The sequence below is a fragment of the Carettochelys insculpta genome, chromosome 31 (genome assembly GCF_033958435.1).
Source record: "Carettochelys insculpta isolate YL-2023 chromosome 31, ASM3395843v1, whole genome shotgun sequence".
NCBI lineage: Eukaryota > Metazoa > Chordata > Testudines > Carettochelyidae > Carettochelys > Carettochelys insculpta.
Window position 1 is genome coordinate 8,935,468 of NC_134167.1, and position 282,450 is coordinate 9,217,917.

At 46.2% G+C, this 282,450-nt stretch overlaps 1 protein-coding gene across 1 annotated transcript; it reads right to left on the reverse strand.

The window, feature by feature from the left end:
- Positions 1-59,581: 59,581 nt before the first annotated feature.
- Positions 59,582-220,112, reverse strand: ZMAT4 (zinc finger matrin-type 4). Its single transcript, XM_074981568.1, is given in 9 exon segments — positions 59,582-59,638; positions 60,994-61,140; positions 61,142-61,169; positions 68,128-68,224; positions 95,505-95,732; positions 111,372-111,528; positions 135,183-135,272; positions 156,887-156,991; positions 220,049-220,112. Coding segments are annotated over 8 exon segments (906 nt in total). The 5' UTR covers positions 156,989-156,991; positions 220,049-220,112.
- Between the last annotated feature and the right edge of the window lie 62,338 nt (positions 220,113-282,450).

The window sequence follows — 282,450 nt, forward strand, 5'->3', positions numbered from 1 at the left end:
GGGATCCTCAAGGAATCTATTTTGGAGCACTCAGAAGAAGGGAAAGTGATAAAGAGTAGTCAACATGGATTCACCAAGGGCAAGTCATGTCTGACCAATTTGATGAACTGCTATGATGAGGTAACAAGCTCTGTGGACATGGCAAAGTCAATGGGTGTGATATACCTTGACTTCAGCAAAGCTTTTGATACAGTCTCCCACAACATTCTTGCCCATAAAGTGAGGAAGTATGGATTGGATCCAGGGACCGTAAGATGGATAGAAAGCTGGCTTGATGGTTGGGCCCAATGGGTAGTGGTCAATGGCTCAATATCTGGATGGCAGTCAGTTTCAAGCGGAGTGCCCCAAGGCTCGGTTCTCAGGCTGGTGTTGTTAAACATCTTTATTAATGACCTGGATGAGGGACTGGATTGCACCCTCAGCAAGTTTGCAGATGACGCTAACCGGGGGCGGGGGAAGAGATATGTTGGTGGGTATAGACAGGATCGAGGGGGACCTGGATAAATTGGGTCAAAAGAAATCTAATGCGGTTCAACAATTCTTCGGAAGTGGGTCTGTCCCACGAAAGCTCACCTAATAAACTATTTTGCAAGTCTTTAAAGTGCTACTTGACTGCTTTTTGTTTTTACATGGCACAGAATAGCTGGTCAAATGTCACCTCTATACAGCTGTGGCTACACTCACCGGCTGGCAATGCCAGGTTGTTTTTAAGACTGGGTGCTTGTCTCATGTTAACATCATAGATTTTCATCAGTTTGGCAGAATTGCCAATTAACGTTGTCTAAACATATCAGAATTTGAGTAGTCAATGTTATGAGTACAGAGCCCATGAAAATCAGGTGCTCCTCAATCATAATCCCTCTACACATTGAAAACTGGACATCGCTACAGATGCAGGTTCTGATCAGAAAGGATGATCTGGGAAAACTGGAGGTCTCTGCCTATCACCGCTGTGCTGAATCTAGTCCCAGCCAGATAGTATTATGGGTATGGCACAAGCATACTGCTACGACATTTCTCCTGGGCTGAACTCCTTTGCAAGCAGGCATAAGAAAGAAGGAACGGGAAAGGAGGCGGCAGAGGAGGAATGTTTTCCTATGAAAATCATGTCTGAATATCAATTAAAGCAGTGGAAAAAAAACTGTCACTAATAAAAAGTGCTGAAGCTTCCTATAATTATCCAGTCAAATTATGAGTAATTTTCATGCTCTTCATTTAGAAGGAAGATGGAGTGTATTTCCCAGTTTAGCATATGCTATGATTAATCACTTTTTCTTTCCTGACAGGGGGACACCACTTAGTTACATAGATGGGGCCAAATGCTGAAAATGCCCTTTATGCTGTGCTGTTTGGCAAGTTATCATGTATGAGTTTATACATTTAAAAAAAAAAAAAAACACACACACACCCCCCAAACGGTCAGGAATACTTTTCCAACCATGGCTGGTATAGTCTCCTTTGGGGTAGCCCCAGCTGGAGCGTTTTTTGTTCGTTTTTTTTTTTTTAATTTCATGCATGGCTGAAAGGTGATGTGTCCAACTATTACAGAATTCCAGTCATGCTGTTGTCCATATCTGACAGAAGCCATTGGTTATGTCTACACTAGGCAAAGTCAATCAAACACAGATATGTCGACTTTTAGCTATGCAATTACCATAGCTAGAATTGCTTACCTGCACTTGGCTAACTTGGTCATCCATATTGGGGAAGGTCGATAGGAGAGTTTCTCCTGTCAACCTTCCTTACTCTTTGCATCTTATGAGGAATACAGGGGTTGACTGTGACCCCTGAGAAGTTGATTTTATGCATCCATACTAGATACGTGAAATCCAGCTCCAGAAGATTGACCATGAGTGGGTAAATCCTCTGGCGTAGTGTAGACATAGCCTTAAGAACACAAGGGTAACAGAGGGAGCACGTGGGTGTTGGGGTGGGGGGAGAGGGAGAAAAATGTCCCAGTTTGTGAAAACAAAAAAACTGATTTCTGGTAGAGTCAGAAGGAACCATGGATTCTCCGGGGTAAGATCAAGTTAGCTTCTCTGAATGGCTTAATATTTCTCTTTGCTGTGACCAAGCATTGGTGTAGTATCCTAAGGGTTTTCTAGGTACTTGAGTAATATTTTCTAGAAAGATGACACCATTCACTCTGAAGTCCAGATTGCAGCTGAGTTTCTAATCTGAATCCTTCACTTGTGTGATCTCTTAAGGGTTTGGATAAATTTGAATGCAATCCTGACAATACCCAGGACTAGATTTTTCCGATAGTTGATAAGGAACCTCTGGCTGCCTCTCCTTTCTGCAGCTGTGGGTGTGCCCAATATTTATCCACACATTATAAATGGTTCCAAGTACAGTCCCACTTTTCAAATTTAGCCTTGGCTCTGAATCAGCGGTGGACTCAAGTACATTGCGGACCACTCGTGCTATACTACACTGCCTTTGCAAATCCTTGTGTACCTTGAGCATCTGCAGTGCTTTTGGGTCCATATTTTCCTCCAAAATCCCTTCACTTGTGCTGTGCAAAGCACTTGCTGTGAAAACAAGTCTTCAAAACTTGAACCCAGAACGCCTTTTCCAGGAAGATGGGGGAAAGCCCTGAGGTGAAGGGATACATGATCAAGGGGATTCTCTGGTAATTAAGGGCTGAAGAGTCCTAAACAGAAGAAGAAGTAGCCATTAACTTCCAGAAAATGTAGAGAAACCAACCTGATCTTTTGTGCATTGAGATAAGTCTGATTTGAACACCACAGTCCCATGGATATAACGTGCCATTTATTTTGGTCCTTTCCCCAGTACAGGAATAGGAAGTGAAGGTTTCCTTCTCAATCTTCCATTTAAATTCCCCTAAATTGCATTGGTCACCTCTTCCTGCGGTGTATTTGGTGGGTGGTACGCCTGAGGGAAATGCAACAAGGGGTGAGGGTGTCAATGCAGAACATGGGGGGTGTAATATTTAGTGGAGATTAAACACAAATATTGGTTGGTAAAAGAGAAAGTGCTTCAGATACTGTATTCAGTAATGTCTCCACCTAGTGTTAGGCTTTCCAAGTAGCTCAGCACATTAGGTGCATATTGGGTGCTGAGCATTTCTGAAAATCTGGCCCTTTTATTTAGCCTTGGCTCTGAATCAGCAGTGGACTCAAGTGCATTGCGGACCACTCGTGCATTTCTGAAAATCTGGCCCTTTATTTAGCTGTCTGAATATTTATTGCTTTGTGTGGCTGCAGCTGCATGTGGTAATTCAGGGGTGAACAAAGTGGGGGGTCAGATCCCCTCGTGGGGTGTGAAATTTTTTAAGTGGGTGGTGCAGCAATCAGCTGCTGGGTCTAGGCTCATCCATCTCATTTAGAATGTTAAAATATGCTACCCTTTTTATGGACATGGATTAGCATTTATACACCAATTAACGTTTTTACATTCTACACATTCTTACACATGCCTTTTTCCCCATATAAACCAACCCAGCAAAAAGTTTGGTTATGATTACATTGGACAGGTTAGGGTGGATAGCCACTAACTGCAGGGACGAAAAGTGGGGTCCTACATGAGAAGTTTGCTCTCCTGTGTGATAACTGACATAATGAGCAATGCAAACCATCTGCCACTTCATTGACAATTTGCTAAAATGCCAGTGAGTCACAAAATCCAAAAAACAGGGTTTGTTCTATGGAGCTCTGTTCCTCATAGGCTACAACAGGTAAGACAGGATGTGTTGGGAGAACTGAGCAGGTGTTAACTTTCATGCATTTTGTGCACCATTCTATGCATGTTCAAATGTTCTCAGAACAGACTGGGGAGCACTGGCTGGAAACATACAGAGCCCCGCCCCCCGGGGTTACTACAGCATAATTGTCCTCAATGCCTGCTGCCCCCCCTGTAGTCATTCTGCAGCATAACTGTCCGTGCTAGCAGATCCTTCCCTTTCCATTTGATGAGAAACAATGAGATTCCAGGAACATCCCATTGTCCTGGCACAACCAAACCCTGACCTTCCTCTTATCGTAACTTAAAACAAGCTGCATATCAAGTTTGATCAGCCCAGCTCTTACTGTTTAGGAGTTCTGGAATAATGGACACAGAGTTAATAATTAGATAGAGAGATAGTAGGTAACCAAGGAGCCTGGCATTAACTAAATTATTTCCATGTAAGAGCCTCCTTGTATCACCACTTACAACTCCCGACCTAATCGTTCTTCACATACACACAAGTTCCCAATGCAGTTGTATATTAAGTCTAATTGTGTTGGGAGTACAGATGGGTATTGGTGGAGGCAGACCAGTGGTTTCAGAATATGAAGTTTCCAGTGGTATCCAGCAGCCTAGTACTTAATTACTCCCTAACTTATAATTACAATGAATCTATAATTAATATAAGTGTGCCAAAGAGCTGGCTCAGGGGAAGGTAATTTCCAAGGTCTCGCAGCTCTAATTGAAATTCTTTGCATTATTTTGAAAACAATGCATCAACCTATTTAAAGGATAACTCCTAAAAGCTGCCACTTCTCCAAAACCCTTAGCCAATGACACAGAGAAGTCTTTAATGTAAATGACTACAATGCACTTATCTTTCTACATCTCACTGCTAGAGACAAGAGAGAAGGCAATTCTGTGCTCTAGAACACTTAGGCTCTGTTGTCCTCAAAACTTATTAGTATGCAAGCTGTGCAGATTAATACCCTAAAAGCCTTTGTTAATTGATTTGAGCTCCTAGTGAAATGAAATTAGAAAATCAGTTTTGGAAAGGTGAGACATCGCAGATACAACCAGACTGTCTACTGGATTGGAAGTGACAAAGTGATCAACGGAAACGTTTATTGGGCAGAAAAAGAAGTGATGAAACATGCCAGGTTGACTATCCAGCCCCTCAGTAATTTCAGATATTGATAAAATGTGTTACTATTACAAGCAGAATAGCCAACAGAATCAATGAACCCTCCAAAGCCTTACTCCTTCATGCAGATAAATACAGTTTTTGTCAATAGAAACAGCTACTATGTTGGACAGGCTAGTCTGTCTTGTGGTTAGTGCGGAGATTACACCCTTTAGCACATACTTCCCTCAGAGTTTTCATGCAACTTATACCCCAGCACTGCTGCAGATGCCATCAAACCAATCTCTTGGTCCATCATAGTCATTACAGCTCTCCTGAGAAGGAATGGTAACGTGGATAACCACGCACCCTTGTGGTCTGCATTATGTTGTACCTATGGGATATTCCCCTCTTTGTTTTAATGGGGAGGCAGCCTTCTTCACTTCCTTCTAAAGTGCTTGGTAGCATTTTTGAGAACTGCCTTTCACTAGTAGAAGTGGAGCCTAGTCACCTTCTAGACTTGGTGCTTATATTGAGTTCTACCCAGGTGCTCCAGGCTTGCAGGATTTCTGAAGTGCTTTAACATGTGTATAGGGCTTCTAGTGGAGAGCTGCCCTATACAAGTCCATCTACTTTGCTCATAAGGTAGCTCAAGTCCTGGCTCCACTGGTGTCAAAGACACCACCTACAGAAGGTGTCAGCAACCTTTCCAAGGTGCAGTGCCAAAATTTGACCTTTTGACCTCCAGGTATGGTCCGAGTGCTGCGGATACTTTTTAAAGTCACTAATAGCCCTACTTACAACAGCTGGTAATAAAGAAAGATGCAGAGCTTGCCTGTCTAGGTAGTGGTTGGTAGCATTAGCTAGTCTTTTGTCAATCCACAGGGGGCATTGCTCTGAGCAAGCTCCCAGCTGCATGGAGGAGAAGGGGTGATGCATGCTGATGAAAATCAGCTTGTGAGCCACTTTTGGTACCTGCAGCAGGGTTGCTGATTCCTGCCCTACAGTGTATGCCAATCCAGAGCATCTCTCTACACCAGGCAAAACAGAGTGCTATAGTGCATGCAATGCAGAGATGAACTGCACCAAAAAGATACATCAAGAGCATTATTGCGCTTAGATAAGAACTGTATTTATTAAGCTCATTCTATTTTTACCCCCTCCCAGCCCTTCATTATTTGCTCTTTTCATGTGTTCAGAGCATGAAAATGGAAAGTTGGTATTCTAATGGACTCCAGGTTAGAAACACAGGCCATTTGTGAATGGTGAGGTGAAATCATTTTTTATGCTACGAGTCACAGTTCACACACCACAATTTAATTGCGTTTGCCCTCCAGCCTTCCAATTAAAAATAATGCAGAAAGCAGCACTTTCAGGACACAAGTGAGAAAGAGCAAATTCACAAAAGGAAAAATAGCGTGTTCAGAGAGCAAGAATAATTATTGCAAAAGCAGTAATGAGGGAAGGCGCACTGCTCAACACTTTATTTGGGGGCAGATAATGAGTCACTTTAACCTTGAAAAGTCAGATCTAGTCATATCCAGGGGGAAGTAAAATATGCCTGTAAACTGTTGCGGAGTTGGGTGTTACCTGTGGTTCTGAATAGAACCACCAGATATATTTAACCAACAGGAATATTGTTTAAAAAATTGCACCTCTCTTAGGAATTTTGCTGGACTCTATGATTCCACCATCAAATAAAAAACACATTGAGTGATCTCAGTCCATCTGCTACTGACCAGTTGCCTTCCCCGTGACTCCTGGGGCTCTCATTCTCTTAATTTTCAGTGCAGATCTCATTGTGAATCCCCTGAAGAGTGATCCTCAAAAAGACCTTTCAGAACATCAAACTGCCCAGCAATGGAATATGCAGGCACTGACCTTTTACTTTAGAATACAGAAAGGAAAGGGGGAATAATGCATGTGCCTGTGAATATTCAAAAGTCGCCCTGACACATAAATCAGCAGAATTGCCTACTTGTCTACCTTGGGCAGGGGGCAGCAACCAAAATAGCAAGAGCCCTTTTTTTCAAATTCAGTAAAAAAAACTCAATTCAAGAGCTGCATGTGAATACAAGATGGACCTTAACATCAAACTGTACTTTGGGTAACCCCTATTTTAAGAACAGGGCGCACACAATGATTTGTAACGTGATACACATTTACTACAGGATGTTCACAAACTTTTACATATTCTCTTTCCTCACACTTCACATGTACTTGTTTGTACTGTCTTTCATTCATGAACCCACTTTACTTCATGTTTAATTTCTGTTCTCTCTTTCTTAAAACGTGTGTTGCTCTTCACAGTAGAAATGCCACCTGCTTCCTTCCCAAAATCAAGACTTTATCAGCAACACAATCAACACACAGATCCAGTATCATACCCCACATGGCACTACACATATTAAAGGGGGAGTTCTCCAGTGTTTCAAGATCACATTTGCTATTTCGTTATGAGCTGTTCATTACTGGGCTCTCAGATGTTCACGTTTATCAAAAATAATCAGGAGGGTTTTTTTATGCTTTGCAGTTATGGTGTTGGGCACCACAAAGAAGCCTTTGAAGAGCTGGATGTGGCTCCAGAGCTGCAGGTGACAGACCGCTGACCTAGGGTATCCACTTGTCCACCTATCCATAGATATCTGTGTCCACCTGTCTATTTACCTGGTGATCTGTATTTCCAGCTCAGTCACCATTGTATCGAGATATTTTTGGGACCAATTTCCTTTTCTCCGCTATTTATTCCTAAAATAATTGTGGAGAAGATACCAGAGATGGCGGGGAGGTCGGGGTGACCACCTTGCCAACTTGTTTATTGGGCCAGCCTCTAGAAAAGTAGTGATGTGTTTAACATCAGGGTATAAGAACTCATTCCAACCTGCAACGGTCAGGCGCAAAAGCATCCGACAACCCTTCATGACCAATTCCTAGCCCTGGTCTCCAAAGAGTTGTACCCCTACCTTATTATTTGTAATGTTCCTATAGGACTGTGAGGTATGTTCTTGAGGACCAGCACCTTGAAATGCACTGAGAAATGAACAGACACACAATCTGGAATGCAAAGCCCTTGTGTGCTAAGTTTTCGTTCCTCTACCCCTAGGCAGAGGAGCAACAGCATATTGGATCAAATGAAGATTTCACATCAACCTTAGGCAAAGAGATTTATAGGACTCCATCAAAAAAGAATCCAGGAGAGCAGAGCAGCCTTCTTGCTTAGTGACTATAGGATATGTATGTCTAGCCACTACTGTTAGATGGGGAGCCAAGTCTGGCAGGACTCAGACCAGGTCAATCACAGGGCAGATGCACTGAGGATGCATCATCTTATGTATCAGTGGTCTCAGCAGACAGACTATAGCAGACCATGTTCCTGTGTACAGAGCCATGGGTACTCATTAGTGGACTGGTGAAAGGTCAGATTGTTTCCAAGCACTAGAAGCAAGCAGTCCAGTGGCAGCAAGCAAATAAATATCAGTGCTATAGTTTGGTGTACGAACTGAGACATTTATTTGCCAGCAGACCTGCTGGCAGAGTTTTAAAACTTCCTGGCCTTGAATTTCTAAATCAGAAAAAGAAATCGATAAAGTGCCAAGTTGAAAACCCTATTTTACTCACAATTCTGTCACTTTTCCTCCTATTTTTTAGTGCAGGAGTGGATCCTGATTCTAAAACTTTTACTTTGTTCAGAAACTTTACCATAACTGTCGACAAACACCCTGGTAGGCACACAGTGGATACATGTGCCTCCTAGATGAAATGCAAGTTCTCTTTTCATATTCCTATCTGTCTCCTTTTCTCCCTTCATCTCATGGATACAGAAATATTCCTCAGCAGCTGGCTCCCTTTGAGCAGAGGCTCTGCAGTGATTAATAAATTACCATGCAACTTATCTCTTTTTGTTCATGCAGGACCCTGTAGAGAATATTAGCTCATAGCACAGAATCACATCACTTTGGTAGAGCAGCTACAGCATGCTCTCCACAAAAATATAACCAAAGAGAAAAATAACTGCCCTGGTTTTATTTTCATTGCCTTGGGCTCAAACAATTTGAAGGAAGGGGGAAAAAGCAGCAGGCTATCAAAGCTATGAATATGTTGTCTCTTCTGCATTAAATCTGTCAGGGACAGAGGTACAGAGCAGAAACGCTTAAAAACCAGCAACCTTAAAATGGAAGTGCTTCCTAGACGACCAGCCCCCTTCACGCAGGAAATGAAGGCACATGCAAATGCTGCAGTCTTGGTACGCATGCACTTTCAGGTAAGTATGATTTTCCACATGTGCAGAAACCTGCACAGGCCCTCTTAGCTTAGAGCAACATCCCTTGCCTCGTACATAAATGATGAGGCACCTAAGATCTTTGAAACTTGTGGAGCTGAATGTTAACTGCAAGTCAGACTCCACTTATACCCTTCTGGAATATTTTACAAAGGCTGACTGCAGTAGAGGTTGAACTTCTCTCATCCAGCACCCTTGGGACCTGACTGGTGCCAAATGAGTGAATTTGCCAGATCACGGGAGGTCAATATTTTCTAGCAGCATCACCAAACTCTTCCACCGCTTACTGGGCTCTTACAAGACATTTAGGGGTAAATTACAGCTAAATAAACAGCCCAGAACACAGAGCCAGGACTGGTGGCTGTAAACAAACTTTATGGGACTATGGGAAACTTGGTCACATCCATGATAAGTGGTCATCTGGCTAACTAAAATCATGCTCGATGAGAGAGAGATTCAACTTGTATAATGTTTCTAACAGTACACCTTCTACAAAGGACTATGAATTGAACTTATTTCCATAAGAAAAGCTGAGGAACAAAGTTCATGTTCTTGTCTACCTGAATACTGCATCTCACTCCCAACCAAGATCCTGTCCAAAAAAATCACAAAGCACCAACTCCACACCATTAATGTCTTTGCCTAGATAAAAGAAAAGTGCATAGAGCAGAACTTGGATCTGTATGCCATCTTTATAGACCCAACCAAGGTGTTTGACACTGTCAGAGAAGCCCTGTGGATTATCCTGTCAAAACTTGGCTGCCCAAAAAGATTCGTTAACCTTATACGCCTGTTCTACGATGACATGACTGGCTTTGTTCTTTCAAATGGCAAGTCCTCAGATCCATTTGAGATATCCAATGTTGTGAAGCAAGGGTGCCTGCTGGCCCCAGTGTTATTCAATCTCTTTTTCACATGTCCTCAGCCATGCAATTAGGGACCTTCCACACACACAGCCTGAGGTCAATACTGCACATTTGATGGCAGGACAGAGTTACGAACCTGGAAGTCCTGGACAGAGCAGGAACTATGAACATCAAAGCCATGATTCTGAAAGCCCAGCTTTGCTGGACAGGGCACGTCACATGAATGGAGGAGTCAAGAATCCCTAAGCAACTCCTCTACAGTGCGCTGTCCCAGGGCAAAGGGAATTAAGGCAGACCTCGCAAGAGATATAAAGACTGCGTGAAGGCCAACATCGCTCATGCTGGTTTAAAACCAGATCAGCTAGAGCACCATCCAAAAGACCAAACAGACAGGTGTGCTCTTGTACAACACGTGTACGACGACAACTTTGCAGAGCAGCGACACGTCTGCCTCTGATGCTCATGAGAGGAAGAAATCAACAGCAGCTGCTGCACCAACCAGAGCCAGGACAATTCCCTTGCCCCCAAAGTGAACGCCCACGCCGTTCAAAGGTTGGTCTCCTCAGCCACATGCGAGTCCACAACCAATGAGCCTGTGCAAGCTCAAGACATCATCATCGGACACGGACTACCTATAATCCCCAGGATTCGTCCCATCTCTGGTTTTTCTTTTGGGCTGAACAATTTAAGAATGTGACTGTTTTATCCAAGCTAACACTGCTATACCCAGACAAAATGGATTTTGAAATAGCAGTTAGCTATTTTGAAATACAGCATCTAAACACAGAGCCTATTTTGAAACAGAGCCATTGAAACTAGCTCTATTCCCTGTCTCAACAGCACCTATTTCAAAATTGATATTTTGAAATAGGTGCTATTCCTCTTAGAATGGGGTTTACCAATTTTGAAATAAGCCAACCGCTATTTCAAAACTTTGAAAGAGTGTTTGCATTGTGTAGATGCTAGGATAAGTATTTTGAAATAATGGCTGTTGTTTCAAAATAACTTTGCTTGTGCAGAGCTACCTTCAGAGCCCTGCAGATGTGGATATATCCACCTTATAGCTATGGACTGTGTTTGTGGGTTGGAGGAAGATATGAACTTTGCATCTGTGTAGGGCTCCACATATGCTTAACAATCTATTTTCACCTTGATTTTAGCTGTGAGAAAGTATCAGTTTTCCAAGACCTGAAGAGGAGCTCTGTGGAGCTTAGAAAATTGTGTTTTTCCACCAAAGGTAAGTTTCTCCTCCCCCTGGCCAAAACAAATCCCCTCACCCATCTTTGTATTAGTGAAAGGGATATTAGAATGAGGCTCCCTCACAGGAACTACAGCAGGTAGCCATTCAGGGACAGAGAATCAGTCTTGCTTACCACATCCAGCCTGACTTAATTAGCTTCATTACCACTGGCCCTACCATTGACATACTTTTGTTGTTATACATAGCCTGGATTCTGTAATTTCCATTCCTGTTCATTTGATGAAGTGGATTCTACCCACAAAAGCTCATGACCTAATAAATTTATTAGTCTCTCAGGTGCCACAAAACTGCTTGTTGTTTTTCCAAGTTACAGACCAATGCAGTTACCCCTCAGACTTCTCACCGAGCTATGCTTTTTTTCTGTTGTTGTCATCCTCGATTTGACTTTCCAAAGATTTTTCTATGGCTCCCAAACAATTGCTGTTCAACCACTCCCTGTAGTTTACTGATGTGGACCTCAGTCTGACTCTATTCTAGATGTTTCTCAGCCTTCAGGGCTCTAGTCTAGTTTCAATTCATGTTTTTCCCCCACTCAACACCAGAGTAAAGGTGAGAGAATATTTAAAGCTGCTGTCTGATCTCACAAAGTGTGGTTAATTAACACAACAGCCTGCATTAGTTAATGCTTCTAAGAAGCTTCTCCAGAGCCTGAGATGAAAGTGTAATTGTACTGCTACGTTTCAAAAGAGTTTATTGCAATTAACTTTTCACATTGCCTTCCCCACCCTAACCTTCTGCTCCTATAATGATCCACTAATCACCAGGGCCATATAAATGAAAGCTCTGGGTTGCAGATGCATGGAGATTGGGAACCTGGACACTTCCCACTATGGAAGGAATGACACTGGCACAGGACCTTAATCCAAAGTGCAGGAGCCAGGAAACCTTGCACCAGAGGGACTTGGGAAGCTTAGTGCAAGTCTGCTGGAGCTGGTCAGTTTGGAGGCACTTACTCCAGGGCAACCCAGTCACTCACAGCTGTCAATAAATCCTGACTACCCTGATGCACTTCCCTGCCTAGACGTCCTTCACGATTCCCAGTCCTGACTGGCCAGCAAGCCCAGCTGCTAGCCTTGAAAGAAGGTATCAAGTTTTTTATTGTGCCCATGTTAACAAGGCTATGTACAATCACAGCCGATATTCACCTCCACTCTTAGTAAATCCAGCTGTATCCTACCAGATGTATGCACTCGCGCCTGAGAAGGCATCAGCACCACCCGCTCCATCCACACCTGTGTCCTGCCCATAGGAAATGCTGTGTCCTGCCGATGCTCAGTGTGTATGGAAGATGACGTACAAAAAATGCAGCTGTGTTGTATTTCTTTACTCCTCCAAGTGTCCACATCACTCTTTTTCTGCCCCTTCTCTTAACACAAGACAGAGAAAGAGTTTGGTCCTCTGTTCTTCCTCCTTAGACTCTTCCTTATGTTTTCCATCTGTGGCAGATTGGACCTTTGCCCCCTTCCAAGCTACAAACACTTGCACCCCCACGTTCCTATCTGAGCTCATCCGAGTTGGGGTGGCAGAGGCTGACAAGCAGCAAGGAGGAGATGTACTTGGGTGTGTCACACATATGCTGTGGATAACCACTGTGAAATGCCCAAGTTGGGTATTTTCTTCATCCTGGTGGAAGCTACCGCAGATTTCTCTAGACATTTATCCATTTTCCTGTCAACTTTTGAGAGCACGCGTGAACACCTTATGACTGCCAATGAGACACGGTAGGTGAGGTAATATCTTTGACTGGACCAACTTCTGTTGCACGGAGTGGCAGACGGCACTCCCAGCACACCACTCTGAAAAGGAGCTGCATTTAATGGGTCAAAGAGGCACATGTGACTCGAGAGCTGCGGGTTGGCCACCCCTTTAATATAACTGTTTGATTAGATTTCCCACCCGAGTCAGCACACCACCTGTCCCCCCCCCCCCCGAGAGAATGCTAGTTTGCAAGGGATACTGTAAATGTTGATTATCACAATCTGCATTTTTCTTTGGTTAGCATCAGCAGGATTTGTGCTCCAGTAACTCAGATTTCAGACTTTTGGCATGGTGGGGAGGCTTCCATTAATGTGCTAAAACCAGAGGGAGCTTCTGAAGACAAACTTGCTCAGTTTCTGGTTATGACATGGAACATTTGTTAAACATACACGTTTCCTTTACCCTGAATTCCTCCTCAATGGGGGCAGCTGTAGCATTAGCAGCCATATGGTGTTAGTTTCAGACCACTTATCTGTAAAGGATGTACCAGACCCTGAAAGAGAACGATAAAAGGCAGCAGCTTTCTGCACAGCAGGACAAACAAATTGGGAAGTAAAGATGGGGGACGGCAGCCATTAGTTTTAATAGGGCACAACCCCAACCATGCTGCAAAACCTAATTTTGCTGTGGGGGGACAGGATTTTAGTCACAGCTGATTTTCCAAATCTGATGTTTAATAACCAAGAAGCTGTAATCGAGCTTTCCCAAACCTCCTTCTTCAGTTTAAATACATCCAATAACCATCACATCATGCATCAAACACATAGTCTAGTTTCATATTGCATTTGGAGGCATTGTTTAAAAATAAGAACTACTGCTAGAAAGCCATTTTGTTTTTAAAAAAACAAAAAACCACCCACATTCTAAAAAAAGCCTTCCTGAAGCAAAAGCCCACAATACTGTAGAGGAGTGTAGTAAGTGTTACCAAACTAGATCCACTTCAAAAGGAAAACAAATGAGATATTTTAGCAAACATTAAAGAGATTGCAACAAAGTGCTTCTAATTGCAAATGAAAGCCCAGAAGGAGAAACAGACATGGAGGAGCTGGCCGCAAACTAGAAATTTGCAGCTTTTCCATTTAAAATGGTCCTTTCCTGTAACACATTTGGGGTCAGGTCTAAAGTGGCTTAGATCACATGTTTGATTTTCAGGAGCATTTATACGGGTGTAAGTCATGAAAAAAACCACTCGGGTTCTTCATGACAAGAGCAATGAAAAAGCACCTATAAAAGAGTTACATTTTAATACCAGTCCCTTGTAACACTTTATAAAGGATATCAGCATCATCCCTGACTGACACAGGGGAAGCTGAGGCACAGGGGTGAAATGATTGGCTAAAAACGCTCATCCAGCAGTACAGTGGCAGCACAAGGAACAGAGCTCAAGCTGTTTGAGTCCCAGTCTAAAACACTCCACCAATAGGCCACACCGCCCCTCCAAAACAAATCTTAAACAGTGTTTTGTACATTAAATCTACAAGTTATTCAACACTGCCATGAAAGCTGTTCTTGACCCAGATATTCAGCGTGGCAAAGCTCATATTTAAACACAAGCACTAAATGAAAATGCACACAAATGTTTGAGTTATTATTGATACAAGTTGAACCTCCCTAATCCAGGACGCTCTCATCCATAAGCAATCATGATTTTAGTCAGTCAGACAACCGTTTTTGTGGGTGTGGCCAAGTTTCCCACGGTCCCATAAAGTTTGTTTACAGCCACCAGTCCTGGGTCTTAGTGTTCTGGGCTGTTGTTTAATGTAACTTTACCCCTAAATGTCTTAAGAGCCTAGCAAGCAGTGGAAGTACTGGTAATGCTGCTAGACAACATTCACCTTCTGTGGTTCAGCAAATTCTCTTGTTTGGCACTGCTCAGGTCCTGAGGGTGCCGGATGAGACAGGTTCAATCTGTAGCAAGGAAATTGCTCTCCCCTCTTCAAAAATTCGGTTGTAGGCCTCTTTGGTGGTGAGTGAGCCTCGTGCTCGAGTGGCAAGGCCCCAGTTCCATCCCTGCCACCTGAGACTCCACACCTGCCACCTAAGACCCCCATGGGAGCCAAGACCTCCCACCCACACTGTAGTGGCAACCTTCCATGATCCTTCTGGCTTGCAGGCCTGGTTCCTCCCTCTCCTGAGCACAAGGAGGGTGGGCAGTGCATGACCTCTGCCTCAGCAGGGCTGAAGCCCAGGCAACTCCAGGAGACTAAGAGAGCCATGCTGAATGGGAGGCGGCGGGGGGAAAAAGTCAAGCTGGTAGTTTGGGAAGGCATCGTCTTTCCTTGCCTCTTATATCGCCGCTCAAGAGGGGCCTCCTTTTGGAAGTGGCCGTATTCAGCAACCCACCCTCCCCACCAGAGGGGCTGGTCCCCAGAGGTGGGATCTACAGGGACATAGGCCTGGTTCACAGAACTGGAGAGAATGGTCAACGGACTGCTCCTCCTAAGCGAAAGGAACACAGGGAACCCATGAAGTGGCCCAGGCAGAACTGCAGTAGGTAGAGCATTGACCCGATTTTTCTTCGGTTACGCTTGCAACATACTCTATGCTCGTGACTGTTTAGCCTCTTCCTGCGGGGCCTGCAGCAGCATGGCTGAAGTCAGAGTCACCTGCCTTTCACCTCAATGACCAAGACAGAGGGAAATTCTATTGCTGTCAGCGTGACTCTCCATGGGCACCAGAGCATGCTGGGCCTGTGGAGGGACGGCAGACTTCCCTCCTCAAGTGCTGCATTATAAAAGGTGGCAGAACATCAGTATACTAGGCTGAAAGGCTGCAGCCTCTGGAAACCAGAGATCTGATTGTCAGAAGGGCTGAGCCCCCATACTTCCCATTACTGCCAGTAAGTGGGGCAGGTGAGCCACAGCATCAGACTACAGACTGTCCCGATTCAGCTGAATTCTTGCATGCCATCCAGAAGTTGCAGAGACAGGATGCATTATGTGACCCATGCACATAGCGTAGACCCACTCAGCACCCCCCTACACAGGAGCATTACAAAGATGGGAGCAATGCAACTGCACACAGCTAGCCTCAGAACACCCAGAGTGCAGAGTACCCAGGAGCGTTCATTAATTTCCAGAACTGCTGAATGTCACTTCAGGGCAACTGCATCCAGGTTTGCCCCTCTCTGTGATCCAAGCAGGTCATGCCCTCACTCCCAGCTGTCACCTCTCTGCGGGGTGCTTCCAGGCTGCACAGTCCCCAGCAAGCCAGACTGCCTCAGCAGGCTTGCTTTGCCTTCTCTGCTGAGACTATAAACCAGCAACGGGTAACACAGGCTACTGAATGGGCCAACTGAATGGTCCCCCTCCAGCTCAGTGCGCTGCAAGATTGTCATAACCAAGATGGTCTCCAGGGATAGAGTTTTTGCTAATTGTGCTGCACACCTCGAATTTGTGGTTTGTGCTGATGGAACTGCAGCAGCGCTTCGATTGCATGCAATGTTGACTGTGAGAGCCAATCAGCACACATGTTGCTTCTTATGTGTCACTTTAGTAATACCGGTAAGGGGAAAAAAAACTATGGGGATGGAAACCAGCCTAATGTGGCAACCCTGCATATGGGCGAAGGAGAACAAAATGTCTTGTGTGCCACTCAGTAAAAACACTTTCCTGTCCAGTAGCCTCAGGACGGAAAAGTTGAGGAATATTCCAATACTCTGGATACTAGAGAGGTATACCTAGCAATGCATAACACTAATGAAAAACAAGGTTAGATATTAACAAACAAAAATGTATGCAGTGCTTTATTTATCAACAGCAGTATTGTACACTGTAACCTTATAGTGTATTTGCTGTGTTTACTTGTGTTTACTTTCACTGTCCTGAACTCATGGAAAACGTAACAAAAGTTTACTTATGGCTAAGATGCTGGGTTATCCGAGAGTTCCAGATGATACAATGATGGCTATGAAAAAGAGTTTACTTCATATAGCATGCCGACGGGCTACACATGGCCCACTTGCTGAAAGTTGCCCACCACTGCTATAAGCTGAGCTAATTGGCCCCAGTGAAAACCCTCCCACTGCTCTGTATAACCAAGCACATATATTTTCAAGGTGAAAGCACTGCCAAGAACACATTAAACACATAAAACAACAAAACAATAAAAGCCTTTAACCTACAGGTTAATCAGCTTACCAGAGAACACTTCAACTGTCCATTTGCTGTGTCAGAAAGCAGGCCCCCCAAATCACTCGAATCTCAGGCTATTTGTTCAAGAGTCCTTCCTCTGGCTCCGGAAGCCAAAATTTCCACTACTATAGGAGATCCTCCCCAGCCAGGGTGTCATCTGTCACTGTTCTTAGGCCCCCCGGCCATCGTCATCATCCCCATGGAACTGTGTGCCATGTTTGGTCCCCCAACACCACCATACAGTTACAGCTCCCACAGAAGTTCCCACACCTGTCACACAGCCCAGTTATTCTGTTATGCAGGAGTGAGTTAGTCTGACCCTGTGCACCTGTGTTTTTGCATAAAAGTTCGGAATGAGGTTTTAAGAGTCACTCAGGTTTTTGGCTATTCAGTTCTCATTACATTTTAAAAGGAAACAGGGCACTCAATTTGCTTGGCAGCTTTGAAAGTCTCAGCACAAGAAGTTTGCAAACTAGACATTCTATAACTTCTGCAGTAACTGCTCAAAAACATGGAGGGCCTCAGACACCATGGAGATGGTGCACCCCCAGATACACTCCTTGCGAAAGAGAGATGCCAACCCTTTCGCCCATTTCATTGAAGTTGTGCTGGTTATGCTTGACCTTCCTTAGTCAGTCAGTTTTAATTCATTTACTCTTTTGATAGATTGTTTGTGCAACCTTGGATCTGGAACAGTTGTGTGCAGAGCAGGGTGTGATATAATTCAGCTCCCATCTTGCAGAATTTCAAGAGGATGGCTTAATGGAAGGTTTGTGTGATATGAAGACCATCTGTTTGGAGCTCTTGAGGGCTGGTGAGCGAGTTAATCAACTTTTCGCTTTGCAGGATAACTGGCTATAGAAATCCCTGATAAACTTTGTGTCCCTCATCTCCCATCCCATATTAAAAGGTCAATTTCTGTTTTTAATACTGCCACTTCTGTTTCTTGCTGAGAGTCCAGCTGATTGGGATTGCAAACACTGCTGTGGCTGTAATAGCAACACTGAATATTCAAAATAACTTGCAGTGTCCTAAAACACAAGCCTCTGAGTTGGGCTGCGGTTTGGAAAACACTTGTTATATTTGTGTATGGATTTATTCCTTGCAATGAAATGGGGCAGGATCTAGGGCACCATATAGAAATCACTCTCAGAAGTGGCTGGGTACATTGCTGAATTACAAGTAGAAAAGGAACTTCTATACTATCTGATCCCATGTACTGATCACAGACCCTCAGTCCTGAAGGAAGCAGCTAACTATCCTGAGATATGAACATTTGGAGAGAAAGGGGCTGGAGTGATGATACATGATGGAGAAACAGACTAACTGTGCACATAAGGGAGTGCTGGCACTCCATCTAGGTGTTTGCAATTGCCTTGGGACAGGGATAGTCTTTGCCCTAAGGCATGTCATAAAGTGGTTTTGGTCCCAGACCAAGGCACCTAGGTATTGATGCAATACAAAAGTAATAATTATGTGGCCCTTGTCACCACAGTATCTGACTAGTGTGTCATCACAGCATCATCATGCACCAGGGAACTGTTATTTAGCTCGTTTCACAGATGGGGAATTAAGACCCTCTATGCTGCAGTTCAAGGGGTCATCACGCGCAGGCACACTCACACTAGCTATCACGGCTAAGAATGGCCGTGAACGTGTGGTAGTGTAGCAGATATGAGCCTTCCTACAACCCTGGGTACATACTCATGTTAGACCATGCAGAGATCTGTGCTTTCATGATTTCAGGTATTCAAGATGGCTTTAAAAAGCCTCAAACAAATGTAAAACCCCAAATGGTTGGTTTAGAAGATCATTAAACCTCACCAAAGCCCTGACAAGCAGCCATTACTTACTGCTGGTCTCATCCAATAGTTCTGCATGAGCAGCTCACGTGCTGGGGACATGATGCTACAGAATAGCTAACCAAATAGCAGTGTGCCTGTCAAAGCCAATGCCTTCCCATTATGCAGTGTTCTGTCAATTTGCCCTTTCCCACTGCAAACATGCCTAGGGTAAGAGGGATCAATATAGGTATGTAATGTCACAAGACAAGCTGCTTCCTTTGTTTCCATCCATGCAGGATTGTTTTCCCAGTGTTTATTCATCCTGTTTGATTTCCTCTAGGTTCTCTGCATTGCACCTTTATTGCAGAATAAGGGAGACTGCTTGTTCTTTAGCATTTCCATCACCTCATGAGAAATACTACAGGACATTATCAACTTGCACTGAACTTTTGAAGCCCCCTAAAACATCTGATTCAGGCTGTCAGCTGTTTTTCTGTTTGCTGCATTAGAGCTCCACACATCCTACTCATAAACATCTCTGTAACTGCAGAGCTGTAGCAACAATAGTTGCTGACAGAGAAAAATGACCTTGTGAAATTTCTTCTTTCTGCAAAGGAAAATAGGATTTGTTTTTCCCTTTTGCCCATGTAGTTTTCTAGATTCGTGTGAGAAGAATTTTGTAGTGAAAACTGTGTTTGACTCCTGAACACTAAAGCAGTATGGCAGCATGCATTAGCATGTATGTGCTTGCATGCATTAAACAGTGCATCTTTTCCATAAAGCAACAACTCGTGAAAATAGCTGTAAGGGAGAAAAAAAAACCACGTATCTTTTGTGACGCACCACTGCTGGGCACGACAGCCTGGATTTCCAGTTTTGACTTTTGCAGCAAGCCAAAGAATAAACAAAGGGTGCCAAAAGGAAAAGGGTGTGGCATAATTCTGACTAGCCAGCGAAAACTCACAGGCTGCATAGTGACATTCTAGCGCGAACATGTGGAAGTTCCTAGTTATCTATTATACATCATTCACTCAGCCCTAGTTAGGGCTGGCATATTTATTATCTGTCCACATCCGTTCATGCATCCACTTTCCAGGATGCTTCTGGCTCCCTCTCTAGCTCATGGGGCAGAAGAAACCGCCTCTGGTCCTATCAGCATGCATGGAACCCCAGTACCATTTGGTTCAAGTCCTTTATGTGTGAGTCACTCACAGCTTCCAACCTTAAAAGCATTTGGCTGCAACACCGAGGATTTCATTACATTAACCGGGGAGCTGCACTCGCCACTTGAAGAATTGTTTGCAGCAGGACGTGTTGCATCCCATACAGAAAGACTGCTGGGCTCAGAAGGAAGTGGTGTATGGCTGGCTCATTAATGAGACACAGGAACCACAATCCCAGCTCATTAATCCACATCCTTTGCTGGCCTGCAGGCTACTGGTGCTGATGGAATTATCCCTCCCCTACAGAAAACCTGGCAATAGCTATTGGGGCTTCGGTGACATTACACCATGGGGAGTCCTCCAGAACAGTCTAAGCCAGCAGTTCTCAGGCTGTTTACTGTGGTGCACTGCAGATGCAGCTCTGTGTACTCTGTGGGCTGCATGCACACAATATATACACACACGATGGATGTCACATGACCTGCAGCTGTATACTGCTTGGTCTGCATGCAGCTCTCAGGCCGACAGCCATAAGTCTAAGCTGAGTTCCAGGTGAAAGTTACAAAAATGCTTCTCATCAGAAAGTAGGCTAACCAGATCAGAAAGAGTCCTTACTGGAGTCACTCAATAGCCCCAGCGGCCTTTGGCAGGATTTAAAAAAAAAAACACACCACATTTTGTATGCATTACCACAACTTAAGCATAAACCCCAAAGGACGGGCTGTGGAAGGGACTGGGGATGGCAATGCGCTCCTAGGAGGATATTGTTTGCAGCAAAGGTGAGAGCCCAAAAGACACCCACTGGATTTTTGCCAATATTCAAAACCGAGTGCCCAAACGTCAGCTGGAGGCAGGGCATCCCCAAGCCTTCACTTAAGCTGTGTTAGATGCCGAGATCGCACTTAGAAAAAAATATTTTCTTGTACATTATTGCCTAAACTGCAAGACAGTTACCCTGTATAATGCTACACCATGTATAAGGTCCCCAAGGGCCCCATCCTTTGAGACCTGTTTTGTATGCAAGAGTGAGAACAATACCTTGAATCTTTCATTGCGAAGGCTCCCAGAGGCTACAGAAGCTTAGAAAATGGATACACCACTAGACTGCATGTGTGGGTATATAAAAACTACAGCAGAACCTTAGCATGATGAACTAGTCAATCACACACCTCATTTGGAACTGGAAGTAAGCAATCATGCAGCAGCAGAGACCCATAAACCTCCCCCATGCACAAACAGTGTTAAATGTAAGCAACAAAAAAAAGTTAAAGATTCACCAAGGTAAAGAAACGGTTTCTATGCTTGTTTCATTACATTAAGATGGTTAAAAGGAGCATTTTTCCCTCATGATAAAGTTAACAGTCTCAGAGAGCTGGCCATGTTAGTCTGTGTCTTCGCAAAACAAAAAAGCAGTCCTGTAACATCTTAAAAGGCTAACGCTATAATTTATTAGGTGATGAGCTCTTTAAGATTCTCCAGATCTGAAAAAGTGGGTCTGTCCCACAAGAGCTCATCACCTAATAAATTATATTGCTAATCTTTAAAGTGCTACAGGGCTGCTTTTTTGTTTTGTAAGTTAATGTTCAGTTATGAACTTTTGAAAGAACAACCATAATGTCCACTCCTGAAGTGTTCGTTTGTCTAAGGTTCTACTGCATTTCACCCTCTCCTGAAATGCAGACACTTCTGGTGCAGAACACAAAAGGCAAGAAAGAACAGGAACTGAAGAATCACATGGTGTCTAACGAACTGCAGAGAAAATTATCTTGGTTACAACTTGGCCAGGAGAAGCACAGCAACGTAGGACCAGAAGGGGTATTGAGCAAACATCAAATCACAGATTAGAACAGAGCCCTAGTCCTATTTCCAAAAATGAGTTGGTAGGTTAAATATCATGGATGTCAATGGGACCAAAACTTCCGTTTTCAAGAATGACTTAGGATCCTGAGAGCTTTTGAAGTTTCCACTCACAGGCCTTGTCTTACACCAGCACACAAGCTGAAGTGAGTTAAACTATACACACATGAAGAAAATGTCTGGAAAACAAATGATTTGTGTTTCCCACTGTGCAGCTACAACTATAATGTTGCCATTGCAGCAATAAAGTGTTACCTCAAGAGGAGGAAGGTAATGCTTTTCTAACGATATAAATGGTAGAGGGACCAGAAATAGGAAAGCCCCTGGCTCTGTAATACAATAAGTGATACCCACCCCCCCCAAAAAAAAACAAACAAACTTATTTCCTACTTAAACTCCAGGTGCTGATGGGAGCCCAGGACTGTCAACTCTGGTTAATTTAAAGCCTTTGGAGGAGGAAACTCTGGAGGAGTCCAACAAAATGTTCTTCACCAGCAGAGAAGGTCTCAAGGAAAATGACACACTCGGTTGCAGGATTCACTACAGGTAGGTAGGATTCTCTGTAAGATGGTGATGTCCTAGGCAGGTTTCTACATTCCTCAGTTTCGTTTCAGGAAAGTTGGTGCCCTTTGAGGATCTTCCTGAACAGCTCAGGAGACCTGGACCACAAACTCTGTGTCTCAGATGGACAGACCTGCACGGGCTTTGGGTGACCCCTAAGATCATCGCTTTGGCAGAAGAATCCTGAGGTGATATAATGTTGGGTGCTAGCTGTGGCAGGCTAAAACAAGTGCCGTCCAGCAAGAACTAGTGTGGACGCACTGCCCTGGTTGTTTACAAGTGGGATGCCAAAATAGAGTCCAATGGTCAGAGTTCGAAGACTCCATATTAGAGCCACAGAAAACACCACATTTACTCTAGAACTATCACAAACTTATACAGTTGGTTAACCTAGAACAGAACATTAAACGTGTATTAAACCTTTACATCTAACCAAAGTGATTTAAAAAGAAAAAGAAGAAACCATCAGGAATAAGCAGGTCTGAGACACTGCCAGAACACAATCCTGTACAGACTAAAAAGACAGGCAGAGGCAAACTAAACAGAGGTCAATAGGGCTGAATTTACCACAGACAAAACGTTTTCAAAACTGGCAGCACTTCACCGTATTATTCAATCATTGGGGTTTCGCAGTGTTGCATTCCCTGCAGCTTCTTTCCCATTCACAGCCACTCACAACCCAGTGATTTCATCTGCTGCTCCGTCTCCCTTGCTAAGTAATTTTGATGAGTGATTATGCTGGCAAGGTTTACACTGGCAAGGTTTTACAGCTGCAGGGGACGGGATGTGACCAGTGTTCTCTGACTGACAAGGGCTGCTGCACTTTTACTTATTAATGATAGGCAGGAGCGGTGTCGTGGAAACAAGAGGTCAGCAAACGCACTCTGCACTTTTTGATGACAGTAATGTGAGCGTAAGAGCACAGGAGCCAGACACAGAAATTCCACAGAGCCCTGTGGAAACAGAGGGCTGCTGCTAATTGACTGTGGTCCCTGGCCTCTGGGGCTTAGAGAGGCACATTGCACCTGCCAGCTGTTTTTGTTTAAATTTTATAGTAAAGATGATGGTCTGGTTTGTTTTTCTGCAGCTGCCCCACTCCTTGTTACTGAAAGAGCCTTTCCTGCTATTGACCACACATGCCAGCCTCTAGGGATAGCAGCTCTTGCTCCTGGCTACTGGACACCAAATGCAAGTACCACCCTAAAATACATTCTGGACGTACTGTAGCCCCTGAACGCAAGAGGCTGCGCACTGCTCCCAGCATTCCTTCTCATTTTTTTCCAGCCAAAAGGCAGAATAAATTTTGTTATGTGCACCGAAGATAAGCAGATGTTCACCACCCATAGAAAAATACATTCCCCACTGTGGGTGGCTGTGAGCAATTGGATAATCATCTGGGTGGTATCTAAATCTATCCTGGGCTACTGCCCAAGCACTAAGCTTGCAGAAATTTGTCAGTGACAATCAGTGTTCCCTGTAGAGTAGGAGTGGGGCAGAGTGCAGGAGTCAACAGTGGCCTCTCAGGAACAATCACCTGGACTAAGTAACAGGGCCTCCCAGCAAAGGGAATGTTTTGCAATCATTTCCTTCTACTGTGCGAATGGCTGAACCAAGCCTTGCTCAATGGCACGTCTCCAGCCTTGAAGTGATGAAGAATCAGGCGTGCACTCAGGCCAGAAGCATAATTCGATTTTCACTGTAGGCTAATGAGTTTTCAGGACAGGCATGGGACCCCCGGCGCTCATTTCTTCTGCCAAGCCCAGACGGATTGCAGTCCATTCCTTTTCTCGGACAATACGCCAGTCGCCTGCAGCACTATCATTATCCCAGAGAAACCGGTGCAGTCCTTGTATTGAGCGATCCAGAGACTGTTTTCCTTCTGAGTTACCAGACACACGTGTTCCATTGCCTATCATGATCAGCTTGGTGATGTTGTAACATGTACTTTACCTGTCCACCCTGGAGATAAAGTGCTGTAACAAGTAGATAACGCGCCCTTTTTCAAAAAAAGCCACCTTTTAAGGTGACTGTGGAGGACATTTGCTGAATTCACTTGCAAATTGTCGCCATTGATTATCACCATGGTGCCTGTGCAGTTGCAGCTGGCTTGGCTCTTGCTGCTGGTCCTTTGGACCAAACCCCAGTACTCAAGGGGAGGGTGAGCACAACTCTTGGACGTGCTACGTGTGGAGGAGCTGCTGCCTGGTTAGAGGACGACTGAGGGGACAGGTATTTGTTGGCAGAGCTTTCAGTTCTGCAGGGGGATTGTGACAGAGGTGGCTTAGCAGTCAGAGCCACTTCAGATACTTCACGTACACTGTGCTGCTCCTCAGGAAGCATAGATGGTGCACCCAACAGACCGGGAGTTTTTAATGCCAAGCTGCAGCCCATAATGCGGGAGTTGTTATGGACACTAGCCACTGCTTGCATTGTAGCCTCCCACATCAATCTCTGTGCACCTTGGAGAGACGATTCAAGGGCTGGAATAAGTGTTTACTGACTTGGAGACTTGCTGCCAAGGGCCAGGAAGATATGGTCTAATCTTTTGCCTCTGCAGTGCTGTGGGGGTGCCAAGAGCCCTGTGTATGCAAGTATGGCCAGGAAGCATGTCCATAAAGGGGGCTGCGACTGGAGGCCTTTAGGACTTGGTCTAAAAGAAGATCATCTTTGGCATTGCGTCACTTCATTTGGGAAGGAGCAGCACACACCTGTTTACCCTGGGTTTCCAGCTACAGAATCATGGCACACTAGAACTGAAAGAGACCTTGAGAGGTCATCAAGTCCAGTCCCCTGCCCTCAGAGCAGGGCAAAGCACCTTCTAGATCATCCCCATTAACCTCCCTTTAAAAATCCCTACAACCTCCCTAGGAAACTTATTCCAGTGCTTAACCACCCTAACAATTAGGAAGCTTTTCCCCTAATGTCCATCCTAAATCTCTCCCCTAGTGTGTCTTACCCTCAAGAGAGTGAAGAGGGTAATTTTTCTCCCTCATCCTTGTAACAACTTTATAGGTACTTAACGGCTGTTATGTCCCCTCTTGGTCTTCTCTTTTCTAGATTAAACAAACCCAGTTCTTCAGTTTTCCCCTCTACAGGCCACATTTTCAAGACCTTTAATCATTTTTGTTGCTCTTCTCTGGACCCTCTCAAATTCCTCCACATCTTTCTTGAAATGTGGTGCCCAAAACTGGACACAATACTTCAGCTGAGGCCTAATCAGTACAAAATATTACTCAAGCCTTGGGCAATTCCAAGTTTCAGCCCCCATAAAAGGAGCTGAGCCTGACTGACTGTTGGAAGCCTACTAATTAAAAAGTGTAAATCAATCCAATAAAATAAAGAACCGTCAACGATGGACAGAATATACCCTGCGTTCAAACCCTACACATTACTGTAATAATCTGTGTGTGAAACTGTGTCTTATAAAATATCATTTGAAAACTCAATTTACTGGTCAGTATTGTCCGGATTAAATGTGTAACAAACACTGCATGCAAACTTAAGATTTCTTTGATGAGCAATGCTCCCTCTCACTTTTTCCATCCATGGGTGGAATAAATTTTGTGATGTGCACTAAGGCATGGGCACCACCAATAGACACACATGCTGCCAGGTGTGGGAGGCCATGGATGCTCTACTAATCAGCTGGCAATACCTGACTCTTTCCTGGGTGGCCACCCAAGTGCTCAGCTTACAGGGAACTCTACTTGTGATGTTATTAAGGTACGTTCCAATCCCCAGAGACCCAAACTGAAGTTGGCAACCAGGTCTGTCCCAAACACACACACTATGCGCTTTACTTAATTTGAATTTAGGCAGCAAACAGGGTCACTGGACAGGGAATAAAAGGAAAGACAAAGGGAGGTCAAAGAGGTTAAAAAAAAAACAACTCTAGTTCAACAAGGAACATCCTTCCACACAGGCTGCCTCCTAGCACACAAGAGGGCCAAGCTACAAGGAGGGAAAAATGCCTCAAGACACCTCCCTGTCCATCACATTTACTGCACCTGAAGTGACAAAAGCAGCACACACTGGACTCTTGAAGAGGAGTCCTGACTACAGGGTTTGGTTGGCAAGACTGCTGAGAGTTCATGGTGAGAAACTTTACTAGAATCCAATATACTAAGTTACATTAGGGAGTATAAGAATATTAGAACCAGAAGGGACCTCCAGAAATTAAGCCCAGTCCCCTGCCCACATGGCAGGACCAAGCACTATCTACATCATTGCAGACAGATGGCTGTCTAATCTGCTCTTAAATATTTCTGGTGATAGAGATTTTTCAACCTCTGTCGGCAATTTATGTCAATGCTTACCTATTCTGGCAGAAAGCTTTTCCTAAAGTTCAATCTACATCTCCCATGTTACATTACTTCATGTCCTGTCATCGGGGGCTAGGGAGAATAAGTTTCTCTCTCTCCTCCATGTAACATCATTTTAGGTACTTGAAAGCTCTTATCACATCCCCTCTCCAACACCTTCTTTCCAAACTAAACAAACCCAGTTCTTTCAATTATCCCTCATAGGTCATATTTTAGAGAACTTTAATCATTTTTATTGCTTTTCTCTTATCTTTGTTTTCCTTGTAACCATTTCTGAGTTTTGCCTCATTACCTGCATTCACTTCATCTTTTTGTGGTTAGATTTGTTTTACTGTTTTATCTAATCCAGTGTGTTTGAATAGAAGCATCTGGGTAACTCCATATGGGATGACAAAGTGTGTGCATATTAGTTTCTTAAACAGCCTTAAATACCAACTTGTACTGCCCAGGAGAAGGCTGGGAGTATAGACCATGCCTATCTGGGGGCAAACTAAGACTGGGGTTGTGTAGGGGTCACCTTGCTGTATAAGCAAGGTTAGCAAAAACCAGATTAACATAAATGTGGCTGGCAGACTGCAGTGATGTACAGACACTCCGGGTGTAGTTTGCAGATTGGAAAGCTGTTGTCAGCAGCCCATGCAGAAGCTATTTTGGCAAGGCATGGTAAGGCACCCATGGTTGCAGCATGGGGTGACAGCTGCTCCTCAGTTTGGATTATACCATGGTAAACCACAAATGTACCCCCTAAAAATCCTCAGCAGATCAGAACAGATTGTAGTCACCCTTCTGATTCAATTGAGAACACAAAATTTGGAGACAAATATAGTAAAAAAAAAAAAAAAATCTTAAGTGAACTAAACTATGCCACAGAATCTACACAGACAGAAATTCCACACTTGAACAATAAGAGTATAGTGGCAAGTACATGCCACCAGCCATCTGACTGGAATGGTAATGATTGTCAAATGCTCAGAGACACACAAGGTGATTCCAGCTATCCTTCCCTCAACTGGGAAGAGGTCACTTCAGGACAGGATGCTGAAATAAAATATCTAGATAACATTAGTAACTGCTGCTTGGAGCAATTAGCTCTGGAAACCACAAGCAGAAAGGCAAGTCTTGATTCAGGCCTAAGTGGCACACAAGGTCTGCCACAAAAGGTAAACTTCTTGGCATATTTGATTAGCATGAAGAATCCTCCTCAGAGCATATCTAATACAGACCCTGTATGAAAGTTTATACAGTAGAGGTAGCACTGGAATCACAGTTACTTAGCATGCATCAGAGAACAATACCCTGGTGTTCTATTAGTGAACAAGGAAACCATTCAGTATCATTCAGCACTATTTCTTACCACCGCATCCTATTAAATAGGATATTTGTCCTTTATATTAAAGACACATCAACAGATTATTAAAAACATATATTGAAGTCTTTTAGCTGCAGAACAGCTCTTGGTTTCATGTAGCTAAATGTGCCATATCAAAACTCTTTCTGGAGTTGAGGCCTTTCCAAAAGAACCTCCTGGGACAGGTGTACTAATGTTGACATGAAACATGAAACCAGAAAACTGGGTTCCTCCCTCCCCTCCCAGACTTATTTTTCCACCTAAAATATGTACTGAAGCCACTGGTTAAAAAGAGAAGCTAGAGACAAGGCTGGTATTACTGTGTCATTGTCCCAGGATGTAAAACCCAGCCCTGCCAGGCAGATAACAGATTGATGTCAGAAGGCCACTTATTACCATCTCTCCTTTTTCTTTTTCACTTCCCTGACACTTTTCATTGAAGAATCAGAGCGCTTTGCAAACATTCATTAGCTGAAGCTGTCCAGAGCGGGGACTGTTGGCTTTGCTCCCTTTCTGAACTGTGCCCAGGAAAACCAGCATTCTGATATACAACTGTGGTTCTTTGGGAGATACTACTGATGATCACGCTAGGCCTCCTGCTGGGAGCTGTAGAAGAGTAATTGTATCCCCATTTTACAGACGGGAAAATGGATCACACGCCCATGGAACTCACTGCCAAATGGAAGCTGTGAAGGCCAAAGGGGAATGGGGAGAAAACTAGATAATTTGACGGAGGACAGGTCCATCAATGGCTATTAGCAAGGAAGGAGAGGCGAGTATTCCTAGCCTTCATTTGCCAGAAGTTGGGACTGGGCAATGGTTCCCTGTTCTAGTCATTCCTTCCAGGACACTTGGCTTTGGCTACACTCAGAAGACAGCCTATTGGTCTAGCTGGGCCTATGGCCTGACTTGGTATGGCCATGCTTATGACCAAAGTTGTGTGGTTTGGCCCAGTTCATCTAGCTACAGGGAAAACTGGAAATAAATCTGAGGCCTTGCTCTCAAACTGTGTTGTAACTAGTGCAGGTAAAATTCTTCCATTACAATGACATTTGATGGAAGAGGCCTTTTTGATTAAGTTAACAAAAAAAAACTTTGCTTCCCGCCCCATCCCCCAAAAAATGTTGTTGTTTTCATCAAAAAGATTGAGAAGTTTGGGATTCTGTTTTCTATCCTTGGTTTTTTGTTCACAAAAAAGTCACTTTAGTTGTAACTAGATACCTTCACCCAAATTATTTGCACTGCTTCTACAAAGTAGATATTCAAGTAGCATTTTAGAGAAACCCCTTGATGGTGCCTAGTAACAAAACAACTCTTTTTATCCGTGATTACATACAATTCAGCCTCAATGAGGCTAACAGGCTGCACATTTCTGATCAGAAATTGTATAGTGATGCATCTTCAGTTTCAGCAAACGGAAAACAACTTCTCCCATAACCTGGTGGAAACTCAATGCAAGCTGCAGCTGCTACTGCTAAAGCTGAATAGTACCTGCAAAAATCTATATGGCAAATATGCCTTGTCAAGGGAGAAGACAGCATTCAGCTCTTTGTAGGACAAAATGTGGACTGTACAAAGTGTTTGCGTGCACTGGACAGGTAGTGTCAGTGTAGTCATGGCTAAGCTCCACTAAGAACATAGCTCCTGTTTTCAGGCAGGTTTGTACTCCGCATGACTGAGCTGCGACTCCACTGCTGCTACCTGTGCTACTGGGGCAACACTGCTATTTATTTGTCCACTAGCTCTCATCAAGTTAGTACAAGTGTGTGTGCGCACACACACACACACACGGGAGAGATTACACCCTTACCTCTCTGTGTACCATCATGTGCATGTTTAATCCCCTCTTTGTGCTACTAAGGAGTTGTGCTAATAAACAACTCTAAAGCTTTCATAGAGTTTTTATGCTATGCCTGTGTTTGCCAAAGCACTTTTTCCAAGAGCTTCTAATTTTACCCACAGATTTACTAGTATCTAACCCTCAGTGAAGTCTCCTCTGAATCTTCAGAGCACAGCCTTTTTGCTCTGTGTTTTAGGCACTTAAAGATTGAGAGGTTTTGAGTTAGAAGGAAACCACATGAGTAAAGTATTCTCATGCTGTTCAAAAAGAAATCACCTTTCTGCTGAGAGCAAGCAAAAATTTAGCCCAAAAGGGATTTTTTGAGAAAGTTATGGAGTTAGGAGTGAGTGAAAAACAGAGGACTGTAGTAGAAGTTGAGTGGTAACCTTGATTCCTTATTATTTCTCCTTTGGCATTATCAATCCCATGAAATGACAAAGTTTTCGGGCAAAGTGTCCTTCCTGTACTCCAGCTGGATTTCATGCTAAGATTGCAACAGTTAACAAATTGCAAAGACAATCACGTTTGCAGCTTCTGCCACAAATCACTAGCGTTTCAGCCACCAAGGCCGTGTCATGCCTTGTGAAAGTAGGAACGATACATGAACTTGACTCAGGAAAGAACACAAGGTAAACAGGGTGCATCTTCCATCCACCTAAATAAGTGTTAGTTCATTAAAATGGCAAGAGGAAACCAGAGACAAAGCCAGACTACTAAATCCTCAGCAAGGTAAAAAGGTCCAAATACAAATGTGTAAATGCTGTTGCCAAGAACAGGTTGTTCTGGAGTCTGTGCACTGGGGTTTTCCTTTATTAATGGGTGGTAAACAGCGGTGGTTGCTGGCAGAGAATCAGTCAATGTTGTTTGCTTCCTGAGCTCCCTTCTGTAGTGGCCTGTGGTTTTTTTGGATAGAAATGTTACAAAGAAAGTAAGAAGCTTGCTTTAAAAAAAAAAAAAAAAGTTGTATTTTTGACAGGAAAGAAGCCCACATCCTCAGAATGGCTAACACCGTGAATAAGAAACAAGAGAATGGAATATGTAATTACAGGAGCCTGTTGTGCTCTGCACAGTGTGTGCGTGCACATGGGTACATGTGTGAGAGCATGACAAAGAACCCTGACACATCAATACCGGAGGCTGGTGGATTCCTGTGCACACACCACAAGGAGGGCAGTAAAGTCAGAACTAAAAATTGGTCATGAAACTTCCTCACATTTAGACAGGCACCGAGTGCGAGCAAAGGCCAAAACCTGTGTGTGAATGGCACACCAAGAGCAGAGAAGCAAAGCGCATTGCAAACCTGGCCAGCTACGCAGAGCTGAAGGAGAAGCGAGTGCTCCACTATTGTTTTACTTTCTGTACCTTCTAAGGTGGGGTCATGATATTGGAGAGCATGCTTTGCCTCTGACCCTTCAGCTGTCCCTCTGGGATCATATTCAGTAACAGCCCCTGGGTCTCCACTCTCTTCAAAGGGGGTCCAACTGCCCCACTACTCTGTGACTGGGCCCACAGGGTCAGCACCTGTTTCTCACACTGGATCCTGTGACAGGTCAGAAGGAGCCCAGACTCTGCAGGAGACCTCCCTTCCAGCGAGCTATACAGTCATCAGCAACATAGAACAGCTTTTCCTGGACAAGACAGCACCTAGCTGTCCACAGGGATATGGGGATACGATAGTAAAGAAAAACCTAAATGCATCTGCCACCTCTCTGGTCAGTTCTCCTTGCATGGTTAGGAAATTCCATCCTCCTTCTGGCGTGGAAGAGACTCCAGGTCTACTTGCCTAGCCCTGGCCAGTAGTCCTGGCTTAGAAAAGCCTTTCCCCACTAGTAGTAGTAAGCCTCTTCCATTCCTACATCTTGGAGTATAGGCCATTGACAACCATTCACCAGCATCCCCTATCCTGGCTGATGTTTTCTCGTTCAGACCAGGTGTATCCCATCTTCTTAGCACCTGCCCTCAGGTCTCTGTCAGGTGTTTCTTGGGCACCTTCTTTTCCCTTGTGGGTTCTAACTTACAGCTTGCCTTTTGATGTTGGATAAGAGACCTCCTCAGAAAACTAACCACCATTGCCATCTTCTCTTCAGTAGAAAGTTGGCGAATCAGTTGCCACAGGTCTTGGTTGCTGATGGTGTAAGGCTAGTGGAGCCAAAGGAAGTTATTGATAAACATCTGGGTTTTTCCATGAAAGTCCTCATAGAATCATAGAAGAGTAGGACTGGAAGGGACCTCGAGAGGCCATCGAGTCCAGGCCCCTGCCCTCATGGCAGGACCAAGCACTTTCTAGACCATCCCTGAAAGCCATCTATCTAACCTCTTCTTAAATATCTCCAGTGGTGGAGATTCTACCACCTCCCTTGGCAATTCGTTCCAGTGTTTGATCACCCTGACAGTTAGGAACTTTTTCCTAATGTCCAACCTGAACCTCCCCTGCTGCAATTTAAGTCCAAGTTTGTGCTCCAGGCAGTAGCACTGATTTGACACTGGAGTTGAATAAACTGATCTTGGGCCAAGTTCTGATCTACTTAGAACACCAGATTTTTTTCCCTTCCACTAGCAATGCCAATTCTCTTTAGCTTTGTCTATACTGGTAATTGAGCAAAGCAGCTCTTGTCCTTCACAGGTGCTAAAAATTAAACAACCAAAAGAAAAAACAAACAAACCTGAATGATGAAAACTTTGCAGGGCAAGTAGTAGTGTAAACAGTGCTTTGCAAGCAGGAGTGCTCTCTTGCCAACAAAGCAAACGGCTCATGGGGGTGGAAGTGTTTTTGTCGGCAAAAGCGCCAACAGTATTCACATGTGGTATGGTGTAGACATACCCTTATGGAAGCTCTATAATGCCCATGTCATAGTTTCAGTTCATCACATTGTGCCTCCTTCCACTGAACTAATCACCCTCACCTTGGTATAGATGGGTGGGAGGGGATTGTGATAGGTAATCAATTAATCGCCCATCCACAGTGCACTTGGCCAGCAGTCATTCCAGATTAGTAACTTTGTCAATCTTCTCCATTGTCAGTTATCTTGGAGCTACATGTTGAGTCCTGGATAGCTCATTCATACCAATCTATTTATTCCCCCATTTTCTGTGAATATCTCTATATCCAGTAGGTGGCCATTGACTGAGTTAGTGTGTGCACCATCATCAAGCCAAGTGACTGCATTTTCAGTGGGGCAATGCAGTTCTTCCAGACCACTGCTTCACCTAGTCAGCAGGCATTCATCCACAATGTGTCATCATCTGTCTTGCACTACAGCTGCTGCACAAAGGCCCCAGTGACACTGGTTGGTTGCACAAGGTCCTTGCCCAGTGTAGCACTGGTTCAACAGAGACCAGTGGTAACAGGGTAGGGTGAAAACCAAGCAGGCAGATTGTGGTGATGGACTTGTTGGGGATTGTAACATATCCACTCAGGTCTTGTGCAGCAGAAGGCTTGGATTGGTGGGCACTATCTCGAGTAACTTGCAAGTCACCATGTCTCAGCTGATATAAAGAGCAAAACTGCTCAGAACTGGAAGCCTTAGGAGTTGAGTCACATGCAGGATGCCAGAGATGATGCGCATGAGGGCACGTAACTCTGTGTTCACCAGTTTGGTGTCGGACGATAAACTCCCATGGGGCGTGCAGTGCTCCGCCACTGAATACGAGGTGGTGAGAGCAGATGTCCACAATGCTGGGATCTGAGCACCCTATGGTGAACCTGCTGTTTTGCTTAGAAGATTGTTGTGTGTCTCAACTTTAGCTGCAGTCTTCTTCAGGTGGGCTGGGTAACCCAGCATGTGATCTAAGGTCACATCTAGACCAACCAGTCCTTCCTCACCTGGTGACCATTCAGTGATGAAGACGGAACAAACTGGAGACTGTTTTTATAATGTTTGCTTGGAGGCACCAAGTTCCAGAGAAGTTAGTTAACTTTACCATGCCCCCATTTAAAGTGGCATCAAGCTTCTGAAATGGGTGGGGAGGGACAGCTCAGTGGGTGGAGCATTGGCCTGCTAAACCCAGATTTGTGAGCTCAGTTTTTGAGGGAGCCATCTAGGGATCTGTTGCAAATTTAAAAAAAAAAAACAAAAAAAAAACAAAACACCTCTCTCAGGAATGGTGCTTGGTCCTGCTGTGAGTGCAGGGGACAGGGCTTGATGACCTGTGAAGGTCCCTTCCAGTTCTAGGAGATGTGTATATCTCCATATCAATGTCTGAACCAGGGTTCCACAACAGATATTGCCCGAGTAAGTGATTAGCAGAGCAGCCAGCAGCAGAGATTTCTATTGGACTGCACATGCCTCAGTGCCCATAAGAAAATTGATTCTGCACATGGATGGACAAAATTAGAAGGATCACCAGTCACTGGATGCCTCATACTGTTGACGAAGGCAGAGCTCTCCTCATTGGCCACGTCTACACGTGCCCCAAACTTCGAAATGGCCACGCAAATGGCCATTTCGAAGTTTACTAATGAAGCGCTGAAATGCATATTCAGCGCTTCATTAGCATGCGGGCGGCCGCGGCGCTTCGAAATTGACGCGCCTCGCCGCCGCGCGCCTCGTTCAGACGGGGCTCCTTTTCGAAAGGACCCCGCCTACTTCGAAGTCCCAAGAGCTGATGGGAATAAGGGGACTTCAAAGTAGGCGGGGTCCTTTCGAAAAGGAGCCCCGTCTGGACGAGGCGCGCGGCGGCGAGGCGCGTCAATTTCGAAGCGCCGCGGCCGCCCGCATGCTAATGAAGCGCTGAATATGCATTTCAGCGCTTCATTAGTAAACTTCGAAATGGCCATTTGCGTGGCCATTTCGAAGTTTGGGGCACGTGTAGACGTAGCCATTGAGACTAAGGATGTAAACCAGGGGCCAACCACATGGGTCAATTCTGCAGGCTGCTTTGTAGATGGCATTACAGAAGCAAAGGTAGATCTTGTTTACCGATATATGCCAGGTTGGCATGGTCACGAGTTCTCCAGTGCTTCCGTGTATTTTTAGGTGGCTAGATGCAGGCAGGTAAACAGACTCACAGTTTTCATAACCAAAATACAGAAGGTTCCTCACCTTAGTCACACAATCAGTACTTTGGAGGCCGGTAGATGATGGGCTGCAGATTTTGTTCTGGGATTTTCCTGCTTCACTCACCCCACACTAAACCAGGGATACTGCAGCAGAAAGCACCTGTACATGCTCCAACACAGCAGAATTACACAGCCAACTCACAGAAGAAAGCAAGAGGGAGGCAAGTACTTGTCTGCATTTGATTGAAAGCCCACCTGAGCTAGTGTGACCAAGCCAGATGATATTGAACCATAAACTCTGCTTAGAGAAAAACACAATTACTCATAAATTGTGTTGGTGTCCCTGCCCGTGCCAGCAGAGTAGAAAGAAACCACGGTACCTGACACATCAAGGTGAAGGCAAAGGCTCAATTCGGATGAGTCACTGGTCATTTAAAGATGTGCCTCCTTGGGGAAGAGGAACCTCTAACATATGGGAACTGGGACATGGAAATAGTTATCCTTACAGCAACAAATCAAATAAAAGATCGTTTCTTTACCGGTCAGGGAGCCTGCAGTTATGGATCTTTCTGGGTTACTTGGATCAATTTTGTTTTGCTCTAGTGCAAAATCCATGTTTGTCACCATCGAGGCTGATCCTTCCCATTCTGGCACTGAGCGCTGAAGGTGGGAGCCTTCAAGAATTTTTAAGTACAGTGCTAAAAAAACAAAGCCAAAATGCCTCCCAAGGGTCACATTCCCGGAGCTTGGGAGATAGCTGCCACCACTCGAGAGCCAAAACCCCAGAGACCAACCACCCAAGTGTGTCTTCCTGGGTTCTAAAAAGGGGGTAACTCCAAGCTCTTAACTTGCCCTTAGGAGAGAGCTTGAAAAACCAACTGCAGTGCCTTAATAGCTGCCCTCTCAGTCATCGGCGCATACACACAGAACCAACTCTAGGACACGGGAATCAGACCATAGTCTTGGAAAAGTGATTTTATGAACATCTCGAAGATAACATACTTGTTTAGTATAGTTGGTTGTGCAGTGTTAACAAAGAGAATGGAGGCTATTTGCTTGTCAGCACCAGAACTTTGACCCCGTGGCTGCCCTCATTTAAGAGCAAGAAAAAGATGGAGCATGATGTCTTTTGGACTAGATTTTCCCCTTTACTACTTTTCGGGCAGGAAATGCCCTAAACAATCATTCCAATATCAGTTAAAGAAACACACCAGCGGGAAGATTTTCTAGGTTACGATGAGCAGTCAAGCCTCTCAGAACGACTCCCAATACAAGGTCATGGCCAGAACAAAGGGGGCCTGACCAGGTTCTTTATGCTCAGGTGATTGATCCCTCATTGTCATACTGGCCTCAAGACCACTAGCAGGCCTGGGACTGGTCTGATTAATGCAGATGGATCGGACTAATGAGGTAGTTCCCAACCTTTTCAGCAACATGGCACACTTCAATGAGACAATGATTCCACAGCACACCCACTTTTTTCAGTCAAATCAATTGCTCCTAACTGTCGCTTTTACTTACATTTGCGGTGGTGACAGTTTTACTAGAACAACAAGAAGCCTTGTGGCACTTTACAGACTAACATATTTTGGAGCATAAACTTTCATGGGCAAAGATGCATCAGATGCATGGGGGGGTGGGTTCAGAGGGGTATTTAAAGAGTGGGGTCCCAGTAAGAGGGAGGGCCAGACCTGACAAGGTCTAGTCAGCAAGGGGGAAAATGGCCCAGTATCAACAGTACTTATCAAAAGAGTTAAAAACAAGTCAGATCAGACAGGGGGATGTGAGCCTTTGTCAGAGTCTAATGGGGCGATATTAGCACACAGAGCGGAGAAACTGCCTTTGTAAACTGCGAGCCACGCCCAGTCTCCATTTAATCCATGGTTAATGGAGTCAAATTTGCAAATAAGTTGCAGCTCAGGATTCCTCTCTCCATTTGATTTTTGAAATTTCTTTGTTTCAGGACTGTCACCCTTAAATCTGCCAGAGTGTCCAGGGAGATTGAAGTGTTCCCCCACAGGCTTCTGTACATTACCGTTCCTGATGTCTGATTTATGTCCATTTATTCTTTTACGGAGAGACTGTCCAGTTTGGCCGATGTAAATTGCAATGGGGCATTGCTGGCACATGATGGTATATATTATATTAATAGATGTGCAGGTAAAGGAGTTTTACAACAGTAGTGGCTACAACACATTAACCCAGGATCAAAAGCATTAATGTTTGAAACCCATCGCAGAATATACTGTCAGATACATTTTCCAAACCTGGTCAATGCCATGCTAGGGATATTGAGTAAATGAGCAACCACTGAAAGCAGGCTCTCTTCCCTGCCAGCCCGCTGCAGCCAGCACATGGCATTTAAGCTACATGCCAGCTCCAACAGGCTCTCACCACTGCAGCAGGGAGTGAGGGTGGGCTCTGCACCAGCTCTTTCAGACCAGGAAGCAGAATTTCAGCTGTTCCCAGTGCCCAAAGGAGTCCTATGTGGTTGGTATTTCTCCTCTGCAAAGATCCAGGGTGGGAGCATGATTGATGAACCCCACACAAGATGAGACATAGCAGCCTTGCTGCGCGAGTTCCAGCTGGCATGGGATCGGTCAGTTTCTACCACACACCCTCACGGTGACTCTGCAAAGAGCCACGCTGAGGGGAAATGAAAGAAAATGTCATGGCACACTTGGTTAGTTGTCATGACACACCAATGTGCTGTGGCACACATGGAAAACCACTGGTCTAACATACTGCCTGCCTTGGATCAAAAGGTCTGCAAAGGCCCCATTCTGCCCACTCTGTCCCATGGTTGTACACAGAGGCTCATATGGGGACCTGAATGGTGTAGAACTCAGGACAAACTTCCCCTCACCCACTGTGCTTATGTTAATGTCCAGACTGCTCCTATTCCACTGCTACCTGCTAATGATTGCTCTGTCAGCTCAAGCAGTAAGGGACTGGATTTACAGTACTGGGCTCTGTTCCCACTGGGGGCTTGGCATTACACACCAAGCATGATAATTGCAGGTTCTCTAGTATGCGCATCAAAGGGGTGCCACACAGCTTCATAATATTGTCTCTTCAACATGCCAGTGGAAAAGCTGGCAGGTTGACAGACCTCAATTGTATTGAAAACCAGCTCAAGGAATCATCTATGATGAAACTGCAGGGGAAGTGGGGGCAACAGATTTGCTGGGCCCTGGCTACATGCCCCCAGAAAGGGTGGAGCCTCCACTGGAAAGGATAGGAGTGGGGGCAGCCAATCTGGTAATTTAAAGCACTTGGGGCACCGGTTGCTGCAGCAGCAGTGACAGCTGCTAGGCGCTTTGGGCCTTTTTCAATCGCCAACCCTGGAGCAGTTGCCCCCTTTGCTCCTTCGCTCCCCTGTCAGCAGGCCTGCTAATTTTAAGAGGTTTCTGCTTCAGAGACTGTATGCATTACCTCCACCAGTGAGGAGCACATCTGGGGGGCAGGGGGTGGATAAGGGGGCAGTTGTTCTGGGGCCCAGAGTTCCAACCAACATCACTGCTACTTTGGCAGTGGCTGGAACGCTGGGACCCTTTGAAGTGCCTAGGCAGCCCTGTTCCGTGAGTGTGAAGGGTAGGGTCCCCTCTCTCACCTTGCCCTGGGGCCCATAGCAGCTGTCAGCCCCACTGAAATCGTCCCAGCTAAGAGACTAAAGGGGTGTTTGGAATACTTTTCTATCTCCCATTTGCAAGAATTCAGCGTGTACTCACAAAACCTCACTATTGTCAAATATTCAATTGGAACTCATTGAGTTCCTTACATGTTCTATGGTAACAGCTATGATTATACAAATGCATTTTACTCCTGGAGCAAAACATACATCCTACATCTCTGCTCTACTATTATTCCAGCTACTTTCTTTATGGAAAATATTCAGAGGAGGTTTGTGCGTATTAAGTTTCCTATTCTCTGCATATCCCATACGACACATACAAGGCGCTCTCAGGACCTGCAGGCTGTGATTTAAGATCAGCTCCAGTGAGTCTATTCTGATGGAACTTCTGTGATTGAAAGCCCATAATTCACCACATTGGGTCCTTCAGCTCATGGAGTTGTGAGCAGCTCCTTAAGCCTTGCCACTTAATATTTATGTGTTAGATATATGAACAATGCCTGGCCTGTCTGTCAGCTCACTCCTGGCTGCATGAGACTTGCACAGCAAATGAGGTTCTGCAGTAGAAGTTTAACAGCGATCTTCATGTTCTTATCCAGCATACTCTTTCCGGCCGCATGTGGGCCGATGCTGACCAATGCTCCCCCTGAGAATAATGTAAATGGAGTGGGTTTAGAGCTAGGACTGTAACATTGAAAAGGTTAACTTGATCCACCTCCTCCAAGCCCTTGCTAGCCCAGACAGCTTTTCCTGTCACTCCTGTCCAAGGTTCCTTCTACTTTTTCTCCCCATCTGTGTGTAGAATAAATTTTATGTACCCCTAGACATGTGTGGATGTGTACCACCAGTAGAAAACATACGCTGCCAGCTGTGGGTGCTCTGTCAATCAGTTGGGCAGCACATGAATTTTTCCTGGACGACCACCCAAGCACTCAGCTCACAGGGCAGGAGCAGTGCTCCCTAAACAGAAAAACACAATAGCAGCACGCTGAAGAATCCCAGGCTGGAGCAGTGGCTCTTGTCTCCACCCGCTTTCCATCTCCTCTCCTCATTCCCTACAGTATTCCTGCTGCAAAGCAATGCAGCAAGGAAGTTTCTGTAGCAAGAGGGAAGGCCAGCCTGTGTGTGTCAGCTCATCCGCCAAGCCCTGTGGCCTGATTGCAGGAAGAGGGACTGGAAACACCACAACCCTCATCCTGGCACTGATTGCATCTGCAGCTGTGGTGAATGATTCGTTTCTCATTTCAGAGGGGATTGTAACAACCAGCCACCATGGCAAAGTACATAAAGCGCTTTTATATACGGAGATATACCTATCTCATAAGAGCTGAAAGGGACCTTGAGAGGTCACTGAGTCCAGTCCCCTGCACTCACAGCTGGACATGGGTTGGCTCTGCAGATGGCACCACAGAAGCAACAGTAGATCTCATTTAGTGAAATATACCAGGTTCATGTTGTCACCAGTTCTCCAGTGCTTCCCTGTATTTTTAGGTGGCTAGATGCAGGCAGGTAAACGGCCTCACAATTTTCATAACCATAATACAGCAGTTTCCTCACCCGAGTCACACAAACAGTACTTTGTAGGCAGGTAAATGATGGGCTGCAGATTTTGTTCTGGGTTTCTTTCTGCTTCACTCTGACCCCACGCTAAACCAGGGATGCTGCAGCAGAAAGTGCCTGTGTGTGCTCCAACACAGCAGAATTACACAACCAACTCACAGAAGAAAGCGAGAGGAGGCAAGTACTCATCTGCATTTGATTGAAAGCCACCCTGAGCTAGTGTGATCAAGCCAGAGTGATATTGAACCAGTCCTCTGCACTCACAGCAGAGCCTATCACCATCCCAGAGAGATTTTTGTTTTAAATCTATTTGCCCCAGATCCCTAAATGTCCCCCTCAAGGATCGGGTTTAGCAAGCCAATGCTCAAACCACTGAGCTACCCCTCTCCTCTCTCAGCTTCTTATGTAAGCAACCTTGCTGGCAATACCTAAGCACGCAAACTTTCTGGGTAGAAAGTTCTCACAAAAGAGAAAGAGAAAAAGCCATCTTTCTTAAACCATCCATCAGATTTCAGACCTAAGGACTCTAATCCTACTAGTCCAGAGATTAGATGAGGTTAGAGAGAGATGGTCACCCCACATCCACCACCAAAGCTCCAATGTCTTTCAGTGAGGAAAGTTATGGTCTATGCACAAGGACTGGGAGTCAGGACCTCCAAATCAATACTTACCCAGTCTCTTTCCCTGGTGGAGAGTCACTGGGACCACTGCCAAGGGATAGTGAAGTCTCTGCTCTGCAGCCTTAGCCAAGAGCCACCTGGCTTTTCACTCATGTGGTACAGCACACAGCTTTAGCATCTAAGGTCACAGGTTCATCAGCTTTATTCAAGTCTTTCCCATCAAGGCAGGACAGGGCAATTATTCTCATTTTACAGACCAGGAAATGGAGGCACAGTCTAAGACAGACATGAAAATGGAATTCAGCTTTCTAAAGTCTCAGGGTCTGGTGCCCAGCTCCCTAGGCCATCCTTCATAAGAGGCCATTCCTAAGCTCTCACTGTCTTTGTAGTTTGGGGTAGGTAGTCATTTTCTATAGAATTTGCAAGAGTGCCTAAGAAGCTTAAGTCTCATTAAAAGGTTAGTCTTTGCATCCTTCCCCGCTCCATCATTAAAACCAGGATAATACTACTAGCTTATTTGTCACAGGGCAGATTCCCTCCCTAGCAAAGTATTTTAGTGCAGAGCCTTTCCTGAGCCCTCAATTGTCAAACCCCTGGCCATGTACTCTTGGATGTGGAAACACCAGTATGCAGCACAGAGATGCTCAGTGCTCTGCACATGCTCTGTCGGGATCTGAGTTACACATTAGGAAACACCACTGTTGGTTCTGAGAGAATGCTTACAGGGTTTCTCATAAACATAAAGCAGTTGTATCTGCATCAGAAATTGCAGAAGTCGAACTGATTAGGCCTTAACTACGTGGAGGGGAAACTTAAAAAAACAAAAACAGAGAAGGCAGGGGAGCAATTGGCTCACCATTCTATTTTGCTATTTATTGTCATCACCCTTCAATTAATTTGGTAAGCTCAGATACAATAAATTGCTACTTCCAAATGGTCAGATAAGGTCTTGGATATTTTATGACTCACAAATGCATAACAATAGATGCTTAGACATACCCCAAGCGTAAGTCATGTCTCCTTCAGCACTTTAAGTTGTCCCTGTCTCAAAAAGTAAGGGACTAAGATAAAAGAAGAATAGCCACATTGTTCATTTTATGAATTATCAAGAGGTGACTAAAATGATGATGATAGACACCAGTTGGTCTCACAAAAGACATGACTCCTGCTTTGTGTCTTAGTTATGCAAGATATTTTTTCTGCCTGAACTAGCTACATAAACATGATAACCAGCTCATCAACACCAACACCTGACAGTGTCTCACTGCCATTAATATGCAAATTAGAGGCCCACACATTGATTAAAAACATATTAGACAAAGGCTATTGGCAAAGATCTATGAGCTTGTTATGAAGTTTGATTAGCGAGCACTAGACTGTGTAGAAAGAGTATGTTTAAACAGCTTCCCTCCAAGCACCTGCACTGATTGGTATGACAAACTCATCTCTGCTACTCAGCCAAATGAGCTCCTGCTACCACATATACTAAACTAATGTAAGCAAAGCCAGTAGGTACTTATTTCCAAATGAAATGCTTTCTGCCTTTGCTACTTGTAAAAACAGATCTATATTCCCCAGCACTACCAGGGGAGCGGGGAAATGTATGGTTGTGAAATGTAACAATTACAAGACAGAAATCATTCTTGTAAAGACAGGGGTGTCCCAGAGCAAGCTTCACATCAGCTATCAGAGAAACCTTGGCAAGGGATATCGCACAATCAGTTGCGGCACCAACTCTAGCAATGATAGCCTCCAGTTGCCAGGGGATAATGTACCACATAGCATATGCTAGCAACCAAATACAATGCATCACATCAAACAGAAGACACCTCTGAGGCAGCTGAACCATATCAAGAGCCATGCACAAGCCTGGCCATAGGCAAATATCTGGAGGTTGTGATAGACTCACCATTCTGCAGTGCCTCGTTGCAGCAAGCCTCGGGACTGGGACTTTTCTGCCACCTCTCATCTATGGGCAGCTGTGGTCTGGTGACTGGAGCCCTCAGGCCAAACCCACTGCAGTCATGGTTATCATGGTTATCACACCCTTACACAGTGTTGGTTACCAACCCAACACTCTCCAGTCCTCCTGAAGTGGTCTTCAAACCTCCTCTTCTCTCAGAAAACCGCTGGCCAGGCTTCACCCCAGCAGAAATGGCTACCAGGCCTCCATGAAAGCAAACTGCTACTGCTGCTGCTCCAGCCTGCCTTTGGGCTTGACCATTTAGTCCCTCTGAGCTTCTCCCAGCCATCTGTGCCTCTTCTTGACACCAACCCACAGGGCTGCCTTGCTCCTCTGTCAGTCCCATCACAGAGCTAGTCCTAGTGATCCCTTAGGAAGCTTCTCTCTGCTGGTTCTCTCCTTCCAGGCTCTGAACTCCAGCTGCCCCGGTAACGCATTGCTCCTCCAGGTACAACCAAATGGGCTAATTGGGCTCACAATTAACCCTTTCACTGTCAGGCTAGAGTATGTTCCGAGCATCAGAAATGTTCATGGCCTAGCTAGCCTGTCTGTGCTGCTGGCTCCACAGTTTGTGTCACCTGCCCATGGCAGAGAGCCAGGGTAAGACAGCATCTAACTGCTCGAGCCCTTGGCAAGCTCCTCAGCATGTTAAGCATGCTCACCTGGCCAATCCCAGGGGTCAGCTGCCCCCCCAGTGTTGGTTTTGTGGAGCACAGGTTGGCAGTGCTAGGATTACAATGGTACCAGTGGGACTATGGAACCGAGCCCCTGCTCAGAAGGAGAATGGGCCTGCTGTGCTTTGGCTGTGCCCTGAGACCCCGACAGCAGCTGCTTCCCCACCTCACCCACCACTTGCTCCTCTCATTTTTCCTGCTGGCCAGCTGCCCAACAATTCCTCTCTATGCCCAGACCTCATCCGCCAGCTTCCCTCTGTCTCCTGGCCAGACCCTGGTACACCTCACTCTCTGGCAGTCTGCTTCTCTTCACCTGTGGGGCCTCACCTGTGTCTCCCTGGAGCTGAGCTGCAGGGGTTGGTGCAGAAGCCTGGATAGTCTCAGCCAGCCAGGTGGACAGGAAGGGTATCTTGGCTGGGTCCTCTCCAGCCAATTGGGACATGAGGGTACCTGGCTGAAGCAGGCCGTGGCCTGGTTGATTGTGCCACTCCTGCATTGCTGGGGTGATTCCCCACCCTGGGACCAGCCCTGCCTGCACTGGCAAATCAACCCAGCAGACATAGTAACTCCCAGAGGGCTGGTGCATGTGGTAGGGACACAGGGCATGCAAGAGTGGGTCCCTGGAGGGCTGGGGAGGAGGAGGCTGGGCTGTGAGGGGGAAGGGGAGATCGGCCTGTGTTGGGGCAGTAGGAAGTGGAAATTCTGTGTGGGGTGCTGGGCAGTTGTGGTGGGCTGCAGGGTGGGGGAGCGGGCTGGCTGGTGGTGTGCCAGGCACTGAGCATTCACAGCAGAATCAGAGCACGCTGGGCACAGGTCTGCCAACTAGGGGCATTTGCTCTGGGGCCTGGCATTTCAATGGGGCCTGGAACTCCAGCCACTGATGCTGCTACTGAAGCAGCAGTGGCAGCTGAAGCTCTGGGCCCCTTTGAAATGCTGCAGCAGTGCGTCTCCATGCAGTGCTGAGAAGGAAGGGGGAGCAACGCCATTAAGGGCTAACTGCCCTAGGCCCTGCCCCTTCTGCCCTTAGCCCCACCCCTTGTGTGGTGTGGAGCTGGGCCCCCTCCTGCCTTTCCCCACGGCCCATGGCGGCTGTTGACCCACTGGCTGGGCATAGTGGGTCTGTGGGATTGGGGGAGCTCTGGCCAGAGGGAATCAGGAGATTGTCCCAGCATTGGGTTGGAGGTGGAGAATGTGTGACCCACCCCAGGGGGAAGGGGCATGCTGGCAGCCTGGGAGCTGGCCGATCTGGCAACTGCCACTTTGTAAGTAGTGCCCCACACTGGGCTGGGCAGAGCAGGGCTGCCACGGCCATGCCAGGCTCCTGGCCAGCTCTGGGGGTGGACCCCCCGACACACCATACTCTATTGCCCCAACAGGGGCACACAAAAAGTTAACCCAGCCCTGGGGGCAGAATCACGGTTTGAATTACAGTGCAGGGCAATGGGAACTTCTATAGCTGGGGTATTTATAGAACTGAACCAAGACATAGCAATAAATGCAACTGAGCTTTGAACTGCCGTGCACTTGTCATCCTTTTAACCATGCTGCTGCGCCGCGAGGGCTAGATCCCTACGCTGGGGAAAGGGAACCCACGCTTTGTCAGCATAACTGGTTCCATCATCGTCACCTCTGTTCCGACACACTGCCATTTGCAGAAGGAAGTTAGGTCAGAATATTTACCCTGCAGCCTAGAAATGGAGCTTACTGCAGCAATGCAAATGGGGGACACACACAAGCTCTTTGGCCAGCTGAGTGTGGCTAACTGACTTTAACAATAAATATCTTTTCAGAATAACGTGGCTAGTTTGCTTTAGCAGAAGTTCACTCAGAACTGGTTGGACCCCACGGCACTAGAGCCAGGATCCCTGTGCAATGGGATGCACCCCCTTCGGGGGCGTGGAGGAACATTGCAGGGGGCATGCTAGCTCCACGGGGGCCCTGAACATAGTGACATCCAGTCCTGCCCTGGCCCTGTTCCCAGCTGAGGCCCCAGCCTTGGCCCCTGGATCCTGGCTCAGCCTCAGCTCTGTTCCTGGCTGTGGGCCCCAACAACAGCCTAGCTGCAGTTCTGCTCCCAGACCTGGCTGTGGCTCTACTCTGGCCCAGCTCCTAGTGAGAAACCTGTTCCCAGCCAAGGCCATAGTTTCAGGGCTTGCGGGGCTTGCAGCTCCAATCCTAGTCTCAGCCTGTGGCCCCCCACTGCAGCCCCACTCCTAGCCAGAGTGCCCCGACTTGTAAATGTGGGCCCCACTCCCGCTGCAGACTGGAGTGGGGGCACATGGATGCTCTAAGGGGTTGGGGGCACAACATAACAAGTCTGGGCACTGTTCCACTAAAGAGAGGAACGTTTACCAGCCAACCTGTATGTTGCCTTTATTTCAAAACACAGAGGATATGGGTCTTCCTCTGAACTTTTATGGGGGTCTCAGAGGATTTTCAGCTGGACTTACAGGCACAGTCACATTTGATGAATTGTCATCAGGTGATTCAGAATGACCCCCAAGAACTGCAGGCGACTGTTTGTTTGAGCCAGGACAGGAGGCAAAAATAGATTTGTGCATACATAATTTGGGGATTATAGAATGTGGTTTTTAAAGGTCAGGAACTGCTAATGAAAGTGACAGAATGGGGAAACAACAAAGAAAGCAGTGCTTGAAACAGTTAGTAAAGAGAAATTAATCAGAAGAAAAGAATGCCATCACAACATACCTAGCAGCAAAAATGCTTCATACATTGTCATAGAGTTTTACCTCTGGTGCCAGTTGATAAGTACACACATTTCTTCTGCTGTAAAATACCTAGCTTAAAACACTGCAGAAACAGCAGTGGCTTGCCTCACTAGTGCTTTTCTATGGTAGCTGTGCCAGTGTGAGAACAGCTGTGCTACTAAATGTAATAAAGTTTTCTGACAGAGCTTTTCTAAAGGATTAAGGCTTCATCTTTTATTATTAGACTTTTACACAGCTACTGGGGCCCATAGTGTTTTAATTTCACTTCATAATTTCAGTGACCACATATGTGGCAAGAGATAAATGAACGAAATGACACTGAATTATTGAGCTCTATTCTTTTTACAGTACGCCACTTAGAACTTTAAACTGGAAAAAATGCTTGACCTTAAAAGGGATTGCATTTACTTACCTAATCTAAGGATGCTCCACATGAAAAAAGCAGAGTATATTGTTTTAATGAGGCAAATAAATGTAAATGTCTTCACCTTTCTGTCGACAGTAACCTGAAGGGATGCAATTGTTTTATTGCATTCCATCTCAAAAAGGACACTAATGGAAACAACACGCAGTTTTTAAGCCTGGTGTAGGGCAGTGGTCTACTTGACTCTGAAAACAAACACATCAGAAAATACACAGCCTGGAAGGAAGTTTTGTAGGAATCAGTCAGTTCCCACAAGGTAATTTGTCCTTTTTATGCCTCTCTTGGAAGGCCTAATAAACTCAGCAACAGCAAGAGACTAGAAGGATTTGGAGACTGAAGCTGATGGACTGGCTCAGGACCATACAGAACAACTGAAAGGCAAATAGTGTGCTGCTCTGGTTACTTCCCTTTGAAACAGAAGACAAAGCTGGGGAATGTGCTGGGGTATCTCGATCTCATCACAAATGTCTTGCTTTCTGGCATGCAGCAGGCTGGCCTGATGCACCTGTCTCTATAAAATCTTCCCACCAATCTCTGACTCTGATTGCCTCCACACAAAGACCAGTTCCCACCACTCTGGCAGGGTAAAGAGGAGACTTACACCCACTGTAAGGCTGTCAGAGTGGCATAAATGAGGGTCAGGTCTTCCGGCTTTTGGACAGGCCGTTTGAGCCACATTATTGGTTGTCTCCAAGCGCATTCGTGGTCATGGAGAAAAAGGGTGATCAGCTGCTACTGGGAATGGCCATAAGCAGCTAATCTCAGTGCAGCAGAATGAGCTGTCCGTACCTCCAAATGGATTGTGAGTCACTCCCTGAGACCACCCAACATAGAAACGTCGAGTGTGGTTCTTTAGGGAAAAAACTGTTTGTGCTATCATTAATTTATTGTGATTAGCTGTCAGAGATCACTAGCATCCAGGCCCACATGGTGTTTTTCTTCATGGCAAATTGCATGCGTAGCAAGCTACACATTGAACTTGGAGGGAGACACATAGGTTGGAGGCTGAAGAAGTTTGAAAGAGGCACCAGGAAGTCAGTCTGTGTGAAAAACATCTCTTTGTGTCAACTGGCAGATGGCACAGGGTACGTGAGGGTTATAGGAACTACCTAAGCATGGGATCTACACACTAGTTTGCAAATAATGCCTGTAAGGTGAATGCCTGTGTCACCCTGGTCAGCATAATTGTTGCACGATGTGTGTCTGGAAAACACATGGGGAGTTACGCATATATCCCCAATATTCTGTCCTCTAGGTCTGTGAGTTAAGCAGGTCATCAAGAGGTGGTCCACATATTACCGTCAGGTGGGGAGCAGAGCTGCATCTCTCTTTCTCTGGCTGGTTGTGTGCGAATTGAGTAGTGTATGGGTCACAATGGATGCCCATCTATAGTCTGAGCAAAATGCCAGTCCATGGCTTGTGGTGAATGCAGAAACAAACAAACAAAAACAAGCTACAGCTATGGTTACCCTGTTTAGGAAGAAGACAGTGAACTTTTCAAACCATTTCTGGGATGCAGAAAAACCCCACTTATCCTTTTCCCAGGGGAGACAAGTTGCCAACAAGTCTGGGCTCATGAAAGAAGGGTCTCTGCCACCCTGGTTAAAGGACATGATGAGAAAGACTTCCAGATAAGCAGTTTCCTGACCTGACCAATGCCAAGCCAGAGAATTTGCTGGACCGCAGAAGATCAATGTTGTCTAGCAGCATCAACAACACTTCCACCACTTACGGGGCTCTTAGAAGACATTTTGGGGTAAAATTAGACTAAATAACAGCACAGAATGCTGAGAGCCAAGACTTGTGGGTGGAAACAAACTTTGGGGGACACATAAGTGAACATCTGCAAAACTAAAATCATGCTGGACCAATGATTTTGCTGCTGCACCAGAAAGTGCTGAACTAGAGAGGTTCAACTTTTATGACTCGTACCTGAATACCCAGGGGAGAGATTCATCTAAGGTCTACTTGCTGTTAAATTGTAATTTTCCTCCACCAGACATTTCACATAAACAGAGTGAGAATAGAAAATTCTGTTCCAGAAAGACTGTAATTAAGAAGAACTTCTAACTTATTGCTTATGTCCATTTTGTAGGCACAATACATTCTGCATCTGCATTTCAGGCAAAGAACTGAATATATCCACACTTTGCATAGGTAGCAAGCAACAGCTCTGTGTAAGGTGTCATGATGGATCTGTTTGTGCCCCGTTGTTATCCAGGGTTATTTGAGCATGCTATTAAGCTCTCTCAGTTAACTTTTGATTTTACTCATCTTAATTCTATGAGCAGAGAGAACTTTTTAAAAACACTAGTGCTAATCCTAAACAAGCAAGAACCCAGATTTTTGCCACTTGCCTTCATTAAGATTTGTAACAAAGCTAACTACAGACCAAATGCAAAGGGTGAGGTTTTTCAAGTGGACAAAGTCATTTAGAGCGGCAATTCACTAAATACCAAAGTGAATTATGTCTAAAGCTCCTGCTTATATCTGATTATCTCAACTAAAACGTGTGATTTAAAGGGAACAGTCTCCCTGACCTTTAGCTTTCTATTTTTATTTACTGAGACATAAAAACATCCAATATGGATTATATTTTTCTATTTGTCAAGCCAGTTATTACAACTATTGCTTGAAGGAAATCTGCATAAATGAGAAGTAAAACTAGTGGTAAATCCACACTCCCTTCCCCATTCCCCCCAAAAATAATTGGAGCTTTTCTATTAAGTAGAGCATCTTGCCACCAGATTTCATTTGAGTCAGGCCAGAGTACTGTATAATTCAGATAGCAGCCTGACTACTTAGCCTGGAAGGGGTCTATTTAGTCTTCATTGCTGGCAGGAGTAACTCTGTGGGATTCCACAGAGAGGCATCTATTATTGGTCTGAATCCTAATTTAGGAGATAATCACCTCATTTCTCTCTGGCACTGAAAAAAAAATTGCATGTAAAAAAATGAAACTGGTGAGTTTTGAGTTTTAATTGTGTTTGTGAGAGAAAGAAAAGATTTTCATGGGTATGAATTTGCAAGCAGCAATGGGGTGGGATGTTTGCAATTCTGGGTGAGAGAGAGTCCAAAAGCCAGTCAATAAAATATTACTGGCAAGAGATAAAGCTAGAGCAGTCCCTTCCCAGATCATCACTTTTCTGAAGGGCATGAAGAAAAACTTGCAACAGAAATCACTACGGCTGTGTCTACACTAGCCCAAAACTTCGAAATCGCCATGCAAATGGCCATTTCAAAGTTTACTAATGAAGCGCTGAAATACATATTCAGCACCTCGTTAGAATGACGGCAGCCACGGCACTTCAAAATTGACGCGACTCGTTCAGATAGGGCTCCTTTTTGAAAGGACCCTGGCAACTTCGAAATCCCCTTATTCCTAACAGCAGATAGGAATAAGGGGATTTTGAAGTTGCTGGGGTCCTTTTGAAAAGGACCCCCGTGTGGATGAGCCACATGGCGGTGAGCCATGGCAATTTCGAAGTGCTGCGGCTGCCGGCATTCTAATGAAGCGCTGAATATGTATTTCAGCGTTTCATTAGCAAACTTCAAAATGTATGGCCATTTTGAAGTTTTGGGCTAGTGTAGACATAGCCTGCATGTCCTGTGCTTGGCTGTGGTTAGATCCGTGACTCCAAAGAGAAAGCAGAAGGTAATCTACTGCTACCATTGGTCTTAAGCCATCTTCCTAGTCACAAAAAAGCCTACGTCTTTCTCTTTGTAGCTCAGTTGGAGTCATAGGACCCAGGCCTCTGCTATCTGTACCCTGCTTCAGCCCATAAACTGGATGCATAGATTCCAAGGCCAGCAGGGTACACTGTGATCTAGATTTGGAAAGAAGATTGGTTCTAGTGATGGAGTCCTAGGTTATGTCTAGATTTCAGGCTTCTGTTGGGAGCCCACAGGTCTCCTGACAGAAGTCTGCTGTTCTGGGAGCCTTCTGCTGACATCCTGCTCATGCTTTTTTTCCTGACACTTAGCCCCATGGAGATGGGCCAAATGTTGGGAAAGCCTCTCTTGACAAAACTGTCAGGAGGAGACATGCAAATGCTTTACTCAATTTAATTTAATTTACTCAAAAAAAAAAGTTCTCAGCAATCTAGACATAGCCTTAGAGTAAATTTATTTCTGATTATATTCTCGAGACTTAATAATGAGCAATTGTTGAGCCTGAGTCTTACATTTGTCAAGAGTTAAGTAAAGCACATGGTTTACAATGAAACTGACCCAGTCTCACTTCTCCATCTTCACTAATTCCTCAGCCACTGTGAAAACCGTTGCGTACTACAAGTTGAACCTTTCTAGTCTGGCACTCTTTCATCTGATAACATCCGTGGTCCAGCATGATTTAGTTAGCTGAGTGACCACTTGGTGTGGCCAGGTTTTCTGTGGTTCCATAAAGTTTGTTTTCAGCCAGCAGTCCTGGCTCTCAGTGTTCTGTATTATGTGCCTATAATTTACCTCTAAATGTCTTCTAAGAGCCCAGTAGGCAGTGGAAGAGTTGGTAATGCTGCTAGACACCATTGACCTCCCATGGTATGGCAAATTCTCTGGTTCAGCCCCAGTCAGGTCCTGAGCCTGCCAGACTAGAGAGATTCAACCTATACCTTCCTTTTCAGAGAGGTATCAATCACAGATAGCGAGTAGCACCTAATGCATCCATTGCTGTGGTTTTTGTTGACAAATGCACCACCACCTTACAAATAAATACAATTAGCACTATCATTTCAATGCTATTAATAAGCATTTTAAAAAGTTTGTCTCCGAATTTGCAGTTTTTCAGGTAACTACTTACATTTCAATGTAAAACACTTGAAAAGAACACACCGTGCTACCTAGCACCTAACTGCCAGGAGCAATGCCATATTTGTTTGTTTTGTTAAGTGGCAGCCAGGTGGACACAGATTAATGATCTGTACATGATTTGTTTCCCTCTCTATCACACGCACAAATCTGCAGGGTGTTGTGGTGGCCCACAGATTCAATTAAAAGTATCTTCTGTCAGGCTGATTTCCAGTAGTTGCAGGCCAGTGTCCTTGCAGTGTCCATTGATGCCTTGCTGTGACTTCTCCTGGTAAAGGAACTGGTAAATCCTTATGAATCACTGTCCACTGCGAACACGTGAAGCAGCCGTTAGTTGAGTGTGTGCACAAAAAGGAAATGTCAAAGCCTATTATTTCAGGAGGCAGCAGAATGCAAGGATAGGGCTGCAGCCTAAGGAGAATTGCACTATCACACATGCATAAAGCAACCAGGGACATCCTCTGCAAAGGAGGTTTATATTTAGATTGGAATTCATCTCATAGGATCTCAAAGTTCTCAAAACTTTTTAAATGCAGATGCGTTTTATTGCACATATCATCCACATTTTTTTTCCTTCTCTGTCTCCAGCACCCTCTTACAACTTGGTAACATTTAGTTCAGTTCCTAAAAATGGATTAGGTAATTAACGGGCTTCCTCTGCCGGCTGAATGACTTTGTGGCAGAAAAGATAAAAATACTACAGGCCATGGCTTGCTAGTGGATCCAGATGTTTTTGTTATCAAGTGAATCCACCATCAATTCAGTGAGAAATAAATGCTTTTCCTGTGAACGAAAAGCCAATGTCTACAAAAGGGCACTTGTCAGGAACTCTGGCTATTGGCTTTTACCTCCTGAGTTCAGATCTTTTCTTGAGCTGAACTCTGCTGTGATGTTTGCTCCCTGCAAGTGACACAGGTTCAGCCCATGCACTCTGCCAACAGGACCTGGGACAGTGGCAGGATGTAGACAGCAATTAGTGAAAGTATTTTGCACATCCTTTGAAAGGATATCACCCTAGAACGCCCAAGGACCAGACTTCAAGGGTTTAAAAATAGATGCTCTGGAACTCCTGGGGAGATATTACCCTGTTGAATGCATTTGCTTTCAAAGCAAATATATCATTGTCAAACAGTGGATCATGTGAGCTGTTGCTAGTAGCTGGGTTGGGTGCTGGGCAGAAACACAGGAGAAAGCGGGAGAGGATGTCACAGAGTGTGGGGGTCAGCAGACCCTGCACCCCACCTGCAGTCAGTGTGACTCTCATTCAGCAGGGAGCACAGAAGGTTTATTAGGTGACAGGGACACAGCGCAGAACAGACTTAGCACAGAAACCAGAAGCTGTCAGTACAATCCATTTTTGGGGATAGAGGGCCCAGAGGGAGGGCCCAAAGTGGGGCCCTGGCCCTCCTTTTTTCCCCTTGAGCCAGATGAGGCAGACTGCCTCCCAACTGCCCAGTTCCAACTCCAGCCAGCTAGCCCCTTCCCTCCTCTCTCCTTTGTCCAGTTTCCTGGGGAACCAAAGTGTTCTGGGTGGCAAAGGTCAGGAACTTCCATTGTCTTTGTGTGAGAAGTTATCACTCTGAAACTTCCCTCAACACTATGCACAGATGCTGTACCCAGGAAATCTGGAGGGAAACACAACCGAACCAGAGGAATAAAATCCTCACGCACCCCAGTTCAGCACAGATGTGCTCCCCCCACCTGACCTCAATAAGCAGCAGCGGAGACCCTCCACAGAATCTATTACATTCCATGAGCATAGCCCCAGTTCAGCAAAGCATTTAAGTTTGTGCTTAAGTCCCTCTCTGCTCGGCCCAGTGGGTGCTTACCTCAAAGCAAGGGCTTTCAGTGGGGCACAAGCACGTGCTGACCAGGGACAGCTTGCTGAATTGGGGCCTGAAGAGCAGGGTGCTATCCTCATACAGCAGTGAGCCCACTACTCGACACTCATTTGGCACTACGCTCATTTGGCACTAGGTCTCTATGTACATGGAGAGGGGGCAGGCACCAAGGGGGTGGGGGTTCCACGTTCCCCACTGCAGTGGGAATATGTAACTTTCCCAGAAGGTCAGTCAGGCACTGGGGTCAAATTCAGCCAGTCCTAAGTCAGAGGGAGTCTTAGATGGCTTAATTTACATGTATCTGTCCTTCCCACCCCTTGCTTCCTTGCACCTGCTGCCCACTCCTCAGTACATGTGCCACACTAACAGAGTCCCTTCCACATTGGTAGGTTGGACTGAGGCCATGGCTATATTGACTGGAAGATCGACCCACCCAGGATCAGTCTTCCGGGGTTTGATTTTGAATGCCTGGTAGGGATGTGTGAAGTTGACCTATCAGGCGTCAGCAGTCAACCTTTGTACTCCTTGCTATTGTGAGGAGTAAGGGAGGATGATGGGAGAAACTCTCCCATTAACCTTCCTCAGTGAGGATGGCCTGGTAAGTCAATCACAGATAAATTGATTCTAGATACACAACTGCTGTAGCTAGAATTGCATATCTGCAATGCCTTACCTGGCTAGTGTAGACCAAACCTCGGTAAGTGTAAGGGGAGCATAAGGAAGCCCAGCTTTCACATCCTGAACCTCTTCTCTGCGTTGGGCTCATTTTCTTTTTCTTTTTTGCATAATTTTCCTTGCATTGTCATTTACTTTCTATAGAAACACCTGGTGCACTGGGTAAAATATTTATTTCATAAAGGAAACATTAATTAACCTAATCACACTGTGCCACATAGCTGGTGGTGGTCCTTCCACTGTCTTGAAACATTCCAATCAGGCAATTTGCTTCCGAGGAACATCATGTGGATAGACTTCTAGGTTAGCATCCAAAGTTGATAGAGGGAGCAGCTTCCATCTAGCCTCTCAGAATCAAACGTGAATGGCAGGAGAAGGATTTTATTCCTTAATTAAGTGTTCATTGTTCAGTGAACCATACATATTTTTTCGGAAGACAAAGAGGAAAGGAAAAGCTTTGTCCATTATACATAGCCCATGATTCATTTTTTTTTCTTTATATGTTGATACAAACCATGCCGAAGACGGTGAAGAAACCATGTTTATTTCTGGTTGAAGAGTGATTACATCACAATCATGGATAATTTAATAGAGTCATTTTATATTCTCGGAAGAAATCTAAGAATAAATATGAAAAAATAAAATGTTTTATTTCCACATTCTTTGAGGATGAGTGAGGTTTAGATGCTGTTTCTTACAGAATACTTATCACACTTTAGCCTGTGAGCTGAACATATTATCTTGAAAGGATAAAAACAATCTATCCAAATATTTTAACTCACCACAAAATTAACAAAGAAAATCCATGGATTTGTTCAAAGTGAAGATTTAGTTGTATGTTAATTAGCGAATCCACATAGGGCAATGCTTATTGTCCAAGAAAGCATCCTTTCTATTGGTTAATAGATCTTCTTTACAGAAAAAAACTTGACTGTTTTTCCTTCTTTTGATTGATGAATCACTATTGATTCTTCAGGCTGTAATACAGAAAGGAAGCAGAGATAAGATTCTTTCCTGCTTTGTCTAATTTTTGTTTTCGCTTGTTCGCTGCTGCTGTATAGGATTCTCTCTGTGCACCTGTTTCCATCATTTACCCATGTTACCTTGAGTACATCCTATGTACCTGATGGGTTATATAATTATACATCCTGTTGAAATTGTTCCTACGAGACAAAGGTATAACAAGATCCAGTGGCTAGGAGCTGGATACATTTGGACTAGAAATTAGATACAGATTTTTAAGAGTGATTTTTTAAGACAATCGGAAAAAAATTACCAAAAGTTTGTGGTGGAAACTGGATGTTTTTTCTGAGAAATACTCTAGTTCACTCTCAGCTATTGACTTGTAGCAGAAATTCATTCAGTGAACTCCTACGACTGGTGCTATGCAGCAAGTCAGAGTAGAGAATCACACTGGTTTGTTTTGGCCTCAGTATCTCTGAGTCTATCAATCAAACCATCACTGGGGTATCTGAACACCTCCCAAGCAGCTCTATCTTCACAATGCTTCCAGAGAGCAAAGAAATGTTTGCATCATATATGGGGAACTGAAGCAAAGAGCAGTTAGGACCTCTGCTCACAGTCATGCAGAAAATCTGTTTCAGAGCCTGCAGTTGAACCTGTCTTCTCCATCTCACAGCAGTGTTTTCATGGCAGCACCCGCCATCTATTTAGACACTTATTTCAGGCTACGTCTACACTAGTGTGGCAGATCAACCTGCTCAGGGTCTATCTTCCAGGGTTCAATTTCACATCTCTCGTATGGATGCATGAAATCAACTTCCCTAGTGTTAAAGCCAACCCCTGTACCCCTCATGAGACCTAAGAAGTAAGGGAGGACAACTGGAAAAACTGTTCTGTCAACCTTCCCAAGTATGGACGGCCAAGTTAGCCAAGCTCAGATACGTCAATTTTAGCTACACAAGTGCAGTATTTGTCTAGTGTAGACAAAGCCTCACTGTACCAGAGGGTTAAACATAGTCACCTTCCTTTAAGTCCTTGGTAAAAACCTGGCATTTTGGTACAGCAAGTAATAAGTTTTTGACAACGGAGAAAGTTTCCAAGCAATAAAAGAATATTATCTAATAAGTATAATTGGTAAGTTGGGCTAATGTACATTTTAAAATTGAGGTAATCTCTGTGTATACAAAATGCCAAGAAAACAAACAAACCCACAAAATGTGCAAGCCACTCAGTGGTTTTCAAATTATGATCAAAGCAACAGAGAGCATCAGAGACATCTTTATTTTCACTTATATTAAAAGGGAATGGAGAGTATTTAGTACTGAGGGAAAATATTTCACATTCACTTTTTACAGGCAATGTAATTTTTTACAGAAGTAGCAAAATAATGAGAAATTAAAATGCCTTTGAATCCCATCTCCCTTCAGAAATGTTCATCTGCTATAGTTATTGTTTTAAACTTCTCCACATTTAGTCAGCATCCTGAACAATACCAAAAGCACATGGAAAATTTTACTGCTGTTAATAAAGGTTAGTCATTAAGATAAAAATACATTTTTAATTTGAGACAGATGTGCAATGTAGCTCAGGTATTTAAAGGAAATTTCCTGAAATACCCGGGAAATCTAACATTGGGGGGTGGGGGACGGTGGCGAGAGAGATATCATTCCTGCAGGATAAACTTATTTTTTCTATAGCTTCCTTAGGATGGATACTACTTGTAGAACTGAAGGAAAACAAATAGAGCGTAATAAAATATCACCCCTCTAAAATGCAACCACATAAAACAAAACAAACTTTGCAATTGCTTGCAAAACTGTATTGGGGTAGGGGGAGAGAAAGCTCTAAAGACTTAGGGTGCTTTTAGAATGAGTTGAGGGATGATACAAGGAGGGTTTCTGTGATGAACATAAGAACATAAGAATGGCCATACTGGGTCAGACCAAAGGTCCATCCAACCCAGTATCCCGTCTGCCAACAGTGGCCAATGCCAGGTGCCCCAGACAAGGAGAACAGAAGACAATGATCAAGTGATTTATCTCCTGCCATCCATCTGCTGCCCTTGTACTGAAGGCTAGGGCACCATACTTTACCCCTGGCTAATAGCCATTTATGGACCTAACCTGCAAAAATTTATCGAGCTCTTTTTTAAACCCTAACAGAGTCCTGGCCTTCACAGATGGGGTAGAGTAACGATGACATGCTAAGAAAGCAAATAGACAATTGCCTGGAATGGCGAGAGCCTAAAACGATATTAATTTTTAAGTGCAGAGAGCAGTCAGTGTGAGAAGGCTGAAGGATCAGGATTCAAATGAAGCAGGTGTCAGGAGCTTGTAGGATTTGGAAAACCAGCAGTGCCCATTTAAAGTCAATCTGCCACTTCCTTTGCTGATTCTGGACAGGTCCACATATAAACATCATATATTTTTAAGTTTAAATTTTGTGTATGAGGCTAACATTGGCTTGGTTGGAGGCACAATCACAGGTGAAAGAGAACGATCGGAACAAATGCTGGAACAAAATGAAAATGGTCATGTTCAAATCTGCCAAAGCATGTGTTCCAAAATGTCAGCAAAGGACCTCACTATGGTTCACAGCAAAGGTGTCTGGACAGCAAAAAAGCCTCCACATCTGGCCATTGCTGAACGAAGTTGCTGTGCCATGGAAGGTCAATATTATCTAGCAACTTTACCAACACTTCCCCTGCTCACTGGGCTCTTAGAAGACATTTAGGTGTAAATTAAAGCTAATAGCACAGCATCCCCACAATGGCAGATGAAACAGACAGAAAGCATCCCATGTCTTTGTGCCTGTAGCTAATACCCTGGAAAGCCCAAGTAACACAGGAAGAATGGAAATGGTGGAGCACTGCTGTGAGTTATTTTCTCAGCTCCTTTCAAGTGCACATGGCCTATGTTAAATAGTAACAGAGAGTAAGCCGTGCTAGTCTATACACTATCAAAACAAAAAGCAGTCAAGTAGCACTTTAAAGACTAGCAAAATAGTTTTTGCTAGTCTTTAAAGTGCTACTTCACTGCTTTTTGTTTTGATAGTGTATAGACTAGCACGGCTTACTCTCTGTTACTATTCAACATGCAAGGCACTACATTTAGCCGTTTGGAAAGGAGATCCATCAACTACATGAAAAAACTCACCCAGATCCAGACAGACATCATCTTTCTCTCCAAATGCAAGAAAATGGACATTATACCCAAGGGACTGGCAGTGAAAAACCCATTACAATCAACATACTACACTGACTACAGTGAACATCTATGCAACACGCTTTCTAAGAAACTGAGGAACCACTTGATCAAAATGCTTTACAATAAACAAAAGATGATCAAAAATGAACTCTCACCTAATAAACTATTTTGCTAGTCTTTAAAGTGCTACTTGACCGCTTTTTGTTTTGATGGCCTATGTTAAGTTTGTGGAATTAGGAACTTGTTTCCACCCCATCAGACAGAAGTATCTGTTTACACTTTCTCCAACAGGATGAAAAGAATATGGAAATGCAATCATGGTGAAGAGTGACATTTCTCCAGGCATGATATTTACAATATTTTGATTAGCTCAGATTTCTGAATGGCAAAGCAGCTTATGTTAATAAATACCTAACTCCAGTTAAACATCTGTGTTCGCAGTCTAAATAAAAATCCATAGCCACCAAGTATGTCACGTGCTCCTCCATGGGCCAGAAACCCCCTGGGCTTTCCCAGAAGACACACGATGGTTAGGTGAAGAGTAATGGGTAAAGATCTGTCATGTGTTCAATATCTTCAGGATGACAGACAACTGCCAGTCTCTAGCGGTTCATTTGGGCACTGTCCCACACACCCTCAATTCAGCAACCATCTCTCATTGACTCGGTGGAAGCTTGACTTTAGTACTAACTGCAGGAGTCTCTGATTTGGTTTCTTCCTCCGAAACCCTGATTTGGGGTATGTCTGCACTGCAGCCAGGGATGTGAACAGCAGCTCATTAGACCAACTTGTGTTGGCTGCTCTCTAGCTAACAACATCTAGCTCATTGTTATTAGTACCCATATGCATTGCGCCTAGAAGCCTGCACTGAGATTAGGGCTCCCTGTGCTCACACATTGCTACAGAGAGTTCCTGCCCCCAAAGAGTTCATAATCTAAACAAACAAAACAGACAAAGGGGGAGGGGAAACTGAGGCAGAGAGGGGCAGTAACTTGCCCAAGGCCACCCAGCAGGTCAGTGACAAACAGAACCAGGCCACTGAAATTCTGTCCACTGCCTCCTCCTCAGCTGGTGGAGGTAGTGAGGAAACTGGGGCACAGGCAGTGTTTTCAGAAGTGTTTTGTAACAGAACTTCAGATGAAACCAAAGGGAACAGCCTGAATGACTCACCCCACATCACACAGGGACACTGACAAAGCTAAGAGTCAAACCCCAATCTCCTGGATCCCAGTACAGTGCCTTAACCAAAAAAGCCCTTTCTCTCAGCATGGAATTCAATGGGACAAGCTCGCAAGTCACTTACCCAATGGGAGGCTGGCATCTATATGGCTTATGAGACTCAGACCAGGAGCCTACCTGCATCTTTAAGTTCCTTTGAAGTTCTGGTCCACTGGCAGTTTCTAAACTCTCACCCTGCAAAGCATATTTCTATATGCAAAACCCTTGGGAATGGATCTGGAGCTGTAACAAGGCTCCAAAGTTCATTTATTCAAGCAGCGCTATTTTCAGTCGAACATGGTGATGAATGCAACATCTTTTACCTGTTTCAGTGTATGTGCATACTAATAAATAAGGAATCATTTTTTTTACCAATAAACATTGAATACTAAGATTTCTGCACATCCAGAATTTGTGGGTACTGAATGTTCTTCCTCACCTAACTGGAGGTTTGGGTCTTTTATGTTTTAAGAAGAGTGTTATTGGATCTTTTCAGACTGTATGAGACAAACCAGAAAACAGCCAAGGGTTCTGTTACCTATTGTTCCTTGTCAACAATGAGGAGCATGGCCCCAGATGACTGTCTCCAAATGTTTCCCGGCTAATGTGACCCCTCTCCTTTGGTGCCAGTCTGGATAAATCCTGCCTTGCACTTGCCATCAGTCCCTATGGAACTTATGCTGCTTACAGTGACTGGTGCAAGAGGACACTCACAATCACACACCATTCTATCACGAACCATTCTGTTCACTTGCTGTTTATTTTGCAGGGGTTGGGGTGTAAAAAGAACGCATTTATTTTTAGAAAGCAAGTCAGACAATGACTCAATCACCTTGGCACTGTTTACAAATCCCTAATTAAAGGTTTAGTTCTCCTCCTCCACTGCAGATGTTCCAGAGTCCAGCAACATGTCAGAATGTTTGTGTGTTTGTGCGCAGGCACGCATACAAGAACGATGAATCTAAGCTGTAAATTCCCAAAATAATTTTTTTAAAAGTAGCTGTCGCTCAGCAGCTCTGTGCATGAATGTGTAATTCTCATCAGACCTGCAAGGAGGACTATATGACCACTGGGTCGAATGTATTCTGCAGCATCACAGATTTTTGCTGATTGATATATCATGTTCTGTATGGGTGGGTCTACACAACAAAGTCATTTTTAAATAAATTTGTGAGTGTCTACACAACACGACAGCTATTTTGAAATAATTTCAAAATGGCAGTTGGCTTATTTCAAAATTGGTAAACCTCATTCCACAAGGAATAGTGCCTGTTTCAAAATAGGTGCTGTGAAGACGGGGAATAGGGGCTATTTTGAAATAAGCTATTCTGTGCAGACATAGAATTTCAGATTAGAGTCCCTGGAAGCAGTGATTCCAGTGGTGCTAATCTGAAATAGGCTCTATTGTATATGGACATGCTATTTCAGAATAAGTTTTGCTTATTTTGTGGCTTCCCTGTAGTCCAGACACATTATTCCAGGATATCCTATTTTGGAATAATAATTCCAGAATAAACTATTCTGGAATAACTCTGTAATGTAGACATACCCTATCTGGTTTTAACCTCTGTAAGTACTGAGATTCTTTATAGGATCTCAAGTGAATTTGTACCCTCTTATTTTTTATATACAGAACTTAAAATATTTATATTTTTCAAAAAAGTTCTTAGGCATAAATCTACTTTGCCTATTCACTGACCAAAAAAAGATCAGAGCTGACGAAAAAGAGATGTATAGGAGTGCAGCTAGCTTTAAGTGCTGAAACATCAGCAAAGTCAATTTCAGCAAATTCTTTTTCTGGGGCACTTTCTCCCATCTTTGGTCTACCAAGTTCAGCAGACAGACACCCAGGATTCTGATCTGACTTTGAAACTCCTGTAAAGAAAGATTAGGGCAGACAAAATGTGAACAGTCAGTTAGATGAACTTTGCTTTGCTGATGAAGTTTCAGTCCTATCTGCTTTGATGCAGAGAAAGGAAGGTCAGAATAACATGGCCTGCTGAGCTGCAGCTCAAGGACAGCTATTCAGTGAGTTATTTAAAGCATAATTTTGGGATGGATTGGCTGCGTGTTACCCTCCGGAATGCTTTCAGAAGCTGTAATATAAATTTATTGGTTCACTCTTGTTTTATATGGGTCTTGTCTTACAGTTGCTCTCTAGAAGCCAAATCTGCTGGGTAATTTTGGGGTGCGATCATCTTTCCATGCCCAATCTGTCCCAAGAGGGCAAGTCTTTCCTTTATAAAACATTTCTGAAAGTATGCCAGGTTCATAAAGTGTTTTTGGTTGCCTTGGAAACAGCAGTTCGCTAGCAAACCCTTTGTGTTGAAAGGGTAAGGAGAAAATATCACAAACCAAAGATAACAAGAATGTTTAAAGAGGTGTAGCCTACAGGCACAGGTATTAGCTAAGTAAGGCATAAACATAAGTTAAGGCCTAAAGCCCCAAATGCTGTAGCATACACAGCTAACCACGAATAACTCTAGATAATAAAATAGCACAAGATAGAATGCAATAATAGATGTGTTTTTATTGCTGAAAAAATGGATGTGCCATCATCGCTGTAGTTCACTGGCTGGAAGAATGTTTAGAATGGCATTTATCAGCCGTGTTCCCTCTAATTTTTTCCGTCCAGGTGTGGAATAAATTTTATGTGCACCGAGGCATTTGCAAATGTGCCCCACCAATAGAAACACATGCTGCCAGCTATGGGCACTGTGCATGCTCTGCTAATTAGCTGGGCAGCATCTGAATCTCTCCTAGGTGGCCACCCAAAAGTTCAGCTCACAGGGAGCACTGTTTACCAGTGCAACTCACTTATGCCAAAGATTTCCTAAGAAGTAAATCATCTCCATCTGTGCTGACTTTATAGCCATGGACATGAGCTGTATTAGGGCAGATCTGCATAATGCTTGAAATTTCTAAAATCTTTTATCCCTTATTATCCTAGTATCTATATTACATACTCATCCGATCTCCAGAGAAATGCTTACTTCAGTCCAGTAGCTTGCTTGCTATAAATAGAAGGAATGCCTACGAGAAGCAATGTGCCAAATTTATTCCAGGGATGTATTTGGTCCAGCTGAGCTTGGTGCTGGATTGGAGGAACCAGGGGGAAAAGGAGTTCTCTTTATCCGAGCACTGTTCTGTGCTAGTCTGGTAACCTAGTTTTGAACAGACTCGTCCAAAGTATTATACCCAATCAGCCCCATCTAAAGACAGACACAGTCCCAAGAATTTCTTCAAACAAGTGACTAAAATCTGTTCCAGACCAATTACAAAAATGAAGATTTTATTTTGTCTAAATCCAAACTGCCAACTCTAGTCTGTCTTACCCATCTGCACTTTGCTATAGGAGATGAAGAGTTCTATATTTATCTACTGAGTCACTTAGCCTGAAAGAAAATGGTGGAAGAATGAACAATGAGTAGAAGAAATAGAATAATCAAAGCAATTTCCCAAAGAAATTGGTCAAATGAACATCTCTAATTGGCATTCTATTATTACATTTGTAACACACTTTCCTATGGATTTAATGGTAGGTTTCCTCTTTTATTAAGTGCCCGCGAAGAACTCATGAGACGTACCAGATTTAAGTCATTATGAGTAAGTGAGAAGCCACTATATTTAGAAGAAGCAGTATGAATATTAATTTCTGAAACAGCAGAAGGTCCCTTTTAGAAAAAGAAAAGCTGTCCAAGTCCTGCAGGCCTGTGCATGAGAGATACTTTGATCTCCAGGCAGGTGTCTTCACTTTTTTTTGGGATGAAAGAGAAATGAGCCTTCTGCTCAAGGATCCACATTCTTTTCACAGCTCCAGAAACCTTTGGGATTGTTTGAAAGTTCCACGGGGTCTTGATACTGAAAGGGTATAATGCTATTTTCCTCTGTGGTACCCACACATGGGAATGACCCAGTGGAAGAAGCCTTCTAGGCCCAAACTACTAACTGTAATCTCCTTCTGATGGGGTTACCTGAACCAAAATACGAGGAAGATTTAAAGGTCCCCAACTTCTTCTCCTCTGGAAAACGTGGCAGGAATTTCAGGTAGCCACCATTTTCTCTCTCACCCTTTATTTCCCTGTGATGTTCTATATAGCCTCATATCGTCACTCTGGGGCTGGGGCATATTATCAGCCACTTTTACAGATGGAGGGCTGAACACAAGACATGAGATGACTCCCCCACAGTCACACAAGTGTTCTGTAGCAGAGCTTGGAACTGAACTGAGATCTAAATCCCAGTCACTTTAACCAGAAGACCATCCATCCTCGGTTACTATAGAGAAGTGCTATATCAACTCCTTGCCCTCTAGTGACCTCTGTTCTACACTGCCCATTTTCAGAGCTTCATTGGTCACTACAGGAAACAGAGATAGGAGTAAATGCTCTATTTTCAGAATGGAGACAGGTAAATAACGCCTCCCTGCTCCCCATTCCCAGCATCTGTGCAGGAAACAGTTATGTTGAGCATACATAAATTATCTGCAAAGGTGATAAACAGCGAGGTGACAAAGTGTGCACACGATACAATGATACTTAATGGTCTTAAGTCAAAATCAGATTGTGAAGAGTTACAAAGATCTCACCAAACTGGGTGACTAAACAACAATATGACAGATTAAATTCAATGTTGATAAATGCAAAGTAATGCACAATGGAAAACAATCCCAATTACACATACCAAATGATGGGGTCTAAACTAGCTATTACCAGTCACGAAAGAGCTCTTGGAGTCATTGTGGATAATTCTCTGAAAACATCTGCTCAATGTGCAGTGGCAGTCAAAGAAGCAAACAGAATGTAAGGAAATAGTAGGAAAGGGATTGTTAACAGGACAGTAAATATCATAATGTTGCTATCTAAATCCCTGGTATAACACCACCATGGATACTGCATGCAGGTCTGGTCATCCTATCTCAAAAGAAATACATTGGAAATGAAAAAGGTACAGAGAAGGGCAGCTCAAATGATTAAGGCTATATAAATGAGGAGAGATTTGAAAGACTTCAGCTAGGAAAGAGATGACTGAGGGGGATATGATAGTGGTCTATAAAATTGTGAATAGCGTGGAAAAAGTGGCTATTGAAGCATATTTTGCCCTTCACATAACCTAAGAATTAGGGGTCACCTCATGAAATTAAAAGGCATTGGATTTAAAACAAACAAAAGAACCACTTAACGCAATACACAGCCAACCCATGGAACTCCTTGCCTTTGCGAAGGACAAAAGTACAACTCAACTTGGAACAGAAATAGATCAAGTCCTGGAGGACAAATCCAGTAATAATTATCAGTCAAGATGACCAGGGATGCAATTTGATGCTCCAAGTGTTCCTAAGTCTCTGTTCAATGAGACTAGACAACAGGGGACAGATCACTTGATGGTTGCCCTTTTCTATTCATTACCTCTGATGCATTGGCCATTGGTCACTCTCAGAAGGTGCACCATTGATCTGACCCACCACAGATGTTTTTACATTCTCACTACTGCCCCGGCATTGCAGACAGGATGACAGTCACCCATGACTGTGGACAGAAGGGGCAAGTGGCTGGCCAGCAGTTTGGGCGCATTAGTGGGGGGCCTGGCACTGTAGCAGGGGTCCACCCCACTGCCCCATTTCAGTCACTGGCAGAAGTGGGCAAGGCAGAACAATGCAGCACCTCCCTCTGCTCGTCTGGCCGCATCTCCTGGGGTTGGGGTGCGACCAGCCCACGTTCACCGAGGGAAGCATAGTAATACAACCAGGGGAGTGGAGAGAGCTGGGCCCGCATTGCCCCCTTCCCCTCATGCTTCCAGTGAGTGCGGGAGAGGCCGGACCCTGCTGCTGGCACCAGGCCTAGGCTGCACCATTCGGGGAAGGAGGTTGGGAAAATAGATTGTAGCAGAGCAAGGGAGGGGAAGAGGCATAATCTGGTGCACAGGGTTTATCCCAGCCCTTCGCCTGGCTTAGGGGGTCATGTGCCCCCCACCAGTCAGTCAATCTGATTACAGATGTTGCAGTTTCTTCTGTGCCCCTACAAACTCACCGCTAGCAGATTGTCAGCCACTGGGGACAGAGGCCAGAGCTCACTCTAGCATAATGCAATGGATTTCAGGCAAAGCAAATCAATTTAGGGCCCATCAAGTTCTCCAGGTGGAAAATCCTACAGCAGAGGGTCAGCAAACTTCCGAGGAGGAGTTTCCTTTTAACTTCGATGTACAGTCCAAGTACCAGTGACACTTTTAAAGTTACTAATAGTCCTACTTACAACAGCTTCATCAGTAAATGAAGATGCAGAGCTTTACCATTTCAGTGGTTGGTAGCATTAGCTGGTCTTTTGTTAATCCACAGTTGGCGTGGCTTTGAGCAGGCTCCCGACTGCATGCGGGAGAAGGGGTGGGGCTGAGCTCCTGCCATGAGTGCTGATGAAAATCGGTTTACGTGTCACTCTTGGCACCCATCCTGGGGATTGCTGACCCTTGGCCTACAGCAATACAGTGAATGTGTTAAGTTAAGCAAGTCTAAGCTAATGACTGTACAAATGACTATGTGCAAGAAATGGACAGGCTTGGCCAGTGGATTAGCCTAAATTTACATAATATGAAAATTACCCTAATTTGGGGGTCATTGAAACCCACAATGAATAAATAAGATCACAGAAAAAAATGAAAACAAAACCCAGAAATTACCTCTTACCGCTAGTCTCAGAGAGGTCGCCGTGTTAGTCTGTAGCTTCACTAATAACAAGCAGTCCTGTAGCACATTAAAGGCTAACACATTTATTCGGTCATGAGCTTTCATGGGTAAGAGCCACTGCTGGTTTGGCAAGACCTTGATTTATCTTCCTGAAAAATGTCTGAGTTCTTAAATCCCCTAAAATCTCACAGTAACTATTGATACCTTTTATCATCTTCCTGTCCGAGTAATATTGAATACTTGCACCTGGAATAGTTCCCAAAGCTCAAACTGTACTAAGAAAGATTAATGAACTAATCTACTCTTTGGTACTATGTACCTTTATAATTTAATTTTAATAATTCGTACTAATTGGTGGAGCAGATCCCCTTTAAGTCTTCGAAAAGTGGCAAAAAGGTAATTGCTTTACATCACAGAACAAACTTTTTCACTTGGAAACATGTAATCCCATTACAGTCTCAGTGTCTTTCCTGCAGTTAGTGCATGACTGAAGCTCCAAACTCAATGACTGTATGTCTGACTGATAGTGGCACCTTCCAGGAAGCCTGAAAATTGTTGGCATGTCAGGTTAGTGGGGTTTTTGCCATCCATTTGCTTTCTGTATAATTTAGAAAGTATGTATCTTTCAGGCCAGAGGCATGGATGGACAGGCAAGATGGCCACACGCTGTTCCCTGACACAGCATACCATCAACGTCACTTAAAGTGGACTAATTTGTGTCTAACGTTCTCTAGAAATTAAAACACAGGCTGCACATGGCAAAATGCAGACCAGAGTAAATTATGAGAAGTGAAAGATAGGAGTATAAAACACTCAAGTTGTACTGTAAATGTACGCAGCACTTTAGAAAACACAGATAACCAACAACCCCTGTCCAAGGAGTTTACAATCTAACCAAGATGAGATACATGTAAAGCGAGTCTGGTGGGATACAAATGAAGGAAAGAGGGATTTTCTACAGGGGTATGACTTCAGGTGGGTATTGAAGAGAGAGGCTGAAGTTGTCTAGTAAATGAAATCAATGGGAGTATTTCGTTCCTTTCGAGTGCTGCTATAAATGCTAACCTCCAAACAACCATTGTTATACAATTTCCTCAAGCCATCCTTACCGGGCAGGATTATCACATTCCCCGGATCAGAAATGATCAACTGTTCAAGTGTCTGGCATCAAGGCATACCTGGCTGGCTTCCTAAAAACCATGATGAGCTGAAAACAGATTTATATCTGGTGCAGCCATGAGGATGCACCAAGTTACCAGGACTCTGGTGAGCCAAATCAAAGATACCGCCCTGCCCACTCATAAAATCTTAGTGAAAGCAGAGATTAAAGTAGAAAGCACAGCACAAGATTCATTGTCTAGTGTGGGTGTATTTTCAACTAATTTCATTCCTTGTTTGAATTTCTCACATCTCTATACACAGGTTTTGGTTAAGCTGAGAATCATAAATGCCAAAGAGATCATCTCTTTCCAAGTATTTGTGGCCTATCTGAAATGGGACAAGTTCTAAACTTGTGAGAAACCCTATTGTCATCCAACTTCCAAGCCAAAGAGTGGTCTCTGGAATGCTTTGTCACAACAAGGCTCTAGAGCAGGGGACAGCAACTCCCAGCATGGGTGCCAAGAGTGGCACGTCAGCCGATTTTCACTGGCACATGAGACAAGATCTCAGCTCTGCCCTTACTCCCCCATGCACCCCGGAGCTTGCTCAAAGCCATGCTGCTTGCAGATTAACAAAAGAGCAGCTAATGTTACCAACCACCACCTAAACAGTAAAGCTCTGCATCTTAAGTCATTAATTAAGCTGTTGTAAGTAGGAATATTAGTGACTTTAAAAAAGCATCGCCAGCACTCAGACTGTATGTAGAGGTCAAAAGGTCAAATTTTGGCACTCTGCCTTGGAAAGGTTGCTGACCCCTCCTCTAGAGGGACAGGTAAACAAAGAACAAACATTACATTTCAGGGTCAAAAAACACAGTCCAGCTGATCTATATTCATCTCTGCCTCTCTCCACAGGAACCTCCCAATAGCTTTATGCTTATATTTGTAAATCACATTGGATCCAAGGATGAAAATCGTTATGGGAGTGCCACGTTTTATATCTACATCTATCATCACCCACAGACAGAGAAGTACTAATAAGAAAAGTACTCACTTGGTCTGATGTTTGGAGCCTTTCAGATGAGCGTGATACTGTTCTATTGAGTTTAGAGTGACATTACAGATGTTACAAGTGTAACTACGCTTCAGACCTGTGAACAAAATCCAACATGGTTAGCTGCACTATGTTATCCATTCATCTATGTGTCCTAAAGCAGGAGCTACAGCAAACAAGGCTGATCAAGAAGACGGACCTTTTGCAGAAGTGGCCTGGTGCATACGGTCAACTGAACTAAGGGTGCGTTCCCAAGGTGTTTTCAGCTGCAATCAGTGGGGATGACGGCTTGGGCAAGGTGGGCATCTCAGTGCTATGTCCCCTGAAGGGACAGGGCCTCAGGCAGAAGGGGCAGAGTTGGGACTAGCTTTCCTAGGCAGCCTCAGCACCACCCACCCAAAGCTCCAGCAATGACTTAAAGGGCCCAGGGCTCCAGCTGCCACCTGGTTGCAATTTGCTATTCTTCTTTCACTCTGTCTGTACTGCATACACATTGTCCTAGCCAGCCATCACCATTCTATACATGGCTTGAGCTTCATCTTTATATAAATGGCACTAGTTGGCCTCATCTTTTAATTGCTAATTGGTTCTGAATGCAGATGGAGACAGAGAGAACACGGAAGAGCGGGAGACAAGAATCCGTTTCCTTTTAGACTGTGTGATAAATATCTGCTGGCTTTGTGGTCTACAATGCATTCAGTCAAAAGGGCAGCTGGATCATATAAGCAAATATTAAATTCACCCTAATCAGAAGCTGGTTGAATATAAGGATGATATAAAAAAATATCCACCATAATTCTCATTAATCAGATTATGCTCAACCCACGCATCTCTCTTAACTTGCCCAATTTCTTTAAAAAAAAACCAATTCCCTCCCTACCAACTTAGGTTCTTACATAATGTCCAATAGTGCAAACATCAGTGGAGTCTCAGCAAGAAGGCAAATCATCACTGCAGTAGAGTGGCCTGAATAAATACCAGTCTCTCATCTGCTTATTATTATTACATAAGTCAGTTCCTTCCCCATGATTATACCACAAAAGTGACTTCACATGACCCAGTGGTTATGAGGAATTCTGCCCCCATCCCTCTGTCATTTTGTTTGGTAGTTGGCACAGTTCAGTGTGACACCCTCATTATTAGAGCGATAGGCACAATGTTCAGAAGAGCTCAACACACACAGTCAGGGACAGATCTTCCAAGGGGACGAGCTGTCCTGTAACTAACCAGATTTACACGGTGCATGTTGACTGCTGATCCCCTTTGGAAATGTTCCCCAAATAAGGGGTGCTGCTCACTTCTCTATTGGACCCATGTTGCAGGATGGCCTACCAAAACCTAGAGCTATGTGCTATGATGCACCACACATTTAGAGTTGGTTACAATATCTCTCTAGGGCTCCTACTAATGTTCCACTCTTCCACACAAAGCAGCTCCTGACATGCTAACTTTAGTTTTCATGTTTATTGTCGCAATAAACAAATTGCTGTTTCTACAGGTTTTTTGGGCCGCTGGCCAAATACCAAGAAACAAGAAATAATATCTCAACCAGTGTGTTTTCATGTAGCATCTATTTAAAAAAATAACAACAAACAACCCCCTAACCAATTCGTCTTTCTGTCCAGTGCACTGTTGATTCAATTCAATTCAAATATGTTTTTTAAGTAAATGTTTAGCATTTCATCACACTGCAAACTACAGGAGACCTATTCTGCACATGCATCAGATGCATTAAATAACCAAGTAAAGGCAAGACGAGATAGCACGTAAGTGTGGTACTGAGTACATGCTGCCACTTCATCAGACTAACTGCTCATCTTTTTAAACTACAGGCACTCATTAGAGTCTCAAAACAAACCAGCAGTCCTGTAGCACTTTAAAGACTAACAAAATAATTCATTAGGTGATGAGTTTTCGTGGGACAGACCCACTTCTTCAGATCACAGCCATATGAGAACAGACGTGATATATAAAGCACAGAGGCCCAAAAATTGTTACCAAGGTTGGCAAATCAGAAGAGCAGAGGGACGGTGGAAGAGGGTTCGTGGGGTTGGGAAGTTAAGAGTTAGATACAACATCAAAGTATGTAAAAGACTCCTTATAATGGGTCAGGTAATTGCTGTCCCTGTTCAAACCACGTGTTAATGTGTTGAATTTGAATATGAAGCTTAGTTCTGAGCATTCCCTCTGTAGACAGTTGTTAAAATCCCTTTTCAGTAGAACACAAACTTTCAGGTCTTTAACTGAATGCCCCACTCCATTACAGTACTTGCTGACAGGTTTGTGTATTTGGAGTTCTTTGATGTCTGTTCTATGTCCAGTCATTCTTTGTTGAAGAGTGTTTGCACTCTGTCCTATATACATGGTGCGTGGGCATTGTTGGCACATGATGGCATATATGATATTAGTTGAGGAACAGGAGAATGTGCCTGTGATTCTGTAATTAATGTGGTTAGGTCCACTAAAGGCATCTCCAGAACAGATATGTGGACAAAGTTGGCAATGGGGCTTGTTGCAAGGTTTAGTATTAGTATTATTAGGATTACTATTGTTGTGGTATAGCCTGTGGTTGCTAGTGAGAATCCTCATAAGGTTGGGAGGTTGTCTATAAGAAAGAACTTGTCACCTGGGGCCTTCCGAAGTGTGGCATTAGGGTCTGTATTTCCCCTGGAACAATCTTCTATAGGGAAAGAGCTTCATTTAAACTGTCCTGTTTACCAAATTCATATTTCTGCTTCCAGGCTTAGACTGCAGGGCATGGAACAGACAATTAAATAGACACATGCTCATTTATAAACACAGGAGAGGCACAAAGCTTTATGGGCAAAATTGCAAAGAGAATTGCTCTTCATCTTCATGTACAAGTCTCCGAGTTAGAGAACTAACCAAGATCCAGGATATTAACATGTAGACTGGCTGTTCAAATTGGGCTAAGTTGCAATTTGGGCTTCTAAAATTTGAAGAGTACATGAACATGCTGCTGTGAGTATGCACAATTTCATAAGCATTATGATGTAAAGTGCAATGCAAAGAGGATGTGCTCTACAGTTACATTTTACTGCACTGTATTTCTGAGGATTTGTCTGATAGTAAGTTACCTGCCAACTAAGGTAAAATATAAACGTAGACAGGTAGGGACAGAAGGTGGAGGTGGATCTATGCACCCCTGTAATAGGGGGCACTCACCCCACCTTGAGTGTCCCCATCTGGTCAAGGGCACATGCCTGCACTGCCTAAACTTCAGCCTTTACAACTGCTCAGCCCTCTGGCTGAGACAGACCCCTGTGTAAATCAAACACCCATTCTGGAGTACACTGAACAGGGGCCCATCCCAGTGCCCTCTGCCAGTGTCCTTCAAGTCCATTTCCCAGTCCAGCAGAGTGGTGCCTCCAGGTCTTCCCCTCATGGAGACAGTGTCCTCACCCTTGCCTCAGGGTTCTATCCACAGTCCACAGTTTCTCACCCACAACAGCTCTCCCCATGGTCCTGCTACTCCATCAGCCAGTCAGTGATAATCAACACCTCTTCAAGGATCCAGAGACACTGAGCTCACTCAGGTCCTCAGCTTCTTATAGGGTTTCCTGGCCCCTGATTGGCTGGATTCTCTTCAGCCACTTTAGCATCCTTGGAGGACTTCTTTTTGGCTCATTTTTGACTCCTTTGCACTGAAAGGGAATTTATTTATTTGACCAGGCAGAAATCTCGGTTACAAAGAATTTTTGTTTAAGGCTGACTGTGCTCACTGTTGTCAAATACACAGATATGAACTGGCCCTGCCCTGAAAAGTTGAAAACAGATTGCTAGAAGCCAGCCTGCACCGGTATATGGCGAGGTGATGACAAAATGCACTTTCCTGGGATAACATGCTACCTATTGTCTTTCAAAAGTGCCCTACATTATTTTTTTGTTTGCAACAGTATGGAGAAACTGCGCTTTGTATGCCAACCTGCACATATTCAGGCTTAGTGTCTTAGAGCTCTTCTCTCATCTCTGGAGAAGATATTAGGCTGCGTAGTGCATGATAGATCAAATACATATTTACATGCTAATGTTCTCATTTTGCCTTGTTGGACAGGTTTTTATGCGAAACATTCTTTAATGATTTTCTACAACCCTGGAATAAAGCAATATTGTTTGAGAAGTTTCCTCAGATCTGCAGGTTACTGACAATGGAGATCTCAATTAATTTTTGGTCTCATTCTGTTTTCATACATGAGTGATCTGGGTCAGGAAATGGGGGATTCGCTCAGCTCATAATATTTTTCCCCAAGGCAGAAATCAACAGTTTATGTTACAGAATAAGCATAACGACAACAGCTCTCAGCCCTTATATAATATCTTTCACTGGAGGCTTTCAAAGCACTTCAACAAATGTTATCGATGCCTCACAATGCCCCAGGGTACAGCTCTTTTACACCTAGATAAGTTAAGGCACGGAGTGGTTATATGGCTTGTTACAGAACATATCACCAGTAAAACCAGGGCGAGAACCCAAGAGTCCATTCTGTGCTCTAACTACTATGCAACATCATGTAGCACTATGAAAATATTTTTGCAGCTTGGGCACTTCCTCAAGGATGAAATTGAGCTACCTTTTATTATCTCTCTTTATGAATATCCCTGGCAGGTCATATTATCCCTAGGAAGTGCAAATGCACAGGAATAGGCAGTAGCCTGTGAGAGTTGATGTGGATTGCAGGCAAAACACACTGTGGTCCTGGTTTTGTTTAAAGGCTTACAGAACATGTCACCACTGAGGACAGGCCATTTGAGGATACAGGGGAGAGAGAGTACATGAATCTTCAAGTTGCTACAGTAACGAATGAAACCCACACAAAACACAGATATTTACATGTCTGAATTTTGGAACTATCTGAGGTTCGCAGCCCATAATTAACGCCTCCTGGGTCCATCCTTAAAGAACGCTTGACTACAAGCTGAGAGCTCTGCTGCTCTCCCCGACCAATCGAGGAGCAGCATTTCACAGTGGCTCTTGCTGGTGTGGTTTAGATAAAGCAGTGGGCAGAGCTTGCAGAGAATGTGGGATAAAACCAAGTCTAGAGGAAAGGGAGTGGGGAGGAAGAAGGATCCCTTGCTAGAGAGCTACAAAATGCTGCAAAGCACAGGCTTGATCCCGTTCCCCTGGAAGTCAGAATAGGGCTGCGAGCGCTGCTCACAGCAGCAGGTGGAGGCTCAGGTGGGTAGATGGGCAGGATGATTGGCAGCCATTTTACATCAGTCTAACTGGCTATGGCCTGACCCTTTCCAGCCTTCATCACTACAAAGGGCCAAGGGAGAAGCCAGAATCCTTCATTATCTCTATTCACACTTGCAGCTAGAAGCACAGACTGGAGCCCCATAAGGACAGAGTCACATGTTAAGGTGCTGTTCCCTTAAAGCAGGGGTGCGCAAAGTGGGGGAGAGGGGCCCCTTGGGGGGCATGAAATTTCAGAAGAGGGGGCGCAGCATGATCGGCTGCTGGGTTTCAGGCTCGTCCAGCTCATTTAAAATGTTGAAATCTGTTACTGTTTTTATGTCTGTGTATTCACATTGAAATACCGATTCAGGAAGTTTTTACATTTTATGCAATCATTTTCTTACACATGCCAGAAGATATTTTTATATGAACATAGCCGAACTTTCCATCAGTCTGGATTACGTTAGACAAGTTGGGCCTGATGTAAAAAGTTTACTCATCCCTGCCTTAAAGCCTGGGGCTGCTCTGAATAGTTACTGGCAGTGGTCCTGACATCCCGGGGGCAAGGTGAGAGGGTGGCCTGGCTCCCCACCCTGGAAGAGGAGGGCCCAATGGCAGAAGGGGTGGGGCTTAGGATAGGCCGCCTTGTCCCCACCCCTACCCCCTCAGAGCCACATGCAGAGCAGCAGCACAGTGCTCCCCAATGTTTCAAAGGGGCCCGAAGTTTTGGCTGCCGCTGCTGCTACTTTGGTGCCACTTTGGTGGCTGGAGCGCTAGGGCCCTTTGAAATGCCAGACCTGGGGAGCAATTGCCTCCTTTGCCCTTCCCCTCCCCCAGTCATTAGCCTGGTTACTGGGCAATGATACCTTCTTACTCAACAGATCTGCTCCCCGTGCAGAGTCCAGTCAGTTTCGCTAGCTGCCTAATTTCTGCTCCCTCCTGTGCTTCTTCACCAAAAATACTGTTTCCTACCTTACACACCATTTTAGCCTGTGCAATGCAGCTGACAGAAATGGGGCCGCACAGGCGTTCTGTGAAGCAGGCCTTCTCTGCAGCTGGGGCTTGCAGCTCTTCAGAGAGCTGTACAGTGGTTACCTTGAGGCGGTGAGCATTGGTGGTGCACATCCACACATACCTCAGTGCACAGAGGCAAACTTATTTTGCCCATGGATGGAAAAAATTAGAGGGAACGCTGCTTGTGAGCGGTCACTTCCATGGGACTGACAGCCCCAACCCTCACTATATTAAATTGCCCGCACACACACCCCACTTCTTTTTGATGTACAAGGAAGGGTCACACTTAAAAGAGCTACTATGTGCAAGGTCCATTCCCTCAAACTCCATGGCTAATTTTGCAGTTGCTGAGATCACAATTTGGTTTATAGAGCTCTTGCACAGTTTGCATTACTGGAAAAAAAGCCTTTTGCTTTGTATGAAAGGAGCAAGTCAGGCCTGGAGATGATGAGGGAATATAATTCTTAGCATGCCCATGTCCCAGAAGGAAGGATGAAGGTTCCTTTTTGTTTAAGAAGTGCACACAACTCAACCCCATTATTCTCCTCTTTGGAAAAAGAGATGTGAGATTCAAAAAAAGAATTACAGAAAGTCACAGTGATTCATTAAAACATCAAGGAAAAACCTGTATCTCTGGTGGTTGTCCTTGAAAAGGAGATGGTAATTCCAAGACACTTTTCCTATAGCAAAATTCTACATAAATGAATTACTTAATCACAGATCTCCATCCTTACAAATTTCCCCATTTTGCTGCCTCCTTCAGTATTCTGCATGTCACAGGGGATTTTTGAGGATTAATCTTTCCTCCTTCTTTTAAAAATATATTTCAGCCATCTAATGATTTCCCTGGTAACTCTGATTATATTAGCTTTGATATTATACACACAATGGAATTACAGTAAACTGCTAATGTTACAATAATTTCACTTTTAGTCTTCAAACAAGAAATGAAATTGAAGAGTTCAGAAAGGCTCCGTGGTTAAATTTCAGTGTGGCAGCAATTCACTTGTGCCCAGGTCTGACTTGAACACTTTAGGCCTAATTGAAGAGCTCTGTTTAGAAATGTGGGAGTTGTGGGATGTTTAGCTGTGGACTGCTGAACTTTGTAAATATTGCATTAATGTACCATGTAATAGTCTCTCTCTTGACTTTCCACAGTATTTTTTCCCCACAGAGCCAAGTATGCAATAATTCTGTCAAAGTATGTAATCTATGTCATCCTTAAATTTGATCTATTTATGGCTAATATATAATTAATTATATAGGGATTTTTCCCCAGCTATACAATAAACCCTATAAAATCACCAGTTCTAACAAAGTCTATTTTTTATTTATTACATGTTCATAACCGAGTTCTGATTTTCTCTAGTATTTATTATTTGCTATGGTTTCTCATCACTGCTGTGTTCAAACATAATATTGGTGCATACAACTGGGTGTATTATTTCAGACTAGAAACCAAGAAGTAGCAATGGATGGGAACTGAAATATTCCAAAAGATAACGGAATATTTTACTGGAAAAATGGCTGTTTCCTGTGATTCTAAACTTGGTCATGATAGTCTATAATTATGTGTTCAATTTCTTGCCCCATTAATTTTGATTTTGGAAAATCTGGTGAAATGGTTGTTATTGCATACCAACAAAACTTGTATTATTTTATTTTTCACTCAGGAAAGGCTAGTTAGTTTTGACTTGGAAACAGGTCAATTTTTGAACAAAAATAGACAAAATATGGCTGGTTTCTGGCAAAACAGACCCATTTTTGAATCTGGAATAAAATACAAATTCAAATGTCAAGTACTTGAATCCTCTCTAATTTCAGCACTGGCACAAAATGGGACATGACATGCATGAATTTGGGAGGGTTGGTTTGATATTTTATTTGGGATAGGAAAAAGAGTGCGAATAAAAAGTCTCACACAGAATCATACTGAGTGAATTCTGAGAAATAAGGATATTTTTGCTCCCAAGTGGGCAGCACATCAAGATAACAGAAGATTTTACTGATTCAACTTTCTGTCCTGAGCTTCAAAAAATTAAAAATTTCTGTCATGTATAATAAGTTAGATATAACATTTTGCCATTTTTCTCATGTAGCTTTTCTCTTCTTATTTCTTTATGTATGAAATTAATCATATATCATGTTAAGATCATCTTTACCAAATATTTGAAGTTCATGGTAATTTTAAAAAACACTCAGGCATCACTGCTACATCACCTACACAGTATAGAAAGAAAAAGGATTCAACAATTCTTCTAAATGCAAGAGAAGACTTTCTTAGGTTGTCTGGAAGAGACCAGAAACTGCAAACCTGTGGAGGGATGCTCTTATGTCTTGGCATTTGCAAAGACCAAACAGTGTTTTGCGTTTATAGCTCAGCATTCCCTCCAGAACTATTAGTATCTATTTCTTCACATCACTGCACATGGAAGTAAAGAGACCAATGAAGTTCTGTCACAGTGATGGGGGAAAAATAAGACTGAACACTCCTGACTGACGCCAAATCCTTTTCAAAACATCTATATGCAAACTGAGGCTTTCAGTGAAACCAGGTTTTAAACATTTTGTCAGCAATTAGGACTGCAGTGATATGGGTTGGTGACCCTTAAAGTAAGGTAAGAAGGTTTTAAGGCTCAGTTTCCGTTTAAAAGCATACAGTAACCATCTTACTGAATTGCAATTACTTGTGTAGGCAGAAACCTTGCCAGCAATTATAGCTCTTAACTGGGCAGACTGAAAGATCTCCCCCCACCCGCAGGAAGAGTCCTATGTCTGTCCTAGAAATCAGTCAGTCAATCAGCATGCTAAAGTTTTCATTAATTTCATTTCATCCTATGCTGAGATTGGCAGCTGGGGTGTCATGTTTTCCTCCTGCTAGAACATTTTATTGTAGAAAGAGAATATCAATGTATATTAATATGCATATTCATAACAGCATGGTACACATTTTAGATATACTGCTGTGCAAACAAAGTCAAACAATTCACTTTGTGAAAGACAAATAATTTGGAATGACGTATTACAAATATTATGTAGTTTGCTCCATGATAAGTGTGCACCTTTTGCTAATGCTGTGAGTGTCAAAGCCTTTCACTTTACAAATTTCTCTCCCCTACCACTCAGGAAGCAGTACACTCATACAATGAATCAGAGTCCTGATGGTGTGCATGCACACAACACAAACCACAGTCCTGCTGTTGTCTCCCATTGAAGTAAATAGTTGTCTTCACTGGGAACAAGATCATGGCAGAATTTTCAGGAGTTCTGAGAGCATAAATTTGCTGTCAACATGACAATGTTAATATTTTTTGACCAAGTATAACTCAATCCACCTCTTTCCTCACCATCACCACTCAGTGACCATTTATTTAAAAAACAGTGTGCCGCTTTTGACAATATCACCCTGAACCATCTAACGGCTTATATACACTGCCCCCCTCCCATTTTTTAAAGAGGAAAAAAAACCTTTCCTCCAAAACTAAACAAAAACCAAAGTATTCACACAGCCAAGCAAAATAATTGGACTCTTTCATCCAAATAATTACTCCAGCTCAATGATTGACACCTTCCCCCCGCCGCCCTTCAAGGCTGAAAAGCAATGTGTCTGAACAAAGCACAGTTATTACTGGCCCATGTGAAGCTGCTTTTGCAATGCTGCAGTGATGAACTGTGGCTGTAAATGAGAACGCTCCATTTCCCAATGCTGCGGCTGTGTGAATGCGATTTTCCAACATTACTTAGAACATCAAAATAAGTAAAGTAGAAAAAAAAAACAACCTGCAGTCTAGACATAGCCTTAGTGTGAAAACAAAGAATGGCAATTGAAACGAGAAAATCTCTCTCTCAAAGGCAGTACTATATGACCCTTGTAGAATATTTAAAGGGTGTTAAAATAGTAAGGAATTCCATCTGACTACTTAAACAGCTTCTTCTCCTTATGGATACAGCAAATCATTATTTGGATTCTAAGAGGTAGGGAGTCAAGCTTTCCTTCTAATGCAGTCAGATTAAAAAATGGAAATGCACAAAAAAAGGGAACACTGTTCACTGAACTCAAAGCCCCTTGGTCATTGGTAATTTAAAACGACAAAAAGCACTGGTTAGCTTTTGCAGTGTTAACAATCAGAGCTTTCCCAACTTACATAATTGCATTAGTCTGGGGAAAATTCAACACGCGCATATAGCTCTCTGTCCTCAATACTGGATGAAATTACAGTTTCAAGGATGTAGAAGCATATAGGTGTATTCAGAGGGCCGTGTTTATTTTCTGGTGACTCCAGCTGTGTCAGAACATTTAGTAAAAGTCGCTGTGAAGAGCACTGGGCCAGTCAGCATTTGAGGTAATGTGCCTCTAGCAGACAACTTAGAAGAACACTACACTCTCACTTGTGCCACCTAAGCCACTCAGTTATTTTCCTACCGCTCATTTTACGATCATCTCTTGAGGCAGACTAGTGTGAGTTCTGAAGGAAGGTGGTAAGATCCAAATGATGTCTAATCAGATTTCTCTGCAAAAATCTTTTCAGAAATCCATCGCTCAAACCAAGCAAAAGTGGTAAAGAGAGAAGTGCTCCCACCTTTAAACATGGGATAATTGCTTGTATTTATTGTGTAGCAAATGACTAGGATAGTACTGGCATATAAGCAAACAAGGAAGCAACTGTGACACTGCTTATTGGACCAGCCCGTCTCTTCCCTTCCTCAGATGTTGACTGGTTACCAGGACTAGCTGAGAACTAGAGTAATGGCTGGATTGATCCACTCTGGGAATTCCTGTGTTGCTAAAGCATCTTTGGACCCCCAACAGAGTCTTCCAGGGGTGCCATGGCCATCGTGAAGAAAAACCTGCTTCTCCTACCCCTATGAGAATCTTCCTGGAAGCTGCCCTTACCAATAACTTATTCACTGCAAAACACTTTGGCTATGGTCACACTACAGCCACCTGTTGACAGAAGTCACTGTCAGAAGAGATTCCCGACAAAACTTCTGTCCGTGAGGCCACACACAAAACCCAAATCGGAAAAGCACTCTGCCCAGCTGCTCTCTCGACAAAACAGGCACCCAGAAGCACAACGGAAAGGGCAGCCCATTGTTATGGATTCCCTGTGTGTCAATAGAAGGCCCCTCAGAGCACCCACAGAGTTTTTTTGTTGCCAGAATCTGTCAACAGCAGCGTTATGCCTCATGGCTGGGAGGCAGAAAGCTGCCGGTGAAAGTGCTGAGTTTTGCCAACAAAACTCATTTTGTGTGTGGACATTCCACCAGTCTTGTCTACATTCTGTTTCTCCTGTTGAGGAAGTAACAATGGACCGTAATGCAGATTCAACTTCTCCACCTAATGCTTTCAGCTTGACATGCTTCTCTTCCTAACAGCGTGAGCTTGTGAGTAATCCATCATTTGCTAATCTCTCATAATGACACGTTTATTGTGCAGAAATATTCATTATATAACAACTTTAATTTAAAAAAGCCTTAAACTTAATCCAGCCAAAAATTTTGCCACATGCAGACAGTCTGCAGCAATATTGTACATTTAGCTGGATGCAGACAAATTAGCAATGATTCCAAGCTCCATTACTCTTTGTTATTTAGTGTGTTCACTTGTGTGCATGTAATTGTTTAAGTTAAAACCTTCATTTAGCACACTTGTCTTGGGCTGCCATTCCCTTTGTGCAATGCAACCATCATTTTTACACATAAAAATTCAATGTTGGTGATGTCACATAATTCATCCTCCTGTAAATGCCTCCCAAGTACCTGTCAATGTACGGGCTGTCCTGCTAGAAGGGATACTGCTTGATTTATTGTGCAGTCCAGTTCCGTGAAAATGAATCTCACTCATGCTTTCAAATTTGTTCTTCCATCTGTCAACCCTCATGCTGAGTCTACATTCTGCACTTTGAAGTGTTTTGGAAGGTCATTCTAGACTGTAATACATTACTACCCTGTTCTTGAAGCAATGAGTAAGACTTCCTGTGAACCTGATGAATTACATGTTCAGACTGTTTATGCACATAAATCCAGTGACTCCCTGTGATTATCAGGTGCTCCTGAACAGTTTTCTGCTACTTTTAAAATCAGAGAGTGATAATGCCAGACGAGTGCTGTTTATGTAAAGCTGGGGAGAAATATTGGATCTTTGGAAGGAAGGGGAAGGGTTGTAATCAATGTACTGATTGTGACAGAGAACAGACTTCATTGCACAGCAGGAGGACTAGTGCTCAAGAACCTCAAGCATACTACCAGAGACTCCTAGGTAAAGTCAAAACATAGACTTTATAGCAGGGGTGGCCAACCAGTTAGAAACTAAGAGCCAAAATAGCTGTGGATAGAGTGCAAAAAGCCACATATTGTATATTTACTTTTATATCTGTATTGACAGATGATGTCTAGATAGAGATTTAAATACACATAATACATATTATATATAAAAATCTCCAATACAATGCCTTCCCCCTCCCCTAGAGCCAGGCAACCCCCAGCCTCCCACTACTTTAACCCAACACCAGTGACTCAATGGAGCTGCCACGTGCTTCTCCCTCCAAGCACTGGGGTGTGTGTGCAGAGCGGCGGACAACACCCCCAGCCCGTGGCTCTAAGCAGGAGCCATATTTCATGGCTCCAAGAGCTGTGGGTTGGCCACCTCTGCTTTACAGTAAAACTTTCTAAACCAGCAGGTAAAATCCAAAGGGTGAATTTTACCCTTCTGGAGAGGGCCAGCCCAGAACATGTGCACCGTTTACATTTCCTTAGTGCTCTCATGAATTCAATTATACATCCATATCTTGTCCCAGATTCACCATGTCTCTTCCTGAGTCTCTTCAAATTATCTTCAATAGCAGCAACACCGCCAGAATATGGCATAGAAAACCCAGTGGAAACTGTTTACACAGACAGAACTGACCCAGATATTGAAAGCGTGTTTCATACCAGTTACTTGCACTTTCCTTATTAAGGCAAAAATGAGAAATTTACTTTTTTTGCCATCAGCTAAGGGACCTAATGATAAAGCCCTTATGAATAAAGTCGTGATTGCTCTAATTGCTTGGAGAAAGTTCTGTTTCTCTGTCTCTCTCCAAACCAGTACACTTCAGCCTGATTTTAAAACACAGCTGCAGATTTTGTTTGTTTTCATCTATTTTAGTCACTCATAAAAGGTTATAGCCAAATTTGTAGGCGGAAACCTTTGATTAGCAAAAGGGTAGCTTATCTTCAACAGAACCATTCCTTAGCTCTCGTCCTCTAACACCCCGTCTCTACTTACGCTACATTGATGACATCTTCATCTTCTGGACCCATGGGAAGGAGACTCTGGAGGAATTCCACCGGGACTTCAACAACTTTCACCCCAACATCAACCTCAGCCTGGAACAGTCCACACAGGAGATCCACTTCCTGGACACCATGGTGCTAATACATGATGGCCACATCAATACCACCCTGTACCGTAAACCCACTGACCGCTATGCCTACCTTCATGCCCCCAGCTTCCATCCCAGACACACCACACGATCCACTGTCTACAGCCAAGCACTAAGATATAACCGCATTTGCTCCAACCCCTCCGACAGAGACAAACACCTATACGATCTCTACCAAGCATTCTTGAAACTGCAATACCCACCTGAGGAAGTGAAAAAACAGATCAACAGAGCCAGACGTGTGCCACGAAGCCTCTTACTACAGGACAAGCCCAAGAGAGAAACCAACAGAACACCACTAGCCATCACCTACAGTCCTCAGCTAAAACCTCTACAGCGCATCATCAGGGACTTACAACCCATCCTGGACAATGATCCCCCACTTTCACAGGCCTTGGGAGGCAGACCAGTCCTTGCCCACAGACAACCTGACAACCTGAAGCAAACCCTAACCAGCAACTATACACCGCACCACAGTCACTCTAACTCAGGGACCCATCCATGCAACAAACCTCGTTGCCAGCTCTGCCCACTTATCTACACCAGCAACACCATTACAGGACCTAACCAGATCAGCCACACCATCGTGGGTTCATTCAGCTGCACATCTACCAATATAATTTATGCCATCATGTGCCAGCAATGCCCCTCTGCTATATACGTCGGACAAACTGGACAGTCTCTATGTAAAAGAATAAACGCACACAAATCAGATATCAGAAATGGCAATGTACAAAAACCCATAGGAGAGCACTTCAATCTCCCGGGCCACACAGTAGCAGACTTAAAAATAGCTATCCTACAGCAAAGAAATTTCAGGACCAGACTCCAAAGAGAAATTTCTGAGCTACAATTCATCTGCAAATTCGACGCCCTCAGCTCAGGCTTAAACAAAGACTGTGAATGGCTGGCTAAATACAGAAGCAGCTTCCCCTCCCTTGGTGTTCACACCTCCAGATCAACTGCTGGTAGTAAGCCTCACCCTTGCTGACTGAGCTAACCTTGTTATCCCCACACTTGCTCTGGCTTATTTATACCTGGCCCTACAGATTTCCAAGACCAGCATCTGATGAAGTGAGTCTGTGCTCACGAAAGCTCATGCTCAAAACTTTTCTGTTAGTCTATAAGGTGCCACAGGACCCTTCCTTGCTGTTACAGATCCAGACTAACACGGCCACCCCTCTGATACTTGACATCAATGTTGAGTGAGCTTCCTGGCCAGATCCTCCTCTTTGACAGGCAAGATGCGCTGGCTGTACAGCTCAAAAGCTAGTGTGCATTATACTGGACTTTTTGCTAGCTGGCATTTGAGATTAATATCAGAAGTCACACACTGAAATTATCCTGAGGCACCAGGCTGGATTTCAACAAAATGCTGAGCTATTGTGAAGATAGGGAATGATAAGGATCAAAAAAGGTGAATGTAACAAGCTCAGAAATAATACATTTCTCCCAATCTATTAGGCACATGGAGCCAAATCCCTACCTGCTTAAATTAGCTCCATTGAAATAGGGTGCCAATAATGACATTTGTCTGTACCAATCAGTGGAGATACCCCACGGCGAACACTAAAGATCTGGCCCTCTGCAAGCATATTTGTTGCACTTTTGCATCTTTATGTGTTCACAGAGCATCTTTCACTGGCAAGAATACAGGGATTTACAGGGATTCTATTTTAACCTCTTGACCAATATATGCTGGCTAGCATATCATATTAATAAAATATATTCTCTGCATCACGTATACATTAGCATGCATTAAGCACAAATCGTATCGCAGGTATGTAGCCTATTCTCTTATGCAAAATATCCCATAACTCTTTGCACTGAGTGAAGTAAGCTTGGTTTAAGTAGATATGAAAGTTGTCAGGTTTTATGATAGCTACAGGCAGAGAGTTACTGTTAGAGGCCAGTAATGGAATGTGTCAATGGACAAGAATAAGACACTGTTCTACCGTATTATGGATCTGCAAAGTACCATCATGCACGTGGTACCTGGAGTGCAGGCATTCAGAATAAAAGAGTTAAGAGATACCCCATGTCATCAGCAAAACAAAGCAGAAAGCTGATTGGTTAAACTCGAGTTTCACATGGCAAACATGCATCAGAGAGGTAGCCATGTTAGTCTGTATCTTCAAAAACAACAAGAAGCCCTGTGGCACCTTATAGACTAACAGATCTTTTGGTGCATAAGCTTTCATGCACAAAGACCCACTTCATCAGGTGCATGGTGGCATACACGGTACCTTTTACTGGTAAACAGGTGGGGTTTAAAAAGATGCTTTTAGTTTTGTAACTGTGAGAGCACCACTTTGGAGAGAGGTGACTGCAACAATGCTGCAGGAGACATGCTTTCAGAGACTCACCCCAGAGAGACACTGTTTCCTGTACAACACTTTTATTGCCTTAAGGCAATAAACCTGACTGATAATGATTACTTGGTCTCTTGAATGTAGTTCATAGTGAACAAAAGTCTAGTTGTATAACACACTGGCTACGTCTACACGTGCGCGCTACATCGAAATAGCTTATTTCGATGAATAACGTCTACACGTCCTCCAGGGCTGGCAACGTCGACGTTGAACGTCGACGTTGGGCAGCACCACATCGAAATAGGCGCTGCGAGGGAACGTCTACACGCCAAAGTAGCACACATCGAAATAAGGGTGCCAGGAACAGCTGCAGACAGGGTCACAGGGCGGACTAGCACTTCCAGGGCAACAGCAAGCAGCTCCCTTAAAGGGTCCCTCCCAGACACACTTGCACTAAACAGCACAAGATCCACAGAGCTGACAACTGGTTGCAGACCCTGTGCATGCAGCATGGATCCCCAGCTGCAGCAGCAGCAGTCAGAAGCCCTGGGCTAAGGGCTGCTGCACACGGTGACCATAGAGCCCCGCAGGGGCTGGAGAGAGTGTCTCTCAACCCCTCAGCTGATGGCCGCCATGGCGGACCCCACTATTTCAATGTTGCGGGACGCGCAATGACTACATGTTCCCTACTTCGACATTGAACGTCGAAGTAGGGCGCTATTCCCATCCCCCATGGGGTTAGCGACTTCGACGTCTCGCCGCCTAACGTCGATGTCAACTTCGAAATAGCGCCCAATACGTGTAGCCGTGACGGGCGCTATTTTGAAGTTGGCGCCGCTACTTCGAAGTCGCTGGCACGTGTAGACGTGGCCACTGAGATAATTAACCCTTTCTTTGTTTGACTCCAATACAACATAGCGCAAAAAGCATCACTCGCTGGATACAGCATCAGCATCCATGACACCTAAATCTGCAAAATCTCCGAACTGGAATATGTTTTCAGGCTTTCATATTAAAAGTAGTAAAGTGTGAAAAGACAGGAAGTATGACAAAGAAATAAAATTTGCTTTGTATAATCTACAAAACAGAACCTGCTTTAAACAACGAATAAAGGAGAACAGCTAATGTGGGAACTACAGGGCATAAGATCAAAACTAAGGGTATTCTTGCTGACTCAGATTTATGAACACAGACAGCCTAAAAGGAGGATATTGGATACAGGTCTTCTAAATCAACTGAGGTCTGGATTTAGAATCCAGAATTAGCATGGATGGCCTTTGTGCAAGTCAGAAATATGTTCATATATACAAGGGCAGCCCAAGTTAGGACTTTTTGGTCTGGTTGCCAAACAGCCGTGTTTAAATAATGCTGCAACTGTGACCCAAACTAAAAGGGGCCCAGAAATCCCATGCAAAGCTGATTCCAAGCCTTTGGATTTTCTCTCTGTGCACTGAGCTGAATCTAGGAAAGGTGTCTTGAACAGCAAGGCTAAACAAAATTTCTCGTTTTGCATCAGATTTTTCACTTATAATACAAAGTTTAAATTAATTTGTCCAAGTATTTTTAACGGAAGAAATCTTGGCTTTTTCAATGCGTTCTACTTAGGGGTCACATCTGGTGCAGGTTTAAATTATTACAGACCTATGTCTGGTTGAAGATAATGTGTCACGACTTCAGTGTTAGCTGTCAGACACCAGCTGAATTTAATGTTTAGGCTCATGCAGAACATTCATGGCTAGACTTCAAAGGAGCTCCACACTTATCTGGGATACAAAGGGCACTGAGATTTTCCTGAAAAAATCTGTCTCTTGATTGGGTGCTTCAACGGAAGCTTGAGATCTTTAGAATCTCTTGCTTTAAATTTGCCATGAGCTGCCAGATGCAATGACCATGGCATGGAATAATAAGCAGCAGGGTTATCCAGCCATTTTTATGCAAGCCATACCAATGAAAATCAAAACTCTAAGACACAAATTACCCCCACCACGTACAAGCGCATTCCTTATTGTGTCATGTGACAAATGAGGATTTATTTTTGAACCTAAAATCTATTAGGATGTGCAAACCTCAAATATCAAAAAACAAGCCACCTGTTTTCAAAACTGTTGGCGTTTCCTGACCTGCCTTTTTATCAACAGCACAGGCAGCTAGCACATCAGCATGGAACCTCACAGGACTGGTCAAGACAATTAGAACAGATGGGATGTGGAGGAGATAAAATAGGTCATAAAGGAAAGTGAGCTCACTTGGATAGTGGTTTTTTTTCAGTTATACAGGTGAGCAGTAATGAGCTAGAATTAGGGATAAGGAAAGATGAATGTTCTTTCTGTACTTGTTTACTTTGTACAATCACACATTAGAGTTTCCCCCCATGAAACCTGACCCATATTCATGCAAAATTGAATACATGCCTATATCTTTCAAATAAAATATTAATAAATAAAGTCATTAATGTCGTTCTGCAGAAAGTGCATTAAAACACCTTCTGCTGGAGCACTTGTTAAACTCTTTTTTCACTAAGTAAAAATGACAGCATAGAACCAAAAGTATTTCTACTGCTGGTAGTGAAATTAGGGGCTGAGGACATACAGGAAATCCAACTCTGCCAGAATTTTTCAAGATTTATCTGCATCTAATCACTATTGATTTCTATTGCTACAGGAACTTCCAGGGATGATATTCCTCCATAGCCATCTCTAGTCCAAAGTCTAGAGACCAACCAACTCAAAAGATTATTTTATTCTAGGGAACACCGTTGTGTTTGCCTTTTGGAGGCAATATCCCATCACCTCGTCTGGTACCTTTCATTCCTCCTCCATGAGATAGCTGAACTCTCTCAGGCAGGAGGCACTTGTTCCATGGTGCTAGCTAGAGAATTCCATTTTCCCAGTGCAAGAAATTCAAGAGTGTCTGTCTGAATTTATGTCCCCCATTTTTCCATTAAAAAACAAAAATCAAGATTTTTACTGGCAGTCAGAAAAGTCCAAAGGAAAGACCAGAACAGACTGGTGCCAAGGAAGCACATGGAGACCTGGGCTGGTTCTGTTCTGATTCCTATGTACTATGACTTCTGATGGTAGTTAGGCATTCTGCCTGAACTTTTAAATACTTGAATTGGGAAGTTCTCATTCCCAGTTGCTTAGACCTCTTGGTGCACTGCTATTAGAGTATATTGGCACAGTATTTCCATTCTGAGCTGGTTGGCTGTTCTCCTTGGATGCTGGAGCCTACTGAGCAGTTTCCTACATTGTGATGGACACTTGCATGTCCTTTTTGCAAGTCCACAGCTGATGTTCTTCTTGCAGACCTTATAGGCAAGATTAAATAATTCCTCAGATGTGTGCTAAGCATTCTCACTGGGAAACAGCTGTTACTGTACAGCCTATTCCTTCAAAAGGTTAAATAAATAACGAATTAGTGATGTTGAGCTAGACAGATAATTCTTCCTGATTTTATGTTTTATGGAAATCTCATTTTCTTTTTTTGTTTCTAGGTCTGATATACCAAGTGAGATGTATAGCCAGTTAATTTGTCATTGTACAGAAACACATAGACATGAAGGCTATAAATACAGAGAGGATGAAGTCTTTATATTAGGTTCTCAACTCACTTTCTCTATTCAAATATATATATATATGAGAGATAGCAAAGGAAGAGACACACAACTCATTCCTTGAAACATAGACCTTTCACAGACTGGACCAGCTTCCAAAGTGAAGAGATTTTCCTAAATAACTTGCAGCTCACTGCTAGCAATAAGCAGAACCCGTAATTAATTTCTGCATAAAAACCTTTTCAAAGACTTGCCAGTCTCTCTCCATGGCTTTTGCCCATGCAGAGACCACTTACTTTGCAAAAGTAACAAGAGATTAGTGAGGAAAAAATGTTAAATAAGAATCAGAATTGATTGATTGTGTCCTGATGGAGCAAAAAGCAATTTGCTTTATGCTTGCTGCAGTTTGGGAGAAGTTTAAAGCTGTCAAACTGGAATTCAATGTACCTAAGGCAGCAACTTCCATTTACTACTGTTGACTAGTCACATATGTTGGGTGGAAAGATTCCAAACTTTATACCTCTTTTTATATTTGCCCACTTCTATCCTTCTATGGTTCCACTAAGTGTCAGCTATCTCCAATGCAGTTCAATCAGAGACACTGTTGAGAGAGATTTGCCTGCCAATTTGACTACATTGATTCTGCCTTAGCACGTAACAACAACCTTCTCACGCAGTTTCCTGTTATCTACCACAAATGTGAAGTCCTAGCACCATGCCTGGGTCCTCATCCTAAGATAGGGAGCAGATGAAAAACTCTGTGGACCTCTTCACTGGCTGTTGTCTCTTCTCCCACAGAATAGTATTCATCTCTTTAGACACCCAGCTCCCACTCATCACTTGGCAATTCTTGACATCGTCATGTGGATCCTTGTTTATGCAGTAATAGCAGTATTACAATCATGGCTCCCCATACTGGTGCATATCTACCCATCTCAAATTCCTCATGATGCATATCATTTGCAGGCTTTCCATCGTATTTCCACTGCCAGGCTTTTTCCCCCCATGAATACCTAAACGTACCAACAGAAGTCCAGAAAACCATTTGTTTGAGGTACAAGAACTCAAAATGGTAAACAAGGTGGCAGGATGCCAGCATGCCCAACAGACAACTCATTAAAGTCCCAGATGAAGAAACCCATGACTTTATTTGCACAGATAATATGGTACAATTCAAATCACATCTGTGTATCATGGGGCAGAAGGAGGCACTTCCTGTCTCTATAAGCAGGGACAGAGGCTTGGTCTAAACTAGACAGGTAATGCAACTGCAGATACGCAATTCTAGCTATGGCAATTGTGTAGCTAGAATCAACTTCTCTGCAGTTGACTTACCTGACCATCTTCACAGAGGGAGGTCAATGGGAGAAACTCTCCTGTAGACCTCCCTTACTCTTCACGATACGGGGAGTAGAGGGTTTGACTGCTCACCCCAATAGGTTGGTTTCATGCACCTCAACTGCAAGTGCAAACTCAAACTCTGGAAGATTGACCCCAACTGGGTCGATCTTCCAAACGGTCTAGACGTACCATCAGACATTGTGTGCGCCACATAAGTGGACCTCAAACTATGTAGCACCTCATGGGTTTCTCAAATGACCTCATCACATTGGTACTTCTGCCATCCACTCTATCAACTGAGGCAACCAATTGGATCACCAGCCTGGACTTGGACATCCAATACTACTGTTTTTAAAGCTTTGTGAAAGGAGAAGGAAGAGGAGGGTCAGCTGGGAGCGAAAAGACAGTCAGCATCCAGCAGGGGAGGGAGGAAAGTGTTTTTAATTTCTCTCTTTCAGGGTGTGTTTTCATATTCACTGCATGGAATGGGCCCCTCCTCACTGTAGTCCCCTCCCTTTGCTTAGTTATATTATGTTATAATAGGAAGACAGAATAAATCACTAGGGCTACGTCTACACGTGAAGCCAACATCGAAATAGCTTATTTCGATGTAGCAACATCAAAATAGGCTATTTCGATGAATAACGTCTACACGTCCTCCAGGGCTGGCAACGTCGATGTTCAACTTCGACGTTGCGCGGCACCACATCAAAATAGGCGCTGCGAGGGTACGTCTACACGCCAAAGTAGCACACATCGAAATAAGGGTGCCAGGCACAGCTGCATACAGGGTCACAGGGTGGACTCAACAGCAAGCCGCTCCCTTAAAGGGCCCCTCCCAGACACACTTGCACTAAACAACACAAGATACACAGAGCCGACAACTGGTTGCAGACCCTGTGCATGCAGCATGGATCCCCAGCTGCCGCAGCAGCAGCCAGAAGCCCTGGGCTAAGGGCTGCTGCCCACAGTGACCATAGAGCCCCGCAGGGGCTGGAGAGAGATCATCTCTCAACCCCCCAGCTGATGGCCGCCATGGAGGACCCAGCAATTTCGACGTTGCGGGACGCGGATCGTCTACACGGTCCCTACTTCTACGTTGAACGTCGAAGTAGGGCGCTATTCTGATCCCCTCATGAGGTTAGCGACTTCGACGTCTCGCCGCCTAACGTCAAAGTTAACTTAGAAATAGCGCCCGACGTGTGTAGCCGCGACGGGCGCTATTTCGAAGTTAGTGCCGCTACTTCGAAGTAGCGTGCACGTGTAGACACAGCTTAGGTGAGCTAATACTCCAAGTTCTAGAATACCTGCTGCAGCATACAGGCAATTACAGTGACAGAAATTTTCTGTCAAGTTTGGAGAAAAATAACCTGCTTTGACAGATAAAGTCCTTGTGGACACAGAAAAACTGGTATGATATTTCACATTTGGTTAAACATCACCAGGGCTCCAAACATCACTGAAATGCAGCAAGGCGTTAGGGGGGAAAAACAAAAATTCATGTTCTTGTATTGCTTGTGGAAGAATAGTACAAAGCTTTAAAGCGTGTCACCAGGCAGAAAAGGCTGTCAGGTGACAGCCTTAGCTTTTTTGGACCTGCTGACTAGGAGAACCGGAGTTTATGAAACGATCGAGTTGGCAGGTCTGACACCTGTGAGGAATTCTTCAGGCAGACCCTGTGCTGGACTCCAAGCTGACATGCTAACATCCCTTGCTGATTAATTTGAAAACCTTGCTCAGCTCAGGCAAAGCACCTGATTTCCAGGGCTATGCTCTCATGATCCCACATACCTCCAGTTAGAACTGAAGCAGAACAGAGAAGTAATGCCTTTAAGGCTATATCTGCACAGCAGCCCTATTCTGCAATAAGCTATTCTGAAATAGGGCTGCTATACACAAAAATGTATTTCAAGATAGCACCTATTTTGACCTAGCTTTGGAAATGGTGTTGTTAAGCCAGGGGATAGCACTTATTTTGAAATAAGATGTGGGTTAGCACTTAACAGCGCCTATTTTGAATAGTTATTTCGAAACAGGCCCTATACTTCCAGCAATGAGTTTTAATGATTTCGAAATAATGCACTCGCTGTTTCAAATTTATTTCAAAATAGCATGTGCTTAGTGTAGATGACAGCAAAGCTATTTTGAATAACAGCTGTTATCTCGCAATAACTTGGTTGTGTGGCCTAAGGGGGTTTTTCTATTTATTACTTCAGAAAAGAAAATAAGACTTCAAAGTTTCACAGCAAATACTTGGCCAAAAAAATAAAAGTCGATACTTTAACTTTCTATAAGTCTCATTTGTCCAGAGGTATAGCTCCCCATTTTCTCAAATACGGATTCATATTTAGCAATACATATTTTATTACTGCCATTATGAGAAAATCAAGAGTATTGAATTTTAGCTACAGTATAAGATACCCTGCTCACCCCAATACTATAAAATGCATCAAACATCATGTTCCCAGTGCAGTCAAAACAGAATTAATATTTAAAACATGATGTTGCAAGCCACCTGGGATGACTTGAAAAAGAAATGAGTTTGCCATGCAGTGAATAGTGAGAAAATATGACCTATAGAGAATAGAGAGCACGTGAGATAGAATTTGCACAGCTTATTGACAGAAACAAAAGGAGCATATGAGAGAAAGTAAACTGGGCAAATTTGCACAGATTAAAGCAAGTTGCAGTCCAGGGGTCTCCCTACCTCTCTTTTCTTGTATATCAGAAGACAGTTAGTCTCACAATGAACAATGTGGAGGAAGATATATCACAGTCAGCCTGTCATAATATGTATGTAAAAGACCACTTTCTGACCACCCTGTTATTCTGAGAGCTGGGACACATTTTGTAGAACAAACAGTTTTAAATCCCTTCCACCTCCATCAGGATGGGGCATTAACGCTGATGCTGAATTTGCATCTCTGAAGAAGGAGCCTGATAAAATGAATATGGCCCATTAGCCAAGCAGAACTATTTAGAAGCTGGAAAAAATGATGTATACATCCCCCAAGCCCAGTGAAAGAGCCTGTGCTTTCCTTTTGGGAATTGGGGCAAGAGCTCTTTAGTTCAGAATGAACAACAGGTGACTTGAATCAAGGCACATGAATCAAGGCACTTGGCTTTCTTTTTGCATGCCTAGCGCAAAAAGAGTGTCCTGGCGGTTCCCATTTCCTACAGGCAAATGCTGAATGAGGGCTGGTTCGTACTTGCAACCAGTGTTTCCTGTACACTGGGCACTCAGACTGATGCCCAGGAGAGATTCAGCTGCCACCCAGGTGATTCGCAGCGCGCCTACAGCTGCTCGCAGTGGCCAGCATGTCTCTCTATTGGTGGTGCACATGTGCACATGACTTGGTGCTCATAACAAAATTTATTCTGCCCATGGATGGAAAAGGAAAAAGAGGGAGTCCTGCCTGCAGCCTAGAGTCAGAGATATCTTTCTGACTCCAAAAGGTTCTTTGAACTTCTTCAATAGGGACAAAGTCTAGAGCCCTGGCAGACAACACCACTGAGGCTACCTTCCACCTGTGTGGACCACGAGCAGCTTGGAAACCCTTCTTTGCAAGAGCAGTATGAATTTGTCTCCAGAGGACTCAGGCTCTCACCACCACTCTTTTGCCAACTTAGTCTGCAGCAATCTGAAGGCAGTATCGGCCGACGCTGCAGCACAGTGCAGTGTTTGCTGAGCCACTCTCCAAACCCAGGTGTTTTGCTGCCTCTGCGGCTGTCTGTAGTAGATCTGACATGTTATTCCTAGGCATGACATTGCACTGCCACTTTGTTCTCACTGAGCTGTTACTCAACGTAATTCCTGCAGAGGCTGGGTGATTTTGTGCTCAGTAGCTCAATATTTATTCCTTGTGTCTAGTAGGATCTTAGCAATGAAATTTTGTGTCTCAGGGCATAAACTGATCACTGCAGGGGTCAGGAAGGAGTCTTTTGTCCCAAGTACAGCAACACTCAGCTGGTCAAGAGAATTATTCAGAGTGACAGATTTCCATCTTCCGCTGAAGCATAAAGTGTTTCTCACTTCCACAGGCAAAATACTGGACTTGGTGGGTCACTGATGTGGTCCATTATGGAAGACCTACATTTCAGTGATTTCACAGAGCAGGGCAGGTCTGCAGAAAGACCAGGATTGTAATTAAGAATGGGGCACCAGGACTAGAGCTCCTAAATTGCTTTTGAAATTGGGGACTGAAGTGATTTTGAAAAAAAAATACATTAACAATAGTAATACTGTTGAACTTAGATTAATTTTGTTTGTTGCACAAAAGCTAACTTTAACTCTAGGGTCTGGATTCACACCTGCACTCCTGAGGTTTTGACTCAGGAGCAACTCTAATCAAAACAGAATGCCGACGTAATAGAATGGGCTTGAGTCTCAATTTATCTGAACAAGCCTAACTCAGGAATACCCCTGAGCCAGCTAAATTACACAGGCATTCACCAGACCCTGTATTCTTTTTTAATAAGTCCTAAAATCAACCACTTGGTTCAGACTGTGAGATAGAATCAACTGATATTCTGCAATTGTTATACCAGCTAACCAGGCCTGTTCCCACTGGATTGAGCCTATAAATGGAAATCACAGACAGAAACTGAAAGTTATGATTAGCAAACAAAATTTCTGTTTGCAGTAAGACCCTTAGGGTGTTGTGATCACATGTCTCTCTTATCAAATGGTATGTCAAGCCTCTGACGTGTAGAAAATGATGTGAAATCATTTGAAATTACATATGATTGCTGAAAGCTTGAGAGAATAATGAACAGTGAATAACATGCCTCCTGTTCAGGAAGCCACTGATGTTAAACAAATGTCATCTCCTTTTTGTTAAGAAGATTTTTGAAATACTAATTTCACAGGCGAGATAATTGCAACAAAAACTATGTTTAATAGCAATAAGAGGGCAATTTCACCCAACAAAAATAAGGGAATTAAACAGTGTGGTTCATGTGACTCGAGGAGGCTTGGAACAGGGATTTATCCCATAAGCAAAGCCTATGCACTCAACTGCTTGGTCCTGACTTCATACATACGCTGCAGATGAAAGTTCTGGTAACATTTCAATTAGTAGATGGCTAGAAGTTGACCAGACCTGCACTTTTAAATGAACTGGCCTGACTTTGCTGGTATATGCAGATTTATGTCAGTAAATCAGATTCCCATGGCCAGCTACGCTGCACAGAGTGCAAGTACAGTAAACTCTTTCATATCCAGCATTCTATTATCCAGAACTCTCAAATAACTGGCATTTTAATTGTAAGTAAATTTTAGTTACGTTTTCGACAAGTACGGTATAGTGAAATACAAATCAATACAGCAAATATAGGATAAGTTTACAGTGTACAGTTTTGTTTGTTAATATCTACTCTTGTTTTCCTTTAGTGTTATGCATTGCTAAGTGTACCTCTCTATTATCCAGAATATTTGACTATCCAGCAACCTCCCGGGGCTACCAGATATGAAAGAGTTTACTGTAGAGAGAAGTGAGTAAATCACCGCTCCTCGCTGTCAGATAGAACCAGAGACCAGCACAATCCCAAGCACCAGCTGGAGCAGCCTTTAGTCTGCTCTAATTTACACCAGCTGAAAGTGGGAGGAGTCACCTGAACAGAGTCATGGGCCAACAATATCCCCCTTTCTCCTGTACCAGGAGCAAGCGAAGGGCTGGTGGAGGAGTAACAACAATAGCCCTGTACTACTGGATACTTCTTTGCAGGGGACTTCTGCTGGGGCCACTGAAGGTATAGAACTGGGTCCATGAACTGTCCATTCAGGCATTTTCTCCTCCAAGATGAAGAGTCTGATCACTGTGTAATGCCCACAGACCCAGGTTGCTGGCCCCAGGGTTAGAACCTGCAAGCATAGGGCCTAAAGCCCTGCACTCTACCACCTGAGCTAAAGGCCAGCTGGCTCTCACTATCCATTAGTGCACGATTTAGTGATACTGCATTATCTGCAACTCCAAATCACATCATAGTTCAGAACAGCAGCCCACTGGTGCCTTAAATGCCTCCATTTTTAACTCTCCTAGACCTGGGGTGAGGAACCCCTGACCCGCACAGATCCAGACTCTGAAGCTCGGGGCTCCTCTCCCCAGCATCCAGCCCATGGTGAGATGGGAGCCCCAAGCTGTGTGGGATGGATCGGGCAAGCCTGGGACAGATCCATACCACAGGCTGTGCTGGGAGACAGGCAGGAAGGGGCAGAAAGCAGCTCCAGGTGGTGCCACTGTCACTCCCCCTCCTCCTGGTTGGGGGAACATAGCGCCAGAAATGCATATGTACTGTAACGTGTGCTAGAGCCTGAGGCTCAGACACTACAATACCCTAGAAGAAGGAATGTTATGAAGAGCTGCATATGAGCAGCAAAGGTCAAACCCTGTACAGTTCTTTCATAACAAGACTGGAAACTGCTACGAGAAATGACTAAGGTGGACAGTGACTAGGCTGAAACACATTAAAATCCACAGAAGATGAATTGTCTCTCTCAATTCAAAGAGGTTTCTGTGTCCAAGACAGGTTCTTACCTCTTAACTCTCCTAGATCCAATGTCTTCCCTAGTTGTTCTAATAAGTCGGCCCTGGCTGCATTCTTTTTGTGCTTTTTGCCATCGTAATGTTGCTGTGCCATCATGGGGTTGTTGAACCAGGCTGCACAGAGCTGGCAGTACCTGTCTGAGTCTCTTCTTTGGTGAGGTGAAGACACCACAGGAGAACTATCCACATGTGGCTGCTTTAGTGAACTTAGAGGGCTTTCTGTAAAAGAAAAACAATCAGACATGGAGTTTTCCTCGCCCAACAGCTATTGTTCATGCTACCAGAGAACCTCAAGTAGATAGGCCCACTTTTGGCACAAACAAGAACTGGCTACAATGGAAAAAATGCAAACTTCTAATACTGCTGCTCTACATACTTTGAATGACGTGGCTTAGAAATACATCATCTCCCTTAAAACAGAAGTCTTAGTGTGTTTACATAGCATGAAACAATTTCTCTATAGCTACACTACATTCCTCTTTGTATTCCTGTTTGTGCCTATTTCCAATTCAGGAAGAAAAGTTTTCTTTAGCTGTAGTTACACGATTTACTATGAAACATTGCCTGTTAAAGTGTTCTTGTTAAAACTGCTATATATAGCTATATCTATACATAAAGATACCAGTGAAGAATATACAAATATTTTAATCAAAGAGGACAACCTTATGAACAGATATGTATAAAAATCAAACATTTCTCAGGGTAGGAAAAATATTAGATTTAAAATCATCTGAACATTCTTGTCTTCAGTTCACTTGGTCTTATCAAGGTATAGAAAAAGAACAGAATTGTAAGATGCCCAAGACCATGTTAGGTGGCCAATCCCCTCTCTTAAATATCTGAATACACTATTAACGGGTGCCATCTACATGTAAACCTTCTGTTTTAGCCCCTCTGTTCTCTTCAGTCACCAGAAGCCTCTAGCAGTCAAAGTGATTCTGAGGCAAAAGGTTTCACAAGAAAAATGAATCATTAGTAGACATAATGCAATACAGGGGCAAAACGTGCTTGCTAGGGTCTCTCTGCGGAGCATACTGCAAGTGATAAAACAATTTATAATCACAGGATCATAGAACGCTAGAACTGGAAGGCACCTTGAGAGGTCATGAAGTTCCATTCCCCACCCTCACGGCAGCACCAAGCACCATCTAGACCAGTATTGCTCAAATTTTTTGAGACCCCAGAACACCAAACAATAATATTTTAATGATGAACACCTGTGAAAATGTTCTTCAGAAAAACTATCAGACCAAAACCAAAACCACAATACAAAACAGCAACATTCACGCAAAAAACAAATTGAGTAATTTCACCAGGCATCCTAGCAATGAAGTAGTAACATTGTATCTCGTTTTAATAACAGAAAATATAGACTATCAGCCTATGATATCAAAAAAGTGTCAGATGCTCACAGCACTTGTGCCAGTGTTCCCAGGAAAATAGCTTAAAAAACACTGCTCTAGACCATCCCTGACAGTTGTCTATCTGACCTGCTCTTAAATCTCTCCAGTGATGGAGAAAGGTAATAAGAAAGGTAAAAAATATGATACTATTGGAATACCAGAATATACATTTATTAATACCTAGTTGGCATTCCTAGCTCATATATTATTTTAATGCAGTTTTCCATGTTTAGATTTTAAATAAAATGCCTAATATAAAATAACTACTTAAACTGTGCTCTCAAGAAAGATGCTTCTTGGGATAAGAGTAGGAAAATTTGCACTCTAAAAATCAGTTAGAGAGCTTGTCTTCCGATCAAAGGTTTCACTGCTACCCTAGATCAACTCTAATGAGCTTGCACCTGTAGGGACTGACAAAGTGATGAAACAACTTCATTATTCGATTCAGAGACATTCCTCAGAGAGCAAAATAAAGATATATTTAGACACATAATTATGAACTGAACCTTCTGTGATCACCTCCATAGTTCAAGAGTGTTAACACAGTACAAGTTACAAATCTTCAGCTGATTCATATGTGAAAGGATCTCTATTAGCTTTCCCTCAAGAAACTGTATCTTGATTCTAATGTTACAACCTTATCAATTTTCAGGGCTTTATAAGAGTCTATTGTTTTTTGATGGCAATGGTATTGACTTTTCATTGTCTGAATTATAGTTGATTCTGAAACACAGTTCTACTTCCTAAGCTCTTACTGGGGAAATCACTTAGGAAGAGAGAGATTTCCTAGGCTGATAGCTCGTATGTGCTAGCAAGAACAATACACTGTAGAGTATTAACAAAAGAAGCTCTTTTGGGTTTTAGTTAACAAAATTATTATACAATCGATTCTCCTATGGAGACATTTATTCTCCTCCTCTTTGTATTGGCTAATGGATTTTCCACTTACTCTGGCTGAATTTATTTCATTCCACAAAGGGAGGGTGTTGTCTATTCACTGTACGCTATTGTTTCACTGGCATAGTTAGAACCTAAAGAGCAGTGCTGCTAATAAGACTGGCTCCCATTCCCACTTCCCCTGCTTGCCTTAGGCTGTTAGCTCTTTGCAGTAGGGATCCATCAGGCATGGACTTTAGTCCTCTCTGCAGCCATTAGGTGTTTCTCCTGTAGTACAAGCAATAAATAGGAACACGAGCTACTCCCACTCTCAACTAATACAGCTCTGCTTCTATTCTGCGAGAGGATTTTAACTGTGTTTTCAGCTATAAATCTCCTAACCCCTTCCCTGCACCCTATTTTATCCCCTGGGACTGTGGGCTCAGAGGGGGACTTGGGAGTGGCTGGGTAAATCCACTCCAGCCCTGCTCTGAGTGGGCTATAAAAGAGCCTACGGTGCAGAGCAGCCATATGTGGGGGGAGCTGCCGGCAGCACCATTCTCCCCATAGCTGCCCCGGTCCCCCAGGTGCCTTCCCCAATTCCCAGCTGGGACGGGACACCAAATCACTGGGGAGAGCTCTGTGCACTCAAGGGAAAAATCCTGAGGTAAAATCCTGGAGTAAGGCAGCCTCTGCACGACAGCAGGGTGCCTGCCTCACTGTCCCTCTCCCACAGAAAGGGGAGCATTGTCCTTCTGCAGCAAATACAAACTCTTTTATTCACATGAAGTGTCATAGTCTGTGGGTGCCTCCTAGTGAACACAGTTCCTCCCAAAGGCAAACAAGGTTACATCACAGCAGCTCCTCAGACCCATGCCAAGGTCAACCACCAGAGAGCCATTCTCTAACCTGCCCTCCTTCTTTCTCAGCCACCTCTAGGGCTTGGCCCTGCCAGCGCCAAGAGCTACTTCACTCCAACAAGTGTTCTCCAGTAGCCCCTTGTCAGGCCTCCTTTCAGTGATAGCTCCACAGGCCTCCTCACTGATGAGGCCTGCCTTCAGGCTAAATGTCCATTCGGGACTACTGCCCCTCATGGCTGAAATGGGGCACCCTGGCCACCCTGCCTATGTGTCCTACCTCTGCTCCTAGGGTCCACCTCCTTCATCAGCCTCCTCAGCCCAGCTGAGGCTGACCAAGCTGGTACTTTCTCAACTTTCTGGGGAGTCCTCTCACAAGACTTCCTCATATCTTGCCACCTGGCAGGGTTCCCCAGCTCCAGCCAGGCCTCCAACAGCTTTCCACGGCAAATTATCCCTGGCAGCTCAGTTACTGAGCTCCTGCAGCTCTTCTCCCTGCAGCTCCTTCTCACTCACTCAATTCCCAGAGGACAATGGTGTGAGAAACAGGAAAGCTGTCAGAGACAGGTCTGTTGCCCGGGGTCCCTGCCATATGGGTTACGAAGATCACATGCTCTGTCTCATGGCTGGGGCCACGGGCTCCAGTAATGTCCTGTCCATCAGCAAACTGCAGAGGGAGTCATATAGACATGTGTAACTGTGCTTTATGACTCTAAAATGTCACCTCTGAGCAAGAGCCATAAAGTGCTCTCCTGGCTGCTCTTCCTAGGCAAGAGCTTCCTGCTTCTTACCAGGAGCCTCACTGTGGTCTGCTGTTCAGAGTGGGTGCAGAATTCACCCTGCAAATGCTGACAACTCCCAGCTTTGTAAATGCAGTCGCATAGTTAGAATTTTAATAGCCAGCACTTATGCTTGCCTTTATTTGCAGCACCTAAATTAGCTGTGGGTATGGCCGTCCCCTTGCACCATTACCAGCCCACCCACCCTCATATATTTTGCATACCCTGGGCTCCCCTAATTCTTGTTGGAGGCATGCCATACTACACACGCTGTGTTTGTCCGTACACTGCTTGCTAACTCCATATAGACAGTGATAAGACGTTTCCAGCTCAGACCTTTTGGCACTTTCCCCCATAGCACTGGAGTAACTAGCTCTGCTTTCTTTTGAGCCGCATTGTTTTTATTATGCAAGAACAAAATTGCTTCTCCAAGAGAACTCACAATGCAGTTTACATTGCTCAGGAAAGGCCAAGTGGCATTTTCCTCATAAAATCACTTGTTTCTCAACAAATAAAAGCAATTTGTCTATAACTTCAGTGGCCTGCATTCCAAAAGGAAAAATAAACCTGCATAGGCACTAAACACAACCCAGATAAATGGCAAGTAAACAATATGTGACTATATAGGTATTACAAGGGCAATTTCACCACCTTTGATATTTGCAGGAATGAGAAAAATCCAGCTTAATTTGCTTCATTAACAGGTCCTATTAGCGATACGTCACTGCCTTTCCCCTGTCCTGCCTTCCCTGCTCCCTGCTACATAAAACCTGGATTCTGTATTCCACTCCAAATCCCCTCTGAGCAAGTGGGTTTTACCCACAACAGCTCATGACTTAATAAATTTGTCTGTCTCTAAAGTGCCACAGGACTGCTTCCTATCTGTGAAATATCTGACCATATAATTCACACAACAGGACAGAGTTAAGGCTGCAAGGTGAGGCAATCAGAAATCAGAAAATGGGTGGCTTAGCATGCTTAAGATTCATTTTAATGCAGTATCTTTGGGTGGAGTTTTAACCAAATCTACTATAGGTTTTCTTGCATATTATTGCCAATACTGTTTAGACAGATCCCACTCCTCCTTTACTCTTCATAATCAGTAACAACAATTGTCCAATGCTTTAAACATATATAGTCAAGTGCTAAGTACATCCTGGACCTGCCTCTGCCACTCCCCATTCACTGGGAGGCTTGTCTCCACTACATAGTGGATCGACACTGTGGCAACTGATCCACCAGTGATCAATTTATCGTGACTGCTTAGATGCAATATATTGAACTGTGAGTGCTCTCCTGTCAACTATGGTACTCTACCAGGTCGAGAAAAGCAGAATTAGTGGGAGAGCATCAGCCACTGATCTTACTGCATGGGAGACACTGTGGTAAGTAGATCTAAGTATGCCAACTTCAGCTATGCTAGTTGTGTAGCTGAAGTTGTGTATTTTAGATCAATGGGGTTGGGGTGGATCATAGTGTAGACTAGGTCTGGAACTCCTTACTGCATCGCACAAAGCTCAGGCAAAATCCTCTCCCTGCACAAACTGTTTTGTTTGCTTACTGTACTCACACACTTTATTAAAACCCTAATTATTTGTACCACTTCCCAATCAAGAAGCATTGACTGCCTAGCATACAAGAGGAATTCAAAAGCAGAGGTCTGTTCAGTTTTACACCATTTTGATATTCAGAGTTCTCCTATGTACTAGGTGGTGCGTCCACGTAAAGATTCCAACACGGTGTGGCTGTAAATGGCGGTGTCTGGGTGATTATTCCAAGACAGCCAAACTTGGGAGATGTGTTTCATGCCTTCTTCCCTCTATTCCCATACACACAGTGCATCATCAGAGTTGTTAGTGACTATTTTCTTAAAGAGAAATGCAAGAATAAAACTTTAATTTGCTTAAACCACAAGAATTCTCTTCTATATCCTTATAAGACCAAATCTTTCTATTCTTATCTTTGTTTTTGACCACTGGGATTAACTGCAATAGCTGTAGAAGCATTTGAGCATTGGGTAGCTTATAAATAAATAGTTATTACATGTCAAGATCAAGGAATTATAGTTATGTGGTCTATTGGACATGCTTGTTGTCCAGGCCTCAGCTATAAAGTTAAATATATTAGGTCTTTTGGTTAGCTTTGCCCTTGTTTATACGTTAGCTGTTGCCTTGAGGGAGTCTGGGGTTGTGCAAGTTCAGGTAGCTGGTGATGTCCTCAGGATTTATATCTGCTGCACACTATAGAAGTATGATGGGACATACTATTCCCTTAGCTGCTGTGTTAGCTGAAGGGGACTGTGAACACCAGACAGCATATAAGACCCTGTCTCACATCAGCTCTTCCTTCACTGATTCACATTTCATGTCAGTCAAAACACAACTAATGAGGAGAGCTGATTGGTGGGACTTGAATTTAGGTCTTTGGCTTTTCCATTGAGTGATCATAAGACTAGAGCTACAAAACATTCTTTCTCAAGCCAACAGGTATTGTGTGCTACCCAAACCTGTATTTTCCATGCTAGTAAGAGTCCAGCATGAATATACTGCTCATTCCAAGAGCTATTGGCTGTCTCAAACAGAGAAGGAAAGTTGTGAAGCCTGAGGCATCTTCTGCTGTGCTGCACTTTTTATAGTGCTTTGTGTCTGCACAAGTGGTAGTGCTTTACGCTAGTCTATGCTCACTGGGCCTGCCAATGGCATGAGGCAGCTGAATAAACGGCCAGTTGTCCTTGGGTCTGGTGTTTCAAAGAGGTCTGGATCCCCAGCCATTGCCACTGCCAAAGTAGCAGCAGCGGTGGCTGGGGTAGAGGTCTGGCCAAGCACTTTGGTCTGGGTGTCCTGAGGACCCCATCTCCTTCGTCTGCCCCTTCCACTGTTGGCCCCGCCCCTTCCAGGGACAGAGCTTTACCCCCTCCACACTTGCCGCAGAGCCAAAGGTGGCTGTCAGTGCCGCTGGTGCTCATTTTGAGTAAAGTACAGAGGTACCAGGCACACAGTGGTCAAGCATGAGCCCTCCTCTTAGTGATGCATATTTTCTACAGTTGCATCCCTTGGACCTGTTTACAACTACGGCTAGGCCTGAACAACTGCCATACTTAACCAACAATAAACGAAAAACATCCCGTATCTATTGGAATTCACGATCTTCCTGAACAAAAATAAATGAGAGTTGACTTCACTCCAAATGGGAATTTATCTTTTTTTGACACACAGTACCTTCTAGTGAGAAACAGGACAAAATGTCACTCTCGCAGCAGCAATGTGGAAATAATTAACCCGAGTAAAACTTCAGACTTTTAAAATACCATGTTCTTCCCTCCTTTGAATGTGGTTCTAGTGCTACATGGTATTAAGTATGTTGTAACTGTCTGTTTTGCATTCTTTTTTGGTATGAGTGTCTTAGATGCAATAAATCGACCTCCCGCTGTACATCTGTGGTGTGAGTCAACCCTAGACTGGATTTGCAGTCACAACCAAATTCTGAGAGCTATTTGCCCATCAGTCTCAAGAGATCTGAGACATACAACCTGAATCACGCACCAAGGGAGTGAAACACCAAGGAAATTCTGTTCACTGGGGTGTGCAGAATCCTGCTTCTCTAAAAATATGGGGTTGGGGGGAGGGGCTTTGGCATTTTGCTGCATAGTTTCAGTTCCTACCCAGTGTGGCAATGCTAGGTCTTATACTGCACATTAACCACTACTCTGGAGACATGCCATTTCCTCCAAAGGTGATCCATCATCCACTGTCCTACTCTCCTGCTGCTGATGCGCACCATCTTCCACCTTCCTGAAATGGCAGGTCCCAGCTCTTTGCTAAATGAGGGTAGCAGGTATTATTTTACCCACAATTCTCCATTTTACAATTTGCACAGATGACTGAATGTAAGCTGGCAGAGGATGCTAGAAATGACTAGGGATATTCATCAGTAGTGTTGGGGACATGAAGCCTCAGAGGGGCCAGCCTCGCACAGCAAAAAGAACAGAAAAGGATTGGAAATATTTCACCACAGGGATGAGACATCACTTTTTCCAGTAATGAAAAACCTGACTGTCAAATCACTCCCTCCATCCTCTCATGGCTCCAGCTGGGAAGACGACAAAAATGAAGATCAGCATTTTGTTAACACTGAGTTGATAAAATACCGAGGTATAATATTTCTGAAAGAAATTGAAATTGAACCCAATTTTCAGTGGGACTGAGGACATGGGATAGCCACATTTTCAAGTAGCTGCTAGCTTTCAAATCCTGGTTACAATAGGAGTTTGTGCAGAGACGCAGAATACATTGAAATGTATTTGCATTATTCCCAGGGTCAGAGAGGAAGATGGTCGTGTTAATGGTTAACAAGCAGTCCTGTAGCACCTTCAAGACTACCAAATTTATTAGGTCATGAGCTTTCATGGGTAAGACCCACTTCTACATGGCTTTCCCTCTGAGACTATTCACTATGTAATAAGTAATTGTTATTTAAAGCTACCAACAAAAGCATCTACCTGACAGGGGTGGGGAACCTCCAGCATGCCTGGCTCCAGCTCCCAAGGCTCAGGGATCCTCTCCCCAGCATCTGGCCTCCAGCACGTGGGGGCTGTGCAGCCCCAAGCCTGGCAGGCCTGGAGCCAGGCAAGCCACTGACCCACAGGCACTAACAGGTCATAGGGGACAGGAAGTGGCTCTGTGTGGTGGTGCTGCTGCTTGCTGCTGTTCCCACAGCTGGGGCTAGGGAGGGGGAGTGGCAGGGGCAATGCTGTCTGGATGCTTTATCCTGCCGCTCTGATTGGACAGAATTCTGAACAATCAGAGCAGCACAGGGTTGTGCCTGGGAGGCACTGAGCCATGTGTGTCACACAGGTGCTGCACAGGTAAGCTGCACCCCCCTAACCCAGACCCCATGCCCCTCAACTGCTCCTGTGCCCTCTCCAATCCAGACCCCCTTCTGAAGTCTCTCTCTTGCCTGGACTCCCACACCTCTCCTGCACCCCCTCCCACCCAGACTCCCCCGCAGCCTGCTCCTGCCCAGATTGCCCACCCCCAGCCCACTTCTGCGCATCCTCTTCCTACCCAGACCCCATGTTTTTCAATCAGGGACCACAACAGTGCATGAGGGCTGGGTTTTGGGGTCTTTTTGCTTCTTACTTGTGTGGCCTTCAGCTGATTTTTCTGTGGGTCAGTGGCCCTGCAACCCAAAAAAGGTTCCCATTACAATCTACCAGATAGAAGTAGCAGATAATCCTTCTTTGCTGACAAAGCTGCTATGGCAGAGAGTATTCTGCATGCAAGTATGTTATAGTGCTTGGACTATACAGGGCATAACCTTAGTTAAAGTTTACAATTCATGCAACTTCATACTGATCCAGAAGATCTTTACTAATTCAACAGAGAGCTCATACAACAAGTCTGGCTGTGGCATAAAAAGTCATGCAAAAGGACTGAACCCCTCCGCACTGAACTAAAGGGCAGTGAGGAAAACAAGCTGGGCACTATAGCTCATTTGCAGGGAAAAGTACTCAGACTCAGTATGGACATGCTGGGTCAAACAGTGCGTCCCATCATTAAAGCTCCCGAGACAATTTTTGCAAGCGTGGGGCATTATCTTTGGTGTTCCAGCCCCTGTTTGCTCAGCGTGATTAAGAACAGAAGTTTGGTACCAGAACTAGTAGAAAAAATACAGCTGGTAGTGAAACAGTCCACATTTTATTCAATTCTGTTTTTACAGATAAATTCCAGGGTCTAATGCTATGGATCTCCACTTTCCAAGCTACCGACAGGGGTGGGGAACATCCAGCTTGCTAGGATCTGGCTCCCAGGCTCTGAGTTCCCTTCCCCAGCATCCGGCCTGCAGCAGGTGGGGCTGTGGGGGGCCAGAGACAAGCAAGCCAGGGCCAGATCTGGCCCACCAGCTCTGACAGGCTACTGAATCCCTTTCAGGGGTCTGGTTTTAAGTTTAAAACTGTGGGCTTACAAACCAGGTATAAAAGCATGTCAGTATCAGAACATGCTGTTACTGAAAACTTGCTGAACTTCTCATTTTTAGCACATATTTGTAAAATACATCGATTGGAATACAAAGGTGGCACTTACATTTCAGTGTGATACTTCAGCCTGTTTTTCACTCATGAGCCTTGTCTGAAACCCAAGCTTCAGGCACCAGAGCTGAAGCATGTAACTTGGCTTTGCAGGGGCCATGTGGCTTGGGGCCTTGAGCAATTGCTCTGCCTGCCATCCCCAATGACTGCCCTGCACTAGTGATTCCACCTAAACCAGTCCCATGACTGCCCTGGGGCTGCAATTCCCAGGCAGAGAAACACTCATCTATATTAACTGAGTACCCCCAGAAGACCACTGTGTACCCCCAGGGGTACATGTGCCCTTTGTTGAAAACCTCTCGTCTAATGAGCATATTCTCTGATTCTATCTGCAGACTGAGCTCTTTTGTTTGAAGAATTATCCCTGTTGGAGTTGTTGCAAACCAATGATTTACTTCTGAATGGATTAAAATAATCCTCACATTAAATGTTATTTTGCTCTCTATTTTCCTTCTCTCACATAACTCTTTGACTACAATTCATCCATGTACTACAGGGTACACGGAAAAAGCCACTGGAGCCTGGAATGTAATTCAGCCTTGGAGGATACTCAAAAATATCACTAAATAAAAAGGACCTATCTGTCTAGACAAAGGAGCAGAATGCAGATTTCTGGAACTAGCACTATCACCCTCAGGCTACGTCTACACATGCACGCTACATCGAAATAGCTTATTTTGATGTAGCGACATCGAAATAGTCTATTTCGATGAATAACGTCTACACGTCCTCCAGGGCTGGCAACGTCGACGTTCAACTTCGACGTTGGGCAGCACCACATCGAAATAGGCGCTGCGAGGGAACGTCTACACGCCAAAGTAGCACACATCGAAATAAGGGTGCCAGGAACAGCTGCAGACAGGGTCACAGGGCAGACTCAACAGCAAGCCGCTCCCTTAAAGGGCCCCTGCCAGACACAGTTGCACTAAACAACACAAGATCCACAGAGCTGACAACTGGTTGCAGACCCTGGGCATGCAGCATGGATCCCCAGCTGCCGCAGCAGCAGCCAGAAGCCCTGGGCTAAGGGCTGCTGCACACGATGACCATAGAGCCCCGCAGGGGCTGGAGAGAGAGCGTCTCTCAACCCTCAGCTGATGGCCGCCATGGCGGACCCCACTATTTCGATGGTGCGGGACGCAGATCGTCTAAACGTGCCCTACTTCGACGTTCAACTTCGAAGTAGGGCGCTATTCCCATCCACTCATGGGGTTAGCGACTTCGACGTCTCGCCACCTAACGTCGATTTCAACTTCGAAATAGTGCCCAACATGTGTAGCCGTGACGGGCGCTATTTCAAAGTTGGCACCGCTACTTCGAAGTAGTGCGCACGTGTAGACACGGCCTCAGAGTCAGCAGTAGTACAGGTTGAACCTTTTTTAATCTGGCATGCTCTCATCCAGCAACATACATAATCTGGTGTGGTTTTAGTTAGCTGGATGATCACTTGTCATGGGCGTGGCCAAGTTTCCTGTGGACCCACAAAGTTTGTTTCCAGCCACCAGTCCTGGCTCTCAGTGTTCTGTGCTGTTATTTAGTTCCAATTGATTCCTAAATGTCTTCTAAGAGCCCAGTCAGCAGTGGAAGTGTTGCTAATGCTGTTAGACAATATTGACCTCTCATGGTCTGGCAAATTCTCTCATCTGGCACAGGTCAGGTCCTGAGAGTGCCAGATTAGAGAGGTTCAACCTGTAGTTCCAGTATCAAGGTTGAGATGCCTGGAGGTAAGTCTTCCAGCAGCCACCTAAGTCTTTCAAAAAAATAGATAAAAGTCTCTGCAGAGCTCTTCGTAGAGTTGTGGTTGTAGGAAAACTCCAGGGGTGAATCTCGGCTGTGTACCTGTGCCCTGGAACATGGGGCCATCCACCACATCAAGCACAGTTACCAGCAAATTCATCTGTAAACCTGCACAGAAATCACACTATTTGTTAAGGTAATGTGAGTAATGTTTGGCAAATAGGCCCTGAAATGCTACTTTACACACAACAGTGGCCACACTCACAGCTGTCTCTATGTAACAGCTTGGACTCCGATGCTTCAGAGATTCTGCTTTTGAGTCTGAGGAACGAGCAAGAACCCCTAAAATGTGGAGCACGAAGGAGCTGGTCTCCATTCCAAGACAGAAATCTCAAAAGAAACTGGCTCTGCAGAGAGCCCACATGAATGCTGTGCTTAAAGGGGAGGGATGGAGAACTTCTGGAGAAGAATGGCCACTGCTGATTAATGTTGGTGAATTATTTAGATTCATCGGATCAAGTACCTAGAAGACTCAATACATTCTTGAGTTATTCTTTCTTCGTGATTAATACAACTGAAGATCTCATTACACATGGAGAGGTGCACCAAGGGGTGCAAGTTGATGACACACTCAACTCACTTGATTCAGATTAACAAAATTTAGAGAAAACACAGCGTGAAATCAGGATTTTTAAAATGCTGCTTGAGACAGCATCATGGGTAATGTTTTCGCTTCCTGCAGGACCAATGCAGCATGGACAATACCACTGCGAGCTTCCATTTCCCAGCCTCTTAACCCATTCTGGAGAGGTAACACCTAGGGCTGAGAAGGGACATTTGTCTTCATGTCTATTCAGTCTGTGATTAATCTGGACCAATTCACTGATGGTGTGGGTGTTTCAGCTTTTTATACAGACATATGCTTTATTAGGAGCTGAAGAGACACCTTGATTAGCCAGTTGGTGAGCTGAGACCACTGCCTACCATGCTGACCAATCACTGTCCATATTGTTTCCATGTTCTCATCTGTTTCTGGCTGTTGTTTCTCACTTTATACTTTGGTCAGAAATTGTCTTTTTGTTCTGTGTTTGTACAGAACCTAGTGTGCGGGGGACTTGGTTTGTGACAAGGGCTCCACAGTGCTACTGTAATACAAATAATAAATAACGAATTTCATGTTGGCCAGAAAGCAGCTGATGGACTCGAACAGCTGACCCACATGTGATGCACTCCATATGGCTCAGAGACCGGAGATGCTCACTAAATTACATGAGATTTGACTGAAAGCTCATTGAACTCAATGGACTTTGTACCAAGTCCTTCAGACTTACACCTGGGAAAAAAAAAGCTGTGGAAGTTTGGAACATTCAAACATTTTCCCTGTGAAGGAGCTGGGTCTTTGAAAAGAAATTCTCACAATCTAAAATATGTATGTAAACAAAGACATTATTTCCATTGGTCCCCTTCTTGAACTCAGATTGTGGGGAACCCTATTTGCAATGAGGACAAGGACCTGATACTACCTTTCCAAGAAGAAAGTGACTTTAAATCAAGTCATTACACAATCTCACATTGGTTCTCTTGTGGTTGGTAAGATGGGTTAGAAGCCTTGGTCAGAAGCATAACAAGGCTGCAAAAACTTCCATACCAATCTGACTCCTAGGCTGTGTCTACACTACCACACTACTTCGAAGGGAGGATGGTAAGGAGGGTGTCAGGAGATTATTAACGAAGTGGTGCGGTGCATATGCAACACTTCATTAAGCAAATTCCCCCCCGTGGCAACACGGAAGTTTTAAACGTCGAAGTGCAGCTCGCATGTAGCCGTGGCTATCCTGCCATTACTTCAAAGTGCCTGGGCAACTTCAAAGGCCCTTTACTCAAAATTTTGAGGAGTAAAGGGACTTCGAAGTACCCCAGGCACTTCAAAATACCGGCGGGTGCGCCGCAGCTAGACATGAGCCAGCACTTCGAAGTTGAAAACTTCTGAGTTGCCGCGAGGGGGAATTTGCTTAATGAAGAGCTGCATATGCACTGCAGCACTTCATCAGTAAACTCCCAACACCCTACTTACCATCCTCCCTTTGAAGTAGGGAGCTAGTGTAGACAAGCCCTTCATGTCTTGTCCCAAACCACTCGGTACAATTTTCAAAATCCCATAATTTTTTTCGGTGCCTAAGTCCTATTAAAAATGAATTGGACTTAGCCTTTGGAGTCACTCAGCTGCTTTGGATACTTTTATTTATAGTGTCTTCTGACAGAAAGCCAAACCAGTTGGCCATCAAATGCTCACTGTACTGATTACAGGTCTGTAGTTCAACTGGTGATGACAAATCTTGATTCACTTCAGGAAGACATTCTTTAGGTAAAACAAGAAAGTCATAAGCGATTCCCTGCTATTCCTCCAGGTAAACAGAGTAACAATTCTTAAGTGCGACTAAGAAGAGGACAAAAGAAAAGTAATATTTTATACTTCACCATCTACAGTCTGTGAAGCAAGAAAAACCTTACTTAATTATACCTAGGCTTTACACATGATTTATTAGGCAGGGATATAAAATGCACAGCTAAATTTAAATTCCTTTCTAAAAGAAACTGCCATTGTAGTAACAGTGAAATACACTGCACCTATCTGTAGGATGACAGCCCAATTTTAATTCCTTCTTAGCATAAAGAATACTTTGTTTGAGTATCCTCTGTCCAGATTGAACTGCAGTGGAATGTTAGACTTTTGAAACAATTTTGTGGTTCAGCAAACAGCAAGATGACTGAATTATCTGATTCCATTTGTTTTTTTTTAAAACATAAAGAAGTGAATGGGGTTTGCATTATTGGAATCACTGCAGAGAATAGCACAAATGCTATGCAGGCAAAAATCAAGAAGCCAATGATCCAAAATGTTTTAGAGTCTAGATTTTCCTCAACATTGGGAACATATTATATTCTGCCCTGTGGAGTAAGTTTAAGGGGCTAGTCAACACACTAGATGAGTTGTCAAATAATTTCCGATCAAGAAATTGAGTTTTGCTGTTGCTTTCACATGCCTGCAGCAGACATTGTTTTCCACCATGCAGAAGATTTTCAGAAAAAAGGAAGCAGAAATAATATTCTAATGCAGGGGTCAGCAACCTTTACAAGGAGGAGTGCTAAAAATTGGCCTTTTGATCTCGATGTATGATCCCAGACCAGGTGATAATTTTTAAAGTCACTAATAGTCCTACTTACAACAGCTTCATTGATAAATAAATTCTGATGCAGAGCTTTACTGTTTTGATCTTTAAATCTCCATCCAGAGGGGTTTCTTACACATCTAAAAATGCCTGGGATTTTAGTACACGTTGAACCTCTCTTTATCCTGGATTCTCTGGTCTAGCAACATCTGTGGTCCAGCAAGGAGCTCCATCCACACAAGTCGCTAGGAGCTGGGGGCTCAGCCTGTCTGGCAGGCAGCTCCACTGGCTGGGATCAAGGCTGCCGCAGGCCCTGGGCAGGGAGCCCAAGCTGCTCAGGGTGCAGAGCCACCAGCAGCACTGGGTGGGGAACCCTGGCACCCAGGGGTGCAGGGCTGCTGCTGGCTCAGGGCAGGGAGCCACTGTGGGGAGCTGCATGGGGAGGAAGGGCAGGGCTGATCTCCTGCCACATGCCACAGAAAATCGGCTCACGTGCCACTCTTCACATGCATGCTGTGGGGTGGCTGACCCCTGCTCTAATGCAAAGGCCAACACTGCCTGACAATCTGGAGAAGTGGGTCTTAACCATGAAAGCTCGTTACCTAATAAATAATTTTTTTAGTCTTTAACGTGCTACAGGACTGCTTGTTTCCTGCGATGCCGCAGACTAACACAGCTCCCTCTCTGAGACTGACTGATAAGCTACTAATCTGTGTCAACCACACCAGTAATAATGAGCATCAGCAGTTTTTTTAAAAAGGTTATGATAACAGTGCAAAAAATGAATAGCTGCTTCTGCTGATCCTTATTAGTCAGCTATCCCTTTTCTTTCTGAATCAGCAGAGCCATTAGAGCTGCAGTACCCACCAATACTCCTTTGGGCCATGAATCCAGACAGACAGAAGGTTCTGCTTTGAAATGTCTCATATTCATTGTCTCCAGACCTACCTGTGGCCTTTAATGCTGGCTGTTCACCTAGCAGCAGTTTTAACCTTTTGGCATGGATTTTGCCTTGGTAATGTGACTCGGCCACCACTGCAGAGGTGAAGGACATGTTACACAGCGTGCAGCATTTGTTCTTGTCCACTGAGTCAGCATCACTGCCCTGGATGGAGACAAACAAACAGAGATGTCAAGTAAAACCAGCCAGAACTCTGCAGAGAAAGGGAAGAGGGAAATCAGTTCTGTGACATCACTGCAAAGCCACAATCACCCCAGAAATCCAGAGAGGCTGTTCCCTTCCTTTGTTATCTCAAATGCACCTCCTGTTTGCCAACCAAGCATGAACTCTGCATAGTGAATTACTCTGTGCTTCTGAAGTTCCCTACCCAAGGGGTTCCTGGCACGGATGACAGCACATAGGGGCATGAGGACTTGAACATCCAAGAAGACCTGGGTATTACACAGTATATAAAACCAATCAGGGAACCCCTTAGCAGGCTCAAATGGTGGCTCAAAGAGGATGCAGATGGAATCTGTTTAAATATCAACACTGTCCAACCATAGCATGAAAGAAAGGGAACACTGGTGATTATGAACAGGTACGTGCTCTCCCTATTGTTCCTTGGCTGCAGGAAATAAAGTCGAAATAATGGTTGACTTATTTTAAAATCGGTAAGCCTCATTTCACGAGGAAGAGCGCCAACGTCAAGATAAGCCACGGTGCGGCTAATGGCTCTATTTCGAAATAGGTGCTACATGTTTAATGATGAATTTCAAAATAGCCTAGTGCCATTGGCCACGTCTACACTACAGTGATCTTTTGAAAGATGATCTTCCGGAAGCTCTTCTTTCGAAAGAGCACGTCCACAGACAACAAAGCGGATCAAAAGAGCAATCTTCTCTTTTGGAAGAGAGCGTCCACACAGCCCCCACTCTTTTGAAAGAATGGGCCAGGCATCAAAAATCTGGCACCCTGAGGACGGCTCTTTTGAACAAAGGGTCCCCAGAGTGTCTACACACACATTTGTCTGAAAGAAACTTTCAGAATAGGGTGCTCTTCCTCATGTGGGAGAGACTATGGTTCTACTAGTGACAGATAACTTCCTTTCCCTCCCCCCACAGTTCCCTGCTATGTAAACCCTGAATTCTGCTTTTTCCACTCCAAATCCAACTGATGTTATCGACGGAAGAAGAGTTATTCTACTATGCACCCAAAAGACTTCTGCAGCCCTCTCATCCCAAAGGCTGCACAGGACCACAATCTGCATGAAATATGAGGACTGTGGAAGCGTGGTTGATCCTGGCTACTGATTATCGGCTGTAGAGGTCCTTTCTAAATAACACTCTATACTGGTGTGATTGGCCAGTGTCACACAACATACAGAAGTCCTGCCTCCTGCTGGATTGAATGTCATAGCAGAAGTAATGAGCGTAAATGTCTCCCGCCAATGGGCTCACCTACAAACAACAGGGGTGCCAATACTGCTCCATCAGGGTGAATGCTGCGAGAGCTGCTGCTAATGAATCTATCAGCCGTTCTGATTCAGCTCACTCTATCGCTGTTTCCATGGCCAGCCGCCATGCAAATTTAATTTTTGCTGAATTGAGTCCATTAAATCAAAAATGTGCTTCTAGCCACGGTTTGGAACACAAGTGATAATTTCTCCCAGTAATGTGATTTTTTTTCGTGTGCTCTTTAAAACAAAGAAATTCCCCACCCCCACCCCGCAACAGCCTAAATATCCCAGTGACATGTACACATTTGCAAGGCCCTTCTGCTCTGAGCTGGCAACGTTCTGGGGAACAAGGGCATCCACAAGGCCAAATTTATAGTTCATGAATAATTAGGAAGCCACATTAAGGAGATTTGTGAGATTACAGACATGCTTTGTAAATACAAACTGCTGAAAATCCTGAGGGACAGGGATACAACCCAATCTTGCCACAGCTCTCCATCCATCCATGGCATACACCAATATTTCTCTTCCCTTATATCCCTCACTATACAAGCATCTCTCCATCCCCAGCAATGTGTTCCTTACAGTTGGAGCCATTTCCACTTGCCTTGATGATGCAAACATCCATACAGCATAATAGCCTAATGGGGAACAACACCATGTCTAAAGCAGAGTGCCCTATAAGCTGAGCATTGGGACAGTCACCCAGGGAAGATTCAGGTGCCTCCCATCAGCAGGTGTTCCTACTGATGGTACACATCCCCATATGCCTTGGTGCAAGTAACAACATTTATTCTGCCTATGGGTGGAAAAATGAGCGGGAATCCTGGTCCAAAGCAAACATTACAAAGATTAGTTTTAGTTCCAGTTGTGAAGGGCTTCCTTCTTTTCCCCTCTCAGATGTGTCTCATCTCCCTCTGACTAAGGTGAGAGGAATAAGCAGGTGGTGATGCATGCAGTTGCTCTGAGAACCAAGGAGAAGACCAATACAGGGACATCAAAGGAGACTAGGCTGAAGAGAAACACAGCTTTGGAAATGTGCAACCAGCATGCAAGAGCCGCGCCAGAAGGGCAGGGTAACAGTCGTGTTTGTGGGAGTAGCACAAGTGTTCATGGAGCACCTCCCACATCTGACAAGTCAATGAGCAATAATTCAGCATAGATTAAATGTAAATTTAAGAGTCAGAATTTAGTCTTCAGATGTTTATGTTTCCAAAATGTCTCTTTCCCTCTCTATGTTCTGCTTTCGGCTCTCAATCTTCCATGTTCTGCAATGAGGCTGTTAGGTAGCAATAATTTCTCACTTGCTGTACAGCCCTGTTCACCGGAATCTTGCATGTTTTCCAAAGATCTTTGCACACAGTAAGTATTATCTTGTTCACATTCAACACTAGATGATATAGCATCTCCACAGTTCCATTAGGCTGTCTCCTGAATCAGCCAAGAGCAATGTCTTCTGCAGCATAACTGGCAGTCACTTATTTTTCATTCACCTTAATACCACCTGCTGTTTCACCAATTAATCAAACACTTGCTATCAGTGCTGAACAAAATGACATTATACAATCTTATCTCACTCCTTTCTTGATCTCTGTTAGATTTTCATCTCCCATTACAATCACCTTCTAATTCCAGCATAATTGTTTTATTGCTGGAGTCTGTGTCCATCAATGCCTGCAGATCTTAATGTATTAAACGATTTGTAATTGTGGATTCTGGCAAATATTTCTGGAAATCAATAAAACTTAAAATACATCATTTTCCTCATTTTGATTAATAGTACTCAGATGAGCTTCAAGTTCATAATAGTATTTATCATGCCTTTTCCACATTTGAAGCTATATTGTTTTTCGCTTGCTTTCTTATCAGTCTTCCTGGGTATTCAGTCCTGAACAACTTGCAAAAATATCCTAATCATGAGATACCAGGCTGATAATAGATTGTAAATACTGCAGGTATGTTTTGGGGGACGAGGCGGGGTTGTTGTGGGTGTGTGTGGGTGAGAGGTTGGCTACAGAAGTTGAAAAATCTTCTGGAAATTCTCCTGTCTCAAACATATTCCTCATTACCTCTGACAGGACTTTCAAGCCTCTATCCTCTGTGCTTTTTAACAATTCAGGCAATATTCAATCCAATCCTCATACTTTTCCATTCAGAAGCCTCACTACTGCCTTGATTTCTTTTCCATTAATTTCCATTATTAGCTGGCTTACTTGACTGATCTTGAAACGGAGATTTTTCAGACCTATCAACATACAGTTCATTGACATGTACTTGCTATCTCTCATTCTTGTGTTTAAGATCCATTACATATTGTCCATTTTTGCCCTTAAGTGTTGTATTGATCCCCTTTTTTCTGTAATTAAATTTTCTTACCTTTCGATACCTCCCTTTGTCCCTTCCCGTTAGTCAGTTGTTTATTTTCCCTACATTTCTCATTCAATCATTCAAACTTTGCTAATCTGCATTTTTATCATTTAACATCCCTCTCTTTCTTTTGCTGTCTTTGTGCTTTTATTTTCTTCCTTTTGTCCATCAGAAGAAAACTTTCCTCTGGAATCTGGGGTTTTTCTTAGCTAATAACTTCTTCCCACACTTGTATTTGCAGTTTCTCTGAGAGCATCTTTCACATATACTCTGCTCACTTGATTTATATTTTCATAAATGATATGCAGCACGTATTCTTGGTAATGACTTTGTGTCTCCTGACTCCTGAGAGCTCGAAGCTTCCAACCTAGATAGTGATTGGCTTTTTGTAATTTTTTTCCATTTGACACTCAATCTCATCAACACCCATCTATAATATAATCAGTAATTTGCATTTGGCATAACCATAACTTTCCTAATACCATTTCTATAACTGTGGTCATTTGTGATAGGCTTTCATCAGCCTGAGTACTGCTAATAATGAAGTTATCTGTCTCACAAAATTCCATGACTCTTTCTCCTCTGTCATTTGTTCCACTAAGGCCAAATGTGCCAAGTGTCACAGATATTTGACCTTTTTGTACTTTCGTGTTCCAGTCTCCCATAAGAATTACCCCATCTTCCCCCCCACCCCCAGTCACGCATTTCCTTTGTTTCTTCAATGCTTTTGTAGAATTTTTTGATGTTACTATCAGAATCTGCCCTTTTTGCATCACACACTTCAATATTATCTTTTGGATGTGCTTTGATCACAGTTATCATTACATGTTCAGATAGATTCACTTATTTGATCCTTGCAGCTACAGCACTACATACTAGAATTACCACTCCTTCCTACTTCACCAGCCCACCTGCACTCAGTATTCTTTGCCGCTCATGGTGCTTATGACTAAGTCACCACGACCTCTCCAGAACATCTCACTTAGTCCCATTATTGTGATGTCTAGCCTTTCCATTGCTCCCTATGTATTGGCTAGCTTCCCAGGTTACTCCAGTCCCTTTACTTTCCACATTGTGGTCCCAGCAGTCACCCGTAAGGGCCAGTTAGGCTGCATTGCAATTGAAGAATACTAGCATTCTTCAACTATCACAGAGGCTTTACACAATTGAATAGTCACCATTATAAAACAATTACAATAATCATCTGTGCTGGAGAATCTTTTGGTTTATATAGTGAGGGTTAAGCTTTAAACAGTTCCCAAACATCCATCTCTATCCATTTCATTTCTTATTCAGGCACCGATCACCGGGAACTCTCTACATATATTTTTTTAGTTGTGCTGCGATTCTTGGCAAGCTGCACCAGAAGCATCCACAGAGGCTGTGACCTAACCGTCATTATGGCTCCATCACTTTTCAGGTGCAGTTCTCCCCTACTCAGATTTTTCTGTCTCACAATTGATGTTTCACGCACACACAGGTGATGTGTTGGTGGTCACAGCCTGTGCCACTCCACTCCCCAGAAGTGGTGCAGTGCTTCTGCAGAAAGAGGTGGAGCAAGGGTGAGAGAGGGAAGGGCAAGGTGAGGAGAAGTCAGGGTGTGCGCAGAGCAGGGGCAGGAGGGGAAGGGCCTGGGCAGAGAGGAGGTGGAGCAAGGGCACGCGGCTGGTGCCCATCCTGGAATCCCCACATGGGTGACCTCTGAGCACAGACACACAAATTCTTCTCAGTTTATTTAGAGGAGGCAGTAGATTTAACAGCAAGGAGCAGAGCCAGTACCATGGGAGTAGAAGGGAAGGAATAAGTGCCCATCAGTACTAGTGAGTGGGTGGAGAAAAAAGTTCCCAAACAAGCCAAAGGTTACACTTTGCTTCTGGAACCCATTCGACATACGCTTTCATAGATATTGGGGCTCTGTCAACAATTTGCAAAGAGGGTGAAGCAAAGGACTGTGCTTACGTGAGTATTAGTCATAATGAACATTTGAGTCAGCACCATGAGCAAACATGAGCTATACACACTTGGCTGGATTTTCAGAAGAGTTCAGCATGCTGGATTGGCCGCTTCTCAACATGCCTAAATAAGATCAGGGCTCTTTCGAAAATCTGGCCCTAGATGAAGCAAGAACTTTCCAACAGCTAAGGAATCTGCCTCTTACTTTTGTTTATCCCACCTGAAATCAGTAGAAAGCCATTGTTCAAACTGCACTTCTCTGCCAGCTATCCCGTGTTCTGGCAAGTAGGCGTGCACAGCTATTCACAGTGAAGTCATAACAAAACAGGATGCCCAGAATCAAACCATATGCAAACGTGTATTCTTTCACCCCATGAATCATTAGGCAATGCTGCCAATGCAGTAATTTGTTCATAGATGTGTGCCAAGCTCTCCAGACAACGCATGGGCTTAGAGCTCTGTTGCATTAAGTGGTATTTTCATCCCCTGTGATTATACAGAATCTGAACATGAACAGACAAAAAATAATGGTTGCTATCTAGATCACTGAAGCGTTGGGAGCTGAGCCGAGAACAGTTTAAACACATGGAGTAGGAGAGACAGATAAATAAGGCTGCTTGACAATAAAAGCTCTGAAGAAGGCATGAAATATACTAAAGCCACTTAGTATTTTTAAGGAAAACAGCATTGCTTGGTTGTGATCTGCATTGACTATAACGTAATCTTTTCACTTATTTAAAATGAAAACTGTCTGATTGGAACTACACAAAAACAAGCAGTCCTGTAGCACCTTAAAACCTAACAATTTTATTTATTAAGTAATGGGCCTTCATGGGTAAGACCCACTTCATCAGATTTGGAGCAATGATAAGAATCAAGGGTTTATATAGAAGGGCACAGGAGGAAGAAGAACAAGGGGAGAAAAGAAAGCGGGGGGGTCACCTGTCATTAATAGGACCTATGGAAGAAGTAAGTGAAATGGGATGGGCGCCATTCCTGCAAATATCAAAAGGTGGGGAAATTGCCCTTGTAATGCGTAAGATCTCTGTTACGCCCCAGGTTAAGTGTGTACACTTGCAAATGAATTCCAATTCAGATGTCTCCCTCCATAATATAGTGGCAAAATACTTTTGTAACAGGATGGCCACTTTAAGGGCCCTTATCATATGCCCTGGGAGGTTAAAGTGTTCCTGTACAGGTTTATGTGTATTCCACCTCCTGGCATCAGACTTATGTCCATTCATCTTTTGGCACAGAGACTATCCGGTTTGTCCCAGTGTACACGGCAGAGCGGCATTGCTGGCACATGATGGCATAGATCACATTAGTGGATGTGCAGGTGTATGAGTCCCTGATGGTGTGGCTTATGTGCTTAGGTCCAGTGATGGTGTCACTAGCATAGATATGTTGACAGAGCTGACAATGGGGTTTGCTGTAAGACTCGGTTCCTGGGTTAGTGTTTCTGTGGAATGGTGTGTGGCTACTAGTGAGTATTTTCTTCAGGTTGGTGGCTGTCTGTAGGAAACAACAGGCCTGTCACCCAGGGCCTGTGAAAGTGAGGATCGTGTTCCAGGATAGGTTATAGATTGTCAATAATACGCTGAAGGGGTTTAAGATGAGAGCTATAGGTGATGACAAGTGGTATTCTGTTATTTACCTTCTTAAGCCTTTCATTGAGTAGCTGGTTTCTGGGTATTCATCCGGCCCTGTCAATCTGTTTCTTTACTTTTCTCAGTGGTCAATTAAATTTTACAAATGCATGGTAAAGACCGTGTAGTTTTTGTCCCTGTCAGTGGGTTTGGCGCAGATGTGGTTGTATGTTAGGGCTTGACTGTCAACAATGAATTGTGTGATGTTTCCTGGATGGAAGATGGAGGCATGTAGGTAAGTGTAGCAGTCGATGGGTTTCTGATATAGAGTGGTATTAATTTGACCATCATTGATTTGTACTGTAGTGTCCAGGAATGTGGAATGGTCAAAGCTGAGATTAATGGTGAGGTGCACATTGTTGAAATCACTGTGGAATTCTTCAAGGGTCTCCTTAGTATGGGTCCAAATGATGAATCTATCATCGATGTAGCATAATTAAGGAGAGTCAATAGGGGAAGGGAGCTGAGAAAACATTGTTCTAAGTCAGCCATAAAAATGGTGGAATACTGTGGGACCAAATCAGAAAGAGTTGTTGGTGAGGGCAAAGTCACATAGGTCAGTCACTAGATGTACCAATCAGTCTCACAGGGATAGCAATGTTAGTTTGTATCTTAGCAAACAAACAAATGAACAAAAACACAAAAGCATGCAGTCCTGTGGCACCTTACAGACTAGCCAATTTATTAGGTCATGAGCTTTTAGAGATTTTACCTGTGAAAGCTCATGATGTAATAAATTTGTTATTCTCTAAGGTACCACAGGACCCCTTGGTACTAAATGGAAGTGTTTATTATCCCCAGTTTTTAAACGTAGGCTACATATACACCAGAAAGTTCTGTAGGCAAAACTGGGGTTTTGTTGACAAAACTCACGGAGCATCTACACACAAGGTATTTTTTGTTAGCAGAAACTGTCAACAAAAAGACATGTAGACGTTCCAGGGGCCCTTTTGTCAACAGAGTGGATCAAAAGATTGAACCACTTTTATGTGTAGATGCGATCTGTTGACAGTGGTTTTGTCGGAACATTTCTTCCCACAGACACTTCTGTCGACAGATGCTTCAAGTGCAGAATGTAGCCATGGTGTGAAATTCACACCAGTGCAGAGGGCTAGAGAAGACCAAATGCCATTCTAGTTCCACTTTACTCTCTGGGTTGAATGAGATTTAACTAGTGTATTACTCCTGTGTTTTTTATCTGCATAGGGGCGATTTTGACCGAGAGTGCTCCCTTACACACACAAAAAAAAGCCGTTTGTGGCTGCAAGTACTAACTACTCGGGGGCAGGGTGAGGGGGGGAATAGAGTTTTTCAAAAGCACAAGGAGCAGTTAGAAGCCCACTGAAAATCACTGAGGTTTGCCAGCCTAATTCTTCTTTGTGCCTTTAACAATCTCCTCTTCAGGCACTGCCTAAGGAATACAAAGGCCACACTAGTTAACTGCATAAAATCTCTGCATTAAATAATGTTAATGGGGGAAATGAGGGAAAAGAAAAATGCAGGCTGACAATCTGGAAACATTTTGGGTGAGGGGGGAGCTGCAAATTAGTCTTCCAAGGAAAGTGGCCAAAGTCCAATTGTTTTGACAAGCAATCCTACTGGGGACACTTCTGCAGGAGGATATATTATAGCAACTTCAGCCAAAATAAGATTTCTCCATCTTGAAGCTATATGATCTTGAGCTGCTCCAAGGTGCACGGTACCAGCACACCACTAACGGAAGAAAGAGCTGGACTGAAGTGTTCAATAACCTAGGAGTTATTTTTAAGTTGTCATGTTACCACTGGGTGTAGTTCTCTCGCCTGGCAGAAATATTTACTGCTGCCAATACACCACAATGACCCATTAATGGTATTGTTAAAGACAAGACAGTGTGCAGGGCTTCTTAATTAACCTAAATAGGGATTTCAGTGCTTTTCAAAAGGCATTAATACAAGAGCTCTCCATTTCTGTCCCACCCACATGCCCTTGAATGCAACATATCTTGCTAGTACTAGCTTCTACCACCCCTCTTTGCAAGAAGTGTTACCAAAATATACACCAGTCATTTTCAAGAGCCATGCTGTTCTATTCTAACCAGACCTATTTTTGGCATTATGCAGTGGTTAAATTCAGATGATTAATTCCTCTTTGCAATCTCTTTGCCATGCAGCGCTGCTGTTTTGCTAGAATATTCGAGTTTGTGCTGCAGGGAAACTAGTTGTGCTGTTGGAAGCCTACCGCAAAAGACTGATTTCATGCATAGCCACTAAGGCTATGTCTACACTATCCTGGAAGACCAATCTGCTCAAGGTTGATCATCAGGGGGTCAATTTTGCGCTTCTGATAGGAACACACAAAATTAACCAGTTGGAATCAGTAGTCGACACCTGTACTCCTCGCGAGACGCGTACAGTATGGAAGGTCAGTGGGAGAAACTCACCCATTTACCATTTTCAGTGAGGAGGGTCAGGTGAGTCGATTGCAGATAAGTTGATTCTAGCTACACAATTGCCACAGCTAGAATTGCATATCTGCAGTTAACGTACTTTCCCTAGTGTAGGTGTAACTGCCCTCAGGCAGACTCAGACCTGGGACCTCAGGCTGTAGAGGGCACTTCTTCTTTCTTTGTGAAATAGTCTGGGTACCACTATGTGGGACAGTTAACCACACATCGGTGTGTGGATTACATAGGCGTAGCCTCAGACAGCAGCATGTGCATTTTGTTACAGCCAGCTACAGCAGCAAAAAAACGCAGGTCAGTTTTAAATACTAGAAAAGTTCTCTGTCCATCCAAACACTTGTGGAGTAGGTCAGAAGGACAAGAGCAGCAGGGAACAACAAAGTGTTTCTGGATCTCACACCGACTTCATCACCCAGGCTCCCTTCTATTGCAAAAAGCCATTGGAAAAGGACTAAGACTATTTCCACACTATGGACCTTATTGCAGCACCACTGTCCTCCACCAGGTCTCCTGTGTGGCCACTCTATGCCAGTGGGCTAGAGCTCTCCCATCAGCAACATTAAACCACCCCCTATGAGTCTTGGTAGCTACATCAGCAGGAGAGCATTTTGCACCCACATAGTGCTGTCCACACTAGCACTTTTGTCAGTGACACTTATGGCACTTGGGGTGAGTGTATGTTGTTCACACCTCTAACTGACAAAAATTTGGCCACCAAAAGTGCTAGTGTAGACACAACAAAATGTTCACTCCTTTACTGAATTTTTTTCCTTAATTAATCTAAATCAGTCTTAAGCCCTAGGGGAAGATCCCACAAAAGTATGTTTAAGCGCAAGTCACATTTCCAGTAAATTTGGACTCAAGATATTCAACATGTCTTCAAAGAGGAATTAGGCGACAGTCACGTGCACAGTGAAAAATGCTCCAAATTCATTGATCGGCAGCAGCTGCGATTCATAAAGCACCACCACCTGCTCTTGTCTGACAACCTTGTACAACAAAGTGTTCATGACCTGAAGTCTAGCTCTCTGTATGTGTTCGTCCTATGCTGTAATTTGTTTGCAGTGTTGTTGAAGCCATGTTTGTCCCAGGCAGGATCTTTCATCAGACAAGCTTTTGAGCCCTACAGAGATAGATATTCCAAGCGTCACAGCTAAATAGGAGGTGGAAATGATAGCCTAGCACAACAGGTATTCTAAAGGACCATTCAAGGTTATGTGGTGCATTAACACGCTGGAAGTCATAGGACAAAAACAGGAGTTTAGTGGGTTACAGATGATTGTAATAACCCATAGATCTAGTGTCTTTAGGAAGACCACAAGTTATAGTGTCTAACAAAGTTATGAATCTAAGTTTCCAGGCTCATCTTCTAATGGCTTTGTGCAGGTTTCCTTTTAGGATGAAGACAGAGATAAAATACAGAGTAAACACTTTGAAAAAAACTGTTTGGCTGCAGGTGATATGGTGTCCAATAAAAGATAGTACCGTACCCACCTTGCCTCTGCGCATCAAAGACATTGTTTCATTTCAACTGACTTTCATAGATAGCACAGAGTTATTAAAAAAAAACAAAAACAAAAAAAAACAAAAACCTGGAATATTAGGCCTCTTATACTGTATTCACAAGATCACAATATTAGCTATTTCTTTTTCACTGATTCACAGATCTCTCAAATGATGCCTTTTTTTTTTTTTTTTGGGCCACTAAGGTTTCTGGTTGAGATTTCCAAAGTCTCCTGGGGAATTAAGTCACACAGCTCACATTAATTTCAAATGGGAGTTGAAAAGCTAAATCTCTACTTGGTCTTGAATGTCTCAACATCCTCGCATAATGCAAACACAACTTCCCTGTTAATTCCCTCTATCCATTTCTTCTTATGTTTATAATGCTAATAAGCACCAGCAGTAGGGAAAATATTTTGGCTCAAGCATAATTATAGTAAACCCTTTCATATCTGGCAGCCCTGGGACTGGGAGATTGCCAGATATTCAATTATTCTGGATAAGAGAAAGGTATACCTAACAATACGTAATACTAAAGAAAAACAAGATCAGATATTAAGAAACAAACAAAAATGTATGTGGAGTACTTTACCAACAATAGTATTGTACATTGTAAACTTACACTGAATTTGCTGTATTTCTTTGTATTGACTTTCACTATCCTGTACTTATAGAAAATGTAACTAGAATTTACTTATGGTTAAAATGCCAGTAAATTGAGAGTTCTGGGTAACAGAATGTTGGATATGAAAGAGTTTACAGTAATTAAATATACAAGTCTGCAGCATTTTTTTCAGCAGCAGTTCCTTTCTTATTTCCTTAGGGTAAATGCCCTGCACAAATGTGTCCAAATGCTTAGAACCTTGTTCTAATCCTGAGGGTAACTCTTGTCACTTGGTTGGGAGATGGTTCTGTATGTAAACAGATGGGATACAGGAACCTGATCCAGGTTCCTTTTGTCATTGGTTGAATGACATGAAGATGATAGGCTCATGTAATCAGCTGGTGAAACATTTCCTGTACATCAAGATGACCTGGGCAAATGCTATTAATAAGCTAGTCTGGGCATTGGGCATGAACTGCCATGCCTGAAGCTGGATTTAGGAAGGAAACCAAGCCAGGGGATAAAGTTAAGATAAACTGAAGCAAGCTACTTTTACCCCTAATTAACTGTCCACACAAGTGTGGAACCAGCTTAATTAAAATCAGTTTATTTAACTGCAATCAGTTTTGTGCAGGTAGGCCTTGTATCATTTTCCCCTCACTTCTTCATTTACTCCTCCCGTTTCTTGTCACCATCTCAGTTGATATATCCTGAAATATGTGGATTTCACATCCTTGGGAGCAAATCTCTATTTGCTCCCTACCTTTTCCTAACAGGAGGTGGCAAGTTTTAGTAATTTTAGAATTGTGTCCCTGCAGCAAATCCATATGATGTAGGAGAAAAGAAAGCATTCTTTGGGCCCTTTCATGGGCTTTCAGGTGAAAGCACCAAGTATCATTAAGGTGACTACCAGAGACTACAGCCTTCCTCCAAGTTCTCAAGGACTCTTTCATTTTCCACTTGTCCCCTCTTATTTCACCATTTTCTGTATCAGTGGGTTCACTCCCACTGTATGACTCTGACCAGCAGATTTAAAACTACATCAGCATGCTCTCTACTCCAGTTCCTGCTGCTTACCCCTCTTCTCAACATCAACTGCCTCTGTCATTATAGACAGCTGTTTAGAGCCAATAGCAGTTTTGAAAGGCCTTGGTCTCCTTGAGAAGCTCTGTCATGCCAGGCCTTGGTAACAGGAAGTGTGTCATGAAAGCGTAACAGCAAGCAGCCAGATGAGCCAATAGGAAGAGATGGGGATCTCTGAATTGAAGCACTTACCTGCTGACAGTGTCTCTCTCTTGTGTGGCCAGAGGAGTGAGACACAGAGATGGTCTAAGCCTGAGCAGGGCTTGGAGGATTCAGTAAATATCCAGGCCTCAAGAAAATCTGGGCATACAGATATGTAAGTAGAAAGGAAATGTTTTGTCACATGTAGCTAGGTTATTTTTTATTTTGGGTTTGGTGTGGGACTTCTCAGACTAGCTGTTGCACCCCCCTGTACACAGTAACTTTTAAACGGTATCCCAGGAAAGTAATTCTCTATGCTTTAATCTAAATTTTTTTAGTTGCTCTGCAACAACCAGCAACCAAGTATGCTTTATCACAGATATATTTTGTTTTATTAATAGATCAGCTTTGTTTAATGCAATGATTTGTTACTGTGTCCTAGAGAAAGATCTGTGTATGTACATGCCTAAGACTGAAAGATCAGCTATCAGAGATTGCATTTTAATTTCCTTCTCTTTGTTTTCAAGCTCTCTCCTAAGGGAGGGTTAAGATCTTGGTGTTACCCCACAGGAAGACATCCCACACATGTTTTCCTGGGCTCTAAAGAGGGGTGTTCTCACTTGGGTGGTGAAAGCTACCTCCCAAGATCAGGGAATCCCCAACCTTCACAAGCTTTTACGCAGAAGCCTGTAGAGCAGGGGTCAGCAACTGCCAGCACGGGTGCCACAAGTGCCACATGAACCAATTTTCATCGGCACACAAGGAGGGAGCTCAGCCCTGACCCTCCTTCCCCATGCAGCCAGGAGCTGTGGATTAACAAAAGACCAGCTAATGCCACCAACCACCACCTCAACGGTAAAGGTCTGCCTCTTCATTTTTGTATTAATGAAACAGTTGTAAGTAGGACGATTAGTGACTTTAAAACAATATCACCAGCACTCAGGCCATACATAGACGTCAAAAAGTCAGATTTTGGCACTCTGCCTTGGAAAGGTTGCTGACCTCTTCAAGGTATTTTTAAGGTTTCTTGAGGGCCCCCACCTTCTGCACTCAGAGTGCCAGATCGAGGAAGAGCCTTGACAAAGTATCTTTCCTCTATGCAACCATCCTCTCTCTTCGACATATTCTTGAGTTTCTATCTAGGCCGCCATTCTTCTTTTTAAAGTGGTTTTAAAAACATGGATTCCTGCAAGGGGTCGAGTCATTGGATCCCCGCTGGGGGCTCAGTATGGAGTGCTGCACAATAAGCAACTCTTACTGTTCAAAAGTCACAAGTTAGCTCTCAAAATAAACTAATGAGCTTAAAGATCATGAGATTTAGAAACCATTGAGGGTTCCCTTGCCATCTGGGTTTTGAACCATGGGGGTGAACTCAGGTCAGATTTTCCAGTTTTTCTTCACAGTCTTGAAAACTAACAGCCTAATCTGGAATTCTCACTGCAGTGGAGTCAGCACCCAGCTCTCACAAGTGCCCCCTCTGGTTAGGTGTGCCTGTGAACTTTAAACCAGGCCAGTCTTGGCATGGGGACATATTTTCAGGCCGTCGTCTGTGGAGATACAATCTTTCTGAGGCCTTTTCCAGGCTCAGTCTTTACCCAGTTCCCACAGCCAGACAGTCTTTGGCTTGGTGCTAGCAGCCAGCCAGGTGCCTCACAGTTCCCCTGTCACTGGCTCCTCTTCACTGTCCATTGTGCTGCAGTTCCCTCAGCCAGGCATGCAGTCCTTGCTTCTCCAGATCTAAGCAGCAGCTAACTGCTTCTTTGCTCTGCAGCTCCCTTTATCTGGCTCTCTTGGCATCTGATTAGCTGCTTCCCCTGCAGCCACTCTAGCCTGCTTGGAGGACCTCTCCACTGCATGTTACCTGGGATGAATGAGGTAGGACATTGAGATCTCCAGCAGAGAGCCTTTTGACATACTCCACCCCATCATACTCACATCATTAAATTTCCAGAAGCTGGGGTTTCAAGGAAAGACCTGTATACTATAAGATTTATGATAAAATCATGAAAACTTGCAGCTCTGGGTGGGCCCAATGGAGATGGATTCTGTAGCTTCCCACTCAAAGCTGAGTTCAAGCTGCCAGCCCTGGAATGAGCCTGACAGTAGGTGCCTCTACTTGTATTTCCACTGGCCCTGTCTGACACCATCAGTGTTACCTTGAGGACCCCACTGACACAAAAATGTAAAGCAAAGAGCCAACAATGCAAACGGGACTACACACATGCCCTGACTGGCAGCCTAATTATTGCACATATGTTGCAGCACTGGATCTCTGAGCCATCCTAAGAGGAATATTTTCAACCTTTCATTTAAAAAAATAAATCAAGGCATGCCCTCCCTCCAAGCATGACTCCACCCAAGTCCTGGTGGGCAAGAGTCCACCCACAAATTGTGACATAAGGAGCAGAGTTTAACGTGAACTTCAGCTATTGACCTGGCAAATATCCCCTTTCCCAGAGGGAGAGACGCTTCACTATTTCGCAAAATCCAAATTGGTTTTGCCAGCCTAAAGATGAAATAATCCTGCCAGAAAATAACTCATCACAAAGCACTTTGTCTCCAGGTGGGAGCCCTATCACCCTTGCAAAAATTGAGAGCAGAATGTATTTTCTTTCTAACCCCTGGAAGATTACTTGAGATTTCATTCTGTTACACTTTCCCCACTGACAAGACCATTCATCTTCCAGTTAGTTTCTATTCATGCCTGGCCATGCTGCTAATTCATAGGGCTTCTTTTAATAATGTTATAAACTTCAAAATGAAACTTGTATATCCAACAGAATTAACTCTGGTTATTCAGACGCCTGTTAACAAGTTACTAAATGGTCCTTACGAGAGACTATGCAGCCGCAATCCTTGGCTAGATGTCCCTTAAAGCAATTTTAGGGAAAAACAAAGTGACTTATTTGATCAGTGTGAGCCACCTGTTTTCATTTTTGGGTTTTACCAAGAATAACCCCCTAAAATATGACAATACAAAGTACAGCACAAAAAGCAATGAGAGGTGTCTTAAACAGGAGTTAATTTCTTTGTATCAAAAAAGTGATGCAGTTAAAAAGCTATTTTCCATAATGCTAAGCGTGAGGTGTGGACCATTCATTTCTGCCTGTGCTTTTATTCCCCTAAAAGGAAAAGGCTCAGGCTAACTTATGATGATGTGTATCTGTTACTGAAATGATTGTTGCGCCTCTGAGTGGCTTATATCTTGAACATGACTTTAAATAAACAATCTTAAATTAAGGGCCAGGGTCCACAAAATGAAATAATTCAAGTTCCCTAGCTGTGCCAATGGCATAGCTCACTCCTGATTCAGGAGGGAAATAATGGATTTGCCCTTAGACCCAATCCCTGCTTTTGGCTTCAGTTAAAGACATAACAGGCTTCAGTCCCCAAGCATCTATTTAAAACTAGCATGGACAAAGTACAGGAGAATATACTGAAAGGAATGAGTATGTTCAGTGTCCAGGTTTCTTTCTGTCCTGGCTTGAAACAGGAACAGATATGGAGCTTGTGGGGGTTATTCCCTGATCACCAGCTAGGAAAGGTACAGCCAGGAAAACATCATTCTGGACTGCCAGCTTTTTCCATGTTTAGTCCCATCCCTTGTTTCCACCCTCAAGTTTCACAAACGGTCTAAATTCGGCAGGTAAGTCGATTGCAGATACACAATTCTAGCTAAGGTAACTGCATAGCTAGAATCTACTTATCGGCAATAGACTTATCTGGCCGTCCTCACAGCGGGAGGTCAACGTGAGAAACTCTGCCGTCGACCTTCCTTACACCTCATGATAGCAACGTGTATAGGGGTCAACAGCCGACCTCAGACAGTTTGATTTTGGGCATCTCTACCAGGCACACGAAATCGGAATCTGGAAGATCAACCTTGAACGGATTCATCTCCCCCATAGTATAGACAAGCCAGAACCTTCTCCAAGTCTGTTGTGCCACCTGCTGGAAGGGCCAGCATACACAATGCAGTGAGCCTGACCTCCACACTTGCCAATCCTAGAATATGTGTGTGTGATATGAAAGAGAGAGCCTTGGACCCAGGACTGTACTACAGCAGAACCACTAGATCCCATTTCCAAGTCACAGATAAGAACAGTGACCATAATCTCTGGGGAAAAGGGAAGGCACAGCAGCAAGTATCTCACTCAGGGGGCACAACCCTTGTGGAAAAAAGGTCAATTACCAAAGGAGAGTAGACTCAGATCTAGTTGGCAGTGTTGTAGCAATGGAGCTGTACCAGGACAGACTCAATTTGAATAAACACCTGTTGCAGGCCATGGTACCCCCCCCTTATGCCTGCCTCAGTTTCTCCTCCATTCACGCATAAAAAGGAAAACAGACTGTGTCTATTTGAAACCTCACCCTTGCACATATTTATTCAAGTGCACATGAAAGGATCTGCAGAACCCTCGCGGCAGCACCAGTCTTCCTCAAACCCTAAGGTACAGCACTTGTCCCTGCCCCTTGTGGGGACATCATTTCCAGCTCATCTTCCCTAGAGTCTGGCTCTAGCCTGGTTCAACTCTTGGTCCCAGGGCCTCGCTCTCTAAGCCATGTGCCTGAGAATTCCCAGATACACTCCTTTCCCATGGCTCCTCTTTCCCCACGGCCCACACTCAGGTCCCTACACAGATCCAGTCCACAGGCCTCCCCACATGTAGGTCCTACTCCTGCTCAGGCAACTGGCCTCCAGGGCCAGGTCCCTTTGCCTTCAACTCAGTTTCCATAGGCCTCCACTCAGGCCTGCTGAAAGGGGGTTTCCCACAGCATTAGACATCACTGTCTGTGACCCTGCTCCCAGGAGCCACTCTCACGCCTCTTGTTCTGAGCTCATCTTCCCCTAACAAGGCTGGTCCTTCCCCAGGAACATCATCCCTATAAGTCAGTGGGCTTCCCCAGCCACGTCCTGTCCTCACCAACAACACAGGAGGCTTAAAAACATAGCATTGTTCTTTAGTTTCTATGTAATTACTCCACATGTGAACTAAAGCTTTCACCAGGGACTACAAAAATAGTTGTAGTACAAAAATCATGTACTGATTCAGAATAGGAGCTTCAAAACATAGAAGCTTGTATGCTTTATGCATCTTTCACAGATACCAGCAGTATCAGCTCCTCTGTTTAACTGCCTGTAGCATTCCTTACAAGGCACATAATATTCTTTGCCATGTACGTTTTGATATTTTACTTATGCTCCCTCAAGCAATTCATACCTTAATAGCATCTCATCTCCTTCAGGAAATGTAATCACTGACTCGAGCTGCCATGCCTCTTAGCAAATCACAAACAGTCCTGTGGCACATTAGAGACTAACAAATTTAATGAAAGTAAATTAAGTAACCGGTCCTAGTAGTAACAGGTAAGTGTTTAAACCCTGGATTCTGTTTTTCCACTCCATTCATCTGAGGAAGAGGGTTTTACCCGTGAAAGCTCATGACATAATAATTAGTTAGTCTCTAAGGCTATGTCTACATTACAGCAATCTGTCAACAGAAGATTGTTGGAAGATATCTTCCAACAACACATCTGTCAACAGATCATGGCCATACACGAGAGTAGATTGCTCTGTTGATCCACTCTGTCAACAGAGAGCAGCCAGAATTGTCAACTGGAAGCACAGCAGACAGGGCTGCCTGGTGACCCAGGAGCTCTGTCTGCCAACAGAGGGCACCCCAGAGCATCCACATGGCTTTTTTGTCTACAGATTCTCTTGAGAAAGGCATTTCAGGAAGAGACAGAAAGCTGTCAACAAAAGTACCGAGTTATCTTGACAGTATGTGGACAGAATGCATTTTTAGAGTGGATCCTCTGCGAGTTTTGTCAACAAAACCAGGGCTTTGTCAACAAAACTCTCCAGTGTAGAGGTAGCCTAAGGGTGTGTCTACACAGCAAAGTTATTTCAAAATAATAGCCGCTATTCTGAAATAACTTTGCAAACATCTACACAACACAACTGCTATTTGAAATAATTTTGAAATAGTGGACACGTTATTTTAAATTTGGTAACCCTCATTGTACAAGGAATAGTGCCTATTTCGAAATAGATATTTCGAAATAGGGTCTGTGTAGAAGTAAAGCTGCTGTGTAGGCATAGTATTTTGGATGAGAGCCCCTGGAAGCAGTGCTTCCATGGGCTCTTATACGCAATAAGCTGTATTGTGTGTGGACACACTGTTTTGGAATAAGTTTTGCTTATTTTGGGGCTTCCCTGTAGCATAGATGCATTATTCCAGAACAGCTTATTTTGGAATAACAACTCCAGAATAAGCTATTCTGGAATAACTCCATAGTGTAGGCATACCCTAAAGTGCCACAGGACTGCTTGTTATTTGTGAAGCTACAGACTAAGGTTACGTCTACACTAGAGAGTTTTGTCGATGAAACTGGCGTTTTGGTGACAAAACTTGCGGAGCAGCTATACACAAAATGCATTTTGTCAGCAGTCTGTCAGCAAAACTCAGCACTTCCACCAACAGCTTTCTGCCTCTCCACAATGAGAAATAACACCTTAGTTGGCAGTTTCTGTCGACAAAAAAGAAGTGGAGATGGGACCTCTATTTAGAGACAGGGCTTCCAGTTCACTGGGCAGCCCTGTTTGCTATGCTTCCAGTTGGCCCTTCTGTCGAGAGAATAGCTGGGGAGTCTGGCCACTGTCTGTCAACAGAGCAGATTGCTCTTTCAATCTGCTGTTATGTGTGGATGTGAGCTGTAGTCAAAAGTTTTGCTGGAAGATCTCTCCTGATAGTAATTTCTGTTGACAGATCGCTGTTATGTAGATATAGCCAAAGATGGCTACTCCCCTGAGACCTCGGGCCTTTTAACAATACCTGAAAGTACAAATGGGCCCAAGAAGAAACTACAAATAGATTTCTCCCTATACCAACCTTTCTGCCCCAAAGCATGAAAAAAAATCCATAGTCTCTGTTGGTCTTAAACAGGACTCATTCCCTGTTTACTGGAAATCGAGAAATCCTGATGAAAACTTAATTTAACATGTCTAGGACCTGAAGTCACAATTACTCACTTCAGAGCCTGTGACCTTCTCAAACTGTGACCTGGTCCCAGCCTAAGACCTTCTCAAATTACTTTAGGCTGAAATGTTAAGTGCACATTTAAAAGAAAAGGTCAACAATCGATCAATACACCAAAGACACCAGCTTTGTGATTAAAAAAAAAAGAATTAAAACAATAAAAGGCTGCCTAATCATTGTGTAAATTCAGTGTTTTTTTAAGATGAAGACTTAATGGCTGTTTAAGGAATGGAGAATATTTTCATAGGCATTAGATAATGGCAAATATTATCTTCCATTTCATTTAAAGGTCAGATGGAAAATGATGTTGATAGAGTACAGTTGGAAAGGCCCATCACCAGAAACGTACAGCCGTGCCATGCTTTGCTTCCTGGAACCTTTCTCTCTTTATACCATTTGGAAGACCAAGCATTAAGTTTGAGAGTTAAAAATATAAAAGAGGTAGGAGATGCACTAGAACAATGTTCTCGGTAAGATGAAAGGTTGGGCAGCTGCCCAGGAGAGCGTCAGGGGCCGCCCAGCTGATTAGCAGAGTGCCCACAGCCAGCAGCCTGTGTCTCTATGGGTGGTGCACATCTTTACATGTCCTGTGCACATAACAAAATTTATTCATACAGGGATGGAAAAAATTAGAGGGAACCCTGCTCTAGAGTCATATAAATGCACCATTTTCTCTGCCAGCAGGCCATGGTGCCCATGGAAATGTAAGTGGGCTCCAATAATACCACACTCAAGCAACCACATTTTAAGTATGCGTTAAAGTCACTGTGCCCTGGCTCCAATAACCCTACCATCAAGCTGAAAGGGGTAGGACACTGCTGTGCCCTGCACGTGGTAGTGAGGTTATTGTGCTGCCTTCACAAGACAGTCTAAACATCTCAACTCTGTTGGCGCTACGTGAATACAAAGGACTGAATAATGTCTGCACAGGGATAAGTAAAGTCTGTTCCACCCCAGAAGGCCTGGGAGAGGACACTCCGAAGATACTGACTCGGGTTCTAATGGGCTCGAACACTCTGAGCTTGGAAGAGCCAAAGGATACATCAGGGTAGCAAAATTGTCATGTGGAGATCACCTCCTGGGAGGTGGGTAGATGGGAGTTACAATTTATTACACAGCCACGGCACGTACAGACTCCCTGGGTGTGTCAGCCAAGAAGAGGCAGAAATTTTGGTGGTGCCCAGAATTCCCGTAGCTTGACCCCCTCCCCATCCAAATGCCCTCCATCCCCACATGCCTGAGGCTCCGGGAGGGAGTTTCAGTGGGGGAGGGCTGCCAGCTCTGGCAGGGGGTCTGGGTGCAGGCTCTGGAGGGGACAGTGCCAGGGAGGATGAAATTGTGGTGTAGATGGTGTGGTGGGGCTAGGTCCGGAGAGGAGGTGACCCTTCCCCTGCTGGCTGCAGCAAGCTTCAGGGAAGGTGCCTCCCTTCTCCACACCCCGCACCAGCAGCCCACTCACCAGGCACCACTGCCGCTGCACATGCTCCTAGGGCCCCTCTCAGCCCTGTGCAGTTGCCCTGCATGGGGATGCAGGGGGGCTACCATGACATGTGCCTCCAACCCTGCTGCTGCCCCTCACCATTGCCTCAGAGTGGGGGTGGGGGGTGGGGTTGCCCCTTGCCCAACCTGATGGGGCAGGAGCAGTGGCTTTGGATGGGTGGTGGGGCGCCAAGCTGCCCCTCACCATAGCCTCACGTTGTGGGTGTGGGATGGGGCTGCCCCTCGCCCAGCATGGGGCAAAAGCAGAGGCTTTGGGCACGGGGTGTTGCAAGACACTCACCCAAGACGTCCCCCTCCACCCCTGCAGCAGCTGGTCAGGTCAAGTCTGCTCCCTTCTATCTGCAGGAAGCTCCCTCATTGTCACTTCCCAGTGGGCACTGGGTGGGGGCTGCCGATCATATGACGCCCTCCTCCCCTCCTGCTGCACAGGTACAGTAAACCACTGTGCACCTGCTGCCTCTGCCATAGCTCTAAACTCAGCAGAAGGCAGGGCCAGGGGAGAGACCCAGCTTCAAGCACTGTCGGAGCTGACGCACCGCCCTGAATATTCATGGGGCCCGGGCACCTCCAGCCCACGGAACTCACTGCCTCTGAGGACAAGGGTGGGCGCAGAGCTGTCAGAGCAAAATCAGGCTGGTTTCTTATGAGCAGGCACAAACAGGAAGCCAAATGGGCTCCAAAATGAAAAAGGAGGAATGGTTGGGTAGGGGGCAAGCCGCTGACAGTATCAATGTGCAGGGAAGGCTTTGGATGGAATTAGGGAGCAGAACGGAAGCACCACAGGATGAAGAGAGAGATCCCCGGAAGAAGCTATGAGAGAGCGGCCAACAGGGCGAGTTAAGGGGGCAGTTACCCTGGAAACTGGCAATTTAAAAGCACCACCACCACTACCATGGCAGCAGCAGCCAGCACCCTGGGCCCTTTAACCCACTGACAAGGCCCCATGTGATGTGGTCTGGATGGTGCTCAGGAAGGCGGCTCCAGCCCCCATCTCTTTATGCCTGAGGCCCCACCACTGAGCCACCCCCTACATTGCCCCTGGCCCGGTGAAGTCTGTCTGAAGGCACAGATCTGGAGGAAATACGTTTAGTGTGACGTCCATGGCTTTAACTCCCAGGAATATCAACTCTCCAACACAGAACTGTTCATGCCAAGTGTTCTAAGCCGGGAAGAGAGAGCTCAATGAGGATCACACAAATGGACCTAAAAGAAGGGATCTCGAGATAAGCAAAGAGAGCAGTGGTCACAGCCAAGTAAGTAGAGAACTTCCAGGAAACTGCAGCTGAAAACTTCAAAGGTCATAAGGGAGAGTGGAATAAGGGTGGACATGATGGAAAAAAAATTGCTCGCTGCTGTGTGTTCCTCATTTTCCTTTAACTAGTTGCTCACCCCCTCCCATGAATCTCTCTCTGGCTGCCTCTCTAACACATTTGTTCTCTCCCTGATGTGTTTTCCCCCCCTTGGGTAAAAAAGTTGTGCACAAATATCATCTGAATATATGGAACTTGACACAAATTCAATCCAGGCTTCCAGAGGAACAGTTACAGAACTTTAACCATCACAATGAAGGAGCAGTTTTTTATTCCCTGAAATTCAAGGGAACCTTGCCTGAACGTGCAATCCATCATCCTCATACTCATCATTACCCTTCCAGTCCTGTCCAGTACAGTTCACCACCCAACAAAGTAAATGTCTTTCAGACAGTTTGGTCAGCCTCTGAATGGAGTGAACAAATACTGGAATTGTGCCATGAGGATACTTATGGTTTTGTATTTTTTCTAAAAAGCGACAAGTCAAAACCAAAATTCAATCGGTGTAGCTGATGCACATCATATTTTCTATATCATTTATTGAAGATGTTTTCAGTAACTTAGTGTTTCAGCTAATGCCGTAATTGCCAGCGATTATCTGAGGTTGTGACAGGATGACAGTGTCTTCGCACAGGTTCATTGATTTAGTTGGGATCGGTCCTGCTTTGAGTAGGAGGTTGGACTTGATGACCTGCTAAGGTCTCTTCCAACCCTATGATCCTATGATTAACAAAGCCATGCAGAACATGGTTCTGAAACATACTCACATTTTCTGATCGGAGCTTCTTGGCTGGGCAGCCTCCGTCGATGGGATGTAACATGTAGTAAAGTCGCACTTTGCTCGCATGTTTCCGACTCTGCGAAAAAAGAGCAAAGACCTGGTGAGGAAACAATCAAAATGTTCTTAGGGCACATCAAGGAGAATCAAAACTAGAATGTGATTAGCATTCCCTTGATACCTATCAATCATAGGACAAAAGAGAGAAGGAAATCCTCAGTGAGTAATGCCTACATTCAGAAAATGTTTCACAGAGCTTTCACCCTGGCTCAGGAACAGTTTAATCCTGAAAATATTGCAACACCATCAGATACAGAAACAAATGGTACAATTTCACCTTGAAGGCCCCTTCCAGTCCTGGTTGGCTCAGCTCCATGAAGATAGACAAGAAATGGAAAACAGTAAGAGAATGGAGATGCAAATGATTAGAGGCAAAGAAAGATTTCCATCCCAGGAGTGATTTTTATAACAAAGGAGTAGATATTTATATGAACAACTGGACTATCCAGAGTTAAAATAGGATAAAAATATTTAAGGGAGATAAAATGTAATGCTTCAGGGAATAAGTCAAACCATAATTGCATAGGGTGAGGGAAACATTCCCCTAAGGGGCAAATTATCAGGTAATTGTGAATTACAGAGCTTTTATCCCTTCCTCTGGTGCTCACCGCTGGTAGAGACAGCATACCGGACTAGGTGGGCCTGGGATTGAGCTAATGTAGGAATCCTGATTCTCCATCTGCCATTCTTTTTTTAGAGTTTGTCTCAGATGAATCTTGCCCAGTGCTGTGAACATTTGCTATTTTGATTGTTCCAGAAACCAAGAGCTGGTCTACGCAAGAAAGGAAATTCGACCTATGTTACCAAACTTCAGTTATAAGAATTGCATTGCTGGAATCCACCTACCTTTAGGCTGAATTTCCAGCATGGCCCCACTGTGGGAGGTCGATGGGAGAAACTCTCCTGTTGACTTTCTCTACTCCTCACAACAGCGAGGAGTACCATGGTCAGCAGGAGCACCCTCAAGGTTTGATTTAGCTCATTCTTCCTAGGCATGTTAAATTGAACGTGGGAAGAATGACCATGGCAGTGTCAATCTGCCCTTAGTGAAGACATACCCTAAGCTCTACTGGCAGGGAAAATGCTCAAGTTACTTCCAGAGCTATTAAAGAAAACCAGCCCTCCACCAAACAAACTTAAGTCTTCCCATGATGCAGGAATAAAACATTTGTGGACTTAAAGAAAACAGACACCAGCCACTCACAGGTCCGTGTACCATGTGAGACACCAATTACTCCACAATGGCACCTGATGCTCTGTTGTAATACCCTTCTAAGGAATTAACCCTCCCCAGTTTAGCAACTTGGGGTCTGCTTCCATCCCCAAGAATATTTAGGACTGTTGTTTTCCTTGCTCAATTAACTTTTCCAAAGAGTCTAGCCCAACATAAATGAAAAAACAAGCATGCATAAAAAACACAGCAGTAACCACAACCTAGTCCCTTCAACCTGCAACTTGCCATGTTCTGAGTCCTCAGTGAGGCCAGGTGGCTACACAGTTTCAACAAATACATTTTACAATTTAAAAATGATGCTGGCAATTTCCAATGCAGTCCAGGCTGTGCACAACTGCACTTCCCGGTCTCAGGCAAGAAATCTAATGACTGAAGAATCTGAAGGCGTGCTGGAGGTTGAAGGGCCTGTTAGGGTCTCAGTTCAGTCACATCAGTTCCCTGAGGCCTGCAAATGAACAACAGATTACACATACCAGTGGCACAAGGAAACCAGTATGCTGACCAGCCAAGACATAGACTGGAAGTGAAGTAGTAGCTGAATACATACATAATGATGTGATGCAGTGGATCCCCAGTGCCTGCCACACTCCATCCCAGCAAGAAGAGAGGAAGTGAGGTCCTCCTGGCAGGTCAGAGCGGTGGTCTCTATGGCAGCCAGTCAGGAGCCAGAAGGCCAATATAAAAGAAGCTGCTGGGCTAGGGCCAGGCAGTTCCTTCCAGCAGTTTGACCCAGGCAGATCTCTGTACTGCCTGGGAGACCTGCAGCACTATGGACAGCTCCCAGAGCCAGCTGAACTTAGACCTGGGCAAGGCCCAGTCCCTCTGACTGGAAAGTGTCCACGAGCCTAAAAGGGGAGCCAACAGCACCCTGGACAGGGCTAGTCAGATTGAACCCTCAGAATCCTGAAGACAAGACCTTACATGGTATCCTTAGCTGCAGAGGGGCTCTCAAGAGCAGGTGGGGCCCATGACACATGACAAATAGGCACATGACAAAGGTCAGCTGTTTAGAGAGAGAGAAGAATGATTAGTCACTGTGACAGTATCTCTGCCAGCTGACTTAGCGTAGTTCAGGAACAGAAAGAATAGGGCTTTGTCTATACTGGAAAGTTTAACACAGCAGTGTGGCCCTGTTCTCTTTCCCAGCACTCTAGGTAAACCAGCTTCACAAGGGGAGTAGCTTGTTGAACTGCCCTGGACATGCAGCTCTCAGAGCCTTACAGTGCTGTAACTTGTTGTGCTCAGGGTGGGGTATGTTTTTTCACGCTGCTGAGACAGAAAGTTGCAGTGTAGTAAAGTGGCAGTGAAGCCAAGCATCAACATTCTGTCACATATACACAATGCATAAACAACATCCGCTGACGGCAAGGATTTAGCATTATCAATATTCCAGTTTTTAATAGCCAAAAACAAACAACATGTGGAAACAGGCGGCGAGCAGTTCAACTCCACACATGGTTATTTCAGAGTTTCAGTTACAACAAAAGAGCCCCTGAGGCGAAAAGGAAAAAAAACCCTGGAAATGACAATTATTTTAAATTGCACAGAGGGTCAGATTCACGCTACTTCTTTCATTCATAATTTTGCATTTAAAGTAGAGTCACTACTTCAGTTCAAACCACACTTGTTTCATGCTTCTAGGTGTGGCCATTAGTAGCCACAACCCAGCCAAGGAAAGCCTCTGTGAACTCTCAATTCAGCTAGACACAAGACTCTCCCATTTATTTTTCATGTCTGATGGAACCCCAAAGTATTTGAAAGGGAAAGATTCTAATCAGGGTTCCCCCTATTTCTTTTCCATCTGTAGGTGGAATAAAATTTATTGTGTACCAAGGTATGTGTGGATATGCACCACCAATAGAAACACATGTTTCCAGCTGTGGGCACTCTGCTAATCAGCTGGGCAGCACCTAAATCTCTCCTGGGCAGCCAGGATGCAGAAGCGTCTTCTCATTGGTGACAGAGAATACAATTAGTGTAGTGCTGTAAAAAATCTCCTAGGTTATCAAGTTCTTCTGGCAAACCAATATACCAAATAGGTCTCCTCTTGAACTCCTATGTTACCCCAGAGCAAGGAATGTAGGCTCATCCCAGCAGGATCTGCTCAAGAGGCACCTACGGTTCCCAAATCATTCATGCTGCAGAAATATTGTGCAGAAGGGACAGAAAACACTTGGAGGTGCGTGGGTGAAATAATTCTTTTTCTGGGCTCAACAACTCTTAGGCAAGATCTGGTAAATGCAAGTTTCATACAATGTTCCAGGCAGCTGAAAAGGGAAAATGAAATGTACTTCTCATATTAGTAAACTCTGTGATTTTTAAATATAAAGAGAGATTTAAAACTTCCACAGCCTGAGCTGCTGGAGTCAATATTTTAGGGCATCACTTCACCAGAATCAGAGTTCTTATCTTCTTGTTGGTCTAAGAGAAAATCTGTAGCTAACAGACATGCATTCAAAATCCAGAAATGCACAGCAACTATTATTATGCAAACAAGTTTGCTCTGAATCTCCATTTTGGAGTGCCCAGCAGAACAACTGCACCGCTGTATTATAATTTCAGATCACAGATTTGCAATTTTAAAAAATTAAATTACCATTAGAGGGGGTTGGAACAGTTTTTGCACAGTGCGAATGTGGAGCTATGTTTGCATGTGTAAACGGGACTGTGCATTTTAAGCAGGATCATGCCATAAATGAAAATAAAGAAATAAAGGGATCCACTCAGTGAAGATGAATAGCGTCACGTATCTTTCCCCAGCTCTTCCTCTGATAAGGTTTAAGAAAATGGATTTTCCATGACACACCTCAAATTTGTCTAAACCAGTGTGGTTAGACCTAAAAAGAGGTAAATCCAGGCTAAATAGAGGAAAACTCAGAGGAAAAACCATTAGAGATTAACAGTCAAGACAAGTGATGAACTAATTTAAATATAACAGAGTAAATTCATTTGAATTTTAAAGGACTGAGCTGTGCAAGTCAGTCCCAAATGTCACTGGTCCCACCAAGTTTCTTCCTTGAATTTGTTGCAACTGCATACAGACTCTTCTTCATGTTTCCCATGGTGTTCAACCACTTCTGACACTATAGCAACCTAGCCCCATTGTTCTGAAAATATGTTTGTTGCTCCATTCAACTACTTTCTGTCCCAGCTCTAGCACATGTGGCCTAGGAACACCCAGCCACTCTGTGTCTCAGCTCCCCAGCTCCAAATGGGGACATTAACTCTCAGTGACCTCACCAGGGAGTGGTGAGGTTTGATTTAGGAACACATACCCCGACAGCCTGGATCAAACCCCAAAACCAGATGATCCAGCATCCCCTCTCTGAACATGCACAGCACAAGAAGCTTTAGAAGAAGATGTAAGAAGCTGGTAACAGCTGTGGGAAAATTTGTCCCCATGGAGGGCTCATCCTGACTTCTAACCCAAACTGTTATAGCCATTATAAAACTTGTTATTGAGAGCACTCTGTCTTTATCACATGCGAAGAGCAGTGAGTGCAAAGCATTATTACTACAACAAGGCAGCTTCTCTTTTGCACTCTGTTTAGTTCAGCGCTTCATGCAGTCTAGCTGTAGGTGGCTACGCTCTGCTGGGGGGCTGAGTTTCTGTGCTGGTCAGAAAAATTAAAAGAAAAGTTGCAGGTAACTCATTCTGACTGTTCTTTTCCAGATGACCCAAAGTGCTGGGCAACATGTTATCTCCAAACATCATCAAAAGGCAATCAAAGCTCCATCTCTATGGGAAATGGTTCTCCCCTTGATCTGTTATATGTTTAGTCTTACATGTGCTGAAAATGGGAGATTGGATGCTCTAGGCATAACTGCAAATGCCGCGGTGTCCAATGCGCTTTCCATTCGCCACATGTGGCAAACTGGGCTCTGCAGTGTGGCGAGGCGGCTCATTAGAGACACACACATGGAGGGCCCTTCACCCACTGGTGGGGGGCTGTGGCAGTTGTTAAATTTCTTGTGGACACCCCTGTTCTAGATCAATAAAGCACCCCCACATAAATCAAGAGCAGCTTGTATTGTCCAGCAGACCTTTGCTGCATGCCTACAGCTCAGAAAAGGCACAGCATGGGTGTCAACATTTGGGAGAACCTTGCCCAGGACCATCCCCAGCAGAGAGTGGTAATCCATGAGGGGCTGGTGCAATTTGAGAGGTCCCGCGGCAGAGCAGGTGAGGAGAGGTAGAGAAGAAGGAAAGAGCTTCAAAAACTGCCCTGCGCCCCTCCAACAGCTACCAGCACCTGTCCCTTCTGTGATAAGACCTGTGGCTTCAGAATCAGGCTGGTCAGCCATCGATGGACTCACAAATAGGAGGGTGACATGAAGACATCCTACTCATTATCGAGTGACCATCAAGATGTGAGACGAGAGGACAGCTCAGGATGGATCCCAAACCTTTGCAGGCATTCAGCAAACGCTGTCATTTACTTTAAGGAGTAGGAGACACTGGGGCACATTTGTCAGCCCACTTTATCTGCGGTACTTCCTGCATTTACATGTGTACTTATCACCTTAATAAGCTGTCAATAGCAAATTGCACCACCCTGCTTGCAAACAGCCCTGCTAGTTATCTTCCCCACTGCCCCTCCACTCTCCACATGCTGTAGATTTGAAATCTGCAACTCAGAGGTGTTGGAAAGGAGATGTGTTGAGAGAGGTGGTGATGTGACGCTCGCTGACAGCTTCTGTGCTGCACTCTGCTCTGCAAAGGAGTTAAAATGCCACTGAGCAGAACAAATTTCCCCAGGAGGGAGAAGTGTTTTCAATCGAACTCAGAGGGCCCAGTTGGCTCTCCCTTCACTGCATTTTGGAGAACAAAGGGGCATGAAGCCATTCAGATACTACAGCCGTGAGTGCTGGCACATGCCCCAGTTCCTCTGCACTATATGCTTTGTGTCTGTTCTGTGTAAGACACAGTGGGAGATTCCTCAAAATTAAAGGAGGTATTACCAGCTAAAGGTTGATATTTCTCTGCATCTATTGACAGTTTGCAACCAAATTCTTGTAACTGTCAGGAAAAAAATAACAGCTTAAACCAGAGCAATTTACCCAAAGCTGAAGGTTTGGATAAAATGAGACCTAGGCCTGGGCCCTGGTGTGATCTTATCTGACTATAATTGGACCATAAAAAACATGGTTCACTTATAGCTTAGGGATGCTAAACATGTAAACAAACTGTAGCTGTTGACTCAGAGATCAAAATCTTGGGTGAAATTATGTCATTGTCAAGATGTCTCTTTAAAAGTTTGATCTACTGCTTGTGCTAATTGCCAGGAAGTTTGGGAGGCAGCAGGTTACATGAAAAGCTTATTGTGTTCTCCCAGATCATGAGCCTACTACAAATACATAACATCCCTTTGCACAAGATCCTGTTTGTTTCATAGGTTTGGATGCTCACGGGGAAAGCTGCAAACCATTAAGGATCCTTGTTCCCTTATCACGGTCATTGACTTAATAACTTTGGACTGAAAAGATTCACAAGATCACCGTCTACAGGCCTGCTGACAGAGGGTGGCAAAGGGGGAAACTGCCCCCATGCCCAGCATTTCAGAGGCTCAGAGCTTTGGCCCGAAGCTCCAGGACCCTTTGAAATGCTGCACAGCATACTGCACCACTCTGCTGCTGGATCAGACAGCGCATGGATGGAGGGGCCAAGGCTGACTGCCCCAAGCCCTGCCCCTTCTGCCTTTGGCCCTACCCCTTCTGGGGGTGATAAGTTGGGTCTCCCTCCCACCTGGCCCCTCAGTCCATGGCACCTCTTGAGAATTTAACTCATGTCTGCATGTACATTGCTCTTTTCACCAACACTCTCTCTCTTTTCTTTTTTAAGAATCAGCTCTAAATGTGTATTTGGGATAAGGTCTGAAATATTTATTGACCTGGAGAGTCAATAGTCATAGAGCCCAGTCCTTTGGAATGGGAAACTTTGTCTGACTGTGGTGTGTGGGTGAAAGCCTAAGGCTGGGGACCTTATGTTGTTTGCGCTCCTGATTAACTACTAAGGTAATATAGAAAGTGTTTTATGGTGAATATAAATATCGGAATAACCACTTGCTTTGGGGATGGGCCAGTCCTATTTCTTGCAGTGACCCTAACTGAGAGACCTCAGCTGGCTCCCCTCAGATTTTCCACATCTCTGTTACTGTAATAGCGCAGGAAAAATAAAAAGCCCTGATTCACAGTCCAAAAACAAAACTAGGTACAGCAATTAGATTACCAGCTGTGGAGCAAAAATCCTTGCCCAGCTATCTGCTGTCACTCTAAAAGCTGTCCTCAGAATCTGCTGGGTTTCTCTAATGCTTTTATGAAGCACTGAGCATTAGACATTTTTATTTCTCGTCTCTGGACTAAAGGAACTGTCCTCAGATGTGGAAAAAAACATCCAAGTAATGCAATGAAGTTGTACGGAAACTTTCTCCAATGACAAGAGTTAGGAAAGGGAATCTTTTCCTTCTGCATCTGCAGAGTGTTACTATGTAAGAGTTCAGACTCTGTGCCAAGAAGAGGCAGAGAAGCAAATGGATTACATTAGGTACAATAAACACCTATCCCGCTAGAAAGATAATGAAATCTATCTACCTGCTTATGTACCTACTTTCAATTTCTTTAATACATCAAAGGAAATATCAAAGCAAACCAGTAGCGATTATTTAACGTAGCACAGAAAGGACAAACAGGAGCCAAGCTTGCAGCATAAGACCAGATTCATCCTCCCAAGGCTGGTGTTATAAATCATAGTTTTGCAACCGGCTTTTATTTGGAGAGTGCAATATCACAGGTGAGATTATACAATTACATTCTCGCTAGAGTAATAGCAGCAAGCAGATCCCAGGAAATTAAAGGCAATGGCAGTTTCAGGCAGTGTGGCTCTGCTTGTTCCAGTATTTTTATCTTTGACACTGGGACGGAGCTGGGATGGGAGCTAGTTTGCATTTTATTGATGAAAGTCTATCGGAAGATTGATTTTAGAGTGTAATCCCATCATCATAGTATATGAACACCTTCTATGCAAAATCCATAGCACAGTCATGTCCACAGTGGATTTCATGGAGCCTGTGGCACAACAGACCTCTGTCTGGTGTAATGATTTGTTGATACTGAGTTGGGGGCTGTTCTGTACATTGAAAAAAAATACTCAGCCCCTTATTTCCATGTTCTGACTGAGTGCAGCACACGACTAGCTTTCTTTCAGCTCGTCAGCACGCCATAAGCCAGTAACAGAATTTGGTCTATGGATTTAAGCTGACCTGACAGTGTGAAAATATATTTCTCAAGCAATGTTCCCTCTAAGTTTTTCCATGTGTGCAGAATAAATTTTCTTATGTGCACCAAGGCATTTGCGGATGTGCACCGCCAGAGAAACATATGCTGCCAGTCGTGGGTGGCTGTGGGTGCTCTGCTAATCAGCTGGGCAGCTTTGGAATCTCCCCTGGGTGGCTGCCCAAGTGCTCAGCTTACAGTGAGAGCTGCTCCAAATCCTGCCAGGGACACATACAAAAATTCGAACTATTCAGAAGGGTCAAGTCCTTGCTGCAGGGATCTGCACCATTGGGATATGGGTTAGAAGGAGGAAGGCGCTAGTTATGGCTCCACCGCAGAAAATTATTTGTGTTCAGTCTCTATTCTCTGCTCAACTGTGCCCATTCTGCTCTACTGCTTGATCAGGAATTTGTCCCTCCTGTTGTACAGTGTTTCACAATGACTGCTTTATTGCCATAAATTTCCAAAATCTCTCCTCGGTGTGGCCCTTTACTCACTCCTTGAGAATGGAAGCTAAAGACCCACTTGGAGCCTTAAGCAACAGGCCTGGCTACTGCAGCAACCATAGCAAAACTTAAATCCATCAGTGAAAAGCCACTTCTGGGCAGAGGCGCCTGACAATATGTCAAAGGAAAATTAGCCCATGGAGGAAATCAGAAGCTCAGAGCGTTTAATGGATGACTTCCCTGCTATGGACGGGCAGTCGCAGAACAAACAGTAGGAGGGAGAATAATGATTTTGTAGCTATGCCTCATATACAAGAGCTCCTTTCACGTGCTCAGAGAACACCCTACCACAGAGATGGGCAGCTCTGAATAGAAGGTAGGCCAAGTGTGCGGCCCTCCTTCACCTCAGTAGGCCACAGAAGCCTCTCCCCTTCTCATGCACCAGGGCACTGGGGCCCCTCGTTTATCAGCACCTCACCCCTTCTTTGCAGCACTTTTGGAGCTACAAATCACCTGGTTCACGTGCCATCCCCGCTTCTCCCCCTCCCTCCCAGAACTAGAATGCTGTGAACAGCTGATCGGTGGTGTTCCAGCTCTGGGAGGGAGGAGAAGAAGCAGGGAAAGAATGCAAATCAGACAGCTTGCAGCTCCAAAAGTGCTGGAAGTGAGGGAGAGGAGCAAGGAGGGGTCTGGGGGAGGGGGCAGCCAGGGGTCTGTGGGCTGCAGGTGGAGCCCGAGTGGGCCACAGGCAGCCTACGGGTTGCAAGTTGCCTACCACTGCCTTAGCATCTTAGGTCCCAGCATAGTACTTTTTGAATAGCAAGTGTGCTCTGCCTTCCCACCAACATTTCAAATACAGGATTGTTTTTCTAGGCAAACGCATTGTGGTATTTAACACACCACCGTACTGACAGTTATTCCAATTGGCACCAAATTCCTGGTCCCTGGACAGCCTGAGCAGCAGCTGAACCTCAGAATCATTCAAACTATCCACAGAAAAAGGATACTGGTGAGGCACTCGATACTGTTCACCAGAATCCATCATCTAAGACATGGCAAGTGATTCCAAAGAGCCTCTGTCCCTGGAGGCCAGGCCAAAGGGATCAGTGCTGGCTTTTTGCCTTTGAAACTCATGATTGTGAGTTCAGTCCTTGAGGGGGCCTTTCAAGGGTCTGGGGCAAATCAGATTTTTTTAAAAAAAATCTGTCAGGGATGGGGATAGGTCCTGCTGTGAGAGCAGGGGACTGGACTCGATGGCCTCTCGAGATCCCCGCCACTTCTACAATAAATGGCCAGAAGTTTATCCCATTTGTCTCTGCCTTTCCCCACACATTTCAGTCTACATAGCAACCATTTGGTTACTCATTGTCTGGTGTATGAGCAGTGCCAATGATACCACACACCAATGGCACCTTGCTGGGTTTCTTTTAAAAATCCCAACACGATCCTTTGGTCAAAAAACGAAATGTTGTTCAAGCACCTGAAGCCGTAAACTTTACCCTGACAGTCACGTCGAGAGCAAAGGTGGCCATGAACATGCAGCTCAATGAGCAGCCTGAGCACTACTGACTATTTGGTAGTTTTACTGCCAGATTTTCAAGGAGAAATGTGAAAATAAATGCAAACATCTTTCTAACGGCTGCAAACATTGTCTGAATGGAGCTGGCAACTCACCAGGACTTCCTGAGAAACCCAACATTTAATTTACAGTGTAAATCCCCCCAAGGAACTGCAGCAGCTCTCTGCATGGAGACAGCTGGAAGGAAAAGCTTCATTACAGATGCGAGCTGTGAGAGCAGCTAAGAGCAAATGGGCTCGGTATGCAGGAGGGAAGGCGAGTCAGAGAGCACGTGCTGTAAATATGGATTTTAATGACAGAGGAGAAAATGCCAAGAGAGTTGTACAGGTAGACCAGCAGTCATCTGCCGTCATCACTAACTTTGGTTTTGAAACAAGTCTGGAAATCAATCACGTGAGGAGTTTCTCTGAGAGTTCCAGACCCTCTGAGTTTGAGATGGGTCAGACTCAGGAGCATATGTCACGAAGAGATTTCATCCAGGGTTATTGTTGCTAGTTGTCTGGCTGGGGCGCCCCCAGGCCAGGAATCTGTGATGGCATGAGCTGTACAAACACGCCGTAGGGATGCTGCCTGTCAAGCTTATCATGCAGGGAGCACTGCTGAACAGCAGAGGTGCGTAGAAAAAGACAACGAGAAAACAAGCTCTTCTGACCTTAGCATCAGCTCTGAGTCACTTTTTGCTCCCTCCAAGCCAAAGTAGCGATGTTTGTCTGAACAAAGCATAAGTCTAGGTCCTTATGCAGCCCTTGTCATCAGGGTTACCCCTAATTTTTTCCATCCAAAATGGAATTATCCCTGCATCCTTCTAGCATCATCCTCCAGGCTTGGGTTAAAACCCTCTCTCCCAACCTCCCATTATTATAATGATGGGCAACCTGGACTACTGAGTGGGCCATGTGAGTGACCCTCCTTCATCTCAGTGGGCCACAAGATTATTGTAACCAAGACACACTCCCAGGACAGGGTAGTTTTGCTAATGGCACATGCATACCTAGAATTTATGGGATGTGCTAATGGTAACATAGCAGTGCTTTGATTGGCTGCAGAGGGAGCACACAGCTCTCACAGTCACTGTTGTGTGCAAGCAACACACACCTCACTTCCCACGCCCTTGCTTCATGTGAGTGTCACTTTATTAATATTAGTGTGGAACCTGAAAAATGTGGCAACCCCGCCCAGGGATGATAGTAAACAAAATGTCTCACGGGCCAGACACAGTACTCTCAAGGTCTGCTTTATTACCTTGTCTCTCCTTCCAGAGTGGTGTGCATTCTGTATTCACCCCCACTAGATACATGGCAGTGACCTCTGTGTGCACTAACCAGAGAATGAGGTAATCGCATAGCTGCAATGGCTTTCACTCACAGGAGAGTTTTACCATCATCACCCTGCAAAGTGGTTTCTGGCAACCAAGAAAGCAGTGACAGCTCTGAAGGGTGGAAGATGCATTCATAGCACAGATTTGCTGACAAAGGCCTAGGGAACACAATTTGACAGACTGTTGGTGCAGCACAGTTCATCTGATCTGCATCCCTGGGCTCACCTGGGGACTGAAACAGGCCTTGCAAAGGTCACTGTGCTCAGGGTTACTGACTCAGGTCACCTGCTGCTGCATTTTTGCCATCCACGGATTTTATATATAAATATTAAAAATATCAATTCTCCCATTTCAAATTGTGCTTGAAGGACTCTGAGTATTTGGTGAGGTCAGGACTGGATGAAAAGGTCATTCGCCTTTAAAAGTCACTTGGCTGTATGTCCAGCCGAGAAAAAAGCCCAGTAAAGAAAGGTGCCCTTTAAACATGCCACTGAAAAGCCACCACATGTTACAAGACTTTCCAAGTCTCTCTGACATTAGCTAAGTGCCATGAGGTATGGTTACACAGCAATTTCAAAACAGCAGCTGTTATTTCGAAATAGTTTTGCAAGCATCTACACAACACAACTGCTATTTCAAAATAATTTTGAAATAGCAGATGTCTTATTTCAAATAAACCTCATTGTATGAGGAATAGTGCATATTTTGAAATAGATATTTCAGAATAGTGGCTGTGTAGTCAAGGAATAGTGTCTATTTCAAAATAAGACATTCTGGAAGAGCTTATTCCGAGATAATTCTGCTGTGTAGACACAGTATGTCAGATTAGAGCCCCTGGAAGCAGCATCCGAATATGCTCATTTGTGCGTAGACACACTATTTCAGAATAAGTTTTGCTTATTCTAGGGTTTCCCTGTAGTGTACATAGATGCATTATTCTGGAATAGTTTATCTTGGAATAATACCTCTGGAATAAAATATTCCAGAATAATTTTGCTATATAGACAAACTCATGGAGGTTAAGAACTTGGCACCTGCTCCTCACATCAGAGTTAGGAACCCAGGAGCAGATCCTTGATGCAGCTAACCCATTGTCCTGTCTCCAATGTCATTCAACACTCCAGGCTTTGAGGAAGGTGTAAGAAACACCTACTCCCTAAAAACAACCCACTGCAGGTCAGATGGCATCATATCTGTAAATCTGATGGGTTTTATCCAAAGCCAACCCAGATTATGCCCAATAATGACCTTAGTGGATGTGAGGTCTGTATCCTCTTTATCTGCATCACCTTTCTTCAGGAATTTTGCTTTCTATTTTCCTCTGTGCATGAGCACCTTTGCCACTGCATGCTGCAGACAGCTTGGAAACACCTGGCCTGCACTGTACTGCTTTGTCCTATTCAGAGTTGCTTCATCCACTCATCCAGTCATTCCGTTTCTTCCTTGATTCTCCCACGGGGGGGAAACAGGTGAGCCAATCACAATGCAGAAAACTTCTCAACTCAGAGCAGTGCTGCATGTTGTTACCAAGCAGGGAATGCATCAGACATCCAGATTTGTGTATTTCATTCCAGTGGCACTGACAGAATTAAAAATAAAATAATAATTTCTGATAAAATACTATAATGGAAAGAGTTCATGTAAGTGTCCAAAGTATCATCTTGTGGTTGCAATTTGGACTGTAATTCAAATGCTTGGTCCACCTCCGATTTGGTAAGTGGTATTCAGATCTTGTCACCCGCTTATTGTCATTGGAAAACTGATACCTTTAATGCAACAGCAAATGTGCAGCTCAACACAACAGTGTGAAGGGACCCTGCTAGCACATGTTCTGCATTTGGGCAGATGCAGCTTTTGTTACACACAAATACCCTCAACTCCCGCTACACACCTCTGTGCTCTCATGAGCTGCATTCTGGATTAAAAGTAGTATGCGAGAAAGGGGTGGTACAGAAGGGGATACTGGTGGATTTTAATGCAGATGAGGTACGATAGCTGTACAGGGGCGACACAGAGCAGCAGAGGGGAGAGAATCGTAACAGAAAGACCAAATGAGGGAAGGTCTTTGTTGCATGTCTGGATGGAAGTGAAGATCTGCTGCAGACATTCAGATGCTTTTGTCATTGTTCCTGCTACTCTTGCCCTTGGAAATAATACTGCTTAGTATGCACAGAACTGTCAACAAATTGTCTGCCCTCCACCTCCGCTAAGTAGTGAGAAAGAAGACAAGAAATAAAGGAGTTAAGTGAAACTAACTATTTCTGTTTGCCAAGATTAAAACCTTCTGGTTTCATGAGTCCTCCCCCACCCCCCCACTCCCCACATTTTCACACAGAAAAATGTCTACTTTTATATGCTGAGGTTTCACGCCATGGCCTAGAGCAGGGGTCAGCAACCCCCAGCCCAGGTGCCAAGAGTGGAACGTGAGCTGATTTTCATCGGCATGTGAAGCAGGAGCTCAGCCCCACCCATCTTCCCCCATGCAGCTGGGAACTCACTCAAAGCCATGCCACCTGTGGAGTAACAAAAGACCAGCTAATGCTACCAACTACCACCTAAACAGTAAAGCTCTCCATTGCTATTTATTTATTAATGAACCTGTTGTAAGTAGGACTATCAGTGACTTTAAAAAGTCTCACCAGCACTTGAACCATCCATAGAGGTTAAAAGGTCAAATTTTGGCACTCCGCCTTGGAAAGGTTGCTGACCCCTGGCCTACAGGTAGAGACTTTATTCCAATGACACTAACATCACCACTCATGGCTAGGTTGTATGGTAGGTTCAAGGCTTCTTTGTCTCCCTCTGTGCATATCATCTATATCTTTGCATGGAAGAGGCTACTCAAAATAAATTGCAATGTGTTAGTGGCTACAAGCCGACACCTCAGATGCATGGATATATCTTGGATGTCTAGTATATGTAGAATCACACTCCCAGAATCTGATCTAGAAGTACTGAACACAATGGCTTCCAGCCCACTGTTTTCAGCTGGAGAAGGATCAAGCCCTCAAATATCGGGAGCTGTGAAGTCATCCTCCCATGCTTGCAAAAGGTGGGCGTGTGCTTGTTCTTGTGTGGCACAGACAGCTTGTCAAATGAACAATTGGATTATTTTTATTTGAGCCTTCCACAACAGCCATGGGAGGCAGCTGCCAACCACAGTCTGCCCCACTCTGTTCTACCTTCCCCAGCAATCATCCCATCTTCCAAAACAAAAGACCTCCTTTGCCTACTGCGGCTACACACACAATGCATTGCAACAGGAGCTGGTCCTCAGAGGGGGAGTCTCAAACAACGAAGGGCAAAGCAGCGCAAATCCACTCTATGGGCCAGTGCACAGACTGCCCACAGTGGTCCTATTCCCATGACAAAGCTAGAGGAGACCGCAGCCTGCCACGCAGCCTGCACAGCTCTCCAAGGAACCAGCTGTAGCTTTGGCCCAAGTCTCTTTTCTTCATATTAGTATCTATGCCTATTCCTTATTAGCCCATGAAGCGATGTGCATATGACTATGAACAGCCTAGCTTCATCTGGTTGTGCTGGGATCCTGTTCCCATATGTTCTGACATAAAGACAGATGGCCAAAATGGAGTTTGGGAACAGAAAATTCACTGCTGTGTGCATTTAAGGCCCTGTCTGGGAAATTTCTTTGAAAAATGGAGTTTGTTGCATGTCTCAGAAAAAAACTACAAATATTTGCTCCATTGACTGTGAGAATGTTCTGTGGCTGTGTCCACACCCTTGTTGTTTCTGTTCATTTGTACTGCAAGTTGGATCCAAAAGATCGCAATCAACATCAATACCCCACTGTGCTAGGAGCCAAGAGAAGATTTGGTCCCCTAACCAAATTGATTATAACCTAAGAAACCCCTGGGTTTGTTTTCTCTGAACATTTTAGAAAAATCAACTTTTTTCCTAGGAGATGTTGTTGGGGGCTGCAGAGAGAATCATAGAAATTTAATTCATTTGAAAAACCTCAGTTTTCCTGCAGGAAGTTTCAGACCAATTTGAAATGAACATTTATTTCAACAGATGATTCAAAATGAAATGATCAATTCCATTTAATTTTGACTAGAAAGACTTTATAGCAAAATGTAATTTTGTTATTTTGTTTCAGCTTCTTAAATAAAATAAAAAATCCAAACCAAAAGCATCATTTGAAGTTGAAATGAAACAATTGAGTTTCAACATTTCATTCAGGATTTTTTCTTTTTGTTTTTGGTCTGAATTGACATTCTTCTGTGAAAAATTTGAGTTTTGACCAAACAATATTTTTCAGTAGGTAAACTTTCTTCACGACAAACACTGATCAGCTTTATTTTTGGTACAGGTTGAACCTCTCTAGTCTAACACTCTTGGGACCTGATCAGTGCCAACAGAGAGAATTTGCTGAGCCTCAGGAGGTCAGTATTGTCTAGCACATTACCAACACTGGCACTGCTGACTGGGCTTTTAGAAAACATTTAGGGGTAAATTAGAGCAAAATAACAGCACAGAACACTGGGAGCCAGGACTGGCGGCTGTAAACAAACTTTATGGGACTGCGGGAAACTTGGCCACACCCAGGATAAGTGGTTGTCTAGCCAGCTAAAATCATGCTGATTATGGATGTTGCCAGACTAGAGAGGTTCAACGTGTAGGAGGAGATGATGATCTTTAAATGATTGTCACTATTTATCATTTCTTTTACAGCAGCATAAAGGTTTCAGCCGGGATAGAACTGCACTCCGTGAGCTGCTGAACAAACATATTGGAGAATAATTATGGAAAATGAATTCTGAACTCATATAAATTCTCACTAGAAACCTGATTTGTTCATCCATCCAGGGAACAAAACATTGTGACTTTAGTATCCAATTAAAAGTAGCCATTCCAGCCCATCAGTCAGAAATTCAGATTTATTGGTCAGTAGTTGTGAATGACTAATTATCTGGGTAAGTCACACACTGCTCACTTAACACCAAAACAGAAAAAAGCTAAGTGCATCCAATAAATTATTTACTGCTCAGGTCTCATGAAAGCACACCCATTGTATATGGGGAAACAGAAGGAGAGGGACTCAGGATGATTTCCTGTTGATACTAGGATGGAAGCAATTCTCGGCTGCACCTGTTTTCCAAAGAATCAAACTCTGCAGAAAGCAACTTAACTCTGAAAAGATCAATACTACACTGAAACACAGGCAACTTTAAGATCTGAAAGAAGAGTGTAACTTACAGGGAGAAAAACACCCACCTAATGAAATAGCAAACTGTCCAATCTCCACAGCCCAGGAACAAGTTCAAGTTTTACCCTGAACTCTCTGCAAAACAGAATACTAGCTAGACTTTTAGATGTGTTCCACTTTCATAGTTGGTGTCTCATTTCCAAATGAGCTCAGTTCCCATTATGGGCACCAATAATTGTTGAGTGCTTATGAAAATCTGGCTCACCAGCACCACAAATGGTGCTTCAAGGGTACAGGGATGGGTCTTGGAAGGGTCATAACCAGCTTTTGCACAATTAATCTTTTCCTATGGAGGCTGAAATATGAGACATTAGTGACAAACAGCCAATTATTTCTACAGGAAAAGAAGGCTTTTCTTTAAAAAATACCAGCTCTGCAGGGAGCATGCTCTCGGAGCAAAGACCATTTTGGGAGTTGCTGCTCATAAATGGTGTTTGTTTCACGGCTACACATGTAGGAGAAAAACTAAAATATGCCCTAGAAAATTCCTTCCAAAATTTTGCATCCAAGAATCAATCTCCTGCAATGCCAGCAGAGACCACAGCAGGTGTGACATGGCCAGTGGGTATAGGTGCCACACTTCCCAGAGTACAAAATCTAAGAACTGGATACTGGAGTGTTTTTCCCCCACAATAAAAGGCAACTGAAAGAAACAAAATCAAATAAAACTAGATCAGCTGCATATCTATGCCCCTTCCACCTGCCACTTTCATTCCCTGTAGCAACATTCCTGGAAGATCGATCTGTAACAGCATTTCTTGTTCTAAAACATTGTGTCTGAAGACTAGGGGGTCAACAGGAGATACACTGCAATGCTTACATCCGCCCCAACCCCTGCATTCAGCAGTAAGTTGATCTATAGTCAGTCATGGTCTTCTCTCCCTTATTGAAAAGTACCCAAATGTCTGGGAGTAGGGTTCCTTCTCATGTTTTCTATCCATGGACGGAATAAATTTTATGTGCCCCAAGGCATGTGCAAATGTGCGTCACCAGTGGAAACACATGCCGCCCACTGTGGGTGGCTGTGGGCGCTCTGCTCATCAGCTGGGCAGCGTCTGAATCTCTCCTGGGTGGCTGCCCATCCACTCAGCTTATGGGGAACACTGCCTGGGAGGCATTGGGTTTCATAGGGACTGTCTCAGAAGTGAACATTGTTTCTTTGTGCTCCAAAGAGGAAAAACGGGAGGCTGGCCTGCCAACACAGGAATGTGACACACTGCGGGAGCAAGCTGGAGATCTTTACTACCTGTTGCTATTGGCAAAGCACCTGCTTCTCAGAAGCAACTCAACATTCTCGCTGTATTGGAAGGAATGCTCCAGGTTGGGTCATTGGACCTCCAGTTTCTTGGGCATGTTTGGCTTGCCTCTTCTGATTTCCAGTTCATAGTACTCATTGTGTCACAGAGCCTCGTAGGCATGGTTACATAATGGAGCAGCTGCTCCTTGTGTCTGCTGGGATTGCACAGGTATGCCAACAGACCACAACACATTGCTCCAGAAATATACAACACAAAAGCAGGTTGTTTTCCCCATTTCCAAAACAGCTGCGATGAATTAACCACTCAGCTTGCATCAGCAATTACAAGGGCAGAAAAAACAAGGCTGCCAAGCATACCCTATTGCTATTGCGTAGCCATGCCTGTTTTGTGCACTGGCACTTTCATCTCCTGTGGACTGAAATTTGGTTTCTGTTCAGCACTATCAAGAGCTGGAAGTTTGCTGCCCTGGAGTTGGCAGTAGCTGCTGGGAATCTCCGTTTCAATCTCTAGGGAAGCTAGGGCTGTGTGTACAGGGGCAAGGCTGTTTCGCCAAGTCCTTTATAAATAAATATGCACTGTGATTACTGTCCTTATTTATGAGTGACCTGTCTTCATCTACCATGCAGTGATCAAGGCTCTTCGCCATTTCCACTGCCAACAGTGGGACAAATTCTCTCTCAAATTTATACCCCAGGCAAAACATTTATGTAGATTGGAGCTGAGATTTGGGTCCCGAGGACAGAATTGTCATTTTGCTGAAAATGATGCAAACCCCAGTGGGATCTGCTGAGTTCCATGTTTGCTAAATCATTAAGAGCCAGGCACAAAGGAGCCCCCCCACTCTCAAGCTGCCTGTAAAAATACTCCCCTTCCCTCTAGCTTCCCAGTGTTCTGGTTTGGGAAAGAGAGGTTCCATATCAGCCCCTATCACTGATACTAGCAGCACAGCTGGGGTGCATATGAAAGTATGTGACTGAAGTGCCTTGGCGATTAATACTCCACAACCTCCCACCAAATGCAGTCTCCTCCCATTTAACCCAGCACAGCCCCACATGGCAGCCAATCCACAATCTAAGCACTGTTTTCATTTCTGGATCCCATGCATTCCTTGACACTAAGCCAGCCTCACATTCACAGACATTTAGACCTCTTGCTTCCAGAGCTCCATGCAGTGTATTCCCTCTAGCTCTGCTATCTCAAGTCAAGGCAGGGTATGTACTCCATTATTTGGCTCTTGCTAGCAGTAGACAATGGGATATCCTTCTGTGATTCCCTCCCCCATTTAATGGGAATTTATTTAATTTTGTTTGGATGATGTGCAGTGCTGTTAATTGCTGTTCTAGCACGTCTCTAATGATATATCTTTCCTAATTGTTTATAGCTTGCCTACCTCTTAAGTGCTTTAATACACACAAAAACTGATCCATTCTCTGCAAAATTAGAAATTTCCTTTCAGCAACTGATAGCACACAACATTTAGTATGAAACCTTGAGTTCAGATTTCTGAACTCTTAATTCATCTCCCTAATGACATTCTTTTTTGAAAGCTGGTTTTTTAACAGAGCCTTCAAACTGCAAAAAGAGATGGTGCACGCAAGTTACACTGGCATTATTTAAACACTGGACACACAATTGGAGATTATAACTAGCAATAAAATTATTCTTACTTTAAACAATGTTGATCTGCATTTATACTTTTGATTGCACTGTCTCACTTTAAGTACTACTTGACCAGTTATAGTATCAGAGACAAAGGTTTCTTTTTTTCATGCATTTCCTTTTGATAAAGGACTGATTCAATAATCTTAAAGGATAAGTTTTATCCACTAGGTGTTAATGCAATGAGGCTGAGCAGAAAAAAACAAACAGTCCATACATCGCAGCAGCCTTACCAAACATTCCTAAGTGCCAAAGAAACCTGAGAAAATCCATTCCAGTCTATATATTGAGCGGATATGGCCAGGACTGCTGATGGGGTGTGAGCAGAGGAGGCAGATGCCCCTGGGCCTGGAGTTGGCTGTAGCTCCTGGCCCTTTAAATCAACATTGGAGTCCAATTGGCACATTCCCAGCGGTGCAAAAGGGCTGGCTGTGGGAAGCTGACATTGCCTCATGCCTCTTCCACCTGATGCCCTATGGTGCTCTGGCCTCCCTCATCTTGCCCAGGGGCCTCGCTGGCCTGCTGGCCGCCCTCAACGTAGCTCATTGACTTGTTTTACTGTTCTCTAAGCACAGGACTATGAAAGTTAGAAAACAGTCTCTCGATTTCTGTCTCAACAGTCAGTGGTCACCCAAAAAGTGAATTCTCCATTATAGGGAAGAATTCTGCAGTTTCCAGTGATATATTATAGCCACTGCAAAACTTCATTCTCAAATTGAGGCTCTGAGTAACTGCGTTGAATGGGAGGGAAAACAACCTTTTCTGAACAGTTCAGCCATTCAGTTCACTAAATTGCTGTAAGGGTTAACACCCTAAACAGTGAGTCCAGAGAGTCTCCAGGAATGCTAGGGAATTGGGAACTGTTGGCAGGAAGCCAGAAGAGCCAATGAAAATAGAGTGTGGGGTTTTGTAAATGAAAGTAGTGACCTTCCTGTTCCAATGTGTGTGTGACCAGAGCAGAACCTGCGAGACATGAATTAAGCCAGGAACTCGGGCATGGAATATTCCGTGACATCCATGGAAGGACTAAACTTTGGAACAACAGCTATGTGAGTAGAACAAAGAATATTTAGTCACACACGATCGAGTTATTTGCTTTTATTTGGGGGTTTCTTGGACTTCTCCCTGCTGAGCACATGCAGCCCCCTGCCCCCTTACACTGTCCCTTTAAACTGAGTCCCAGGGAAGCAATTCTTAGTGGTTTTTTTTAATCTTTCTTTTTTTCAGTTGCTCTGTAACACCTAGCAAGCAAGCAATGGTTTACCAACTTATTTTCTTTGTTTTATTAATAAAAATGATCTTTTTAAGACCATGATCTGATCCCTGTGTCCTAGATGGCCGGAGGTTCTGCAGGCACATGCCTAAGACTTCAAGGTCAGTTATTAAGAAAATTACAGGTTTTTTGAGCTCTCTCCAGAGGAAGGATTGAAGAGCTTGAGAGTACCTGACAGGAAGCTATCTCAAAGAGGTTTTGCATTTGCGTGTGGCAGCCATACCAATCCAAGGCCAAGGAATCTGTGGCCTTGGGGAGTTTTTAAACAGAAGCCTTTCATGGCAAGGAATTTCTCAAGGTTCTTGCAGGCCCGCACCTCCTGCACAGAGTGGGGAACTGCCCTGGCAACAACAGAGATGGTCTTACCTCATAATGTGCCACTCGCTGCGATTCTGATATTAGCTGAGCGCTGCACACTTTGCAGTAGCTTTCTGTGAATAATTCCTGGTCAATGTCAGACGACTTCATCTGCTTGGATTGATACAAACAAAAGAGACAACAGAACAGAAGGGGTGGTTATTTTCAGGGTTAACACATACCACAGAGAATTCAGAACAGTTACATTTTGCAATGGTCCATGAAGAGAGGAGCAAATGAATGTTCTGAAGAAGTTGGCTGCTCTCCAAAATTCATTACAGGCAAACAAAGCTGTAGCATCTTAAATTCAGTAAGTGCACATGTAAGTACGGAGAGTATCAGCAGCTCCAGCTTGATGTCTGGTATGCAATTTTCAGATAAATGACATGTTGTCCATGGAGTAGGGACTACTGATAATCCATTTATTTCTATTCTCAAATGACTTGGAGCTGTCAAGTGAAGCACACAACTAGCCTATGTAAAGATGAGGTTTTATTGCAAATAGCTTTGCCCTCCCTCCTCTGCTTTCTTCCTGTCTGTTACTGACTTGCTGTGTCTTTTCCTTAGGTAAGTAAATTTCAGGTAAGGAACCAGGATGCCCTGTAATACAATGGGGCCTCAATACGGACTGGGGCTCTTGGTTTACGTTACAATATAGTACAATAAATAAAATAATGGACTCAGAGGAAACAGCAGACAGCAAATGAAATGACTGGAAAAGAAACACCAAACATAAAAATATTTATTTTTTAATAATAAAACTCACACCACGTCCACATTACAAATGTGTTCTGTCAACAGTAAATTGACAGAATGCGGCACTTTTGTTGACAGTGTTCTGCCACTCCCTCATGAGACTGAATGCCTCTGTGGACAGAATCAGTTGATAAAAAGCAAGTGTGGATGCTCTGGGGGGCCTTCTGTCCACAGAAAAGCTATCAGCAATAAAAACTCGTCTTTACATAGGCTAGCTGTGTGCTTCACTTGACGGCTCCAAGTCATTTGAGAATAGACATAAATGGATTATCAGCAGTGCGGGACACTGAGCAGCCCTGTTTGCTGAGCTTCCAGCTGGCTGTTTTGTTGAGAGGGTGGCCAGGCTGTCTGGCTGCTCTGTTGACAGACCAGATTGCTTTTTTGATTGCTTTGCAGTCTGACCACGATCTGTCAACAGAAGCTTTGTTGGACAATACCTGCTGACAGTAACTTCTGTCGACAGATTACTCTAGTGTCGACTTAGCCTAGCACATTTCCCTGGCATTCTAATAGCCAGTCACTAGTTTGAAGGTGTGTCCCTCACTTCTGCTACCTGCTGTAAGTGTAACCTCCATTTGTATTCTCTAGAAAATGATGGGTTGGGAACCTGGTCCCAACAGTCCAGCGGGTATTTTAGGTACTCAAAGCTTTCATTGTACCATCCTGTCAAGCATAGACTGACAATCCAGGAACGCATTCACACTCAAATCTAACAAACTGATACAAAGCGACACTTACAGATCTCCAGCCAGAAACCAAATAGGCAATGGTGTTAATTCTCCTCTGCTTACATGTGGTGCGGACTTGAACCATAGGCACCCTGCAATAGTGAACTGCTGGGAGGTAAATGAGGGAGAGCCAGAGTGTTAGCTCATCCCTTTATACAGGCTGAACCTCTCTACTCTGGCACCCTTGGGACCTGACTGGTGCCAGATGACAGAATTTGCCTGACTACAGGTGGTCAAATTTTGTCTAGCAGCATTGCCAACACTTCCACTGCTTACTGGGCTCTTACAAGACATTTAGGGGTCAATTACAGCTAAATAACAGCACAGAACAGTGGGAGCCAGGACAGGTGGCTAGAAAAAAATACTTTCTGGGACTACAGGACACTTGGCCACACCCATAAGAAGTGGACATCCAGTTAACTAAAATCATGCTGGATTATGGTTGCTGCCAGATTAGAGAGTGCTGGACTAGAGATGTTGAACCTGTATTATTCTCCCTCTGTTACATGTGCACAATCCAAGTACCTAAATGGGACTCATACAGTTTATCCCTAGAGGGTAAGAACTTAATATTTCTGGTATATGGGGTGTCTCCCTCTATATAAACACTCCAGGTCTTCGACCTCAAGGGGGGTAAGATTGTAATAGGTCAATGTTATCCATTAGCTACATTTCATGTGTTCTTGTTACTGTGTATTGATATAATAGCTCTCAGAGGGTGGGACCAGTTATTAGGCCGTCAATATGTAACCAGCATGTTACACATTATGAACATTAGCAAACGATTCATGTGTGGCCCTGCTCAAATTAGCTAATTAGGTAAATTAACGCCAGCTTCTCAGGTGTGCTAAAATACACCAAAGAGGTAGCCACAGACTAAGGATGTTAATGGTTAGCCAGTTAACTGATAAACATAATTTTAAATGGATGAGGATTACCCGTTATGGTTAACAGGTAGGAGCTGGAGACGCCCCCGCCCAATGCACAGAAGGGGTTGTTCTAGCCCTGTGGGGCTGCCACAGGTGGGGCGTGCTCCAGCCTAGCCATGCTGCAGGACCCCCACCAGCAGCATGGCCAGGCACTAGGGCTACTTCAACCAGGCTGGAGCCTGTGGCACGCCATGGATCGGGGTTGCTCCAGCTGTGCTGGGGTATCCCCCACCCGCAGAAGCATCATGGGCAGGGAAGCTCCAGCTGGGCCAGAGCAGCCCTACCATTTAACCTGTTAACCAATTAAACAGGATTTTACATCCCTACCACAGATCGTGTGCTACCAAAGCGTCCCCCATGGGTTATGCATTTTGGTTACCCCTTTGGAGCAGTGGATCCCAGAGTGCCAGGCAAACTAAGCCAAACTGTGCATTTCTCCACTGGGACCACTTCAGCCATGAAGGTGAAACCTCTTGTAGGCCGTGTCTACACGTGCACACTACTTCGAAGTAGCGGCACCAACTTTGAAATAGCGCCCGTCACGGCTACACATGTTGGGCGCTATTTTGAACGTGAAATCGACGTTAGGCGGCGAGACGTCGAAGTCGCTAACCCCATGAGGGGATGGGAATAGCGCCCTACTTCGAAGTTGAACGTCGAAGTAGGGCACGTGTAGACAATCCGCGTCCCGCAACATCGAAATAGTGGGGTCCGCCATGGTGGCCATCAGCTGAGGGGTTGAGAGACGCTCTCTCTCCGCCCCCTGCGGGGCTCTATGGTCACCGTGTGCAGTAGCCCTTAGCCCAGAGCTTCTGGCTGCTGCTGCTGCTGCTGCAGCTGGGGATTCATGCTGCATGCACAGGGTCTGCAACCAGTTGTCAGCTCTGTGGATCTTGTGTTGTCTAGTGCAAGTGTGTTTGGGAGGGGCCCTTTAAGGGAGCGGCTTGCTGTTGAGTCCGCCCTGTGACCCTGTCTGCAGCTGTTCCTGGCACCCTTATTTCGATGTGTGCTACTTTGGCGTGTAGACGTTCCCTTGCAGCGCCTATTTCGATGTGGTGCTGCCCAACGTCGAAGTTGAACGTTGACGTTGCCAGCCCTGGAGGACGTGTAGACGTTATTCATCGAAATAGACTATTTTGATGTCGCTACATCGAAATAAGCTACTTCGACGTAGCGTGCACGTGTAGACATAGACGTAGACTGAAATATGGCAGCTGCTGAGGACCCTACGGGTGCACTGTGTTAACAGGCTGCAGCTGGGAAGGCCCAGGGCTGCCAGTCCCAAAATAAACAATAACTTCTCCCATTAAAATGCCACAAGGGATTAAAGCCATTACCTTTTCCTTCCCTACCTCAGGCCACCCGAGTTAATGCCCCTGCTCTAGTCAGGAGTGCCATGAGATCCTTACTGACCTTGGGAGCACAAAGGCCCTGAGCAATGCAACTTCGCTGAGCAGTCGTCTGCAGGCACTGACTCAGCGCTGACTCAAGGGCACGATTGCCACCCACTGCTGCACACAGAAAGGCCCTGGCTTTTCCCTGGAGAGCCCCCCCACCCCCACACACACTGACTCAGCCCAGCCTTGCTCCGCTGGTGAGAGCGACTGCCCTCAGCTACGGGCAGCTGAGCAGCAGATGTTAAATCTGGGGAAAGTATTATAAGGGCCTCTTACTCAATAACCCCAATGTATTCCTGAAAAACTGAACAACAGTTGAGTACTGGTACTCCTTCTCTCAGGTCGGGTGACCAGACAGCCAGCGTTAGAAGTAGGATGGAGTGGGGGCACTAGCTGCTTCTATAAGACAAGGACCTGAATATCAGGTCTGTCCCTATAAAATCAGGCCATGGGGTCCCCCTACTCACTGCACAGCAAGCCCCTGCAGCTCTGCCCCGGGAGGCACAGTGGCATTTGATACATTCTCCTGCTCCACTTGCTCGCAGGACTGGCCCTTCATGGTCCTGGGGAACCTTTGATCAAATAATTCTTGCCCTGGCTTCCCCTTCCGCAGGAGTTATCCTGCACTCTGCCCAAGCCTGCATGATTCTAGCCCCCCCGTCCCCAGCCAATAGCAGGAGAACAGTAAAGTGCTGATCTCTTTCAGCAGCATGGATGGGGCCTGCACTGTCCCCCTGTTCCCGTTGGAGCTCAGGGGCTTGTCATCTCTCCCCTGGTGCAGTTCAAAGCTCAGCATTTTACCCTACTTCAGCCCTGGATGTGCAGCTGAGTCTCTCTAGTGTGGGGAAATGGGTGGCTGTGGATGCAGTTACATGAAAACACTGTATCCATAGCCAGGGCTGGGGGCTTTCACATGGGAGGAGAGGCTCTGACAGGGTTCCCTCTAATTTCTTCCATCCATGAGTGGAATAAATTTTGTTATGTGCATCCAAGCACGTGCAGATTTGCTCCACCAATAGAAACACACGGTGGAGGCAGCGGGTGCAGTGGGCACTCTGTTAATCAGCTGGGTGGCACCTGACTCTCTCCTGGGCAGCTGCCCAAATGCTCGGCATGCAGGGGACACTGGTCCCTCACTACTCTGGGCACTGGCAGGCAGAGCACCCAGTTGCGAGTTTGCACAGTGACAAGGAGCAGGGGGAACCCAGGGACCTAATCACACTCTGAGGGCTCACTGTCTGTCTTGGCATCAAAAGGGCTTTATTGCTTTTTAATAGAGAGACAAAGAGGCAGAAGAGTGAGGGACAGAGAGATTAGAAAGGAGGAGAGAATAAACAGAACCAAAGCTCCTTTATGCCATCGCTTGAAGTCTTTGCAAGAGACCAAAGCATACAGAGGACTCAGTCACACAGAAAGCCTGTGCAATTAAAAATATTAGGAAGCTTTTGGCAATGATAACTATTTAGCATGCACTTCATTATGAAGTGGCAGACAAAGAATAAAGGGTCATCTCTCTGGAAGGGTCTTGTATAGTAGTCTGTTAGCTACCTCCATTAAAAAAGGATTCCCATGTGAACACTACATTACGTATATCCATTTGTATAAATTATTGTCACAAAACAACCACTATAAAACCAGACTGATTGAGGGCGGATTTAAATTCACCAACAAGAAGAAAACAGAGTCCTTTCCCTATCCCACATAAATCCTGCACAGCACGGCCAATAGCAAGAGAAACAGCTGCAAATATAGTATCACTTTATTTCTATTGTAGTGGAAGTTGTATTATTGCAGGAGAAATAAACATTCTTTTTCACCTGGATTTCTCCTCAGCTATTACATCTATGCAAACTTTGCTTGGTGCTAAGGCAGTATTGTGGTTGAGCTTTTTTTTTTTCTGCATATTATAGTATGCAAAACGCCCACTCACTTCTTCCATAACAACATACAGACCCAAGCAGATAGTACTAGAAATACACGTTGTTAGAATGGGGAAGGGAGGTCAGGAGTGACAGGAGAGGGAAGACAACCAGATTATCCAGGACATGACTTTCCTGGACAAGAGAACAAGGTAGGCTCCTGCGGCCAACGCACGCTGCTCTTTGGAGGATTAAGGGACTGGACTCAGGCTCAGAATGGTCCTACAGGCAGCTGCTGCACTGAGCATGCATATGAAATCATCGATTAAACACACACACATAAATTACAATTCCAAGCCTGATTCTCCTTACACCTTACACCTGCATTCATCAGAAATAACTTCACTTAAGTCAACAAATAGGTATAAAACAGGTGAAAAACCAACATCACACTCAGGGCATTTATTACAGCTCAAATTAATCAGGATTTAGCATTTCACAAAGTAACAGAATGACACATCAGCCAGTGTTAGGAGCTCCTTGTGGAGGGCCCACCCATGAATAAGAAAGTGAGTAAGGAAAAGTTATTTTCCCGTTCCCATAATACAAGAAGTAGGGGTCACCAAATGAAATAACTAACAAATTTAAAACAAACAAAAGGAAGTTTTTCTTCACACAGCACACAGACAACCTGTGGAACTTCTGGCCAGAGGATGCTGTGAAGACCAGGACTTTATCAGAGTTCAAAAAAGAATTAGATAAATTCATGGCGCATAGGGCCATCAATAGCCAGGATGGGTAGGAATGGTGTCCTTAGCCTCTTGTTTGTCAGGGGCTAAAAATGGATGACAGGGGAGGGATCACTTGATGATTATCTATTCTGTGCACTCCCTGTGGGACACCTGGCATTGGCCACTGTCAGAAGACTGGGTACTGGACTAGATGGACCTTTGGTTCTGTTCTGATGAAACCCAAAACACTTCTGCCATCTGACAGCTGAATCATTTGCGTGGGTGTGCAAGCTAAACAGAGACATACAGAAGCTCTGTTGCTAAACAGAACTTTGATCTTTAAGGAAAACTAGACTGAAGTTCTAGTCTTCCTGCCCTATCAGGGATGGTCTGGCTTTACACAGTCCTGCCTCAGCAGAGAGCACTGGAGTAGGAGTCTGTTTCAGCCTGGCAGTCCTGAGATTTTATTCAGCTCTAATCCAAATGCCTTTTCTGCACATGAAAAAAAGCGGGTTCCAGCTTCCTCCTCTCTGATTTTGCTGCAGGTACCCTTTGCTTTGTTTCTTTTGTGGGTCAAATGCAAGCAGTGCCTTTATTAATGCCCTGATGACCCTTGTAGGTGCAGGGAATTCAATAGCAAGTGGACACTTCTACTCACTCCATTCCACTTTCTCTCTCTTCGTCTGGAAAAATCTCAGGCTACGTCTGCACAAGGGTAAAAAGCAATCACGCTTGGCCTGGGTCGAGTGACTCAGAAATATCACGGTGCAGACATCTGGGCTCACTATCAGCATCCTCTGTAAACTGAGCACTTGGGCAGCTGATCTGGAGAGAATCAGGTACCACCCAACTGATTAGCAGAGCACCCACAGACACCCATTCTGAGCAGCATGTGTATTTATTGGTGGTGCATATCTGCACATTCCTGGGGGCACATAAAATTTATTCTGCCCATGGACGGAAATATTAGAGAGACTCCTGCTCACCCTCAATCTGAGTACTGAGGTGGAGAGTCCTAAAACTGGCACCTCAGTCCCCATCCAAACGTGGACACAGCAATTTTCTGCCCTGTGGCCTGAGTCAGCTAACCCAGGCCTGCCGTGGTCATCCCACAGGTCTTTGGCTCATCTTCAGGAACTAACCTGAATTTTTTTTACATGGCTGTAGAATTGTTCTGGGAAGGGCTCTCAGAACCCACTGCCAAGAAGCATGCAAAAAAAGTAACCTCGACATTCCTTCTTCCACCACTCCCAGCAAGCCTCAGCCACTTCGACAATATTGTTGCCTAACACCGCTTATACTATGGATGGTTGATAAGAAACACAGATGCTGAGACACAAAGGAATTCAATCCCTGCACCTTCTTAAAAGGTTTTCTTCTAGGGAGCTGAAGAATTAATGCACAGCCACTGCCTCTCTCAGTGGGACTCACAGTATTCAGCTGAGTGCTGGCACTTACAGAGCACCGCAAGTTCTAAATATTTCACACGCTTGGGGCTGTCCCAGGCTCCACAGCAAACAATGGACATTTTGTCTGCTGCTGTTTCATGGAGGGTTATTATTTATTGACGATTTCCTTTTTTTAAGTTTTAAACCCCACTCTCCAGTTCAGTGTCCTCTCTGCGTGTCACATCAGTATCCTCAGCAATAGAAAATTGTGTCATGAGTGCCTGTTTTAAATAGTTTGTGCCATATGGCTAATATACTTCCCACCAGCTTCAGCAAGAATACACCTCCAAAAATGGTTTTCGTACACATTCTGGTATTTTTATTTCACAGTTCACATTCTAGATTTCATGATGTGTGATTTCTACATTTGGCAGACAACAATCAGCAGAAAACAATTCACAGATGTCATGGGGGGTTAAAAGTAAACAGATATTAGCACAAAGAGCATGCTCTTGGAGAGTGTGTGTGCCGCTGCTACTTCTGAAGGCAGTTCCATTGCGTTGTTTGACGATGCCCACAAAGGCACACCTCAATGCACTTAGCACAACACACAGAGTGGTGGGGGGAGGGAGTGCTAGATGGAAGGTGAAAATGAAAAATCTAAATGATTGAGATCCAGGCTGAGCCCCTAAGCAGCTGTTGTCCAAATCCTAGAGTATGCCCTGCAGATAACGAGTGCAAAAGATTCAGTGAACATCAGAAGAGATCAGACTCCTGAGTGACTGCAGATCAACTAACCGCACATGCCAAACTGTTCCACCATCTAGAGATTTAAAACATTCCAGACCTGCAGGATAGCAGCTGCTTGTTTGGCTAGCTCAGGTCTTAGCCCTCAGGCCTCTGGACATCAGCTCTGGAAGGCCAAGTATCTCCAAGCTCGTTGAGTCTCTCCACTCAAAGGACATTTCTCCATGAGCCACTTGTTCCGAAAGTGGCATTCTAATAAACAGCCTGGAAAATGCTAATGAGGGGCAGATGTAAATTTCCAGCACCTCATTAGCATATGGTCACATGATTCAGAGTCCAGAAGAGGCTCTTCCAGATTTCCAAACAGCGTGTAGAAGTGCAGCCCCCAGGGGATCTCCCGGAAGTGGAGTGGAGAGGTGACTAGTGGGCACCATAATCAGATTCTCTTCCTTCCTTCCTGTGGTGCTGTGCAGGGGGAGCCTGAAGGTCATGATGGGGGAACCCAAGGAATCCTAGGAGCTGTATTTCCTTGGCTAGCTGCTTGCCTGGAGAGCTGGCTCCAGAGCAGGGAAGCGACTACATTTCCCAGCATGCCCATGGACACCAGCAACAGGAAAGGGAGGGGCCGACGAAATATTCCCCGCAAGATTGTAGAAGATAATTTCTATAAAACCTTTATTACCGTATAAATATATGGTTTTATATATATATATATATAACAAAATCCTTTTACCAATCACTGTTTCCTCTCAAGTTTCTTCATAAACCTCTCTTATGCACACTCATTGCATGACTATTTTGAACTTTTATTTTTAAAATAATTGCAGTCCACATTTACAAAAAAAGCGCATACCCCGCCACAGAAATTCCTCTATACAAGCCTGCCACCTGCACTGCTGCACAAAGAAACTGGACAAAAGTCATCGTTGTAGTTTTTTATTTCTTATGGTTCAAAATGAGCTGTGATACCCTGTAGCCCAGCCTGGGCCAAGATCTCAGTCATGGCTGCTCCAGGAGCTCTTGTGGCTGGAGCAGACATGACCACCGAGAGACAGCTGCCTGCCATTTGAGGAGCTACATGTTGTATTCTAGCAGATTTGAGTCTCTGTGCCAGTTGGCCACGCTGCAGAATTTCTGTGCCATTACTGAGCTGTGACAGCAGTCAGGGCTCTTTTTTTTTAAATTATTCTCCATTGCAACCCCCCACCCAAACGTGCAAATAAGGCAGCACAGTCCCTGCCTTAGAGCTCTCAGTCTAGCAGCACAGCAAAGCAGAAAGAAAAGCAGCTGGGCAGAGGGAAGAGGTTGAAGGGACAATATGGGGGGGGATAGTAATATGCAATCACTTGCTAGCTGGGGCATTGTGTGGCTGAATGAGTCGTCTTGTCACATTTCATAAAGCATTTAAATAAAGTTTTTAAAAAGTCTTCCACAAATAAGTATGTCCAGGTGGCCTGTGGCCCTCCAGGAAAATCAGGCCTCAAGGGCAGATGCGAATGAGGAGAGGTACCTGCACGCTTGGTGGAGAAAGTGTTCCTGAAAACACTTCCCAAGGAAAGGCTCAGACAGTCTCAGGCCAGGCAGGAATCGCCCTGGTACACAGCCAGCCAGGTGCATTTCCTGTGAAGCAGCTGGCAGCTGCAGTCAGGACCCTGGCCAGTGGCCTCGCTGGACCAGCAACAAGATTCAGAATGACTAATCCTACCCCACCCTGCTCATTCCTGAAGTGCTGCATTGCAGGCGCCCCCCTACTCAAGGAGGAACTCATCCTCAGATTTGCTTTCAGAAGACTGTGAGACTGTGTGGCACAAGCCAGGGAGCAGGAGGGATTCTGCGCGTGTCTCCTGCACGGCTGAATTGCATGTGTCAAAACATCTCCCCAGCTGAGACGGGAATGCAGCAGAGTGGGAGGGGAGGAAGTTTCAATATTTACAATGGGCTTGCATTGAACATCCAAAAATACCTGATCCTGAACAGGCTGGCTAAACACATGATGCCAAACAGTCCCATGCGCAGGAGGCCACTGCTACATGCCTGACAACATGCAGAAAGGGACTGGATAGGGTAACAAAGCTCTTTTACTAGACTTGTGGGTCCTGCGCTTTTTGGCAGATTAGTTGCTGCAGGGGCGCACAGCAGCTCTCAGGTCAGACACCTGCTCTTTGTTGGGTGAGCTACTCTCATCATTGGTCAACTTAGGGAAAAAAGAGAAGACCAAATTCCACAGTCTCTGCTGCCCTTCCAAGTGATTTGGGCAGGATAAACCCCTCCACCAATATCCATCCTCCAGTGCTGCATTGGATATGGGAGGTTGTGAGCCCAGGCCCACACTCTACTCTGGGCTCCAGCCCAGGAATCCTGTGACAGCAACTGCCTGCAATGTCTCAAGTCTCAGTTGCTTAGGAGCAACAGTTCCCTGGGCCATTTCTCCACAGTGGTCCCCAGCACCCTCCTTATCACAGGCTCTTCCCTTGGGTACCTGCTTGAGCTTGCTCCTCTCAGAATCTCCACAGCTCCTTTTCTCCTCCACTCCTCACCCAACCCTGAGCCAACAGGAGAGGAGCCTTTTTATAACCAGTCTCAGATGTTTCCTCATTGGCTCCATCTGTCCCGATTAGCCTGGATCCCTTGAGTCTGCCAGCCTCCTAACTGGCCCCAGGTGTTTTAATTGGCCTGATTGACTCTAGAAGGTTGCTGTGGGTTCCAGATTAGCCCTCAGTAGTCTACTCTTGGAACAGGGACCTATTTAATCTACAGCTAATTTATTTCCCTTCTAACACTCTTCTGTAGCCCTCTGGCCTCACCCTTTCACAACAGTTATGTGGATAGCCAGTCAGAATTAACAATGACCAAATATTTTTAAGGAATATTAAAGTTCCTGCTTCAGGGCTTAAACCAATCTTCAACTATTCAAGACAAAGCCTGGGGCATGGGGGAGGAAAGAAGAATTACCTCATACTTGCTACTCCAGGGCACTCACACCCTTCTCAGAAGCCTCTGTCTCAGGTCACTCTCACAGTATCCAGCTAGATTGGACATGGATCCCATCCAATCAGGCAATTCCTGTGTTCTTTTTCTTTGTGGGGAGCAGAAAGCAAGTGTCCTCGTCCTGTAACTTCTCTGCCTCTGGAGGAGTCCCATGTGGGATGGGTTTGGCTCATTGCGCATGAAGCATTGCTAGGAGGACCCTCACCTAGCTAGGACTAAGCTTGCCATATCAGACAGAGAGAAGGCCCCATTACTCTACAAGATCCCCAGGGAAAGTGACTGATTTCACATGCTTCGGTACTGAGAGTAGCCGAGAGCTAGCCAAGCTGGCCATTTGTCATTCTCCCACTGAATTCCAATGAGACTAATAAATGGTGATTTAAGATAAACTCCCTTTCTGACCTTTTGCCTACTTATACAAAGAGCGAGAATCAAGGATGTAACCATTGGGTTCTGTAAAATAAATGTACAGTGGCTGAGAGAAGAGGAGCAGGAGTTGCTCTCTGTAGTTTATGCCTTCCAGGCAGATTAGCAGTAAAACCAAAAGCTTGTGGAGTGTGTGTGTGGGAGGGGGTGGTGAATGCATCCCCTGAATAGCAATGTGTGATGAAACATGGCAAAAGGCTGACACAGGGAGTGCATGACTAAGAGATGTATGGCTAGGAATGGTAGTAAAAACTGAACCTCCTTTACTCAGTGCCCCAGACAAGGTAGAAATAAAGGCTGATAATATTAGAGTCAGGTAAGTTTAGAACATATAAAGAAAAGACACATTGCCAGGCTGTGACTTTCACTTCCATGCAAGGTCACTGAGTTCAAATATTATAGCCGACTTTTAACAAAATTCAAGAGGATCAAGTTCCTTTTATAGTGGCACAAACTCACCTATATGTGTTTATAAGTAAAATATATGTGTTTGTACAAGTTGAACCTCTGTAGTACAGCGCCCTTGGGACTCGGCTGGTGCTGAACCAGAAAACTGGTCAAACCATGGAAGGTCAACATTGTCCAACAGCATTACCAACACGTCCACAGCTTACTGAGCTCTTAGAAGACATTTAGGGTCAATCGCAGCTAATTAACAGCACAGAACACTGACAGACAGGCCTGGTGGCTAGAAACAAACTTTATGGGACCGTGAGAAACTTGGCCACACCCATGATAACTAAAATCGTGCCAGATGAGAGAGGTTCAAGCTGTACAAGGTAGTGTCAAGTGTGTCCAACTAACTGGTATGTTTCAATAGTCTCTACAGTGTTTGTCAAATGTTAATTGCAAATGTGTGCTCTCGAATGAAAATCTGTGTACATCACACACATTTCTAACACACTAATAGATTCCAAAGCCGTGCCGAAGTCCCCACCAATGTGTACGTTGTCCGAGCAGGAAAAAATGAGGATGCTTACGACTAGTGTTCCCTCTATTCTTCTCCATCTATGGGTGGAATAAATTTTGCTGTGCACACCAAAGGCATGTGCAGATGTGCACCACCAAAAAAACAAGTTGCCACGTGGGTGGCCGTGGGGGGGGGTCTGCTAATTAGCTCGATGGAACCTGAATCTCTCCTGGGCAGCTGCCCAAGTGCTCAGCTTACAGGGAACACTGCTTATGAACAAAAGATGAGTAGCTTTATTTCTGCTCCAGGCTGAGACTGGTGGTGCATTCTGATTAGGATTTGGCTTGATGTAGTCAGGTGGCAGAGGAAAGGAACACAGATACACCAGTTCACACTTAAAGTGGGGAGAAGCAATAGCTCAGTGGTTAGAGCACTAGCCTTATAAATCTGGTCTTGTTAGTTACCATGGAGGGTAGCATGTGTTTCTACTGGTGGTGCACAGTCACACATGCCTTGGTGCACACAATAAAATGTATTCTGCCCATTGATGGAACAAACCATGGGTTGTTAGTTCAATCCTTGTCGGGGCCTTATATATCTTTTGGGATAACAGCTGCCAAGTACCTAGGGGCAGGTGAGATAAACATCTGTCTGGGGAAATGTAGATGGTGCTAGGCCCTGCTGTGAGGGCAGGGGACTGGACTCAATGCTGGCTAGAGGTCCCTTCCAGTTCCTGGATTCTGTTCTGAAGTGCTGGGACAGCAAGACAGATTACAGTAAGGAACAGGTATTGTTGTTCATGAATTCCAGCGCGGCTCTGGCCCTGCAGTGGCGGATTCAACTTACGCTGAAAACTGGCCATCTTCTCACCTCTTGGGAAGATGAGCTGATCTGCTACACCCTAGTGATGAAGTCATGGGGAAAAGGCCTTGCCCTTAATTTCCTCCTTTTCTCCGCTTCTCCCTCTCGTCCTCTTTTGTGCCACCCTGTTTATTGTAAGCAGACTCCCTCTGCCTGTGAGTGCCATTTAAAGTCCAGCCACATACATCCACCCTTCCCTGCTGCCAGTCTCTCCTGAGTGACCATGTGGAGGCCAGCAAGAAGCACCGGCACTCACAGGGAAGGGGTCCCCAGGGTTCTTCTGAGGAACCACACCAAAGTTCTCCGCCTGCAGGGAATGAGCTCTTTCAGCACGGAGGTACTTTGTAGTTCAGCTACAGCCAAACTACACTTGTCATGTGATGTGTCAGTTGCTATGGGAACCGTGGTTTCTCATGAATAGAAGCATAAATAGTCTTGTAAAAGCCTCCCTGGAATTTGAGTTCCTCGCTGCCAGGCTGCAGCAACGTGAGCATCTTTGTCTCCATGCTGTTGGGCCATCTCCTGGCCTGAGCCACTGCAATCTCACCTCCCCCAGGTGGGGCACACGGGACAGGTTCTACCTGCTACAAAGAATGTACTTCCTGAGGAACCATCTGTAAATATTTTGTGTGTGAATTTCAGTGTTCTCACCCTCCAGATATAATATTTATTCCTGCAGAAACAAGACCTGCTTTTTCCTGTGGATCCCTAATGTTTAAAATGTCAGAAAGTGAGTCGAGCAGAATTCTGCGCCTGCCATTAACATACAACTCAGCCTCTAGTACTTTGCATAATCAGAGCCTGTCACCCTCAATCAGCTTCAGTTCAGAAACCTGAGAGGCAAAGCCATGTCAGATGGCAAGGAGCTTAGATGAAGAAGCCTCAGGAGAATGAACGTGAAGAGCAGTGTTGGGGAGATTATTTTCATACTGGATTCTTGGATAAAACCTCCCACGTCAGCATAGGTAGCTAAATCAAAAGCATCTGTCTTGGGAAGCACCTTTGCAGAACCTGGTGACTTTGGCAGGCATACAAAGGAAAGATGACCACTGTCTATTTCAATTATTCTGCTGGTTTATTCTGGCAGCCAAAGCTCCCATTGCCAGGGGAAGTTCCCAAGACTAGTGAAGGGATGCAAAAACAACAGGGCCTGTTGGACAGGCTGTAGCTACAATAAGGCTGCATCTACACTTATCAAGATATCAACTTGGTCAGGAACAATCTTCTGGGGTTCAATTTCACATGCCTGGTGGGGATGCGTGAAATCAAACTATCGGGGTTGACAGTTGACCCCTGTACTCCTCATTCTCGGGATGAGTAAGGGAGGTTGGGGGGAAAGTTTCTCTGATAGACTTCCCTCAGTGAGGATGGACAGATAAATTGATTGTAGATACATTGATTCCAGCTATGCAATGGCCATAGCTGGAATTGCAGATCTAGGATCAACTTTAAGGTCTAGAGTAGACACCAACGGGTGCTGAGCCCATGGTTGTTTAATGATGATGATGATGTAGACCTGCCCTTAGATTGGAACTGTGCTCAAAGCATGGCCGGCTGGTCCTCCCCTCACTGGAGGGACTGGCCCTGCTCATTTCAGTGATGCTTCTGTGGATAATTGATTCAGATGGTGCTCTCCATATCTCCTACTGGCAGCAGAGAGGAGGGCTCACGTACCATGCTCAGAAATCACCTGTGGTAGACTGATACTCCATTTTACATTATCATCTACTCCAGCCAGAGGGATCCAGAATGGAGTTTTGGATTTCCCCATCATTAGATGCTTTCCAGAAAGGAGAGAGCCCTTTATCCATGTCTAATTTTCTTCTCTTCCTTATATAACAACTTTCAAGTACCTAAAAGATTGCTCCAAGGAGAGGCAAGAAAATGATCTTTAATACTTGCTTTTAGACCCAAATGGAACGACAATGACAAGAAGTACAGGTTGAACCTCTCTAGTCCGGCACCCTTGAAACCTGACTGATGCCAAACTAGAGAATTTGACAAACCATGGGAGTTTGATATTGCCTAGCACATTACCAACACATCCACTGCTTACTGGGCTCTTAGAAGACATTAGCTGCGTCTACACGTGCACGCTACTTCGAAGTAGCGGCACCAACTTCGAAATAGCGCCCGTCGCGTCTACACGCGTCAGGCGCTATTTCGAAGTTAACTTCGACGTTAGGCGGCGAGACGTCGAAGTCGCTAACCTCATGAGGAGATAGGAATAGCGCCCTACTTCGACGTTCAACGTCGAAGTAGGGACCGTGTAGACGATCCGCGTCCCGCAACGTCGAAATTGCTGGGTCCTCCATGGCGGCCATCAGCTGGGGGGTTGAGAGATGCTCTCTCTCCAGCCCCTGTGGGGCTCTATGGTCACCGTGGGCAGCAGCCCTTAGCCCAGGGCTTCTGGCTCCTTCTGCAGCAGCTGGGGATCTATGCTGCAGGCACAGGGTCTGCAACCAGTTGTCAGCTCTGTGTATCTTGTGTTGTTTAGTGCAACTGTGTCTGGGAGGGGCCCTTTAAGGGAGCGGCTGGCTGTTGAGTCCGCCCTGTGACCCTGTCTGCAGCTGTGCCTGGCATCCCTATTTCGATGTGTGCTACTTTGACGTGTAGACGTTCCCTCGCTGCGCCTATTTTGATGTTGGGCTGAGCAACGTCGAAGTTGAACATCGACGTTGCCGGCCCTGGAGGACGTGTAGACGTTATTCATCGAAATAGACTATTTCGATGTTGGCTGCACGTGTAGACGTAGCCATTTAGGGGTAAATTAGAGCAAAATAACAGCCAAGAACACTAAGAGCCAGGACTGGTGTCTGTAAACAAATTTATAGGACTCTGGGAAACTTGTATGGACCACGACCACGCTCTCAGAAAACAATCATCCAGCACAGTCTGTCAAGTTCTCACATGGAACCCGCAAGAAAAATGCAAAAGAGGAAGACCTTGGACAAAGTGAAGGAGATCTACTGAGGCTGAAGGACAACTCAGTACTCCTGGAATCAGCTAGAAGTTTTGTCTTGAGACAGAGTGAAGGGGAGGAGACTTGTAAACGTCCTATGTGCCACTCAGAGTACAAGGGTTAAGCAGTAGGGAAACTTGGCCACACCCATGATAAGTGGACAGCTGGCTAACTAAAGTCATGCCACACCAGGGAGTGTTGGTCTAAAGAGGTTCACCGTGTAGCAGAGGGTGACCCATAGGAGCTGACTGCCACAGGGTAAACAAGAGAAAGAAGAAATGCAAATGAATGCAAGGTCAAATAGAAGACTAGTAAAGTAGCCTCATAATTTTCAAAGACTATATAGACAATTGATGTTACTTGGTCTCCATTCCAGAAGAAGAGATGTTACAAGAACATCGGAGGTGTCTCATACACAGGTAAATAGCTACGATTACAGAAGATGCTGCTTGAGAATTCATAGCACAGTTACTGTACAGGTTTTGCATTGTAAGATCGATACAGCTTGTCAGCACTGTGCACTGTTTGCATGCAGCTCATGTCACCAAATGCCCAACAGCCTCATCCATATTCCGGAGCCCCACCGCAGGTGTATGCACTACTGCCAATGGAAGGCAGCCCGTGGTACCAGCCAACAGTGGTTTGAGATTGAGTGGGAGATCCAGTGAGGTGAGTACTCAGCAGCAAATAGGGCCTCTCCGAGAGCAGTTTCCTAGTCTGTTAAAGGCATTCAATGTCAGGAAAGGAACTAGAATTACAACAAAAATACCCACACATGAAAATTTGAAAAAGAAAAAAAAAAACAGAGGTCGCCATTGTCAACACCACCTACAGCCCCGTCAGAGTTGAGCTACAGCCATCACCTCTGAGAAGTGGGCTGATTGTTGGTATATATGACTAGCAGTATCATGCAGTATCTCCAGTGGCCAAAAATAATGTCAATAAGTTGTCTAATTGCTCAATGTTTTCCAACAGTCAGATTTACAGTTATTAACTCTATGCCTTTGTCAGCCTATTTTTGAAATGCTGCCATTCTGTCATTCTCCACTGTGGCAAGGTGAAGGGTTGGGAGAATGTATGACCTATCTCAGTTTCAGACCAGGGACAGTTTTGTATAAGTGAAGTTCAAGTCCCCATCATCAGAAAACCCCAGAGCCATTGGGAAATGCTTGGCAGCATGGACAGCTAGATCAAAATCTTCTCCTAAGGTGCAAACTACATGCAAGCTTTGCTTTTGTCATCTTGGAGGAAAAAATATGTTTGGAAGAAATTACAAGGTGTGACTTAGCAACTTCAAGAACTTGGGCGGGCTGCAAATTGTCCATCACAATGTTTTTTGGACAGAAAATCAAGTTAACAAAATGTAGCCACCTTTTTGAAGACCTCTGCTCAATGTGCAGTGAGATTGTCTTTAAAAAAAGCAAACAAGTTGTTAGGATGCCTAAGAAATAAGAGGGAGGATAATACAGAGCATCCTATAATGCCATTGCATAAGGCAAATGGGTAGCCTCATTGAGAATACAACATGCAATATTGTTCACCCCACCTCAAAAAAGATACTGTAGAAATGGGATCGAGGGGTCAGTGGAAGGCAGCAAGAAGGAGCTGCGAACAGAAAAATGCTCCCATGAAGAGAGAGAGAAAAGATTGGGATGATTCACCTCAGAAAGGAGATAAGAAAGCAGGGACTCAAGTGATAAAGATATTTTAAAAAATAAATGTGCTACAGAAGGGAGATTGAGAGCTTCTGTTGTTCCTGCCTCAGACCACAAGAGCAAGAATTAGGGGGCAATTCAGTGAAATTATCTGTTTTGAATTTGCCTCCCCTTAAAAAGAACTTCTTTCTTACCTGAAGTGTAATTAATCATTGGAACCCACTGCCACATGCTGCTTGTAGAGGGACCAGATAGTTATACGGCAAATACAAATATGCGATGTTTGAATAATTGATGCTAACTTAAAATTTACAAAAGAGAAAAAAACAGGTTTTTCCAGGCTCAAGCTTGACAATGAACTGGGGCTAAAATTTGCCACTGAGCATGTCTGTGCAGGTCCGCATGCTGCAGGTGTCTTGGATCTTCCTACAACCTAGCTGATGATGGCCAGAGAGAGGACACTGGGATCTGACCATGTATGGCAGTTCTCGTGGTTTTCCCACACAACACAGAGATATGCAGAAACCCTTAAAGCGGACAGTCTTCAGAAAAGATTACAGGGTAACAGAGCTGCTGGCCCTTGCTACCATCTCCTTCTCATTCGCAAGACCACAGCACAGGCTGGCTGGCCATGCTGCACCATGGGGAACATACTGCTTATCTTCAAAAAAACCCGTAAGTTTTCATTTTGTTACTGTGTCATCACTAAACATGTGTTTGGTATATTTCAACTGATGGAGGGTTTGTAGCAGTTTATACAGCAGGATTGTAATTGGTTGACTGATTTGGTGCTTTAAAAGCAGTGGGTGTTCATTTCCATTCTATTTCTGGGGCTTCTGATGAGCTGTTCAGAGCCTTTCTGTTTTCCTTCATTGTAATATTGCAGAGCTGGGAGTGATGGAAGCCAGGGGACAATTGCTGGCTTTTTTGTCAGTGGTTGCCTTTTTCAGGAGGGTTTTGAATAGCTCTGTGTAGTCCTTTTCCACCAGCTCCAAAGTGATCAGTGTTCTTGGGGCCAGATCGGACATTTGCAATAACTTTACTGCTTTCTGGGAGCAACAGTTTCTGCCAGTTGCTGCCAAGAGATTTCCCAGTTCACTAGGGATTTGCAGCGCTGAACACATAGCTGGCCTTCGATAAGAGACATACATTTGAAAGCAAAAACCAGAGTGAGGGGCAGTGATTTCTCTAATACAGTAAACTCTTTCATATCTAGCATTCTATCATCTGGAACTCTCAGATAACCAGCATTTTAACCATAAGTGAATTTTAGTTACGTTTTCCATAAATACAGGATAGTGAAAGAAAATATAAATCAATACAGCAAATACAGTATAAGGTTACAGTGTACAATACTGCTCTTGTTGGAAACTAAACTACTCTGCATACATTTTTGTTTGTTTCTTAATATCTAAACTTTTTTGTTAGTGTTATGCATTGCTAGGTATATTTCTCTATTCTCCACAGTACTGGATATCTGGCAACCTCCCAGTCCCAGAGATGCCAGATATGAAAGAGTTTTCCATCCAAGGGCAGAATAAATGTTGTTATGTGCCCCAAGGTATGTGCAGATGTGCATTGCCAGTAGAAACACAGGCGGACAGCTGTGGGTGCTCTGCTAATCATCTGGGTGCCACCTAAATGTCCCCAGGGTGGCCGCCCAGGCGCCCAGCTTACAGTGAACACTGGTGATGAGGAATGACAGCTCTCCAGCTTCAAGTCAAGCCGCTGATGTAAATACAAATGGCTCATTCACTCTCCCCTCCACCCAGGAATCATTCCACCAATAAGTTCTTTCTGGCACAAAGCAGACCATGTTGCTGCACATCTGATGTCCCCCTTCCCTATTAACATGGCAGACTACTCTATCTGTGCTTTGGTGGGAAAAATTAAACAACCTAATATTTTGCTGTCTGCACTTTTTAAATGAGATTCTTTCAAATCCTTTTGAAAGCCTCTTGTGTGAATTTCCAGACCTGCTCTCCTTCCGTTCGCTGGTGAAATGGATTAAAACAAGCCCTTTGAAGTGGCAGTGTTTGTGAACGGCACGGAGACTGGCTCAGCTCTGTGCTTTGTCAATTACTGGAGGAAGGATAAATGCCATTTCTCTCTTGATTTCCCTGTCATCTGTTCCTCTCCCCACAGACTTAATGGCATAATATATTTGGAATCACACAGCACCTCCCCTGGGTTCGAAATGCAAGCCTCTCTCAACTTCCACATGACATGACTGTCTTAAATATTTGCTTGGAGGCCTGCTTCAGGGCTTCCATGTATCCTGTTGATGTATATACACCCTTCAGACCCGGGAGCCTGCACGTGGATCCTGAATCATTTTACCTCTTAGGTAGAAAGGCCCAGCTTGCCAGCTCCCTTAAATCAGCGCAAGTGGTATGGTGGGTGAGGGACGCACAAGCACAGCAGATGCAGTTCCAAGATTTGATCATGTACCTTTGCTTATGCCTCTAAGCTCAGGGTTATCCAGCAGCATCCTCAAATACAAAGGCATCTTCCCAGCCCTCTTGGGGCACCAGTGATGTCCTGTTATCTCTCTGACAGAACCAACAAGCATATGGACAAAACTGATGCAGTGGGCAGAGTGGTCTTGGATTTTAGCGATGCCATTGACAAGGTCCTCAGACCAGGTCTACACTAGGGGAGATGATCGACGTAAGACATGCAATTCCAGCTACGTTAATTGTGTATCTGGAGTTGGTGTACCTTACATGGATTTTTCTGCTCCATCCCCAGAGCAGGAGAAACTCTCCCATTGACTTTTATACAAGGCCCACTAAATAGAGCCCCGGAAGATTGACTTACAGAATGTCAACCCTCCGGTAAGTATAGACAAACCCGCACTGTGATGGATGAGAGGGACACTGCCCTTTTTTAGACATCCCATAATTCAGTTATTTACATGGCACGTAAAGGGTTAGACCCAGAGCAGTGGGTATCCAGGAAGTGTTGGCAGGGAGCTAGGAGATCCAATGGGAAGAGGGTGAGAGGTTTGATATGAAACTTTTGCCTACTTCAGCCTCTTTAGTGTGTGAATTCAGAGCAGGAGCTGGAGAGACAGAGAAAAGTGGACTGAGCAAGGAATAAGGGGATGGTTTTTTTCAGCAGTATCCGTTCTGAAGGAAAGACTAAATCCTGGAACAACAGATATGTGAGTAAGCAGAGGATTTTTAGTTAGACGCGATCCGGTTATTTTCTGTGTTGTAATCAGCCTTTTTTTAGTTGCTCTGTAAGACCTAGCAACCAAGTATGCTTGACCAAGTATGTCTTCTTTGTTTTATTTAAAAAAGGTAATTTCATTAAGACGAGGGGTACATCTATAATTACTGCAGGTTCAACGCGCTGCAGCAAAGGTGAAGGTGCAGCAAAATTGATCTCTCTGGTCTCAGCTGTTAATCCTGGTACTGCCACTTGGTGTAAGGGATGTTGGTGCAAGTTAGGAGACCCCTGATCTATACTAGGAAGCAAAGTCGATCCTGATACAGCAATTCTAGCTACGCTAATGGCATGGTTAGAATTGCATATCTGGGATCAACTTTGATCCCTAGTGTAGACCAGGCCTATGATCTAATTCCTGTGTCCTAGGAGAAGAAATTTCTGTGTGCACATGCCTGAGACTGCAGGTCCACAATTAATACATTAAAGTTTGTTCCCAAGCTCTCTCCTGAGGAAGGGTTAAAGAACCCTACAAGAAGACATTCCCAAGTGCATCTTTCTGGGTTCAAAAAGGGGATTTGCCTTTGGGTGGTGGTAGAGTACCACCCAAAGTCAAGGAACCTGTGACCTTGGGCAGCTTTCAAAATACCCTGCCATTAAAAGTTTCTGCTTTAAGGTCCCTTTAGGTCCCACACCTTTTGCACTCCAAGTGCCAGGGTGCAGAATAGCTTGGACACTCACCAAAGGCTTTTAAGTAAGCTGTCCTGGGATAAGAGCTGGTAGAAAGCTGTAGCAGGGCGGTCACCCTGCTCCAAGAGATTAAAGCACTGAGAAAGGGGTGAGACTGTGGAGCCAACAGCTGAGGCAATTAGCTGCTAATTAGGACCCAGTTGGAGCCATATGAATAGGGCTCCGGGAGAGAAGAGGGACCCTAGCTGTGGAGCAGGAAGGACTTGGCTCCAGGGAAACTACAGAGGTTTCCTGACACAGAGCAGCGCTGGGGAAAGGCAGACAGGCAGGGCTGGGGAGGACGTGAGGCAGTGCCTGAGGGTACTAGGGCTTCAGGGAGGTAGCCATGGTAGGAGAAGGCAGCAGGTTGCCGGTAACAAGTGGCCATTTCAGACTGCAGTTTGCCCCTGAGGTAAGGAGCTAGATGATGGCTGGCAGTGGGCCAGTGCAGTAAGGTGGGTGCATGAGTCTGGGGTTCCCTGGGAAGGGAGGATCTCAGAGAGTGGCAGCACTGTGGCAGGGCAGTAGCCCGAGGGAAGGGCACTGTGGTCGGGGAGGAACAGGGGTGCTGATATAATTTGATGGAGAACAGAAGACAGGTAACAGCGGGTGAGACACCAGGCAGAAGAAGGCACTCTGGAGCCTGGAAGAGCTAATTCCCGAGTGACTAGCAGGAGGTGCTGCCCAGTGATAAGAGGACCTCTCATGGATCACAAACTAGTTAAAGGATGAAAATGAAGGACTGAGCACAGAATGATGACAGACTTCCCACACTCAGCTCTGTCCACCATGAGTCTGAGTGTGCACCATTTCGGGATCGCCTGAGCAGGACAGTCAGCTCCCTGGAATGCCAGAATTGTCTTTACCTTGTGTGCTTAGACAGTGCCTGGCACAATGGAGCTGGGGCCTCTCGAGGCTGTGGTAATCCACGCATGATGTGTATAATGTTTCAAAAGGGCCAGGCTCCTAAATGACTTTGGTGCTCATGGGGGTTAGGTCCATCAATGGCTGTTAGCCAGGATGGGTAAGAATGGTGTCCCTGGATTCTGTTTGTCAGAGGCTGGAAATGGATGTCAGGAGAGGGATGGCTTTGGTGCTCACCTGTTCTGTTCACTCCCTTGGAGGCATCTGGCACTGGCCACTGTCAGAAGACAGGACACTGGGCTAGATGGACCTTTGGTCTGCCCCACTGTGGCCGTTCTTATTTTGTCACACCTTTGAAGATGCTACCCAATGTTTGTGGCAGTCTCAGCTAGAGTTACCATATTTGACATTTCACAAAAGAGGACACCCCTGCGAGGGAGTGCATGGCTACATCTACACTAGAGAGTTTTGTCAACAAAACTCAGGTTTTGTTGACAAAACTTGTGGAGCATCTACATACAAAATACATTTTGTGAGCAAACTGTTGACAAACAAGCCATGTAGATGCTTTGTGGGGAGGGGGGCAGGGCAGGTTTTGTCGACAGAGTGGACCAAAAGATCAATCCGCTTTTATGTGTAGATGTGATCTGCCAATGGAAGTTTTGTTGGAACATCTCTTCTAGCAGTAACTTCAGTAGACAGACGCTCATGGTGTAGGTATCTCCCAACTCACGTTGTATGAATGTGTTTAGTATATATAGTACATTAATACAACATAACACATTCATACAACGTGAGTTCGGAGATACCAATACAGATACACTCCCTCGCAGGGGTGTCTTCTTTTTTATATGGTAACCCTAAAGGGTACATATCCATTAGGAACCAGTCATGGAGCAACTGACATGGAAGAGAAATTGTGGGATTTGCACCCAGGTCTCACAAATGGTTTGGGTATTTCTCTCTCTCTCTCTCTCTCTCTCTCTCTCTGTCTTGCACACACACACACACACACACCCGCTTAAGTCACAATATACAAGAGTGTTGGCCAGGAGTCGATGTCTGGATTCTGAACTGGTCAGAAGCTGATTGCATTTCAATGGACCTAGGCTACTTTCCACCAGGACAGGATCTGGCTGTGACACTTTAGGTCTTTCCTGGCTTCTGTCACATGACATAGCTGAAAGTAAACGCAGCAATCATCACCTATTGTCCCTTCTGGCTGCTGTCACCGTGCTCTCTGTGCCACTCAGCCCCTAGATCTTTATACCAGGCCACCACTAATGTTCTCAGCTTCCTGTGTGTCCCATGGCCACTGTAAACACCCACCTTCCAGGGTACTGATCCTGCAGTGTATAGCTGTGTCTACACGTGGACGCTACTTCGAAGTAGCAGCACTAACTTCGAAATAGCGCCCGTCGCGGCTACACGCGTCGGGCACTATTTCGAAGTTAACTTCGACGTTAGGCGGCGAGACGTCAAAGTCGCTAACCTCATGAGGGGATCGGAATAGCGCCCTACTTCGACATTCAACGTCGAAGTAGGGACCGTGTAGACGATCTGCGTCCCGCAACGTCGAAATTGCCGGGTCCTCCATGGCGGCCATCAGCTGAGGGGTTGAGAGACGCTCTCTCCAGCCCCTGCGGGGCTCTATGGTCACCGTGGGCAGCAGCCCTTAGCCCAGGGCTTCTGGCTGCTGCTGCGGCAGCTGGGGATCCATGCTGCAGGCACAGGGTCTGCAACCAGTTGTCGGCTCTGTGTATCTTATGTTGTTTAGTGCAACTGTGTCTGGGAGGGGCCCTTTAAGGGAGCGGCTGGCTGTTGAGTCCGCCCGGTGACCCTGTCTGCAGCTGTGCCTGGCACCCTTATTTCGATGTGTGCTACTTTGGCGTGTAGACGTACCCTCGCAGCGCCTATTTCGATGTGGTGCCACGCAACGTTGAAGTTGAACATCGACGTTGCCAGCCCTGGAGGATTTCGATGTTGCTACATCGAAATAAGCTACTTCGATGTTGGCTTCACGTGTAGACGTAGCCTATGTGAGCAGTCCCTGAGGCACATGCGAGGACTGGAGTGAAATGCTGGAACTGGCTGTTGTATAGAGAGAGCACTGCACCACACATGCAAATTCACTTACACACTGCATGGAAAGCAAAACACAATAGCCAAGCCAGGCTGGGCTTGCTGCTTCTGCTGCCAGCACATTAAGCTTCTGCAAGATGTGAATATTACACAACAGACAAGTGCTAATACCAAGAATATTCATCTCCTACCATCTCTAGTTAATGAAACCAAACAAACTATCTGGGAAAACGAGAACATTACAGTAAAAATGGCAACAAATTAAACACCAGTATGATTAGGGGGAAATCAGGCATTGCTCCCCTGGGAGTGTTTCAGAGCCCAAGGTCCTTCTCAAAATTTGATCATTCTCAGCTACTTTATTTCCTGCTAATTAATAAATGGATAAGAAAATGGCATGGTTCCTAGGAGGGAGATGGTCCTCTCTGAACAAGAGGTTTCCCTCTGTGTTCAATAACACAGAAGGGCAGAACCTGGTGGCAGGTGGAAGCATGCACACCTTCATCTCAGGGAGAAATCCAGCCCTCAGCAGAATGAATGGCAAAAGCTGTGAAAACAGAACTTACTGCCTGAGCATCTGTTCCCAGGTGACTGGAAGGAGACGGTGTCTTGTCTGAGTGCCTTCTTGGGGAACAAATCGTCAGTAAAAGACTCTGAGCTAGCAAAGACAGGTGTAACCCCATCCGACCGCCAGAAGTTGCAAATTCAGACTGGAAACAAGGCGTACATTTTTAACGAAGAGAGTAATTAAGCAATGCAACAATTTACTGAGGGCTGTGGTAGCTTCTCCAGCCGCAGAAATGTTGAACTCCAGACAGGCTGGGCTTCTGAGAGCATGTCTACACAGCAAAGGTATTTTGGAATAACAGCTGCTATTCCAAAATAACTTTGCAAGAGTCTAGATAACGCAACTGCCCTTTTGCAATAATATCAAAATAGTGGTTGGCTTATTTCAAATTTGGTAAACCTCATTGTACAAGGAATAGAGCCTATTCCAACATAGACATTTCAAAATAGGGGCTGTGTGGACAGGGAATAGAGACTATTTCGAAATAAGCTATAGTGTGCTCAAGGGCTTTATTTCAAAATAGGCTCTATTGTGCCTGGGTGCTCTATTTCAAAATAGCTGAGTGCAATTTCAAAATGCAATCTGTATGGAGAAGCATTGTTTTCAAATAAGCTATACCAGAATAGTTCTTCCAGCATAGCTTATTCTGAATTTATATTGCTGTGTAGACACACCCTGAATGATGTGCTCTAGGAATTCTTTTGGAGAAGCTGACTGGCTACCCAGACAGACCAGGTGTAAGGTCTGCTCTTCCTTGTGCATGTGAAATGCTCAGACCAGAGATGGGCTGTCCTGACCAGCAGCTTCATACAAGAGAGGAGAGAGCAGTTTCAGCGGCCTAGTTAATTAAGCTAAGCACATTGGCTGGGGCTCAACCACCCATCCAGGGAAACTCTGAACAGGGAGAGGAGAGCTATGATATCCCCTGTTGAGTGATGCTGGACTGGCAGCTTGGACCCACCTACAGCAGGGACCCACACGAAGTAGAGGAGTGACCACACTGTCCGTTTGTCATCCCTATCCAGGGAAGCCAAAGACAGATTGCCACATTGCATGAGGCGGTTTCTGCTCATCTCCCCTCTCAGCATCCTTGTGGCATTCATGTCCATTGGCACAATCTGTGAGGTAGAGCTGTCTGATCTTCATTCCTGAGTTGGGCACTTGCATGTTAGGCTGCAGGGAACGCGTGGATTCTGGTGTCAGACTCCTGGGCACAACGTTACCCTTGAAAATCAGCTTGACTCGTCTTAAAGACGCTGAAACAAATTTGCCCCCACCAAGTGACACAGACTAGAAGCAACTACTCCCCTTCCAGGGACATTCAGTCTGAGTTCACCTTACAGCTCAGGTAAGTAACCATGGTGTGATGCCCAGTCACACAAATGGAAGATGTCCTGTCACCACAGCTTGGGACAGACACACAGTGTGCGATGTTGTGACACAATTATTTGCTCGAGACTCAGATCCTTTTTATTTACAAGCTCAGTGTTAGGTCTTGAGTCAGGAAATCACTTAAGCATGTGCTTTACTTTAAGCATGTGCTTAATTCCCCTTGATTTCAATTTGCTTATATGGTATATTCTTTGCTATCTCCATAGTTACTAACCAGAATTCTCAGTTAGCTGGAAAAATTCATTTTTTTTCTTTACTCACTGGAAAAAAAAAATACAAAAATCATCCAGAATGCATTTCCAGGTGTCGTGTTTAGTGTATAAAGGTTAACTTATGGAATGATATACAGTATGTTTAACTAGCAGCAATAGAGAATGTCAGGTGTAGTTCACAGAGGGCTTTTTTGACAAAACTGGCATTTTGTCAAGAAAACCCGAGGAGCATCCACACCAAAAAGGCATTCTGTCGATCTGCACTTTTGTTGACAGCCTTCTGCCTCTCCACCACAGGGCTAAATGCCTACATTGACAGAATCTGTCAACAGAAAAACCATGTGGATGCTCCAGAGGGACCCTCTGTCAACAGACAGGGCTTCTGGTCCACCAGGCAGCCCTGTCTGTTGTTCTTCCGGTTGGCCATTCTTTTTGGTAGAACAGACAGGCAGTCCAGCCGCTCTCTGTCAACAGAGCGGATCAAGAGGACAATCCGTTTTCGTGTGCGGCAGCAATCTGTCGACAGGAGTTTTGTTGTAAGACAGCATCTGACAGTAACTTCTATCCAAAGATCGCTGTAGTGTACACTTAGCCATAGAGATCAGAGTAGGGAAATCAAAGCGATCTCTATACATCTGGGATGGGTCATCGATGTACTGTCTATGAAAGCGGAATAAAGTTATAGAATAAAGCAGAATAAAGAATAAATTACATGTTCAAATTGCCAACTACAGTTGATGTGTGAAAAATTCTGATCAATAGGTATACCTCTCTGTTAACCAGAAAATTTCATTAACTGAAATCCTCTGTTCCCTGACATTTCTGGATAACAACTGCATATGCTTAAAGCTAAACACCTGCCAAGTACTTTTCTGGTTCGTGACCATAAGGCAGAAACCCATTGTAGAAAGACATCTCAGCAAGGCAAAGGCTGGATGGTCCAATAGGTCTTTGGGAACAAGTCCTCATTCCCATTTTATACCACACTTCCTTGAACTCAACCACTGCCTGACTGGTGTAGGATCTTTTCAGGTGTGCTCAGCTGCCAGAGGTGCATTACAGGAGTGCTGCATGGCACAGCTGTCCTTGGCCACTAGAGCTGTCTCCACCCGGAGAGGACCTGCAGACAAAATAATTTTGTGCAGTCCAAGGTGAGAAAATTTCAAATGTTCTGCAGATCTCAGGGTCATTTCTCTGACACGTACCCTGCAAGGGTTGTGCATTTTGTTACTGCTTGATGTCTGGAAATACCAATTCAAGGCTTCCTTAGCTGCGTCTACACGTGCACGCTACTTCGAAGTAGCGGCACCAACTTCGAAATAGCGCCCGTCGCGTCTACACGCGTCGGGCGCTATTTCGAAGTTAACTTCGACGTTAGGCGGCGAGACGTCGAAGTCGCTAACCTCATGAGGGGATCGGAATAGCGCCCTACTTCGACGTTCAACTTCGAAGTAGGGACCGTGTAGACGATCTGCGTCCCGCAACGTCGAAATTGCTGGGTCCTCCATGGCGGCCATCAGCTGCGGGGTTGAGAGATGCTCTCTCTCCAGCCCCTGCGGGGCTCTATGGTCACCGTGGGCAGCGGCCCTTAGCCCAGGGCTTCTGGCTGCTTCTGCGGCAGCTGGGGATCTATGCTGCAGGCACAGGGTCTGCAACCAGTTGTCAGCTCTGTGTATCTTGTGTTGTTTAGTGCAACTGTGTCTGGGAGGGGCCCTTTAAGGGAGCGGCTTGCTGTTGAGTCCGCCCTGTGACCCTGTCTGCAGCTGTGCCTGGCATCCCTATTTCGATGTGTGCTACTTTGACGTGTAGATGTTCCCTCGCTGCGCCTATTTCGATGTTGGGCTGAGCAACGTCGAAGTTGAACATCGACGTTGCTGGCCCTGGAGGACGTGTAGACGTTATTCATCGAAATAGACTATTTCGATGTCGCAACATCGAAATAAGCTATTTCGATGTTGGCTGCACGTGTAGACGTAGCCCGTAAGTCCTCTCTCCACAAACTTGCCATTTCTGTCCATTAAAGCAGCATGTGTAGAGATAGCCCTGTTTAGAGCTTCCAAAAGTCCTCCATACCCTATTGAGTTCACCTGGGCACCAGAGAGATGCCCTGAAAAGCCAGAGCCAAAGCGTACCCCCGGCTACACCCACAAGGTCCCAGAAGCCAGGGCCTGAGGCTTATAAGCAAAGTTGAGTCCTCTTAAACTCCCCATAGTGGATGGTAAAGGATAAAGAAGAATAAAATAAACATTTGTGGCAGAAGCAGCTCTATCCATGGAGAAAAAACACCAGCCTTCTTTGGGTACACTGCAGCCCTTCCTTTCAAGAACCTGCATATCGAAGTGCTCAGCCACAGCACCTGTCAACAAAGGAGGTTTCTTCACATTCTGCAGCTATTAAGCTTCAACCCTTTCTCCTGTGAGGAAGCAACAGTGTGTAGAACTATACCCATTTCACAGAAGGTAAAATCAAGGCAATGTGAGGTTAGGACTAAAGTCTTCAAATCTGGCTAACCCTAGAGAGGCCTGTAAATCCTTCATTATGAACGGAGTAAGTGGAATCATTTTCACAGGTGCTGAGTACTCATGACACCATCATACTCCCTTTTTATTTAGAGCCTGCAATGGGGTTTCCATGCACTGCCATGGCACCTCATAAGGTTGGTGAAAGTAGCAGGCAGCCCCTTCTGCTGTCTGCTATCTCTGTGATCATGTCTCCTCTGGGAACTTGGCTTTAATATGCTGGCCCAGCCCTTCTCCAGCTGGGTTTCACTCTTGATTAACCCCAGGCCTCATTCAGGGTACTCTGGGCCCTATTTAGGCCCTCATAAATCCTATCAGGGCTGCTGAGGGGTGCACACCACATCACAGAGTTTAACTATCATGGTTTTGTGCATAACTTTGGGTGCTTGTGTGTGACAGCTTGCACCTAAGTGACATGGTGCACACAGCCAAAAATAGACCACAGGACAGCCAGGGCCCTGACTACTAGGCCACACACACTGTCTCTAACCTTCAGGAGAACTACTGGTCAGTTGAAATTAAATACCTGCCTTCCTGGAGTCCTCCTGACCCTGGTAATATTTCATAATGCAAACAAACACAAGACTAATTAGAAATTAATGGACTGCAAAAGATGCCAGTTGGCTAGTTACACAAGAATATGCCTCTAAAAATGATATCTATTAACATAATCTACAGTTGATCATTGCGCTGTAGTGGCAGGGGGTTGGAGGGGTGGGGACTGTAGTTTAGATCAACTAGACTCCTGGCAGGAAGGGAAGAGATGTTCCCAGCAGGTTCACAGAGAGATTGGCAGCTGGAACAGAGGAACAAGGGTGCATTAATCTTTTCAGGTGAATCTCTGGGAACGGCAGGCAGGGTGGAGGTTGTTTAGCATAACACAGTGCAGGAAAACCATCCAAACAGAACACTAATGGTAGGATGCTAAATCAGCAGAGCCCACCGGGCTGGGCAGTTCCATTTCCAGCTGGAAGCAGCCAATTACACCCCATCCTAGTAAGTATTAATACCACTCCTGTTTATGGACAACCCAGCTCCCTTTTCAGGTGGGCTAATCAACAAAGCACAATCAGCTACAAACAAGCAGGGTGAGGAGATATTTCTGGGACCACTGGGATGGACAACAGATAGAAGGGAGGGTATCCAGTCTCCAGTCTCCAGTAGACTCAGGAGCCTGTACCTGCAATATTGCATAGCAGCCAGCCACTGGGCTATCCCACGGTTAGGAGGCCAGAAACAACCCCGGGTTTGAGTGGAGGAAATATTAAAGAGGCATTAATATGTCTACAGCTCAGCACAGCAGCTGCAGCATTGGAGCGTGCAGAGATGCGGTGCAACTCTCTGAGCGGGAAGGATTGAAAGGTGGTGAGGGCTGATCACATGAAACTCAGAGGAGGGAAGTACGCATCTGACTGCCAAGTCAAGCTCCCCGATGAGGGGAGAGTTCAGACTGCTTGGTTGCCTCCCAGGGAAAGTGACAAAATCCCTGCTGCCTCGGTCACTAAACACTGAACACTGGTGAATGCCCTCGTGCATGCACTGCAGACACCGCTGGTGGGGCTAGGGGAGGGATGTGAGCTAAGTTTCTATCTCGGCTTCCAATGACCCTGCATGGCTCTGTACTATTTTTAACAATGATTTATTGTTTTTTACTATTTCCAAAAAAAGGGAGTGACCCATTTTTTACTTTCAGAAGTGTCACTTTTCCCCTTCCCCTGCCTCTTCCCATGGACAACGAGCCACCACCTGTGCACCTTTTGCAAACAATTATCAGAGGGGTGGCCGTGTTCGTCTGTATCTGCAAAAACAGTGAGAAGCCCTGTGGCACCTTATAGACTAACAGATTTATTGGAGCATCAGCTTTCGTGGGCAAAGCCCCACTTCATCACATGCAACATGCCACAGGATGAGATCTCGTTGTCATTTCAAAACAGCTTTTTTAAAAATTCTGTATCCAGTTATGGGCATTTCTCATCCACAATCCAGCCTGCGGGACCTGGGAGCAGAAACCCTAGTGTGCTGTCGATCTGCTGCATGAAAACAAAGAGCCTTAAAGCAGGAATCCCTCTGCCTGGCACAAATCTTTTTGTCCCACTGTATCTTGTCCAGCAACTCATTTAGCAACCATCAAGTGGGGATGCAGGGGGCTAGGAGCTCATTGTGTGCTTGGAAGCCCTGTTAGTGTCAGGGACTGTATTTCAGGGCTGGTTATTTTGTTTTGCGGACTGAAAACACATGTCCATGAGAGAGTCAGCTGCACAGTCACACACACAGAAAGGGCAAACTGCAGATTTTTAGCTAGCACAGCTCGGCTTTGCAAAACATGCTCCTACCTGGCAGCACAGGCTATGTCACTCCAGATCAAGGGTGGGGGCCACCAGCCTGTGGGCAAGGTTGAGAATACATTTACTCTTAGGGGATGACTGGTCGTGGATCAGGTACAATATTCTCATTCATCACAGACAGCTGGCCAACGATTCTGATAGCTCATCACTCAGTTATTTCGCTCAGCCTGAACCGACAATAGCCCAGCTTGTGCAACCCAATGATGTGGCTTTTATTTCATACTCTCAGATACAGATTAACACTGTGACACATGGGTAGTCAATCCCAATGAGCCACGAATTCAGCCCCCGTCCACTAGCATGACAACGTTTAAAGACCTGGAGTTGCTGTCATAACATTTGTCTTTGCAACCCAAGCTGCTGCTATGAGTCTGATCACAGCTGCCTCATGGAAAAGCAGATCCGATCTTTGCAGGACTGATGGGATTGCTAGAAATGTGCTTTTGCTTTATCTCACCCAGAGACAGCTTGGAAAGTTTTCCAGACTTTCCTGCAATGGGGAAAGCCAAGCTGTTTTCCTACAGGTATCAGCACTGGTTCTCCAGATGCGTGACCTTTGGAAGGTAACTTCTCCGTGGCATTTGGATCAAACTAGAGGAGCCAATCTGGTGAAAGTCTCTGCAGCTTGGAAGTTGGTCTGAGGTCTTTGAACCCATGGTCCCCCAATGAACCAATGAAATTCGATGATTAATACCAACACTGGGGGAAAGTATTTTAAAGGGTGACAGGAGGAAACGGAATGGATGATAGGATAACGTATTCTAAATCCCGGTGACCCCCTCCCTGCAGGTGTGACGGCATCTGTACTACCCACACACCACTGGCACAGAGCCCTCGGTAGTTCAACAGCTGGCTCAAGGCTCATTGCCCCTTTCTGCACACATGCACCTTGCATCTGTCCATGCAGTGGCACACACAAGCTGAGAGATCCCTGAAATAGCACCCCTCAGTGCAACAGAAACAAACCTGGTCCCTGAGCTGCAGAAGTTCATAAAACCACCTTCTGCTCCCTGCACACAGACTGCTACCACACAGCTCCAATTTTCTCATAAACTTTTCTAATGAGAAGCTAGACAGAGTCAAGCAACAAGCAAAACAAGGCAGGATGCGGGCAGTACCTTTCCTTCGGTTGTGGGGCTGACGCTAGCAGATAACAGAGCCGTTCCGCTGATGCTGCTGAGACAGAAGCGCCTCGGAGTTACGAATTCAGCTTTTCCTGCTCTGCGACCAATTCTTACAGCAACCCAGACCCACTGTGCTGGAAATGCACTTAGTAATTATCTGCAAGCACCGGGCTCCACCCTCAACAGCTCTGATTGGTCCTCTGGCCCTGTACAAGTCTGCATTGGTTTCAGTCACTCTCACTCACTGTTGAGCATCTACTATTATCCAGAGCCTCAAAAGAACTGAATTATATGTCCCATGCACAAGCCTGAGAGGTCATGGGGGGAGGGAGAGACACTAGACTGGCTCGCACAGAGCAGAGACTAAACCAAAAGCCCCTGGAAATTATTTTTCTTATTGTGTTAGTAAATGGATTTTCAAGCCTGATTTAAAGGGTGCAGGTGGGGTGGATCTCTTAGAGGACCGAAAAGGACCTGGAGAGGACATCTAGTCCAGTCTCCTGCAGGACTAAGCCCTGACTGGCGTTTGTCTAACCTAAAAACACTAATGACTGTGATTCTGCAACCTCCCTGGGCAATTTATTCCAGCGCTTAACTGCCCCGAAAGTAAGGGTAGTTATCAAAGGCTTGGAGAGGAGAACAGTTACTTTCAGCTGCAGCCTGTAGAAGTGATGCACTCATCCTTATAGCTCAAGCATATTGCAGATGCTGTGTCTTACATCCCAGGTCCCAGACAGGTGAGGGCTCCATTGCATGAGGCACCATACAAACAACCTGTAAGTGCCAATCTCCACCCCCAGGAGCCTCCAGTCTGACACAAACCAACTGGCCAGGCTGGCACTTGGGAGAGAAAGGACAAGAAAAGTAATAGGCTGTGCATCATCTTTGGCCCAGGTGGGAGCAGCATAATTAATTACATGCCCAGCCCGCATCAGGTGGCTGCTTTACTGATGAATTATGGTCACAGTGAGGTATGAGGGGTTGCTGGGAAAATAGGGTGGCACAGCAGGACCAGCTGCCACTGGAGGCCCCAGAGCAAGGTGCGGGGCCAACCCCGTGCCCCTGAAGGGGCAGGCCCAATGGCGGAAGGGGCGGAGCCTAGAGAAGACAGCCTGCACGGACTGCAGCACTGCCCTCCCTCCGCATCACAGCCACTTCCAGGGGGCCCAGAGCTCTGAGCCCCACTGCTGGTAAAGTAGCAGCTGGCGCTCCAGGCCCTTTTGAAATGCCAGGCCCTGGGGTAATAAGCCCCCTGCCCCCTCACTGCTGGCACATCTGGGGAGGCGGTTTTATAGACCAAACACAAATTAGTCAGAGTGAACAGCCTTCAGACAATCTGTGTTATAGTAATGAGAAGTCCTGTGGCACCTTATAAACTAACAGATTTTTTTGGAGCATAAGCTTTCGTGGGCAAAGATGTAGGTCTTAGTCCAATGTGGGTCTTTGCTCACAAAAGCTTATGCTTCAAAAAATCTGTTGTCTATAAGGTGCCACAGGACTCCTCATTGTTTTTGTGGATACAGACTAACACAGCTACCCCTCTGATACTTGTGTGATAATAAGTGCAATGGATAAGATTGTCTGAAGGCTGTTTGTATATGGCATACAAATACCATATACAAACAATACACACTCACAATATCTCTATAAACAGAGAGAGAAAGAAAAGACACTAGCACACGGAAAAATAGAGAGTGTCAGATTAATCTTCTTATAGTGTCTGCACAACGCTGCTAGTACTGGGAGGAGTCAGTGGTGGCACCCACTTCCCAAATGTTCTCAGAGGCCAGAACCCACTCAAAGAGCTCACAGTACAAGGAGAGAGAGCCAAACAGACAGAGGAAGGGGGACAATAGCAGGTAATTGATACACAAGACTATGTGCTTCACTGTGGGCAATGCAAGGCAGAAGTGGGTCACTATGGGCCTAACGGGAGTTTGTACCATGTGTAGGGGCCCCTGTGGAAGCAGACAGAGGTGACTGCGCAAGAAGCTAGAACCAGGTACACGATGCTGGGAGCCCTGGGAAGACAGCTTGGATAAGTAGGGCAGTGCAGAGTTTCGCAGGGCTTACTCCATGTGAGGTTATCAATACACCACTGCATGCATGCACACGACTGAGCAAACAATGGAACACAGTAAAGCCAAACAAATCTCAGCTCCTGAGGGAAACTGAAAGCATGTTAAAGGAGAAACATTTTTGCCATCTCAGTCCAGGAGTGATGCTCCTGGGATTTTACACATGCTCAGAAGCAAATCCCTGAACCCAAGTGCTGACAAGCCAGCTGCAGAGTAAGAAAAGAACTCCCATCCATCATTTCTCTGCTCTAACCCTCTCATATCGTCAGGGCCATTTGAATCACATGAAATCAAGGCCAAGCCATTCCCCAGCTCACACACCTAAATGTACATCAGATGTGACAGACTGACTGAATCCCCAGGAGGAGCTGAGGAGAGATCATCACTTTGGGAACACCTCCTTGACTTCAGGAGTTCACGCAATGCTTTGCTGGACCCAATTGGCTTGGAAGTGGGGATCAGCATCTCCCCACTAAGGCTTTCCTAGCTCAAACCAGGCTGGTGCACTCTGACCAGGGCCTTCCTGGAAGGGCTCTGGCATTTCCTCTGCCATCCAGGTGATCAAACCAGAAAGCAAAAGTGATGGAGACTTTTACAGACTGTCAACAGTTTTAGAGTGATTCTCCATTTACAGCCACAGTTTGGGTCAGGTCTTTGCTTTCTTGGCCTGTTTCATCCTGCCCTTTAAGCTCAGCTGTTCCTTGCTCCAAAATCTCTGGGACATGCTGGCTCATGGAATTCAGGCATGGAAGCTCTTTCCTTCTAATTTGCAAAGCAGTACTTTTCCTAACAGCAGCATAAAGGGGCCCATCTTAGGGGCCCCGTACCCGGTGCCATATTATTCACTAAACAGGCTGATAGGATTCAAACACTGACCTCGGCCCTATGATATGCTAAAATCTAGGGAGCAGAATGTCTAATTCCCTTGCTGCTGCAACTCTGAGGCAGTTGCAGTTTGTCTTTGTCTTCACACAAGGACAGTGGGTTTCATGTACTCATTCAGGGGGCTCTGAATACATTTAAAATTAATCAAACATGAAAACAAACAAAGTACTAGCCAAAAGCTGGAAAGCCCCCCTCCCCCCATGATGCTTTGCACCTCATTATGTTCTGACTGTTTTGGAGGGCCTGGAATTACACCCTCCTTGAAACCTCTGCTGTCAGTGGACTGACAAGAGCCTCCATGCAGATCTTAGCTGCAGTGATGAGTAGAGGGAGCAGAGCAGGGTGGATCAAAGGGCACATCGCCCCACCAGGTGCGCTCATGAGCATGCAGGAAGCTAGGGCAGGGGCTGGAGCCCAGATGGCCTGCTTGAGGCAGCTTTTTCCACTAAGAAGATGGGCAGATAATGCTGAAGATTTCAGACTGGCTGGAAGTTCGGTGCATTGCTACAGAGGACTCTGAAGATGAAACAGCCCTGGCTGGGTGGTGCAAATCCCTGCAAGAAGGAATGGCTGGTAGGCTGGCAAATCCCTGGTAGGCTCTCAATGAGGGGCAGTGCCATCATCTGAAAACCCACAAGCAGGAGGATCCAGGTCCCCCAGAAATCCTCATTGGATGATGCAGAGAAGACCGTGTTTGTACCTCTTTCAACTAGTGTCATTCCTGTCTTCTCTGGGCTGAGTCAGGGTCCTACTCACTTTCCTCTGGGCACCTACCTAGCACCATAGCAGAAAATGTGCTGTATCTTCCAGGTAAAACAGAGGTCATGGTGAAGCACATGAGAGTTAGGAGGGCAGATAGAAAACCCTTGGTCTCCCTACCCTTTGCAGCTGCAGCTCCTTGAAATTGGAAAGTTTCACATTCAGCAATCTCCACCATTCGTGGGCCAGCTGCTGATCCCCAAAACTGGTGAACAAGTAGGGGAGTGCTTCCCAAGAACCTGGTTTGCTTTCGTCAGACACTGCATATCTCTGGGTTTTCTGGGACCAGGACTCCAGAGGTGAGGATGGATCCTCTGAACTGTTGTTTGTTCCAATGCCATCTTCTATGTTCATAATATTCTCTGTGATGACGTAAGAATTCCCTTTGTGTTCCACAGTTACAGTACTTTGATGAGCTCCAAAATACATTTTCTGACATTGAAATTCTGCTACTGTTTTGATTTGTACAGTAAATGAGAGCAGGCCTGACAGTCACTACTAATATTATTATTTACAAGGAGAGCACAATCATTCATTTCTGTAAAATACGACTTCAGCAAACTGAGCGAGACAATGTAATCCATTACAGCTGAATCATAGTTTCTTAGTTCACCGATTTTAAAGGCGTTAGGGACTGTAGGAGTTGGGTGCTGTTTGGATGAATTCATTCACTCTGTTCAGAAGAGCCAGTAGTCAGTAACATCAGAAATCGCCTGGTGGGATCTGCTAACCATGGGCACTGCATAACTTCACAAATGAGAGATTTGCTTTGTTTTACTGTTTATGCATCTCTTTCCACTGAACGCTGATGGGTCTTTCTGAAATCGCAGCTAGTGACCCATCTGTGGGTGAGACACGGGGACATGGCAAGGAACAAGGCATTGATTAAAAATAAGAACTAATCAAAGGAATGTCCAGGGAATCTCTGAGAAGACAGGATGCCAGTACCACTAGGGCAAAAAACTCTTGCTGGCAGCATTCACTGGGTGATAGATCTGTTCAGAGTCCTCCCCATCCCCAGCTATGTTGCCTCAGCAAGGCAGTGATATCCCCTTAACACAGGGCTGGAAATCTAAATAAGATGCTTAAACAATAATGTATGGCAAAGAAGGGCTGGCACATGAGTTAGGTGCAAATACGCACACAGGTTTTATGGTTGGGGGCAGGTTAGGACAGTCCCAGATAAAGGAAACAACAGTGGGCGACAGCACAGTTGCTCAGGGGCCAATGCCCCAGTGTGCGGCTGCTGTGGTTGTTCTGGCCCTGGGGGAGTTGGAGGCAGGTGAGAGAGGGACAGGTGTTCTTGTGTCTGGGTAGGTGACATTTCCTGCCTGCAAGAGATTTGATAGAAACTCCCCGGAGAAAGTCGGTTTACCCAGGTTAGTCTTCCTCTTCCCAGCACACCTGCTCAGCAGATCTCCTGCTGCCCTTCCCTCCCCCCACAACATGCTCTATGAACTCCACAACCCATGCCACAACCGGTTTTCTGCACGTAAAGTCCCGGGCCTGCATCAATGGGTAGCAAAGGGGGCAATTGCTCTGCGTCCCATGCTACAGGGGGCACTGCGAAGCCAAGATGCTCAGGCTTTGGCTCAGCCGTGAGAGGTAAGGTTCAGGGGCTGCCGTGGGGCCTGGGCTTTCTGCCCTCAGCCCTAGAGATTCTAATGCCATCCATGCTTGTTGAATGCCTCATACCCACTTGCAGGCTGTAAGGAGTCCCTCCTCGAGAACCACTGGTCCAGGAGAGCTCTTTAAAGGTACTTATTGCTACTACAGCCAATAAAGCGCTGTGCCCCCAGGAAAGGTTGTGCAATCACCATCAGTGGAGATGTTTAGACAAACACCTGTCAGAGATGATCAAGATGGTGCCTAGTCCTGCCATGAGGGCAGGGGACTGGAGTCGGTGACCTCTCAGAGGCCCCTCCAGTTCTAGTCTTCTATGAAGCTGAAGGATATTTTTCAGTGTTTTCAGCTTTGATACCAGAATGCACAAATAAGCCTTTGGTCCTGCCCTCTCGCTGCCAGACAAATCTATAGCTGCTTCATTCCCCCACAAAACCATCCCTGCAGCAGTTGAGTAATCTAGGTTAGGCTGCAACTCCCACCTGTATGCTGGCAACCAGGCTTATGGGGCAGAGCACGAGACAGACGTTGTCCCTCAGGCATCTCTCCTCTTGGAAACAATGTGTTACAAAAATGAGTAATAGCAAATTACTAGCTGATAAGCCAGGCTTGAAGCTTTCCAAGGAGTCCCAGCTGAGCTGTGACGGAGGGTCACAATAATGTGGGAGCATTTAGGGTCCTTATCAAAAAGTGAGCTTAGGACATTCAAGTTGGTTTTGGACTAGCAGACGTCCCCTGCATTCCTGGGTAAGTGAAGTAATTTTTTTTAAATGAATGGAAAATATACCCATTTCATCTCAATTATTGTATTTTTCTAATATTAAGTGAAAGAAAATGGATTGAGGGCTCGGGGTGAGCTGAGGTGGGGGCGGGTGGCTTAGGGCAGGGGGTTGGAAGGTGCTGAGGGGGCTCAGGGAAGGGGATGCGGGTGCAGAAGTCCAGGCAGGTGGGAGGTGCAGGACTCAGGGCAGGGAGCTCAGGACACAGGGCTGGCAGGTGAGGGGAGCTTACTGGAGCCACCAGTGGTGGCAAGTATGGTGTTGCTCAGGCATCAGCTTGTCCCAGGGGCCCAGGGCAGTGCTTCCCAGCCAATGGCTCCTCCTGGGGTTGGGGGGGGGCGGCGCGAGGGATGTGCTCCCTGGATGGCAGCTCCTCCTGGGAGAGGAGATCTGGGGCTGTGCTCTTGTCAGGTGGGGGCTGGGGCTCTGCAGGCTGGCCCCAGCCTCCAGCTGCTCCCCATGGCATGCAGCCTGACTGAGGGAGGCAGCTCTCTTGGGGCAGCTACTGTTGCACCTCTCCACTACCCACAGATGCTCCAGGGATGGTCTTGCTTGTGTTCCTTCCCCCCTGCCCCGCGACCCATCCTGCAGCCTGTTGCAGGGGGTAGTGCTCTCTGGGCTGGCCCTAGCCCTGCAGCTGGTCTCTTTGAGCTGTTAAACTTCATGATCCGGCTTGGCTCTTCCACTGTTCAAGAAAATTTAAAGTATATTAAAGCTCTGCACTTCAGCCTTCGAAAACAACACAGGCTCCTGAGAACTACAATATTTACTCCTGTAATGGGAGCATCAAGGAAAGAAATTTTACAAACGTCTTACCAATTAATACATCTTGTAAACTCTTTCAAGGTGCTATTTGTTCTTTCACAAGAGCCATTTATGGTGTCTCTTAACAGTGGGTCATGAACAGAGCATTATTTTCATTTCAAGTCAAAAGCCAAACAAGATGATGGATGGAAGGGTCGGTTTCATTTCCATACTGCAGCATAGCAGGGTTTGCACGGGCAGCTTCAGTCACATACTTATGACCCTCGCCTTCCCTGCCAGCCATAGAAATGTGAACTAATGCTCACAAACCTCACAGGAAAAAGATGGAAAAGGGTCGCTCCTTTGGTAGTAATGCACCATGGACCTGCCTGAGGTGCAATGCACTGATGTGGCCGCTGGCTGCTGGTCAGTGACTGGCGTAGGCTTTAAGAAACAAACAACAGCTGGATGGAGCCAAGTAGCTTTGCACTGCCAAGTTGTCTTTGTTCTTTCCTCCCTGAATCCCATGGTGGAAGGGCAGGAGGATGTTGTTAATCACCCTGTTGACCATGTGACTATGTGGCTGGGTTGGGGCTTACTCTGACCTCTAAGCATTCCTGCCACTGAGAAATCTCTCCCTCCCTTTTCCAGGAGAGCATTTCACTGCACCTGCCTATCTGCTGCATCCCTCTGCAGTACTGCACAGATAGGGCAGGGATGGAGAAGTAGGGAGACTGAATTCAGAACAGAAGCAGACCAGGGGCTGCTAGAGTGCCTGGTGCATGTGTTTGGTCTCACTGTGCTGCCCAGACATAGGATGGAGAGACTAGGCCTCAAATGAAATAGTGTCCAGTTCTGGCCACCACATTTCAGGAAAGCTGTGGAGAAGGTACGGAGAAGAGCAACAAGAATTATTAAGGGTCTAGAAAAAATGATCTGTGAGGGAAGACTGAAAGACCTGGGTTTGTTTAGAGTAGAAAAGAGAAGACTGAATAGGCACATGATAAAAGCTTTCCTCAAAATGTGTTACAGGTTGAACCTCTCTACTCCAGCACTCTCTCATCCAGCAGCCTCCCTAATCCAGCACGATTTTAGTTAGTCAGATGACCACTTATCATGGGTGTGGCCAAGCTTCCCTTGCTTCCATAAAGTTTGTTTAGAGCCACCAGTCCTGGCTCTCAGTCTTCTGTGCTGCTATTTAGCTGTGATTTGCCCCTAAATGTCTTCTAAGTGCCCAGTCAGCAGTGAGAGTATTGGTAATGCTGCTAGACAATATTGACCTCCTGTGGTCGAGCAAATTCTCTCATTTGGCACCAGTCAGATCCTGAGGATACCAGAAAAGAGAGATTCATCCTGTACAAGGAGGAGGGAGAAAAATAATTCTCCTTAACCTCTGAAGATAGGACAAGGAGCACTGGGCTTAAACTGCAGCTAGGGAGGTTTAGCTTGGACTTTAGGAAAAACTTCCTAACTGTTAACGTGGTTCAGAACAGAATTAAACTCCTTAGGGAGGTTGTGGAATCTTCATCATTGGAGATTTTTAAACACCTGTCAGGGATAATCTAGATGGTGGTTGGTCCTGCCACAAGTGCAGGGGACTGGACTTGATGACCTCTCAAGGTCCCTTCCAGTTCTAGTATTCTCTGATTCTATTGTGAAAGCAGAGGAATTCAGAGAGTTTCCAAGTGGCTGCAGGATCCACCCTGACTTTTTAAACCGGTGAGTTTTGACTTGGGGTATGACTCAGCACCAAGGTTATTCATGATGGAGCAGAGGGTTAGGTTATAGCCCATCTCTAGTGCCAGGCTGTTCAAACAGCATCTCCTGGATTAACTGCTAATCTTGATTTCTTATTGCATTTAAGACTTTACATTTTTCCTTTTAAATGATTTACTTTCCAGTAATTGGCATTTATATTGCACAGGGGTTTTCTCTCAACCATTAATTCACCGGTAGCAGCTACAGACACACACACTGCTCAGCAAAACAGAGCTCCCGGTTCCCAGGTGAAGAGCTACAAGTCACAGAGCAGGAGGCAGCAGGAAGAGCTGGCAGGGAGTCTCAGCGACCTCACACCTCAGGAGCCCTAACTCGTGGAAGGTTTGCATTAAATTCTCCATTAACATTTAAATAGGTGGCCTGCATTGTTCTCGCAGAGGTGTTGTGGTATTGCAGCCACCAGGGCTGTGCTGGCACCAGGAAAATGTCAGCATATTTTATTTGACACTGTGCAGTGCTTTTGGCATTTAGTGACATTTGGAAAGTGCTAAGAATTTGGTTTGTCAGCTGGGGAACTCCCCGCGAAGAGATGGTGGGCAATCGCCTGCCTTCACTTGCCTCACAAAAGAAGCAGAAAGGGCTTTTCATTTAACTTTGCCTAAGAGTGGGACTCAGAGCGCTTTACTCTGAAGAAATTTGGTCTCTCTCTTTGAGAGGAACAAGCCGGTGACTGAGCAGCACCCAGCCTCCAGTCCTGCCCCACCTACAGCTCTGATATGCATCACTCTCAATGCAAAGGAAGAAGCAGAGAATTGTCCTTTTGGTTCACCAGGAACTAGGGATGCTAGGGCCATTTAAGAGGAGTATATGACATGGACCTGGTCTACATTGGGATATAAAATCGATTTTAGACCCTCCAACTCTGCTAGGAGAATTGTGCAGCTGGAATCAACACACCTAAAAAATATTTTTGCCACTGTCCACACAACAGGTGGTTGATAGGAGAAACTCCCCTGTTGACTTCTTTTAATCCTTGTGACTGCCAGGAGTACTGGGGTTGAAGGCGAAGCCATGACAGTTCGATTTAGTACATCCCCACTAGGTGTGCTAAATCCAGCCCAAGAAGATCAACTGCCAGTGCATCCATCTTCCCACAAGTGTAGATCAGGGCTCAGTGACCCCGGCACAGGTGCCAAGAGTGGCACACAAGGTGATTTTCATCGGCATGTGAGGTGGGAGCTCAGCCTGCCCTCTTCCCCCACTGCAGCTGGGAGCTTGCTCAAAGCCATGCCGCCTTCGGATTAACAAAAGATCGGCTAGGGCTACCAACCACCATCAAAATGGTAAAGCTCTGCGTCTTCATTTATTTATTAATGCAGCTGCTGTAAATAGGACTATCAGTGACTTTAAAAAGTATCACCGGCACCTGGACCGTACAAAGACGTCAAAAGGTCAAATTTCAGCACTCTGCCTCGGAAAGGTTGCTGCCCCCTGTGTCAATGTGCCCTGAGTTTCATAAAATGCCTGAGCTATAAGAGCTTCCTACCCATCCCAGACACAGGAGCGGAGAAGGGAAAGCAAGACTAGGAGCAACAGGCTGACTGATTTATCCACCTCCAGAGGCTCATTTGCACTTCCAGCACTTTAATCAGAGCCTGCTGAGCACTAGTCAAACCCGTAAGAGGCTCCTGCTACAATAAGGAGCACTACAGGAACTGCACCAACACACGTGCCCGAGAGACACACTGCCTGGAAATTCAATGCCAACACACCTGATGTCATTGCCAAAGGTGCTGGCCAAAGGGGTCAACCCCCAAGGCTCCTCCACAGAAGGGGGTCAACTCCCACCCCACAGATTAATGGAAAATGAACCCCTCCTTGGGTCTGGACTCAAGTGCCAGCAGGTAGGACTTTACATCTGGGTGCTGCTTGATCACAGCTGCCATGGTGGGCACCCTAAGGACAGGCGGTTTCAGAGCCTGCCCTATTAAACACCTTGTAGACTTGCCCCAGGACCTCGAAGTCAGGGGCCTCAGAGAAACTTTATGGGGGGGGATTCTGAGAGCCACTGAACCAAAATGTACCCACTTTGTGCTGAGGCTACTGTCTCCTCAGCACCCATCACTCCAGCACCTGTGCTCAAAGTGTATCCCGCAGCGAGGAAGGTGTCAAGGCAGGTTGCAGAGTACCAGAAGGCTAGGGCCTGATTGTTGGGTCACCCTGCTTGGGTGATGTGGCAGCACATGGGACTGCAGCTGTGGCTTCTTCTGGCATGTCTCAGCTTGGCCCTGGCAGCACAGGCTACACTAATGGAGGAAGGCATGAGTGCTGCCAGACCATGCAGAGGCAGGAGTGCAGCAGGGAGGCCAGGAGGCTCTTTGGGTGCTTGAGTGGGCAGTGATAAACCCATTGAATTGCCTGAATTACTGGAGGGCCAAGCGTCCTCAGCTGCTATTGATATTACAGTGGCGGCTGGAGCCTCCAGTCAAGCTTAGAGCCTCAGCATGCGGGTGCTTTACCTGCCTAGAACAAGGCAGTCTCTTCCTCAAAGGACAGATGCTCTGATCTGGCTCCTGCCTATCCCTAGCTGGCATCATTTCACCCCCCACTCCTGTGTTCAGTCATAGTCAGGCTCTCCTGTGCAGAGACAGCTGGAAATTGGGGTGATTCCATGCATCACCCTCCTTGCCACATCAAGACAGACCCTAGAGGTTGCACACAGATGCCGCACGCTGCACTTTGCCCATCTGAACTCTTGGGAACGGGCTGACAATAACACAATTCCCAGGCTGCAGAGATGGGGCAGCTGATCTCGTGGATGGCACCACGTTCCATTGGCATGTGGGAAACCATTCCAATGCAGCCAGGAAAATGCAGTTAGAGGGAAATACGTTTCCTGTGGGGCCGACAAGGAGCCTGGCTGGTGGCCTAAAAGCCCACAGTGTGCTCATCGCCAGGCGGGAACCTGCTGAATTGTTTAATCTTATTACATGAGCCGTTTGGTTAAGCAATGGGTCCTGGGAGCCATTGCACAGAGTGCCCAGGGAGCAGCCTTCCAGCAAGCTCTGAAAAAACGTGTCTCCTTCCAAATTAGCCTCAGTGGCCCTTTCTTTGCAACAATAACTTACGCAGGAAATTTTCTCCTCTATTGTACTGTGCGGAGCCCTCTTGCAGTAGGTATCACCCACAGCCCTTTCTCCTCCTCCTCCTCATTGTGCAGACACACTTACAGTTCCAGTAAAAATAGATGACGTGAGGGGAGCAGCTGACTGTGCAGAGTCAGCCCAAGTCTGGCCCATTTTGGGGAAATCCAAACAGTGACAAGTTATTACAGGTAGGCCATGGATTCCAAAAGCTGCTAGGTCATGGCTTGGAAGCATGGGAGCTTTAGCCCAGCTGCTGAAAGCCACTCTTGTGCTTTACCCACGCGTAAGGATGGACTGTGTTGAGGACGTGCATTTTCTAATTAACCTGCCTCCTAGACTAAGGTCATTGCTCCCTCTAAGCTGCGCACTTGGGTGGCCACCTAGCTAATTAATGAAGTGCCTGCAGCTAGCAGCATGTGTCTACTGGTGGTACACATAATTTATTTTGCACATGGGTGGAAAAAATTCAAGGAAACCCTGGCTAAGGTCTGGCTTTCCTCGGCCTTCCTGAGAGAAGTGGGCTGCTCTGGCATGCATGGGGGAGAGCTGACAAAGGTAAGCCCTTTGCAGAGCCCAGCCAGGGAAGGAAGGGGCTTAGACTTCAGCAGGAGTCATCCCAAGTAACTCCTTAGGGATGATTTTGTAAATGCAGGACACAGTCAGTGAAGGAGCAAAGGGACCCTTGACAGCAGTCAGGAAGAGCTATAGTAGTGGGGATACAGCCACTGATGTACCCTGCCCTGTGATAAGCAGAGACTCTACAGCCCAGGAGAAGTAATTTTTCACAGCGTTCTATATCTAAATAAATCACCATGATAGAAACCCTGTATCAGCACCTGAGGACAGGATAGATGTAAGAAGAAACATCAGGAGTTTATTAAGCAATAATACCTGTCTTTTAGACAGACCGGCGTGAGTAATTCATGCAATGCATTCTTGTCCTTCCTGAACACCTGCCTCTTGCAGCAACTGCAAGAAGCTCGCTCATTGGCCTCAGACAACTTACATATCCTACCACCTTCCCTGGGTAGCTGTGCTCCCTTTTCCCCCGCTTGCTCTCTCTTTGGTCTCTCATCTGTGGTTAGACAGGGAGCTCTGAAGTGCCGGGGCTGTGCTGCTTCCGTTGTGAAGGGCCTAGGGAGGTGGGAGTAAACTATAATATAGGCCAGGGTCAGCAACCTTTCTGAGGCAGAGTGCTGAAAGTTAACCTTTTGATCCCTATGTACGGTCCAAGTGCCAGTGATATTTTTTATAGTCACTCATAGTCCTACTTAAAACAGCTTCATTAATAAATAAATTTAGATGCAGAGCTTTACTGTTTTGGTGGTGATTGGTAGCATTAGCTGGTCTTTTGTTAATCCACCGATGCAATGGCTTTGATTGAGCTCCTGGCTGCATGAAGCAGGAGGTGCAGGGCTGAGATCCCACCACACGGGCTCATGAAAATCAGCTTACATGCCAATCTTGGCACCCATGCCGGAAGTTGCTGACCCCGCTATAGGCCCTGTCACTGCTGGCTGCTTGTCAGTGACGAGTCTGCAAATTTCTCAGATGCAGTCATAATTAATTGGTGAAATAAGACTTCTCTGGGCGCTGAGTGCAAGGTGACCCATGTGACTAGTGCTGGCAGAGCTGTACGCACTAAGCCTGAAGTTACTCGCTCAGCGAGACAGCATTATGGGCCAGTCTCTCAATCTGTACAATGGAAGTAGGGCTGCTTACCAATGTCTGCTGGGTGCTTTGGGATCTAGAGATGAAAATCTCCATGGAAGGTGTGTGATTGTTACAGACTGACTGAACAAGTACCCATGCACTCAAAAGCTGGGTTCCACGTACACGTGGCTTGTGCTTTCTGGGGATGCTGGAACACATAAGCAAGCACAAGTGGCCGGATGGATCTGAGGCAGGAATCACTGTGTCCTGAGTCAAAGGTTCCCACGGTTAAAAAAATCTACAAATCAGCAACACCAAAATTCATCCTCTTGAATCTTCCTGGGGAGTGTGAACACGGCTGAGCAGCTGAGCTCTCCCAAAGGGAAAGCAAGCCAATTTCAAGAGCGTATCCTCAAGGGGAGCCAGAGAGGGGGCTTTAGCTCAATTTATAGGGACAGCCTGGGGAGAAACAGGCACTGCTTGGAGCAGGAAAGACAGGGAAAGCCTCCAGCTAACCCAGGGACTTTGAGCTCAGGGCTTTCTGGTGAGGGAGCAACAACTAAGAGGCATTGGCCCTGGCCTGCTGATGGGGTAGAGCCACACAGAACAAGCTGGTTTGCTATGAAATCAGAGGGGTAATCATGAGGTGACACTTCCAGGAAAGACAGCAGCCAGCTGGCAGCTCACACTCTGCTTTTGTACCACAGCTTCTGAAAGGGCACGGAGAGCCCCAGCTGTGCAGCAGGAAGGGGGATGGCTGTATGCAGACACGGCCTAGCACAGCACCGGAAAGGTCACACTACAGGTAGATGAAGGCTGCACCCTGTGCTCCTACCCTGTGCCCAGGCTGCCTGCAGGTCAGCCCTTGAGCTGCCATAGAGCTCAGTAGCTACAGCAGTCACACGAGCCTCCAAAGCCCTCTGTCAGCCTGGGATGGTCCCATCCCTGAATGGGGCTAGACCCAGATTTCTCCACCTGAGCAGGGCTTGCTGGGGCCAGCCAGGCTTCTTTATCTCCCTGCTGAAGGTGGGGGCAGCCTTCAGCACAAACACAGCTCCTTTAGCTCCGTCCGAAGGGGTTTTGGTTGTGGTTAGGAAAAAACCCAAGTTTTGGGGAAAACAAAAACCTGTTTTTTTTCCCATCTAAACAATTGTTTCAAAATTTTCTTTCATCTTAAAACAACCCAAAGTGTTTTAACTGGGCAAAACAAAGGTGCAAAAATAAATATAAAAAAAAACTTGTCACAAATCAAAAAGTTGGTTATTAAAATTTTGTTTTCAGTTTGACCTAAAGTGATTTTTTTTTAAATTTTCCAGACTGACACAGTGAAGAAGCAGAAGAATCCATCCTGCGCCTCCCTCTAGGTAGCTGCACTGTTGCATTAGCAATGCCACTCTATCTACGTGTATTCATGTCGCAGCAATGCTTGAAAGCTCTGTTCTGTGAGCAGGGCCCAATGTGCCCTGCACAGAGAAGAGTAAACCATGAGACTGCTATGCAAAAGAGCTGTCAGTCCAACTATGCAACAGATGCATCCAAAAACAAAACAGGGAGGGGCAAGACAAGGTGACCATGAAGACATTTCCATGGATGAGTAGTCGGAGCAGTCCCTGTGTGCTTCTGTATATGGCACAATTGCAAATTAGTTTCTCTGCCGAAAGCAACAACTGACTTTTTTGTGGGTTCTGTTCTGTGGCCATAGAGTACAAATCAGTAGCAGAAATAAAAGTTTGAAGCACCTTCCATACTAACTGCCTCCCAGAATGCAACATGCTATTATGTCTGCCTTGCTATAAAATTACATGGTGTTTATAGTAACGCTCAGCAAAGATTAATGGCTTTGCTAATTATATCACTATCAGTTGGTTACCAAGAGGACTGGTTATTGCTCAGCTAGATCTAAACCCATTCATCTGGCATGCTGCTGAATGTGCAGTATTGCGTGTGCATCATTTTACAATTTCAAGGAACTTCAAGCCTGCAAGTGTAATCACAAAAACAACCATGTGTTTATTAACATCAGCTGAGTAAATCCTGGAATTCCTATTTATTCCAAGATCACCAGAAAGGAACCCTAGCAGATGCCTCTTTAATTGGCATAACAGCACTTTCAGATAAATGCCTGCTATGGTTTGCATTGTCAGGCTCAGCTGATTTCTCCTCCAGAGTGCCTAGAAGCCCTGTTTCAGATTAGCCTCACATTTAGCCCTCTCTGACAAATTGGCTTGTCTTGTTTGCTAGGGATGTGTTTGCTTTGACCCACAAGTCATTGGCTGCAATTTGTCCGAGTAACAGGAAGAAACGTTTTCACATTTTTGTACTGATTGATTTGTAATGAGATTTAGCCTCAGATTTTCACTCACCCGCCTGCCTTCTGCCCGCTTTTTACACACACAAACTGTACAAATATAATTGTTCTTTGTCCACATTTCTCTTGCGGATGCCTTGATAATAGTGCACTGATGAATTTCTGTAGCAGAAACTAATTTTTAAAATGCCATTAGCAGGGAAGGAGCCCTGGCATATCTCAGCTGGTAACCCTATCCTTTTGCATTTTCAGTTTTGCTATATATGGCACAGATAAGATACAGCTTCAGACGAAAGCCAAGGATAGCATTTTGGTGCCATAATACTTTTCCAGCTAATGAGTGGCCTATGGCTACAGCAGCAAATGTTTTGTGCAGAGAAGACGGCAGCTGAGTGGTATGCCTAGGAGACTTACTGCAAAGCTTAGAACAGTGGCAAAGAAATGTCTTGTTCTGCAGCTGGCTGCAGTGCAAACTTGACTCTGCAGTTCACCCAGTTCCACTGCAGGGACAAGGTAACATCTTCTCTCTGTCCTGCATGCCTTCTCATTCCTTTCCAAGAATGATGGCTCTCTCTTGTCTGTCTATTGCACTAAGCCAGAGGTGGACAATAAGCAGCCAGTGGGCTGGATATGGCTGGCCAGGGTTAGTCTCTGGAGGTCTGCCAGATGCCTTATTTATCTGCACGTCCACAGGTACAGCCACTCACAGCTCCCAGTGGCTGCAGTTTGCTGTTCCCACCCAATGGGAGATGCAAGAAGTGGAGCAGGGTGGGCCACTGCTTCTGGCCAATGGGAGCAGTGGGAAATGTCTAACTGCCACCAATGGGAGCTGCAAGCAGCTATAAAGCACCAGTGGCCTGCCAGGGCTAACCCAGGCAAACTGCATCCAGCCTGCAGGCCACTTATTGCCCTCCCCTGCAGCAAACAATACCCGTTACACTTTGCTGGAGTTTCAGAATAATTTGACTCAGGTCAAAAAAAAAAAAAGATTATTTTGCTGGTTTCACTGCCAAAGCAAACAGAATAAATAGAAACCGGAGACAGTGCCTTTTACAGAGATCACATTTTGTTCCCCCTATGCCAAACCTCACCTCGTTCCCTACCGCACACCTAGTGCTTTGTTTGGTTTACTTGTAGCGTCTCAAGCAATACAGACTCCACCTGTTCTGTCGAATATTTCTAAGCATGATTTTAGCTCTTACTGTCAGGGACATGGGAGTTGCTGTGGATCAGTGTAGCAGGGCACTTGCACTGCTCCAGGATGAAAAGGGTTAAAAACAGTCATGGGAGAGGGCTGTCTCAGGGACCAGTCAGAGGTGGGCATGAAACAGCCAATCAGGGCCTGGCTAGGCCCTTATAAGAAGGGCTCCTGGCCTGAAGGAACACACTTGCTCCCCAGAGGGACCTAGCTGCATGCTAGCGAGGTACCATGGACAGAGCAGTGCTGGAGAAGGGCAGGGCCAGCCAGAGTTGCTCTGGCCAGTGTAATCTCAGGCTGAGGCCCAGTGAAAGGGGCCTGAGGGCTGCTACGGTAGGTACCACGGACAGAGCAGTGCTGGAGAGAGGCAGGGTGAGCCAGGGAATCCTGGCCTCAGTAATTCCTGGATAAGACACAGTAAGAGGGTCCCAAAGGGCATGGGCTGCAGGAAGGCAGCCAGGGCAAGTGAAGGCAGCAGGTCCACCCCCTTGCCAATGATGAGTGGCCATTTCAGACTGCAATTTACCCTCAGGGCTAGATTACAACTGGCAGTGGGTCACTGTGGCAAGGTGGACATTGGGGTTGGGGGCTTCCTGAGGACAAGAACCTCAGCATGTGGGGGCACTGCAGAAGGGCAGTACCTTGAGGAAAGGGCCCCATGGTCTGGGAGGGACGCAGGCCCTGATACAAGGTGGTGAAGAACAGGTAACAGTGGGCAAGACAGCAGTTAGAAGAGGGCGGTCTAGCACTGGGCTGAGCATATTCCCAGAGTGACCCATGGGAGGCACTATGCCAGTGAATCGCAAGTCGTATCAGGATCAGAACAACCGTCGACCCATTTCAGTGTCCTATCTCCAGCTACGGTTAGAATGAGGCATGAGGTGTAACGTGCTCGTCAAGGCTGGTTATTCAGTGACATACCTAAGAAGGAAGTCTCTTCTGAAGTGGAACTGCATGGTGGAAGGTACGAGTGAAATCCACTATCATCATCACTGGGAGCCTACAAGGTTAACCAAGTGGAGCACATATAAGGGGATTGATGTGTAGCAGAGTTGGCTAGTACAGCAATAACCAAATATCAAAATATTTTATGGTCAACTGGAGTGTACGTTCACAGTAAATTTTTGTTACATCCCATAAGCACTTATACAACTGGGTGGGGGTCACTTCCATCTGTCATCTATAGGGGTACGTAAAACATAGACTAAGCTTACAGCAAGACCCTAAATGTATACAATAGGTTTCTCTATCAATCACCCATCAAGGTGGTGCTGTAGCCCAGTGGGTCAGGTTAACATCTGCTTTATTCACTGCTTTGCATTATAGTCTGCTTTATTATAGTTGACATTAATACAAGGAGCCTAGAAGTTTGTATTCTGTAAAGCATTGGCTTTAGCAGTTAGCATGAAGCTCACAAGCTACAAACTTTGGCACAGTTAAACTCAGGTACCCCATAAGTTATGGAGAACTGGAAGTAGGCTATAAGGGGGAGTTTTGTTCATAATAACATCAGCCAACCACAGAACATGAGCAGACACCACCTTCTGGAAGGTGGAGGATGGAACATCCAGTGGCAAAGGTGCCATGGCAATTAATTGATGTATATGATAATGGGGAGAAATTGTAAACATGCTAACCTATCAAATAAGGAAACCTTGGCATTTGTAAGGGGATGAAATGCAAATAAGGAAGTGGGGAAAGACCCCTTTTGAATATGTGTTGGACATGGTGACATCAGTGTAATGCAGGTGACATGCCAGGGCAGCAAAGGTAGAGATGCAGACCTTGAGAAGGGCCAGAATGATGGCCACTGGTGAAGAGGAAGAGGACAGCTGACATTTTGGCTGTTCTGCCAGGGAGGATCGGAGTCAGGGCATTGAAAAGTACTTTCCATATTATTTCCACCTGCCATGCTCAGTTAGAGCATGTGTGACTTTGCTAAAGGGGTTCATAAATGATTTATTTGTAAATATAAACAAGTTCCCACAGTGCGAGTATTGCATCTGTGCACAGCGGGGTTCCCAGCCACAGAATAATTGTAATAATGACCTGACTGGGTCTGAGCTTGGGACAAGAACCTGTCAACCCTCAAAGTACTAACTAGGGCTCTTCAAATCAGCCAGCCTATGCTGCCCAGCCTTCCTTCCCTTTGCAGAGCTTAGCTTGCATTTCCATTCCACTGACCTTGGCTTTTCCCAGTGCTCCGCAAGCTGCTACCACTAGTTAAGAGATAACAAGTGGCCCCAGGGAAAGTAACTAAATGCCACATGATTCCTCTTCACTGTGCCCAGCCGGTGCTCATGCAGTCCACAGTAACCAGAGAGGAGAGATGCCAGCCAATGAACTACCTTTCCCTATCCCCAGCTGCTCTCCGAAGGATAAACACATCAGCTCCCCTTTGGTTTCCAAGGTTTCCTGTTTTGATGTTTCACTCTGTATATTTATAGTGCCCCTTGCAGCTGAACATGAGTGAAGGGAAGAGCTCAGAGGACAGGCAGGCAGAAGTGTTCCTGAGCAGAAAAAAACATTCTGTTTTCCATGAGGCGTCAGCAGCCCTTAAAAGTCTGCTCATTATCTTCCACATTAGAGGTAAAGTCATATTTGAAAGACACTTCAGCTGTGACAAACACAACACAACACAGGTTCTATATTGAGCCCCCTGAAAAGTAGAGCAGCATGACCCAGATGAGAAGGGAACTTTGAAAGGGTGGCATTTTGGGGAACAATGTGCATCCATTAAAATACCACAAACCGGGAAGGGTCACAGGGGAATGTGCTGCCTCCCTAATTAGATTCACTCCTTCAGCATTAGGATGCCCTGGATCAGGTCGCTAATTTGGACAGCCATTAAGCAATGCTTAATAAATGTGGGTATGATCATTTCTTCTTTTGCAGAAAGCAGGTTAAGACCACCTTTATATCAGAGGCAGAATAAATGGAAATCATGCACCAGCTCCAACTGAGAATCCAAGTCACAGCCCACCTCAGAAGCCAGGCTTCCTCAGGGGTTCTCACTTAGACCTTATCTTTCTTAATTAGACCTTCTCTCCAACTAGCAGCTGCTCCGGTTGCCCCCTGGGCCTGAGAGAGGGCACTGCTGCTCTGCAAAGAACCTGGGGAAAGCTGGCTTTGAGTTCTGATAAAAAGAGCCCTGCAGCCAGCCCCAGGTATGCATTGGCGCAATTCTTGGTAATGCACAGGAGTCTGAACTGACAGGGGCCCTCCCCCATTGTCAGATGCAAACTTGTTAAGACAGCTTTATCCTCACAGCCTGGACAGCAAGAGCATCTGGGACAACAGTGAGCAGTGTCAGGGGTTCAGGGAAAGAGCTACTGTCAACTTCAGGGACATTGAAATGATTTGTCACTAGCTCCTCGTGCTGAGTGCTGCCCCGGCATTTCTCTGTCATGTCAGCAGCCCAGGTGGAGAGAGAAAGGCAAGGCTTCAGTTCCGGCTGTTGCTTTCACTCTGGTCTCTGACTTTTAGCCATACAGATCAGAACATCACCATCAGCAAATGAAGTGAGACAAACAGCCCCTTACTGCAGTGCACACTCCTTAACCTGCCAGTCCCTCTCAGGGCACAGTGGGGTCTAGAACACAAGAACAGCCACATTGGGTCAGATCGGGGTCCATCTACCCCAGTATCCTGTCTTCCAACTGTGGCCAATGCCAGATGCCTCAGAAGACGTGACCAAAAGAGGTAATCGTTACGTGATCACCCTCCTGTCATCCATTTGTAGCCTCTGACAAAGGCATGGGACACCATTCCTACCCATCCTGGCTAATAGCCATTGATGAACCTAACCTCCATGAATTTATCTAGTCCTTTATTTAACCCTGTTAAAATCCTGTTCTTTACAACCTCCTCTGAGAAGATGTCCCACAAGCCTACTACGTGCTGTGTGAAGAAAAAAAACGTCCTTTTGTTAGTTTTAAACTACCTAATTTCATTGGGTAACCCCTGGTTCTTATGTTATGGGAACAAGTAAATAACTTTTCCGTATTTACTTTTTCCACACCAGACATATGTCCTGCTGGCATTTCCAGCTGATTAATGTCACTCTCCTTTCTGCTGATTTACACCCTTACAGATGCTCATAACATGAAAACTCAAGTACTCCCTTATAGAGGGGGGATAGAGCTGTTATAAGCCTGATTAATGATGGTAGCAACTCACAAGAATTCAGTAAAACACTAAACTTGTTCTTAACACTAATCCCTACATTAACAATACGAACACCAAGGGACCCAAACAGATTCCAGCCATGGATTTGACGGTGTTCCACAGTGGCCCAGGCATCTGATAAGGCCATGTCCCTGTAACTTTACTAAGGAGGGAACTCTGGACTCAAACGAATGGTACCAGTTGCCTCAGACTTTTTAGTGGAGTTGAAACCATAAAATTGAATGTTGCTTGCTGGATGATTGCAGCTGCTACACTGCTCCCTTAAATGTCTCCCTGGAACCCCTAAATCATCCTGAGTTGGTATGGCTGCAGGATAGACACACCAGGAGGTGGCTCAAGGTCCTCTGCAAGGAGACAGATGGGTTCTCCCAGGGTAACGCTTACCTGGGAATTCATTTACAGCTGATGAACAGAGTATTCTTTATTGAACGAATATAGGCACAGCCTTTCCATCAAATGGCAAGACTTGGTCACAGATGAGGAGCTTTGGAGCAGAGCAGGACAAGAACCACTTGACATTCAAATCAAGAGAAGAAAGTGGGGATGGCTGGGCCACACTCTCAAAAAACCATCAGCCAGCAGAGTCCATTGAGCTCTCCCATGGAACCCACAAGGAAAGCACAAAAGAGGGTGACCCTGGACAACGTGGAGAAGATCTACTGAGATTGAAGGACAATGACTGGGGTCAGCTAGAAGTTTTGTCCCAAGACAGAGTGAAGTGGAGGAAGCTTGTAGATGACCTGTGCCCTATGCGGAGTACAATTGTTTAAAGGAGAAAAAAGAATATAAGCCAGCCAAATTACAAAATAACGACAGACTATCCCCCAAGAGATGCTGAACATCACCTCCTAGGCTGCATTCCAACGCTTCTCAGGCCGTGCCATCTAGACATTAGACACCTCTTTGTATAGCTTATCTGCAGAGCCCCCAGCTCAGCTAGGCAGTTAAACACAAAAGGAGGGTCCCTATCCCAAATATCCAAAATCTCCCCAAGCACAAGTCAGAGCATCTTAGCAGCACTGTCCGACAAGAGCCAATACACCAAACGCCTTCAGCCAGCCCATCCACCTGCCAGATGAAATGGGAGCAAAGCCCAGGAAGCCCCCAGAGAGCCAGGCTTCCAGGCAAGGTCAGGCCAAAGACACAATTGCAGCCCACCTTGCGATGAGAAGGAAGGACCCTGAGAGGTTGGGCACCAGTCTCTGGGGAAGCAGGTAGAGCAGAGTGTCAGGCAAAAGCTGGGGCAATGTAAGACTTCTGGCAAGGCATGCACAACCCCCCAGCAGGTGCACCCCAAAGGGTTAGAGCTCTGCTGCAAACAAGTTACATCTGCCCAGAATCTGACCTTGATGAGCACAAAGAGAAAGGGCCTGATTTTCTCCTCAGTGAGGTCAGCACACACCAGAAGTGAGCCAACACCATCACTGCACTGCAGCAGCATGACACCATTGTGGAGTGTGAGCAGAATCTAGCCGGCCAGCTCTCTCGCTTGCCTTGTGAGTGTACCTCACGTAGCCCTCAATTGGGCAGGCCAACCAGGTATCTGTAGTGCCTGTCACAGCTGTATGTAGCACTTCCCTGGAGGCTCGAGCCCATTGGATACAAGGTCTCTGGGTCTGTGTATGTACGAGGGGGTGCCTCTAGTGCTGGAGTGCTGCAAATGGTACATGACAATAACCACGGTGAGCCATGGAAGTGAAAATGGCCCTTCTCTGTGCTAAGCCAATAACCACAGGGCCCTGGGAAAAGGGAGGGCGAGATGGGTCTCTCCACTGCAGAAGGGGTTGCGCGGTATTGACTACGGAGCAGGCTGTCGCACGGCAGCTAGAGTCAGAAATGACTCCCTGAGCTTTGCCAGTTTAGCCAATTAAACTTGCCCTAAAATTCCAGCCCTATATATTCTGCTTCAGACTTTACCCTCAGCTCCTCAGGCTGTTCTGTTCACATCAGGGAAGTTTGCCTTCTGATGATGAGGGGCCAGCTCCATGGCTTGACTGGCCTATGGGGCCTACAAATGGACACGTAGTCACTGAATGGCTTGTGGCCGGTCATGAGCTGGTCCCACAGAGGGCTGCCTCTTGCCATGCACCCAGCACTGCATCCACAACCTCATTTCTGTGCCCCTTGCCAATGCTGCTGTTCCTGGTGAGTCCATGTGGTTTGATCTTGCTCACTGGTGTCCCTCTGCTTCATCCTGCTGCTGCTTTGATGAGCTACCTTGAGCTGACTTCCAGGCAAGATGACAAAACCCAATATCCCCCCTTTTCCAACCATCTCTGCTGAATGAGCATTCCCAGGGGGCTCTTGTGCCTCAAAATACATCTCCTGGTACCTCAAAGTTCCATTTGATTCCTAAGGACCCCACTTTAAAAACAGCAAATCCTTGTTTACTTCCACTGAAGAGTCCGACTGACTGACAAGGTGGTCTCCATTTACGATGCAATTAAGAATCACAGCCACAAAGCAAAAATTAACTGACTTGGATTTTAAGATGCAAAGCAAAAAAGCAAAGCTTTTATAATATTTTTTGTTCTTTCTTAATTGGTTTATTAGTCTGCAAAATTATGACTCACAAAGAGTCATCTCATCCCCATGCCTCACAGCCCAGAAACGTGTCGATGTCTGCATGTTCTGGGGACCCACTCTTACCTTTTCATCTTTAAAGGGGAACTCTAAAAGCAGCACACAATTAGCAAAACAACTAACAAACTGACTTGTGTGCTCTGGATTGGCTGCACAAAGAAGAGGTGCCACTGTAAATGGAATGAAATGGAAGCTTTTGAGTCCTGCATCTATCACAACGCTCAACGGGAAATGTGAGCAAATCGGACAGCATATGCTCCTGAAAGCAATGAGCTTTCAACCCATGCCAGGGAGGAATATGAAAGCTGCTTCCAGCTTTCCGACCGATTCCAATATTTAGAGCAATTTAAAGTCAGTCGAGAGGGATGACTGGAAGAAAGGCCCAGAGCTGAAGAAAGAGCAGTTTTCAAAGCATCAAAACCACAGGTATCTATTCCAACATTCTGTCCTACAATAATCAGGACATCTCCTTAGACTCAGCTTGGGAATCCCTGGGTTTGGCCTGACCAGGTTCAATGAGGCTATGGTTCCAATATGAATCATGTCCTTAAAATAAAAAAGAACAGGACCACCCTTGGAGTGAGTGCAACACAAGCATCGTTACTGAAACATTAACCAAACGATGAATATCAATTACAGCACGTCAGGGCACTTGATTCTGGAGAACCATTTCTTCGCATGCAGACGCGCACATCTGCGATTAAAGGTGGTTTCTGTGCAAACTGTGTCACCCAGTGGTGTACATGGGTAATGCAGGGAATGTTTTCATACAGGAAGCATCAGTTTTCCAAAATGCTCAGTGCTCACTGAAGCTCTTCAACAGGGAGGAAGTTTTTCCTTGGTGTTCAGCCATGGGGTTTCCAAAACATGCAGCACCCCTATGGATAATTTACAGGTGTTTATTGGAAGACTGGTTATGTTGGTCTGGAGGCCAGACCAAGGAGCCAGGCTGCTGAGTTCTAATGCCAGTTCTGCCACTGGTTCAGTGCAAGGCTATGGCCAAGCCAAGGAGCCAACCATGTGTCTCAGCTCACACCTCACGAGGTCCCTAAAAGCCAGGCAGGACTCAGCTAACTTTGTAAAGAACAGGAGCTGGGGAAGTCTGGCTTTTTCCTTCCAAGCCCTTGGTGTGTCAGTCTGTCTGTCCCACTTCCAGAGCTCTGCTTTGATCTCAGCTCAGCTCTTGCTCTGTGACCCAGTGGAAGTGACGGGGAGGGGATGACCCTTGGTGTTGGGAACATCCCCCTAAATCACTACCCATCAAGGCTTTCAAAATGCTGCTACCCAGTGCCTCTCGCTCCCTGTCACAGGATCCAGGGCATCTGTGCCACTCGGACCTTCCCTTCCTCTGCCAGATGCTCTTGTGCTCCAGTGTGTCTTCCCATCTCCCCAGCACAACTATTCAGGGTGGGGATACTGGCTCACTCTCAAACCTCAGGCTGCTCTCTCCAGCTACAGCTCCTCACTACCAGCCTCCACTTCCAATCTCCACTCCGATCCACCTCCTCCACTGGTATGTGGCAGTATCAGCCCAGGAAACAAACAGGGGAGCTTGTCCAGCTGCAGATGCTTGATACAAAGATCATTTGTCAGGGGGAAGGAAGTGGGGGACTCTGGCTGGGGTAAGCCCTGGGCGGGATCGTGTCATGCTGACTCCTGGTAGCTTCAGCAAATCAGACCAAGAACTTTGCAACTTAAACATCCTGCCTGGAAAGCAAACAGTCTCTGGGGGGATACTGTGTACAGAATTGGGCTCATGCGCTCAATACAGCCCTTGGGAGGGTAGTTAGAGCTGGGCTGGAACCAGGTCCCAAACAGTCCCCCAAGCCTCAGCTCAGTGGCGGCAGCAGGAGACACAGAACGCCAATGGCAAACGACAAACAGTGAGCCCTTGGTTCCTTCTGCAATGGCCCTGGTTAGCCCATCTGGTGGGAACATGCCTCCAGTCTGCAGAACGCTTCAGAGCGACCACCGAGGTCCAGCTCTCTAAGCAGCAAGCCGCACGCAGGGCAGTGGTGCGCTAGCCCAGTTCTGCATGCAGTCAAATTTCCGGCAAATATTCCATTACAAATGAGCTTTCCAGGCAGTTTGCTCAAGTCAGACAAATCTCTGCAGGCAGGTTTTGCGAGAGGCAGATGGGCCCGGCGGGAGGACCGAGCACTAAACCCCTTCTACCTCCAGCTGCACAAGCCACTGAGTGGAAATGCACAGCAAGGGCAAACCACATCAGACTGTTCAGATGGAACCGCAGGCTCTGCTCCCATTACAGGGTCCCTCCCCCGCCACTTCAGAACAGGGGAAATGACGTTTTGGAGGCAGAAAGTATAAAAACTACGTATCCAGGACCAGCTGCGGGAATGGTACTAGAAATCGACCAGCTTCCTTCAAAGGACAGCATTCCATGCCCTACGCATTGCCTCCCGCCCCAGCGGTTCTCCAGGAGATACAATTGCTCCTGTCCCAGTTGATCTCTGTTCTGCGGCCCCTTACCAAGTCCAGTTTCGCTCGGACTCCTGCACCACTCTGCTGGGTGGGGCTAGCTGTGCCTGGGGATGTCAGAAGCAACGGCAAAAAACACAAGGGTGGAGCTGCCAGAGGCACTGCCTTCCCTGCTGCTCACAGACCCCTTCCTGGAGCATGAAAGCAAATCATGCCGTTGATGAGCCCATGCGCTGATCCCTTGCAGGGCTTCCAGCCAGCTTCAACGCCAGTGCACTGGCCCCACCACCTGCAGGGCTTCTAGCAACCCCCCATCCCAGTGACTGCCCTGATAGCAGCCCCCCCCCCAGTACACAAACAAGGGGCAGGCAGAGCTGCCAGTGATCACAACTCCATTTGGCTCAGCACAGTCCTCAGCTGCTCATGGTCATTCACACAGCTCCACTTGTGGGCAGGGGATTTGCAAACAGGTGGGAAGACAAGGTCCCTACTCTGAAAATCATGCATGTTACAGACCATTTTATTCCCTGGTGGGAAATTCCCACCAACTTGTGCAAATTTGCACCTCCATTAGAAACTCACCAAGTTTTGGAGACAGGCAGAGCTTGCCATCAATATGGCTGGGGTTTCAGTCCTCAAAACCAGGGAATCCCTTGAGATCTTAGGAGAAAAGAGAATCTGTGACTCCAAACTGGCTATCCAACCACACTCTTTTCTCTGCATCCTTGGTAAGATGATTCCTGCAGAGTCACACATGGGACCAGGCCTCACAATGAGATCAGAGTGCAGAAAACATGGGGCCCTCCCTACAACGTGCAATCCATTATGGTGAGGCATCTTGGCTCAGAGTGTTTGACAATAGTACACAGAAGGTGCACCTGAGCCATGCTAGTGGAGGGAGCTGAGATAGAAGGGATCCCTCATCAGGAGGGAGAGATCTCATAAGCCGGGAAGAAAGGCCAAGTCATCTAGTTCAGCAACAGCACTGTCGTTGGTTTTATGGAGCTCAACTGGCTTCTTCCAGTATGTTTTTCCAGGGACAGGTGCACTGCTGGAGTAACTATTAGCTCCTATTCATGAGCAAAGTAAGATGATCTGCACAGAGTTTGTCTTGGGTACAGTCCTAAAGCTAGGAGCAGATTAAATTTTTATGCAATTCTGGAAGGCACAGAAATGCTTTTCTAGGGTTGAGCTGAAGAAACTTTAATATCTGCAGGAAAACAAAGGCTCTTGTTCATAATTTACCTGCCACTGTCTGCCCTGCTCTTAATTCCTTTTTGTAATAGCAAAGGATTTGGCTTCGAGACTGCAACTGAATACCTGCATAAGCGACACGAGTATCCTGCCATTAAGTTAGTTTTACTTTGAGAAAACAGTGCATGTATTATTAGATGCTAATCAATTAAAGAGAGGGACCATCGGGTTTTCAAATGAACTGTGTTCAGAGGGAAACTATTCTGTCTGGGGAGGCAGAAATCTCAATTAGCCGATGAAAGTCATTTCTTTAGCTGGCTCTGCGAGCAGGAGCTGCCCAAAAGCTTCCCAGACGCTTTGCAATGGCCATTAAATATGTGCAGCAGGAGCTGAATATACATTATCAAGTTGCTCAGGAAAAGCCCAAAGTAGGAGCAGTTCCTAGACAAAGAAAACTCAACTATATGGAAAAAGCCAGTTCTCCCAGAGCAAAACCCTCCATGGAACACGCCCCGGCTTGAATCTGATCACAGCAAAATCACAGCTCGTGCTCAAACACGGGACTGTCCGTAGCAAGTGAACACAGCAGTCTATGAACAAGTACACCACAGGCCAATCTGCGTGACAGTGTGCTGGGGAACGTGTGAGCAATCGGATTAGGAATGGGAACTAAAGCACCAAACTCACCAACCAACTATGAATTCCCAGCGTTCAGCTAACAATGTTTGCAGTGGTCCACGTGCAAATGATCTACAGACCCCAAGAACACTCACAACTTTGTTTTGAAGGACAGATGGGTGTGGGAATTTCACATTTTGCCTGGGATCTAAACAAGAGGCAAAATTCAGTTCATTTCCTCAGCTCTGCATGAAAGACCCATTACAGGAAACTTTCTATATGACTCTTGTAGGGTTACCATATCTGATCTTTCAAAAAAGAAGACACTTCTGTGAGGGAGTGTATCCGTATTTACCAACTCAAGTATCAATGTGTTTAGTATATCCAATACATTAATACAACGTGAGTTGGTAGATACTGATATACTCGCTTGTAGGCACGTCCTCTTTTCTGAAAGGTCAAATATGGTAATCCTAGCCTCTTGATACAACATTTAGGCTCCTTGTCCCCAACCAAAGAAAGGAAGAAAAGCTTTTCAGAGGGATACTTGTAAATCATTTACTGAGCTGTTGGGGCCCGTATTCCATTGCACCAAGAGAACTAAGCTCTTACAACACAGCTTCCCTCTCCCAGCCTAACACCCACACAAGCTACGTCTACACGTGAAGCCTACATCGAAGTAGCCTATTTCAATGTGACGACATCGAAATAGGCTATTTCGATGAATAACGTCTACACGTCCTCCAGGGCTGGCAACATCGATGTTCAACATCGACGTTGCGCAGCACCACATTGAAATAGGCGCAGCGAGGGAACGTCTACACGCCAAAGTAGCACACATCAAAATAAGGGTGCCAGGCACAGCTGCAGACAGGGTCACAGGGCGGACTCAACAGCAAGCCGCTCCCTTAAAGGGCCCCTCCCAGACACACTTGCACTAAACAGCACAAGATCCACAGAGCCGACAACTGGTTGCAGACCCTGTGCATGCAGCACGGACCCCCAGCTGCAGCAGCAGCAGCCAGAAGCCCTGGGCTAAGGGCTGCTGCACACAGTGACCATAGATCCCCGCAGGGGCTGGAGAGAGAGCGTCTCACAACCCCTCAGCTGATGGCCGCCATGGAGGACCCCGCAATTTCGATGTTGCGGGACACGCAATCACTACACGTTCCCTACTTCGACGTTGAACGTCGAAGTAGGGCGCTATTCCCATCCCCTCATGGGGTTAGCGACTTCGACGTCTCGCCGCTTAACGTCGATGTTAACATCGAAATAGCGCCCAACACGTGTAGCCGTGACGGGCGCTATTTCGAAGTTAGTGCCACTACTTCGAAGTAGCGTGCACGTGTAGACACGGCTACAAAGTCCCTGCCCAAAAGAGTCACAGACTAAGCCACTGCTGGGCAACCTGCAACCCACTGGGGTTCTGTGTGGGACCTGCAAGACATTTGGTTTTCTGTCACCCACCTACAGGGTTGCCAGATTCCACTAGTTCCCATCCGTGTAGTTTTTTTTCCTACAGTATTATTAAAATGACTGACACATGGAGCTAGGCACAGGAAAGGTGGTGCCTGCTGATTGTACACTGAGTGTGAGAGCCGTGCATTCCCTCTGCATCCAATCAAAGCACTGCTGTGGGTCACTCAGCACAGACCACAAATTCTAGTCACACAAGCGCAGTTAGAAAACTACCCTATCCCAGGAGACCATTTTGGTTACAACAATCTTGTGGCCCACTGAGATGAAGGAGGATCACTCATATCCTAGCCCAGGCTGCCCATCACTGATTGAAGCAGACTGGCCAGGCAGAAAGGGGAGACTGAGGGTAGGTCTATGGCAGGGAAATAAGTCAGATAGCTAGAATTGGGTATGGCATTTGCATAACTAGAAATCGACATATCAGAATCAACTTACTTCCCCAGTGAAGTCCGAGCCTCTTTAGTCTTGTGTCAACACCACAATAGCATGGAGTACAGGGGTCAACAGCTGAGCCAGGAGAGGTCGATTTTGCCACATCTTCACCAGATGTGCAAAACTGAACTCTGGAAGATGGATCGCAGTGCATTGATCTTGTGGTAAGTATAGGCAAACCCAAAGGAAGCGTTAGGACTACTTCCCAAATTACAGAGAGACAGGCCTGGAGAGGAGTTATCAAGTGACTTTCCCAGGTCAGACCATCTACAGTGGCAGGGGGAATCTGCCCTCATTCACCCCAGGCTGGTATTTTAATGGCAAAACAACTTTTACCTCAGAAGTGTGGTTTCTGGCCCACACACCAGGTCAGTGATGACAGTGTGAGATACTAATATCCAATCTCATAGTTAAGGGCACAGGAAGACCACGGCCACATGGACACAGACTCCCCTGTCTAAGCCTAGGTCTTCCACCAACCAGGCACATCACAGAACACGTGCCAGCTGACAGAGCCAAAAACCCAGCATGTTCTGTGCAGTGCAGACTGCACAGGCTGCTTTTCCTGGCACTGCACTGTGCATTACTTGGACGGGATTGCAGCGTCCATGTGTAAGTGAGTCTCCGAGCCTGGGCTGGGAGCATGGGATTTCAGCTTGGTGCCTCAGCGTGAAGCTGATAAATAGGAGATTGTGGTTATTCATGGTGCACATTCTCGTTAGAGAAGTTTTAGATGTCGCAGTGCTTGTCTCAGTGGAGATTTATATCCCGAAGAACAATGCACTGTTACAGGAGAGCTCTGCTGGCCCAGCCAAGGCCGCTAATGCGCAGCAAGATTTTTTTTCTTAGCTATTTTCTGGCTCCCAGCTTTGACTCATTGTCTATTGTTGCACAGCTGTCAAGCATAACAAGGGGAGCTGTGTAGAGGCTCACCCCGTGCAAGGACGTTCCATTAGGCAGTGAAATGTCAAGGCTCCACTCAGGCTTTGTCTCTTAACCCTTGCACTGCCGTGCACATGCACAAGGCAGCCATGATGTGAACAGGAGCGACAGAAGAGGACAGACTCTGGAAGCTTCAGAGCCTGCCTCGGGGGAAAGGTGGGTGGCAGAGAGCCACAGGGGTTGCAATTGAAACCTTAACAGTGGAGCCTGCAGAAAAATCGAGTTCATTCATTCAGCTGAAATGACAGAATCCTTGACCAGATGCCCTGACTCGCCAATCTTTCAAACTCTCCCCCCCACAGTCTCCAGAGCACCAATCCTGTGTAATCAGAGGGGCTGACAGCAAGGGGCTGTGGGGTAAGATGGGAGGGGCACCCAGCTCTGTGCCCCAAGAAGGGGTGGGGCAAAGGGTGGAAGGCACAGAGCCTAGGCCAGTCATCCCTCAGCACCTCTCTAATCCTGGTGCTAGCCCCCTGCCTTCCCTCACAGCCACACGGCACGGCAGAGGAGAGCTGCCACATGAATTCAAAGAGACCTGCAGCTCCAGCACCCCTCCAGACAAAGTGGCAGCAGTGGTGGCCAGAGCTCTGGCTCCCTGTGAATGCGGGGCCCCAAATTTGGAATATTTTAGCCATTTACAAGCAGATAGTAAAACAAAAGGGTTTCTTCAAAAATTGGCAAAAAATGTCCAAACGTTTGCCTTTGTGACAGTTTTTTCTTACTCTATGATTCAATTTCTTTCAAATCCAAAAGCCGGGAGTTCTGGGACACCTTACAGACTAAACAGATTTATTTGGGCATAAAACCTGCCTCCTGTTCTGTTTTCTCTTCAGCATCCGAGGAAGTGAGCTGTAGCTCGTCAAAGCTCATGCCCCAACACCCCTAATAAAGGGGCTTCTCTTTAAAGTGCCACCAAACTCCTTGTTGTAGTGGCTTCTGGGTGGTTCTTGGCATGAGTTGGTCACTGTTGGTAAAGGGCTGAATCCAACAGATGTGGCTTGCCGCTGGTAAAAATTTGTTCTTCCAAACTCTGCTGCCCCTCCCACTGGGTCACACTGCTGGGCTGGTCCTGGGAGGTGCTGAGCACCCTCCCACTGCTATGCATCTCAATGGGGCCTGGCCAGAGGGCAGGTTCACTGACTGGTTTCCATGGGAAGAGGATTGGGCCCTGGCATGGCCCCTATGGTGGCAGTGCTCCATAGGATTGGGATTGTTTGGTGAAGAGGATTCTGCTCGAAGTCCCAAGCCACAACATGAAATCACCTCAATCTTAATAGAGCCCCTAGCTCAGCTCAAGGCCCTGTTGTGTGGGGCACTAACCCCACCTGCAGGGAGAGACAGTCCCTGCCCCAGAAGACTGAGTCTAGCTGGGCACTGGGTGATTGAGAGCTGAGGCAAGGAGAAATGGCAGGGGCTGGCGTTTGAAGAGTGCTGAGCACCGAGGTGGGTTTCTTTCGAAAGGTCCGGCTCAACGCCACACAAGAGCTGGCCCTGCCAGGAGTTAACCCCCAGCTTCTGAGGCACTGGCTGGTACTTTCCTCCAGGCAGCCCTGCCCCTCTGTGATAATGGTGCTCAGCCTCCAAGAAAGACGAGGTCATAGCTGGCTAATACTGCCTTTCCCCTCCCACTCTGCAGCAGAGCCCCACGCAGGAGCCCTGCTGCTTTGGCGGGGCTTGGATGTTGTCTCCAACCTCAGCGCGCTTGGCTTTCTCCCCCCTCCAAGGCCTGAGAAGCAAGAGTCGCTTCCTTCCAAGTGCTGGTGGTTGAGCAGATCAGATTCCTAGCCCCAGCTTATGGCAGGCAGGCCAGACTCCAGTCAGGCTCTGCTGTCACTGCAAGGGTCCCACCCCATGAAGGATGAGGGGATTTGGCTGGCTATCTGTGGAGGAACAACATTGGCCTTGGGCTGAGTCCAAAGTGTTCTTTGGCACTGGGAGGGAAGGACAAGCATGGCTGTAGCCCAAGCAGCAAGTATATTCCCAGGGTTTCTGGCAAGACTGGAATTCGTAAAGTTCCAGCAGCTCCTTACTCCTGCAGCAAGACAGCCCCACTGCAAGCCCACTGCTGACTTGGGCACAGGGGAAGGTGATCACCAGTGTCCTCTTAATTTTTTCCATCCACGTGCAGAATAAATTTTGTCCTATGCACCGAGGCCTGTGCAGATGTGCAGCACCAGTAGACACACAAGCTGCTGGCTGTGGGCACTCTGCCAATCAGGTAGGCGGCATTTGACTCTCTCCTGAGTGAGCCCAAGTGCTCAGCTTACGGGGAACGCTGGTGGCCACTCAGAGAGTGATTCCTCTCAAGGCTCACAAAGTCTGATTCTGAAATTCATCACAAACACTCAGGAGATAACGTGCTGGGAAGGAGGTTCCCAACCTTCCCTCTCTCACTAATGCTCGTCTCCTCCCATGTCCCTTGGCAAGAAGGAACGGAAATGTATCTTAGGGCTAGGGTGGGGAGTCAACTTGTATCTGTTAAGTTCTCTTCGCCTGGTAGAGTAGGGACTGCTGGCTCCTTTTGGCGCTCCCTTGCCAGGCTTCTCTCTGGGAGCTGAAGCTAAGACTCAGCTGTTAATTAAGCACCCAGTCCTACAGGCAGAGCTGCGTGGATGGGCCCCAGCACACAAGCAAAGTTCCAACGAATTCTGAGATGCAGGGATCCATCGACACCATACTTATGTAACCCACATGCCGAGGGAGTGCTTCACGTCCCGTGTAGTGGCACCTAGACCACAACAACGAGTCTCCTCCACAGCCTTAGCTGACAGGCATATGGCTTTTAGCTCAAACTGTAGAGGCTCCTGCACTGAGCTCCAAAGGTCTCAGGTTTGAGCCTGCCTGGGAACAGTTACACTTGGTCCTACAGCCTGAGCCTGGTCCCACTGGAGTACTACAGCACACAGTGTTGTCAGGACTAGGCCCCAGCTTTCAAAAGAAGCAGTTCCCTAGAGAACTGGGTGAAGGGAGGGAAGGGATTCCTGGCACACCAAGGCCACCTGAAAAACAATTCCTGCCTTTTGGGAAAAGGCAGCTGCCCTTTACCCTAGCAGAGCAGAGCTGAGCTGAGTTGGCATGGTGATAAGAATCCCTGCAGCTTGGCTCTTGTCCCCTCCATCTGCCCAGGCTCCCCAGGTTGCAGAGAGGAGTGTGCAGGACAGGCTGCTGTAACTCAGAGGAGCTGGTGCGGTGGGTCTGTCCAGTCTACAACAAGCAGTTTTGCAAATAGGGAATTACATGTACACACTAAGACTTAAGTAGTCAAGGAAACTAACAGAAGTTAAGAGCCAAGACCTTCCAAGCCAAGTAATTTTTGTTTTCCTAAGAGCACAATCTGCATCGCCCAATTTTTAATGTCCTGTCTAATTCAAACGTGACTCTTATCACTTATGATAGATGGTTTGGGAGGCTGGGGATTTCAGAGAGATCGCCATTTCCACTTAAGACAATGGAATATTTCCCAGGGCATGTGCAGCCACCCCACCCACCCCCTCTCTGATTCGCTTTTATCAAATTTTAGATATGTGGGCCCTAACCTGGACTCCCTCATGGAGCTGACCAACATCATTACGATAAGCTAGGGGAGTGCAAATGAATGATGTAGACGACAACAGTGTGGCTATTTATAGTATGAGCCTGTGGTACTTTTATAAGCCATCAACCCCAGGAGTTCTGTTATTCTAACAATGGCTGTTTTACAGCCAGTAAAAAGGATCCAGGAAAAAACATTCTTCTGTCTTTAAACGATTGCAAGAAGCTGGCGGAAAGCACTGCTTTTGAAGTCCAAATAACACAAAACTGAACCAAAACCAATGAGGATGCCTGTGACACCTTAAAGGCTAACAGATTTATACAGCCTTCAGGCATGTCTGTACTTAACAGACGATCAGTGCTCTGGTGGTCAATCTTACGGGGTCTGATTCAGCGTGCCTAGTATGACCACTCTAAATCAAAAAATCCTGGCACCACCCTTGACCCCCAATATGCCTTGTGACTGTCAGGCATAAGGGAAATTGATGGGAAAGTTTCTCCCCTCGACTCCCCACTGCGGGGACAATGGCAAAAAAAAACAAATTTAAGGAATGTAGACTTCAGCTCCACAATTCTCATTGCTGCAGTTGAGTATCTTAAATTGATTTTCCCCCCATAGTGTAGACCTGACCTAACAGAGCTACCACTCGGAGACATCACACTGATTGTTACCTGTCATCAGCAAATTTAGCCTTGACCACGTTTGGTGAAGTGCTGGCTGGACAGAGGAGAGCCCATGGAGTACTGTAGTTTAGGTAGTCTGACTAAGACTAGGTCTACATCAGCAGGGAGGTGTGGGGGGGGGGAAAATCAATTTAAAATATGCAATTCCAGATATGAGACTTTTGTACCTTAAAATCACTTTTTGCCACCATCCCCAAAGCAGGACATTAATGGGAAAAACTCTCCCGTCAACATCCCTTATGCCTCATGACTGTCAGGAATACTGGGGTCAACAGCGGTGCCCTGATGGTTTGATTTAGCACAGCCCTACTCGGTGTGCTAAATCAAACCCTAAAAGATTAACAGCCAGTATGCTGATCTTTCAGTAAGTGTAGATGTGCCCTAAGAAAGGCAGAGAAACAGACTGCAGTAATCTACTACACGAAAAGAACAAAAACACAAGAAAAGCTCTGTGATTTGTCTAAGCCTCTTATTTGTATACCATGGCAGCATTAAGTGTAATTAGAGGCTGTGTGATCACAGAGAATAAGGAAATCCGTGGTAATTGATGACATATTTTATAAATATTCTGTTTAAAGAATTCAAAATGTTTTCAAAAGAAATACTTTAGCATAATGATTATAAAGCTTAAATGTGTGCAAGCTGCTTTTGGAGGTTGGGTTTAGAGTCAATCTCAGGAACATAGAGTTAAAGGCCTTACATCGGAACAGAAGATTTGCACATTCCAGGAGATTGGACTTTTTCCAACACGCCAATTCCAACAACTTCTGCCCCATACTTCTTGTTAAGTATATCACCCTTCTCTCTCTCTCTCTCTCTCTCTCTCTCTCTCTCTCTCTCTCTCTCTCACACACACACACACACACACACACACACAATTAAGTACCTATAGCAGACATTGATTGAGACATCAGCTGCCTACCCATATAGTAGCTGGAGACTGAAGTGAAAATGGGGCTTTTCTGAAATCTCCCTGCCAGGGACGGAGCACTTACGTGCAAGTGGCAGAGAGTGCTGAGACAATTCCTGCACAGCTCAGATCTGTACAAATGCTTAAGTCACAGTCCCATTTCCTAAGCAAGAAGCGCAGCTGTAAGGGGAGTGTGATGGGCCTGTGACTATTAATGTGGCTTCTTATAATGGGTGAGATTCACCCCTGAACAGAGGGACCAGCACAAGGCTGATGGGATGGGCTTGCAGCCATCTGTGGGAATTCAGCAGCCTGGGCCTCTTAACTAGCTCCTCTGTACAGAGGTGAGTTTTACCCACAGTGAATCCTGATTACTGTAAGGCAGGCAATGTAAACTCCACTATGCAAGGCTGCTCCATGCTAACACAGCTTGGCAAGGCAGGGGCTGTCTTTTTCCAGGTCTGTGCAAGCACCTAGCAGTGTCGGGCCATGAAGAAGGGCTGCCAGTTGCTACTGCAATACAAACAGCAATAACAACACTACCTACACCATAGTCAATTCTCTGACCTTAGTTACACTGACAGAACTCCAGACTGACTGTTGTGGAGGTCCTCCACAGATGGGTTTCCCAGTCAGCCCGGGCTGGATTCTGACAGTTCTGCCAGGCGCTGTGCCATGGGGCGTGAGAGAGGCCAGGCAGGGGAGGTATGACTGTCTATTTGACTAGATCATGTTGATGAGAGTCACTCTGGTAAGAGATATTACCTCACCCACCTTGTCTCTCCAGCCTCTTGGGACTGACACAGCCATAGCTATGGGGCACCCAACAACAACGTGAAGAGCATAAAGCAGATGGAGAGTCTGAGCTGCTCTATGGACTTTACCATTCCAGCTCTTCTTCTCACTATCGAGCATGAGTGGATGGTCCAGGACGTGGCTGTGGAGGAATATCCCTTCCCAAGGGCCACTAGAGAGCACTCAGAAGCCCTCGTGGCACACAAACCCAACCCATTCCAGAACCAGCATTTTGTTGTTCTCACAGGTAACACTGCCACGGATCTGGCTCTCCAGGATACAGACACATGGCTAGTTTCTGAGCCTGGGTAACAGTGACCCCCATGTAACAGGATGGACGTATGCTCCCTTTCCACAGCGTGGGACACACCTTACTTGGAAAGTCATGACTGGGTGTGGACAGATTTGCTTGGGATGCCAAGTCCTGCTCCCTGGTACATAATACTAGCGGGGCATTTAATGCCCACTACAGTTGCAGACTATGGGTGTGCTGACCCTGCTGACCCTGGCACTAAGCCCACATGCTTTCTGCTGCAAACAGCCTGTAGGAAGGAAACATCCCTCGCTCCAGGCACAGAGAGAACCATTTACAGTTGTAACCCGATTCGCAAAGGAGAACCCAATGTAGCAGATGGGATAAGAGGGTAAGGGTCACAGATCCAGCAAATGGGGCCTGTTTAAGAGCCTCTTGCTCACTGACTGGTATCTCGCACTGGCTAAGCCACTCCACTCTCTCTAGTGCAGAGCCAGACAACTAAATGGGGCTGAGGGGGAACACATTCCCATCGGCACCCCCAGAGCCAGGGCCACAACCTGCAGGTCCCAACAACAGGCTCCTCTGTCGTTCTTTCAACTCAAATGCCAGCCCACCCAGAGCGCCTGTACCAGCTCACAGCGTTCTCTCCTCAGCCACCCATGGCCCAACCGACAGCCCATCCGTCTAGCACAAAACAGCCTCCCAAGCTCTCCCAGGCTTGTCACAGGCATGTGCTCCTTTGACCCTGAGGAGAGGGAGACCCCCAGCTCTTACACCCTGGAGTCTGCTGGGCGAAAGAGACCGGTCCATCCGTGCCAGCCGAGTCTTAGTGCCAATAGCCAACTTCACCGGAGCCTCTTGTCTCAGACGGCCTTCTCTGGCCATCTCCGCCTGAGCCTGGCTTCAGTGAGTGTTCTCGCTCCAGCCCAAAGACAGCCAGCCAGGCTGCCACAGCCCGTAGGCCCTCTGTGTGCTATACTGCCCCCTCCGCTGGAAAGGATGGCTTATTCATCAGCCCCAAGTGAACACCCTGCAGGCTAAGCTGGCATCTCTGCCAGGCTAGTCACCACACACCTCCTACATGGACCATACTCCCAGGTCTTTCCGTAGGCAGATGCAGAAGTGGTTTCCTGGCCAGCTGCATATGCCTCAAGGCACCATCAGGAGAAGACAGCAAGGCACGGGCGGGGCCAGCTCTGGTGGCCAGCCCCATCCCCTGGCTTCCCTCTGTGAGCTGTACCCAGATGCCGCTCACTGGTAATTGTGAGAAGGCAAAACAGCTGCCTGACTCCAGCTCCAGCCTGCAGATTGCATCACTCCCTGCCCAGCATTCCCACTGCTCTCCTGCCAGGAGTGGTGACACTGGGCCATGGGCAGTGAGCCCTGCCCTGCTCTTACCCTCCACAGCCCCTAAGTGCAACCCCTTGTGGAGTGGCTGACACCTCCCTCTCAGGCTGTGTAGAATACCAGGATCATCAAGAACAGTGCTTCGTGCACCCTGCAACAGGGAGTCACCCACACTCACATGGGCTACGTCTACACGTGCACGCTACATCGAAATAGCTTATTTCGATGTAGCGACATCGATGAATAATGTCTACACGTCCTCCAGGGCTGGCAATGTCAACGTTCAACTTCGACGTTGGGCAGCACCACATCGAAACAGGCGCTGCGAGGGAACGTCTACACGCCAAAGTAGCACACATCGAAATAAGGGTGCCAGGAATAGCTGCAGACAGGGTCAGAGGGCGGACTCAACAGCAAGCCGCTCCCTTAAAGGGCCCCTCCTAGACACAGTTGCACTAAACAACATAAGATCCACAGAGCCGACAACTGGTTGCAGACCCTGTGCATGCAGCATGGATCCCCAGCTGCCGCAGCAGCAGCCAGAAGCCCTGAGCTAAGGGCTGCTGCACACGATGACCATAGAGCCCCGCAGGGGCTGGAGAGAGAGCGTCTCTCAACCCCTCAGCTGATGGTCGCCATGGCGGACCCCGCTATTTCGATGGTGCGGGACGCAGATCGTCTACACGTGCCCTACTTCGACGTTCAACTTCAAAGTAGGGCGCTATTCCCATCCCCTCATGGGGTTAGCGACTTCGACGTCTCGCCGCCTAACGTTGATCTCATCTTCGAAATAGCGCCCAACACGTGTAGCCGTGACAGGCGCTATTTTGAAGTTGGCGCTGCTACTTCGAAGTAACGTGCACATGTAGACGCGGCCATGATGTTCCCCCTGCCCAGGGTAGGGAGATCAGAGAGACCTGGGGCCATACTGCACCCACGAGCTGAGGGAAGGTAGGATGTCCTCTCTCCCCATAGGCCGGGGGTCAGTCGAGCCCTGCGACCACGTCACTGCTTCCATTAAGCAATTTGCATTCGTTGGCATTTGCTTTGCCCCTTGTAGATGAAATAACCTTGCCACAGTGTTTCACGTCCCTTCCTCCTGAGCTGTCCCATGTTGAGAGCAGCCCAGTGCACACAAATGGGTTTGGCATGCAGGAAGCGGGACAACAGCCAGGGTCTGCATTGAATTAAAGCAGTATTTTTACTTGTCTTGGAGCCTCTCTCCTGCCTGAGCGCCTTCACAGGAGCCTCCTCCTGCTGGCGGGGCTGGGCCAGGGAGCCTTGGCACAGGTTGTCAGCTGTCTTGTGGTGACTGAGGAGCAGGAGGGCCAACCTCAGGGCAGACTTAAAACCCAAGCACTAAACTCTAACTGGCTGAGAGTTCTATATTTAGATTTCACCAGCCAGCTACCAAGTGTAAACTCCTCAGCACTGTGACAGCCTAACCACAGAGCCACAAACAGTGCCCTTGGGGAATGCCGATCTGTCTTGCTACCCCGGGGAGCCTGTCTTTGCAAGCCCAGCCAAAGGGTTCGTGGGGCCCAAGGCACCCATGATAACAGCAGTGCAATTCACTCCCCCTCCCAAAGGGCCAGTCACTTACCCCAGGTCAACTGCACCTCAAAGCTCCCACCATAGGCGATGCTGCCAGACAGCCAGGCCCCTCTTCCTGGAGGCCTGACCCAAAGCTGAGCAGGAGTACCAGCCATGCAACAGCAGCATGGGGCCTAGCACATCACACTCACCTCTTTGCAGGCTGGAATCACTCCTTCCTCTGGCTGTCCTTTGAATGCCGATGACTGAACCAGAGCCATCCAACTCCTCTGCCCCAGAGACCAGCCTGCAGGTGGAACTCTACTTGGTCACAGGCTTCCTGCAGGGCCATAATTTTGTAATTAATATAAGATTGTGGTGGTCGGTTTTACGAACTCGCCATGCAGGGAGATCACAGGACATGTACAATTCATTATATTTGTGCTCTGCTGGATTTGGAGAACAGGTTTAAATTGTCCTGTAATAAATAATTATAAAACACTGTACTGTTTAAATAATCGTGTCCATTGCACTATAAGACACTGGTCACGTCCTCCTTTGTCTTTAGGTGCGTCAGCTTGCTCCAGAGAGAACTTGAGCTCCCCACAGCCATTTTGAAGTGGGCTAATGACTCTCCGGCACTGCAATCCCAAGGTACCTGAGCATCTCCAAGCACAGGTCCCAGGGCAGTGACTTTCCTCAGGGTACTCAGCAATGTTCCCTCTATTTTTTTTCCATCCTTGCATGGAATAAATTTTGTTATGTGCACCGAGGTATGCGCAGAGATGCACCACCAATAGACACACACGCTGCCCAGTGTGCTGTGGGTGCTCTGCTCATCAGCTGGGCAGAACTTGAATCTCTCCAGGTTCTGAGACAGAGAGTTGTGGTGCTGGGTGCAAGGTCTAGCCTGGGGCAGGGGGCTGGAGTGCAGGAGAGCGTGCAGACTCTGAGAGGGTGTCGGTGTGAGAGTGCAAGGGGCTGGGAGTGCAGGGGCTGGAAGGGAAAGCCCCAGCAGAAGCTGCACAGGGAGTGGGCTCTCAGTTGCAGAGGGTCCCATAATTTGTTAGGACTCCCCGCATGTCATGGAACACGTCGTACAGAGAGACAGCCAGTCGTTTCTTGTCCGTATCTGATCCCCTGAGACAGCGTCTCAGCTCCACTGATGTTCAGCCCCGCAATGGGCCCATTGTTTCATTCCTTTTTCTAAAGAAAAATTCTTGGCATAAGCCATCCCACATGCTTGCTTGCATCTTCTCCTCCTAACTAAAACCATCTGAACAGAGGCCAAAATTAATCAAAACTAACCTCATGTGCACGCCACGAGCCTGGCGTTGGGTTGGTGCTCCATCTTCTCCAGCAAGAGCATGGTTTTGTCCCGGCTGGAGCTGCAGACAGAGGCAAAACCAATTACACGGATTTAGAATCAGAAAAGAAGCAGGTCTGTCGCACTTAACCCCAATGTCACGGCTGAGGCTCCTTGCTCAGAAATACATGGGACGGATCTGCAGAAGAGGCACAGCTGACGTAAGCGTGCCACTCTCGGCATGCCCCAGAGCCACCTCTACTGACGGATCTTACTCTAGGTCTCCAGCCAGCTCTGAACTGGGCCAGACAAGAGCTCTGGTTGCCAGTTGCGGGTGAAGCTGCAGCTTGAGAAGGACAGCATTGAATCAGACTCCCTGCCTGAGATGAGCACTGCCCTGCTGCTCAGCTTTTCAGCCACATGGTGGGGCTGAGCATCAAACCATTGGCTTTCCCTCCGCTTGGATCCAGCATTTCACTTGGAGAGTGGAGGCCTTTTCCGCCACAGCTGCTCCACAGAACTCTTTGCCAAATAACTCCTGACTCTGGCTATAGCAATGGCTGGTGGTGCCCATCTCTGAAGGCAGAATGCAAGCCTACTGGGATGGGAGGAGGAATCTTTAGCAAAAGACACAGAGGAAAGGGAGCCCGGGTAGGTAGCTTAAGCTGGAGGAGGTTGGTCAGAAGTTGGCCAAGAATGAGGAGCAGCAAAAAATCAATAACAAAGGTGGCGCTGGGTGGTGGTTAGATATGTTCCTGCAAGGATTGCACTAAAGTGGAGCAGTATTTAATGGAAGAGTTTGTTCCAAAGGACAGCTATTCTGTAGGCTATTTGCTGCCTAGTTCCATAGAGGGCAGTGCTGCTGTGTAACAGACTGCACCAAGTGTGCTTGGGGGAAAGGCTAGGGAAGAAACAGCCTCTCATCAGAGCTACTAGAAATCCCACTCAGCCTGAGCCATCAGGGCCTTTGGCTCACAGTTCCCTTCATGTAATATTTGTTTTAACCTGTCAATGTGTTTTCTTCTGCCCAAATAAACGGGGTCTGGATCCCATCACCACAGCGCACAGCGCGTATTTGGTTTGGGGTTTGTTCAGGGAATGGAAACAGCTTCACCAAATTGATCAGCTGGTTCTTCCATTTAGTCTCCTTCAGATGGTTGTGTTTCATTTCAGACATGTAATTAGCTGGCATGTTAGTGCAAATATACATGATAAAAGGAGCTAGCACCAAGGATCAGCTCTTCTGTGTGACGTACTCAGCACTTCGAGGCTGGGTGCTGCAGTGTGATTTGGTAGTGTGTGTGTAAGATTTATTTCAAGCTACCCAGTTTTCATTCAAAGTTACAAGTAAAATTTCCACCTGGTAAATCAAGGACCCAGGCTTCCCGGGCTGCAAACTACAGATCCCTAGTGTTGTCCATGAGAAGCCAAGAACCGGTACCAAACCCACAAGATGGCAATTTACCAACCTTCAGAAATAGCCCCTCTGAGACCTCCTAGTCATCACTAATCACTGAAGTGGAGTGGTCACAAATGGAGGTGTAAGAGCACCGAGCACAAGGAAGAACCCCATTAACGTCACCTCGCCAAATCCCCTAAGCTGGGAAGTATCATGAAAGGGATTAAACAGACAGGCAAGGGAGGGAACATCTTTTATTAGACCATCTTCTCTTGGTGATGGACAACCTTTCAAACCTACATGGAGCTCTTCTTCAGGTCTGGTCAGATAAAGGGAGCTGGACATCAACTGAGGGTACGTCTTCACTCCAGGGAAGATCAACCCTGCTGCCATCAATCTCCCAGAGTTCGATTTAGTGTACCTAATAGGGACACGCTAAATTGAACTTACAGGGCAGCCCCACTGACCGCGGTACTCCTCCCCCCGATGTTAGGAGTAAGGGAAATCAAGGGTCCCATCAACCTCCCTTGGAGGAGCTGGTGCAGAAGCCCCAATTACAGTAGTTCAGCTTTGGCTACATAACTAACATTGCTGTAATTGTGTACCTGCATTCGACCTGCCCGGAGTGACAGAGTTTGAGCTTCTGCAGCATTTAAAGCACTTCAGTAGGGGCAGAAGAAACCCTTGTACAGAGACGGGTTTCCATTCTCCGGATCAAAGGCAGATCTCATGTGAGCAGCTCGAGTGCAGTGGCGTGACACATGCTGGCCCCAGCTGCGAGTTGGATCATCTCACTGGTGTTTTGTACCAGAGTGCTGGGAGACGTGGGGCCAGCAATGCGAAGCCTTCATGTCAGAGAGCTCAAAGGGGACTTAAGGACAGGTCCACCCCAGTCCAGCCAAGCTCACCAACACACCTGCATGCTTCCCTAGACCCCACGCTGCTTGAAAACATGGACCCGTCTCTTAGGGAGGGAGTATCATGCACACCCGGGAGCGTGTACAGTGCTCTGTGGGAAAAGAGCCATGAACGCCACAGGATGGTTCCCAAAACTCAGCAGGTTTGTCAGACTCAGCTCAGACACAGGTGTCCCCAGGACGGAAGAGCTGCCCAAGGACCCATCAGTAACGGGAGTTGAGTGACTGCAGAGGGATAACAGTAAACACACTGAAAAGAGATGGAAAATGCTGCAATTTAAGCCAGTCCCCACAGCAACTGCCCACTTTGCTCTGCCCTGCTGGTGGGCCTGACTGGGAAAGGGTGGCACGGTGGGCCAGAACAGTCTGCCAGGCCACTCCAGCTCCCACCACTCACCTGGTGAGTGTGGGAAGGAAGAGGGAGGTGAACCCTACTGCCGCCACGCCAGGCCCCCATTATCCCCTGGGCCTCATTGTCTGGGGAGGGGATAAGGAGTTTGGGGACGGAGGAGAGAGGAGGCTGGACGGGGTGGGTCCTGTGGTGGGGTTTGTCCTGGGCCCCACAGGTGGCAGGAGGGGAGTTTGTCCCAGGCCCTTCAACCATCAGGACAGCCCTGCAGGGGGTGCCAGGGAAAAGGGCGTTTAAGAAGAGCAGGATAGCCTGCCAAGTATTTAGCAAGAGGCACTGGAGAGACTGGCTGAGAGGCAGCAGGAGGGGAACACAGTAAAACTCCACAACCATGGCCACTCCCTGGCTTCCTCCCCTGGGATGAGCCAGTCGCTGCCTCAGCTCTGAGAAAGTGGTCACAGCCCATTCCCCTACTTCACCATGAGGTGGCACCAGCATCCCACCGCTGCTGGTGGGATGCAGAGAGGGTGCTAGACGATGCCTGAAGTGGCCAGCGCAGTCCAGCTCTTTGCCGGGAGTGCTTCAGTGATTGTGCTGTTCCAGAAACGCTGGGAGCCCTGGTTCCCTGCGATCCTGTTGGGTGGAATTAACATCCCTCCTACGCACAGCGCATCGCCGTTTCCACCACCCTCAGGCCCAGTTTCTTTGGCCCTCAGTGTCCTCCTGTTGAGATGAGGTGCTCCAACGCACACACCAGACCCAAAGACGTGCCTTCATGCCTCCTGCCGAAGCTGCTAGGCCCTCGGGGGTTAATGTACAGCCACCGTACAGCATGCTGCTTACAGGGTGGGTGGGGAGTGGAGGTTTACGGCCCTGGACCCTAGTCGGCAGCAACTGAAGCAGCAGCTGAGCAGCTCTGGGCAGGGGGGCCAGAGTGGATCTCCTGAGGTCTCTTCCAGCCCGAGAAGTCTAGGATTCTATGGCTACGTCTACACGTGAAGCCAACATCGAAATAGCTTATTTCGATGTAGCAACATCGAAATAGGCTATTTCGATGAATAACGTCTACACGTCCTCCAGGGCTGGCAACGTCGATGTTCAACTTCGACGTTGCGCGGCACCACATCGAAATAGGCGCTGCGAGGGTATGTCTACACGCCAAAGTAGCACACATCGAAATAAGAGTGCCAGGCACAGCTGCAGACAGGGTCACAGGGCGAACTCAACAGCAAGCCGCTGCCTTAAAGGGCCCCTCCCAGACACAGTTGCACTAAACAACACAAGATCCACAGAGCCGACAACTGGTTGCAGACCCTGTGCCTGCAGCATGGATCCCCAGCTGCCGCAGCAGCAGCCAGAAGCCCTGGGCTAAGGGCTGCTGCCCACGGTGACCATAGAGCTCCGCAGGGGCGGGAGAGAGAGCATCTCTCAACCCCCCAGCTGATGGCCGCCATGGAAGACCCAGCAATTTCGACGTTGCGGGACGCGGATCGTCTACACGGTCCCTACTTCGACGCTGAACGTCGAAGTAGGGCGCTATTCCGATCCCCTCATGGGGTTAGCGACTTCGACGTCTCGCCGCCTAACGTCGAAGTTAACTTCGAAATAGCGCCCGACGCGTGTAGCCGCGACGGGCGCTATTTCGAAGTTAGTGCCCCTACCTCGAAGTAGCGTCCACGTGTAGACACAGCTTATGAGACATCTTCTGGTGAACATCAACTGTTGTGGCGGAGCTGCTGTGCTCCCATAGCAAGGGCACGTTGGCTAGGTTTGCTCAGCCACTATGGCCCTTGGGACGAGCTCTCCAGGCAGGAGTTTTCTACAGCCTTGCACTCACATAATAACACCAGCCCCGCTTCCCTGCCACGCCTTCCCCGCTGGTGAGTCTGCCTGCACCAGCTGGGGAATTTGCAGCCCTCCAAAAGCAGGGCAGACTGATGAGAAAGCACCACACCCTTTCTTCTGCCAAAAATAACACTGCTCTACTGGCCCAATGGGGCAGCTGGTGGGGCGAGGAGAGACCTGAATTTCTTGGGAGGACGCAGCCTCACTGGGGTAACTGCCCAGCACCCGGTAAGTTAACGTAACCAGAGTGAAACAGTTTGGGGTTTGAAACTCTAGCAAGGGGCTCGTGTTACAAGAGAATGGATTGGACTCCCAAGCGGGCTGTTGTGGGCAGTGAAGACGCACTTCCCCCTGGCAGAGAGAATCAGCACCAAGGGCAGTAACAAGCCCCGAGACCACTCCGCCCAGAGATTTCCTTAGCACACAAGGGGCAGAGGACTGGGCTGTACCCTGACCAGCCAGAGACACACTGCCTGCCTGCTCCCAAAGTGCTGTCACCAGAGAGCTGCTGGAGATGTGTTCCATGACGCCTCGTGCTATTCCATGCTGTGCCACCGGTCCTTCCCATGGCCATTGCCAGCTGCTAGTTCTCTGCGCCCAGTCTCCATGCATCTGCTGTCTGGCAGCTCATCTTTGGGTGAACCCGCCTCGCTGTCCTCTGCTGCGAAATCAGAGACTCTACCGCTCCCAGCTCCTTCCCCAGACGCTCTGAGCCCTCTGTGTGGAGCACTGCCCTGTCCATCACCCCCATAGCCCTCTGCACCGGGCCAGCGTACCCACACTGCCTCCTCTGCGCCTCCTGGACTTAGAGCACCCATTATGATGCAGGTCTTTTCCCGCACGCGCGAGCCATGCAGTTGATGAGCCCTCTGTGCCCGGAGCAAGGACACACTGCAGAACCTCAGCTCCCGCAAATAGCAAACACCACAGCGAGGCTTCTGAAAGTCTCACCAGCTGAAACCACTCCAGCTGCCTCCTGTTACAAGGTGTCCCGCAGGAATCGCAGCGTCTGACGGGCTGTCCCCTCACAGGAGCACTTAATCCCCTTGTTCACTGTTTCTCCAGCAGAGGCTAACGGTAATTTGTTTATTCCGGCTTCCGATTGGAATTACAACGGTTGCACCCACTCAGCCCACATCTGGGGAAATCATTAGTGAACATGTGACTGGTTTCACAGCAGCCTTTCAGTTGCTCAGAGAAGAAAGAAGAGGCCTGCAGAGACTGGCAGGGGCGGCTCCTCTATCCCTGCTGCTGGCAGAGGACAGGGAGAGCGTAAGAGGCCGATCTTGAAGGTAAGAGGCTGCTGCGTTCGAAGCTGGAGTGGGACAATAGGCGCTGGCACCCAAACCAAATGGCTGCTGTTATACATCACCAGGATGGGATCCACCGTCCCCCCACAGAGCAGGTCTGGACACGGGGTCTGCGCTAGCATCCCCTCTAGTTTTGCCCATTCGTGGGCAGAATAGATTTTGCAATGCGCCCCAAGGCATGTGCACCACCAATAGAAACACACGCTGCCCACTGAGGGTGGCTGTGGGCACTCTGCTAATCAGCTGGGCAGCCCCTGCATCTCTCCTGAGCGGCCGCCCAAGCGCTCAGCTTGCAGGGAACCCTGCCAGGCACTTCCTGCATTTCTCATGGGCTTTTCTCCCATCCAGCTACAAGACAATGCCTTCACACAGCACGAAGCCCAGCACTGGGGGAGGAGAGCTTAGGAGGGGTTTGATGCCCAGGGTTCCCTACTGGCTCTGCCCTCAGCTTCAATTCAAGCCATCATGCAGTTGCAATTATTGCCGGTTGCTCCCTGCAGCATGTTCTATAGACGGAGCATATTCCCCAGCCCCTGCTGCTGCTCACGTGCATAGGCCAGCACACACTTGAGTCCCAGCCACACAAAAATCATGAGCCAGACCCCCCCAGGATATCACACCCTGGTTTATAACTCACCCTACTTTTTTAAAATGAGACAAATGGGTCTTTTTGCTTCCTGGCTAGTTACAGAGCCTTTCAGGGCTGTGTTTTCCAGCTTCTCTCCGCAGCCACGTGGGTGAGAGGCCGACTTAGGCTTTTCAATGACAGCCTGATACAATCACATGACTCCCGCAACTGGGGCTGTAAGAAACATCACAAGCTCACAGGACTGCCACTCACACAAGACCCATAACAAGCTCTTGCTCCTGACCTAATAAATGTGTTAGTCTCTAAGGTGCTAAAGGACTGCTTGTTATTTGTGAAGCTACAGACTAACACAGCGACACCTCTGAGACCATGGGCCAACACCCACTGGAGTCCCAGGTGCTGTCATGTCTTTACCACCTCTTCTACTGGGTATCCCCATGGAGAGGGGGCCTGGAAGATAAGGGATTCACTGGCAGAGTGGCCTAGTTTTTAAATGCACCAAGGCCTGCCTGGAAAGCACAAGCTCAGTGCTCTGCAGAAGGGGTGACCGTTTCATTACCAGCTGCCTGCTCAAAGGCTGAGCACAGCCATTGGTGCACGCTGACACTGACTCCCTTCTCCTGTGTGGCACATAGCTGTACTTGGAACAGCAGCCAGCTAATGCCAGGACATGATTCCACAAGCACCACCTTTGGGAGGGGCTGTTTCCAGATACCATCAGTGAGGCTGACAGGTTGTAACCCAAGCTGTTGGCGCAGGTCACAAACACATAAGCTGTAGGTGATGCATGCTTTAAGGACATGTACAAGCAAACCCCAAGGCTTGCAGATCTTCACCCCAAGCCACAAGAAACCCAAAGCTGACTCCCAAAGCTAAAACCTCAGAACGAGGGGGTGGAAGAGCAGGGGAGCTGCTTGCAGGTGAAGACGCTGACCTCCAAATTCCGTGCTGTCTAGAGGACTGTGCCAGTGCAAGAGCCACTGCTAAATGGCAGTGGGCAGAGATATATTAAATTACCTCTAAGGGAGGTTCAGCATGAATGAATCACAGTTACAATGGCATCCACCAGCAGACACCTTGAAGCCAGAAAACATCTATCAGGTGGTGGGAAAGAACTGCACAGGCTGAGCCACACACTGGCTTTGAACTCAAGAAGCTCCTGGGTGGCACGCGGGAGATGGCAAACCTCCCCATGGGATCCGTGCGGCGGCCAGGCTCATCCAAAGCTGGCTCTGCACACAACCCCCGGTGGGAACTTTTCCTGCCGTGTTCACAGCAGAGCCTTTTAGAACGCTGCCGGAAAGCTGCTCAGCACATGGGCACTGGGTCTGGGCCTGTGATGTTCCAGCCAGGCTGGCAGTTTGCAGGGATGCAATGCAGCAGAGCCATTTGCAGAGCTGTCCCAGCCCTGTGTCATTTAAGGATCAGTGTTGCAGCTTGTCAGGCTCCAGCAGCATTCCTGCTTGCCATCCCTGTTTGCCCAGGGTTAGGGTGGGTTCACCATCACTGGCAATTTTTAAATCAGGAGTGGAAGTTTTTCTGAACTACCTGCTTTAGGAATGATTTCAGGGCAGGTCTCTGGCCTGGACTACACAGGAGGTCAAACTAGACCAGTGGTCGGCAACCCCCAGCACAAGTGCCGAGAGTGGCACGTGAGCCCATTTTCATTGGCATGTGAGGTGGGGGCTCAGCCCCGCCCCTCCTCCCCCATGCAGCCAGGAGCTTGCTCAAAGCCCTGCCAACTGTGGGTTAACAAAAGGCCAGCTAACGCTACCAACTGCCACCTACATGGCAAAGCTCTGCATATTTATTTACTTAGTTATTTAACTAAGCTGTTGCAAGTAGGACTATTTGTGACTTTAAAAAGTATCACTACCCCTGGGACCGTACAGAGGTCAAAAAGTCACATTTCAGCACTCCGCCTCAGAAAGGTTGCTGAACCGTGGACTAGATGATCACCATGGTCCCTTCTGGCTTTCTCAACCTGCGGCTCCCCTGTACGTTATTTAACATTTATATCCCGATATGTAGGACCCCACCAGGATCAGGGTCCTGCTGTGCCGGAGCTGTACCAACACCTAGGGAGACAGTCCTGCTCCCAAAGAGACCGTAGTGCAAAAAGAATCAGCAAACAAAAGAAGAAAACCACAGTTAAATTGGTGGGTGGCAAATGGAGACGTTCCCTTGCATTTGTCATCTTTGTAACACGGGGTTTTTCCACTCACAACTGACTAAACAGAAATTTACAAAGTCATGTTTGCTCACGGTGGATTAGAAAAATATGTTTGTTTCAGAAGCTGCTTCCTAACACTTCTTGCAGAACTGCAATTAAATACTGCTAGTCCTATTCCAAAGGCCATGGGCATTAATCCCTGTAGCAGGAGAGCAAACTCAAACCACAGGAAAAAAATAAAGAAAGCAGAACACACATTGCTCAAAGTCACTGTCTAATGATTCCACTGAAGTGCTGACTGCAGTTACCAAAAGACCAGATCAATACATACCAATTAGCTTTTCTACTTTCTCCTACTTCACTCCTTTATAGAAAGCTGCCTGATTGGCTGGGATTCAGGCAAGCTCTGTGACATCTCTCTGTATTTTTTGTAAAAAACGGCATTACAATGTGTATTGAAAACAACTCAGTGATGTTGAATAGAAGCAATTTTGCCCAACAAATTGCAAATCTATGTTATATAGAAGGGGGACATATTCTACACAAGGAACTAGTGATTCCAAAGGCTCAGGCTGTCATCTTGATCCATGAGGATTTATGGCTCTAACTCCCTTCTATATCACAAAAATATATTCTATTGGGAGTCGGTAATGAAGAGGGTTGCCAGGGTTACTGCTGGAAAGAACCTCCACGACCTCATTACCATATTGTGCATGATAAGCTGCAGCTTAAGGTGAAAGGAGCACAGTAGAAATCGGGGCTCTCTCGGTTTTCTTACACCAGACTCTCTCGTATTTTGCCAATGGGGCCAATCCCCGGGGCCTTGTGCAGCACCCAGAAGACTTGTCACATTGTGGACTGATCAAGTCAGTCCGAATAATCAGCTGTGGGAATGCTCTGTGCTGCCATCACAAAGCAATTACATGCACAGACTCAGGAAGGGTCACAAAGCTACTGGGTAGGTGTCCCCAGTGCAGGTAGATAGAGGAGAACCAGTGCAATATAAACAAACAGTGTGCTTGGGCTAGCCAGTCCAATCCTGGACATGCTGCTGGGTCCGTTCTCAGCTGGCTGCCCTAAGATGCCGCTCTGCTGCTGGGCCCACACAGCTAGTTTCAGTAGGCAGGTTTGAGCCAAGCTGGGGAGTGTAGGTCACCCGGCACTTGGAAGTGGGTCCCTGGCTGGGTGTAGACACCATAGCCCCAGAACAGAGCTAGAGGCCAGTCCCTGCCTTCCTAGGACCATGGTTCCCAAGTTGGGGTTCACATACCCCTGGGTGTCTGTGAGGGTATTGCAGGAGGTCCTTGGAAAAAAAAATAAAAAATGATCACAGCACATAAGTTTTAAATAAACATGCAAAAAGTTACAATCAATTATTATTTTTAAATTAAATCTCTTCCAATAATGTTATTAATGGCTGTCCAGTGATTATGTTGTGGTTTCCTTTTCTGCATTTACTTAAGCAGCTAGAATTGGCTTTGAAGGGGTCCACAAACCGTTTCCGGTGCCTGTGAACAGCTTGGTGTGTTGAATGGGGTCTGCACTAGTGAAAAGTTTGGGGAGCACTGTCCGAGGTGAAAAGCAACATGCGAACACTCTCAGCTGGCCCCTTGGAAGGGTACCTTGTCTGTCTAGAGCATGGAGCCGGCATGGCCAGAAGGAGGATGGCTCAAATGGTCACCAGAGGCTGGAGAAGCCTCCCTCCTGCACGTTCATCCCGCAAGTAGTGGCTTCATGAAGCCCAGCTGGCGGGAAGGCAGTTTTACGGCGCCAGGTTTCGTCTCAGCGGAGAGGGGGAAAGGATATGAAGACCACACATGCTCTGAGCAACATTTCACTTGTAGCTGCTTTTACAGGCAGATTCCACAATAAATCTCCCTCAAAAACCACCCTCATCTTAATAAATAAATGCCACTTAAGGGCCGCTGGATTTTCCTTTCCTCTGTGTGGTGTAGGCTTCCCCACAGGCGGGCTGTAAATCTCCTTCTAGAAGGGGGGCGAGGGCAGCCATCCCTTGTTTCCCTTTCTCACTTGATCAATAACTGGCATGTGGGAATGTCTCCTGCACCTGGCCGGGGAGTTCTGCTAACGCTTATGAGGCAAGCAAGCAGGTGTTCTCCCAGGTCCCCAACCTGAGGGCTGAGCCCTGCTCCCATTAAAGTCAACAGGAGTTTTAGTAATGGCATCAGGACCAGCAGAATGGGCCTGATCCGAAGCTCACAGCACCATTAAACTACTTTGACGATAAGCTCAGGCCCACAAAAAACAGGGGAAATCTCTGCCACAGTACCTCAGCAGCGTCATGCACCAGACAGGACCCCCCCGTCTCTAGTCTGAATTGTACCTGCTTTTCCAGGCCTGGACCACCAGTCCTTCCTGGGCTGGAATTCACCAGAGCCCACTCAGCTGAAGTACCAGGGAGCAGCAAGCTAGGAAAACACCAAATTTGTTGTCGCTCCCGACTTCAGTCAGGAGGCAAAGCTCAGAGGGGGCTGGAGTGCGGAGCCGGGAGGCTGTCTCTGCCCCTTCGCACAGTCTGTTGTCCATGTGATCCAGCTGAACTGGGCCCCCGAAGGAACTGTCAGGTCTGTACTCCCTAGCAGAGCCATTCAGCATGCCCCTGAAACACTGGTTCTCTCTCTCAAAGGGTTAAGTATTTGGTTAATGCTGCTGCTTCCAATGGTCCCCCCAGTTTAAGCCCCAGGTGAACTGACCAGCATCTGAAGAAGTGAGTCTGTGCTCACGAAAGCTCATGCTCGAAACTTTTCTGTTAGTCTATAAGGTGCCACAGGACCCTTCGTTGCTGTTACAGGTGAACTGAGTGATCCTAAAGACTACAGCACAGCAACCAGTCTCACTACCAGTGGCAGGAGTCACTCAAGAGCAAGCCAGTGGATTCTGACAGGGAGTTCTCACCATCCGGGGCCTGAGTGGATTGCTGAGGCATTGCAGGTAGTATTTTGGTGCTGCTCTGGAAGCTGGTGGAGAGGGAAGCGCACCTGACAGGCCTGTTACGTTGGCTATTGCATACGCCCTGCTTTGGGCGGATGGGCAGGCTCTTCGGAGTCTGTGCCTGACCATCTGACCTGCTCCTCAGCCGACAATTCTGTAACAAACATTCTACCCTCTGCTCTTTCATTTGTGCTCCAAACCGCTCTCCTTTTTGGTGTGGTTCTTTACCCCATTCTGGTGCAACCTGGCATTACCCGCCACTGTTGGGCACACAAATCGGACACCGCCTTTCATGAGACACCCCCATTCAGCTCCAGACGTGGCTCAGGCTGAGACCCATTTCTGTTCAGGGGAGGTGGATGATCCTCCAGGCCACTGCTGGGTTGAGAGCATTCCTGTGGGTGCCAGTCCCTCACACCCCAGGCCCATTCACAGCCACCTGAATGCAGCAAGAGCGTCTGTTGTGTGGCACATACACCGTCCAACCCAGGGGTCTGCTACATGAATAGCAGTCTTTTGCAGGCTCTATAACCAATTTCTGCAGAAACCTGGGAGTGCAAAGGGCATGTGTCCCTGTTCCATTCATCAGCCGGCCAGGTTCTGCTTTCATTTCAATACCAATTGGATGATATAAGCCATGGCAGTGTGTCTGGCTTCAAGAGCAGAGACTCCTGCCAGGAGATTCCACTGTGTTTTAGTGTAAACACTTTTCAGTGACAGATTCTATTAATGTTTCTGGCTAATAAATCCCAGGTGGAAGCAGCAGGGAGGCGTTTGTAAAACATTTGAGCAGCTGAGAAAAGTTCAGAAGTGTCCTTCGGCTCTGGTCAGAGAAGCGAGCCTGCCTGAGTTCATGTACTTAGAAGATGATGGACATCACTTATTGGACCCCAGCCCGATGCCAGCCAGAAAAGAGGCGGCTTTGGGGAGGCCACAAACAAGCCAGTACATGCCAGGTTCCTGGAGCTTCATCCATTCACAACACTGTCTCTCTCTTCCCTGGCAGTGTGAGCAGGCTTTCCCCTGCACCCCTTGGATCTGGGAGCATGCGACGCCTTGCAGGTCAAGTCCAGCCTTGTTTCACTTAATACTCCCCCGCTTTCTCTGCAGGGCTTGGAACTGGCCTCGGGCTGACCTCTTGGTCTTCAGACACTGGCTCTCCATGTCAAACTCCCAGCCACCAAACCCTTTGGCATCTCCCTGCTCTCACCACGTGACGGCTGCAGCTTGCGCTCTTCAGCCTGGGTGTGCTGCCATCTGGAGGGGGTAACGTGAAATGTCTGCTTAGCTCTCAGCGTCATATTGCCCGTTAAGACACCATGAGTGACCATGATTTTCTGCCCCTTCCACTGGCATCTGGTAAGGTTCTCCCCAGGGCTGTTTATAAGCCATGTATGAGGAATCTCTCTGTGCTAGAGTCCCTTCCAAGTCAATGCAGAAGGATCTCTGCTACAAAACATCTCCCCAGAAACCACACAGCTACTTGGTTTTTCTCAGGACTTACAAGATTTGTGCTGAGCCTGACAACTGGGCGTAGGCCTATAGGCTCCTGCACAGCATTTGCTTCACAAAGAAAGTGTATAGTGACTACTTTCCTGGCTCTGGGCAGGCTGATGCAGAGCCTGCCTGAACCCTCTGTTAGCTGTCCTGGGCTGCACCCATGGGAACCTTTCCCAAACCACACAGGTCCCTTGAGGCACTGGCAGAAAGTGATGTGTCTTGGTGAGCTAGTTCCCCTTCTCCTCCAGACAAGCGGAGGTGGAAAAAGTACCCAAAATGTTACTTAAGTAAATGTACCATTGCTTTGGGGACGGAGGGAAATGTATTTGAGTACAAGTCACTGGTGTCGCTCTGGAAAAATGACTTAAGTACACAGGCACATCACATCTTGACTGTACGCAAGTACCTGGAAGTGAATGCAGCTGCACTTTTACTCAAGTAACTTTTGGGGTACTTTTTCCACCTCCGCAGACAAGACAAGCTAAATTAAAGCTGAGAAGAGACTTGGTCACTTCCAAGCTGCCTGTGTCGTTATCAGAGCCAGAGCGGCTGCTCCCAGAGAACCTGCATTCCTTCCACCAGGACCAGCTAACGTCTCCTGCTGGCATTCTCCATAGCCAGTGCCCTGGACAACAGCATCACTGCCAAGTGTAATCTGGCTCCCTGGAACAAGACCGAAGACGAGGCTGTGCTTCACTGAGTTTACTTTGGTGGAACGTGCTAACTTCACACTTGGGCATGTAAAAACACCACACCTCAATGTGCTCTACATTTCAGTGGCACCGAACACCCATTGGAGCTGGCCAGCCCTTCTGAAAGCCAGCCTAGGCCTGGATCTGGGTGGTGACATGAGGCACTCAAATGCAAGCCCTCTGCCCAGAGCAAAGCACCGACCTGAAAGGAAAACAAGGTTTCTGAAAGCATCAATTGCCACACAGCAGAGTCAAGGAAAGCCCCAGAGGCATGGTCAGTGGAGTCCCGAGGGAAGAGCTTTCCGGCTGTAGAAGCACGACAGCGATGAGGAGGTGAATATCGCTGAAAGAAGAATAGCTTGGATGGTAGGAAGTTGGTTCCTCCTGCCACCATCAGGGTGGCTCAGCACTGGAACAAATTGCCTAGGGAGGCTGGGAATCTCCATGGCTGCGGATTCTGGGCCGGAGACTTTTTTTAAGAGGGTTAGACAGACACCTCTTAGGGATGGTCTGGATAACACTTAGTCCTGCCCTGAGCACTGGGGACTGGACTGAATGACCCTCGAGGTCCCTTCCAGGGGTGGAACTGGCTTTTCGCCTCTGGGCCTGTGCTACTGGAGGGGAAGGAGGACAGCCGTCAGTCACACAAAAGGCCCCTTTAAAGGGCTCTGAAATAGAGACACATGGGGACACAAATACGGCAGCATACTGACCACCCATTAACACGGATCCCACAGACTGCAGACATCCCAGGGCAGGTAATGCCAAAGCTCCCACTATAAGGAGAGCAGCACGACTGGCTGTGGTAGAGTGCAGTAATTCAAAAAGAGTTCTAGGAAGGTGCCTAGCTCAGGGACAGGCAGTCCACTGGGAAAGACACAACCAGACAGAATTAACCACCCCACTTCCCCGGTCTGTACCCAAGAGAGCTTGACCAATGCAAATCCATTTCATGCTTACCCAGGGCAGGAGAGAAGAGCCTCAGGCACATCCAAGGGCTTCCAGGTATCTGGGGCAGAGAGACAATTTCATCATAAAGGTGGGTTTTGGGGTGACAGTGCTGGACTGGGACTCGGGAGCTCTGCGCTCAATCCCTACATCACTCACAGACCCCTCAGGCAAGTCACAGGGGACATCTTTCCTAGGGCTTCCCACCCACAACTGGGCCAATTTTCCAAATTGCTCAGTTCCCAGAAACTTCCAGTGCGGACCTTACGGCCAGCTCAGTATGCCAAACTCTGCTGATAATCCAGCTCTCAATCTCTATGCTTCACTTTCCCCATCGGTAAAAAAGGGTAATAAAGTTTTTCTTTCCCCCACCACTTTGTCCATCCTGCCTGCTAGCGTGTTAACTGTTGGAAGAAGGAATAGTCTCTTGCTACCTGAGGCTACGTCTACACGTGCACGCTACATCGAAATAGCTTATTTTGATGTAGTGACATCGAAATAGTCTATTTCGATGAATAACGTCTACACGTCCTCCAGGGCTGGCAACGTCGACATTCAACTTCGACGTTGGGCAGCACATCGAAATAGGCGCTGCGAGGGAACGTCTACACGCCAAAGTAGCACACATCGAAATAAGGGTGCCAGGAACAGCTGCAGACAGGGTCACAGGGCGGACTCAACAGCAAGCCACTCCCTTAAAGGGCCCCTCCCAGACACAGCTGCACTAAACAACACAAGATCCACAGAGCCGACAACTGGTTGCAGACCCTGTGCATGCAGCATGGATCCCCAGCTGCCGCAGCAGCAGCCAGAAGCCCTGGGCTAAGGGCTGCTGCACACGATGACCACAGAGCCCCGCAGGGGCTGGAGAGAGAGCGTCTCTCAACCCCTCAGCTGACAACCGCCAAGGCAGACCCCACTATTTTGATGTTGCAGGACGCGGATCGTCTACACGTGCCCTACTTCGACGTTCAACTTCGAAGTAGGGCGTTATTCCCATCCCCTCATGGGGTTAGCGACTTCGACATCTCGCTGCCTAACGTCAATTTCAACTTTGAAATAGTGCCCAACACGTGCAGCCGTGACGGGCGCTATTTCAAAGTTGGCGCCACTACTTCGAAGTGGTGTGCACATGTAGACGTGGCCTGAGTGTGCCACGCCTAACACAATAGAGACCTGCTCTAGGCGGAATTCACTAGCAGCTGCCAGGATAAGAATTCCCATCTCTTCTTGGGAAGTCAGAAGAGCAGATGTTCTGGCTAGCTGAGCCCTGACCTTGTGCACAACTCCCTCCCAAAGTCTAGTTTTACCAAAAGCTCAACCGACTGCTTTTCCTTTTCCATCTGTTTTATTTAGTTGTTTATTTTTGAAACTGGCTATTTGGCACACGCAACTCTTTGGGGCTGAAATCTTGTGAGTTTGGAATAATTATTTTAATCAGCTAAACCGCCAAGAGCATTCAGAAGTTTTGAAGAGCTCTACCAAAGGTACGACATAAAAGCAACTTTGATCACGGAAATGTGTTGAGTTGAGAACCCTGATCCCAGATCCAATTAAGGTCTTTGAGGCTTTGTAGGTGGCAGGTATCCCATCATTACTGCACATCTCTAGGTTGTAATTGTCCATTGTTCTGAATTACAGCAAGTCCCAAAGGTCTGCCTGAATGCATGTAATCCGAAGCCGCCACAGAAGGGCCCTGCTTTGTCTCTACTACTTTGAGTCTGGAGGTACCCTTCCAAAGGCAGCACCCTCTAGCTGGCTGGATTCTCTGTCACTCCCAGTGGCTATATATACATGCCACTCCATTGACTTCAGCAGGCACTGGAGCACAGAGAGGAGCAGAGTCTTTGTAGGCTTGAATAAGTCAAATGGTGACTTGGTCAGCACCTGGCAAAAATACCTCCCAACCCCATAGACCTAACCCCCTGCACAATGCTTTCCTTATGGAGACAGCAAAAACAGCTTACCCTTTAAGGCTGGAGGCACTTAAGACCAAGTACCCAAAAAGTTACTTGTGTAGAAGTACACCCACTGGGGGGTGTACTTCAGTATGTGTCACCTGTGTCCCCTCTGGAAAACTACTTAAGTAAAAACACGTCACATCTAGATTGTACTCAAGTATCCAGAAGTGTCAGCAGCTGCACTGTTACTCAAGTAACTTTTTGGGTCCTTTCCCCACCCCTGTCAGAAAGTGAAGAGGGTAAAGGTTAACCTGCCCCATCCTAGGGCAGGCAGCTGCCCAGTGCTGCGATCATTATTCAGAGCAGGTCCCTGACTGCTGAGCAGCCATTCCCAACATATGGCTACAGTGGTGTTCAGCAGGGTGCCTTGTGCAGCTAATTCTCCATTAGCCAGGCGGTTCAGGGCAAAATATGCAAACTACTAGGACGTCTGCTCCCCATTTCAAATCTTTCTTGGTTTCTCTGCAACATCTGCATCCAGAAGCCACATACTTCCTCAGCCAAGAGGTAAGCATGAACGGGCCACAGAGGACTTTTATCAACAAATTGCAAGGCAGCCATTTGAGACTAGACTGAAAACATACTCCAGCTCCAGTCACATTTGGTACCAGCCCTTGAGCTGCTGGTGGCTTCCAGCCAGCCACTTTGGCAGAGACAACACTAAAGAAAAGGGAGGCGGGGGACACAGCCTGATGGAAAAACATCCCCTTTGGTCCTCTTGTTGGGTTAAACCACATGTCGCTGTTACAAATACAGCGAAAAGGAACAACTGTCCGACGCATGCCGGAAAACAGTTTTATTTCAGAGATTTCCAAAATGGGTGACTGAACGCTGAAAAAATATAGCCCTTAGGCAAGGGCATTTGGAAGTGATTAACAAGCATGGATGCATGTGTTCAAAATAAGAGTAGCTACCAGTGGGAGGCACTCACTGGCAGGGACTGAGGAAACAAAGGGGGCAGGGAGAGAGGGCGCTGGGAGGGCTGAGATGCATACGACACAGAAGCTCAGGTGGGAGGAGAAATCCACCCCCATTCCTCAGCCTTAATGCTCGCGATTGCCAGGAGACCTCACCTCCCCACTCCACAGAGAGTAAGAGGATGCCTCAGGCGTGGAGGGAGCTGGATCCACAGGAGGTCTGGATTGAGCAGGCCATGCCTGGCCCAGCAGGGCTGGATCTAGCATAGCCCCAGCCAGTTATCTGCAGTGATCATCCCAATCCTGACACAGGGAGAAAAGCCCCGTGGGGTCAGTGACCAAAGACCCTTGATCTTATCATTGTCCCCACACAGTGAGAGCTGGAGGGGGCTGCCCAGGAGGGCAGGGAGCTCCAAGTCCTGCACAGGGTCTGTACGCCCTTCACCAGCTGCTGCAAGTGGCTCTGAGCACACAAATTTCCCTCTCCTCCTGCACTGGTTTCAGCTGTCCCCAACCACCATGTCCCATCTGAAGGCCTGGAATGTTCTCCCTGCTGCACCGCCCCACACACTTGGGCCTTTCCCCTGACTCCCTTTCACTGCGCACACACGTGTGAGTGGAGTCTCTCCATCAGTCTCACTGTAGCCCACTAGAGACACCAATCTTCTCTGACTTGGCAGGGTCTGAGGGCAGGAAGATTGAGTGATTAGGTGCCCACCTAGGGCTCAGGAGATGTGAATTCAATTCCTGGCTCACAGACTCCTGGAAAGTGCTTCTATAGCCTCCCTTGCACATACAGTAAATTGGGGTAACCCAGCATCAGCAGAGGACCTGCTCTCCCGCCACCAGCTGCAGAGATCAGATGGGGAATAGCATCACCCCCATCCCATATGGGGTTAGTACCTCAGCTACATTTCCTCCTCCTGTTAGTGTAACCCCCACAGCTATGGGGTGTGATTCACAGTCCCACATAGGGGCACCTAGGCCACTGAGAGCCAGCTGGTTTTTAGCTCTAACTGTAGAGGCTCCTGCATGAAGCTCCAGAGGTCCCAGTTTCAAGTCCAATGCTGAACACTTATATTAGCATTGGTGCAGCAGTGCCCAGAAGTCCTGGCCCAGGTCAGTGCTTTGTCTTGCAGAGAGGTGCCATTTTTGGATGGATGTATTCCTGGAGGGGTCATCACCTGCCATTAAAGATTAACCTTTAATTACTGGGGACCCCAGGGAAATCCTGGGAGGTTCACAGGCCAATGCTGGTCAGCGTACTCCAAGGAAGTGAGAGACGGCTCATGCACTGAGGAGATGAATTGAAACACATGAAACATGGGAGACAAGAGAAGCTGCATTCAGATTGAAGTCCCAGTTCGTTGCCTTAAACTATCCTGCACAGCCTCTTGTGCAACAGCAACGAAGGGTCCCGTGGCACCTTATAGAGTAACAGAAAAGTTTTGAGCGTGAGCTTTCGTGAGCACAGACTCACTGCATCTGAAGAAGTGAGTTTGTGCTCACGAAAGCTCATGCTCAAAACTTTTCTGTTAGTCTATAAGGTGCCACAGGACCCTTCGTTGCTGTTGCAGATCCAGACTAACACGGCCACCCCTCTGATACTTGACAGCCTCTTGTGCATCACTCTAACCCCCTTGTATGCTCTTCTCCCAAACAGGTGAGCTCAGGGGATTTCTTCTGGAAGGCAGGGTTGTGTCAGGTCTTTTAGCCAGCCTCAGATGACCAGCACACTGGGAACATTGTAGCCATGCCTTGAAACAAGGGTGTGTTCCCTTCGTAAACATAAGCAAGCTAGTGCAACGCCGTCAGCTATGAGGGTGTATTTAGTAGGTTACCCAGCACCTTTCTGCTAGGAGTCCTATGCTAAGCTCTGCAAACTTTGAAGTCAGGCCCAGAGAGTTTGGTTCACACCTGCTGTGTCTCATCATTTACACCTATGCAAAGTGGGATTAACACGCCACGGTCTCCGGGTGGCAGTGCTTTGCAATCCCTGGCCCATGTTCCCTGTAAGCTAAGTGCTTGGGCAGTCGCCGAGGAGCGATTCAGGTCACCCAGCTGATTAGCAGAGCGCTCATAGCCAGCAACATGTGTTTCTACTGGTGGTGCACATTACAACATTTATTCCATCCAGCGATGGAAAAAAGTCAGAGGTGAATCCTGCCACTGGGCCTTGCAATAGGACACCTGAACATAGCTACAAGTTCCTCCCATCCTACAACATCCAGGGAGTACCACAGCTAATCCTGAGCCCGATCACCTGGCATCTTATCTGTGAACTATTTACACACACAGAGAGCAGTCCTGTAATGCCGTGCTGAGTGAACTGCCGCAGGGAGGGCCTGACAATCTCTCTTCAGATCACCAGATTCTTCATTCATACCTCATGAAGTCTTCTAACCCACAAAGGAAACCTGTGGTCAACTACTTATGGAAACTAATTGCTTATTAATAATCAGCAGAGGAGCCCATGGAAACAACACTGAATTTCCATGACTCTGCACAGCTGGCCTGGCAGTCGATCAGCATATTCATGTGTGTGAAATCTAATGAACGGGCTTTGGCCTGGGTTCACATGAACCTCTCTGTTCAGCATCCAGAGGGATTTCCTCTCTTCAGCCTTGCTACCTGATAAATGCCACTTCCCCGTAGAGAGACAGAGTCCATCTGAGTTTCCTTCCAAGCCAAGTCCCAACTCAGACTGAAATGAAATCTGGCTTGGTCACTTCCCCATCACTCTACAGCGCAGCAACAAGAGTTGGCCAAATGGCAGACACTACCGGTTGGGAAGCCTCCGAAAAGCAGGGAAAGGCTGTTCCCAATAATCCCAAGCAGCCATGAGAATGTAAGGAGCTTCATCTCTCCTCTGCTGAGAGCAAAGCCTCTGAATCACCCTGGAAACGTGTTTCTTGTGAAAGTCCTTTGTGTAACCACCGACCTCAGAAAGACATTGCTGCCTGGGCTAGGGCTGGGAGTTGTCAGACAGCATCATGTCCTGGGGTAGGAAATTATTTCTCAGTGGCTCTCACCAGGCCTGGCACCCGCCAACACTGGAGACAGGAGATAAAGGGGGCAGTTGCCCCCAGGCCTGACGTTTCAAAGGAAGCTGGAGCTCCAGGCCCCACCACTGCCAAAGAAGCAGCGGATGGAGCTCCAGGGCCCTTCAAAGTGTGATGCCAGCGCTGCCCCCGTCGTGCCAGCTGGGGGTGGGGATAGCACCACAGTCTGGGCAGTGCTGAGAACTGGCTGCCCTTGGCCCCACCCATTCCAGGGCACAGAGCCCATCTCCATCCTTACCCCACTGGTGCCACGGGCTCTCCCCCTCCATCTGACCCCAGAGCCTAGTCTTAGCTCAGTGCTTCCTGCTCTCTTGCACCATTTGTGCCCGTGGGGTTTATGGGAGAGGAACGTGCTAGTTCTCCAGGGATGAGCTGCAGAAAGAACGTTGTGGCGTCAGACTGGAGTCACCAGCCATGGCCAAGCACGTGCTGCCAGCCAGCTCTGCTCCCATTCCCTCATGCTGCTCCTCTGACTGCCTTTGTACCCACCTCCAGCTCTCTTCTGCCCTTCCCCAGGCTCCTCCCTCCTCCCATCCACACCTGACCTCTTCCACCCATCCCCAGAGCTAACCCTCTCACAGAGTCACAAGGGTGCCAGGCACAGCCTCTCCCTCCAGGCACTATGTGAGAGTCAGCTGGGCTGGTTAGCCAGGCTTCTTCCTCCTGGAGCCACACCTTGTTCTCCTCATTGGTACTGCGGTGGCAGCTAGCAGTTCTGCCAGGTGCTGCGTGGACACATGCACATTGCCTGCCTAAGGAGCTCACAGGCCCCTGAAATGACAGGGGAAAGGCAGTGCTAATGCCCCCTTTCCACCAGGCTGGTGTGTGTATGGACCGACCACTTGTGCAATGCTGAAAGACCCCCGTTGTCTGTGGGCAGACAAACCTGGGACCTCAGAGCACAAGAGAAAACTTGAAAACTGCTATAATGTCCCCCCCTTAATCTTTTTTCCAAACTAAACAAGCCCATTTCTTTCAGCCTTTCTTCATAGGTCATGTTCTCCAGACCATTGATCATTCTTGTTGCTCTTTTCTGGACCCTGTCCTGTTTCTCCATGTTTCTTGAATTGCAGCACCCAGAACTGGACACAATACTCCAGCTGAGGCCTAACTCGCACAGAGCAGAGCAGAAGAATGACTTCTTGTGTTTTGTTCACAAACACACCGGTTAATGCATCCCAGAATCATGTTTGCTGTTGCAAAAAAAAGCATCACACTGTTGACTCTGTTGACTCATATTTAACTTGTGGTCCACTATAACCCCTAGATCCCTTTTTGCCATATTCCTTCCTAGACAATCGCCTCCCATTCTGTGTGTGTGAAACTGGTTTTTCCTTCCTAAGTGAAGCACTTTGCATTTGTCTTTATGAAACTTCATCCTGTTTACTTCAGACCTTTTCTCCAATTTGTCCAGATCATTTTGAATTTTGACCCTGTCCTCCAAAGCAGTTGCAACCCCTCCTAGCTTGGTATCATCTGCAAACTTAATAAGCGTACTGTCTCTGCCAATATCTAAATCGTTGATGAAGATATTGAACAGAACCGGTCCCAGTACAGACCCCTGTGGAACCCCACTTGTTATACCTTTCCAGCAGGATTGAGGACCACTAATAACTACTCCCCGAGTATTGTTATCCAGCCAGTTTCACACCCACCTTACAGTAGCCCCATCTAAGTTGTATTTGCCTAATTTATTGATAAGAATATCATGCGAGACCACATCAAATGCCTTACTAAAATCTAGGTATACCACATCCACCACTTCTCCCTTGTCCACAAGGCTCATTATCCTATCAAAGAAAGCTATCAGATTGGTTTGACATGATCTGTTCCTTACAAATGCAGGCTGGCTGTTCCCTATCAGCTTGTCACCTTCCTAATGTTTGCAGACGATTTCCTTAATTACTTCTTCCATTATCTTTCCTGGCCCAGAAGTTGAGCTGACCAGTCTGTAGTCGCCTGCATTTGTCTTATTCCCCTTTTTATAGATGGCCACTATATTTGCCTTTTTCCAGTCTTCTGGAATCTTTTCTGTCTCCCATGATTTTCCAAAGATGATAGCTAAAGACTCAGAGACCTCCTCCATCAGCTCCTTGAGTATTCTAGGATGCACTTCATCAGGCCCTGGTGACTTGCAGCCATCTAACTTTAAGTGATTTTTAACTTGTTCTTTATTTATTTCAGCTTCTAACCCTACCCCTTTCCCACTAGTATTCACCATGTCAGGCATTCCTTCTTCAGACTTCTCAGTGAAGACTGAAACAAAGAAGTCATAAAGCATCTCTGCCATTTCCATGTTTCCCATTACTGTTTCTCCCTCCTCACCGAGCAACGGGCCTGCCCTGTCCTTGGTCTTCCTCTTGCTTTTAAATGTATTTTAAAAAGTCTTCTTGTTTCCCTGTTATGCCTGTAGCTAATTTGAGCTCATTTTGTGCCTTTGCCTTTCTAATCTTGCCCCTGCATTCCTCTGTTGTCTGCCTATATTCATCTTTCGTAATTTGTCCTAGTTTCCATTTTTTATATGATTCCTTTTTTTATTTTGAGATCACGCACAATCTCCTGGTTAAGCCAAGGTGGTCCTTTGCCATATTTTCTATCTTTCCTACCCAGTGGAATAGCTTGCTTTTGGGCCCTTAATAACGTCGCTTTGAAAAACTGCCAACTCTCCTCAGTCGTTTTTCCCCTCAGTCTTGCTTCCCATGGTGCCCTACCTACCAGCTCTCCGAGTTTACCAACATCCGCCTTCCTGAAATCTTTTGTCTCTATTTTGCTATTCTTCCTTCTACCTTTCCTTAAAATTGTGAACTCTGATTTCATGATCACTTTCACCCAAGCTGCCTTCCACTTTCAGATTCTCAAATCAGTTCCTCCCTATTTGTTAAAAATCAAATCTAGGACAGCTTACCTCCCGGTAGGTTTTTCAACCTCCTGAAATAAAAAGTTGTCTCCAATGCAGTCTAAGAACTTATTGGAGAGCCTGTGTATCGCTGTGTTAGTTTCCCTACTTATATGGGATAGCTGAAGTCCCCCATCAACACCAAATCTTGGGGCCTGGATCATTTTGTTAGTAGTTTAAAAAAAAGCCTCAGCCACCTCTTCCATCTGGGTAGGTGGCCTGTAGTAGACTCCTAGCAGGACAACACCCTTGTTTTTTACCCCTTTTAGCTTAATCCAGAGGCTCTCAACACATCTGTTTCCTATGTACATCTCCACCTCAGTCCAAGTGCGTACATTTTTAATAAACAAGGCAACACCTCCTCCCTTTTTCCCTGTCTATCCTTCCTGGGCAAGCTGTACCCTTCCATACCAACATCCCAATTATGTGTATTATCCCACCAAGTTTCTGCGATGCCACCAATGTCATAGTTGTATTTATTTATTAGCACTTCCAGTTCTTCCTGCTTATTACCCATACTTCTTGCATTTATATATAGGCATCTTAGATATTGATTTGATCTTGCCTCCCAGTTTTGCCCTGATCTTTCTTTTTCTCTGTCATTATAGCCTGTGCTCCCTCCCATTTCTGACCCATCTCCCAGGTCTCCATCTTCTTTGCTTACCTGTGGGCATTTTTTCCCAGTTCCTGTCAAACCTAGTTTAAAGCCCTCCTCACTAGGTTAGCCAGTCTGTGTCCAAATAGGGTCTTCCCTCTCCTCGAAAGGTGAACGCCATCTCTGCCTAGCAGTCCAAGTCCTCTGTCCTTCTCTCCAGTATGTTTGAATATGTGGCTTTTTCTGGCTGGAAAGTGATTGTCTGGAGTTGGTTACAGCCATTGTGGTGGTGCTGGTGCAACCCACGCACCTAGGTGTGGTTAACTGTCCCAAGTAGTAGTACCTAGACCACGTCAAAGAGAAAGAGTAAGTGTCCTCTACAACCTAAGCTAAGAGCCAGCTAGCCTTTAGTTCAAGCACTAGACACGCCTGCACTAAGCTCCAGAGATCCCAGGTTTGAGCCTGCCTGTGGGCAGTTACAGTGAGTGCTATTAACAGAGGGGTCCAGAGCAGCTTCCTGCCCCTTAGAGTGGGCAGAATGCTTTGGAAAAAGCAGTGATAGCCGCTCCCTCAATTAGATGCTATCCTGTGTACCCCAAAAATCCCTCGTTCTCCAGAAGAGCCTGGCCCCATTGCACACAGCATCCTTACGATTCCCTGTGGCCTGGAATTCCCCTCTGACCACGTTCCTGCCAGCTGTGCAGCGTTTGTACCAGCAGAGGGAGTTCTGCAGGATCTCTTCCTGTCCCAGCCATCCTTACAGCAAGTTCCCTCTGATCTTCCAGAAGCAGGGTGCTTGTCCCATTGCACAGATGAGCGCTGTAGTCAGGTAGGTACAGGCTGAACCTCTCCAGTGTGGCACTCTCTCATCCGGCACCATCCATAATCCAATATTAGCCAGACGTCCACTGACCATAGGTGTGGCCAAGTTTCCCCATGGTCCCACAAAATTTGTTTCCAGCGTTCTGGGCCGTTCTTTAGATGTAATTTACCCCAAAATGTCTTCAAAGAGGCTAGTAAGCAGTGGAAGTGATGGAAATATGCTAAGCAATAATGACCTCCTATCATCCGGCAAATTCTCCTGTCCAGCACCGGTCAGGTCCTGAGGGTGCTGGATGAGGAAGGTTCAGCCTGTAGCAGCAGGAGCCGTTCACAGACTGCCCAACATTTGAGGGCTTTGAAAACAAGGTGAACTCTCAGCTGTGCTGTGGTTTGCAGCACCGGAAGCTATGGGATTACTTACAAAACCCGCATAAAAGGGGGCTTGCATTGCCCATCCCTCTGCAAGCTTTTGTTTGCGCTATGGCAAAATACGACCTGACAGTGCCCCCTAATGCACCCTGCTTTCAGCTAAGACGCCACTGGCGTTTTCCGGGACTGGTGACCTCTACAGCTCACACCTAGTGACTCCATGCCAAGATGCCCGAGAGGAGGGGCTTGTCATCCATAACAGACTCCAAGGGCTTGTGCACACACTGGGCAGAGTGGCTCTGCAGCGCAACTTTTCTCTGTTTATGTGCATGGTCACAGTTCCCTGTAAGCTGAACACTTGGGCAGCTGCCCAGGACAGATTCAGGTGCTGCCCAGATGATTAGCCGGGCACCCTCAGCCACCCATAGCCGGCAGCACATGTTTCTAGTGGTGGTGCATGTAACAAAATTTATTCCACTCATGGATGCAGAAGGTTAGAGGAAACCCTGCCTAGAGCCCCGCCTTCTCCAGCGGGGAACCATGCAAAGCATATGAGCACTGCTCAAGAACCAATTTTGCAGAAGGCAGTGCCAAAATCTGGAGCACTGAACACCACTTTGGCTTTGGGCTCTCCCTAAGCACACCAGGACTCTGGTACCCTGAGACATCCTAAAAAACCTTGCATGAGATCGAACAATGTTCTGTGCCACCCAGACTGGGAACTAGCAGTGGAGATTCACAAGGCTAGGGGGTTGGTAGCGATCCCTTCTGCTCTATGGCCTGCTAGTGAGGCGGTGTCCCGAGTCCGATGGGCATGCGGGAGCAGGAGCTGGAATCCAGTTCTCCCATTTGCAAGTGAAAGCCCCAACTCCCTGCTGTTGTCTAACAGGGGAAGGATCTCTCGCAAGCTCCCCTGTTCCAATCTGAAGAAGAGAGGAGAGCTGGAGCTGGAGCGAGAAGGACTCTCTAGCTCAACAGTGAGGGCACTGCTCTGGACCAGGGCTACCCATGTTCCAGCCCTGCCTGCTATGCAACCAGACAGCTCTACCTTCCCCACTTCCTGTCATCTTAGGACCTGTGTGGTGGGTCTCAGGCCTGGGCAACTAGTGCCCACTCCAGCCACTGCTACTGGCACAGGCTAGTCATGCTTCGAAGGCACCATGGAGATGGGCCGCTCCTCAAGGAGAGGCATGGATCCCTGAGCAGCCCGAGGGAGGGGATAGGAATCTCGCATTGCAGCTGATGGTTCCTAGGGGCAGGGGAAGCTGTCCATCCAGCACCAACACCCACTTTTAATCACAGTGGGGTGAGTGGTGGAGGGGAATCAAACCCCAGGCTCATCCCAGTTTTAAAACTACACTGATTTCTTGAAGGCCAGATGGGTTCTGGCCACCAGACCATTCTGCCAGGACCCACTCTGCCTTTTGGTTCATTCTTGTGCACACTAGGGCCAGGCGAGAGCCATTCCCAGGGTAGCTGCTCTTCTCAAAAGGTCCCTAGTGAATCGCGTATGGACCCACGATCAGGGAGTGCAGCTTTGTAGTGCTGGACGAAACCATTTCCAAAGCCGATGTCTTGTGACAGACAATCTGACTGCTCCAGGGCGAGCACAGGGCATTCTTGCAGGTGGCCAACTGCTTGGCTCATTCCTCGGTTTGGTAAAAAAGATGAAAGATTTCAAAAGAAATCCATTCCTCCGCATGACATGAGGCGTTATGAATTGATAACAGTTTCCTATCATTTTATAAAATCTGCTGTGCCGATCCTTCAGCACAGCCCTCTCCATAATTGCCAACAGATGGCTTTTCCTGCTGACATGTTAAATAGAAGCAGAAAGGCCCACTGCTATCTTCCATCATCAATTTGCACTAAGGCAGAGAACAGCACTGCTGGAGGAGCAAAGAGATTAAATTCCTACAGAACCAGGCATCTGAAACTTTACGGCAAAACAAGGCAGCTTGGGAAAACAATGAACTCTGAAGAAAAGAAAAGAAAAAAAGGCCTAAATCCCAAACTAACCAAAAGCTTTTGTGAAGGAGAATTAATTTGCTGAAATTAATACGCCCGGGGCCTGTGGAAAACTGGAGCTGAGGTAATGCGCTGGGAAGGTTAGGTTATCTGGCTGACATCTTTTTAGCATTAGCTTTCTCCCTCTTCCCTCCCCCACTCCAGTACATTGTATAAGGGCTATTGGCTTTCAGATGTCTATATTAGCATGTGTAAAAGCAGGACAAGTCTCCCAGTGCACGAACAAGAGATGGGCAGGAGGTGGATCAGCCCCTAGGCCCAGGGAACCTGCTGTGCCCAGCGGTGGCCTCTCACCCTGTGTAACTAAGGAATTGTCACAAGGCCCTGGGTCCCACTGGAACAAAGGCTGCTAAAGAGCCTTCCAGCGAGCCGGAAACGCAGAGCAGGCAGGCCATTGAGAGTCAGCCACCCAGCAAAAACGAGCAGCAGAGCCCGTTCTCCCCTGGCTACCCAGGGATCAGGCTTTGTTAACAGTTTATTGTGACAGGACTTGCCTGTGTAGCAGGCATCGTGAATCGACCTGGTGAGGGTTTGCAGCCAGAATCCCGAGTGCCTTCACCCTCTCCCCAGAGAAAGGCATCTGGGCATCTGTTGGCCTCCCCTGCACCCTGTTTGGGAGGTAGGAGATCCCCAGCCCACTGCCATTCAAACTAGCTTCAGACTCGGGACCCTGCTGGACCCTAAGCCTGCCTGGCTCCTTCAGAAGCTAGTGCATCACTAGGCAACCACACAGCATCCATTCTACCTAGCAGTGTAACTGCCCAGAGACAGGCTTGAACATGGGATCTCTGAAGCTTTGTGCCTCTACAGCTTGAGCTAAAGGCTAGCTAGTTCTCAGCTTAGGCTGTAGAGGACACTTATTCTCTCTCTGAACTGGTCTAGGTACCACTACATGGGACAGTTAACCACACATAGGTGTAAAGGTTACAGTAGCACCTGGGCTTGGTGCGTCAGGTCTGTTCCCATTGGGTCTTCTTGCCCCAGTGGTGTTCTGAGACGGTGGGAGGGGAGATATTTTCTTTTAACATAACTTTAAAATGCAGGGGTTTGAGGAGGAAAATCCCATCCCTGAATTAACAGAATAAGAAATTCTAAACCAAGGTGGAAATCCTTCTCTGGATTGCCTTTGAACAGCCTCCAATCGGCCTGCCAGAGCTGAATGTGCTGCAAGCTTAGGGCCCATTTCCCTGATGTTGGATAACCACCCACTTGGCCACTAGCAGAACACTTGGCTTTTATAAAGCACAAGAGGAGCAACTAGCAAAAGACACAATAACTGGCAGCAATATTTTAAAGCACCCCAGCAGCCTGCTCAGCAGTCCCAGAGGCTGCGGTGCAGGAGCTAAATAAATTCTTGCATCAGTCTCCATGGCAGAGCATATGACCAAACCAGAGCCATTCCTACTAGGTGAGATCTGAGGAACCAGCCCAGACTGAGGGGTCAGCAGAGGAGGTTTTAGAACCAAGTGATAAACAGTAATGAGTCACCAGGGCCAGAGAGTAGCTTCTGAAGGAACGTATGTATGAAATTGCAGATTTGAAGAGCGGTATGTAACAGAGGTGGGGAGGCTGCCACATTCCCAGTCTGGAAGTGGTCTTCATTATACACCAAGTTTACAGTTGGATTCATTGGCTCTCAGCGCCACACCATACGCTTTATTTCAGCCAACCAGTTAAACAGGGGGAGAGGGTGCGCAGGAGGTACCATAGTAGCAGTGGTGGCTGGAGCTCCAGGCCCCTTTGAAAGGCCACAGCAGTGCAGCTCTGTCTGTGCGTAGCTTGGAGGGACTGGGGACAGAGCAGCGGCACAAGGCCCCGCCTCTTCTACCATTGCCCCCACCCTTTACCCCCAAGGGGGCTCTTGGAGGTGCTGCTGTCAGATAACACACGTAACACCAATATTTTAAAAAGGCTCCAACGGGGACCCTGGAGATTACAGGCCGGCAAGTCTAACTTCAGTTTCCCACAAATTGGTTGAAACCAGATGTGAAGGTCAGTGAGTGCGCCCTGGTGCACAGCTCCAGCAAGACCTGGCTGAGCTGCAGCAAAACCCAGCAGGGAGCTATTGAAAGAGCCAGCAGGGCCCCAGGTTGCAACAGGACAATACCTGCAAGAGTCACAGAACACTAGAACTGGGAGGGACCTCGAGAGGTCATCGAATCCAGTCCCCTGCCCTAACGGCAGGGCCAAGCACCATCTAGCTCATGCCCATTAGATGTCTGTCTAACCAGCTCTTAAATATCTCCAATGATGGAGATTCCACAACCTCCCTAGGCAATTTATTCCAGTGTTTAACCACCCTGACAGTTAAGAAATTTTTCCTGCTGTCCAGACTAAACCTCCCTTGCTGCAATTTCAGCCAATTGCTTCTTGCCATATCACCCATGGCAAAGGAATAATTTTTCCTTCCTCCTCTTCACAGCACTCTTTTAGGAACTTGAAAGCTGCTATCATGTCCCCTTTCAGCCTTCTCTTTTCAAACTAAACAAACCCAGTTCTTTTAACCTTCTCTCCTAGGACATAAGAAATTAAGTTACTTTCACCCTGGCTCAAACCGTAGTAAAGAACAGAATTTTATCAGACCTGTGGATGATTACGACATGTTGGGGGAGAGTCCATGCATCTTTGGTGAGGCAGAGAGTTTCCTCTTACAAATCTGTTAGAATTCTTTGAGGAAGTCAACGAACACACGGACAATGATCCAGAGCAGGGATGCACAAAAGGGAGGGTAGCTGCAGCGCAATAGGCTACTGGGTCTCAGGATGATGCATTTCATCAAAAATGTTGAACTACGTTACTGTTTCTATGTCTTTACCTTTATATATCCATTAATAAAGTTTTTACATTCTTACACGTGCCAAAAGGTTGTTTTTTCCCCCTCCTTATGAACATAACCGAAAGTGCCATGGTTTGGATTACATTAGACAGGTGTTTTTTGTTTTTGGGAGGGGGGGTGGGGGCACGGGGGGAAGCTGCTAACTGAAGTAATGAAAAGTGAGGCCCCACCATAGAATTTATTCACCTCGCTCCAGAGGATATAGTGTACTTGGATTTTCAGAAAACCTTTGACAAGACCCCTCACCAAAGTCTCTACAGCAAAGTGGGCAAGCATGGGGAAAATGAGGAAAAGCCCCCTTATGGATCAATAACTGGTTAAAAAAAAACCAAACAGGAAACAAAGGGTAGGAGACAGTTCCGCCCAAAACCTGTACTGAAGCCAGAGCTGGGCAACATATGCACACCTGATCTGAAAAAAGGGCTAAGTGGCAATGTTTTGCTGACAGTATAAAATTACTCTAAATAGTTAAGTCCAAAGCAGATTCTAAAGATGTACAAATTGATGTCACAAAACTGGGTCACTGGGGAACGAAATACAGAGAACATTCTGTGTTATTAAATGCAAAGTAACACACATTGGCCAACACAATCCCAGCTATCCCCACAAAAGGATGGGGGTGTAGATTAGCTGCTACTCCCCAGTGTTCCCTGTAAGCTGAGCACTAGGGCATCTGCCCAGGAGAGAGTCAAATGTTGTCCAGCTGATTAGCAGAGCACCCAGAGCTGCTCACAGCCAGCAGCGTGTTTCTCTATTGGTGGTACACATCTGCATATACCATTGTGAGTATAACAAAATTTATTCCACACATGCATGGGGTGGGGGGAAGAGAGAGAGAGAGGAAACATTGGATACCACTCATGAAAGATCTTTGAGTCATTGTTGTTAGTTCTCTGAAAACATCTGAGCAATACACAGCAGCAGTCAAAAAAGCTAACAACCTTGGGAAGCACTCAGAAATAGAAAACAATGCCATTACATAAATCCAAAATACACCTACTCCTTGAATATAGCATGAAGTTCTTGTTGCCCCATCTCAAAAAAAGAGATATATTAGAAATAGAAAAACATTACAGAGAAGCACAACAAACACGATTGGGGTGTGGAAAAAGTTGCTATATGAAGAGAAACTAAAATGACTGGAACGGATCAATTTAGAAAAGATGACTAAAGGGGGACATGATAAAGTCAATACAATCATGAATGGCACAGAAAAGTAACTAAGGCAGCTAGAGCTACCCCTTCCTATAACTCAAGGGCCATGAGTCACTCCATGACATTGATATGCAGCAGGTTTAAAACATATGTAACAGAGTACTTCTTCACACAACCCATTCAACCTTTGGCACTCACTGCAAGGGGATGTTGTGAACCCAAAAGTATAACTAAGTTAGGAAAAACTAACAGATACATCAATGATCAAGAGGGTCAGTCCCATGCACTGAGTGTCCATAAGTCCTTATTTGCCAGAAGCTGGGAATGGACAACAGGGAACAGATCATAGGGTGCTTAGCTGTCCTGCACATTGGCATTAGCCACTATCAGAAGAGAAGATACTGGTCTAGATGGACCATTGGCCTGACTACGTATGGCTGTTCTTATGAGCATTGGTCTAGTTTATGAGACATTGCAAGCTAAGTAACCGTTACCCCCACCCCAAACACCCACCCACCTTTATTTACTGTACTTTATTGTTCATGACACTGCTGAAGAGTGACTCACCACAGAAGCATCCACACATGGGTGGGCACAGCAGCTCTCTCCTCTCTAGCATCCCCTGCTGAGGGTTGCTGTGGCTTTGGAGTAGGCCTACCTCAGCCTTCCGGCTAGGTCCTGTTCTAGTCTCAGGTGCCTTTCAGGGTATGACAGCCCAGCGTAAAAAACTCTTCTGCTGCCATTGGGCTGTTCCTCTGCCCATCTTTCAGCTCTACCCAAGCCGTAAAGGCCCTTACTCAGGGTTTGCTGGGGAGCTCAGGTCAGCACTGTTCTGTGTGTCCTGCCCCGCTATTAACCAGCTAGGTTTATTCCTTAAGAAATGCTGCTGTTTGTCTGGCTTCCTCCAAGCCCCTGGCATGGCTTCCCTGCAGACTGTGCTTAACACAACCTCTCCGCTGGTTTCCAGAATCTCCCTAGACCCCTGTGGCTCCTCCTTTGTGCACTAAACACCCAACCCACAGAGCTGCTTTTCTGTACCTCACCCCCTCCCCAAAGCCCACCACAAGGGCTAATTCCACCCCTCAAGCCAGCTTCCAATTGTCTTCCCAAAGCCATACACTCCCCTCATACCTCTCTCCTTCCTCAGCAGGGTCTCATCACCAGTCCAGCCTGCAGCACCCTCCAGGTGCAGCCTGTTGGACTAATTAAGCACCCAGACTCTGGTTAACCTTTTACTCACCTTTGTGATCATGAAGCCCTTCATGGGTGTAAGAGGGCAGGCGGGAGCCAGGCAGTGCAGCTCCACTAATGCGCTTCTTGGTCCTGGCTCCTCCACACAGGCTGGCCAATGCATGTCACTCCCCTGGTGCTGCCACCCCTCCACAGGGGGCCCTTGGTGCAGGTGGGGCTGTGGCCCACATGGTAGAGAATGTGGTGCTGACTTTAGCCATCAGCCCTGGGGGTAACAGAAGCCATCACCCTGAGCACTAAACTGACTCCTGAGGTGTCAGGACTGCTAGGCTCTTAGGCCTGGTCCAAAACTCTCCCTCAGCTGTGCTGAAGGGCAATGGGCTCTTCCCAACCTGACAGCAGAAGGGCATTGTGAGTCACACACAGGCCAGCCCCCCACTGCTCCATGCCAGCCTGCCTGCCAGCTCATCCATCCCTCCAGTGGGTGTCAGGACCGTGGCCCAGCCAGGAGCAGCCGGAACCCTTAGCTCCCATGCTCACCTCAGAGCCAGCAGCCGCCCCTGAGGGGCCTGTCACCTGCCTGGGGACCATTGTTCCCTGTAAGCTGAGCACTTGGGCAGCCACCCAACAGAAATTCACACACCGCTTGGCTGAATAGCAGGGCAGCCGCAGCTGGCAGCATGTGCTCCTATTGGCGGTGCACATCCACACATGCTTTGCAGCACATAAAATTTATTCTGCACGTGGATAGGAAAAAAACCTGAGGGAACCTTGCTGGGGACTGACTGTATCCAAGATAGACAGGGCAGGAGAGCTGAAGGGGTGAAGGGAGGCAGTCAGATAGAGAGTAGGTGCCAAATGCCAATTCACCAAGGGTGTCTGCACAGCAGGAGCCATGCACCATGCCTAAGCAGAGCCCAACCCCATAGCCAGAACAAGGACCCTGTAGCAAGCATTGGAGTCATGGGGGAGCAGCCAGTCACACACACGTCCCAGCTAAAACTGGTGTGTAGAATTTCAGCCAAGCCTCTCGGAGCTGTTAATCCAGGGCTGATTTGGCAGCTTTAAGCCTCCCCATTAATTCTGTCCCTCCGGACTGACCTGGGAGTGCCTCCATCTGCTGGTGTGGAGATAACTGCTCAGCGGCCCGTGACACTCCCATCTCTCTCTGAAGGGCTTTCAGACCGAACACGAGGCCTCAGCCCATCTCCTGCAGCCCGGGAATTATCACTAGAAGTGGAAGTGACAGGGTGTTTAGCAAACATTAAACCTAGGAAGCTTAAAAGGTCTTTCAGGATTATTAAATAAACATTTAGGCTGAGTGAGATGAAAAACTATGAAATAGCAAAGAGCTTGTAAACACTTGGGGCTGGGTGGTTAGGGGCTGTACTAATGCAAAGGGGCAGCAGGGCATTTATTAATTAAATAGGGATCATCAGTAATCACATCTCCAATCCCTGGTATTCAGAGAGGGGGAAAGCTGCTTCTAAACATTTAGCTTGATATTAACATTTTATTAAGTTCATTCCACAAGAAACTTTAAATATCTCATCTCAGCATCTGGAACCAGATGGTGTGCATTGGATCTTCAAATTGAGAACTAGGGGAGTCCTCAGCCCGGCCTGTCTCCTCCAGACATCTGAAGCAGGGACACAGCTGTGAAACCTGCAGTAGGATTGAACAGCTAAGCACTAATACTGTAGGCAATACCTGGGGTGGGGTGCACAGGGGCCACCCCTTCAGCATCGCCTTCCCACACATACTCACAGTCACTTCTGGTGGGTGCAGGAGTAGGCTCCAGCCAAAGAGTAGCAGGAACTAGGAAGAGGCAGATGGGAATGGAGTGGGAGGGATGGAGAAGGGGTAGGGCATGGGTGGGAGGAGGTGGGGCACTGGTGGAGCAGGAGGGAGAGGGGCAGGGAGGGCTGGGGCAGGGGCATATGGCTGGCACACCCTGGGAATGCGCACGCTGGTCACCTCTGGTTAGCACTGTAAGAGGAGGGCTCGGAAGAACCATCTCATGCCTAACCCAAGGCCGCAGGATTTCAAAGCCCAGCCAAGGTGCAGGATTTCCATCATAGCTAGAGACACAGCAGTGCTTGGAATGGTAGGAGCCAAATCCCGCCGCACCAGGAAGCACATTGTCTTTCAACAGAGGGATTGGGCCCACAGAATTCTCTCAACGGCAGTCTGTTCAAAGGCCATGTGAGCAAAAGAAGCCAGATCAAGGTGGGGGCTGTGCATTGCAGCCTCTCAGTGCTGGGGGAGCTAATGGAAGGCCACACTCCCCAGCTGGCTGGGGATGGGGCTGAATTATTCGCAGGAGATAATGGGAGAGCATCATCCCCTGGCTGATTCATTCATTCACCACCATTACAACATGGGGGCTGGGTGAGCTTCCAGGAGGATGGCCCCATGCATGCACATGAGATGCTGAGTTCTTGAGAAAAATCTAGCCTAGCTAGGGCTTCAAAGGGAAAATGTGGTCCCTTGCAGCTGCTTGCCACGAGGGACAGGCTGTCACATGATGCTGCCCAATAATTAGATGTTTAGCCTCTTCTTAGAGGTTTCTCTTCAAGGTTGTTGACTCAATTATTGCCCTTCCACCCAAGAAGAAATGGAAGGATTGGGCCAAAACACATGTCATAAGATTCAACAAGGACAAGTGCAGAGTCCACCACCTAGGAGGGAAGAATCCCAAGCACTGCTACAGGCTGGGGACCACCTGGCCAAGAGTCAGTTGTGCAGAAAAGGACCTGAGGATTACAATGGACGAGAAGCTGATAAGACTCAACAGTTTGCCCTGGTTGCCAAGGAGTCTAGCAGCATATTGGGCTGCATTACTAGGAGTGTTGCCAGCAGATCAAGGGAAGTGATTATTTCCCTGTGTTTGGCACTGGTGAGGCCACTTCTGGAGTATTGCATCCAGTTTTGGGCCCCCCACTACAGGAAGGATGTGGAAAAATTGGAGAGACTCCCTGAGTTTGGTAGTCACAGAGGAGTAGCCGCGTTAGTCTGTAGCTTCACAAATAACAAGGTGCTACAGGACTGCTTGTTTTCTGAGTTTGCTGAACTCTGCCTTTTTGAAACCCATTGTCTTTATTTTGTGGTTCTCCCTCCTACCACCCCTTAGAACAGGAGAGCGTAAAGTGGGGGACAGGCTCCCTCCAGGGAGCATGAAATTTTGTAAGGGGGCACAGCATGATTGGCTGCTGGGTTTCAGGCTCATCCATCCTATGGAAAATGCTGAAATCTGTAAGAGTTTTTATGTCTGGGTGTTCATATTTATATACTGATAAAGTGTTTACATTCCATGTGCTTATTTTCTTACACGTGCTGAAAGGTGTTTTTTTTTTTCATACGAACATCACTGAAATTTCTGTCAGTTTGGATGACATTAGACAGGTTGTGGGGCCCAGCTAATCGCAGGGATGAAAAGTGGGCCCCTGTGTAAAAAGTTTGTTCACCCCAGACCTAGAATAATGAACTCTGTCATTCCACCATCACTTTCACCCAAGCTGCCTTCCATTTTCAAATTCTCAACCATTTCCTCCCTATTTGTCAAAATCAAATCCAGACCAGCCTACCTCCTAGATGCTTTCTCCACTTTCTGAAATAAAACCAATTGTCTCAAATATATTCCAGGAACTTACTGGTATTCTGTGACCTGCTGTGTCACTTTCCCAACAGGTGTCTTGATGTCCCATCGCCGCCCATTCTTGGGCTTGGATGAATTAGGCAGTTGTTCAAAAAAAGCCTCAGGCACCACTTCTTCTTGAGTAGGTGGTCTGTAGTAGACTCCTTAACATGACATCACCCATTTTTTTTACCACTTTTACTCTTATCTAGAGACTTTCAACAAGTCTGTCTCCTATGTTCATCTCCACGTAAATGTGTGTACGTGTCTGTGTGTGTGTGTATATATTTAATATACAAAGCAACATCTCTTCCATTGTTTCCCTGCCGGTCGTTCCTGAGCAAGCTGTACTCTTGTATATCAATATTCCAATCATGTGTATTATCCCACCAAGTCTCTGTAATGCCAGGGATGTCATAGCTGTGTTTGGTTGCTAGCATTATGAGTTCTTCCTGCTTAGTCCCCATACTTCTTGCATTGGTATACAGATAACTATGATACTGATTTGATTCCCCTTCTCTGTTCTGTCTCACCTCTCCTTGATACCGGTTACGATCGCCCACCCCACCCCAACTTCAGACTCTTCTCCCATGTCTCTGTGTTTATGACTTACCTGTGGGCTTTGGGAAGCTGTCCACATCAAACCTAATTTAAAAACCCCATCACTAGATTAGCCAGTCTGTGTCCAAATATGCTCTTCTCCTTCCTCTTTAGGCAGACCCCATCCCTGCTTACCAATCTTCTTCTCGGAAGAGCATCCTATGGTCAAGGAAGTCAAAGCTCTTCCAGTGACACCATCTTCATAACCAGATGAAGTTATGAGGAGAGGATGAGGGAATGGGGCTCATTTAGTCTGCAGAAGAGAAGAGTGAGGGGGGATTTGATAACAGCCTTCAACTACCTGAAGGTGGGCTCCAAAGAGGATGCAGAGAGGATGTTCTCAGTGATGGCAGGTGACAGAACAAGGAGCAAAGGTCTCAAGATGCAATGGGAGGTGACTAGGTTGGATATTAGGAAGAACTATGACATTAAGAGGGTGGTGAAGCACGGCAATGGGTTGCCTAGGGAGGTGGTGAAATATCCATTCCTAGAGGTTGTTAAGGCCAAGTTTGACAAAGCCCTGACTAGGGTGATTTAGTTGGAATTGGTCCTTCTTTGAGCAGGGACTTTGACTAGATGACTTCCTGAAGTCTCCTTCAAGCCTCGTCATCTATGATTCTAGGTATAGAACGCTCACAGCTCATCCCAGCTCATCCCCCTCATCAGCACCTGCCCAGAGCATATCTGGTAGACTCAGAAAAGGTTACAGCCTCTACCTGGTGGCATGAGCTGATTCATTAAATCCCATTCGCTCACCAGACAGAGGAGGTTTGGACTACCCCGTTCTGCAGCAGATCTGAATTCATCCTGAGATCTTTGGCTGCTGGACCTGGAGAGGCTTCAGTGTTCTCATGACTGAGCTTTCGTTCAGCAGCTCGTGGAACCACTCAGCACCATTATTGACTCTATGGGCTGGCTCAGAATAGCCTTTAATGCAATATTCATGGCCTGGAAATCTGACATATACCAACTTTTTACTTCTTAAATAAATCCAGCCTTTCTTTCAACCTATTCTGGCAGGTGCAGTGTGTACCATGTCAGACACCCTGTCTAAACCAATGAGAATAATTTCTAATGATCCTGCAAGGCCTCAGCCCCAAACAGGTCCTTGAATTTATATCTCTCTTTCACAATGACTTTTACCCTGACTGAGGGCTTTGTCTAATGTCTCTTCTGGCTCAGCTAAGCCCCCTTTTAAGCTCACACTTCATTACATGTTGAAATAGTTAGCAGCTCCCAAAAACCAAGGCTCCATCCTCTCCAAATCAAAGCTATTTTCATATTTGCTCAACAGTGGCTAAAGAGAACATTCAGTCTTCGTGCGTTTGCCCACCCTTGAAGATGGCCATGTGAAGGCTTCACATATGTGTTTGATTAGGTACGTTCTAGTTCAGAACTTGTTCTGTTTAGTGGAATTATGAATATCAGACATAAGATGCTGTGAGTGATTTCCAATGGATTCAAGTATCGAAGAGGTAGCCGTGTTAGTCTGTATCTTCAAAAATGACAAGAAGTCCTGTGGCACCTGATAGACTAACAGATATTTTGGAGCATAAGCTGATGAAGTGGGTCTTTGCACACAAAAGCTTATGCTCCAAAATATCTATTAATCTCAGGTGCCACAGGACTTCTTGTTTCTAATGTATTGTAGAAGATTGACCCAGAGTTGTCATCACTTCCTAAATACCAACAAAGTGGCAGTCAGGTGACATATTTACTTCCCATCATCCTTCTGGGGTAATTAGTTACTAATAAACTACACTGGACCACCTAGCACCCAGGCGTACAAAGCAGGCCACAAAGGCTCTACAGTACAGCCATTTTTTGCTCTCCACTATGAAGGAGCAACCCACAGCCACAGTGACTCTAACAGCATGCAGCACAACTGACTGCCCCCACTAATGGCCCTTCTCATCTGTGCCTCAGCTTTCCATAGCCCCTGTGCTAATGAAATGATGAGTATCTTCTCCATGATACCAAGCCAAGCAGCTAGATGGGATGAGCAAGCATTGCTGAGAAGCTCTGCTATCTGCAGATGGCATGTGGCCCTCCTAAGAACCCCAGCAAGCTCCAAGCAGGCCCCTCAATGCAGCAAAGCAATGATGCCCCTGTGCTTCTTGGAGGAGCAACATCCATTGTCCTGAATGCACAGTTAGAAGACAGGTCCAAGCCTCCTAACTGTGCCTGTGTCCTGCACTTAAACTGCAGGGATCATAGAATCTGAGGGCTGGAAGGGGCCTCAGGAGATCATCAAGTCCAGCTCCCTGTCTAAAGCAGGACCAATCCCCATTAAATCATCGCAGCCAGGGCTTTGTCAAGTCAGGACTTAAAAACCTCTAGGGAGGGGGATTCCACCACTTCTCTAGGTAACGCATTCCAGTGCTTCACCACCCTGCTCATGAAACAGTTTTTCCTAATATCCAACCTAGACCTCCCCCACTGCAATTTGAGACCATTGCTCCTTGTTCTGCCGTCTGTCACTACTGAGAACGGCCTCTCTCCCTCCTATTTCGAGCCCCCCTTCAGGAAGTTGGAGGCTGCTGTCAAATCACCCTCACTCTTCTCTTCTGCAAATCAAATAAGCCCAGATCCCGCAGCCTCTCCCCATAGGTTATGTGCTCCAGCCCCCTAATCATTTTTGCTGCCCTCCAGCAGACCCTCTTCAATGCATCCACATCCTTTCTATACTGGGGGGGGGGGGCAGAACTGGATGCAATACTCCTGATGTGGCCTCACCAGTGCCGAATAACGACCCTGCTCTCCTAATGAAGATGACATTTTCTTGCAGCATTCAGCTTGTCCAGAAGAGACTCCACTTTCCCTGGAGAAGGCTTTTAGAACAAGACTCTCATTTTCCAAGTGCTGGCAGGGTCTTGCTGTGAAATAAGCTCCCCGAGCAGGTTGGTTAATATGGCATGGATCACAGATCTATGGGCTGTGGCTTTACTGCTGGAATCCCTTTGCTGTGGATTCTCTGCAACTGACATGTGCGTCTGCTTTGTAACACATGCCAGAGCTCTGACAGCCATGGTTACCCTGCCACGGAGACAGCTGACTTGTCTCTACCCTTTTCAAGATGTGCTTTACAGCCAGTGTTGGATGTCTACGGCTCGTCAGAAAGGAACAGGTTCGCAACCCTCTTGCCTTTCCAGGTAGAGCTCAGTGAAAAAATATGAGGATGTATCATGAGGTCACAGTCTATGGTGATCTGCACCCAGGGCTGTCCCGAGGAGGACACAGGGCTGGGAGCAGCCACCTTGAACTGTAGTGTGGATGGGACAGCCTGTCTGCACTTTGCCAAACAGAGAGTGAGTGAGAAATTAAATCTACTTACTGGAGATACATGGAGATTTTTTTCCACTTGATCTAATGAATGTCTGCCCACACAGCTGACCCCCTAGGAAGGTGCAGATCCATAAGAACATAAGACCAACCATACTGTGTCAGACCAAAGGTCCATCTAGCCCAGGATCCTGTCTCCTGACAGTGGCCAATGCCAGGTGTCCAAGGGGGGATGAAAAGAACAGGGGATCACCGCAGGTTTCTCTGCCAGGCCAAAGCACTGGAGCTCTTTCTCTCTTGTCTCCTGGGGACCACTGAGAAGGGAAGAGGAAGGTCTGGCATAGGGTTCAAAAAAGCACGGCAGTGTGTGAAACCACAAGGAATTCCAGAGAACAACAGTGTTCCTGCTTCAGGGAGATCACCTGAGAAATACCTCAGCATTTCTTCCCCTGCCCACTCCCACCGCCGTGCACCCCACCAGTGAATGGGGCCCTGTCCACTGGGGCCTGGGGTGCACTTGCATGGCAGTGTTGTTGGGGGAGCCACTAATCACTGGCTGCCCATAGCACCTAGGGAGACTTAATTCTCACCTCACTTGGTTACAGCATTACTCCCAGGAGGAGCTTCAGTCACTGGCAACCTGACCACCATGGGAAGTTACTGACTTGCTGCTACACGAAGGGTCAGGCAATGGAGTGAGCATAGACTGCTCTGAACAGTGCTCAAAGCACGATGTGAATTTTCTTTTCAGTCAGCTGCATGACAGCAATTCCCCTGGTCATGAAATCACCAGTGAATTTGATCCCCGCATCTCCACAGATTTCCACTGGTACTTGATACACTTACTTAAACCCTTGTGCTCCGAGTGGAGCACAGGTCATCTACAAGTTTCCTCCACTTCACTCTGTCTCAAGACAAAACGTCTAGCTGACTCCAGGAGCACCCCAGTTGTTGTCCTTCAATCTCCACAGATCCTCTCCATGTTTTCTTAGGTCTTCCCCTTTTGCATTTTCCTTGCAGGTTCCATGGGACAGCTTGATGGATTATGCTGGAGGATGGTTTTCTAAGAGTGTGGCCTAGCCATCCCCTGCTTTCTTCTCTTGATTTGAATGTCCATTGGCTCTTGTCCTGCTCTGTTCCAAAGCTCCTCATGTGTGACCAAGTCTTGTCAATTGCTGTGAAGGTGGTACCTCAGGCATCTGCTTGGGCAGAGATGGAAAAGCAGACAAGAATATCAATGCCAGGATAGGGAAAGCAACAGCTGCATTCAAGAGTCTTCATCCCATATGGAGATCACAAATAATATTTGCAAAGATGAAACTGCAGCTCTTCAACACAAATGTGAAGTGTGTGCTCTTGTACGGATGTGAGATCTGGTGTACTAAAAAGTCTTCAGATCTCATTGGCACTAGATGCATCAGAATCAGTGGAAGCTGTGAAATTTGGCGCCTGACTACAGTGCTCACTTCACTTGCCTGGGGCACCAGACCACCATGTGTTACTCAGAATCACCTGACTGGTGTGATTCTGACAGCACTTCTCCCCTGCTCCAGCCAAGGTTCCACAGACGGTTTTTCTGTGTGTTTTTTTAACTGGAACATCTTTTGTCATGCTGATGATCTGAGACACTCTCTCGACGCTGCTCCCCAGCTATTTGAGTCAAACACTGACTCCCTTTTTCCCAACCAAGACTGAGAGCCCTGCTGTTCACACCTGTGACAGAGCCAGCACACGGGAAGATTCATGAGCCAGCACAGGGGCAGCAGCTGAACCTCCAAGACCCATGAGTGATGAGGACTGTAATGTAGAGGCCATTTCTCTAACCAAGTGCAGACGGGCTCTTCCCAGCCCTTATCTCAGCACTCAGGAGGCCCTGGGGAAAGCTGTCTGTGCTGATGAGCCCTCCCATTTAATCCCAAGGGGAGGAGGTGAACCAAGAAGAGTTTGTGGGGTTCAGGAGGAGGGCAGCTGCAGACACGGTAAGCAATCGCAGCACTTTCCTGCACCAGGCTACAAGCATGAATGCATCAGCACCTGCCCCATGCAGCCCAGAGATGGGCTGTTCACTGTGAAATGGCAAATGGTTTCAGTCAGAAATAATGTGTGGTGCTGCAGAGACAGCAAACTGGTCAGCCCCAGGGCAAGAGTCCTTCTGCTCGCAGCCCCCGCACTGCAAAGACACAGCTTTACCCATCCTTCAACCCCCTGCAATCCCTCTGCTCAGAGGGAGCTGGGACTGGAGAACCAGTTCCAAGGCTTCATTCCAGAGTGTGCTGGAACCAAGGATTCTAGAACATAGAATGGTCATTCTGGGTCAGACCAAAGGTCCACCTAGCCCAATAGCCTGCCTTCCCACAGCAGCTAAGGCTGGTGTTCCAGAGGGAGTAAACAGAACACGTATTCCTCATGTGATCCATCCCCTGTTGCGCACTTCCAGCCTCTGACAAACAGAGGTGTGGGACAACATTCCTTCCCAACCTAACTGATCCCCCATGAATTTATCTAGTTCTTTATTGAACCCTGTTGAAGTCCTGGTCTTCATAACATCCTCGGGCAAGGAGTTCCACAGGTTGACTGTGCACTGTGGAAAGAAAAACTTCCTTTTGTTTTAAGCCTGCTACCTATGAATTTCCTTGTGTGACCCCTAGTTCTTCTGCTATGAGAACAAACAAATAAATTTTCCTTATACACTTCCTCCATTCTCTGGGTTTTAAGATGAAATGTGCCTGTTCCCAGGAAGCAGATCTTTGGGCTGGTGATGTCTAAGAAGGAAAGATTCACCCCCACCCTCTCCTTGTTGAATTCCCCCGTTCTTCCCATCCCACCCAAGGCAAACCACAGTTCCTCTTGTGCTCCCTTACACCCTATGCCCTGGTGCACTCCGGGCTTTTTCTTCCCATCAGTGCAGCGAGTTCCACTCTCTATCAGCCCCCTGAGACAAAGAGCAAGGATGAGTTATCTCTTATTGCTCCTTGTCCTACAAAATATTTGCTGACTTCCCCAACAGCTGTGTGTCCTGGCTGCGTCTCAAAATGAACTAGTCACTGGCTGGCAGACTGGCATTCTGCATTCCCCCGCAGAAGAAAACTTTCCCCTTGATTCATCAACTCTTTCCAGTCGCCGTATGTCCCAGCAAGGGTCAAGGCCAAATGCAAATTTGCCAGCGATGTGGAAAATTAGCCAAGGGTTTGGAAGAAGACTTTTGCCGAGCATGAAAGGAAACACTGTTTGTTTATAACTCCACTGCAGACAGAAGGCCAGAAGCGCAATTAGCAGATGAGACGCAGCAGAAGGAATGCTAGAGGAAACAAAAAAACTAAACATTCTCGGGGAGAAGGGACTGAGTCATAAAGTGAGGGGTCTTTACTGTGTGCAGTAATTCATGCTAGGAAGATCAAAATGGCAGGCAGTTCGCAAGCCTGAAAAGCTGCTCTTCCCATCCTAGAGCTGCTCTGACCCTTGCATAAATCAACCCTGGCTTCTCGCTCACAGTAAAGTGAATTGTCTCTGCTCCAACCCTGGGCCACTGATGGGGGGTGTGAGGAGGACAGAATGCTGAGTTTCCATTAAAAGTGTGGGGGCTCTGACTACTGAAATGGGAACAGACAGCAGCCTGTGGGGGTCAGTGCTGTGTGGCACAGGATCTGTTGCTCCCTCTTCCTTCAGTCCATTCTGCTGGATCCCCTTTGCCAATGGCTGAAATAAAGCAAATTTCACAGGGCCCCAAGGGAGCTGAGATTGGCCCATCAGAAAGCATTACAGCTCCTGGCTTCCCTGCCTGGCTCTCTACCATCCAGTCTCTTGAACGCTTTACGCTCAGTAGAAACTAAGCGCTCAGTGAGGTTTCTTTAAAATGGCCAGTCACAAGCCTTATGTGTCACCCCATAGCAAGGAACAAAACCTCTCCCAGCACTACCACCAGACAAGCGGATCTCCAGAAGCCAGCCCCTAACTTCTGCTGCAGCCTCTGAACATCAGTCACTTTCCTCTCCATACTAGTCCTTATACTTATCTTTGCAGATGGAAGATCCTGCCTTAGCCATATGGCCAGCCAAGAAACAGCATCCAGAGAGACTGAGGCCGGTACAGTGGGATTTGCACCCCAGAGAAGTCATTTGAATCCAAATCACCTGCAGACTGTGTCTCAAGCAGCTCCTGGCCAAGGTGTGTTTGTGCACACCGTGGGCAAAACATCTATCAGGGATGGTCTAGATGGTACTTGGTCCTGCTGTGAGGTCAGGGGACTGGACTTGATGACCTCTCGAGGTCCCTTCCAGGTCTAGTGTTCTGTGATTCTATGAACAGAAGGGCCAACGCAAGAGGCTTATATGCCACTTTAGGCTTATTTTCAGCTTTCACACAGGTAATGTTTCTGGACAAAGTCCCACAGGTAGCTCAATCTATTTCTAGTTAATATGAATTCTTTCTGAACACTGACTGTTCTGTGCTCCTGCTGTGCGTGTAACCAGCAAAGCAGGGGACTAATTTAGACGTGTTCAGCAAAGAACTTAAGCTCATGCTTCATGTTAAGCATGTATTGGAGCCTCCTTGATCTCAGTGGGATGCAAGCTTTGCAAAGAACCAGAGCCTTGCAGGAATTTTGTTGGGCTCCCTGGAAACACAGGTATGGACAGAGATTGCACAAGGCTAAGCAAATTGCATTAATGCAGCAGGCTCGGTCACTTTACATTTGCACTATGTAATTTAACTGGGAGAAGATCAAAAAACTGTCTATGATGATAGACTCCCAAGACTCACAGGAGTATAAATGATGCAAAACCAGGAAACTGCATCCCAAAAGAGTATATTGCCATTCCTGAAATTACTTCATTGCCCCCATGTCAACAATAAAAGGAGGGCTTTCTCACAGCACAGCAAGGCCTTGGTTTAAACTGAACATATGTGCAGACACAACCTTTTAAATCTACTGCATTCCAACTGTTAGGATTTAAACCCCAGATTACAATTAAAATGTAAAAATATGCAAGAGAGTTGCAAAGGATGTGGTATTTCATCTCCCAGCCAGCTCCAGTTCAGCAGAACCCTTCAGACTTTCTGATTTAACAAAACAAAAAAGCAGTCATGTGGCACTTTAAAGACTAACAAAATAATTTATTAGGTGATGAGCTTTCCTGCGGCAGACCTACTTCTTCAGATCTAGAAATAGGGCTGTACTGGAAATAGCTATAAAAATGGCTATTTCCAGATCTAAAGAAGTGGGTCTGCCCCATGAAAGTTCATCACCTAATAAATTATGTTGTTAGTCTTTAACTTGCTACATGACTGCTTTTTTGTTTTGTTAAGATACACACTAACACAGCTACCTCTCTGATTTAACAGTTTTTCATGCTCTCAAATGTCAGTGTCTATTTATTTGACTCCTTACCTGACCTGAAATCGCCATGTAACTTTTTCTCACAGCATATCTCCCCCAACATTTACATTTACTGGAGGTTTCACATTTCAGAAACTGATTCTTCCAAGAGAATCAATGGAAATATTCCCAATTGTCATCAATGTGCTCTCTATTCAGCTATTTTAATCCCCTAACCTGGAAATGCTCTCTAATTTGGTACCCTCCACTTCTGAGCAGAGCCTACCAAATAGAAAGAGCTGACCAACACATTTTGAGTTTCAAAACTTTAAGTGAAAAAGGGGTGCATTATCTAAGAAAACATCCCCTTTTCTCAAGCAGCTCTGGAAACCTACCTGACGATCACAGACATGCTACCCCCCCTTATGGGGTAACTCACACTTTAAGTAGCAGCGCCAGAAGACCTAACCCTGAAAAACTTAGTTGCAGAGTATGAGATAAACTATTAAAATCCCCAGATTTGAGCAATCCCAGATGGTAACTCTTAATTGTTCCATGAGCCGAGATAAGATAAAACTTCAAAGCTCCTCAAAGCAGTAGGCCAGGAATCCTGACCTCTAGCTTTAACTTGCCATAATTTTCATCGAGTGTCAATTCCCGTCCTTCTTGCCAGAAATATTCTACAAGCAGCTCTGTCTGATTTCATGGGGCTATCAAAAGGATTGTACATCTGATGCATACTACCTTTGAGCCATCACCATCTGCGGCACGTTCAGATCAATTGACCCTTTTTCTTCATAGAATCATAGAATCCTAGAAGAGGAGAATGGAAAGGGACCTTGAGAGGCTATCTAGTCCAGTCCCTGCCCTCACAGCAAGGCCAAGCACCATCTAGACCATCCCCGATAGATGTCTGTCTAACCTGCTCTTAAATATCTCCAGTGATGTGGATTCCACAATCTCCCTAGCCAATTTATTCCAGTGATAAACCACCTTGACAGCAGGGAAGTTTTTTCTTAATGTCCACTCTAAACCTCCCTTGCTGCAGTTTAAACCCATTGCTCCTTGTTCTATCCTCAGAGGCCAGGGAGAACAATTTTTCTCCATCCTCTTTGTAACCCTCTTTTAGGCACTTGAAAACTGCTCTCATCTCCCCTCTAAGTCTTCTGTTTTCTAAACAAACCCAGTTCTCTCAGTCTTCCCTTATAGCTCATGTTCTCTAGACCATTAATCAATCTTGTTGCTCATCTCTGGACCTTCTCCAGTTTCTCCGCATCTTTCTTGAAATGTGGTGCCCGGAACTGGGCATAATACTCCAACTAAGGCCTAATCAGTGCAGAGTAGAGTGGAAGATGGGAAAATAATTAGCTGAAACACAATGGCCTGAGAGCTGAAGCCTAGACTGACTGGGTGGTGAAGGAGGGAGAATTTGTGTTGGAAACCTGCCTGCTTTCATTGCTGCCACAAAACAAGGGTAACTCACTGTCCCTAGGAAATTCACTGGCATAGAAGTTTTCCATGTTAGCTACCAGAAGAGCCTGTTGCTTTCTGTCCAAATCAGAATATGAGAAAACCCCAAAGAATTCTGAGACTAGGAAGAATGTGGTGACCAGTGTTGAAATCAGAATGTACTTCATGGTGCTTTAAATAAAACCACAGAAGGGTTTCTCTGGAAAAGAAAAAAAAAAGAAAGGAATTTTTATAGGAATCTTATGACTATTGTTAACAGCTCCAAACCTCCAGCTTTGTCCTGTTTTATCTCCTGGTGCCCACAAAACAAACATGACTTAATATACTTGTGGCAAAGTAACTCACTAGCCAGGCCCCTCATGCTAGATGGGTAGGATTGGTAGGATTGTCCTCCTCTCTAGTTCTGCTTCCACCTTTCGCTGCTTGTCCGAATCTTCCTCAGTCTGGGAATGTCCCTAATCCCACCATGGAGCTATGGCTCTTCACAGCTTCTTCCCAGCTGGCTACAGGGGCATTTCAAAAAGCTGCTGCTATCCATCACTAGGCTGCATCCAAAGCAGACATTCTGATCTCCCCAGGATTGCTCCTGGGGCTGGAGTTCAGCCAGTCCCTTAGATACTGTCCCCCAAGCAGGCATCACCCAGCTATCCTCCCCAGAGCTGCGCTTAAAATCTTAAACTAGCTGTAGAACCTCAGCCCATGGCTCCTTCAGCTCTCTCCTTGTGCCCAGGTTCAGAAGTGTCAGCAAGCCAGTCTCTTCTTACTGGAGTCTCCCTACCAATAGGTTGCAGGAAGAGATCTGTCCACCTCCCAGGGGTGGGCTCTTGGGAACAGGACATTTCATTTTCAAGGTTCCTCCTCCAAGACTGGCACACCCTACATGTTTAGTGGGGCAGGGTCCCAGAATCCCCAACTGCTCTGGAACCCCTGCTCTCCTGTTGGAGAGTTTGCACACTCCCTAACGTCATATTTTTCAGTCCAAAAAATTAGTCTTAACTTCTTAAAGCAAGAAGTATGGGCTGCTTAATTATATCAACAACAACATTCATTTTCAGGTGCTCAGAATGTGCCATTTTTCTTCTTTGTTCTTATTTAAAAAGCTATAAAAGGCATCCTTTAGGTTTGCAATATGCATAAACTTATGGGTCGAACCTACCTTGTCCATGTCTGCCCATCACTTGAGCCCTAAACACACTCTGGAAGCAATGACTAACTGCTATATTTTTAGGGGCACATCTCCCCAGAATGTCGCAGTGTACAAGATATCCAGTAGCATTCAGCAGTTTCTGTATTGCAGGCTACTGACGACCATCTAACTTCATTGTTCTGTCCTCTTATCCCTGCACAGCATTTTCTGGAATTGTGTAATGGCTATTTGTTTAGCTAGTGGCTGTTGGCCAAGCTCAGATGATGTTTATACCTAGTAGATAAAACTTCCTAAACTGAACGCTGAATTCCTATGGAAATACAAATACTACTCACATAAATGTCACCAAATATAATCTAATATCTCCTACTGCAAGTGCAGGAATCTCCACGTAATGGAATGACTTGTACAAGAACCAACACAAAAAGAGAGACTGATAAGTTTGTAAGCAATTGCACCAAGACAAAGGTGCCACAAGTGCGTCATAATTATAAGAACTCACCAGTGATTATCAAACAATAGCAGCTAATTAAGACATTGAACATTTCACTCCTGCAAAGAATGTGCTGCCTACGGAGGTGGCTTGGGCCTTATCTCGATCAGCCAAGCCACCATGAGCCAGAGGGCCATTAAACATGTTAACTTTATTTGTGTTCATAGGTATCATATGGTTTCTTTCCATGAAGCAGATCACAAAATACAAATGCAGGCAGGCTACTTTTCTTAACAGCAGCCACATTTCCGACAGGTGGCGAAGCCAGGTTCTGAGGCTAGGAGGAAGGAGAAAATGCCAAGCTGGGATGCTTAAGAGCAGAGCATACCATCAGGGCAGATGGAGCACCAACAGCAGAACTGAGAAGAGAATGCACATCTCCTGACTTCCAGTCTGGGGACCTCTCCCCTGCTGCCCCTGGTTGGATGCTGCATTATTACTGCAGCCCCACATATTGAAGCAATGAGGTTCTGTAGGGTAGCAGATGGGGTGCAGTCACAGAGGACCCCTTGGGATGTTCACTGGTGTGCTCACCATGCCCCTGTCATGTGTCCTCTTGCCCTCTGGGGCTCCCCATCACCCTGTCCTGCTGGGTCAGACCCTCTGGTCTCCCTCAAGCAAGGAGCAGAGTTGGGGTTACTTGCCCCCCCGAAAAGCAATGCAGATACCAATTAACCAAAGCAGGTGTAGAGCACAACACCCAGGCAATCAACCCCCAAAAGGAATCAATCCCCCCAAATCTCTCTCTCTCTCTCTCTTTCTTTGTATGGAAAAGATTGCATGGAGAGAGCTCAGAAAGTAAGCTCTCCTTATCAATAAAAGAGAAATATGCACAGTGGCTGCCATAGACGATGTATGCGGTGCGGGGGTTGCACGGGGGGCCACATGCACCACTGGTGTCTGCAACCCCCCCCCCACCCGGAATTCCCATCAGCACTGTGCCACTTCTGGTGAGTACAGGTTTACAGAATTCAAAATAAGCCATCCGCTATTTTAAAGTTGTTTTGAAATAGCGGTTTAGCTGTGTACATGCTCGCAGTTATTTCGGAACAGCGGCTGTTATTCCAAAATACCTTTGCTGTGTAGACACACCCTGAATGCCCAGGTCTCCAGAATTCCGGGCCAGTGCACGAGCCACAAGTGCTCGGAAAAGGGACGGTATCAGCCTGGACTAGGGAGGTCTGGGGAAAGGGAATCTGTGTTAGCAAAAAACATCCAAAATTGCCAAGCTGTTTTCCCATAGAAGGATTCGTACTCACCCATTTTCAGTATCTTTCTATTTTCTTTTTCAAAAATGTAAATTGTATTGACTGATTGATTTTGCCCATACCCTAGTGCTTGGTGCAAAGGAGCATTATCAGAGTGGTTTTGATAAAAGCTGGGAGGGAGTGGGCTGTTTTAAAAAAGGCATGAATTGTTGGCAAGAACAGGAGAAATGTTGCCAGTGTCAATAACTTCTTTCTCTCCCTGTCTCTCACACATCCTTTTGGGAAAGGCCCTTTTTTCAGTGAAAGATCTCTTCATTCACAGTGGTAGCCAGTTCCATTCAGGACAGAGCTTTTGGAGGTGTTTCCAATGTGAAACCCCCACCCCAATTATTCCATTCAATTAACTAGAATTCTCCTCAGAAGTCAGACTATTAACCAAATCGGGCTAGATGCACCTGCTAAGCAATCAGTGACCCAGAAGGACTCCCTTGACAAGCCTGTTCCTTCGGCCCTGACCACCACCACCAAGGATCCTCTCGTCCCCATGCATCTCTGATTTCTTCATCTTTCAGCTGTGAGTGCTCAGGTCATGGTGCTGGGGCAAATTTGACCATGTGATGGTGGCTGGGTTTAAACAATACACACCGCAGTGAGAAAATGCACCTGAAAGGTGAAGAGAGCCAGAGGCTGTGCAGCTATGGGAAGTGTAAGACTGAGAAGGGACCAGATGACAGTTGCCAGGTACCTACAAGGTAGTTACAAGGAATGAGAAAAATTATTTTCCTTAACCTCTGAGGACAGGACAAGAAGCAATGGGCTTAAATTGCAGCCAGGGAGGTTTAGGTCGGACATTAGGAAAAACTTCCTCCAAGGATGGTTAAGCCCAGGAACAAATAGCTGCAGAAGGCTGTGAAATCTCTGTCACTGGAAATTTTTAAGAGCAGGCTGGACAAACACCTGTCTGGGATGGTCTAGATCTGTGGTGCCCAAACAGTTCTGAAGTAGTGGCTACCATGCTATAGCAAGCTAGCCATATTATTCTGAAAATATATTTATTGTTCAAGCCAACCAGCCACGCTCAACTGGATGGACAAATAGCCACATGTGACTAGTTGCTAGTGTGTTGGACACCATGGATCTAAATGGTCCTGCCACGAGTGCGATGGACTGAACTTGATGACCTTGCAAGTTTCCTTCCAGTTCTAATATTGTATGATTCAATAAAGCAACAACACACCGTGCTGCAGAACCAGCAGGGGTGGTGAGTGCGCAGGAGTGTGCACATGGGAGCAGCCTGCGTAAGGGTTTACTTTAAGAACATATGAATGGCCACACTGGATCAAATCAAAGATCTGTTGAGCCCAGTATCCTTCTGACAGTGGCCAACACCAGGTGCCCCAGAGGGAATGAACAAAACAGGTAACCATCAGGAATTAACAAGGGT